Source organism: Mustela lutreola, chromosome 4 (assembly GCF_030435805.1).
Source record: "Mustela lutreola isolate mMusLut2 chromosome 4, mMusLut2.pri, whole genome shotgun sequence".
Lineage (NCBI taxonomy): Eukaryota > Metazoa > Chordata > Mammalia > Carnivora > Mustelidae > Mustela > Mustela lutreola.
The window spans coordinates 167,695,762-167,984,119 of record NC_081293.1 but is presented as its reverse complement, the minus strand read 5'-3'; the positions used below and the strand labels follow the sequence as shown (position 1 = coordinate 167,984,119).

The window sequence follows — 288,358 nt, the reverse complement described above, 5'->3', positions numbered from 1 at the left end:
CTATGTAGCTGTAAGAACTCTTGTTTCCTGGTTAAGAACTCTCCAAAAGAAAACTAATAGTTATTAAATGTTACACTGAGTCACCAAAAGTAATCAGGATACACAATGAGAGGCACTAAACAGGCACTTAAATTTAATAAAAACCTCAACTTTTTATAAGATAAATGAAATATAAATCAATTAAATCTCTTACAGTAATTTTCAGGGAAAACAGCCAGCAGACACCAAACAGCTAAAATCTCTGCTCTAGAAAGTGATTAGGCACTGCTGGAGGCTTGAGGAAATTACTGTAAAATTCTGGATATAGACCCATTGAACTCAGATTTGTAATGGAGTTGTAATTAAAGAAGTGCCACATCAAAAGAAATGTTAGCATTTCCCCCACCGACTGCATGTGGGTATGTGTGTCTGTGCATGCACATATGCCCGTATGTGTGTAGATGTATGTATGTATGTATGTGTTCTATATATACACATATACTAGGCGCTATTCATAAATACATGCTTTGTTTTCTACAATGACAAAATAATGTATGTGGACAGAAATGATCATCTTTGAATCTGAAAGTCTGTTAAGGAGCAGTTTTACAGAATGATAACAAGAAAAAGAAGAAAGAAGGGCAAGCACAAGATAGACTTGAGTTGCAGTTGGGAAATTGGAACCACAGCTATCAGGTGAGTTAATTAATCTGGGTATCGTTCAGTAAATGAAAGTGTGCCATCTATTTCACAAGGGCCCATTGTGTCTTGCATGTGAAACAAATTTACCCTGTTTGATTAAGGATTACTGATTGCCTCCAATTTATTATATGTATCCTATAATTAAGTCACAATGAGTTCGAATGAAATGGGGATGGTCTCCTCCACAAAGAAGACAACAAGCTCATTCTAGGAAGACCTTGGGGGTCATTCAAGAAGCAATTAAATGTTCTCCAGGGTGCATTAAAGGGAAAAGAGCCTGGTGGGCTGAACGGCCTCTACTTATATTCCAGCCTTCTCAATATTCTCCTGCTTTTATGGAGACGAATGAAACTATGTCATAAAATAACTCAAGGCACTATCAGCAAGGAAAACAATGCTGTCTGCTCTTACATGAAGAAAAACATTGCCAATAAAAACATACTACCTAGAAGGAAAAAAAGGCATGTAAGCAAAAGTGACACCCTATGTCAGAATCCATTTAAAGGGAAGATCTAAAAAAAATCAATGAACTCTGAAATAGTGTATGTGAGCTCTGAGAAATATATATCAATTATTTTTGTGTGTAGAGGTAGCAAATACATAGGATAAAATCTTTTTGGCAAGTAAAATGTAATGAAAGGACCAAGATCAGTATCAGTGTTGTGCCTACAGATATATTTTTCCACATTTTTATAAATGGTTCTCAATGGTGGACACTACAAAAGAGAAATTATACAGGACATTTGAGAAAAATAGGAAGGAAGACTTTATTCAAGATATTGCGTTATTATATTTCTGGGAGAAGATTTACATCTCAAAGGGCAGAGAAAGAATTTACAATTGCAAGTTTTTTTAAGCAAATGCTCTAAGAAAAAGAGGTCATGAAGAAACCTGGCCAAAGTTCAGGCAAGTTCCAGACCATCTCAGTCCATATACTATTCTGAAATTAGGATGACCTCCCACAGAACTGAAAGCATCCCAGCTTAAACCATCACCTTTAAAAATGTATCTGGGGGAGGGGGAGGGTGCCTGGGTGGCTCAGTGGATTGGGCTGCTGCCTTCGGCTCAGGTCATGATCTCAGTGTCCTGGGATCGAGCCCCGCATCGGGCTCTCTGCTCAGCAGGGAGCCTGCTTCCCCCTCTCTCTCTCTGCCTGTCTCTCTGCCTACTTGTGATCTCTCTCTCTGTCAAATAAAATAAATAAAATCTTAAAAAAAAAAAATGTATCTGGGAGACACATGCCCTAAAACATCCAGCCTACAAAAAGTTAATAGGAAAATATAGATGACTGTAAGAACTAAAGTATAATAATGAGATTAATTTTAAAAAATACAGTTAAGGGGCTCATACCCAGCTCAGTTGGTACAGCATGTGATTCTTGATCTCAGGATTATGAGTTCAAACCCCATGTCGGTAATAGAGTTTACTTTTAAAAAGTAAAAAAAAAAAAAAAAGAAAAGAAAAGAAACAGTTGATTTTGTTGACTTGCAAATCAAATTGTGAAAACTTTACCAACTAAAAGTGACCCAGAAATTACAAAAACTTTTCTGTTTTCAGCACAGTCACGGAATGAGCACATTTGTACCTAGAAACCACATGTTATAATGGAAAAATAAGTTGCAAATGAATCCGAAGAACTCAGCCCATATCTCAGGCACATAAGTCATTTGTTCCATAGGCCTGGGAAGATAATATATCCTCTCTGAGCTTTATTTTCCTCATATTCAAAGAAAGATAGAAGGGGCCTTGCTTACCACACTGTAGATGAGAGAATGTCCTGAAAACATGTAAAATGTGTAATGGAAGGGGATACCAGAGAGAAAAGCAGAGGTCAGGTCAGAGTGGACCTAACAGCTATATTTAGGAATTTTTCCCTAAAACCTAAAAGCCATAGGAAACCAATGGAAGATTTTTAAGCAAGAAAGTGTTACAGCATCATTTCACTTGCAAACAGTCACACTAATGGCCATGCGGAGCGTAGGTTGGTTGAGCACAATACCAGAGACAACACACTGTGTGGGACTGGGGGCAGGCCCAAGGGTGGTAGGTGCTAAAGCTGAGGCAACTGAAAGTTCTATTCGAGACAAAGAACACAATATTCTAAGACCAGGGTGTTTGCAAAGCCTGTGGGAGTATAGAACCTTAATACTGAAGCAGCATTAGCTTAGCAATATGTTGGCCTCTCTGGAGGCTGTAATAGAGTGGACCTCACAATGGTTCACTAATCCAGAATGCTTACGGCGGGGATGGGGATACCAGAGAGAGTCAAGAGATAGGAAATGGAGCAGAATTGGTAAGACATGACACCTGATCATATCAAGAAGGGTAAGAGAGGAGGAGTCAAGCTGTCTGGGGCTGAGTGGTTTAGACTGAGTGGTTTAGACCAGTGGGCGACAGGCTGAACCTCTGGAAGAGGTTCTGTCTTCTCTGACACCAGGAGGTGGGAAGGGAACTTGACTGTGGATGTACATACAGGTGAGGAGTTTGTCGGCAAGCCGATGCATTCCCACGTTCGTTTCGAAGCAAACTACAATGTAAGAGGGCACTTTGTCAGAAAAGTGGGAGACGGCAGAAAATTGTCAGGGCTGCAGAGAAGACAAGGAAGGGAGGAATGAACAACTTCATCTTTGTGGAAGAAGAGATTCAGCAGGTGGCAGGAGAGTGAAAGGGAGATGATGCAAGGGTGTGGATGCAGAAGTGGGCAGGGCCCAGAGCAGGGAGAGGCAACTCGCGAGAGAACTCAGCTGGCGAGGCAGGAGTGACAGAGCCACGGTCAGGGAGGCATGTGGGGTTGAGGCAGAGAGAAGAAGTGACGATAACTAGGTGAGCCGGTTGGAGACTGAAGATACAGGAGAGACTAGTAAAAGGACAGGACTCAAAGCATCATGAATAGGCTAATTCTCAAATAGAAGGGATATCTTCTCTGATTCTACAGGAGATAAATAGGAAATAATAGCTGCTCATGTGGCTAGGTTTATTGGTTTGGGAGAAAAAAGAGAGTTGCTTTTATTTATTTTTTTCTTTCTTTTTTCCTGTGAGGATAGAGACAAGCTCATTTGCTGAAAGCAAGATGATGGAGGTACAACTGGGGGCAACAGAAGTCAGAAGCTAATGAGCATATTTGAAGGAGGCGCCATGGGAAATAGAGGGGAGCTAAACGGGACACCAGGAGAAATGTTGGCAGCACGAGAGACCAAGTGAAGATAGAAAATGTGGATTTTGGTGACAGCAGTCCATGAGGTGGTGTGTGTCTGTGTGTGTGTTTCCAGTAGTTCACCAATGAATGAGCCATTAAGAAGAAAGCACATGGCTGCACTGGCCCAGGGTTGGAATTTTATCAGGTGCATGAGACAGAAAGACAATGGGGTAAACATTCTAGAGATACAGACAACAGTGTAGTTAAAAATAAATAAATAAATAACAAGCTATAGCAGCCCATCAGCGTAGAGAAGAGAGTGAAGGGACAGGTGGGCTGATACCTGGAAAACTAGAACAGTGAAAAGACTGGATATCCCTAAGCAAGTAAAGGTTGAGAAGAGCTTTAGTAATTGGATGAAGAGTTAGAAGGATGATTAGATTATAGTCATAGGGAGAATCTTTCAACGCATTGTTCTGGAAAAGGAACCATTGCAAATGATGCCAATGTCCAGAATGTGGTCATAGGATTGGGGACCTGAAACAAACTGGCTGCTGGAAGGAAGACAAGCGGAAAATCAGCTAGAATGTTGGGTTAAACATCAGCGTGAACAGCAAAATCATTGAGGATGATGGAAGGAGCTGGATTAGAAGGGAAAATAGTAAGTAGTAAATCAGGATGAAACACCTGACTGGCTAGTAGTGTTAAGGTTGGTAGAAGGAAATAAAGGGCTTCAAAGGATGAAGGGTTTTTAAATGGATTTTTGTTAAAAAAAAAAAAAAAAAGGATCCAAAGGAGGAACCGGGAAGGGAGGAAGGTGTTACCCCACCCTGAGGTATGTGGTGTATGAGGGAATGAGAAACCTCAGTGTGATCAGCAGCCTTGGAAACTGTCCCTGTAAGATGCCTGTAGGTCTCTGGTAAGACCAGGAAGGAAGGAAACATTACAGGAAGGGCTTGAGGATGCCCGGAGTAACTGAGGATTCGGGCGGCACCCTGAAAATCTCAGAAGGATACTGCGGTGGAAGAGGAGTCAGGCGAGGGGTGCGGTCTGGGATGGAGATTCCAGAGCCAGAGAAAAGGGTTTCGATTTAAGAGAATGTACCCACAGCAGGGAGACAAGACATAGTGGGTTTCTTTCTCTCCCAATTGTTCTGATAAAAACCCCATGGGCGGGCAGAAAATGGGCTAATCCCAAAGGCATTTAGATGGATCATCTCCAGGAGAAAGGACAACAAACGGAGAAATCAATCAGGTTCCTAGAAAAAGAGGATGTCAGGGAATCAAGGGCAGATTTGACATGTTCTTGCAGTTTTGCTTAAGAGGGGCCCTGGGTGTCATTTATACACAGCTTTGTTAAGTCTTTCTGTGGCTTAAATAATAAACACAATGACTCTCTTTGCTTTATGTGTGTTTTAAAAATCAGGCTTTTCATAGGTTAGATCTAAAATAGAAAACAAGAAATGTCCACTTATTTGACCTTGTTATGCAAGCTTTTGTCTTCAGCAGCATACCCGCCGTCGGGAACCTCTTATATGAACTCACCCATTCCAGTCACCCTGGCCTGGCCTGTTGCCTAGTTATTAACTTTTGTTCCTGGTCTAGAATATTCCTTGTCTTCTCTCTTTTACCCAAACCCTACCTTCCATCTGGGTCAACCTTCAGCACCTAGTCATCCAAAAACCCTTTTTCTGAGGACCAGCCCTTGGAGATCTTTCTGAACACCCAAAATGTGATGATTTCTACAGAAGTGATGATTTACACACATGGATGTAACAGTCCACACAGGTGCTCCTTTGTCTTGTTAATTTACCATCCGTGTGTGTGCCCTGCCTCTCCAGACTGTAGGCACCCAGAGGACAGGAACCTTACTTGACCCGTACCCATCTGCATCCTCAGTTCGCACCAAGATGCTTTCCCATTACAGGGCTGCAGTGAGATGACCGTGTTGTGAGACAATCTTTGCATGTGAGTTCAGTTGGGACACCTGAGCTAAAGGAGGCCTCTCTGGGAGAAATTACAAGCTTCGTAACAAGCTGGTGAAACATTTATGAACAGAGTAGCTTTTCTACACCCCTTAAATTACACAAGGTAGGTATAGGACCAGCCCTGGCAGGAGTGGGATTTTTAAAAATACATATTTAAGCATAAAAATAGTTATGGGAAATTATTTTAAGTTTTCTGAACAGTAACCTCATTGAGAAAATACTCCTTAGTAGAGGAGTATTTGCTCGAGTCATGCCATGTATATTTAGTTGACTAATGACTTCTGAAGAATTGATACTAATGACTGAATAAAAGATGCTTTTTATCCTGAAATGTCCTTTGAACAGCTGTCTCACATCTGAGCACACATCTGTGCTTACAAAAAGGGGGGGAATCAAAGAACAGACAAGTAAAGAGGCCCCAGTGTGATCATGAGGTCTCTCCGCTGAGCAGCTCTGCAGGGCCTCATTCTCTGGAAGATAAGGAGGCTATTGCACAGCTGACTTGGGAAGTCACCATATCAGCCCCCTATTCCTCTCCTGGGCTCTGTTCCCTGGTCTCTGGCTCTTTCAGGAATGGCAAGTACATGAGAGAAACTCCCTGGGAGAACGAGGTCATGTGAGCTGTGAAAGTTGTCCATACGTCCTCTGTACCTCTCCTCAGGGCATAGGCTAGTCCTCCCCATAAATGCTCTGTCCGGATCGTATGTCCAAGGTGAGATGTAGGATCAAAAATAAATAAATATATAAGAAACCAAGAAATTTAGTAGTGAATTAGCATCTAAAATTGGGAAATAGGTTGTTTCCTCTGGGGCCGTATCCTCTGAGTTTTTTGACACAAATATCAGGAATTAAAAAATAAATGGAAATGGATAGGGCTCAATTTATAAATTAGGTTAATTTAAGAACCAAAAGAGACAACAAATGCACGAAAAATCAAAATGTAGAGCAAAAAAAAAAAAAAAAAAAAGCTGGGGGTTTCTGTGAAACCTCAACTTTGACACTGTAAGAGCTTGACTTGTGAGTCGATTTACCATTTGAAAGGCACAAAATGAAAGGGGGCTATGAAGAAATGGAAAATGTTTGAAAACAATAATGCTATTCGCACAACAGGGCATGTGCTTAAACTCCTGCACCTTAATAAAACTGCTATCATCTAAACAAATGCAGACACTTACCTTAGGAACTTGGCTCGGAGGCCATCAGTCTGAAAGCATCGTCTCCGTCCTGGCTATTGTCACAGAATCAGACCAAGAATGGTGACTGTTTCTCAACAATTTTTTCCTTCCTGTTTGAAGAAAGCACAGGCTTCATTAAAAATCTTTCTCACATTTCAGGTTCTTTAATCTAAATTCAAATTAAATATATATGGGCAACCATATATCTGAACTCCTCCATGATGTGCCAAACCAAATGCAGCATTTGGGCAAAAGCATATTCTGAAGTAAACCCCCCTCCTTCAGAATATGCTTTTGCCCAAATGCTGCATTTGGTTTGCCACATCATGAAGGAGTTCAGATCTCTCACTAGAGGGAAGGCTGTAGCAGCCATGAAGTTCAGTAAAATTATGTTATGTGAAAATTAGTGGAGAAAATGTAAGACCAGTTTAAGAAGTCACAGGTCAAAATCTTTATGACTTTGGAATGAGAAAGGACTTCTTAAGATTCAAAAACATCAGCAAGATGAAGACTAAACCAAACTGGAGATTTCTGTTTTATCAGTTGCCATGGACTAATGATTGACAGAACCAGGAAAACTGAAGGCCCTTCAAAAAACAAAAATCAACTAGGGGTTAGTATGTACATTCTTAAACTTCTACCAAAATTTAAATAAATAAATACATTAATTAATTAAAAAAACAAGGGGAAAAATAAACAAGAAAATGGAAGGAAACCTCATAGAACCTGATAGTTTAAAAAAAATTTGTTTTTGAGCAAAATACAGGAAGAGAAATTCAATGGGAACATAAATAACTAACAAGTATTTATAAAGATGCTTAGTCTGACTAATTACTAGGAGAAAATTTTCAAATTAAAGTACCACTTCCCATTTAGTAGATTCGTAAAAATCTAAAAGTTGAGCAATACCAGCAGTTAGCCAAAATGTGGAAATAAAACTAGTAGTCATTCTGAAGAACAATCTGGCATTACTTAGTGAAAATTGGAGTGGTATAACCAATGACCCAGCAATCCCTCTCCAGGGCATATCCCTGGAGAATCTCTCACACAGTTGCTTAAGGGGACATTTAGAAGAACATGTCACATTAGCGGTGGTGGCAGAGTTTGAATCAAATAATCACTAACAGAATAGATTGGTAAAACATGGTGCGTGCATACTATAAAATGCTTAGAAGCAATAAACTTAGAAGCAATGAGCCAAAATGCAAATAGCAAACATGGGTAGATCTTTTAAAAAGTCTTAAGAAAAAGAAAAAAGAAACAACGCAAGATCTTAAATATCATGCTGCTTTTGCAAGTTAAAAATGCAGAAATACATAAAACATAATATATAATAGAAAATTGATGGGGACAAGCACGTGACTTTTAGAAATTCAGAACTTAAATATTATAAGTTATAATTAGAGCTGGGTCCATATTTAATCTTAAAAAAAAAAAATTCCCTACTCTTTAGCTACCTATGAAAAAGGAAACTATCATTTCATAGAGTCCATTCTCCAAAGAGGAACCGCAGCTCTGCAGACCAGGATTCCTAGAATCTCACTCTTCTCAATTAATGCTGCAAGAAAACACCTCAGATCAGAGGTGATCTGAATCAGAGACAAAACGCTAGGAGTTGGACTGAAGCTTTTACCCCAGCTTCCTCTCAAACTTTATCAACCTAAAACGTTTGGATAAAATTAGTAAAACTTGGGACGCCTGGGTGGCTTAGTGGGTTAAAGCCTCTGCCTTCGGCTCAGGTCATGATCACAGGGTATTGGGATCAAATCCCGCATCGGGCTCTCTGCTCAGTGGAGAGCCTGCTTCCTCCTTTCTTTCTCTCTCTACCTGCCTCTCTGCTACTTGTCATCTCTGTCTGTCAAATAAATAAATAAAATCATAAAAAAAAAAATTAGTAAAACTTACTACATACCCATCATAAATAAAGTCTCTAGTGTAAGAGCTTATCATGTTATAAAATAATCCCTGTAGTAGAAAAGCTTTTCAAACTTGATGGCTAATTATATAACGAAATTTAATAAAATTTATTAAACCTGTGTAAAAATAAGCCAACATTGTCTGTGTTGTAAACAGAAATACCATGAACTAGAAAGAGCTTCTGCTCTTGAGAATTTCAAAATGCAATAAGAAAAATTGCTTAAAAGGATGAGAGATCACATAGTAGAAAAAATTTAAATAAGTGTAATATAATCTGGTAGTGCATATTATGTTGACTACAATGCAATGAAACTCCTTCTATAAATCAATCAACTACATAGAAATAGAACCCTTTTTATGATTCTCTATTCCATACTTTATGTACTTTATGCATTCCAAAGAGATACTTGAGTTTAAGAAAGAAGTCTGAAACAGTATTGAAGTTCATTCATACAAAGTGAGGTAGAAGTTGTTATAAATTTGGAAAATAAGAGGTACAATAAAATTTAATAAGAAATTTCCCTTGAACATTAGTGCTTAAGGTAAATTAAATTAAAATTTTAATTATAAGAGAAAGAGAAGTAGAAGATGTCATTATAGATCCTGAAGAGGATTCAGGATATTTTAAGGTTGGTGCCATTGCTTCCTGATACTGTCTAATCTCACTACAAAAGATAAAACTTTGATTTTATTTAATGAAGATATTTCATTAGCTCTATTCTTGTACTAGCTTGACTTGACCGAGACCATGTGGGATTCCCATCTATCAAAAGGAAGATGGGGTAAAATTAAGAGAAATGGAGTTTTTCTATGGCAAGAACTGAGAAAAATCCAAAGGAAAAAAGAAAAAAATGAAGACTTTGAAAGTGTTAAGAGGCAATGGAGTATAGAGTTTTAGAGAGTAAGTCTGAGTCAAAGGGCCTGGAGTCAAAACCTGGCTTACTGGTGGGTAGCTGGGCAAGTTTACCCTCCCCTTCATGCCTAATCCCCAAAATATGAGACTGGGAGTGGAGAAAGATTTTCCTTTTTTCTTTGTCCTTTTTTTACTTCTGTACTGTTATTCTATAGGTATGGTGTGTTACTTTATGTATAGAGATACATATACATATATACATATATACAATGATGAGCCTGGACTATTTAATATCAAAAAACTTACTTTAAAATCAATAAGAAACAAAACAAGTAGGCAATTAGAAAATCATTAAAACTTAATTATAAAATATTTGATGAGTATATGGAATTGACAAGAGGAGCAGACTTTTGGAAACTAGCTTATAAATAGTATGTTTTTGTTGTTAGTGGTGGTGGTCACAGTTTTTAATGAGGAAGGAAAAGATGATTACCCAGGTTGTAGCCCACACAAAGACTCTCAGCAAAGGCAGTGGAGGAGCTGGATCCAGCCCAGATTTCCCCAGCTGATCTGAGTATGTCCCCTATTCTTTTTTTTTTTTTTTTTAAGATTTTTAAATTATTTATTTGTCACAGAAAGAGATCACAAGCAGGCAGAGAGGCAGGCAGAGAAAGGGGGGAAAGCAGGCTCCCTGCCAAGCAGAGAGAGCCTGATGCGGGGCTCGATCCCAGGATCCTGGGATCATGACCTGAGCCGAAGGCAGAGAGGATTAATCCACTGAGCCACCCAGGTGTCCCTATGTCCCCTATTCTTGATGGAGTCCATTTTCTAATTCATTCATAGGTACCCCAGAGTGCCATATTTGACACAGCAATCCTGTTTCTCACCTAAATTCCAGGAGAGATTTTTAAAATCCTCTTTTTTTTTTTTTTTTTTTTTTTTTTTTTTCCTAAAGAGCCAATATGCACTTAGCCAGAAAAATAACCTCCCTTGCAAAAGAGCAGGCATTAAAACTGGTGATATGAACACATTGTTTCTTTTGTACCATAGCTCCCGCAGGGAAAAATGATGTGAATTTTTCCGGGCTCATGAATGCCTCCGTACATCCCCTCTGGAACATCTCAGCTTCAGTTTCACTGTGGACCCCAGGTTATTGAATCGTACCCTTAGGCTCTTACTGTGTGGGCAGGGACAGCAACCTTCACCTGTTAGAAGATATGATTCTGTCAGTGAGCTACTCTTCCAAACCAAGTTTGCCCTCCTCATCCCAGATGCCAGGATTGTTCTCAAAAGTTCCTAATAACACTAGTAAGTAACAACAAGTAAGCTGTTACTACTAATCAGTAACATTTTTTGACACCTGATACCATTTATCAAATGAATTTATAACTTTGTCCTCTCGGTATTTTAAATATTTGTTGGATCTTGGTTCGAAGTATGAACTTTCACTCTGGATTCCTCTTGATCAGAACAATGATTCCAAACTCGAATAAACAATAAAGTTCTATTCTTTCCATATAGATGTAGAATTGTATATTTCTATATTATACTTATCTCCAAGGTGTAGTACACATAATTCTTTTAAACAGAATATTTAATCAGTCCAAATATGCCACTCCCTCACAGAGCATTAGTTAATATACTGGTATCTTCTTTCTTTTCCTAAAAGCTTCTGCTCACTAAGAACTTGTTTTGCCCTAGTTCTTCTTAGGTGTGGTCACAGGATGAAATGCTCTAAAAATGAGTGAATAACAATATGATAGTTAATGGTGGTTAAGAGCGAGTTAATGCCTTGGACCCAGAGAAATCTATGTACTTAACGCATATGGAAATTTAACTGACATAAATAAGCAAATTAATTAACTTTTGTAAACCTTGATTTCCTTTTCTCTGAAATGGAAGACATAGCCTCTAAGGACACTTGCATAGTTTGTTTTTTTAAAGATTTTATTTATTTATTTGACGAACAGAGATCACAAGTAGGCAGAGAGGCAGGCACAGAGAGGGGGGAAGCAGGCTCCCGGCTGAGCAGACCTTCCACCCCCTGCCCCCACCATGCTGGTCTCAATCCCAAGACTCTGGGAGTCAGGGGCTTAACCCACTGAGCCACCCAGGTGCCCCCACTTGCATAGTTTTGGTAGCTGTTTTGCCACCTAAGGCAAAGACCCAGCCAGGGGCAGAGGTAATGACAAAGAGCAGAAGCAGAAGCAGGAGCAGTGATAGAACCAAAATTTGTTTTTATCCTCAATAATTTGGAGACGAGGTCATTCCATAAATTGATTTTTAGCAAATTAGCTTTAGGCAAACTGGTCATTTGGCACATTGGCTTTCAGCAAAGGAGTTCTCAGTTCATTGGCTTTCTGTGATTTATTTTATGTAAATTGTCTGTTTCCTTTCTCCAGTAATGTATGAAATTAGCGGACATTTCTTCTCACAAAAGGATTAATCAATGGCCTCAAGAAGAATGAGATTTAATAAAAATAATACACGCCAATAGTGATAGCTCCCTGTCACAAAAGAAGCAAGAAGTGCATCTGTTTCCTTTGGTTATCAGCAACAAGTTTGAGGAAGAAAGTTCCCTCCCTTGTGCCTGGATACTTGATCTTCCTGGGAAAGTAGCCCACCTACAGATCCCTTTTCCCCAGGTTAACTGACAAAGTAGCATAAACTGTGTTGTATGGGCAAGCTGGGTCATAGCACGGTTACTCTCTGCATTTGGGCCACTTTCTTATTCGGTACTAAAGTCTACCATCAAATGAATTATTACTATCTCTAGCAGGTACTAACAGGTCAAAATAAATTATTTTGACCAGTCTATTGTCCGTTCAGTGCTCATGCTTTGCTTCTGTTATGTTGCCAAACTATCTTAAGCAATTAATTTCTGAGGTTGAAGTACTAAGGGGAGAATTGAGGGGAAGATTAATATTCAGGTTAATATTTAGTTGAGGGGCGCCTGGGTGGTTCAGTGGGTTAAGCCTCTGCCTTCAGCTCAAGTCATGGTCTCAGGGTCCTGGGATGGAGCCCCGCATGGGGGCGGGGTGGGGAGGGAGGGTCTCTGCTCAGCAGGGAGTCTGCTTCCCCCCTCTTTCTCTGCCTGCCTCTCTGCCTAATTGTGATTTCTCTCTCTCAAATAAATAAATAAAATCTTTTTAAAAATATTTAGTTGAAAAACAATATTTAGTTATCACTCTAGTGAATTTTTGTTTTACTCTCTGAAGAGACTTCATGTCATTCTCTGTGAATTTTTCTGAAAGACATATCTTGAAACCAAATTTTCTCCATTTACTCAAAAAAACCTCACACATTTCCAGTAATCCATTGGTAACTGTAACAAGGAAAACTGAAATATACATACACCACCATCATTGGGAGAGAAACTTGAGGTTCAGAAAGAAAATACTAATAAAAGATGCCTCCATTCATCGTTGCACACACAGAAGCATCTTTAGCTAAAGGGGGGCCCTTCAAAATGGATACGTCCAGCAATAAGACAAATGGACTTTGAGTAAGCGATACCAGAGATACCATTTCAAAAGGAATAGTTCCAAAGCAACAGTGCCATGGGGTTAGCAGGGATATACAATCTCCATGGGAGAATATATTCATGGTAATTGTGTTTGCACTTGGGTAGACTCAGGAGGAAATAGGCTTCAGCCCTCAATGTCACAGAGAGTTGGCATAGGATGCATGCCCACTCCTCAGAGAGAACTGCCGGAGATACTGTTTTTGTTTATTTTTAACTTGCTTCTGTTAGCCAGCAGAATTTTTCCACCTGCACCTCTTCTTCTGGTCCCAGACGCTACTCTGTGTCCTTGGGGCTGAGCTCCAAAAGGGATTGCTACAAAACAGAAGCCCATGACAGAAGCAAAACCACCAGTCCTGTCTTTGAATATGTGAATGGATGCTGACAGGAATAAACTTTTTCTTCACCAGAGCTGGAAGAGACTATGTACAGAATGCAGCAAATCAGAGAGCAGCAGAATTGAGAGACTAACAGAAATAAAGTTAGAGCAGATAGCGTTAGATCTCTGGTTCCAGCCCCTATTGAATATTCTTTGAAAGAGCTAACTACCCCAGTATTCTTCCCAGCTACACAAACCAATCAATCTCCTCTCTCTTAATCTGGTCACATTTGATGTCTATAAATTGCAATAAAAAGAGACCTAATTGATATGATAATTGATATTCCTTTATCTCAGGAAACAGAATTCACCTCTCCCCCTGCAGCAACCCCCCCCCACCAAAAGCTGGTAGAAAACTGATCACAGCAAACCCCTATCTACCATGGGGCAGAGACGGGAAGAAGCAGGCTCAACAGTTGGGAAGGCCTCAGAGGAGAAAGTTGGTAGGAAGTATCAACCACCATGATCTGGAAGGGACCAGAGTTAACTATGTTGCTTAACTATACAAATATTTCTTCAAGATTTTTAGCTGATCAGCCTTTTGTGGAGGCTCACTGCCCCCCAAAAAGGATTTTTCCTCCTAAGGCTGAATCTGTCCCTTCTCTGCCAGAAGATAGCAAGGAATTTGAGTACTTCACTGTGGGATAGAAATGAAGGCCTTTCTCTCATAGGTTAAAAACATAAAGCAAGCCCCCTTTTCTGCATAAGTGCACCTTTTGTGGGACTCCTGTGGGGAGGAGTGATGTTATTGTACTGTTAAAGTTACAGACTCTCTTGTGGAGGCTTCAAGCCAAGACCTGCTTCTGTGGGCAGATGAGGTCTCTCCTAAAGTCCGTGGACCAATCACTCACAAAAGAGTGATGTCTCATCTTTAGATAAGAAATGTGGAAGGAAAAACAAGCCAACTCTATTTCTGCCTCTTTATCTTCCCATTAACTTTAAGACTTCTAGATGTTTTCGAAGGTGCTTCCAAAGGGCAGTGGTCAGATATGGCTTCTGTTAAGAATAGGCCTCTGGGGACCCAGAAAAGAGCTATCCTGTCCTAATAGTAAATTCCAGCTGAACTTAAGTTCTGCCTCATAAGTCAAATAGTCTAGTTTATCTACTTTCCTCATTTATTTCCATTTCAAAGAGCTGGAGTCCTTTATAAGCTGCCCTGCAGATTATAAAGGTGAAGGCTATACATTCATAGTTGGGTCAAAATGGAATAACCAGAAAAACACTAAATGCACTTCTCAGAACAAAATTGGGATCGGGGTAGAGTTACAGGTACAGTAGGGGAAAATATGGTAAAATCCCCCCCCAAAAAAGACCATGCAAATCCATCTGCCTCTTATTCTACAGCTGATTCAGCCTTCTTATACCAACCTTAGAAATTCTTGATTTACTTTTACATAAAAGAAAAAAATGCCAATGAATTCCATAGACACAATACCATGCAAATTGGCAGTTATAGAAAGTCTCTTAAACAGAACCATCAGGGCACTATAATTCAATATATTTGCAGTTTATTTGGAGATATATGGTGACAATTGAAGAAACAACTCCACTACTATTTGTTAGTCTGTAAAGACCTAAGGAAAATAATGGCTAAAATTTTGTTTAAAACAAGTTAATTATTTTAACTATTGTAAAATAACAAATAAAAAGCTTTTTAATGAGTTCATCATGTTTGGGGGTATGTTAAATGTTATTTTTCAATTATATGATTAGAATAAAAAGTCAAGTTTCAATGCAGTTATTCCATTATTATAAATGAGAGCTAAAGTTACCATTGACTTTGGCCAAGTTCTCTTAAAAAATAATCTTCTAATGCATTATAAATTACTATAAATTCCTCCATAATTAATACTTGAGGATGCAAAATTGTATGCATTCATTATTTTCAAGTAAATTGGGGCATATTATATATAAGTCTCTTTTCTGTTATTGTTTTTGAAAGGGAAGAAAAAATAGCTAAAGTCTTGCTACACTGGGTTTTTAACTCTACCTGCTATGCAAACACGTACGGATTTTTTTTTTTTTTTTTTTAATGAAATGAAAACAAAACAGGCATTTTCTGGTCTAATGAGCTACTTCCATCAAAATAAATTCTCCAAATGGAAGTATTACAGGGCTCATGCTAAGCATAACAATAATACTTTATGTATTTTCAGAGCCATTGCAATATCCCAGTAATATAGCAACTTTGAAAGCAGAGCATACAGCTGCAGCAAATGTTCTAACAACTGTCTTCCTCACTTCTAATCAGAGCAGCACCCAGGAGCCCTCAAAACAAGCAACATGAATAAAGGCTGAAGGGGAAAGAGAAGTTCTACTGCTCTGGCGTCTCCCACTGCTTGAAATAACGGACTCTCTCGGCAGGTCGGGTTCTGTTATCTCTTACATAACGTCTCAAGTTTAGTTATTTCAGTTATCCAGGTCATTCATAGAATGTACGGCCCAAATTATGGAACGCCATGATGAAGGCAATGAAAGATGGTGTTGAATAAATGAAGTTGTATTCTTTTTTTTTTTTTTTTTAAGATTTTATTTATTTATTTGACAGAGAGATCACAAGTAGGCAGAGAGACAGCCAGAGAGAGAGGAGGAAGCAGGCTCCCTGCTGGATCAGACAGTCTGATGCGCGGCTCGATCCCAGGACCCTGAGATCATGACCTGAGCTGAAGGCAGAGGCTTAACCCACTGAGCCACCCAGGCGCCCCTGAAGTTGTATTCTTTGATTAAATACCCAGCCCCAACGACCCTACCTCCAATGTTGTAAGGATCATATGAGACAAAAATATATTCAAACACTTTAGCAAACATTCTAGAAGTGTGGTCAAAATCAGGACTGGTTAGATGTCAGTTAGTATTATTGGGTGATGAGTGGTCCCTGGGAGGGGCACTCATGAGTCTCTCAGAGCTCATCACATTGCTTCTTAATCTTGAGGCTGATTACATGGGTATGTTTAGTTTGTAAAAATTCAATGACATATACACAGATAAGTGTATGATTTATGTCTATGTCTTTTTCACTAACCATGTTTTCACTAAAAACATGGTTATTGGCATGAAATAATGACCTTCAATTGTGTCAAACTCAAATGCCCATGGAGGCTAGTCCAGACATGTAAGTACACATTCAGGATGAGCTGGCTTCCTCTAAATGAATAAGGAAATGTCCCACAAAAAGACAAATATCGTCCAGCTCCATCTTTTGCAGGGGTCATGGGATTCATAGGGCCCAGGGTCCCAGACTTTGAGGAAAGGATACAAATTTAGCCTTTGCATGTAGAAAATCACTATTTTGGGGGTGCCTGGGTGGCTCAGTTGGTTAAGCAACTGCCTTTGGCTCAGGTCATGATCCTGGAGTCCCGGGATCGAGTCCCACTTTGGGCTCCCTGCTCGGCAGGGAGTCTGCTTCTCCCTCTGACTTTCCCCCTCTTGTGTTCTCTCACTCTCTCATTCTCTCCCTCTCAAATAAATAAATAAAATCTTAAAAAAATTAATTAAATGTAAGTAAACATTCAGAATGTTTAAACACTGAACATTACTTCAAAACTAATGGGGTACCTGGGTGGCTCAATGGGTTAAGCCTCTGCCTTTGGTTCAGGTCATGATCTCAGGGTCCTGGGATCGAGCCCTGCACCAGGCTCTCTGCTCAGCGGGGAGCCTGCTTCCCCCTCTCTCTCTTTGCCTGCCTCTCTGCCTACTTGTGATCTCTGTCAAATAAATAAAATCTTAAAAAAAAAAAAACTAATGATGTATTAATGATGTATGTTGGTTAATTGGACTTAGTAAGAAAAAATGTTTAAAGCCCTGTGAGCTCTCAGAGGCAAGGAGGTTAGCTGTGCTTGACCTGGGTGTTTTCAGTGTACAAGCCGTCAGGTGTGGTGGCAAAAAGGGAGTCATAGGAAATACCATTTCGCTGATAAATTACACAGCCAGTGAACTCCTAGAGAATATTTCCCAATATCTTTATCAGTGGCTCTGGGAATAGTATGATAACTGGAAAACCTTTTCACCTAGGTTTATGGTTTACTTCTGGACAAGAAGACGGGACAGGTGACACTAGTTGGCATCCCATCTGACCCCCAAAGAGGTAGGTTTTTAACTGGGTTTCCTTGTGAAGCTTATATCATTTGGAAATATCATGCAAAGAGATACTGTGCAAAAGGATATAGCGGAATGTGGCATCATTGTCCCAACTATCCCTTCATTCTAGTAGGAAATGGCCCTGACCTTTGAAGGGATAAGGATATGATTTAAAGCCAGAAGAAAGAATGCAGATTTTTATTGTTATTATATACCAACCTTGCTAAATTCTCTTGTTATATTACTGCCAAAAATGATGAGAGCATTTTTTTAAAAGATTTTATTCATTTATTTGAGAGAGAATGAATGAGAGAGAGCATGAGCGAGGAGAAGGTCAGAGGGAGAAGCAGACTCCCCAAGGAGCTGGGAGCCCGATGCGGGACTCGATCCTGGAAGTCCGGGATCGTGACCTGAGCCGAAGGCAGTCGCTCAACCAACTGAGCCACCCAGGCGCCCTGAGAGCATTTTTTTTTTTTTTTTCCTTTGCAAACCTTATACTCTTTGCATGTCTTTCGCCCCTTGTTGCTCCATCTGCAATCTCCTGTATGCGCTTGTATAGTTGCAGTAAAAGTAGCATCTTTGGCTTATTTCCTAGTTTTCAAGTTAATGCTTGTACTGATTTACAATTAAGAATTATGTTTGCTATAGGGTTTTTGTAGGCTTTTTTGTTGTTGTTGTTCTCCTTAAGAGATTAAAGAAATTTCTCCCTATCCATAGTTTGATAAGTTTGATGGCAAATGAGTGTGGAAAGTATTAAATGCTTATTTGATGTCTATTGAAAAAAGAGAAAGAGAAAGAGAAGAGAAGGAAGAAAAAAAGGAGAAAAAGAAAAGAAAAGTTAATTCTATAGTGTATTTAGGGCTTAGTAATGACAAAGGGGTTTAGTGGAATTCTAGGCCCTCACATAGGCCCCAGGAGCATGTCCAAAGAAACTAGTAAAACAGATGTTTGCCACCCTTTGTGGCAATCAGAGATATTTTTCTGTAGCTGTTTGTGTCCGAGTTCCACCCTTTCCTGCCCTACCTCTCCTAGACCCTCTTGTGTGTTGTTCAAGATGATAGAAATTTCTGCATTCAGTGCCAATATTTGGTTAGATTAGTTTTCCATAAAACCATTGTGTACCAACCAGTAATTCCAATGTTTTGTTTAATGTATGAGAGTTTGAACTTTTGCAACTATTAAAACAGTCCTTTGAAGATAAGCCTAAATGGGGGGGGGGGGGGAATGCATGCTGGCCAAATAAAATAAATCTGTTTAATCTCAATTACAGTAATCTTTGAGAAGTTGCAAATATTCCGGACTCTCTTCTCCAGTTACACATTTTCCCTTTCCCCTTCCCTTAATAAAATGGAGACAGCTGGAAGAGGTCATTCAAGTTACCTTTATTCTCTACCTAACTTAACACTAGAGTGACCCTCACTGTATTTCATAAATACATTTCTACTATTGAATGAAAACGAATTGCATATTTATGACAATAACAAATAGAAGTGTTTTATTTATGACGTTTCTCACTTTGTCCGACTGTCTAGCCTCTAGGAGAAATTTTTTTTAATTGAATTTATTTGAATGTGTATATAGTTTTAAACCACAATTAATACATGATAGAGTTGAACAGAGAGGAAATTAGACATTTTGCTACAAATTTTAGATGTGTAGCCTTTTTTAATTTTAGCCAAAGTGTACTTATAAAATGAAGGAATGAGAAGTGTCCAGCATGCACAGTATTGCTGGTTCTTTTTTTTTTTTTTTTTAAAGATTTTATTTATTTATTTGTAAGAGACAGAGGGAGAGAGAGCAAGCGAGCACAGGCAGACAAAGAGGCAGGCAGAGGCAGAGGGAGAAGCAGGCTCCCTGCCGAGCAAGGAGCCTGATGTGGGACTCGATCCCAGGACCCTGGGATCATGACCTGAGCCGAAGGCAGCTGCTTAACCAACTGAGCCACCCAGGCGTCCCAGTATTGCTGGTTCTTGAGGGTACTCGACTTTCTGGTGGTTCTGCTCCACAGCAGTTCTTTCCACCTGCAGTTGGTGGATTTCCTGATGCAAGGGCGGGCAGGACAATCAATAAAAGAAGGTTATGTCCGCCATTGAAGCCTATATAAATACCAAATGTGTATTTGGCAATGAGAAAATCAAGTTAGCTAAATGTGTGAAGTATCTACTATGGGATCTTGTTTGAAATAAACAGAAAAAGTTTTAATGAAAAAAAAAAAAGACATTAGACAGCGGTGAAACATGAGTGTATAGCCTTTTTGCAATAAGGTCAATGTACCCTAGTAGTAATGGGGACAACAAGCAAATACTCAGTTACTGCTAAAGGAAGCCTGTAAACCCCTGAAACATGCAAAGCAACAGAGACTAAACTATTCCCAGGAGAAGTAGGAGCAAAGACAGATCAATAAAGACAGCATAGGGCACTTTAGAAGAAAATGTCAAAACACAGACAAAAGAATACTTTAGGTTGTGCCACGCATTGAGCAAAACCAGGAAAACATTGTGAAGCCCCCAGTAAGAAGATACTGGTAAAATAATTTATTTTTACAGTTACTATTTACAAGTCTCTAATCTGGTACCACTAAAATTTAATGCATCTTTTATATTTAACTGCAATAATTTGTTGTAGATTTTAGATTGAATTAGTTGTAGATTTTAAATTGAGCTGAAAATTGGTGAAAATACTCATACCTATTGAAATGGTGGTTGATAATTCATTTCTATTTACAATCTCAGGAAAAAATAAGTCTCAGAAATTGTTAGAAGATGATATGCCCATACTGAATAGAGTCATTGAGCATTATTCTGAGACAGTGTGGTCACATGCAGTGGGTATGGACAATGGCATGAAGAGATCTAGCTAATAATCTGGACTTGTTAATAATAAGCCATGTGACAATGGCTTATTATTATCAGGTCACCATTTTTGAGATTTTGTTTTCTGACCATCGAATAAGATAAAGGAATGCTAGCTAGACTACTTATCTCACAGTTATGTTTAAGAATTAAATAAAATAATAGATATTAAAAACACAAAATGCTATATAAGGGGCATTAATACTCATTAATGCAAATTTTACATATTTCATGCCCATTTTTCTTGGATCCCCATTATGACTCAGTCACTCGCTGTGTAGTTTATGGGGGACATATTGTTACCAGGCATTATTCTGTGCTCCTTACATGTGCTTATCTATTTCTTAATGACTATCTTCTGAGATAGATGCTATTACTATATTTATCCTAATCAGAGGAAAAAAACAAAGAGCAAAGTGAGATAATTTGATCCAGCTCCTAGTTAATAGAATCAGGAAACAGACTCAGTTTGCCCTACATTTATCTCAGTTAATCACTTGTATTTTGCTTATAACCTTATAAATGCTCATTGCGTGCTTATATAATATTCTTAAAGAAACTTTTTATTATTGAAGTGTAATTGACATACATTGTATTAGTTTCAGATGCACAACATATTGGTTTGACAATTCTGTAAGTTATTCAGTGCTCACCACAATATAGTTATCATCTGTCACTGTACAAAATTATTTTAAAATAATATTAACCATATTCCTTAAGCTGTACTTTTCATCTCAGTGACATATTTGTTTTATAACTGGAAACTTGTACCTCTTAATCCCCTTTATTTTGCCCTTCCCCTAACCTGCCTTCCTTCTGGCAACCACTGATGGTTCTCTATCTTTAAGAGTCTGTTTTTTATTTGTTTGTCTGTTTTATTTCTTAGATTCCACATGTAAGTGAAATCACATGGTATTTGTCTTCTTCTGCCTGACTTATTTCACTTAGCATAATACCCCCTGGGTCCATTAATATTGTTACAAATAGGGAGAACTCATTCTTTTTCTGGTTGAGTAATATTCTATCACGTGTATGCACCACGTCTTTGTTATTGATTCATCTATAGATGGATACTGGGGTTTCTTCCATATCTTGACTATTGTAAATAATACTGCATTAAACATAAAGATGAATGTATCTTTTTGAATTAGTGTTTTTGTTTTCTTTGGGTAAATACCCAGTAGTAGAATTACTAAATAATACAATATTCCTATTTTTTTAAGTTTTGAGGAACTGTTTTCCAGTGTGGCTGCATCAATTTACATTCCTACCAACAGTGCACAAGGGTTTCCTTTTCTCCATGTCCTTGCCAACACTCATTATTTTTTGTCTTTTTGATACTAGCCACTCATGCCTCTGGTGTGAGGTGCTATCTCACTGTGGTTTTGATTTTCATTTCCCTGATGTTTAGTGATACTGAGTGTCTGAGTGTCTTTTCATATGTCTGTTGGCCCTTTGTATGTCTTTTTTGGGACAATGTCTATTCAGGTCCTATGCCTATTTTTTAAAAAATCAGATTTTTCTTTTGGTGTCGAGTTGTATTAATTTATTTATGTAGTTTGTATATTAACCTCTTATTGGATATATTGCAAAAACCTTCTCCCATTCAGTATGCTGCCTTTGTCTTTTTGTTTTGCTGATGGTTACCTTTGTTGTACAAAAACTTTTTATTTTGTTTTAACCTCAAGAGTTTATTTTTGCCTTTTCTTCCCTTTGCCTGTGAAGACATATCCATAAATATGTTGCAAAGGCTGATGTCCAAGAGATTATTTCCTGTGTTTTCTTTTAGGAGTTTTATGGTTTCATGTCTTACATTTAAATGTTTAATCCATTTTGAGTTTATTTTCATGTATGATGTAAGAGAGTGGTCCATTTCATTCTTTTTGCATGTAGCTGTCCAGTTTTCCCAATACCATTTGTTGAAAAGATGGTCTTTCCCCATTGTGTATTCTTGTCCCCTCTGTCATAGACTATTTGACTATATAGGTGTCAGTTTATTTCTGGGCCCTCTATACTGTTTTCACTGATCTATGTGTCCATTTTTTGCGCCAGTACCATACTGTTTTGTTTATTATATCCATCAGGGCTATATTTTGAGATCTGGGATTGTGATATCTTCACTTTTGTTCATTCTAAAGACACTGTTGACTATTTGCGGTCTTTTGTGGTGCCATACAAATTTTAGGATTATTCGTTCCTGTTCTGTGAAAAATATTATAGGTATGTTGATGCGGATCGTATTGACCCCTTAGATCTTTCTGGGTAGTATGGACATTTTAATGATTTCAGTTCTTCTAACCATGAACATGGTTTATCTTTTGTTTGCATTGTCTTCAGTTTTTTTCCTTCAATGTCTTGTAGTTTTCAGAGTATAGGGCTATCACCTTCTTGATTAAATTAATTCCTAGGTATTTTATTCTTTTGGGTACAATTGTACATGGGACAGTTTTCCTAATTTCTCTTTCTGCTTCTTTATTATTAGTGTATAGAAATGCAACAGATTTCTGTATGTGAACTTTGTGTCCTGCAATTTTATTGAATCCATTTATCAGTTCTAATAGTTTTTTGACAGTGTCTTTAGGGTTTTCTGTATATAGTATCATATTATCTGAAAATAGTGATACTTTTACTTCTTCCTTACCAATCTAGATATTTTTATTTCTTTTTCTTGCATGACTGCTGAGACTAGGACTTCCAGTATTGTGTTAATACAAGTAGAGAGAATGGACATCCTTGTTCTATTCCTGATCTTAAATTTTTTTTTTCAATTTTTCACTATTTAGTATGATGTTAGCTATGGTTTTTTCATATATGACTTTATTATGTTAAGGTATGTCTCCTATAAACCCACTTTGTTGATAATTCTTATCATGAGTATACTGCTCTTTTTTTTTTAAGATTTTATTTATTGATTTGACAGAGAGAGAGAGATCACAAGTAGGCAGAGAGGCAGTAAGAGAGAGAGAGAGGAGGAAGCAGGGTCCCTGTTGAGCAGAGAGCCTGATGTGGGGCTCAATCCCAGGACCCTGGGACTACGACCCAAGCCAAAGGCAGAGGCCTCAACCCACTGAGCCACCCAGGTGCCCCTTTTGAGGACTTTTATAAATCAGAGATATTGGCCTGTAGTTTTCTTTTCTTTTTCTCCTTCTTCTTTATGTCTTTGTCTGATTTTGGTACCAGAGTAATGCTGACCTTGTAGGATGAATTTGGAAATTTTCTTTCCTCTTCTATTTTTTGAAAAAGTGTGAGAAAAATAAAAGTTAACTCTTCTTTAAAAGTTAGGTAGAATTCACCTATGAAGCCATCTGGTCTTGGACTCTTATTTGTTAAGAGTCTTTGGATTACTGTTTTAATTACATTATTATTAATCAATCTGTTCAAATTTTCTACTTCTTCCTGACTCATTCCTAGAAGATTGTATATTTCTAGTGATTTACCATTTCTTCCAGGTTGTATAATTTATTGGTATATAATTTTTTATAATATTCTCATAATTCTTTTTATTTCAATAGTGTTGGTTGTTATTTCTCCTCCTTCATTCTGATTTTATTTATTCATGTCCCCTCTTTTTCTTGATGAGTCTGGCTAAAGCTTTATCAATTTATTTATTTTTTCAAAGAACTAGTTTTTGTTTTTGTCAATCTTTTTTTTAGTTTCTATTTCATTATTTCATCTTTATTTTCTTCATTCCATTAGCTTTGGACTTTGTTGTTCTTTTTCTAGCTTCTCTGGATGTAAGATTAGGTTGTTTGTTTGAGATTTCCACTGTGCTTTGAGATAGGCCTGAACTGCTTTAAACTTTTCCCTTAAAACTGCTTTTTCCATGCCCTAAAGATGTTTGATCAGTGTGTTTTCATTTTCATTTGTCTCCATGTATTTTTTTAACTTCCTTTTTTATTTCTTTGTTGACCCATTTGTTATTTAGTAGCATGTCGTTTAGACTCCATGTGTTTGGGTTTTTCTAGTTTTCCTTATAATTGCTTTCTAGTTTCAATGAAACCATGGTGGTCAACACAGATGTTTGATATTTCAGTCATCTTAAATATATTGAGACTTGTTTTATGGACTAATAGGTGATCTATGTTGAAGATCCAACTATTATTTCTTCAAATAAGTTTTCTACCCCCTTCTTTCTCTCTCTTCTCCTTCTGGGATCCCTATAATGCAAATGTTATTAAGTTTGATGATGTCACAGAATTCTTTTAATGTATTCTCATTTTTTAAAATTATTCTTTTTTATTTTTGCTGTTCAGCTTAGTTGCTGTCCATTACCCTGTTTTCCAGATCACTGGTCTTTTCTTCTGCATCCTCTAATCTGCTGTTGATTCCATGTAGTGAACTATTTATTTCAGTTATTGAATTCTTCAGCTCTGACTCATTCTCTTTTTTATATTTTTTCTTTGTTAAAGTTCTCACTGAGTTTATTCACTCCTTTCTTAAGTCCAGTAAGTATCTTGATGACGATTACTCTGAATTTATTATCAGGTATACTGCTTTTCTCCACTTTATGTTGCTCTTTTACTGTGATTTTCTCTTGTTCTTTCATTTGGGACGTATTCCTCTTGTCTTCTCATTCTGTCTTACTCTCATGTTTGTCTATGTATTAGGTAGGTCAATTGTATCTCCTTGTCTTGAAGTGGTGGCCTTGTGTAGAAGATATTCTGTGGTGCCTGTAGTACAATCTCCCTGATCACCAGAACCAGGTGCTCCAGAGCTATCCCTTGTGTAAACTGCATGTGCCCTCCTGCTGTGACTGAATCATGATTGCCTTCAGCCTAGATAGCTGCAATGACCTGCTTTGCCTGCTGTGAATGTACTAGATAAGGTTTGTTGGCCGTGCCATTGAGAGACCTGTTACAACCCCTGCTGACTCACTGGTGGGCAGAACTGGAAGTCAGCATAGCTACCTGCAGTTAGCCTCTTTACTGTAGTTGCAGGTGCCTCAAAGGCAGGACTTGCTCCCTGCACAGTCAGCTAAGAGGCCTGGCTGCAAGAATTGTGGGTGTGCTAGTATATGAAATTATCCCCCTTCTTCTCAGGGGTAGGAGTCACTTTGGGGTGGTGTGAGTCCTAGCCTGCTCAGTATAGCAAGTATAGCAGGGCAGGAGCTGCTTTGGAGGCATACCTGCCAAAGTGGGTAAGTTTGATGGAGTGGGTCTACAGGGGAACATGGGGGCAAGGCCACTGGTATTCGCAAAGTGGATGGAGAGTGTTAGGGCTGACTTCTACAAGCTTTCAGTGTTTAGGCTGCGGGAGGGGAAGAGAAATGGTGCCTACTAGCACTTTTGTTCCTGGAGAAGTTTTCTGTAGATTGGCCTCCAGTATATGTTCTAAGATGAGTCTATAAATCTCCTTCACATATGGTCCAGGTGCTTTTCAAACTGCTACTTCTATGTCTTGAGCTGAGTTATTTAGGGGCTGGTTTAAGGGCGGAGACTCCTATCAACCTCCAGCTCACTTAGAGTTAAACCCCACTGTTTTTTAAATCTCCTGGAATTAAACCCCTGTAGTTTTCAAAGCAGAAAATAAGGGGACTCATCTTCTCATTTTGGGCCCCCAGTGACAAGGGTGCCTATCCTTAGATCCTCTTACTTCTCTTTGCTTCTGATGTCCCTCCTGCTTGTATTAGTTTCATCAGGGTTTGGTTCCTAACTACCTCTCTGTTCTCCTACTCTTTTCAATGTAGCTTTCCCCTATAATTAGCTGTGGAAAATCTGTTCTGCATCATCAGGCTATTTTCAGAGTTAGTTGCATAGATGTAGCTGTAATCTTTGTGTGTCCACGGGATGAAGTGAGCTCAGGATCCTACTACTCTTCCATCTTCCCCAAAACTCTAGTATTGTTATTTTTAATTTTTCTAAATCTTATCAATAATCAGAGTAATGGACAGCAACTGAGCCGAATAGCAAAAATAAAAAAGAATAATAAAAAAAAAGAAAACTGATTGTAGCCAAAGGAGTTTTGCAGCAAGTTTGATATTAGACAAACTGACTTGAATCCTATTACATTTAGTATCATATCAGCAATCTAATCTATGAACCATAAATTTGTTTTCCTAACATTATTATTTTATTGTACTCTGCTTTGATATGAAAATATATTTCATTCTGATAACAGGACAGAATTAAGACCTATTTTTGTTTGATATCAAAAAGTGATGACTAGATCTGGTGCTACTCCAGTAGGAGCTGACTTTGTGATACTCAGCCTACCACTCAGAAGGGTGCTTAGTACACAAACAGACACCAGACAGCAAGGATAGAAAAATGAGCAAGACACGGCCCCTGCCCTGAAAATCTTACAGGCTAGCTGTGTGTAAACAAATAATTATAGCACAGTGTGATCCTTACCATAACAGAAATGGGCCATGGGAACCCTGAAGAGATAGCAGTATGCACAGCCCAATGGATGTAGTTAGCAAAGCCTTCACAGAGAATGCTGCACCTGAGATGGGCTCTCAAAGAGACAAAACTTGCCAGATGGAGAGAGATGAGAAGGAATATCAGGAGAGGGAATCACATGAACATGAGCACAGAGCATAAGGCAGGTTGTGTTTTTGGAAAATAGTAATAGTAGATGGTAGACAAAAGTTTTTCATCATATGTCCCATAAGCTAATAGGATTTAGGCAGGTTTCACAGAAGTGAAGGGAAGCATGACATATGGGCATGGCCATTTGGGTCAACTCAATGCTTTTGTTGTTTCTATATCTGAATGTAGATTAGGAATTGAGATATTATATGCTTGTGCCTCTCCACCCAGAAGTGGCAGTGGGATTCTTCTGATTAGGAAAAGCTGCATGTAGAAAAGTGCTGTTGTCTTCGGAGCCCCACAGATCTCATGAACTCTTTGAGCTTTAAATTCTTGTGACTGTTGATTTGGCCAACGGGAGCCTCTGGCAAGGGCTGGCAACATTCCTGACATGACTAGCAGGTCCATCTTATTCAAAATCAGGTATTACTTACTGCTAGGGTCCTATTGAAACTGAACATCTGACCAAGGATGTCTTGTAACTCTCTGTTCTGATACTACCATTTTAGGGTAGGTCAGTTTAGCTTCAATGACTAACAAGATGGGAAAGATCCAACAGGCCTTCCTTGTCAAATGGAAATGGCATAGCCAAGATTAGGGTAATCTGGCCCTAGCATCTCAGCTTTATATGAAACAGTGGAAGCTTTCCCTTTGGGAGAAACTTCTTCCTCACTCTGTCACCTGAATAAAAGCTGCTGATTCAGTAGAGCTCTTGTGTGACAGAAATCACCCTAAATGTCTGGGCCTGGTTCACCGACAGTTCGGCTGAACTGACTCTTGTTGTCCATTAAACTGCTATGGCTGTTCAACTCAACAGCAGCTAGTGCAGGACCAAAATAGACATGGTAGTTCTGCTCAGTGGGAGTAATCCAGAGCTGTTCTCATTTGCTACTCCCCTTGATGAATCTTCTTATATTTTTACTAACTCTTAGGCTGTTGACAGTGTTTGGTCTGCCACTTGGAAAACTATAGATTATCAGATTAAAGACACTCCTTTTTGAGGTTGTAAACTGTGGAAATAAATTGTGACTTTTGATCACCCTGTCTGGGTCACTCATGTAGATGCCTGCAGTATCTACAATTCTTTAATGAGACCAAGTGGAATCAACCTGCTGTTAGACCCGAAACCACCTAGATTGCCGTGATTACAATGGATCCTTCATCTTAATGAAAACGGAGGTATCCACAGTCATAGACCAAGCGCAAAATTAAAGACTGTGTTCAGACACAGATGCTTCTATTGCATGCCAGACTGTAGTTTCTGCCAAATTTGATCCATTTGTCACACAGGGGAAGAAGACACCTTACAAGGGACATTGCTTCCTCTCACCCCTAGCAGTTCTGTAAGAACTTTGATCGCCGCCCTCCCCCCCTCCGAGCTATTGGCAGTGGCCTCACCATTGTGGACACTTTTTTGGTAAGGTGTTGTGCTAGTCAGATCAGTTGATTCTGGCTCTACCATTATGGTCCTTGAAATGATCTGTGTTGTATTTTGGCTTCTTGAACAATTTCCATTCTGATAATGCTTTACCTTTTATTTAAAAAACCATTCAACAGTGGGTTTATATGGCAAATAGTCAACAGATCTTCCATGGATACACAGGTCTGATATTATTGAGTAGGGCAAAGGCTTCCTTAAATGTCAAGTCAAAAATATTTCTAACTCTACCTCCCTTACTTCCTCCTGGTCCACAGTGTTAGCAAGTCAGTTTAGTCACCGAAGTTGGTTGCCTCAAAAGGGAATGATTTCTTTTCACCTACTTCATGAGCAATGAGCAGGTCAAAAAAGCTGGGGCATTATGTGGATCTATTTTGAAAATTTGGCATTCTTCCCTGACCATTTCTGAACATGATACATCTTTTCCCTAACTGTAACCCCACATATCCTGGTTGCTCTAACCTTTTGGAATCTGCCTGATTAAGAGAGGATTCAAATGTAATTGTGGCTCACTCACCTAGATTCTCTTACTAGATTATCATGATCTTAGATTATAAGAAAATGAATACTCGTGTAAGTATGCTGCTTACCAAGTCCCCAGGAGTACAGCCCCCATGGGCCAAAGCAAGTTGCATAATGTGTCCCTGTAAATTTTATAAAAATTTATTTGTCTTTCCTCTATTTGATGTTTCCAGATGAAAGATTAGGATGTAAATAGGAAATAATAGCTATAGTTATAGGTATGGGACAGACTGATTTCACTGAGGTGGAAGAGGAGAAACAACCCTGACATTTGAGTGAGACTGAGAAGAAGGAAAATGAATGAGAATCTTAGTGGAGAGACTGAGACATTAAGATCCGTGGTTTTTCAGCCATGCTGGGGGCTTCCTCATGAACAAAAACGCCCTGGTACAGTTCTCCCAAAATGTTGCGAGTCTTATGTTTAACTGACTGCTGAGTCTACCATTCCTCACAAGACTGCTACTACCATGATTTGATCACCATTCCCCTTAGCCTTACAGGGAAATGAGATAGAGATACTGTCTCTCTCTAGATCAAAAGACAGGCATACTTATTATACAGTAAAATGAAGATTAATATTTCCCTCCAGAGCATAAGCTGCCATGCCTACTGCCCATTATAAAGTACTAATTACCCTAAGCTCAGGGGGTTTCTCCTGTAATTCAGCCCACTGCATGTGCAGGTATCACCCGACCCCTGTGAGTCACTGTGTAGGAATTAGGGCTTTGGGAATCAAGGCAAAAAAATACTGGTATTTTAGCTACTGCTATTGCTGTGAGTAATAAAGTCCAGTGTCTCTGACCCAAGAATGTCTTGTGTTTTGACAAAAATTCATGAAACTATTGCAAGTCAACTTGCTTCCTTACAAATAGGGGGAAATCTCAGAATTTCAAGTCTCTTGACTGTATGTAAATCCAGATGGACTGAAGGATTACTGTTCAGAAACAAAGTAGCAAGACATGAGGCTGGTAAAATAGGTCAGGGCTTGATGGCAAAGGCCTTATTTGCCATGCTATGGGATTTGGAATAATTCTGTAAGTAAGAGAGAGTCATGGATGACTACTAATAAGTGGAGTGGCAGTTAGAAGGAGAGATTTGGTAAAAGAAGATGTGCTCAGAAATGCTGTTATCAGGCATCTGACATCTAGGTAAGAGATGGCAATGACATTTCCCAGGGTATTAGGGGAAGGAAAAGGAGAATAACATTTTAAGAGCCATTTTAGAAGCAGGCTCATGTAACTTGGCTTCCAACTAAATATGAGGGCTGAAGAAAGGAAGGATTCTAGTAGACCTGTAGACTTTTCAGTTATGGGTCTGTCTAGAGGTACAGACAAATTTGATTAACAATGCATGACAGTTGAAGAAAAATAAAAGTTTAGCCTCTCACAGAAATGATTATTGATAAGAAGATTTGCTCAAAATAGTTTCCTGAGATGCTAAAGGCATGGACACTTTGGACCATTGATTTAACTGTATTAAAGTCTAAAAAAACTCAGTTAAAAAAAACTAAATTAGGGCAATTGGATGGCTCAGTGGGTTAAAGCCTCTGCCTTTGGCTCGGGTTGTGGTCCCAGGGTCCCGCATCGGGCTCTCTGCTCGGCGGGAGCCTGTTTCCCCTTCTCTCTCTCTGCCTGTCTCTCTGCCTACTTGTGATCTCTGTCTGTCAAATGAACAAATTTTTAAAAAATCTTAAAAAAAAAAAACCCTAAATTAAAGTCTATATTAAAGTTTAAACCTGCATGGTTTCTTTAGGAGTCACATTCTAACTTGTTCATTACAGACACAACATAAAGGGAAAACTCTGTTCTTGTTATGTTCAGGGCAGTGGGAAAGGAATAGGTTGTAGAGTCTGTCAGCCATTGGCTTAAATATAACACTCCTTCCTAGTCCTAATTAGTTTGCTTCTCTGAGTCCATTCCTTCTTTTTGAAATAGGAATTCTTATTCCTAACTAACAAGGTTATTGGGTGAGTCACACAAAGCACACATATAAAGTTCCTAGCACATGGCAGGAAAGTTAATTAATCTTTGCTCACCTTCATTCCGCACCAAGTGCACTATTGCCTCTGCAGATCTAAATTGCTCACCTAAGCGCTTCTCACACAGCTTTCCCCCAGTCTTGATACTTTTCTTATTTCCCATTCAGACCTGACAGCTCTGTCTTCATGGCCCTGTTCCCATCACCTTTGACTGCCTTCCTCATGCTGGGCTTCCTTGGGCTGCCCTATTTAGTTCGCTCTGGAACTCTTCCCTCTCATCACACTTTGGGTGTTTGCTTCTGAATCCAACCTCTCCCATTTAGAACCAAATATAATCCCTGAGGGAGAAGAATCAGGAATGTTAAGACTGAGAAATTTGAAATTTTCTTTTCTGTATGATTGGGTAGCATTAGAATGGAGATGGTGAAAAAACATCTGGCAAATCTTCTCACAAAGGGAACAATGTTTATAAGAAAGAACAATTAATCTCCAATGCGACTCCCATAAAGCTCATAGTTTAGATCTCAGGTAGGAAAGATCATGACAATAAAGTGTTACTCTGTGAGAACCAGGTCCCTGTCACCATGGTTTAAAGAGATGCAGTCTAGTGTGCGATTAAAATTAGGCTTTGAGTTCAAGCAGGCCAGGGTTCCATTACTAGCTCTGTCATTTACAAGCTCTGCAACCTTGGGCCAATTACTTAATCTCCTTAAGCCTCAATTTCCTAGTTTATAAAGAAAAAAATGGTATAGGTGCCCATGCCATAGGTCATTGTGAGGATTAAATTGAATAAACCATGTAAAGCATAATGGCTGGCATTTGGACGTGCTCAGTACTTGTTAGGTATTCACAGATGTCTTTTGTATAGGTGGAAAACAAAGACAAGATGCAAATCCAGACATGTGACTCAGTGTTTACATTTAAAAAAAAATCCCATATGAAATGATCCTACTAGGAAGTGATTTGTTTGTACGACGGTTGTTGTAAGCGCAGCATGTCACAGAAGATGCGACAGCACAACATTAGAAGTGCTATACAAATACGAAAATATTATTATTAAGCACAGAAGTAAACAAATAGCAGATGTGGTTATTAATCTCAGACCAAAAAATTTATTATTCAAGGCACTTTCAGAAAACATATAAAAAGGAAAAAATTGCTAGGAAAGTGAGAAGTTAGGTATCTTTAAAGGCTTTCATTCTAATCATACTACTTAGATGACGACTCATAAGATTTCATAGCCATTACACTCATAAAAACATTCTCATTCACAATTTACTCATTCAAGATATATGTTATTTACCAGATACTTAGATTTTAATCTGATCTGAGAGTATTAATTTTTAAAATGAGTATTATAAGGACCCTAAAAAATAACTATCAAGTAGATAGAAACAACCAAAGTACCTGTAATAAAAGTCACATAAACTTCTGCAGTCCAAATTGATTTGGTATTTTATACACTCTATAGGCAGCAAATGCTTATTTTTTATCATGTAAATTCATTTCTAGCTACTCCTTATAAATCAGAGGTCTAATACAATATAACAGTCTGAATATGATTTGAGTCATGCTTTGTTGACCTTACCATCGTATTTGTTTATCAAACACATTCATAAAACCTACATCGTAAAATAAATATTTATGAGCTCTTACTGCCAGAATTTAAATGTGGTCAGAACTTTCTAGAAGTGTCAAGATATCCCCACATAATCTATGTCCATATAAAGTCGTGAAGTCAAGGAATCAAACTGTTCACAAGCAAATGTAATTTCCCTCAGCCTTCTTAACACCTGATTCCTTCCCAACTGATCTGAAAAATTCCAGAAAATATCAGCTTAACAATGTGTATGTGTTGCAGGGACAAAAGGACTGTGGAAACAGTAGGATGTAGAGCAAGTCATGATCACGAGGGTGTCCTTTACAAGTGATATCCTTGAAGTATTTTTCACCATGTATGTAGAGTCTGAGAGTTTCATAAGGGAAAGAGGACAGGGACTATCACTCTGAATTGGTAGACCGAGATGATCTCAGTACATCCTCTTAGTCCAGGTGAGTCAGTTTGGTCCCACAGATGCACACTTTATTCAGCAAAACCAAAGGCCCAAGAGAACCACACCCACTGCCCGAGAGAGTGCACTGTTTTATTTCACCCTCCAGTTCCTACTAAATACTTCTTTCCGCCTCACAGATTATTCTGCCTTAGAGAAAATATGGAAATACCAGTTAAACCATCTTGTTATGTTTCCAGAGATATTCTGGTGTCCAAATAATGGTTAAATACTTGAAGATTTAGTTCTCCAGCCAGCTTCCTAACTCAGCCTTCCTTCCTTCTGCCGTAGGTACTAAGAATTCACTGATGAAAAGGTGATGTCTACTATTCATTGAGACAGTGTTAGTGATTTCTTCATGGCAATTACGTTGTATGGAATTTAGCAGTGATTTTTTTTTTTTTTTTTACTTCAGTAGTTTTTAACTTGTACTTTGCAAGTTTTTCTTTTATTCTTTTACTAAACCTAACAGTTTTCACCTTTTTTCAATTTTTTTTCAAGCTGTATTAGCTTATTTCCTTCCAGTCCTTACCAATATTTAAAAATTAACATAATTTATTTATGTAATCCACCAAACTGGGTACATTTAGATTAGTCCAACTGTTAGCCTATGTTAGCTTGGGCTGCCATACTAAAGACTGTAATAGTCTGGGTGGCATCAACAACAGATATTACTTTCTCATAGATTTGGAGGCTAGAAGTCTGAAACCAGGGTTCCAGCGTGAATGATTCTGGCTGGTGAGAGCCCTCCTTCTGAACTGCAGCTGGCTACCTTCTTGCTGTGTCCTCAACTGATAGAGACAGAAAGAGCAAGAAAACTCTTTGTTATCTCTTATAGAGGGCACTAATTGTATCATGAGAGCGCCATCCTCATGATGTCATCCAAACCTAATTACCTTCCTTTATCATATTGGGGGTAAGGACAGCAGTATATGAAGTTAAGGGGACATAATTTAGTCCATAGCATTCTGTTATTGAACACTGAGATTTAAATGATTTTTTTTTTTTTTAAAGCGGGAGAGAGGAGGAGGGGAACGAGGGAGAAGGAGAAAGAGAATCTTTTTTTTTTTTTTTAAGATTTTATTTATTTATTTGACAGACAGAGATCACAAGTAGGCAGGAGGCAGGCAGAGAAAGAGGAGGAAGCAGGCTCCCTGCTGAGCAGAAAGCCCGATGTGGGGCTTGATCCCAGGACCCTGGGATCATGACCTGAGCTGAAGGCAGAGGCTTTAACCCACTGAGCCACTCAGGAGCCTGAGAAAGAGAATCTTAAGCAGGCTCCAAACCCAGCAAGGAGCCCGCTGTGGGACTTCATCTCACAACCCTGAGATCATGACTTGAGCTGAAATCAACAATCAGATCTCATGTGCTTAACTGATTGAGCCACATTGGTGCCCCGAGATTTAGCTGATTTTTAATGCTATGAATAACCCAAAGAAATAAATGGTGGGAAATTAATTAGAAATTAAAACAGGAAAAGAAATGGGGGGGGGGGATCATAGAAGGTTCTAGAACTGCTGTCTATCAGGGCATGAAAATCACCAACCCTTGAAGAACCAGATATTGTGGACATTCATTTTTTATAAGACTGTTCTTCATATACGGTTTAGAGCCAACCAAATTGCTTTTGATTATATTTTTCTTTAACACACTGCTTTTTTTCTTCCTTAAGATTTTATTTATTTATTTGACAGAGAGATCACAAGTAGGCAGAGAGGCTGACAGAGAGAGAGAGGAGGGAAGCAGGCTCCCTGCTGAGCAGAGAGTCTGATTCGGGGCTTGTTCCCAGGACCCTGAGATCATGACCTGAGCTGAAGGTAGAGACTTAATCCCCTGAGCCATCCAGGTGCCCCCACATTGCTTTTTATAAAATTATTTTCAGCCAGATCCTATGGTGCATTTTTTTGTTGGTGGTGGTGATAATATTATCACCTGTATAGGCTGATGCCAAGTGAAATGAGGATTTGAGATATATTTCCAGGAAATTGTGACTTTGGTAGCCTAAATCACTTCTCTGGCTCAAATCAATTAAGGCATAGAATCAATTAAAAATTTAAAACAACTTCACTGGGCCCAGGCTATATACTTACTAAACACTTGTTGATTTGTTGTTTAGCATAGTCAAGATGTGGGATTAGAGAGAAATGACACCGCTGCCAGCCATTGACAAAAGCTTTGATACATCCTGCAAGAAATACTGGCACTAGAGTTAGCAAAGGACAGCATGCAACAACCCTAACACTCACCAGCAAGATCCGAGAAGTTCTAGGTGTTCTTACCCAGGTCAAGCTTATCAATAGGAAGCTGACAATAATATTACTGCTATTTACATATTGGTACCACACTGGCATGGATTTGCATAATGTATTGAGGCTCTATGCTCTAGAGAGTTGCATTGTAACATATTGGTGCTTAATGAACTCTGAAAAAATTGATTTTCCACAGAGTAAATTAAGGAATGCATTATAGCTGTTAAAGCAATCTTAAGGGAAATCCGAAGCTTCCACTGCAGCACCATGCTTAGTAAGTAATAAATTACATGTTATACTTATTTGCCTTAATTCATGCTAATTTTGTCCAATTAATGTATCACAGTAATTCAGAAGCCTGTCACAGGAGAGCTAATTATTTATTGGATTTTTGTGTTCAGCTCCCTAGGAGTCTACTAGCAAACAAACTTGCGACTGTCTTTCTCTTAGGTCCACAGTGACATTCTTATGTCTTACTGTGCGGAAGTGAGATTTTTGCTTCTGTCTCAAGTTTCTAAAATGAATTTTGGGGTATCTGAGTTATATTCTTGCAATTTGATTGGTAACAGTGTTTGACGTGCTGCCACTCGGTTCGAACAAGACCTGCTAGCTTCCCTTTCAAAATACTTCTACTTAGGAGTCTGTACATTTCAGAGCTATCATAAAGAATAAGGACATTTTTTAAAATTTGTCCATATTAGGAGATTTTACATTACATGGGTATCTATCTCTATACCCAAAGTGTACCGGAAGGGCCGTGTAACTATCTGGACAGCTCTCACCAGAAATCTTTGCGTCTTTACCTCAATTCTCTTTGCATTCTAGAGCATTCTAGTGGATTATCTGGGTACTTGTTGTCTTCACTGTACTCCGCACACTCTTGGGTCCTAATCTTAAAAAGCCACATCCCATGTTCTAAAAGTATTGTTCGAGAAAGAAATGGACTCTAACAACAATCAATATGAGCTTTGCAGAAATAGATTTTTATTTTTCTGTGGTATATTTTAATTCATAGCCCCACAAATGAATTATTTATGAGATTAATTTGTGCAATTCATACCTATAAATAATGTGGCAGTTGCTAAATAATTTGCACCTGGTGATAAGATGCAGCCATCAGAGTCGAAAGAGCAGTGCCTCCCCAGCTGTGGAGCGTTTGCTGTCTTCTGGAATCCTGACAGACCTGTGCATCTGCAGACAGTTATCTGCAGAAGCTAAGCAGCATTTGATCTCCTATTTTGCTCCCTCCTGCGAGTATCAGGAGAGCACTTGTCTGTTGATTACCATCTTCCATCCAAATAAATAAGAGGTAATATCTCTTTAAATACATAATGCAGCATGATGTTTACCAGCAAGTTCTATCCGAGGTGGTCCAGCCTGGTGGTGGGTGAGATAGACCACCCGTTATGACACAGACATTCAACAAACAAACAAACAAACAAACAATAAAACACACAAAAAAACCAAGTTTGCCTTTAGAGCCCTCTTCAGTTTGATGGGAGGAAATGACATCTTTTTTTCAAGTCAGTTTCTACTAACCTGTTTGCCCTCAACCAGTTGAGTATCTGAAAATCAGTAAACTCTAAGCCTCATACAATTTTACCCCTTAGTATACCCTTAGCATATGACGAATTCAAAATAATCTGTCACCTACAGCATAAGGTTATTTTCCCTCCTACCATTTTTTTTTTTACCTGTTCAAAATTGGAAATAAGTCTCTCTCTCTACTCTCATTTTCATATGGCATTAAGGATTCAGTCACCTTTTCTTTTTCTTTTAACTATAATTTAGAAAGTTACAATTAATGGGTCACTTCCTTACTTCTTGGAAAGGTGAATTTGCAACTGCAGTTTCAGCCTTTGTTAACTTTGACCAAATTAATAGAACAGAGTAGAATAAAATAGAATAGGAGTAGAATAGAATAAAAATACCCTGTTTATTACTGAATGTATTCCTCCAAGAAAAAGGCAGATGTTGTGTTGCTTATTTCATATATATTCCAGTTCTTTCTGAGGTTTAAACTCTCTCAACATATACCACCCCACCCCCATCCAGTATTGAGGACTTGCTCTGTTTTAAATGTCCTTTATTTTGGGGCGCCTGGGTGGCTCAGTGGGTTAAAGCCTCTGCCTTCGGCTCAGGTCATGATCCCAGGGTCCTGGGATGGAGCCCCACGTCGGGCTCTCTGCTCAGCGGGGAGCCTGCTTTCTCCTCTCTCTCTCTGCCTGCCTCTCTACCTACTTGTGATCACTGTCTGTCAAATAAATAAAAAAAATTAAATAAATAAATGTCCTTTATTTTTTAATGAAAGGTTTAAACCATTACCCTCCTGACTCTGTCTTTTTTTTTTCTTAAATATTTTATTTATTTATGAGAGAGATTGTTTACATGTGAGAGAGAGAGAGAGAGAGAGAGCACGCAGGGGCAGAGTGAGAGGCAGAAACAGACTCAATGCCAACCGGCTCGATGCCAGGACCCTGGGATCATGACCTGAGCTGAAAGCAGACACTTAACTGACTGAGCCACCCAGGTATCCCCTGACTCTGTTCTTGTATATACTTGCTTTACATCAATTATGACAGGACCAGGATAGTAAAATCCTGAGTCCTTAGTAAATACTACTGGAGATCAATTACAATTGAACCTCATAGGCTCTGTGTTTTCGATTAACTTCTTTCTGGGTTCCTAAAAATCTTAGCACATAGTAGGCTACGCTAAACCAGGTCTTGGGTCTATGTTTTGCTCATCCTTGAGGTAGCAAAGCATGGTACACAGGAACCCCTCACTCCCAATCTCTAGAACTTGGAGGATAGTGTTTGTCCTGTGTTCACAGGCTCCTCCCTGCTCAGTGTTTTGACTTGGCCCTGCTCGGACTTGATTGAATTAGGAGACAGTTGATCTGACACATGTTTGAGGTGGGAATGCGGTTGGCGACCAGGAGGCTCAACTGGACCGGCCCTCAGCCTATATCTGATCACAGGATTTCCCTGGGCCTAAACCACTTCACCTTTAAAATGTGGTCAGTCAGAGCAATTCATCACTAAGTCTTTAGGTGTGGTATTTTTTTTTCCTCTGAGTTCAGTCTGAAAGCACAGATAATGACACACCACAGCACTCACAGCAGAGCTCCGTTTGTCCTGAGGAGTCAGGAAGCCCAAGAAACGGTGACAAAAGCCCTGAAGGGCGTTTCTCTCCCCCAGCCTTCTTAAACATGGGGGGAGGGGGAATCCCAGCAGTTTTATTTGACAGATTTAACCACACCTTGTTCTTCCTTTGATCAAACTGCCCAAGGTGTTCTGAGTTTATCAACTGTTGCGTTTTTAGCAGCTTTTTGGGTTTTGGAATTTAAAGACTTGTGCCCCTGAGTCTAAGGTTGTGGTGACATATTCCCTTTGTCTGCTTCCTCCTCAGTCAGCAGGTCGGAGAGCTCTGCACCTCTAGGAGTGCAGGCAACGTAAGCCGCCTCCACGTGTAGCATCCAGATTCATCCTAGTTGGAGTCCGAGATAGTTGCACTGCTGCTGAAAACCCCTCTTTCTCTCATATTCACACACACTCCTCAAAGGAAAACCCATTAGGAGTCACAGAGATGCCAAATTCGGCTGACTTTATTTTTGAGTGAAAAATTGAAAACACGCTATGGAAACTTTCATACATCTGCTTGAAGAACGACCATTTGTTTGTTGTTCTCTCATGTAAACCTGAGCTTTTCATACTACGCTATGTTGTCAGTATTTTTCTGTCTCATTACCTCTGCTGTGAAACCATTTTAAGGATATTTTAATCATTTTCCATCTGTCCCTGTTAAAAATGATACTTAAATTACCAACCCTAAAAAAGAGCAGTAATGACAATTTCGGGCTCTTCAGTGCCTTGGCCCCATTGAGATCTGTACACGCTCTGAGTAGGCCACCATCTGTGACATGTCACCGTGCCCCTGGGTAATTCTAGAGGAGAATCTTAGGGTTAGGGGGCAGGATCTGTGAGCTAGGTAAAACAGAAGCTATGAAAGACGGCTGATTTCGAGTTTAAGTTTATATTCTTTAAATGGTCAGGGACATATAATACTTCTCTTTTTCAAGATTTTGAACTTTTTCACTTAGAAATAAAGTTAAAACTCTTCTGTGTATAAGAATACTAACATTTCTTTTCTTCCTAACAACCATTTATATATCAGATTCGGGATGAAGAAAATGCTGTTATATGAATGAACATCTATTTAGTGTCTGCTTTCGCCTTCCTTAGAAGAATCTTAGAGGCATTGCTGGGGGTTGTCATCAGTGAGAAGCATTAGTTGTTTTTCATAGAGTCTTTTACTGCTAAGAAATAAATGACTAATACAATATATTTGCAATGGCATATAATATAAATACCTTTAAGAGATAACTGAATATATAGTGGTCATTATATAAATATTGGCCTGTTCTTCTTCTAGGATGGGGCAGCAGACTCCTTTGGTGGCTCCTTTCTATGGAATTCAAAAAAGCAAAAACCAAAAAAGAAAACCTTAAAACAAGCAAAATTAAGAAACACTAGTTAGTTCAGTAATAATCCATTCATTTAAGCTTTAGTTAAAGTATTATTAAGGAATATTTAGAATCACATAGTTTTCTTTGTGCTGAAGCTATCATGATGAATGAGTCAGCCAAGGGTTCATGCTGTCATGGACCTCCCAGTCTAATACAGGGAGGTGAATTAAGGGAAGGAAATGAAGGAGGCATGGAGGGAGGTAAGAGATGTCAGCAGTGGTGGGTCCTATGCTAAAAGTTAAAATAAAAAATTATAGAGAAGATCTTATATGGCTTCTTTATTTTTTTTTCATTTATTTTTTAATTCCACTATAATTAACAGTGCTATATTGGTTCTGGGTATACAATATAGTGACCCAACAATTCCATACATTACTCATTGCTCATCGAGACGAGTGCACACCTAATCCTCTTCACCTGTTTCACCCTCTGCTGCCCACCTCCGCTCTGGTAACATTTGTTCTCTATAGTTTAGAGTCTGTTTTTTGGTTTGTCCCTCTTTTTGCATTGTTCATTTGCTATGTTTCTTAAATTCCACCTGAGAGTAAAATCATATGATATATTTCATTCTCTGACTGACTTATGTCATTTAGTATTATATTCTCTAGATCCATCCAGGTCACTGAAATGGCATGGTTTCATTCTTTTGTATAGTTGAGTAATAATCCATTGTATATAACATTATCTTTATGCGTTCACCAGTCAATCGGCAGTTGGGCTGCTCCACAGTTTGGCTTTCACAAATAATGCTATAATAAATATAGGGGTGCATGTATCCCTTTGAATTAGTGTTTTTTTATTTTTGGGATAAATACCCAGTAGTGTGATGGCTGGATCATAAGGATGTTGTATTTCTAATCTTTTGAGGAACCTCCATAATATCTTCCATAGTGGCTGTACCAGTTTGCATTCCTACCAACAGTACAAGGAGGTTCCTTCCTCATATCCTTGTCAACAGTTGTTTCTTTGGTTTTGATTTTAGACATTCTCACAGGTATGAGGTGATATCTCATTGTGGTTTTGATTTGCATTCCCTGATGATGAATGATGTTGAGCATCTTTTCATGTGTCTGTGGGCCTAGATGGCCCACTGATTATGGATTATTAAGTCAGGGAATTTAGATTATGTAGTCAGGGTAAGTTCTTTTTAGAAGTGACATGCTAAGTGAGATTTGAATGGCAAGTAAGAATGTCAGTCATTTATGGGATAACTAGGTACTAAGAACATTCTAGATAAAGGAAAAACCTAAAGCAAAGTGTTCTAAAATGTAAACAAAACAAACAAAACCTGAAAGAAGGATAATGTATATGAAAGATCATAACTACCCAAAGTGTCTTACAAACTAGTAGCTCAGATTTACTAACCAATCCTCACGTCTAGTATAAGCACCAAGAGCAAATCACAAGTGACAGCTGATATCTACATCATTGTTGGGGCCCAACCTCAAGATTCCTAGCCTGTTGGTACTCAGTCTTCTCTTCAGGACCCAAACTCTGGACTCAGTACCCCAGTTTTGTATCTGCTCTTGTCCCATCTTTAGTTTTTCTGATTCTCTAATGGTTGGTTAGCTTGAGTCTCAATTTCCCTGCTTAGATTTTGGCTTTTCCCACTACCCAGGGCTGATTTGGCAAATCCTTTGCTCAGGTAGACTTTTGTCTTCACTCAGCCCTGAACACCATTCTCCCACTCCTTTGGCTGACATTGCAAAACAGTCTAACCCCTCTTCATTCTATCCCCACCCTCCTCCTGCAGCAAGGAAATTCAAATACATGTGTATTAAAATTTAAGGAGATTTTGGGGGCACCTGAGTGACACAGTTGGTTAAGCATCTGGCTCTTGGTTTCAGTTCAGGTCCTGATCTCAGGGTCATGGGATCGAACCTGAGGTAGAGCCCTGCTTTAGGTTCCATGCTGGTTGTGGAGTCTGCTTCAGGTTCTCTCTCCCTCTGTCCCTTCCACTCATGTGCTCTCTCACTCTCTAAAATAAACAAATAAATATTTACAAAATAAATAAAAAATAAAATTTAAGGGGATTTTGAAGGGATGATTGGACTGCCTCAAGTACAGTTATTCTTGAAACAATTTTCTCTGTAAGAATGTCTCCATCCAGTGAATGGCCAGAAAGAATGCATAAACTGTCCCATACTCATCAGCCATTTGGTTTTGTTTACCCTGGATGTTTATTAGACATAATCTGACAATTAAAACTGTCAAGGATGAACCTGATAAATTGAGAAGATTTTCTTGTTTCTGCTCTTAGGAAATTCCTGTCTTACTGGATGTCAAAATGGTAGTGGGAAAAAAAAAAAAAAAACAAAAAAAAAACTCCACTTCCAGTTCTAGGAGAGTATTAGCTGTGCAGAACCACAGTCTACTTTCTGGAGTTCCAATGGACTGCTGAACCAGATGTCCTTAGGCTTTAGGCCTGGTTTCTCTACCATAGTTGAAGGGCAGGCTCACAGCCACTACACTAATGATGAAAAATAAATGACATTTTCATGATAAGTATAATCTACCTCTGAGTCCATGAATTTAGCATGTAAGGGTAAGGCCTTTTTAAGCTTACATTATAGTTATATGATCATGTGTTTTCACTTTGTGAAGCTCATTGAAGGTACCAACATGAGGGATACTTATAAAAACCAAATCTTTCTTTTTTAAAAAATTTTTTCAAATCTTTCTTTTTTTAAATTTTTTATTATTTTTTCAAATCTTTTTTTTTTAATGCAATTGTCAAGAAGGCACAAATAGGCACTTTTCATGCAAAAGTGCTGTTTATTTAAATTGCTTCTTCCTGGTATGGAGAAATGAGTACTGGATTTGGAGTACTGTATTTGATTATGACTTCCAGTTTGTTTGTCCTGCACTGATCTTGCTCCTGATCTAGACCTTTATATGTTAATCTATTTACATTTGAGTATTCATTTGGGTACCTCACACCTAGCTTGTCTAAAAGAGAAGCCAATATTTCTCCTTATTGTACACACATACATATACATACAAACATCAGCTATTAAGACTCTTTTCTTTATTGCAGTAACTGAACACATTATACTTGCTGGTTTTACTGCCTGGAGTGCTCTCCCACTAGATATCTACATGGCTTATTCTCTCATTCTTCCTTTTTTGAGCTCTTCTAAGTGAGACCCTTCCTGGCCACCTATTTAAAAATGTAATCCACTATGAGCATCCCTCCTCCCTCCTTTTTTTTCCCCCAATATTCCTAATACTACCTGACATGGTATAATATATATTTTTCCTTATCATTTATTTTTATCAAATAACTCCTCTCTAGGGAGGAAGTATTTTTGTCTATTTTATTTATTTATTTTTTGACACAGAGAGAGATCACAAGTAGGCAGAGAGGCAGGCGGGGCAGGGTAGGGGGGGAAGCAGGCTCCCCGCCGAGCAGAGAGCCCGATGCGGGGCTCAATCCCAGGACCCTGAGATTATGACCTGAGCCGAAGGCAGACACTCTAACCCACTGAGTTACCCAGCCACCCCAGTTTTTTGTCTATTTTATTCACTGCTACACTCCCAGGACTAAGGACGATGTGTCTAGAATACAGTATTCACTCACTGTTTGTTGAATGAATGAGTGAGTCATTTCCTTCATCTTCCAAGCTAGAATTCTCAATTCAGTCCTGACTCTTCTCCTTCAAAATCCATATATGACCAGTCATCAAATCCTAATAGAAAATAGCTGAAAAATTATTCTGAGATATCACCATTATTCTTTCTTCCTGTGATCACTGCCTTAATCATTATTCTCCCTTCAACTATTGCAGTAATCTACTTCTCATGTTCCTTCCTTTAGCTCCTCTCTGTCTTATACAGAGTTGCCAGACCTAACTTCCTAAATTCAAAGCTATTCTTGTCACTAGATGTTGTTGGTTCACCATTATCTATGGGGTAAAGCCTCCTAGGTTGTCTGTCTAACTTCTATTCTTCCTTAAGACCCAGTGTCATCTCAGAAAAATTCCCCACTTCTCCAAAAGGAGTTACATCACCTGGCTCCTAGTTCTTCAATCATGTTTCTGTTATAGCACACTAATTCTTCCCTCAAAAGGTTCTTACTGTTTTATTATGTACCATTTTATATTATTATTTATCATTTATTATTTTATTATATGTCAGGTGCTTTAATCATTGCCAAAAGGTGAAAAAGAAAAGCTTACCATATAATGGAGAATTAGATGACATCAAAACCCAAAATACCAACTTAATATTCAACTTAAAATATAGCACGTCTTTCTTCTAAAGTATATTCTGTGAGATGCTAATAGATATTTTGTAGAGATGACATTGCTGGTATTGCCAATGCACCAGCATAAATAAGGCTGCTGATGCACTAAAATTTCATGGGCTGCTATGGCACGTGGGGAATTATAAACTGTTATGATGGTGCCAGATGCATGAACCAGCTTTAGGTAATGGTATAGTAGTTTAGTTGAACTACTCCTTCTGCAGATAACAACTTAAAATTTAGACAAAATATTAAAAAGGAAATTCCATTTGAAGACACTGGAAAATAACCAAAAATCAGGTAAAAGCTAGGGGTAGTCCATCCGTGAGAGACGGTAAGATTTAACTTAACTGCTGAGATTTATAAGTTCATGACTTTTTGCCTAAGGGCACTCACTAGCATGCATTACCAGGGGCAGCAAAAAGTTTCAGTAAGCCTCAGTCTTACCTGTCTGAGGTTCTAGAATACAGAGGCTGGGATTGATAGAGCAACTGGAAAGTTGAAAGAGGAAATCCTGAAGAAGAACCCCAGAGAAAGTAATCCACAAAATTGTGGATATATGCTTGACCTCTGAACTATACATTTGTAAAGAGACTCCCAGATGCATGATGGAAAGCACCAGCTTGAGCTGGAAGAACTGAACAATAGTTCAGCTATTACCTACTGGAGCCCAGAATTTGACTCCAGCCAAATTAGCTGCCAACTAAAACAAAGCAAACAGACTTCAGAGAAATACAAGAAGATCGAGTATTTTTATAAAATATTATATAAATGTCCAGCACACAACCCAAAACTAGTAAACATCTAAAAAATAGGAAGAAGTGATTTGTATTCAGGAAAAAGAGAAGAGAGTAGAAACTGACCCAAAAATGACCCATATTTGGAATTAGCAGCCAAGCAATTAGGATAACTATGTCCAGGACTTAAATAGCATTATAGCACATTATAACATATAGTAAATGCACTGATGGGAAATCCCAGCAGAAAAAAAATGCAACTATAAAGAAAAACCCAAGTTAGAACTGAAAAGGTACAGTAACTGATAAAAATATATACTTTTTTGAGTTTTTTTGACTCAACAGCAGTTTGATGATGGCAGGTGAAAGAGTCAGTTAACTTAAAGATAGAAATTATTTATTATGAAGAACATAAAGGAAAAAATTGAAGAAAAATTGATAGAATATTAATGAATTGGGGGATAAAATCAAGTAGTTTAATATATACGTTATTGGAGTCCCAGAAGGAGAAGAGAGAGCAGAAAAAACTGTTTACAGAAATAATGACAAAAATATCCTCAATTGGATCAGAAACATCAATTTTTAGATTCAAGAATCTCAACAGACTCATGAAGAATAGACACCAAGAAAATCACACTGCGTACATGTAGTCAAACTGTTGAAATCTAAAGAAGAAATTTTTGAAAACATGCAGAGAAAAGTAAACACATTGCACACATGAAACCAATGTTATAGATGATACCTGTCTTTTACCCAGAAAACAAATGACTACAAAACAGAGGCCAGAAGGCAATTGAATTACATCTTTAAAGTAATGAAAATAAAGTAAAAATATGTGAACCTAGAATTTTATTTCCAGTGAAAATATCCCTCAAAAAATAAATAGTAAATGAAGAAATTTGGAGATAATTTTAAGATCATATCTAAGACAATGGAGAGAATCTGACACCAGCAGATCTGTGCTGTGAAAAATGTAAAGTTCTTCAGGCAGAAGGGTGAAGACACTGGAGAGAAGTTCTAATCTTCAGGAAGTAAAGAACTCCAAAATTGGCATATATGTGGGAAAGTATAAAAGATTATATGTATTTTTTATTCTCTCAATTTAAACATCATACAACTATTTAAAGAGAACATAACTTGTGTTATGAAGTTTACACATATGTTGACACAAAGGGCAGAAGGTATGTGGAACTATGCTTTCCAAGTTCCTATAATTTATGAGAAGTAGTAGAATATTAATTCTAAATAGACCGTGATAAGTTAATGATGCATAATGTAATCCCTAGAGCAACCATTTAAAAATGCATAGAGATATAGCTGAAAGACAGAAGAGGAATTAAAATTGAATATGAAAAGAGTCTATCGACTCAAGAGAAGGTAAAAAAGGAGGAACAGAGGAACACATAGCTACACAAAGTAATGGGTACCAAACAGTAATGGTTTTTAGTGCTTAACAGATTTTGTAGAACTTTTACTCAAATGATATTTTCCCCTGGAACTTGCAGAATAGTCCAAAGTAAAAGGGGCCAAAGATAAGTCTGAGATAGAAAACAAGCTTTATTCCTCCCTCTAACAAATAAGTCTTTGTTAGTGAATCAAATCAGAGAGTCTGACTACTATACACTTCCTTTATGACTCTCTAACTTTCAAGCGGTGCCTGTGCTTTCCCCACAGATAGACTTCTGGTGAATTATAATCTGTGAGACAATCATGAGCTTGTCTTGAAACCAAATATAGGTACAGTTGAAGCTCAGATTGAGACCACCAGCTTTAATAGCAAACTAGAAGTCATTCTTGATTCATTCCTCGCTGCATACATTTAATAAACAGTAAATTACCAGGTCTTAAGCATATTTTCCTCCAAGGAAGATTGTTCTTAAAGACAAGTCCTCCATCCTTAAAACTACCCCATTAGTTTAGTCCTTTCTGCCTTCTACCTGAACTACTTCAATATCTTCTCATCCATTCTTGTTCCCTAGAACCAAGTTTACCAAGTTAGGTCAGAGTGTATATTGGTATAACTTATTTGAAAAAGTATTTAGCAATTAGTTAAACATTTAACATATACCTTTCATAAGACCCAGACATTTCACTCCTAAAAATCAACACAAGAGAAGTGAAAATAATTATACAAGAGAAATGAAAACATATTTTCACAAAAACTTATAAATAAATGTTTATAGCTAGCTTCTTTAACCCCAAATGCCCATCAACACATGAGTGGACAAACTGTGTTATAGTCATACAATGGACTACTACTTGGCAATTAAAAAGGGAATGGCTTTTTGATGCATGTAACAATGTGGATGAGTCTTGATAACATGCTTAATGAAAGGAGCCAGACATAGAAGAGTATATTGCATGACTGAATTTTTATAAAACGTCAAAGCAGAACAGTGACTGGTTGGAGCCAGGGTTGGAGAAAGAGATAGATTTCAAGTGGACAGGAACCATCTTTTTTTTTTTTTTTTTTTAGAATTTATTTATTTAATTGGACAGACAGAGATCACAAGGCAAGGAGGCAGGCAGAGAGAGAGGAGGAAGCGGATCCCCCACAGAGCAGAGAGCCTAATGCGGGGCTCCATCCCAGGACTCTGGGATCATGACCTGAGCCGAAGGCAGAGGCTTTAACCCACTGAGCCACCCAGGCACCCTAGGAACCATCTTTTTGAAGTGAACAAAATCTTTTGTGTTTTGATTGTGGTAGTGGTTTTATAGGTACATACAACTTTCAAAACACATTGATTTGAACAATGTGTTCAATTTAAGCAGGTGAAGTCTTTTGTACTTGAAGTATTCCTCAGTAACATTCATGACAAAAATTTAGCACCTGTGGGGTGGGAAGGGCAACTTTTGAAATAGATAAATTATTATAATTAACATTTCTATTTTATGCATAAGGAAACTAACTTCAAAAGGTCATGGTACTAGCAAATATGTAGCAGAGTAGTAATTTTATATCTAATAATTTACCTCAACATCTTGTGAGGTTCTCATCACCTTTGATCCTCCCAATGTAGGTGATGGAAGTTGGAGGAATAGGGCAGCTCAGTGTTTCAGTGTGTAGGCTCTGGAATTATGTAGTTCTGTGTTTGAATCCTGGCTTCACCATTTATTAGCTCTGTAAGACTGAGCAAATTCTCAGAGAGCCCCGGTTTCATTATTTGTAAAATGCCAATAATAATTCCTACATCATGTAATGTTTATGAACATTGAATAGATAGTATAGTATATACAAAAGACTTAGATTGTTGGACACAGTCCAACAAACATTAGCTGGTGTCCTTCATTTTCTTCATTTGTAAAATCGATGTAATAATACTATCTACCAGTAGTGTGTTGAATGGTGGCCCAGAAGATATGTCCATGTCTTAATTCCTGGAACCTGTGAATGTTACTTTAATGTGGAAAAGGGTCTTTGTAAATGTAATTAAGGTAAAGATTTTGAGATGAGGAGATTTTCCTGGAATATTCAGGCAAGCCCTAAATCAGTGACAAGAATCCTTTTTTTTTTTTTTTTTTAAGATTTTTATTTTATTTTATTTTATTTATTTGACAGATAGAGACCACAAGTAGGCAGAGAGGCAGGCAGAGAGAGAGGAGGAAGCAGGCTCCCTGCAGAGCAGAGAGCCTTATGTGGGGCTCCATCCCAGGACCCTGGGATCATGACCTGAGCCAAAGGCAGAGGCTTTAACCCACAGAGCCACCCAGGTGCCCCAGTGACAAGTATCCTTAAAAGAGACACACAGAAGACACACAGAAGGCAGGAGAGGAGGAGGCCATGTAACCATGCAGACAGAGATTGGAGTGATGCAGTTATAAGTTAAGGAATGCTGAAAGCCACCATAAGCAGAAAGAGCCAGAGAATGGATTCTTCACACAAGGCCCCAGAGGTAATGCATCTTTGCTGAATTTTGGGCTTCTAGCCTCCAGATTTGTGAGAGAATGAATTTCTGTTGTTTTAAACCTACAGTTTTTTGGCAGTTTGGTATAGCAGTGCAAGGAAACTAATATACTACCTTATAGGATTATTGTGAGGATAGAAAAAATTAATGTATCTATCTACGCACTTAGTACCTACACATAATATATTATACAGAGATCAGTTATGTTGTGTTTGCTGTTAAAACCAGCCAAATTCTAACTCAGTTTTAAATCTATAGTCACCTGGCCTCTGACTTGGAAGACATTGTGAAATGAAATAAAGAGTCCCTATGGTTAATTTCTTCAATCCAAACTTTAAGCTGATTTGTTTTGTTTCCATTTATCTACAATAATTCCTTTAGGAAATCTATTGCTTTGATGCTAATTTTAACTGTATTCATTGTTAAGTGCTCTAGGATTGCAGAACAAAGGGCACAGTAACGGTGTGAGAATGCATTGTTCTCTGTTTTATTCCAAAGGGATGTGTTAATGACAGAGTTTCAAGCTAAACTCATGTTTTAAATTTTCAATCGCCCTACTCTTAAAATAATTGATTTTCCTCCAAATTTGAATATAGTTCAACACAGTAATACTTTAGAAATATTCCATTTAAATCTTTACTCACATAGTACATCCAAGTGCTAAATTAAAAGCAGGAATGTCCAATTAACATCCTATCTGTGCAAATGACAGAGTCAGATGACTTTAGGTTTGAATTTTCCAGAATGTATACAGACCATGACACTGCTCTAAATTTTTCTGTAAATAACTTAAGGTTATCCTTGTAAGAATCACCATTTCATCCTGTCATTTCAGGACTGTAGCTTGCCACTCTGACTAACCATCCAATTAATTCATTAAAAAGAACAGACTGCTTCACCGACTAATCTGATAGTTCAGCCATGATGGTTGGACTGCAGGTATAGACCTAGAGAAAAGCATGAGATGCACATCTGTTCTAATCCCATAATGAGGCACCAGTATCATTTCTACCCAATGGGCTCAGATCTGCGGAAGAAAGAAGGAAGGGAAGAAAGAGCAAATAGCTGGCCCTCCAATTTCCCAAGAGTCTAAGATTACAATAAGAGAGAAAATCAATGAAGGTATTTCTTTATTTCCTTATTAGAAAAGGGACCACACAGAGTGAGCGTTAGTAACAAAATACAACTGTGAAAACAAGATTTTGGCAGACAAGGAAGGTGTGAGGAGGAAGGTGAGAAGGGTATATTTGGAAGTATTCCACCTCATTTTTCCTGGAAATAGTTGGTAAGCCAATAACATAAATCAAGAACATGCTTAAAAACATTATCTTTGAAGACCATTTATTACACATATATGAGGTCAGCCTGGTGTTCTATGAAAGAGCAAGTATATGTATAATAATTGCTTGAATGATCAAGAAATGAAATAACACAATTTGTTCCCTTTAAAAGAAAAAAAGCTACTGTTAAGTAATATATTTCAAAACTCATATGAGTAAATAAAATTCCAGAAGGTGTTTGTTTTTCTTTGATGATTTAAAACCAAGATTAGGAGAATATCATTTCCGAATACATTACTGAGCTGCATTTAGAAGGTGAAACTTGTTTTCTTTAAAAAAAAAAAAAATAGCATTCTTCAAATAGTATAGATTTTTCCACATATTATAATAATGCTTGGTACTTTAGATGCATGCTACAGTAGTTTGAAAATAATTTCTTTCTTATTAGTATATTCCATTGATTTGATTCATAATCATATTTGTTATAGAAATCAGTGAAAATAGTGGTGGTGAATACCTATGTAACATGGGCAAGATATTGCTTCTAAGGTGTGTAGGGGAAGAAACTTTTTTACTCTATCTTTCTAGGTTCTTTCGATTGGTCTATTAATTAAGCTGACAGAAGACAGATTTACAGGAGAAAAACAAATGTCTTATGTTTGGGAGCCCAACAAAGAGTTGAGAGGCTCATAGACAGTTAGGCAATGAAGGCTTATGAATCATCCTGAGCTAATGAGGAGTGGGTAGAGGTCTGAGGCTTCAAAGAGAAGGAAGACTATTCACAGGAAGATGGAAAGAGCATACGTTTGGTAAACAATCATCTGCCATGCTATGCAGACACAATGGGACACAGAGAAGATTTTGAGCAAACAGGCCAAGCTCCCCCCAGCTTACCATCCCTCGCCTATACTCTTTGTTGGCTCTGGTGTTAGCTCTCTTCCTGGACCAGGTCCTTTATCTAAATTCTTTTAGGCAGTCTTTAGCTCATGTAAGGGGATGATGAAAAACCTTCCTGAGTGTATTCGGCCTCAGTTGTCTTCAGTTCATTTTAAAGTGACACATTCTAGGGTAGCATGTTCTCCCCTTCAAGTGGTAAATGAAAAATTCTAAAATATGAGACTTCAGATGAAAGTCATGTCTGTTAGAAAAGGTAAACATTAGCTTTGGAAGAACAAATGGAATATTTCTTAACAGGTTTGGCAAGATGAGTGGAAAGTATTTCTCATACACATATTTTTTCCTGAACAAGGGATAATTTGTGAAAGGATAACTTAGTGTAGGAAAACAAATTGGGCTAGATTGTAAGCAACAGTTTAATGAGTAAGCCATCCACAGATTCCCAGAAACTGTTAGGCACTGAGAGGGCTTGCCACTAAATATATGGTAGTGATTACCTTGCAAATCTCATTCAACTCAGAAACATATAGTTCATTATCCCTAATATGATTTTTCTGAGTATTTTTGCATGTGTACAAAATTTGCCCAAAGCCTGGAGACTATAATTTTCCTGATTTAAATACATGGATTATCAGTGTATTTGATTTTTACAAGTACTAGCAGGCAGACATAATTCAGAAAGATACATTTTTATGGTAGAAAATTTTAATTATTGAGCTGGATGAATTGATAATAAAAACTTAAATACTTATATATGCCTGGCATTAGGCTAGAGAGAAATATTGAGAAATATCAAGGCATGTTTTCAAGAAGCTTACCCATTATGTTGAAGAATTAAAAATAACACACAAGAAACAAGTAATAAGTAAATTTGTGTCACTTATAAGTGCCATAGTGATGTAGGAAACAAAGGCAAAAGAAAAATTAAATTTCCTTACTACTTACAGCCCATTGACAAGTCCTTGAAACAGGCCAAGCGACCTCTAGGAACTCAGCTGCCTCGATGTTAATACTTCGCTAAGGGCAAAAGGCAATTTTAGTCTTTTAGAGCGCCCCCTACCCCCAGGATCCTGTAAGTCTTCTTTAATATATAAAAATTCCTTTGGAAACTTCTTTTATCTCTACACCCAAGATACGTTGGCAATCATCCCCCAAACATATGACCCACTGATATACATCAGCAGGGTCTCATGACTTAAGTTTTATTGGGCAGTAATAAATGACCTTTTCCTAAGAACAGCTAGCCCCTCAAAGTCCTGGAAGCCTCGCTTCCAAAATTCCTTAGAGACTAATGCTATCCCTAACCTGATCCCAACTTGAGAGTATATAATCAGCCACTTCTCAAAACCGCAGTGCAACTCTTTCTGCCCATGGGTCCTGTCCCAGTGCTTTAATAAAACCACCTTTTTGCACCAAAGGCATCTCAAGAATTCTTTCTCATCCATCAACTCCGAATACCAGCATGTTTCGTACATCAATAGGAGTTCAAAGAAGAAAAACAATGAAAGATGACATTTAAGGAAGGTTGAGATTATGCGGACATGAAAGGAGTATAGAACTTAACTATAGTTACTTGGGATTTCCAAAGGAAGGAGAATATAACTTCTTTGAAATGGGGAGAAAGCACGTTATTTGAAAAATACATATTCAATATGACAACAATTTTATATTTTTGATAAGATCAATGATATTTGCTTTCATAATATTAATCCAGGGAAGTACAAGTTTATAAATCCCTAGCTAATAAGATAGAAACCACGATTTTTAATGGGGTAAAGGAATGAGGGGTATATCAGAATCTCTGGAAGCAACACAGCTGAGAAATACTGTGGAAGGGAGCAAAATGGATGAGGATGTCCTCCAGGTGGTGAAGAGATAAGATGGCGAAGAAGTGGGAAACACCTTAAAATGTGTAGAATAAGAGGAAGATATGGTAATGAAGACAGGTGCTGGTGAATAGGGAAACCATGGAAAGATAAAGGGCCAAGCTAAAGTGGCTGGACTTGATCTGATGGACAACACTGAGTCCTCTTTGATTCTCAAGAGTGAGAGTGTTAAGGTAAGTGGAACTTAGGAAAGTTAGTCTATTTGATATTAATACATAGAATGGGAAAAGGAGATTGAGAGAGGAGAAAATGGAAGAAGATAGGTGAGATAGAAATATATTGGAAAATGTAGCCATGATGAGCCAGGGTTGGGGGTAAAGGATAGTAGACTTTCTTCTATCCCAAAGGAAGAGAAAAACACATGACTTCAGTCTAAAAAACTAGAAAGGTTTATTGTCACCATGCCCACACCCTCAACCTTCCTTCCCCGGAGTGCATGTAAGCACGCTCTTCTCATGCAATTGCAGAGGCAGTTAGTTGGCAAACATGGTTACTAGTTTATAGTAGGACCCCATTTCGAGGGCTCAGGACATTTTGTACCATGGTGTAATCTCTCCCTCTGCGTTGGCATTCCCCTTGTTTTACATTGATAAAAATAGTGCTCGGTTACAGAAACAAAATTCACTAGCTCCTTCCCGTGATAAATATGACGGTCAAGTAAGCTCAAAAATTGTGAAATGAAGTGTTCATGCCCACAGGTATACGGACTACAAGTAAGTGAATGTCTTTTCACTTCTCGTTTGTGTGCTTCTTCCGACATATGGCCCTCCTTGGCTGGTAGTTAAGTGAGAGTTATACTTCAAAATCGCAAGTCAAATGGTATTGAATTGTCCCTTCCCACTAGTAGGTTCCCACTTTAGCTCTCAGAGTCGTCCAAAAATCTGTGTTGCCTGGAATGTGAAGAAGTTACCAATTGTAGATCCAAAACTGCCTAATCACAGGGGGCATAAAGTGAAGCAGGAATATTTTATACCTGTCCAGCTCATAGACTGAGTAGCTGTCTCCTATGGAGTTAGCAGGAGAGAACTCGGGAGAAGTACTTAAAAATGTATGGTTTTGATCTTGTCTGTTTCTCACAGTATTCTTAATCAAAGTCAGATCTGTCATCCCAAGTTATTTTTACCATGGCATGGTGAGCTATGATTTTAAGTGCCAGTAATATGATTGTCTCCACAGAACCGTGACATTTATTTTCTTTAAAAAATTAAAAAACACATGTGGGCCACCCCAAGGACTCTGTACTGTCACTGTCACTTTCAGTGGTGTCAAAAAAGCCACTGCCAGTTTTGACAAAGGATACAAGTCTACAAATATAATCACCACTGCTGGTTTGGTGATAATATGGCAGTGTTTGGAAGGGCTAGAAGTAGATTATTTAGTACTTAGTGTGCCTTTCTGTTCAACATGCCACCACCCAGATCAAGTGGTTTAACTCTATAGAAAGAAGCAGCTAAGGAGAAAACACACATAGGCACCCACAGATACACACAAACACACAGTTCCAGCTGCCAGTGAGTTCAGTGGATTTATATACAATTTCAGAAGGAATGTAGTATTTTAAAGAAAGCAAGGAAGAACAGGAGAAAAACTACAGATTAAGAAAACAGAGGAAGACAACTGACAGAATGGGAGAAGATATTTGCAAACGACATATCAGATAAAGGACTAGTGTCCAGAATCTATAAAGAACTTAGCAAACTCAACACCCAAAGAACAAATAATTCAATCAAGAAATGGGCAGAAGACATGAACAGACATTTCTGCAAAGAAGACATCCAGATGGCGAACAGACACATGAAAAAGTGCTCCATATCACTCGGCATCAGGGAAATACAAATCAAAACCACAATGAGATATCACCTCACACCAGTCAGAATGGCTAAAATCAACAAGTCAGGAAATGACAGATGCTGGCGAGGATGCGGAGGAAGGGGAACCCTCCTACACTGTTGGTGGGAATGCAAGCTGGTGCAGCCACTCTGGAAAACAGCATGGAGGTTCCTCAAAATGTTGAAAATAGAACTGCCCTATGACCCAGCAATTGCACTATTGGGTATTTACCCTAAACATACAAATGTAGTGATCCAAAGGGACACATGCACCCGAATGTTTATAGCAGCAATGTCCACAATAGCCAAACTATGGAAAGAACCTAGATGTCCATCAACAGATGAATGGATCAAGAAGATGTGGTATATATACACAATGGAATACTATGCAGCCATCAAAAGAAATGAAATCTTGCCATTTGCAACAACGTGGATGGAACTAGAGCGTATCATGCTTAGCGAAATAAGTCAAGCAGAGAAAGACAACTATCATATGATCTCCCTGATATGAGGAAGTGGTGATGCAACATGGAGGCTTAAGTGGGTAGAAGAATAAATGAAACAAGATGGGATTGGGAGGGAGACAAACCATAAGTGACTCTTAATCTCACAAAACAAACTGAGGGTTGCCGGGGGGAGGGGGTTGGGGAGAAGGGGGTGGGATTATGGACATTGGGGAGGGTATGTGATTTGGTGAGTGCTGTGAAGTGTGTAAACCTGGTGATTCACAGACCTGGGGATAAAAATATATGTTTATAAAAAATATATGTTTATAAAAAATAAAAAATTAAAAAAAAAAAAAGTTTAAAATAGAACTATAGTACAATCAGCAATCTCCCTACTAGCTATTTACTCAAAGAATACAAAAACACTCATTCAAAGGATACATGCATCCCTTTGGTTGTAGCAGCATGACTTAAAATAATCGAGATATGGAAGCAGCCCAAATGTCCTTTGGTTGATGAATGGATAAAAAAGAAGTGGTATATTAAAAAAAAAAAAAAAAAGAAAACAGAGGAAAAGCAAAGAATAGGATGGGAGATGGGGTGACAATTTTTGCTGACATCTTTGACAATTTAGTTTCCACACCCCCCAAATTAAGATAAATGAGAAAAAGGGAAAGTCAACCCCTCTGGTACAGGACATTGTTTGAAATGACCCCAACAATAAATCGCTAGGGTTAACAACCCGTAACACCTACCAGTTCACTTGTACCTCAGAGGATTGGGAGAACAGAGATTGCTTACATTAAAAAATTTTCCCAAAGACTTGAATAAAATAACATAAAGAATAATGGTCAAGACTCATTGAGAGCAGGAGAGGGGAGCTGTGATCCTTTGGGCAAAGAAGCCAGTGCCGGGGCTTATGAGGATACTAGAGAAAAGGTAAACAAAGTCCAGTCATTGGGCTGGGAATGACATAAAGTTTCTGTAGGTCAGGTCTTGATCAGAGTGCTCAGGGCAAGCGTATTGGGTAACTCGTGCATCCATAGTCAAAGGGGAGGAAGCAGAGAAAATGTCTGAGAACAAAGCAACAGCCCCTTCCTGCACATCTCTAACCTCTTCTGGGACAAAGAGAGGATAAGGGCTTGGCAATGGATGTGAGATTTAAGGTTTGTTTGTTTGTTTTTTTAAAATATTTTATTTATGTTATTTTATTTATTTGTCAGAGAAAGAGAGAGAGTGGGAGAATACAAGCAGGCAGAGCGGCAGGCAGAGGCAGAGAGAGAAGCAGGCTCCCCACTGAGCAAGGAGCCCAATGCGAGACTCGATCCCAGGACCCTGGGATCATGACCTGAGCTGAAAGCAGCAGCTTAACCAACTGAGCCACCCAGGCATCCCGAGATTTAAGTTTTAGACTTAAAGGACAAATTCTTCCTCCTCCTCCTCTTCTTCTTCTTCTTCTTCTTCTTCCTCTTCTTCTTCTTCTTCTTCTTCTTCTTCTTCTTCTTCTTCTTCTTCTTCTTCTTCTTCTTCTTCTTCTTCTTTTTTTTCTAAGATTTTATTTATTTGAGAGAGAGAGCACAGCAGGGAGAAAGGCAGAGGGAGAGGGAGAAGTAGTCTCCCCACTGAGCTGGGAGCCCGACTGGGGCTCTGGGCTTGATCCCAGCACCCTGAGATCATGACTAGAGTAGAAGGCAGACACTTCGCTGGCTGAGTCACCCAGGAGCCCCTTAAAGGACCAACTCTTGAACACCAGAACTGGGACTGTGCTAATAGCCAAAAATTGCAGAAGAGTTATAGAATCTGGCTATGATGCTGTTAAAGAGAGAAAGGAGAGAGGGAACTCAATATAGAAAAGCTGACATTTATTTTAAAAGATAATTTTTTTTCATGTTTATTGAGCGTCTTCTTTAAAGTAGTGCTACGGACTGAATGTATTCCACTAAAATTCATGTGTTGAAATCCTTGGAGGATTATCCCTCAAAGTGATGGGATTAGGAGATGAGGGCTTCAAGAGGTGAACAGGTCATGAGGAGAGGCCCTCATGATGGAATTAGTACCTTTCCATTGTTTATTAGTCATCCAGTCTCCAGTGCTTTTGTTAGAGCAGCCTGCATAGACTAAGACAAGCAGTGTCTCTTTGCTAGTGAAGAGGTATTTTCTTCTCAATTAGCAACATGATACTCTGCCTTTGGTGTCTGCTTGATCCTGATGCTTCATACAGATATAACTGGACCCCATTCCTGAAACCTGCTCTCCGCATCTACACCCATTACAATGCCACCATGAACTAGAATTTTTTGGCAGCTTTACTGGGATATAATTCACACATCATACAATTCACCCAACGCATATTATTCAGGGATTCTTAGCATAACACAGAGCTGTACAACCATCAGCAAAATCAAGTTTATAACATTTTTTATCATCCCAAAGAGAAATGCCACACTCTTTATTCATAATTACCAATCCACATCACCACCCCCAGCTCTAAGCAACCACCAGTGTACTTTCTGTCTCTATTGATTTTCCCATTATAAACATTTTATATAAATGAAATCGTACAGTACGTGAATCTTTCTGACTTTTTCATTTACTATAATGTTTAAAGGTTCATCCATGTTGTAGCAAGAATCAGTACTTCATTCCTTTTTATTGTCGAATGATACTGTACTGTAAGGATATGCCACGGTTTTTTTATTCATTAATCAGAACATTGACATTTGTGCCTTTCTGAATAATGCTGTTAGGAACGTTTATGTGCAAGTTGTTCACTTCTCTTGGGGCTATACCTGGGAGTGGAATTGTGGGTCATGTGGTAACTCAGTCTTTCACCTTTTGAGGACCTGCCAGGCTCTTTTCCAAAGTGACTGTACCGTTTTTAACTTTCCTTCTCTCACAGTTAAGAGTTCTAGTTTCTCCACATTCTTACCAATTGCTTATTATTTGTCTTTTTTATCCTAGTCCTAGTTCATGTGAGTGGCATCTGATGATTTTGATTTCCATTTCCCTAATGGCTACTTATATGAGTCTTTTTGTCAGGTGCCTATTGTACACGTGTATCTCCTTGTTGTAGCAGTGTCCATTCAGAGCCTTTGCCCATATTTTAATTGAGCTATTTGTCTCATTATTATTGAATTGTAATCATTTTCTATATGTTCTAGATACAAGTTCCTTATCAGATATATTATTTGAAAAGTTTTTCTTTTCCCCATTCTGTGGGTTGTCTTTTCTTTTTTTTTTTTTTTCTAATATTTTATTTACTTATTTGACCGACAGAGATCACAAGTAGATCAGAGAGACAGGCAGAGAGAGAGAGGAGGAAGCAGGCTCCCCACAGAGCAGAGAGCCCGATGCGGGGCTTGATCCCAGGACCCGATCCCAGGACCCTGGGATTATGACCTGAGCCGAAGGCAGAGGCTTTAACCCACTAAGCCACCCAGGAGCCCCTGTCTTTTCATTTTTTGATGGTAGCTTTTACACCATTAATAGTCTTTAATTTTGATTTATTTGCTATTTTTGTTGTTGTTGCTTATGCTTTTACTATCATAGTTTTTTTTTAAATTGCTTAATCCAGGTTATAAGGATGTGTGTCTTTGTTTTCTTCTTAGAGTTAATAGTTTCAGCCCCTATAGTTAAGTCTTTGATCCATTTGAGTTAATGCTTATATATTGTGTGATATATGGGTCCAAATGTATTCTTTTGGATGTAGATATTCAGTTGTCCCAGAACCACTTGTTGAAAAGACTACTCTTTCCCTCAGTAAATTATCTTGGTACCAACTAATTTATTTTTTATTTATTTAGATTTTATTTATTTATTTGAGAGAAAGAGAAGGAACACCAGCAGGGAAGAGGGGTGGAGGGAGAGGAACAAGCAGACATCCTGCTGAGCAGGGAGCCTGACTTGGGACCCAGTCTTAGGACCCTGATGTCATGACCTGAACTGAGGTCATGACCTGAGCTGAAGTCAGTCACTTAACTGACTGAGCCACCCTAAAATGAAGTGTCCCTAATTCATTTTTAATTAAAGTATAGTTGACATGTAATATTATATTAGTTTCAGGTGTACAAAATAGTAACTTGACAATTATAAACAAGATGCTTACCATGATAAGTAGGTTACTATCTGTCACCATACAAAGTTATTACAATATTATTGATTATATTCCTTATGCCATATTTTTCATTCTTATAACATTTATTTTATAACTGGAAGTCTGTGCCTCACAATTCCCTTCATCTGTTTTGCCAATCTCCTCACCCACTCCTTTTTGGCAACCACTAGTTCATTCTCGGTGAGTCTGTTTCTCTCCTTGTTGTTGTTACTTGTTTCTTTTATTTCTTAGATTCTATATATAAGTGAAATTATATAACATTTATCTTTCTCTGAGTGACTTATTTCACTTAATATAATGCCCTCTAGGTCCCTCCATGTTGTCATGAATGGCCAGGTATCATTCTTTTTTATCGCCGAGTAATATTCTATTGTATATATAAAGGCATGCCTTCTTTATCCACTCATCTGTTGATGGACACTTAGATTCCTTCCATATCTTGCCTTTCATAAATAATATTCCTCTTATCAGGGGCGCTTATATACTTTTGAATTACTGTTTTCATTTTGGGGGGATAAATACCCAGAAGTAGAATTACTGGATCAGGCGGGACTTCTATTTTTAATTTTTGGAGAAATTTCCACACTGTTTTACATAGTGGCTGCACCAATTTACATTCCTACCAACAGTGCATAAAGGTTCTTTTTCTCCATATCCTTGCCAACACTTGGTATTTCTTATTTTTTTTTATACTAACCATTCTGACTCGTATGAAGTGATATCTCACTGTGGTTTTAGTTTGCATTTCCCGATGATGAGTGAAGTTGAACATATTTTGGTATATTGTTGGCTGTCTGTATATCCTCCTTAGAAAAATGTCTACTCACAGATGCCTGGGTGGCTCAGTCAGTTAAGTGTCTGCCTTTGGCTCAGGTCATGATCCCAGGGTCCTGGGATAGAGCTCACATCAGGCTCCTCATTCAGTGGGGAATCTGTTTCTCCCTTTGCCTGTCTGCTTGTGCGCTCTCTCTAACAAATAAGTAAATAAAATCCTTTAAAAAAATGTCTAATTCAAATCCTCTGCCCATTTTTCAGTCAGAGTATCTGTTTTTTTTTTGAAGGTAAGTTGTATGAGCTCTTTGTATATTTTGGATAGCAATCCTTTCAGACACATCATTTGCAAATATCTTCTTCCATTCAGTAGGTTGCCTTTTTTGTTTTGTTAATGGTTTCCTTCACTGTGAAAAAACTTTTTATTTTGAAGTAGTCCCAATTGTTTATTTTTGCTTTTGTTTCCCTTGCCAGAGGAGATAGATCCAAAAAATTTTTTTTTTGCTAAAGTAGATATTCAGAGAGATTGCTGCCTATATTTTCTTTAAGGAGAAAGTTTCAGATCTCTCATTTAGTTATGTAATCCATTTGAGTTTATTTTTGTTTACAGTATAAGAAAGTGGTCCAGTTTCATTCTTTTGCACATAGTGGTCTACTTTTCGCAATACCATTTCCCCATTATATATTCTTGCCTCCATTGTTGTAGATTAACTGACCATATATATGAGATTATTTCTGGGATTTCAACTCTTCTATATTGATCTATATGTCTGTTTTTGTGCCAGTACCACACTGTTTTGATTTCTTAGCTTTGTAGTATAGTTTGAAATCCAGGATTGTGATAATTTCAGTTTTATTCTTCTTTCTCAAGATTGGTTTGGCTATGTGGGGGTCTTGTGTGGTTCTCTACAAATTTTAGGATATTTTGTTCTAGTTCTATGAAAAATACTATTGGAATTCTGATAGGGATTACATTAAATCTATAGATTACTCTAGGTACTATGAACATTTTAACAATATTAAATTTTCCAATTCATTAGCATGGAATATGGGCACCAGATAATGTTGACTTTCCTACTGATGTTTTTTCATCATATTGTGCTTTTGGCACATTATTTGTTGCTATGAAATTTGACACTTAACGTTTTCTGGGTGAATTTCTCTCTTCCCTGACTGGCCTGAAAACTTTAGCTACTGGACAGCAGTGGCTGCTTCCTCCCAGCTCCTCAAGCATGGCCTATAGAAACCATCACAACTCTGCTATGAGGCAACCTCTAAATTATAGTTAAACTCACTCCTGGTCCAGCCCACAATTAATGATTAAAAATCCAGTTTCTTCATAAGTTACCTCTATAAAAATTATACTCATATGTACATCTCTAACTTTAGACCCTCTCTGAATCTCTAAACCTAAATTTCTCATCCCCTAATGGGCATCTTCACATGGATGTTTCATCACTGCTGCATACTCAAATATATCAAACACTGTGTTATTTCTAAAAATTGTTTTGACTCTAATGTACTATTTTCCAGTAAAGAGAATCATTGTCCTCCTAATTTTAGGCCTGAAACCTCAAAGTCATTTCTGACACTTTTGCTACCATTTTTCTGGTTTAGCTAACTTTTCGTTTGATCCATGGATGATCAGAATTACCTTCCTGGGAATTTGAATCTTAAGCAAAGATTACTTGAGTTTGCTAGGTTTGCTCTGACAAAATACCATTGACTGGGGAACTTAAACAGCAGACATCTGTTGTCTCAGAGTTATGAAAGCTAAAAGTCTAAGATCAAGGTGACAGCAGGGTTAGCTACTTCTGAAGACTATCGGGGAGAATCTCTTCCCTGGCTCACTCATAGCTTCTGATGACTTGTTTCAATCTTTGGTATTCCTTGGCGTCTGCTACATCATCCTGATCTCTGCTTTCATCTTTCCATGACATTCTGTATATATGTCAGTGGAAGGGAGAGAGAGAGAGAGAGTTTCCAAATTTCCCATTTATCTAAGAATACCCGTCATATTGGATTAGGGGTCCACCCTACTCCAGCATGACCTCATCTTAACTAATTACATCTGCAATGAGTCTAATTCAAATAAAGTTCCATTCTGAGGTCCAGGGGTTAGGGCTTCAATATATGAATTCCAGGGAAACACAATTCAACCTATAACAAAGACATTGAAAATCAAAGGAGGTTAGAGAACCTTAAATAGCCAACCTCTGCTTTTCTCCTGTTGAAAATGTCAGAGCTGATCTGATTACTACACTTCCCAAAGTTTGTAGTTTTCATACAAGACGGTTTTCCAGGAAAGAGACTCTGAGCCTAAGATCTGCATCTGGGAAGTTTATTGAGGAATTGCAAAAATTGTCCATGTATGAATATTTAAGGAATTCACAGACTCCACAGAGCATACTCATATAAGGCTTTATTTAAAGACAAAGATACTCATGAGAGAGACTATAGCCAAGTACTGGGGTTAAAAAGAAATCCAGTTGCTACCTCTCAAGTGCCCTTATACACGTAAAGACTGTTCTTTGCATCTAGATTGAACCAAGACTTACATGAGAAATCTTGTCTTTGGGAGTGCTCAAAGCACAGGCTCCCAGTAAGTTGTTTTTTTTTTTTTTTTAAGATTTTATTTATTTATTTGAAAGATTACAAGTAGACAGAGCAGGGGTGGTGAGAAGCAGGCTCCCTGTTGAGCAGAGCCCCCAACGTGGAGCTCAATCCCACGACCTGAGACCATGATTTGAGCCAAAGGCAAAGGCTTAACCCAATGAGCCACCCAGGTGCACCCCCCAACCCCCAGTAAGTTTTTTATGCCCCTCTGGTCATGCAATTAAATCAGGTTGTTTTACCAGTTAAACCATTTGGCAAAGAAACTGACACTGAGTATTGCCAGGAAAGTTTCAAACTTTTAACAGCGCATGGTAAATCCCACTGCCCTTATCTCGGCCAAGAGTCAAAGTCAGACATTTCAGTATCACTCAAGGTAAAAATAAGGTTTTTTAAATAAGGGTGTACATCAACTGTATCCTCCACAGGATTGTTCTTGTGGTCAGCACTACCTTCAAGGAAGTGAAATAAAGTGATTAAGAAGGAAGAGGGTGTGGGCTACAATGCTATTGAAGGCTATGGCAATAGTTTTCAGTCAATCGTACAGGGAACTCTGGAGTTACAATGGCTCTGGACCCAGAGGTGTCCCAAACTGAGGCAAGGAGGCAAATATATATTCTCCCATCAGGATGTCATGAAATGAGAACTGAAGCTGTCTAAGGAGAGTAGCCTTAATCTTAAGTCTTGCTCCTAGGAAGGTTAACTATCTTCTGCCAAGTTCAGTTCCCAGGAGGGAGTCAGTTGAGAACTGTCAGCTTCCAACACTCAGGAGCTAAAGAATGAGGGACAGAGCCCTGAAAAGCCAGAGGCGAGGAGATTACAAGTATACAGCTCTTCCTTCTTTTATATATACTACTCTAATATCCTTCCAATGAATTAGGTTTTCACTGAAAGTGTCAGGGTTAATTTGTATTTCTTACCATCAGTGAAATTTAACTGGTACAATGTCTCTGTAAAATCAGTTCCCAACTTTTTTCACTATCATCATTTGGGTTCTCTTGACTGGAGCAATATGATTGTTATGAATCCTGTATCCAGTCTCTTGTAATTCCTCTTATCATGAGCAAATCCAAATTTATCTCTTTACTCCAAATGACATCTACCACACTTTTGTGAATAGAAGCCATCCTCAGTAAAATTTGTCACTCTTTTGAACAGAATGATGATCTTCTCAAGCCTACCTAGGTCATATGTGGAGATGAGAGAAAATATAATATCAGACATCAAGTTACTCAAAAATAATGGGTTAGAATCAAGGAAATAACTATCTCAATAGTGTCTTACTCCACAAATATAAGCTATAAAAGTTGCAAAGATCAGAAGCATGGGAACATGTGCCAACTTTAAGAAAGCAGTCAGCATAATGGATCTTATATGAGACAGCAGATTTCTAGCTGGCTTATAGAGTACTGTAACAACAGAAACTGGGATGGGTGCCTAGTGTTGCTCAGGCACATGACTGGTGGGAGGGCAGAGGCCTCAACTTCTGGATTGGTGTTTAAATGCAAAGTTCTAGCGCAAGAGTCAAAGACTGTTGAGTTTAAGGCAAAATGTTTTAGGCTGAATTCGTGACAGTTTTCTGGCATGAACATAAAGGGTAATGATCAAATTTGAGAGTAAAGGTCAAGGCAAACACTAGGTGTTAACGGATTAAGCCAATATGGTGGAACTGGAAAAAATCAAGTCTTGGAAGCAACATTAGTATTGAGTCATTGAAATTGAGATACTCTTGTTTTTGCCCATTATCCAACTCCCATTCCAGTTATCATTTACTCTAGACAAAATATCCAAGTGGCATGATATATGGTATGATCACCCTACTAGTCGCAGGATTTGGAGACTAAGAAAGCCAATTACTAATGAGCTTATTTTTCCCTGACTCTGCCAGTACTATTAGCTTAGAAACTATGATTGAAAGCAGAAAGAGAAAGCAGCAGAGGTGCATAAATTATAGCCAAATGAGGCAAAAAGGAAGAAAGAACAAAGACTGCCTACCCAGACAGAGAAACAAATGCACTCTGATATCCAAACACAGCTTTCTTTAAAAACAACAACAACAACAACACTAATACTGATGCCTTTGTTAATTATGTAATGTTCCCCCCACTTTTTGTTTTCTCTTTGGGAAGCAACCCTGTTGTATCCCACATGAATCAGTGATTTGGTTGGATCAATTTAAATGAAATAACTTCTATCGTGATTCAAAACAAGTTGCTTGTCCAGTTAATTTAATGAAAATGATTGTGTGGCTCTGGTGTAAAGAAAACACACAATTACCTATAAATAAGCTTCTACTGAAACAAAATTATGTAAGTCCAGTAAAATCATACATTTTACTAATTTGCTTTAATTCAAGTGAATTCTATAGCTTAAATTTGACATTCCCACTCCTGGGAAGCCAAATTCTTTAGAGATTGAACGTCTTAAATCCTTAGGCCAAGATAGAGCCTTTAATTGAAAAATAATTTTATTCTTTCTTGCTTGCTTTAAAGGGTAAAAAAATTAAAATCACTGTATTTTTTCTCTTCAACTCCTAAGAGAGGTTTCCCCATTCATGACATAATTGAAAGTTTTCAAACCTAAAACAGTTTTAAAACAGGAACAAATCAAGACTAAATAAGATCCCTCTCTATGCTTTTTGGAGAACAGGTTCCAGGAAGCTCTCAGAGGGCTCAAAGTAGGACAGTGTAGCAAGAAATGAGGCTAGAAATAAGGGCAAGGTACCAATGGGGAAAAAGGCTTAGCAAATAATTGCCTAAGAAAACATTTACCAAAAGTTCAAAACCTTCTAACCAGAGTGGCCACCCAACAATGTTAGAATTTGTCTCAGTTGATATATAAATAAGTGACTAAAAAGAAATAGATTTTTTTTAATGTAACAAATTTCTATATATAATGAACTTCAAGGCAGTGCAGTACAGAGGTTAAGAGTACAAGCTTGAAAATCAGTCTACCTGGACCCAGCTTTTAGCTCCATCTCCTGCAGGGTGTGTGACCCTAAATACGTCATCATATAGCCTCTAATTCTCAGGCTCATCATCAATAAAATGGGACTGGCTATTACAGTATGTCACAGAGTTATGAGAATGTGTGCAATTAACATAGGCTCTAACAATACTTAAAATTATTTTCTCTGACCCCTATTTTTCATTCTGTCATCCAAAGTCAGAAAGAATTTTAATAATTCCTCATCTGGGAAGTGGACATTTAAGGTTTCCCACTGGCTGAGATGGTTTTGTTCATTCATGCTTCTCTATGCAGTTGCCTCTGGAACTCTTTTCATCTTTCCCTGGTCCAAATACTTGTGGACTTTTGCACATGTGGAGCTATTTATCCAGATAGTCTGGACAACAGATTGACTTTAGAAGACTGGTACTTCTGTTCTGTTTCTAATGTAGTTTTAGAATCTGAAGCATATTCTTCATCTCAAGGCAGAGTCACATACTGCAGAGCTTGTAACAAATAAAATAATCAAAGCCACCTGTCATGTGTCCTGAGGATACAGTGATAGAAGAATGGGTGTATCACTGCCTTAATGCCCAAGTCTTAGAAGCAATTTTAGCCTTTTTGTACTTACGCCAAGGGTAAAAATAGGGAAGCTTCCATCAGTATTATTTGGAAGATTGAAATCCATTGAATAACAGGGCCACCTTCAGAGTGAGTTGGAGGTCTTATTGTAAGTAACTTTCCCCTTCCCTTCTTCAGGCGCAGGTGCACGTAAAGATATCAATTCCAGTATTTGTCCAGGAGGACAAAGTTACTTGACCAAAGGAAAGAATTTTTTTTTTTAAGATTTTATGTATCTATCAGACAGAGATCACAAGTAGGCAGAGAGGCAGGCAGAAAGAGAGAGGAGGAAGCAGGCTACCCGCGGAGCAGAGAGACCGATGTGGGGCTCGATCCCGGAACCCTGAGATCATGACCTGAGCCGAAGGCAGAGGCTTTAACCCACTGAGCCACCCAGGCGCCCCAAGGAAAGAATTTTTAATAGCTTTCTTAACTGGTCTGAGCTCGAATCTTCATGGGAATAAAATGGGCATAATTTTACCTACATTTCATAGTTGTAAGGAAGATTAAATAAAATACTACACATGTAGTATACACAGCACGGTTTCTGACACATGGCAAATACTCAACAAATGATGGCGGTCAACTCAAACATCATTAGCCCTATTAGTATTTTAGAGTTTACGTAACATTATGTACAAATTCTTCATATTTATAATCCTAGAAGTCAGAGTATTAGAAAAATAAGTAGTAGAGATTAGCTACTGGTTAAACATTTGGTCTGTTTTGTTCTGGGGATTTGAAATATTCCTTACTTGTTTTCAATTTGTTTGTTTTTAATTTTTTAAGATTTTATTTATTTATTTGAGAGAGAGAAAGAATGAGAGAGATATGAGAGAGAGAACAAGTGGCAGGGAAGGGCAAAGAGAGAGAGTAGAAGCAGATTCCTGCTGAGCAGAACTTGACCCAGGATCATGACTTGAGGAGAAGACAGATGCTTAACTGACTGAGCCACCCAGGTATCCCCAAGATTTTTTCCTTTTAATCATCTTTCAAGTTTCTATTCAAGTTCAGCAAAATTCAAAGCTGAAAACATACCCTAATGAAGCTATGATGTTATCTAAGAAAATGTGTTCTTTAATTTCTGTGAAATTTAATAGGATGTTCCTTTGCTTCTTTTGATTTAGATAATGGCTTTCAAAGTAATTTAAAACATATAGTTACAAATACTATAAATGTTCAAAAATAAAATGTCAATAAGAGAAAAAAAGAGAAGAAAAATTATTCATGGTAATTATCAGCTCCAGCTAGAACAGAGGAATTGCTACTGAACTTGTTCTGTCACCAGGAAAAAACAAAAAACAAAATACCAAAAAGAAAGAAAGAAAGAAATTGGACAAAATACATGAAGCACCTCTTAAGCATTGGACAGTAGGCAGCACAATCTCTGACAGAAGAGAAATTCACAAGGCCACTTACATGTTTGTTACAGTTCTCTGCCTAGGGGTAATTTCTAAATTTCCCAACATTGGGAGTTGGAGGTCAAGCAGGGCGCAGCCGTCCTCCTGAGAGGAGGAGGCTGAGATTTGAGTTTGAGACAGCTAAAGTGACCAGAACAAATATGAAATATATTATAACACATTTATATTATGTTGCTATCATAATACTTGCATTATAACACATTTATATTATGTTGCTATTATAATACTTGTATTATGTAAATGAACATATGATATATGCCATTTTATGAATATATATTAATGTTATATATATTGATTTTCTTTGACATACAATGGTTCATGATAGTCATTTCTTAATTTTGAATTATACTCTTTTGATGATATGGTGACTCTATTCTATTTAATATTACACTTTCAATGTAGTATCAGCAAATGTTCTGTTTTTCATTACATTTGCCTTACATAATTTGACTAATATACTACTTCAGATTTTTGTGTATGTGTCTTAGAATGTCTCAAAGACAATATGTAGTTGAATTTAATTTTTAAAATTGAATCTTAGATTAGGTAAGTCAAGTCCAATTTTATTTATAATTTAGAGGGATAAACTTTGATTTAGGTTTGTTGTTTATATTTTTAATTTGTAAAGCTACTCAATTCTTATTATTTCTCTCATTTTCTGAGGGTTCTTTTTCTTTTAATTTTCCCCAAAGCTTTAGGAAATGTGTCCCAATTTTAATCCTCCCAGAAGATATCAAAGTTCTCAAAAGCATTTTAAAACTTGTTTATTTCATTGATATCATCAAAAATATGCTAAGTCTTCTTGAATTAGGAAAATTTTACTCCCTTCCCAATAACTCCCCACATATTTATACCACTGGAGCTTTGATGATATTACTGGTTTCTGATGATTATAGGTATTACATATTTTCAAATCATATGGATTTTTCACTTAAGAATAATTACCATATTACATTTAGTTTTAAACCCAGATTTCTATAATCGAATCATTTTAACACTTAATTGCTGTGAATACTTATTACCATTGTCAACCTCCAGTAGCGCCATTGCTGTGTCCCTTGGTGAAAAATATTTCTCCATTTCAAAGTAAGATCACTAATCAGCAGAACTCAAAATTGGAGTAAAGGAAGCAAAAATTTTACAAGTGTGTTATTAGTTATAATAACTTATACTTCTAACCCTGGATTCCTAGATTCACATACTATGTCAATGGCTTTGAGAGAAACAATGATATTGATCTTTTTTTCTAAGTATATCCTACATTCTGTAAGATCCATCTTCCCAAATATCAGGCTATTATCATCTCACTAATGCCATAACTTGATTTTTGGGAACTATTCCATTATACTTACCAGCCAAATACTTCTGGATTATGGGGCTCATGGTAATGCTAGTGAATTCCATATACATGAGTCTCTGCCACATTTATTTTTCTATGAAATGAGTTCCTTGGCCAGAAGTAATGTTGCCTGAGCCATGGTAATGAATAAGGCATTCATAAATCCATGGATAATAGTGCTTGTAGAAGCTTTGTGGACAAAGGGAAAAAAAGCCATATCCAAAATAAGTATGTATTCTAATGATGACAGATCTCTGCCCCAGCAGGGGCACCATGCAATCAACCCACAGTAAGTGTCTGACTTACCTCTGTGGGAGGATCAATATTAGTCTCTGAGAAGTTCAGCTCCACACCTACATCTGTGTTGGATTTTTTTTTTTTTTAAAGTAGACTCCATGTTCAGTGCAGAGCCCAACGTGGGCTTGAACTCAGACTCATAAGATCAAGACCTGAGCCAATATCAAGAGTTGGACACTTAACCAACTGAGCTGCCCAGTCTCCCCAAACTGTGTGTGATCTTTTAGGCCCAACCATAGATAATTGCAAAGGTTCTGTCCGGCCGATCACATGGGGACAAGGTGACTTATACACAGCAGACTTGGTGCATAGTCAGTAAATGACAGTTTTCTGGAAGGAGATGCTGGTCCCTCAGGCCCTCCAGGGCCAGCCATGCTTATATGTATATTTGCATTCCTAGCCTAGGGGCCACCATTTAGTCTTCAAATGGGGGAGGGAGAGCATCTTAGTGAAAGCACTTTTCTCCACCCTGATGCAGTACTTTCCTGCCCTTCGCTATTCAATTCCTTTTCCTTTTCTTCCCTTTCCCTAGCTCCCCAGGTACATAAAATGGCAGGAACTTGGGGCCTCTGGGTGGTTCAGCTCATTAAGCATCTGCCTTCAGCTCCAGTTATGATGGTCCTAGGATGGAGCCCATGTCGGGCTCCCTGCTCAGTGGAGATTCTGCTTTTCACTCTCTCTCTCTCTCTCTGCCCCTCCCTCTGCTCATGCTCTCTCTGTCTCAAATAAAAAAAATATATATATAATCTTAAAAAATAAGTAAATAAATAAAATGGCAGGAACTTTAGTTCAAAATTCCATGCCAGTGAGACAATTCCCCCTGTCTAGGCCATGTGTCATCTGACTGTCTCCTGGCGCAACTTAAAGGAAGACTGGTGACATATGCTTGTAGCACTGTTGCTGGAGATCCTGCCCACTCTCCAGTCTCAGGATTCTGGTGCTGTGAACATAATTTGCTCTGGAACCCAGGTGAAAAGCTATGACTCTTCCTGTGGTAAATTAAATCTGATTTTTAACTATCAGGTCTGGGGTTTTTTCTTCTACAGATTCAGATCAAGTAATATTTTTTATAAGTGTCCATCTATTTCATTCTCAGAGATACTGTAATCAATTAGCTGCTACCAAAGATCCATGTGAGCTAATATATTCTCATTACTACTTCATGCCTACTCCCCGTTCTTTCTAATAGTTTAGCTGCCACCTGACCTCTACTATCAGAGCCCATCATCACCCTTGAAATCACACTTTCAAGGATACTAAGTCCCATCTCCCCCCAATACCAATATCTTCCTCAATTCCTTAGTGGAGGGAGTACCTTCTATGCCCTCTTGGTGGCTGTGGCAGAGATGTGTAGTCAAGTCATACATGATAAATTTATTCCAACATCCTTTATCCCTAAGCATTTAGATTCTTCCCTTTACATTATGCCAGGGAAGTTCATCTCAATTTCATTTAATTAGACCATTTAATTAGACCAGTACTGAATCCAAGACTTGTCATCTAAACAAGTAAACTATTAAGCTATTTTCAGCAGCTTAAGCTAACCCATTAAATTCAAAATCACCAGTAAATGCACCCATATTAATAAATTCAATTCAATCCAGTATATATTACTTCCTCCATTTGGTCCAAGATCCTTAAAATCCATTCCCATATATATTCCCAATGTTTCCACTGAGACATACATACATATAAGCAAAATCTTTCAATCCTTTTGAAGTATAAGCTATTTTCTCCCAGGTTAGGCTTTGCATTTATCCCCCTGGAGTATACCAAGATCTGATTCTAGTTATATATCTAGAAACAACAAAGCAAGATAGAATGGATCTTGAGAAAATTAGGATTTCCCTTGCAAAGCAGCTGCCCCACAGGAACTTATTACTAGATCTTCAAGCAACAAAAGGCTAGTATCCTTAGGTACGGAAAGACGGATAACTTCTACTGATAAGGGAAAACCAGAGACCCCAGTGAGTTCAACAGTCTCAACTTCCTCTGAGACCATCAGATATCCCCATTCCAAATATCAGGGTTTTTATTCATTGCCAATCATTGCCCAAACTTCTGCAGAAAAAGCTTCACAAGTCAGAATTCCTCTTATATTATAATTACGCAGCATACCCAGTTAGATCTTGAGTCTGATTTTCAATAAGGTTGATCTTATAACTGTAAGAAATAAAGCTTTTCTTAGGGCCACCACAGTCTTCTGGTTGTCTAACCTTGGCTAAAATTGAAAATCCAAAGCTCTGGATTGCCATTTCCTTCTCTACATTATCCAGTATAGAAAAATGAGCTCTTGAGCGTCTTCATCCAACAGCCATCATTATTTCCATAACAATCAAGTTCAGGAGCCATTTGCTTCCCCCAAAATACTTTTTTCGGCAAGTGTTGGTAGTAGGCGATGAAATGATTAACTGGGATAACACTGTAAACGTGTATCATGTCAAATTGGCAGGGAGCTCAGCACTGAATTCAAGATCAAGGACACAACACACCAATCCCATTCTAACGTTATACCAAGTACTGTATCAGCCCGAGTCCCGTCAGGATCCTAGAAATCATGTGAGTTATTTTTACTGAGAGAACAAATATAGGGAAAGTAGTTACAACGGAAATGGAAGACTGAAAAAAAATAAAAACACTGAGACAATGCGAGTTAGTGACAGCAGGAAATAGCAACCAACCCTAAGTTGGGAGGACAAAAGAAAGATACTGGAAATATGTGAAGTTGTAAAGTGAGCGCGTGACCTCTGGGGACATGGCATTCCTGAGCGCTGCCACAGGGGAGGGATCCCGCCACAGCCAGGTTCAGGCCTCGGAGGAGAGTCTGTAGCACACTGTGACTGGTGTGGTGTGAAAAGAAGCTGGCAGCTGGAGCCCAATGCCCTTTCTGAGGTGAAGGGATATTACTCAGAGGTGCTGAAGGGAACAGTAAGCAAAACTGAAAACAGGTCCCTTCTCTCTGCTCACACCTCCCCGTCTCCCTCTAGCGCCCCTATTGGTATTATCAGCTCAGAAAACACCTGACAAAAAAGAAAAGAAGTTTGCGGAATCCCAGCACAGGATCACAAAGCGGATTATAGAAAGCTGGGTTTGGAGCTGAGAGACAAGCTTAGTAATTGGCACCCAAAGTCCTCACAGTTCTTAAGCTCTTAATTTTGATTCATCTCTTGATCAACTGGAATGAATCTTCATTTAATTTCAACATTATAAGTTTTGTGCATTTGGCATTTGAGAATATTACTGTCTTGCCTTTGTTAATAAATGACAATTTTATTGTTTACAAAAATCTTGGGTTGTGATTGTTTTTCTACTAAAATTTCTACTAAAAATTCAGGAACGGAGTTGAATGCTAAATTGTTTTGTTTCTTTGTAGGTAATCTATTTTCCTCTGGAACTGTAATTATTTTATTCTTAATGATCAAAGCACGAACTAGAACATGTGTCAGTATCTCTGGGTTGGGTTGGTCTGGAATGCAGTCACCCTCTTTTGATCTGTATTAAAATTTCTCTTGGACTTAGAGGTTTGTTCTCATATTTTATCATCAATTACTGCCTCATTCTCGTTTGTTCTAATATTTCTTCAGACAGAGCAATTATCTATATGTTGGCTTTCCAGTGTTTCTTTTACATATCTATCATTTTGTTTCTTATTATTTTTTTGTGTTTTTTCTTTCTATTTGATGACCAGAAGACCTGTAACTGTGTCTTTTATATCACAAATTGCAGTCTCTCTTCTGCCCAGGACTGTGATTGTATTTTAATTTTCTTACAATCCTTTCTTCTTAAGTCTTGTTGTCTTTCCCCCTCATCCTGCTGCCTTTTACTATTACTCTGTTTTCTCTTTGAATTTCAACTCCTGCTTCATCAATGTTGTGCTTCCTTATAGCATGTGTGCTGTAGATGCCATGCCTTTTACTGAAATTTCCATCTGGACCATTTATTAGATAATCTTCAGAGATGATGATGATGATGATGATGATGGTTTTGCTTCCAAGTCTTATAAATACCATTCTCATTGCTTTGTCCCTCAGTTCAATCCCCTGATAGTGAATTTTTTTTTCTTTTAAGATAGCTTCCAAAATAGTACGTTATGTTCAAATTCCATATCTCTGATCTGATACAGTATATGGATAGTTTTGTGTCTTCTTTTCTTGTCAGTGACAAATAACCTTCTCTAAGCTACATCTCAAAGGCAAATTTAATTGTTCAGCTTCTAGTCTATTTCTCAGTTTTCAAAAAGATTTCTACTAGTTGTCTTCTAAGGTGAAATCTTTTAGCATGCCTCCGTCCTGGTATCTGTCGTCCAGAACTTAAAGTGTATGTGAAAACTTAAGAGTTTCCAGCCAGCATGTTGTTTTCCAGATATTCATGTTTCACCTTCCATCTTCATAGCTTTACGAGTGGTGATTATTTCCCTTTTAATCCAAGGTGCTTCTGTCAGTACTTCTGACCCGCCTACCCTGCGCCTACCGTATTTTCAGGGATCTGCTCTCTCTCTCTTCCTCAGTAAGATGGGCAGTTGGAGTAGATACCAGTTCTGGTTGGCTTACATGTAAGCAAGACAATTGCCCAGCCATCTAATTAATACATTCCCTGAATATTTGAGTCTGAACACAGACATACCTTTTATTAAAAAAGAAAGCTTCATGAAGTAAAGGCTGGAGTACCAAATTAGGAATGTCTGAATGTGTTTTTATCTAGCTTCATGTGTGTTTCATTCCTGATTCTCCTGAAATCAGGGCCCAAGGATAATTTGAGGGGCATGAACCCAGGACAGCAAAAAGGAATTATAAAGAAAGTGAGGTAACAAAAGATGCAAAGCAGTGCAAAATCGTGCATCACCTCACTGACCATGGCTTCACAGCAATAATCCTTCAGTAGGTGCCCTGTTGGTCATGTTGCATGTCTCAGGACAGCTACATGGACAAACAACCTCAGAGCAGTCCCTGTGCAGGAGGAGGAAGGTGGGACTTATTTGCATGCTCTTTACAGTCTCTTACTTCCCCTTGGGCAGAGTTTAGTCATGAGGGAGGTAACTCATACATTATCTGGATACATTATCTGGATCTTCTGGCAACTGTTCAGGATGCCAGATGTGATGGTCTAAAGTGTGCATTCCCCTCAAGTCCAGGAATGGCAGGGTTAACCAAAAAGTCTGGGCATGCAAGACTGGTCAGCCTTGTTGCATCCAACAGGCCAAGAGGGACGGTATGGCACCCCCAAAGGCAGTGATTTGTTGGCTGCCTCAGATGGAGTCAATGTGGTCCAATCAGGAGGGCCAAGACAACTGGGGTGACAGGTGTGATTGATATGATTCAATGTGGCTTATAGTTAATCACAAGCTTTTGTAAATTTAGGTATTAAGGTACCCATCAGACCTTACTCTCACTATTTTTATTGTTTTTTTGGCAACATGCTCAGGTGTGTTTTTAGTGAGAGTGCAATGGGAAGTTGATATCAATAGCTGATGACCAGATATGAGAGTAAATTTGAGATGGGCATGAATGCTTCAAAGAAAAGTGAAGTTTTATATCTCTACCTACCTTAACACATACCTTATAATTATAAATATGTCAGTTTGTAAAATGAGTCTAGCTGATTTATTTTTAATAAAAGTGAACTCCAATTTATGAGTTGACATTGTGTAATTCCTTGTTCAAAGTTAAAAAGGATTCGTTCTCTGCTTGAATGTCTAGTATTTGACATGTCACATTTTCTGCTTATATTTTCTTTTGAAGGAGTTGGCTGATTTTGATAAAATATAGAAAGCTAATAAGAGGTATCATTATAAACTATAAAATTACTTTATGGTTCTGGCTGCTTTCTTGAAAAAAATGAATTAGAAATTTTTATGTTAACATGTTATCGTACAAATCATGATTTAGAATTTAAAGAACTAGAAAATCAAACTAAAACATGTCCTCTATTAAAAATATTTTAATAGATAATGATAATACGTGATTGCCATTTGAAAAAATACTGGTAAAAACCATAACTATGTATCCTCTTCTTAATGATTGTAGGTCATCTTGCACAAGAAAAGCAGTGATACTGATCCACCAAAACAGGAAAATGGTTCTGAGTAATATTGTTAGTACTGATAGAAAGTGAATTTTGCAAATTCAGTTTGACACTATGACCACACCCACAATCATTTGAGGCATGTATTTGTTATCTAAAAAAAATTCAGGTATTCTTAGTCCAGTCGAGCAAAATAAACCGAGATCATGTACTCTTCTCCAAATATTTAAGGGGCCCAGTTTACCTCTGGATTCAAGGCAACGCGGGTATTTTAGTTGCTTAGAAAAGTGTATGTGTCGTGTAGAAAAATATGATATAAGCTTTCCCCTAACCAATTTTAACCTTGCTTTTCTTTATGTAGTTGGGGTTGGGGGGAAGGGAAAGAAAAGAATGTAAAGGATGGAAAAAAGAGAAGAGAGAACTCATGGCCAAGGGGAAGAGGTAAATGAATAGCGAAAGGAAAGGTAGTGGAGAAATGTACACGAAATTTAGCTGTCAGGGTTGGAAATCAGTATAAAAAATATAAAGCACCAGAATCAGAGCATCCTTACCTGCCACAAACATAGAGGAGCACTTCACTGCATGGTTTTGAATTTAAATATGCAAACTATTCAACAGGTATTTTCCCCCCCTACTAGTCAGTAGTTCATATGTTAATGCTCATCAAACTAATTAACAGATAGATCCTCAGTTCCTGGACTGCTATATTTTTCATTATAAACAGAAGCAATTTTTTTTTTTTTTTTTTTTACCAAAGATGTTTCTCTACCTAAGTGATAAAATATCCTTTTCTACCTTGTGAAAACTGTGAATGTGTGGAGAAGTTATTCTGTACATTTCCTCTCAGGATCTGACTGTAAAATGTGACCTTTACTGAAAGCTGGCATTATGTACAGATATTTTGATATCTCAATTGCATGAAAACATTCCTTAACAAATTGAAAGCAGTGACCTGTCTCTACTCTCAAATATATAAAGAGAGAGTAAGAATCTTTCAAGCTAAGGGGAAAAGGTGGGGAAAGGGTCACCAAATACTGTTAGAGGAGCTCTACTGACGAGCAGTGCAGGAGTGAAGCCACAAGCCGTTCTCATTCTGTGATGAAGACTTTCAGTAGATAAGATAAAAACAATGAAAAATTCATTTCTTAAATATGGGTTTTTGCTTTAAAAATGTGCTTTAGGGTACCTGGGTGGCTCAGTCAGTAGAGCGTGCAACTCTTTCTCTCAGGGCTATGAGTCTGAGGCCCATGTTGGGTATAGAGATTACATTGATTTTTAAAAAAGTTTTGATTATGTTTCCTGGTCAAATATCATTAGCATATAATAAAGGTATCATGTGGCACATGGGGCGCCTGGGTGGCTCAGTCGGTTGAGTTTCTGACTTTTGATTTTGACTCAGGATCCTTTGGCTCAGGACCCTCATGATCTGAGGGTCGTGAGATCCAGCTCTGCATGGGGAATGGAGCCTGGTTATGATTCTCCATCTTCCTCTGTCACTGCCCTAGCCTCAGCCCAACTCCGCTGGTGGAAGTGCACACTCTCTAAAAGAAAAAAAAAAAGTGCTTTAGCTGCACTTCATTTCACACACCTGAGCAGTCATAAATTTCTTCATGTAGCAGTATTTGCCTTCTAGCATCAGCTTTTAGGAAATCTACCAGGACAACTCACATGAAAAATGTATTCCTACAAAGAAACTTTTTATTGGAAAAACAAAACCAAAAACAAAAAACACCACCACCACCAAAAACCAAATGTCTTGTTTCACTTGTTAAGGAAAAAAAACAAAAACAAAAACAAGAAAAACTAACAAGCTTTTCCAATTTTTAATATTTCTAGTAGTAGAAAGAGGTTTTCAGTTACGACAGATACACCTTATCTCATACGGCAATTCTCTCAGGCAAAGCATACGCATTTTGTGTCCTTTCACAGTGCAGTTCACTTGGAGACAAAAGCAAGAAGAATTTGTTTCACTTGAGCTCTTCCCTTTTAACATATGCTTTCCAGCTGACTAAAGTTATCTTTAAAATTGCAGCAGTCAAAAGGGCATCAGCCATAACCATCAAAATTGTTACAGATTTTTTTTAGCACTATCATGCTGAATAAAGGGATGAGAAACTTGTTATAATTTGTTCATTAATGTTCTAGCATTCATAATTTACCATGTACATATGCAGTCCTATAATTACCTACAAATTAGCTATATTAAAAGATACCTGATTTTAAAATATCATGTTCAAAAACTATCCTCCTCTAAAATATGACCACTGGAGAAAAAAGAATTCTTATGTTGCCATTCTAAATAAGAATATCTCATTGGCCTTGCTGTTAAAAGAACAATAGAAGACTAATTAGCTCAACTATGTATTAGTCCCAGTGAGAGAACCCCAAAGCCCACAGTAATTTTGACACAGATGTGTGCCACATGATACCTTTATTATATGCTAATGATATTTGACCAGGAAACATAATCAAAACTTTTTAAAAAATCAATTAGAACTATTTCATTATAATAAAAAAGAAAAGATCTATGTTCACTGTAAGTTCTTTCAACATTTTTTTGCTAATTTAATTATGTTCTGTGCATCTCTAATAGATCAATCTAATGTATTTTCCATCTGAAATATTTATTTTAACATCTCTAAATGACCATGTATAATACTTTGGAGGCTATATAATCATGCAACTAACAAAAGATTCAGGTTTTTATTAATCTTTCCCCCATGATTATTACTGCATCAAATAAGGCTATATCATGCTTTCCCTTCCCCAGATTTTCACCAGGAGGTACAAATTTATTTAATGTATTAGCCATTAGAGTTTTGTTGGTGGTTGTGCTGGTTGGTTTCAGCCAACATCAGAAATATAGCTAGGAGGTTTTAAACAGATGTCTTGGTTCACAGGTCTTGAAAATTAACTAGCAATATTCTTTGGTCTTCTCTCTGTTGTGTTTTGTTTTGTTTTGTTTTTTTCTGTTCTGCTAGACCAAAGTTTCTCTGTGGTCAGAAGCTATTTCTACTATGTTTATCACTGTATTGTTAGCATCTAGCATACCTTCTAGCTTTCGGTCAATATTTATTGAATATTTATTCTTGATACAGGAAGAAATGAATGCTAAAATTCTAGATTACAGGGAGCTACAAAGTTTTTCTTGGATGGCATCTATCTTGATGCCTTGCCTAATTAAATGTCAAATAAAAATACTGTGCTAATGATGATGGAAAATTATTATTATAAAGCATTTTTCTCAGGCTTTGCTTTACTTCAGATGCATATGAAAGTTTACTTTTATTTTTGAGAGAGAGAGAGCACACATGCATGAGCAGGGCATTGGGAGGGAGAGAGATAATCTTTTTTTTTAAAGATTTTATGTATTTATTAGAGAGAGAAAGCACAAGCAGGGGGACCAGCAGGTAAAAGGGAAAGCAGGCTCCCTGCTAAGCACGGAGCCCAATGTGGGACTCGATCCCAGGACCCCGGGGTCATGACCTAAGCTCAGGCAGACATTTAACCAACTGAGCCACTCAGGCATCCCAGGAGAGAGAGAACCTTAAGCAGTCTCCATGCTTAGCTCTAACCCGATGCAGGGCTCCATCTCACGACCCTGAAATCATGACCTGCGCGGAAATCAAGAGTCGGACACTCAAATGAGCCACTCAGACGCCCCAGACTCATAGGAAAGTTATAAAATATCAAGGTTCAACCTCAGTTTTATAATTGATCTGGGTCATATCCTGGGCACTGGGGTATTAAAGCCTCCCTAGGTGGTTCTAGTGCACAGCTAAGATTGAGAATCACTGTTACGTATGAGAACATGACAATGCCTATGATGAGGAAAAATTTCAGAACATCCACCTTATAATTTTAATTTGTGAAAATAAAAAGGAGCTTTAAAAAAAAGCCAAATTTAGGAAATAGAACAAATCCATTCTATTTCTGCTTGACATACTGGTGTACAAACACACACACACACACACACACACACACACACACACACAAATGCAAACTTCGGAACTTTCATTTGTTCTTTTCCTTACAATCCAAAGATGGGGGGAAAGGGGCTTGACAAGAGCTAAATCTGATCTGCTCCTAAAACAGTAACCTCAGAAATATGTACAGAGCTGAGAAGCTTGGAGAAGGGACAAAGAAAGTGATTCTAAACCTAGGAAGGCAGGTTTCCCATAGTAACACAGAGAAGATGCACACATTCAGGCTCCTGCTCGGGGGCTTTCCTACTCAAGTCACTCACGGGCCTTTCCATTCTGTTTTAAACCAAGATTACTTAACGCCAAAATTACTATTCAACCAAAGACCTTGAAACCAATCTTGTCACAAATGACCAAGTATTTAAGGTCTGAACTATAACTCAGAAGCTCAGCCCAGGGTTATTCTATTGTGATTTGGGGCTCTGGCTTCAGTAAACAGATTTCTGTCTTTTCCCCACGCCTATAAATCCTTGCTTTGAAAATTAATTCATTCATTTTATTTTTATTGAGATATAACTGACGTCATATGTTTAAGATGTCCAGTGTGTTCATTTGTTACATTTATACACTGCAGTATAATTACCACTACAATATCAGTAAGGCACGAAACCTCAAAAAGCTTTGAAACACTCTTACCTGACTTAGGCAATAGTCCTGTAAACAGAGTTCTTCCTCGGGTTCCCTCCCTTCTCAAGAACCAAAATTCTGCTCTCTCTACTCTCCAGAAGCTCTTCAATTTTTTTCAGAAAAAGTATAGCTTTGGGGCCAAGATTACCATGTAGCGGAGTTGATAGACATCTACAAAGTGTAATTTATGGATCTACAAATACCCAACATGAAACACATCCCAAAATATCTGCTAAAGTATCTCTGGTAGAGATGGGTTTACTTCTGTTCCACAAATTCTCTGAGTATGCCAGGGCCATTATTACGAAGCTGCATTTTCCAAACTAACAATTGGAGGTACCTTGAGAATGTCTAGCAGTAGGAGAGAGTATTTAATGCTAGACTCATTAAATCCAAAATTAACGAAAACATTTTTCTTAAAATACTCTTTTGGGCATAGAATAGGTCATTGTTCCTTAGGCAAAAATGTTTACTGCGTCAGAGAACAGAGAGCTGTTTCACTTCTAATGCCAGAACTGTTTAGAAAAAAAAATGAAAACAAAAAAACCATGGAAACTAGTCATGAAAAGAGCAGTAGTTAAAACACAGTATTTCATCTTTAGTCTATTTGTTGACTGCATGAAAATCAGAATTTTTTTTCTTTACAGAATTTTCTTGTCTGTAAATTGAGAGGAGTTATGAGTCCAGGATGGTGCCCAGAGAAGCAGGTACTAAAATGTAGTGCCTATATTTATAAAAATTAATATTGCTGCTAAGAATACAGATTGTCTTCCATGTTCTTCAAAGGTACATAAACAATTATTGGGCTTCTTTAGTTTACAGAAAACCTTATTTGTGAAGTCAGAAGCTGTCTACTGGTAGTTAAGTGTTGGTGGAAGTGCAGATTACCTTGCTGCTAATCTGCTCCCAAGAAATATAACAGGAAACTGCTTTCTGAGAAAGAAAGGAGAGCTAATAAGGAGATGTTGTCAGCTATTTTAAGCTAATTTTCAAAGTACTTATATTCCACAGCAGGGTTGTTTCAATTCCAATAGCTCCTCATAGGCAACTATCAACTGGTTAGGAATTTAGTGCATAGTTATTGTGACATGAGTTTTTGACAGAAGCAATCAGCTATTGTTAGCGAGTGAAAGTTGAAAAGATCGGATTGGTCAAACAAAAGCACTTTTCGGCTGCAAATGCAATTGAGAAAAGGCAACAGTCAAAACACTGCCAAAGTGATTCATGACATCGGAATGGTATCTGGATTAGGTCAGAGGAAATGTTGAAGTGGTGTCATGGTTTACAGCTCAACTTCAAATTTAGATTTTGATAATCTAAGATTTAACAGAAAGTTCATAAGCATGGTCACAGTGGAGTCATAGCCTTAAAATGTTGTTGAATATTTATCATTTAGAAAAGAGAATATGGCAGAGGTGCATAATGGTTTTGCTTAAAATCCTCTATTGTCTAAAGAAATTATATACATATATTATTACCGAATAATTTTTTTGCTTTTGGTGTCCTGAAGTTTTTTCGTGTTTTTTATTATTATTATTGTTTGTTTATATTTGTCAGTCCCAAGCTCTTAGTGAAAGTAATTGGCTTGTGATACAAGTGGGTGATTTATTTGGAGCAATAAGAAAGTTACTAATATAACTATAACATTTAAAGAAATTAGCAAACCCAACATACCTATTAAAAGAAGAAAGCAGTTTACCAGATTGCTAAGGTCCTTCGATTATAGAAGAGACGACTCACTGGGTCCATGCTAAGAGGAAAGGGGACAGAAGGCATTAGAAGATAATTCCTTCATTTAATTCTATCAGGTTAGTGTAATCGAATTGTTTGTGACTTTGAGAAAAAATAGGTCGGAAAATCAGAAAGGCTGCGTCTAAGAGTGTTTTTCATAAGCTGCTCTGAAGCATTGGAACTGGCTCACACCATTCATTTATTCATCCAATGAGTGTATGTGAACTGCTTGCTAAGTAACACACCCATGGGTAGGAAGTCAGAGGAGGTCAACTTAATGACTTCCCTGCAGTAGAAGCATTTTTAACATTTTTACTGAGTTTCAAAGATGAGTAGGGGTATACCAGAAAACATGACACAGAGGAGATGCATAGAAATTCTAAACAGGAAATTAAGGCAGTGAAGACTGGAGCCAGGATGTGAAAGGGATAGAGGCTGGGGAGGAAAGGAAGATGGCGGCTGAAAGGATGAAGAGTAAGCAGTGGCTCTCAGAGTCCTAATCCAAATCCCCAGACTCAGACTCAGTCGGGTGCCCAAGTAGCAGGACCATGGGTTTAATTGCTTTATTTTTAAAACAGTGACCATGTAATTCTGATAGAGGTGGTTGTAAATCTGAGGCTGAGATTCCCTGGGCTGGGTAATGAGGAGACTATGAAGAATTTAAAGCAAGGATTAAAGTAGGAGAGAAAAGAAGGGTAAGTATCTATGACCAAGTTTCTGGTTAGGGAGCCCCGATACCCTAGTGGGTGGGGCTGCTAACCTAGAAGGGGAATATATCCTGAGAAAACTTTTAATTCTAAAATATTGTAATCGAGTTTTAAGTTTAAGTTTAAAGTTAAGTTTTTAAATTTTTAGTTTAAAGTTGTCTACTCGATCCTGGAAGAAGTCAGGCTTCTGTTATGTTGTAATTTATAAACACTAAGAATGCATAGGGCAGCTAATTTACCTACACTCATTAATTCATTGAAGAAAAGCTGATTGAATCAGGCAGTGTGAGGGGTGTCTATACTTACCTTCATCAAAAGATGGTCAAGGTAATACCTGGCCTTTTTTGTCAAATGGAGTCATCTCTGCTATTTTTGGCCTTTGGGTCTTCACATCCATGCAGATAACCGATGGTGACAGAGTCTTGCAGTCAAGGGAGTGAGGACATGTCTAACTTGCCTGTTTCACCAAGATTCCAGGATCAGATACTGATCTAGTAGAAGAATACAAGTTTGTTTATTTAGGGCAGAGTAAAATATAGAGTAAAATATAGCAGTTCAAATATGGGAGCCATTTTTGGTCTTGCAGGCTAAAGACTAGGACCTTCTAGAAAAGACTGTCAAACTCTTTTGCTCCTTCACTCATGGCTGCTTGCCTCCATTCCCTTACTTAGTCTCCTCTTTTAACCCGACATACCCCACAATCCAGTACCCCACTCCTTACCCTTCCCTACAATTGATGACAGTATCACACCTGACCCTAATTGTAGTTTGCAAATGGAGGAACTAAAGATTTATCTGGGAGCTTTAAAAGGTTCTCTTGGGATAAAGAATTGATGGTAGCAGAGGTGAGCAAGTACCCGTTTAAGTTCCCTCCCTCTACAAGTGAAATTTCTCACTAGTTACCTAAGAAACATACAGGGTCAATACACAAAATTGTGCAGGGTGTACAGGCTGTGCTCTGTGCAAACATCCAGCTGAAAGAGCAGGAAAAGGTTCCAGGCTTCTCTTGACTCCTCCAGTGGGTGCCCTGTAACAGGGCTGGGTCCACCAACAGGGGTTCTTTTTTTATTTGTTCAAAGGCTCTACTCTCTAGCCCAGAGGTAACTCTAAAGCCAACCTCACCAAGGTGAAACTTGGTTTACTATGGCGGGTATGACTCATTCCAGACCCCAACCTACATTAAAACAATTACGACGACTGTAAATCACAGTCATTTTGTCTTCTGGGATGTTCAGCATCAGGTTCTGGTAGATCCAACAGTCTGAGGGATGTGGAAAAGCAACTTCGTATTTCCTGCTGTAGATTAATAAAATGTGGTTCTGTCCATAAAGGAGTTTGCAGTCTAGCAGATCAGAAAATTAAGACAGTGAAATGGAAGAAGCACAAAGTCTTTTGTAAGTTTAGGGAGAGGGATTTCTTCCCACAGAGGAAACAGAAGTCTTCCACAAGACTGTAAAAAGCAGGCCATTGAGAAGTAGATACAATTGTAACAACAAGTAAGAGAGCACTCTCTGGGTGGCTCAGTTGGTTAAGCATCTGCCTTCCACTCAGGTCAAGAACCCAGTATCCTGGGATAGAGCTCATCGTTGGTCTCTCTGCTCAGTGGGAGCCTGCTTCTCCCTCTGCCCCTCCCTCCCACTCATGCGTGTATTTTCTCTCTTTCTCTCTTTCTCTCGCTCACTCTCACTCTATCTCAAATAAATAAAATCTTAAATAAAAAAAAAAAAGGGAGCACTCTGTGCAAACAAATACAGCCCAAAGCCAGGTGGTAGGAAAACATGAACATATGATGAAACCGTCATGCTTTCAGGGAGAATGCAAATATTTCGAGAAGAGTAAAAAAAAGCAAAGCTAATGAATACTGTAAAAGTATACTCAGAAGGAAGGGCTGGGGGACTTAGAGCATCCAGCCTGGACTTTCAACCTTATGACCCAGAGCTGCCTGGAGGACCACCTTGGCCTTTTCTACCAGAAGAGCTCCCCATTTATCCGTTATATGGACAAGTGCCACAAACAAAACAGAAAAGCAAAACAAAAACAGTAGTCAAGTCTGGCTTCATTTTACCCCCCGGGGAACTGGGGCCAAGAGAGTTACAAGGAGCCAGGCTGGCGGTGTGTAACTCGCTCATGGCAGACCGGGACTAGAACTCAAGGCTTTTGCTCTTTCCTCTTCTCAGCTTCTCTTCCCGGAATGTCACTATCCTCAGGTACCTAAGACAGTGCATTAGAAAATCAGCTGAGCTGCAGCGAAGATGGCACATTCTGGGGGATATGGAATTAATTCTGCACATTTTAGAAAGCATTCTGGTGTCACGAGGCTGGAAAAGCAGATTGTTGCCGAATCTTGGACGTCTATCCAATCAGGGGTTGGATTCAATTCACTAGGCAGTGCATAACCACTAAACTTCTACAACTGTGGAATGCAATTATTGGACTTAGAGTGTTTTAATTGCCTTCCTTTAAAGTCCCTCTTGCTTATGTCTTCAGTAAGATAGGAGCTTTGCCTTTGCCTTTCTTGTTGCTGTTACTTGAACTAGAGCCAAATTGTGGGTCTAGTTGGCTGAATTTTGGGTATTCTTTCTCTCCACCCCCCCACCGCCGCTTTTATTTTGCCTTCTCTTTCTGTTTTCCTTAATTTATATGTCTTTTGAACTTCTTAGAGATTTTATCTGAGACTTTAGAATAGTTTAAGAGCACAGTACCTGTAATGATCTCTCCGTACTGAGTGTGAAAAAATGAAACACAACGTTAGTGCCTGAGTGCCCAGGGAGAGCCTCCTGTTGAATAGGCTAGGATTCTAGCTCTGCTACTGGGGAGGTTTACGGAGTCGAGAGTTCTTGAGAGCAGATGCTCTGGACTTGCCTTGGGAGTTTTGATCACCGTTTACTATAACTGCTCTTGCACTGTCCAGCATGGTGTGTGTGCTTTGGAATTTAAATTTAGAGATCTTTTATTCTCTGCAGCTATGTCTGGGGAATCTTCCAAATCAACAGTCTGCTTTTTGATTTCAAAGGCTAGACAAAAATATTACAAAACAGTCCAGTTTTTCTTTTCGAAGTTGAATAAGGTAAAAATCCACAATAGCTCCAAGAAGCCAAGCAAAAGTCAAAGCTGGCCCTGTTACAGTGCAGGAGTCCTTCAGCCTACTGGATGAGCGATCTCATGTTCTCCGAGGAAATGAGCCCATGATCAAGAAACTCTAGCTGGAATTGAAATGGAATTTTCTCTGTTAAAAAAAAAAAAATTGTATAATATTTTTAGTATAATGCTATAATTATATTAGCTAGGAGTTTCAACAGGAGTTAAGTAACTTTCATGGTTAGGTTGGTGTTTAGTGTTTACTCTGAAAATAGTGTTATTGTATGACTGAAATGAAATATAAGTGTCTCTTACCATATAGAAGCAGTTTCTGAAATGTTTACTGTCTCAAGGTTGAAAATTTGTGGAAGTCCAAATAAGTGCAATCCAAGGGTAGTAATTATAGTTGAAAATCCAAGAGTCCTTTTGCTCCCACGAACTGTTCTGAAAAATTAGAATTCAATGCCAGCCTCACGTGAGACATTCTGTTGCATTACTTGGGGTAACTTTCAACCAATGGATGTATTTTAACTTTATTAAAAAATCCTGAATTCTTGTTTCTCTTACTTTTCAAATGTCATACATTTTGTGGGGCTTTCTTATTAATGCTGTTGTTTTTAAATGAGGCCCAGAGACTCCTGATCTCAGCAAATATCTTGGTGAATACACTTTTGCTTTGGGGCAAGTACAACTTAATATTCATAACTCTTGGAATGCAGAAGCAAAATGTGAAGAGAATCATTGTGATTCCCAAGCTTTAGGTATTGGGGCTAAATAGCTGATGTGAACAACTTAGGGGATTGGCAACATTATTAAAGTATCATGTAAAAGCCAAAATCACTCTGAGTTTCAAAAATCCAGGGAAGGGAAAACTCTACTACTAGTTGACATTTCAATAAAATATGGCTAAGAAGAAAATGCCGTGTATCAGGAGATCTCAATGGGCTAGCTTTGAGCAAAACAATAAAGCAGAGACAGAGAAGTAAAATAAAAATATATCCCAGTGATAACACTTGAAATCTGAAAATCAATTAAGGCAGTTTTGAATAACACAGATTTAGTAATTTGAAACATTCAAATGAGAACCAAGTGAGGTGTGTGAGTATATTAGTACTTCTGCTTACAAAGATTTATTGCTTTCTACCTCACAACGTTCACCAAAATCATTGAAGATGCCAAGGGATTCCAAAGTTCATTTTTTTCTGCATGAAGTTACTATTCTGTAGTACGCATCACAGTGCATAGCACGAGCAAGAACTGGAAAGCATTCTTAGACTTCTAGTGATATGGGTAAAAGAATTTTTCTGGGAAAGCCCCAACTTAGCTCCTTATTCTGGAGCTAATTTGGTATACTACACCGCAAATTAAGAAGTATCAAATGATGTCACATATGTAGATTTCTGCTCTGTTCATCTATTTTTGTATTTCTGGTAATATTGCACCCTCTGGTCATGTACCATTTTATATAACAAATAAGATCATATGCCATCCATAAATTAATATAGTGAGAATGGGACAAATAAATATACAGTTATGCTGGAAAAGAGAACATTGAAATAAGCAAATCAATATTGAGGGGAAAAAGGTAACTTTCAGATACCTCACGTTATTCCCTCATATTATACATCCGATCCCAATCTGGAGAAATTTGAATGGAGAGTGAATAGGCAGACTTACCGCAGTTTCCCTCAATGAGTGTCCTTAAAGTAGGGATATCAAAAGGTCAGCAAAGAGAGACTTCAAAATATAATCAAACAAAATAAGGAAGAGTTGAGTTGCAGTTCCAAAGGATGCATTATAGACTAGGGAAATTTTCTACAGCAGTCTTCACTAAGAAAAATCCTGATGAAGTTTCAAACTTTGGAGGTAAGGAACTTTTTAGTTTAAAAAAAAAAAAAAGGGTGTGTGTGTGTGTATGCCTGTGTATATGTTTGTATAAATAATAAGAGGTGGAATGTCAGACTGCTCCCAGACTGCTACTGAACCCACTCCAGTGCCAGAAGCTACTAGACTATATATAAGGGAACAAAGGTTAGCAACATTCATGGGGAAAGAGTGTAACTAATGATGATTGCATACAAACATGATTGGGCAATAGGAGGACATTTTATAAATTAAAAAATACCAACAACCAAAAAGCACTCAGGGAAGATACTACTCATGAGCCACTCATAAAAAAAGGAAAGAAATTAGTTGATGTTAAAAATCTAAAAAACTATTTGGTGAGGATGTGATTGGAGAAAGGGGAACTTTCTTACCCTGTTGGTGGGAATGCAAACTGATGCAGCCCCTCTGGAAAACAGTATGGAGTTTTCTCAAGAAGTTAAAAATAGTACTGCACTACTAGGATAAAAAAATACTAATTCAAAGGGAAACAAGCACCCCTATGTTTATAGCAGCATTATCTATAATAGCCAAACTATAAAAACAGCCCAAGTGTCCATCAGCTGATGAATAAAGAAGAGGTGAGATATATATATATATATATATATATATATATATATATATATATATACCCCCCCATATATGGAATATTATTCGGCCATCAAAAAGGATGAAATCTGGCCCTTTACATGGATGGTGCTAGAGAGTATAATGCTAAGTGAAATAAGTCAGTTAAAGACAAATGCTGTATGATTTTACTCATGTGGAACTTAAGAAACAAAACAAAAAAGCAAGGGTAAAAAAATAAGAGACAGAAATGCAAACCAAGAAACAGACTCTTGATTATGGAGAACAAACTGATACTACCCATAAGGGAAGTGCGGGAGATGTGTTAAATAAATAGGTGATGGGGATTAAGGAGTGCATTTATTGTGATGAGCACCACATGTTATATGGAAGCGTTGATCACTACATTATACACCTGAACCTAATATTACCTTGTATGTTAACTAACTGGAATTAAAATAAAAACTTTAAAAATACAAATTTTCAGGTGCAAAAAATGTCATTATATTAATTCTTTAAGATAACAGATGGTAACTAGATTTAGCGTATTGACCATTTTGTAATGCATACAAATGTCAAATCACTATGTTGTATATCTGAAATAAATATAATAATGAATGTCAGCTATACCTCAATAACTGAATAAAAGATTTTCAACACAGAAAAAAAAAAAAACAAAACCTAACCAACTGAAGATGCTTAATTGGAGGTGCTCAGATAAAAGAAGAAAAGCATCTGTCAGTGGCCAAAGATAGTAAAGCAATAATAACAAAGGGGAGAGATAAAACATGAGTCAAAAATGTATACTCAACCCAGTTATCATCTATATCATCTATATCATCTATATCATCTATCAACTATAAAGGAAACAGAGAATCAAATTTGTGAGGAAAGGCAGCAGGTTATGAGCCTTATGGAGAAAAACAAAAACAAGGTCAAGCAAAAGAAATAAACAAAAAAAGCTACTTAATGAAATCCTGGCCCAAAAGATGTATTTTTTAACAAGTTTGGAACTGAGAAACAATGAAATTGACATAAAAGAACTAATGGTGAGTTTTGAATCCACCAAAATATAAAACAAAGAGGTATAAATGTAGAAATCAGCAAAAATTGACATGATTAACTTGGATGATGTATATATAACAGTGTGGGTTGTACAGTGTGGGAGGAACTGATGCTCTGGAAAATAGCTCTTTAGCTAACCTGAAAATTACTTTATGTTATAGGACTTTTCACTTACCACTCCTCTAAAAGGCTTTGCTATCTGGAGGTCATCGAGGCTGCATTATTGAGATAGGTAGCTCCTAGTTCTTTAGCAATTTGGATTAGGAGAGGAAACCATGGGAGCATGTTTGAGTGTTTGGGTTTTTTTTTTTTTTTCTTCCCATCATTCAGCAGAAAACACTCACAGAGAAAGAAATTGAAACATAGTTTAAAATTTTATTTCATACTCAACGGTTTTTGCTTTTTTTTTTTGGTCAGTCTCAGATCATGCGGAAAATTATATCCCTGGTGATGGTAAATTTTTATCTAGAGTTTAGGAATTCCATCAATTCTGTTTCAGTTTTTAAATTCTGTTAAATGTCTTCAAAGTTGAAATTGATATTTTTATTTTTAAAATAACATAGTGTTGTTATAAGATCGTCTATCTACTCCTCCCTCTACATACAAATATGCACCACATTGAATAATATTTAGGGTTTTTTTTGTTTTTTAAGATTTTATTTATTTATCAGAGAGAGAGAGGGAGAGAGAGCGAGCACAGGCAGACAGAGTGGCAGGCAGAGGCAGAGGGAGAAGCAGGCTCCCTGCTGAGCAAGGAGCCGGATATGGGACTCAATCCCAGGACGCTGGGATCATGACCTGAGCCGAAGGCAGCTGCTTAGCCAACTGAGCCACCCAGGCGTCCCTGTATTAATGAGTACTTCAGATGGTTAGATTTGGGTTGAGTGGGGATTTTTAATTTCTATTTTTAATAAGTAGTTTACCATTAAAATGTGTCATTTTAATAGGATCTTTTAGAGCAGTTTCATGTTCACAGCAAAATTGAGGGGAGGGTTCGATATTTTCCGTCTATCCTCCGTCCACACACATGCACATCTTCCATTATCATCCCTGAGCAGGTGGTGCATCTGTTACAACTGATGAGCCTTGGACACATCATCATCACCAAATGGCCACCGTTTACATTACAATTCAGTCTTGGTGGTGTTCATTGTATGTGTTGGGACAAATGTATAATGACACGTATCGCATCAGCAGGATATTACACAGAGTATTTTCACTGTCTGAAAAAGCCTCCATGTTCTGCCTATTGATTCCTTCCCCTACCCAACCCCTGGCCACCACCAATCTTTTTTTACTGTCTGGATAATTTTGCCTTTTCCAGAATGTCATATAATTAGAATCAGACCGTATGTAGCCTTTTCAGATTGGTTTCTTTCACTTAGTAAATACATTTAACTTTCGTCAATGTCTCTTCCGAGCTTGAGAGACCTTCGACTTTCACTTCTGAAGGATCATTTTGCAGGGTGCAGAGTTCTGTGTAGGTGGTCTCTTTCTCTCAGCACTTTCAATATTTCACTCCACTGTTTCCTTCCTTGCGCGGTTTCGGAGAAGCTGGAGGTACTTCTTGTCTTTGCTCCTCTGTAGATAAAGTGTTTCTTCCCCCTGGCTGCTTTCAGGAATTGTTCTGTATCTTTAGTTTTCTGTAGTTTGAAAATCGTATGCTTAGGTGTTTTTTGTTTGATTGTTTGGGGTGGTTTTGGTTTTTTTGTTGTTGGGTTTTTTGTTTGTTTTGTTTTGTTTACATTTCTCCTAGATGTTCTCTGAAATTCCTGGATATGTGATTTGGCGTCTGACATTAATTGGGGAAATTCACCATCATTTTGTTTCAAATATTTCTTCCATTCTTTTCTCTTTCTTTACCTTCTATTATTCCTGTTGTAAGGGCCTACTTAGCCAGAGTGAGCCATTTTGTTGTTTATGCAGTAAACTTAGATTGAACCTGCCCCTTCCCCCCAAGAGAAAAGCGCTTAGAAACAGAACTGGTGAAATGACTGACCAGCCCCTGATCGCGGAGCCCACATACAAGGCCGTGTCTGGCCAGGTGGAAACGTCCAATCAAGGGAAAGCGCACATATTAACCACCAAGGAGTGTGAGCCCTGCTTTTTGGGCTCCAGACAAATTCTAGCCAAGGTCATAGGCTGAATTAGATGACTATCATGGGGTAAAATGTAATTCAATTGGCCAGGCTCAACCACATAGCCTTTACTCTATGAAAGTTAATCTGTGAGACTGGGAGGGGTCGCCTCTTTGCAAGAGACGGCCCTGGCCAGTCAGTTTGATTCTCGATGCTTGGCGTGAAATAAAGCTTTGCTTGACCTTCACTTTGTATCAGTCTCGTTTTTTTGTCTACCGACCCTTTCACCTATTAAGCATATTTTACACCTTTTGTAATTGCTCCACAGTTCTTGGATATTCTGGTGTGGTTTTGTTTGTTTGTTAAGATTTTATTCTCTTTGCTTTTGATTTTCCAGGACTCTACTGATAGGTCCTCAAGCCCAGAGACTCTTTGCTCGGCATCACTATCCAATCTACTAATGGACCCATTATAGTTATTCTTCGTTTCTGTTGCAGTATTTTTTATCTCAAACGTTTCTTTTTGATTTCTTCTTAGGATTCCATATTTCTGCTTACATTCCCCATTGGTTCTTACATGCACTCTAATTTATCCATTCGCGCCCTTGGCATATTAAATAGAGTTGTTTTAAATTCCCAGTATGGTAATTCCAACATCTCTGACATGCTTGGTTCTGATGCTTGCTCTTTCTTTGCAGATCATTTTTTGCCTTTTGGCATGACTTGTAGTTTTTTTCTTGATAGCCAAACATGATGTGCCCCATAAAAGGAACAATTGTAAATAGGCTTTTAGTAATATGTTGGTGAGGTGTCAGGGCAGGGGGGAAAAAGTGTTCCTCAGTCCTGGGATTAGGTCTCAGACTTTCGGTGAGCCTAGGCCTCTGGACGGAACTTCTAAGTGTTCCTCAGTTTTTGTTTTTTTCTTTTCCTCCCTTTGGATGGGATCAGAGGGCTCCTGTTGGCTAGAGTTAGGTACTTCCCCCCCTCCCTGGTGGAAGGCTAAATAAAGCTGGCTTGAATTAGGTATTTCCCTTCCCCCAGGTCAGATAGGCTCTGATAATACAGGGGCAAGTTAGGCCCATGTTAGTTAGTTTCCCCTGAGGGCAAGCTCCATAAAGAAGAAAAGCCCTGCTCTGGTGTGTTTCAAAATGGTGGCTTTCCTCCTCCCCCTTGCTGGAAGCAGGAGACCATTTTTCTCCATATTTACTATGGGAACCTAGTCAAGCTTCTGGAGGTAAATCTCATAATGTTGTGGGGGTTTCCCCTCTATGACTGGGTCTCCCTGGAGTTTTTAAGTCCTCGACCTGTCCACACTGAGTCGTCAGTAATTTCTCCATTATGTGTCAGGTTTCCCACCGTACTCATTCCTACGGAGGTATCTGCTCTGCTCTTGAGTCTCTGCTCCGGTTAAGTTGTGACTCACTGAATTTGCCCGTTGCTTTCCCGTCTTGGGGGCAGCCATTTGCCTTGAGTCCTCCCTTGCCTTAACCTGAGAAGAGTTGTTGGCTTTTCAGTTTTTTCAGCTTTTTACTTGTTAAAATAAGTGGCAATTTCTAAGCTCTTAAGCGTGCAGAAATGAAAATCAATGTTATTTTTAAAGTAATTTCAAAACAAAAAAAAGTAAAAACTATTGAGGATTAAAATACAAGTGGACAGCATTATAATTGTTACCACAGTGTAAAATAATTTTTTGATCCATAAAAGAATTCTCCTTACAAATGGTTAAACTTGCATTTCTTCATAAAATATCTACATTGAGACATTTTTGGTTTCCTACATGTTGCAACTTCCATCTAGGATTTTAAAATTGTAATGAGGTATAATATTTTATATTTGAGTCAGAGGTATCATATTTAAAAGTGTTTGAGACATTAATTTCATTTGCCTGAAAGCAAATTCTTATTCCATTAATTTATTCAAGACTATTCTAATCTCACATTACTTTTTATTGGCCTGAAATTTCCTATTTTCAGCTTACTAGTTGAAAGATTAACAAATGATAGGTTTCTAACAGAAAAACAGGTTATCTTTTTTCTTTCTTCCTTTTTTAACCAAGACTTACCCAGAATGAGGATGGATGTTCTTGGCAGTTTAACCATACTTTGCAGTATGTCTGAAATTCCCTGTGAATTGCTTTGCCTGTGTCAAGTTCTTAAGCCTTCCTCAAACCATTGCACAGTCTATCCCATACCAGTTACTATGTGAAGAACAACTAGATACTGAATGTATGTTGCCAGTCTGTGCATGATACACAAACCACAGCAGACATGATCCTGGACTGTGGAGGCATACTGGTTGCACCTGAAACCTAGCTCCAATATTCATCAGCTGTGTGACCTTAAGCTAATTATTTAACTTTTCTGTGCCTTGGTCTTCTCATCTCTAATGAGAATAGTAACAGTGCATACCTTTATAAGGTTGTTGTGAGGATTAGTAAGTCAAACATTTGGGTATGTCCTGGTACATAGTAAGCACCATGTGTTAGCTTTTATCTTTATCATGACAACAAATATCCAAGTATAACTTTTTCTTCCTTTTAAAATCTAAGAGCCTACATGACAAATTGGATTATTAGAAATACCATGTGTTAGTTGGAGAACTGTTTTAGAAGGCTGAAACAGATTTTGTTACTGTAGAATAATTTAGTAGTCTGACCATACAGTTTGGATTACCTAGGGCAATCTCAGTTAATGCTTCTTGTCCTGGCCTGCCTTTTTTTTTTTTTTTTTAAAGATATAACTGATACATAGCATTGTGTAAGTTTAAGGTGTAACCCGTGTTGATCTGATATTTTATATATTGCAATTTAATCATCATCCTAGTGTTAATGAACACCTCTGTCATGTCATGTCTTTTTTGTGGTAAGAGTAATTAAGATCTAGTTTCTCAGTACTTTGAAGTTAATACAGTATTGTTGACTATAATCACTATGCTGTGTGTTAAATCTTCTGAACTTACTAATCTACTAGCTACAAGTTTATCCCCCTAAACATCTCTCCAATTGCCTCATTTGCCACCTGTTGGTCACCTCCATTCTACTCACTTTTTCTATGAGTTCCACTTTTTTAGATTCCACCCGAAAGTGATGGACAGTATTTGTCTTTCTCTGACTTATCTCACTTAGCGTAATGCCCTCAGGGTCCATCCATATTGTCACAAATGGCAGGATTTTCATCTTTCTTATGGCTAAAGAATATTCCTTGTACATCTACTGACCACCTCTTCTGCATCCATTCACCCCTTGACAGACACTTCATGTTTCAGTACGTTGGCAATTGTGAATAATGCTGCAATGAACAGGGAGTGCGGATGTATTTCAGTACGGTTTTCCTTTTCTTTAGATGTATACTCAGGAGGGTGATGATGGGATAACACGGAAGTTCTATTTTCAGTTTCTTGAGGAACTCCATACTGTTCTCCAGAGCGGCTGCACCAGTTAGCATTCCCGCCAACGGTGTAGGAGGGTGCCCTTTTCTTCTCATCCCTTCAGTACTTGTTAGCTCTGGTTTTCTTGATGATAGCCGTTCTAACAAGTATGAGATAATGATCTCATTGCCATTTTGATTTGCCTTTCCCTTGTTGATTAGCGATGTTGAGCATCTTTTCATGTACCTGTTGGCCATTTGGATGTCTTATTTGGAAAAAATGTCTGTTCAGTTCTTCAGAGCTTGGCATACTGTTAATAGCCTCTCACTCTCACAAGTAAGCCATTGTAGATGATAAAAGTTAAGAATATACTAAAACTAAGAGGGCAAAACTGTCATTGGAAGAATGTGGTTAAGGTTAGAGCTCAAACCTTTTTAAAATGAATGTTAGCTGGGGTGCCTGGGTGGTTCAGTGGGTTAAACCTCTGCCTTCGGCTCAGGTCATGATCCCAGAGTCCTGAGATCGAGCCCCGCATCGGGCTCTCTGCTCAGCAAGGAGCCTACTTCCTCCTCTCTCTCTCTGCCTGCCTCTCTGCCTACTTGTGATCTCTGTAAAATAATTAATAAATTCTTAAAAAAAAAATGAGTGTTAGTTCATAAGTTGAAATGAAATGTTTTTGGCTTAAGCACCAGTTAGCAACTCGCAGTTCGTTCATTAGCTCATTTAACCAATGTTTGTGTAGTGCCTGTTTGAGGATAACGTATTCAATGAGACAGAAAAGCTCCCTGCCCATGGAGTTGACCTTTTGTGAAAAATACTGATAATAGTAAGTAAGTACTAGAATAATAACACATAGTAGGCATAAGCAATTGCACTTTTTAATTGTTTTTGAAAGAAACAAAATACAATTGATTTTGATAAATGTTCTAAAGAAAATGAAATTATAAGAGAAGGAGAATATCTGGATACTACACAAAGAGCAGGATCCTCTGGAAGTGGCCTGAATGTTCAATCTGAATTGCCTAGATTTGGACAAGATAGCTGGGACCAGGCCTACCCCCACCCCTCTCCCAATAAAGGGTCTGCCTCGGAGCTCAGCTTGAGAAACCTGTCTTTCCCCAGGGTCCCAAAATCTCCATATGCTGTCAGAGGAAGTCCATGGACAATTTCAATTCCTGTAAGAACTGACCCCTCATATCTAGAGTCTTTGGCACGCAGGCAGGATGATATGCTCCATGAGTAACTTTGCTCTAATGCCTGACTTACTGAAAGAGAGAGAACTGAGGGAAGAGGATGTCTCCATTGTAAAACAAACCAAAACTACCTGCTCAGCATTGCTTCTCGGCTTGGCCTATCTCCCTGGGTACTGGGAAGAATCGGCTGTATCCTTGCCTTCTCTCTTAATGATGTTAATCTCGAAGCTATTGTATTTTATTTTAAAAGTAATTTGAAATCATTGAAAGCTTAAAGCCAAGGAATGACATGATCTCATTTAAGAAAATGATTCTGTTGGCTGTGTGAATAATGGTTTGGAGAGGAACCAGCATAAATGCAGGAAGGTCAGTGCAGAAGTTAGGGAGATGATGTGGCTTGAACAAGGAGTCTGATGGTATGAACAGAGGAAATAGAGCAATTTGAGATAGGTTTTGTAAGACTTGTTGATGGATTACATGTTTGACTGGGAAAATGGAAGAGTCGAAAATAACTTAGTATGTGGTAGTGGTAGTGTTGTTTTGAGTCACTGGATGGTGATTTGAGCGCGAAGATTGTTTCCAGGGAGCTCTCAACGGCATACTGGTCTGTGATGGGAATACCCAGAGAGGTTACAGTACTCTCTTCTAGTTGACCATTCAGCAGTGGTCATTATTCCATAAAAACATACGTGACAAGTTCTCTTTGTAGTACAGGCATTGAGGAAACAGATTATATTAATGAGAATTTGCATACAGATGGTGGCAGTATACAAATCCAATCCCATGGGTCAGGATTCCATGATGCCAACCTGGTCACTAGGATTCACCTTTTCAAGTCGAACTGAAAGAGGACTTCCCAAAAAAGGGATTGGGTGTGGATCATAGTATCTATTTTAATATTCCTTTGGTCCTTATTTAATTAGAGCTTTTCTAGTTCAGTTTCCACATTCACATCTTTCCTAAGTAGAATTTACCATGACAGTTACTTGAACTTAAGATCATAATGTTAAAAATATAGGGGTAAGCAAAATAATCTTGCAACTTCAAATATGATGCAATACTGGCAAAACATGTTGAAGTACCTACAGAGGGGGAATAGGGATTAACATGATGAATGAGACTCTGTTTTTGCCCCAACTATCTCTCTACATTGTACCAAATTTGGTATTAGTAAATGTACCATTTCACCTATCATGCTTGAAGTTTCTTCAGGGAAAAGAAAAATCAGTTTTTTCTCTTAAGGAGTAAAGGACAAATATTACGTTGTTATGGCAACCAAAGTTGCAAAACATGAAAGAGAAGGTTGGTTCTTCAAAAGTTGCTGTAGCTTGGTAATCATGCATGAACAATGCCGTCTGTTTGAAATGCACTCATTGTTACTTGATTACAATTGTCCCCAGAATGTTCTAAAGAATTTTTAGAAGAATTACTTCCTCAGAGCCTTTTAAAAAATTAACAAGCCAACTGATTACTTTAAGACAAATCTTCCTAGGGTTTCACTGTATCTAGTATTTTTAAATCTATTTTCCAGTAATTTATGCATATCTAGAAACTTTTATATTGACAAAATGTATGAGTCACTTAGTTAGGCAGGAGTCTATAAATGATTTATCAGCCACACTTAGACCTATTAATCGGGTTTTGAGTGGAGGGTGATATCCATATTTTAGATGATTTTTATTCTTTATGGACTGCTTGATAACAAATACATGATTTTCATGTATAATATATGTCAAATTGTGGGTCAGTATTTGTCAATAAATTCATTCTGTTTTTGCAAGTAGTATTCTAGTCTTAAAATCCTTAGTTTCGGTGTGTCTTCTGAAAATGTGAAGGTTTTATTAACTACAAAATGGAGATAATGTCACTATATTACTTTAGAAACTTAACAGAAATATTTACATTTATCTCTAATTTTAGTAGCAAAAGTCAGTGAAAATGTCCCCAAATCTTACAGTAATTTTTAGCTGGTGCGCATGGATGTTTTCTAAGCACAAATTTTAAGTCCACATCACTGGAAGTTCTCATTCTATAGGCTCAGGGTGGTTCTCTTAGACCCGTATTGTTTCATAGGTGATTTTTGTGGCATTGTCACTGTTGAAGATCCTTTGGACTAAGGTTGTAGATAGGAAGCTTTTTTTTTTTTTTTTTTTTTTTAGGATTTTATTTATTTATTTGTCAGAGATCACAAGCAGGGGGAACAGTGGGCAGAGCAGGCAGAAGGAGAAGCAGGCTCCCCGCTGAGCGGGAGCCTGACGTGGGGCTTGATCCCAGGACCCTGGGATCATGACCTTAGCCAAAGGCAGATGCTTACCTGACTAAGCCAACCAGGCATCCCAGGAAGCATCTTTTAAAGTACTGTGAACACTGCTGAGAATTCTGTCATGGGAACATGCGAGATCCTTCTAAATACCGTACTGAAACTTTATTTCTCAAATCCAACAGTTCTTCAAAATCAGCTTGAAAATGATCCTCCTGGACAGTATTCTCTATTCAGCAGTGTTTGTCAATAATTCATAGCTGGAAGAATGCTCTGGGTCAGAGGGACAAACAGATGGTCCTGGTACCATCTGGGGCCTGTGGTCTTGCCGTTGTGGTTTGTGTGGTTTTGTTTTTAATCGAACCAAAGATTTTAAGATGCATTTCAGAAAGCGTGAGAGAGGAGGAAGAGCAGAGCAGAGGGGAAGAGAAGCAGATTCCCTGCTGTGTGGCATCCCAAGTAGCTCATGACCTGAGCCAAAATCAAGAGTCTGATGTTCAACCACCTGAGCCACCCAGGTGCCACTGAATGAAACATTTTAAAACTATACTTCAAGTTCAGTCATTAAGTTTTTGTTTCTCTTGGAGAAGCAGAAGTTCCAGCAGCATAGGTCCTGCTTTCCCACTGAGGCTGGACTGTGCTGTCCCTTCACATGCAGCTGACTTCTCCAGGTTGTCACAACTCCCATCTCCCAAGCTCTGTGTGTGTGCATGCACACATGTTTGCAGACATGTGTGAATCTGGTTGAATCCCTACTTTGCCAGGACCGGCTTCATGGGCATGGGAATGCAGCATATACACTTCCCCTGGGCCTTGCAAATTAGGTAGCTGGATGTAGTCCTCATTCAGATCCGTGACCTGCCAGTCTCTTGTGGTGATGGGGTTTGCACTCTGGTATCAGTCATTGTCTTCTTCTACTCCTGAACTCTTCTACCATTTGCAGGGTACAGCTCAAGTATTTTCCCCCAGGAGCTTTATCAGAATTACCAGACTAATTTAAGTGCCCCTTTTCTGAGCTCCTAGGGTACCCTATTTATTTCTGGAAACTAATACAATAATGCATTGAAAATATTTGTGTTTCTTCCATGAAGACTAAGATTGGGAGGTGGGTGTTGTACACATGGATTAGGTGTAGGCATAGAACAGGTTAGTAACAGTAGTATGTAAGCCCAGTAAGGACATGCAGGGCCCAGGACATCCAGTCAGGCATATGTGCATAACGAATGGAGCTTCCACTCATGTTGGTAGGATTTTGGTGAATGTCACAGTGGTGATAAAGGTGAAGTCTTTGCCCCTAAGAGAATTTGCATGTTAGTACTCAGAGCATAATAAGTATTTATAATTACTAAGCTAACCTATCAAAATCAAAAGAATAATACAATTTCTGGGGCATTGTAATGCCTCATTGTTCTGTGTAGATTTTTCTTCTGCGAAGAGGATAAAGTGATCCATCTGCTTCAGGCTCAGGGTAGGAAATCGTATCAGCTAATAATATCCTAATTGAAGATTAAAGGTCAAAGCAAAAGATTTGTCAGCAGATGGCTTATGAAAATGTCCAACCCAAAGAGCAGTGCCTTAAGAATGAGGCAATGAAAGAGTGGATAAGGGAAAAGGTGAATGAGTCCATATTTGGGTAGCGGGGTAGAGGGGAGGTGGGGTGTGATAATAGGCCCAAGAAGATCCATGTAGAGAAATAAAGTACAAAAACACACCTTGGCTAAATGAATGACCTTAATATCCCTCAATAAGAACAACAACAACAATAACAAAATGAGCATCAGCGGAAAGCTTAGCAGTTATAGGCAGGGTAGAAGGTGAGTCACAGAATGAGGAAAGTCTTCTAAACTCTAAGAAATACATGTTGAGTTCTTGGTTAAGACCACTAATGAAAAGCCAGTATCTTTATTCACTCAAAAAGAGAAATCTGGGGGCACCTGGGTGGCTCAGTGGGTTAAAGCCTCTGTCTTTAGCTCAGGACATGATCCCAGGGTCCCAGGATTGAGCCCCACATCGGGCTCTCTGCTCAGCAGGGAGCCTGCTTCCTCCTCTGTCTCTCTCTCTCTCTCTCTCTGCCTCTCTGCCTACTTGTGATCTCTGTCTGTCAAATAAATAAAATCTTAAAAAAAAAAAGGAATCTTATAACATGGAGCTGATTTTTTTTTTTTGTTGTTGTTGTTGTTCTCATTTTTGGGTCTTGCAAAGAAATAAGAAAAAGAAATGAAGCAAAAAATGGAATAAATACCAGTTTACCTGAAGCAGTAAATGTCTAAATAGAGCCTGTATTTACTTTTAGAGCTCTCCATCCCTGTGCTAGACATTGAAACGCCTTTAGGGATAGATTCGTGCTGTGGAGCTAATAGTCAACCATGGCAGTCAGAGCTCTCCCTCTGAGGCCTGAGAGAGCCTTGGTGCCCACAGTTTGAAATACTTGTCTATTAGATGTCTATTTTTTTCTGTAAGTTCATTTTACAAAGAGATGCTCCAGTTATAGCTGTTATCTTTAAATGCTAGAAAATAAGAAAGCAAGCCAAAAGTCCAAAATTTACATTTGAACATGTATTTTTTTTTTAAAGCCTACTCCATAGAAAAAGTAGTAGAAAAAAGAGGAAAACACAGAAAATTAAATGTTAATTCTGTGGTCCTTTCATTTATGTTTTGGTGCATGTTTCTCTATATTTTAATGACCTAAATTTTAAAAAACATTTCACCTTGCTATACATCCTTCTCTCTGGAAGACTTCTGTGCAACTCTGAATATTTCGGGAGGGGAAATTTCAAAAAATGTTTTTTCTGGGCTTAATCCAGTGTTCTTAATTGTCCTTCAGAAAAGTTGTATGGATGGATATATGCTCCACACTTGAAATGAGAGGGCTTCTATCTACACACTCAACCCAGCATTAGAGAGTGTCCTTTTTACATGGCAGCAAACATACACCATCTTTGTATAAGAAGACTTCCAAATTTGTGATTTTATTCCCCACCTCCATCTTACCAGTACATGGCTATATATGTGACTAATTTAATGTACATCTCATTTAGAATGTTTTTGTTTTGAGGGACAGAAAACTGAACTCGAGTTTGTCTTAAGCACAAGTGGCAATTCATTGATTTGCTTTGCTAAATATTCAGTTAGATCTCATGTCAGAGGCTTAAATATTTTTATATTTAATGAATATAAATATACAGAGGCTTAATACAGAGGCTTAAAATATTTTACCAAAAAAAAAAAAAAATTCCCCCTTTCTTAGCCACTGCCTCTGTTTTGATCAGTCTCAGATTGACTCTTCCTTGTGTCACAAAATGGTCACCAGTATCTCCCAAGAACAGATATTTCCAGTTTCAAGTAAGGCTAAAAGAACAAGCACTTGCACCAGCAAACATCCAGAGTCATTCTGCTGGGCCCAGCATCGGCCATGCAGTCCTACGGTATCCAGTTACCATAAACAGTGCTAACTGGGTCCAACTTAACTGATGTCTCTAGGATCCAGTAGTTAGTAGCTCATGAACTGATATGGGGGAAGGGGCTCATTAAGTGAAAATGAGGGCTAATGCCAAAAGGAAGTGTTGAGACAAATTATACATAATTGTTACAACATTGTCCCTGTGTGTGTGTCTTATTTTTTGATAAAACTGGATTGATGGTTTCTCTGCATTACTGTTTTTTAAAGAGCAAGTGCTTGGATTAACTTGAAAAAACTATTTTCTAAACCATGAATCTCTATCCGTACCCTAAAAATCCTTCCCATCTATGTTCTTTTGTTTTCATTGGTTGGTGTCTTTCTATCTTCTTGACATGTATGCTATGAATTTCTTATTTACTTAAGGTAAAACCAGTTGGGCAAAAGCATGAAGATCGAGTAGCTTGACATAATAGATTTGTTAGTGCAGAGGTGTGAGCATCTTATTTACTTCAACTCAGCTTCTCCTTGCCGAACAATTTCCAGTTGTCATGGGACACAACGATACCAATGGAGAACGATTTCATCATAATCAAGTAAAAGGATGTGTTTCCCGTGAAAGATGAGTTTTAAAAAAAAAAAAAAAAGTCACTGGACCTAAGAGTCCATTTGGAACCACTCTAAAGGTGATACGATGTAGTCATGAATTGAAAACGCTTTGGCCACAAAAAGAGATAGGTTACAAAGTGAGGCTAATGGGTATAATGAACATATATAAAATTTCTTCATGCCAATAAGGACAGACCACAATGAGTCTAATGGGAATTACTTGCAGAAGTGTACATGAAGCTGTTTCACATCCATTTTATAAACTAGGATTCCATACCACTACATCTGCCCTCGTGTTTACATTGGCACTTCTTTAATGTACATGGGCTAACGACTTCCTTGATCCTCCTTAGAAAATAATAAATGGTTTAATATTAAAAGTAACCACCCTTGGCTTGGATGAGACATAATGAAGTGAAGCAGCTCCTGATTCTTGTATTCGGGCATTTAACCAACAGTAACAATCCCTTTGTGTCCAAGACGACGTGTATTTTCATGGAAATAACCGCACAAAGGCCTTACAGATGCTTGCTAGATATCCCTGACTCATGTCTCACTGAATATTTTTCGAGCATTTTCTTTAAATTGATGCTGTCAAACATCACCAGATCCTGTTGTATTTTTGTATCCCACAGTCTATACCATCACATTTCAATCTTCTGAATAAAATGTCTTAGAGCAGTGTTTGTTAGATTATAGTCAAGAAGCCAGCCACCGTGGGGCCCAGATGGCATTGCCTGTAAGTAAATGAGGAAGATCCAAGATGAAAAGCCTTTCACTTCTCAGTGCAGTCTGACTCCAGCACAACCAAGGTTAATTTACAAAACAGCGTGGTAGTTGACCCTGATGATGCCTCAACACATTAATCTTGTGTCTAAGTGGCAGGCTGTGTGAAAGACCTCGCCTCCTCCACCTCGAGAAATACTCTGCATAAACACAAAGTGAAATTCATAACTTATATTTAAATAGGACTTTCTGTAGAGTGTTAGGAATACTTAGGAACAGAGCTGGAAGAGCCAAATTTCCTAGGTTCAAGTCCTGCTTCTGCCCCAAGTGGCTCTGTGACCTTAGGTAGTTGCTTCATCTTCTTGAGGCCTCAGTTTCCACATTCATAAAATTAGATTTATAATAGAAACCTACTTCATAAATTTACTAAAAAGGTGGAATGAGTTGTTATATTGAAAACTCTCAAAACCGTGACTACTCTAGAGGAGAGCGCTAGTATTTTGCGTTCATTTTTTACTGGGGCTGCCCCCATGTCCTCTACCTTTCGTCTCGTGTTTTGGGCTCCTATACAGTTACAACAAAGACTGTCCAGATAGTTCAAGCAACGACACCTGTGAACTTAAAAGACTAGTCGCATGGTGACTCCAACAAGTAAACAGGTGTTAGGGTTTCTGTGACTTGGCTGTTTCTCAGTCTGTGGAGGAAAGTGGCAACATGAGGGGATCAGAGACTTGGTGCCTGATGCCCCCGTGAATGAGGTCTTCTAAGACTTTTCCTGCTGGAGGAGTGACCCCTAAGAAACAACAGGAAGGAGGAATGAGTGTGCAATAACCCATGAGGGACCCATCACATAGAGTAGGTAGACCTCGGTTCCTGGGAAGGCCACACATGGTCTGTAGGGCTCTCAGCACAAGTACTGTGAAGTGCTGTGCTCTCCTGACTTCTCAGATGCCAGCCCAGAACTCAGCTGCCACATCCCTGCAGTGCCAGGCCCTGACCCTGCTATCTGGCTTCAGGGTAGCAGAACTAATCAGCCTAAGCTTGCTGTTTTCCTGCCCATAATGTTTGACAACGCTGAGACTGTGTAACCCCCATAAGACATGCTGCATAATCAGAGACATGAAATTCTTCAGGCTAAACCCTGAGAGCAGGAAGGTGTTAGTCTTCCAAATATCGAATGCATTGAAGAATGCACCTGCTCTCTCTGGAAACTATTTCTCTGCCAGAGCAATTGGTTATATAAAGAGCCCTTTTAAAGTCCTCATTCAGCTGAGCCTTGAGGTTACAGAGAGCCGGAGCAGTGACCACAGGGTTAAGGTCTTAGGCTAGTGCCAGGCAGGTGACAAGTCTTCTCTAAATGCTGGTTGCCTTATTGTCCTGCTATTACTGTAACTGAAGAGATAGGGTAGCCATTTACAAGGGCAGAGAAATTAACCAGAGGAAAAAAAAATTGAGCGTTGGAGAAATCAAATCTTAACAATGGCATCAAAAAAAGTTAGTACTTAAAATGAAATTGGACCACTTTGGATAAAAAGTAAAAATGTTCACTGCCTAGGCATTTCCTTAGACTCTGAGAAGCATCTCCACTTTCAGCCTCAATCTGCTTGCTCCTTGACTTGTGGGATTCTTCCAGATGGCAAGCAAATCATGGTTCCAGACTCACTTGGCTCAGAATCTTGGCTCACGTTTCTTATTCCATTTGGACTTGTTAACAAGGATCCAGATTGTCTAATTCATGAATAGCTTATAAAGCACAAGACACCCTAACACTAGGAATTGTCCCCAATGTTGCCTTTCTTGGCCCTAAGTGGAGTCCTTAGAATTCCCACTGTAAGAGAGCAGATAAAATGGCCCCAGGAAAAGAAAGTGGCATCTCAGCAATGTCAGTGTGGACAAACAGCCAAGGATTAGTGATATCTGGACAACTTAGAAGGTTGAGAAATCTGTGTTTGCTCAGAAATTGTGCTCTAGGAGCAATGGAGTCCTCAAACCCCAGTGAAGGAGTGTTTGTATTACAGCTCCATTGTACGGTAAAGCTATTGTTTGAGTCCAGTCATCCTTAATCAATTTTTATTACCTTCAAAGGATCTGAAAGAGTATATTTTAGCTATTTCATCAAAACATGGGTGTTTAAAGTGGGGAAACAATGAAGCAGGATCCTACTTAATGCTGTTGAACAAAAATTTCAGTCTGTACAATGTTTACAAGTTAAATATGAAGCCTTCAGGAGTCTGTGGTTTCCTTTCATTGGTGTGGCCTACCTTGTTGATTCTTTACAAAACTGAGATCAGGATTATCTAAAATCTGGCAGTTAATGACTTCTGACTGTTCTTTTTACTATAGTGCCCATCCCCACCCCAAGATTTTGTCTCATAATATCAATTATTTCTCTCCTATTTTTTATGTCAATCTATAATTACTTTGTTAATTTTTTAACTGTCTCTTGGGCTTCATAAAGTGGTTTAGAACAGAGACTTTGTTTTTCTTGTTCAATGCTAAATTCTCAGCTTCTGATCCAGAGTCAAGTACATGACAAATGCCATGTTAATGCTAGTTAAATGTATTAACCTGGCCCTGTTCCTTCATGTTACATTTACAGATGAGGAAACGAGATTTAGTAGAATTGCATTTGATGTGTTGGAGATCTTTTGTTCAAGGCAAAATCCAGAAGTGAGCACTGGTCTGCTGACTCTCGGGAGAGATTTTTCCCTTTTACAGTAAGTTGCCTCTTTTTATATGTTTAAAAAAAAAAGAAGAAGAAGAAGTCCTTAGCCTCCAAATGCATATTTGAATCATCTGGGGAGCTTTGGAAAATCCCAATGCCCACCCACCACTCTTCACCAAGCACTTAGAATCGGCATGTTTGAAGTTAGGTGGAAGATTCTGGTGGGCCTCAAAGTTGAGAAACTTAGTGTGTACGTACATGTGTACATGACCATTTTGTGTGTGTGCGCACACAGGTGTGCAAGGGCAGGCCCAGGGTCTGAATTTCATTTAGGAGCCAGTGAAGGTTTACATAAGCATTGACCAATGTATTTAATTCAGCCTGTGCTTTTATAAAGTATAAGCTCTAGCTATCTCTTGATGACTTTTGAATCCCAATTGTTGGTTGGCTGTATTGTTAATTTCTTCCCTGGGGTGATTTTTCAAGTCTCCATGTTTTAGGAAGTCTGACCTGGCCACTACATAGGACAGTTTGGGATAGAGGTGGAATGACAGCAGAATAACCACTTAATAGACTAATGCCATTCTCTAAACAAGAGTAGGGAACCTGAACTCAGGTTGTAACAGTGGTGATGCAATGGTGGGAATAGAAAATATATGTGAGACATTGTGGGAAATAGCTCTACAAGATTTGGCAAATGACTGAATGTGAATGCTACGGGTGGGCCGGGGGGAGAGGTGTCACTTCAGAGACTCTTCACAATTGTGCCTAGCCTGATTCCAGAAGTAATTTGTTACCCACATGTGGTAAATTAATACTTTGAGTGACAGTGTACCAATTTGCAAATTACTTCTTTCAGGGCATTAATGACTGAAGAGCATAATCACCATGGCATTATTTTTATTAGCATTAGCATTAATAAATATTTCATGAGCAACCAAAAATTACAGTGCCTATACTTTGAAGAATAGGTATTCCTCCAAAATATGAAATACAAACCTCAGACTATCACCAGTGCCAAAAATTCTGTAAATATTTATAAATAACAATTCATTTGAGTAGAAGATTAATTGAGATGAGTTGCAATTATGCTTAATGTTAAGTAGTTTTGTTTATGTCATTATAAATTGGAGAGCTTGAGGAATTGAGCAGCATGAATTCCAGTAACAATTTAACTGCAACATTGGAAGAGTTTTATAAACTCTCTACATCTCAGTTGCCTTATCTGGAAACTGAAGGAAATAATTTTTTATTCACCTGACAGCAACAGTCTGAACCATACTTTTTTCTCCCTTACTGTAGGTCTTCAAGTTTAATTAAAAAATGAAAGAAAAAAAAAAAAAAAAGAAAGCTCTGGGAGTAAATAGAGTATGGAAAAAACCCTGGATAAGGAATCTAATGTTTCATGATCCAGTCTCTCTATTCCGAATGGTGCAAGAATTAGACAAATAATCTCTTCTTTTGAGCTCTAATGTTCAAAATTCAGTATCATGGAGTATGCTATTTTCAGGAGGATGAGTATAGCAAGATAATGAGGGAAAACTAGCATACAGAATTTCTAGAAAGACGAGGAAGCACAGTGGTCTGGATCTAAGGAGAAAAGAAGAGTCCTAGAATTGTCCTTGAGGCTTTCTTTGTCCAACAAGTCTATGAAAGTGCTAGAGGCAGAAGATGGCAACTATAATGTTTTAAATTTTTTTTTTCTGATAGAAGTGATTTTGTTGGCATTTTCAAATTTAGGGAGACAAGTTTTTTTTGTTTTTTTTTTTTTTAATGGGAAAATTGAAGAGAATTTGCAAGAGAAGTCTTCTGCTTTGTACTGCTTTGTATAAATGCCAGAGATGCAATCAAGAAGGCACTTGATTTTGTGGCCTTTTTGCAGATTCCTTTTCACCATGCTTGTGTAGGCAGGTAAGTAACATAAATTAATGAGTTAGTATGATTGAGTTGATAAAGTGCAGCAATAAAGACTGCCAGGTAGAGGAATAATTCAGTCTTTTATTTTAAGCCACTTGAAAGCTATAACACCAGAGGGAAATAGTCACACCGTCAGCAAGCCCATAGAAAATGCTTTCACACCATTGGGGAAAGGCTCTGCCAAATTTCTCAAGAAATTATGAAGTGAACTAGACAAAATTAGCCAAGCCATCAAACATCAACAAGACAGGTGCGAGTGGCTGGTAAGCACCATTTCCCTGACACATGTCATTGAGACAAGCAGGCCAGAAGATTATATAAAATGCAAATACACAATGATAATATCTAGCATCGAGACCACTGCATCAATCAGATGACTTTGAGGGGGGGGGTGGAAACCAGTTAAAAATAGAATTCTTAAGAATGTGGTACCAAGATCTGATAAAAATGACAAAGTTACTTAACAGGAAATATAGAGAGTACTGAAGTTCATCAGTTTGGAGGAAAGAAATAGTTCAAATATTTATTGAAGACCTATGTACCCGACTTTGAGCTCAGTGCTTCAGATGCCTTGGTGGAGCTTGCACTCTGGAGAAAGAAAAACAGATAATAACCATAGTAAAGTAGATAGCATGTGAGAGGGAGATATGCACTGGATTAAAAGAAGAAATAGCATAACTGACTGAAGTTTGGGGTTTACTCAAGGATGATAGAGACAGAAGAGTCCGGTAGGATTCATTAAAATGTAAGCAAAGACTTGAAAACTCTCTGAGAGCATAGGCCCTGGGGAGAGATGTGTTTCTTCCTCTAGGCATAAGGAAGAGATAGAGCCAAAGTCCTGAGATGTGAGCATGCACGGTATGTTAAGAGACAGCAAGGAGTCCAGTTAGTGTGGCTTACAAGGCAAAAATGAGTAGGGGAGCTGTAAGTAGCCAGAGGAGGTCAGAAAGCAAGTAAGGGGAGCGGACCATGCCATCAGGTTGGACCTAGAGGCCATCTTGGGAAGAATGTTAATTTTATGCAGGTTTTAGATAGAGGGGTAACATTATTGGCACAGATGAGGTAGAACTTCTGTGTTGAGACTAGACTGGGCGTGGGGCAAGGGGACCTACTAGGAGGCTACGGCAATATAGAAAAAAGAACAGCATAACCCTCATGAAATGTGCCCCTACTTGATAACCCAGAAAGGGAACGAGTTTTGTGGTATATTATCATTATCTGCTGCTCCCCCAACTTGACTCACGGCCAAGTGCACATAAAACAGGGTAGGTTTCAGAAGGCAGGAAGTCAATTGCTCAAACCTGGAGATTTGGTTCCTTTTCTCTTTAAATACCTTCTTCAGAGAATTCCTCCATTTTATTTATTTTTTTAATTTTTTTCAGTTCAGGTACTTACTTTCTCTTCTGAAATTAAAATCATATTATTGGTTCCTTCCTCTTGCCTGGGTCTTAATTCTTTGCCCCTAAATAACTGCTAGTTGACACTTGGTCATGTGTCTATTTCCCCAAATCAGTGTTTCTAAAACTTCATTTGTCACCACCTGTTTAATTTCCTTAATCATGAATCTAGGAGTCGGTCAGTCATTCTGGGTTAAAACCAGTCTTTCTGGGATGCCTGGGTGGCTCAGTTGGTTAAGCAGCTGCCTTCGGCTCAGGTCATGATCCCAGGGTCCTGGGATGGAGTCCCACTTTGGGCTCCTTGCTCAGAAGGGAGCCTGCTTCTCCCTCTGCCTCTGTCTGCCTCTCTGTCTGCCTGTGCTTGCTCACTCTCTCTCCCTCTGCTCTGACAAATAAATAAAAATCTTTATAAAAAAAAACAGTCTTTCTGATTCATAGGTCCTCCTCTCATATGTAGGCAATATCTGAAAGGCATTAATGAGTCTTTCAAAATATCTCTTGTATAAATCGTTGCTTTTTCTCCTCTACATCTCCTAAGACAAAGTACATCTCATCCTTGTATTACTGTAAGTTTCCCAAAAGTTCCCTCCTAGATCCTAAGACTCTCATAAACACAATTTTCATTGACCTGAAGAACCCTTCAGAGGTCTACAGTGTATAATCTAGCATCTAAAGAAGGATCATCACATGTATAGATATTTTAGGAGAAACAAAAGAAAAAGTTTTGACTATAATAATTAATAACATGGTATGTCAAAAATGTAATGATTCAAAAGATAAACCAGGAAAAGTAAGCTTTTAGAAATGAAACTCTGTGTTACCATAATCCAATGAGAAAAGTTGTTTTCAGTGCTAATGTTGGTTGTCGATAGGGTATTGTTGGGGGGATAAATGGATACAGTGTTTTTCTAAAGCAATCTGACGATACTTAATGAGAGGTTTTCAAAACCATTGGCCATGTAATCAAAATTGTATTCCTTTTCTTAAGGATGGAGAATTTCAGGAAAAAGATATTTATAAATACATTTTCAAAGAATTAGTTACAAAACCAAAGTCTTTCCTATCCATCCTGTCTTCTCTAACTTTACTATTCCTGTTTTCAAAGGTCTTTGTCAGCACTCCAGACATGTTCTTCTCACTGGACTATAGCATTCCCTTCTAATAGATCCTCCATGCTTGCCCCTAGAATAAGCTTTCTGAAACATTGTTCTCAGTGATACTATCTGCAATGATGGAAAGTTCTGTGTCTGGATGGTCTAGAATAGTAGCAGCTTAGATGCATATGACTATCGGGCAGGTAATGTGGGGCGAGTGCAACCGAATTTTTAAATTATATTTCATTTTGATTAAGTTAAATTCAAGCAGCTGAATGTGGCTGGTGGCTACAGTATTGGACATTACAGTTCTAAAATATATGGACCTTTTGATGGTTCTTCAATGCCAAAAAGTCCTCAAATTTTAACATGTTTGAATAGTCATGGCCCTCTGAATAGCTTGTTAGGAAAGTTGATGCCCAGGTTTTATTTTGTTTTGTTTATAGAAGAAAAGGGCCAATGGTCTACTGGACTGTAGTCCTTTTTTCCCCAGAGACTGAAGGTGAGGGGCAAGAGGGGCTGGTCATTTTCCTTTAGAGATAGACAGAACCAGCAGAGGACAGTAACAGGCTTCACTTAGGTCAGACAAGTAGCTGATACAGGGCCAACCCAACTTCTATCACCCCCGAATTCAAAGGTTTATTCACCTTCTATTTTAAACAAAGGGTTTTAAGAACATTCCTTCTAAGTTTCAAGATTTTAAAATTCAGTTCTAGGAATGATGTCCTTTTCCTACCACAAATTTCAAGGGCAGAAGTCAATGTGGCATAGTAAAAGCATGTTATCCATCTATTGCGTTAGAAAAATTTGCTTAAGCCACATGGACGGGACTCATCTCTGTCAGTGGGTCCTGTGAATCTGAATTCTCAATCTCTGGTGATGCTAAGGGAATTCTGGACGAAAATTTAAAGCATGAAAGTACAAATTTCTTTCCATATTGTAGAAAAAATGTTCATGATCAGGTCCTTTCAACTCTCCAGTTTTGTCTTATGTATTACCCCATGTTTCCCCACCATTCTATACCCATTTTGCCAAGCCATGTGGGTTTCTTGATATATACTGAGTTTCTAATTCATGGGAGAATTTATGTGCTACGTAGCTATCACACATTTTTCATTTAATTTTTTACACCATTTCATGAGGTAGACGTATCATCCCCATTTCACAGATGAAGAAATTAAAGCTTATCTTAAGTAATTTATCCATTACTGTATCACCAATATTTAGTATGATAGCAGGAACTATATGCCAGAGCAATGGGTGAGATATGCATAACCAGCATGGATAGATCCCAAAAACTTGATCTAAAAAGAGAGAAAAATAATCCAATGTGCAATATCATTTACTAAAATTAAAAACTGTATGCAAAAAACTTGACACATTTAACAGAATATATGCACACACATCACATACATATGTGTGTGTGTATATATATATATATATATATATATGCATATATTAAGATGAATGAGGGGGGCAGATGGGACTGGGGGACATGGATGAAAGACAATGAATGAGTGGATAGATGGATAAATGAAAGAATGAATGAATGAAACTAAAGAAGGGTCTTGTTTGAGCCAATTATAATATGCCAGCAGGACCTAGAGATACAGAGGGAGAGACAGGGACAGAATAAAGCAGTGTGTTATATCAAAAGATTTCTTTTATACAGGGAGTTCTAGCATTGGAATATGTTAATAAGAGCAGTTGTGAATTGCCCTCTGAAGTTTTAAAAACAAATCTATCACACTGTGTGCATTAGTGAATGAAAAAAAAAATGTTGATATTTTAGCAACATACAGGTTATTATATGTAAAGGCATGGATGTTTCACTACAGAGCTGGGAGAGCAGTTAATGTCATTTTAAGGTTTGTTTACTGTTTATTTTCCAGGTATCTTAATTCTCTACTTCATGGTTATTTTTATACATTGTTTCTCTTAGGATAAAAATTTCTCAGAGTTGTTAGCTACTTAATTTGCCTGGCATATTTCTTCATGTATTATATTTAGCAGAATTATATTGATATCTATATCTGTCTCCTACTATGTGCCAGTATCTACGCTAAGTTCTTTAGTGAATATAAAATACTTGTGATTATGAAATATGAAGTAGATAGCCTCCCAAAGCTTGAGTAGTATTTTTTTCTTACCATCACAGCTTATCATGTTTAGTATTAGATTTAGTCCTAATGTCTAGAACAATCAAATTTATGCTAGCACATGCAGATTGTTTTAATTATATAACCCCAGCCAATCATTCCAGGAAATAATATCAAAGAAAGATTAAACTGCAACCCTGAATAGCAGAATGTGATATTAGAAAGATCTTATGTGCAAGAAGTTTGATCCATATTAAATTATTCTTCAATATGTTTGTCAACATTTTGCTCCCCTTTGTGTTCATCTGTGTATGTATTTCTCACCAAAATGACTGGTATAAGGAAAATATTTAAAAAGTGACATGTAGTCCAAAAAAACCCCCACATTCTTTCTCTTTGTTGTTGTTGACTGACTAAATCTGGTTCTAATACTGAATGGAATTTCCAAACATGACCCCGGGGCAAGAGAGAAAGCAAAAGTCAACATATTTCCCAAGGTATTAAACCTATCAGAAGGAAGTTCTAGTGTTTCCTTAAATACACACAATGCAAAATGAATCAAGATATGATGTCATGCTTTATTGAAGTATTTATTTTCATTACAATTCACACAGTTCTTCAAGGTCAGAATGACAGTGGTCCTACAAGAAAATATGGGATTTGTGTTGCATAAATCATTCTCTACTGTTTAGAAAACAAGCCATGAATTGCTCTAGGACCTAGATGATATCAAAATTCAAAGATAAGGGACAGTATGTCTTTTTTAAAGGCTTCATTGGAAAAAAAAAGTTTAACTTTTGTGGTTATGCTGGAAAAAAAAAATGCAAAGACCAGTACAGCCTATCCTTTTTTCTTTTAGAAGTTGTCGAGGTCTTTTTTTTCAGCAGTGTGATTCCCTGACATCCCCCGACTCTGCCATTCTACTCAATTTCCTCTCACATCTTCTGTACAGCCCCCTCCCACATACACAGGACAGAAGTGGGACAAGTGGAGAAGAAAATGATGAGAGTAATGCCGAGGGAAGACAGCAGTGTGTTTAACATCACAAGATCAGAGGGAGCCCAGAAGCAGAACCTAGAAAAATCCTTTCACAGCATGCAATATAGAACAAAAATCCCCAGAAAACTCAAATACTACTATTATCATGTTTCAAAACAAGAAAGCTAAGAAAGGTGACAAAAGGACCCAAGAAAGGCTAGCACATACTTTTAGCCACCTGTGTGTCAGGTGGGAAGTTTTCATCAGAACGCTTTAATTCTTGCCTTTGATGTATGAGCCCAATCAAGACAATAATGTGTCCTTGAACCAAAATGAATCCCCTATGATAGGCTATATCACTCTGAGTGATAAACAAAGCTTTTAAAGACATAAACTAGCTCGGTAGGTGGCCTTCACTCACTCCAAGAAAGCTTTTGATTAAAATAAAAATGTATGGAGGAGCAAAGTTGAATGAAGGCATACGGAAAGTTTTATTCCATTTGGAAGAAATAAACATGAAAATGAGGCCTCTTCAGTAACTCTACAAGGATAGACAAATGGATGAAACCTGACCACCGTTAGATAAAAGGAGAAAGAACAACTTTGCCTCTATGGCCTCAAGATTTTTACTTTGAGGAGAATAACCATACAGTGTTGAACTACTACCTACGTGATTCTTTTCCACAGTGTTGCCTCACTAGCTCCACCACAAAATATGAACATCTGCTCAATGGGCTTAGCTAAGAAAGCTGAAGAGCAACCTACAGGAAGCTTGGGACTTCTGACCTACTGGTGAGCCATTTGGCGGCAGCCTTCACAGATGAAGAGATGATTCCTGTGCAAAGGGTGAAAGAAACCAAAAAGTAAGATTGAAATGGATGAACAATGGGAAATAAAAGTGAGAGATTGAAGTGAGATTTTTTAAGCATTGAGAGAAGTTCTAATGGAAAGGAATTTCTCTTGGTTTACATCTAGAGAGCTACAATAAAAATGGAATCTCTGCTGCCCAGTAAGAATGGAAATATGGAAGGACTAGTTAGTGGGGAAGGTCAGAAAAAAAGCCAGTATAGGAAATTTAATCACCTGACAGCATTCTGTTGGCTATTGAGTGTGACCTAAAACTTGCTAGAGACAGCTCTCACAAGGTAATTAATTCTGTGGACATAATCACTAGAAGTACAAATACCTTTCAGGCTTTGGAGCCGATGGGGAAAATGGAGAATTGAAGGTACTGTGAGTAAACTCACCCTTGAATTTCTCAGAATGTCATAGTACTTGGACATGTCAGTGAACATTGCCAATTCATTTACTAACTCTCTGAAAGCACAATTTTTAGAAGACCTACACACCACTGGGGGAAGAGAGAGGGTAAACTTGGGTGAGTTTGGTTGGATTCAGTTAGCTGCTGTTTTTGTAGGAGAAATAGAAGAAATGAAAACTGTACACAAAACAACATTTCTAAAGCTACTGCACAAAGTTCTGGCAGATTTGATGGTTTGAGAGCAAGGATGTTATAATCAGACTTCATTGCAGAAAAGACATAAAATAGGATATTTTACTTTTTCCATTTTTAACTTTTCAAATTTAAATTATTAAGAATTATGGAAATATTGTAATGCTGACATGTCAATAAGAAGTTAAATTTAAAAATGAGTTCAAAATGTTCTTTGTTAATCATCTTGTAGTGAAATAAAACTGAATATAATGAAAACACAGTGAACTAAACTTAATTTATTCTACAATTCAAAGTTTTGGGCCAGTCCTTCAAATCATGGGCAGATAGTAAAAATTCATGAGTTGTCTTCATAATAAGGGACTGGTGAGATAAGAAAACTTTAAATCAATATTTATTACCCAAACATGTTTAAGGTAATATCTTTCCTTTTTCTTTTATCAAATCTATTTTTTTTTTCAAATTAGAACTGCTCATAATCAAAGACATTTATAAATTCACCTACAACTAGAATTCTGTTCTTGACAGTTCTATATTTAATTGTTGAAAAAGTGCTCTGATCTTGAAGGAAGTATCGAAATATCTATAATTATTAATGCCCATAAAGAAACCATATACTAATACATTTAAGCAATCATAACTTTTATTCAAATAATTTTAAAGATTCAGGATGAATGATTTTTGGTTTTGCATAATACAGAATTTCAGTGTAAGTGCATCATTGGTTTTAAAATATCTGGTCTTTAAACATTGTTAGGGTTTTTTTTCCCCCCGGCATAAAAAGTAGAGATTTTAGAAATTCAGATCAGTAAAGAAAAGTTATTAAAAGTATTCTAATCTCACTAATTAGGGACAACCACTCACTGTTAAGTATTAGTATGTTTTCTGGAGGGAGTGATGAGAGAAGGGAGTGGCAGAATATTATCATATTGAGGATTGGCTTAAAAAAAAAGCAATATATTCTTGAATTAAAGTTAGTGATACTTGGCTGGTAAATATTTGTTGTAACAATTTGCCCAATTAGCCATTTGCCTAATATGTTTTTGTATTTCTGAATAGTAGTTATTTAATTTTTTGCAAATTCACATTAGTTGCTCTTCCTCTCAATGATTTCTTCCTTTGCTTTTAAACTGAAAGTCATTAAAGATTTGTAGAAAAGATATGACCTGAACTGAACTTTTTTTTTTTTTTTTTTTTTTTTGAGAAACTGTTCTCAAATGTTTACTTTCAGGATCCTTTTACTCTTTTAAAAGCTAGTGATAATTCCAAAAATTTTTTATTTGTACTGGTTATGTCAATAGTTTCTATATTAGCAATGAAAACCACGACATTAAAAAAATCTTTATATTCATTCAAAAATAACATTAATAAACTCTTCATATATTAACACAAGAAGCATATTTTTGTGAAAAATAACAATATTTTCCAGGAAAAAATAATTAGGAAAAATTTTTCATTAGTTTACATTTTTGCTAATCTCCTCCATGTCTGGCATAATAGAAGAGAGCCAGAGTCTAATGTTAACTTTTGTATTCAGTTTGTTGCAATGTGGTGTTTGGGTGAATTATAGGAAGAAATTTCAGGCTAGAGATCTGTTGATGAAAAAAGAGTATTATAATAACCTTTTCAAATAATGATATTCTTTTTGATCACACCTCAGTAAACTTTTAGTATTGTTGCATTAACATTCAGTGGCCTACCTAACACTTTGCATGGCTTTTATTGTTTGTTTCTTTTTTACCCATATGTGATATTTTAACATCATTCCTTGGTCTTTGGAAAACTTGGTTCTTTGACTTATACAGATCTTTCAAATGTTGACATTTTCCTTCTAAAATATTTTAAAAATCACATTGTTTAGTATCTTGGATGATTTAATAATAAAAAAAGGTTTTGAGTGTTGAGTACAAGTTTTCAAAAACTCTAATTTTCACCTGAAGGCTTAAATGTTGTTGGCAATAAATGCTGGCAGCAGTGTTCCTTGAAGTGAGAGATCTACTTGTCCTTTTTCAAGATAATGCTTGCCAGGTACCCAAGTCTGAATAACCAGACTGTCTATTAGTAATCCCTTCATGTAGGAAAAAAAAAAAGGTGTACTAGGAAGCGAAGTGGCTTGTTCAGTTTACGACACAATCAGGCACGTTTTTCCTCGAGACTATTACTGCTGCTTACAGAAGTGTTTATCCAATTTTGTTAGTTGATTTTGAAAGCCTTGTGCCTAAGAGTTGAGATTCAGTATTAATAATTATTGCTACTTCATGAAAGATAGTCTTGAGAAAAAATGGCACCTTGTTTTAATTTACATGGGGGTTCATTCCAGAAATGCCCTGTAAGCAACATCACATGCTCTCCTTGTTTACAGCGTCAGCCTCCCAGCTGCCTCCTTGTATCTACTCAATTCCCAAAATAGTAATCAAATGACCCTTTTAAAACATTAAATCATTCTTCCAAAGCAGAGGTTATGAAGGAAAAAAAGAGTAACTTTAAGTGGGGAAATGTGATGAATACTACCATAACCAACTGATGAATGTTAATATCCTGAGATATTAGGATATTAGGATATCCATGTGGATATCCTAAGAACTGATACAACATGACTGGATGGGCTCTTCACCTCTATGGTGTTCTTGTTAAGACCCCCAAACTTCAGTCCAATCGTGAGTTCAACATCTGACAAACCCAGAGTGGGAGACATTGTGCAGGATATCTTGGCCACTACTCCTCAACACTGTCAAGGTCATGAGAGATAAGGGAAGACCAAGAGACCATCATAGACTAGAGGAGATTGTGAAGCCATGACAACCTAAAGTAACTCAAAGCACGGACTGGCTCATGGAACAGATAAAGGACATTGATGGAGAAACTGATGAAATCCCTATAAGTCTTGAATGAGCTTAACAGTAACGCACCAATGTTGGTTATTTACTTTTGAAAAAGATGTCATGTAAGGTGTTACCAATGGGGGAAACTGAGTGACACACATATGGGAATTCTTACTGCTGCCTCTGCAAGTTCTCAGTAAATCTGAAACTATCCCCCCCACCAAAAAAAAAAAAAAAAAAAAAAAAGATGAAAAACTTGAGGCAGATAATTTTACTATTTTGCTCAAAATTCTCCATTTGCTACTCATCTCATTCAAAGTTAAAGCTTAATCCCTATATAATCTGGCCACCCATGAACTTTCTAATATCTTTCCCTAAGTAATCTTTCTGCACCTCACTTTGCTTCAGTCATGCAGGGCTGTGTGCTGTTTCTCTAACACATTAAGCATTCATCTGCCCCAGGGCCTTTGCACTTGCTTCTTCCTCTGCCAGATAGCAGCATGATTTATTCACAGAATTGCTTCAGATCTCTGAACAAATTTAACCCTTTTAAAGAGGTTTTCTTTGACTGTTTTATATAAAATAATCTGTCTACCCTGGCACTCCTTATTTCATTTACTCTGCTTTATTTTTCTCTATCTGATGTAACATCATCAGCTGATATGTTTACTTGTACTTTTTTTTTTTAATTTTGTCCCCCAGGAATGCAATCTTTTTGAAAGTAGGGACTTCGTTTTGTTCATTGCTATCCTTTAGCATTTAGAACAGAACCCAGTATATGGTCAGCTCTCAATAAAGACTTTTTGAGTAATAATTCAACAATAAAATATTCTTGGGTCTAATTCAAAACAAGTAATGTAAGTGATAACTATTTGTTTTGTTATAAAGCTGCCAACCATTATTTCTTGGGAAAACAATAACTTATTCTGACACTATGCCTTTGATTAATTTTGTGTGTTAAAATCTTTTGATGATATTAACTAGCAGTTTTTTAAAATGTCTTTTCTTAACAAAATAAAATAGTCAAAAATCTTAGATTCAACAAAACTGTTTCTGTAAATTTTACTGTTCAAAGAAATCCCAAACCTTGGTTTTAAACTTCTATATACTACAAGGTTCTAGAGAGATTCAGAAAAAAAACATGCTAGATATCAGTATGGAAGTACATTTCAAAAGACATAGTCATTCATGTAACTATTACTGATGTGAAATAGCTACACAAGTTATCTATCTTTTAATTCTGGTAGTTCTTTCTAGAATCAGGTGGGAGAAAACGTTTCAATAAATTTTCTCAAAGGTCATTACATGTATCTGTAGAACAAAAACTAAAAACAAAAAAACAGGCTAGGATTGGATTCTAATTCTTTTTCTGAGAAAGTCTTAAAGGATGCATTTTTTCAGTATTTATCTAATTTTTCCCCATATGAATATATAGGTCTGCTGTTTTTAAGTGTATATATATATATATATATATATATATATATATATTCCATATTTTGATTCACATTGGCACTAGGTAAGTGACAATATAACTAAAAAGTACACAAGATTAGAGAAAAAGTCCTTCAGGGCCTGATTGCATTGTCCTTCACTAATTGTGCTTAACAATTTATTCAAAGTTTGAAACCTTTTTTTAAAATAAAATGGGTTTTACGCCGTTGATAAATAACAATAGAAAATTAAAGGCTGTGTTACTGTATTTTGAGTTACTGTATTTCTTAAAAGACAAATTATTTTCTTTAGGCATTTTTCAGACTTCTGAATGATGCAAAGTTTTTCCTGGATTCTAGGTTTATTCAAATGTTATTTTTGTTACTGTTTATATTTGGGATCTATGGATGGTTCCAATTGAGCTGAAGAAAAAGATCGTAGTTCAATGTTTAACGTTTATAGAACTGATACACTTCAAAAACTAAGCGTACTGGTTCCCCATGCCTCCTGCCTCCATGGTCCCACCTCCTAAAGAGTTGGGTCTAGATTCTGGGTAACTGTGACTTGGTAGACCTGAGAGTAGCAGTTTTTACACATGGTAAGTAAATATGACTTATAAGGTCATCAATTTATTGGAACATGGAAGAAAGTTCTGAGGTTGGAAGCTATATCAATAACTTGCTCTCCTAATAGAAGAGCTCCATTGATTTAAACTCAGCTAAAACTAATTGTAAACATTACATACCGATTTACAAACTTGTGAAAGACTTAAAACATACTCATTTCCATAATTCTGTATAAATCAGCTTTTTTCTTTTAAACTACAAGTTTGTATCTTTTGACCACCTTCACCTGTCTTGCCTACCCCCCCCAGTCCCTTCTATGGGCCACCACCGGTCTATTCTCTGTTATCTGTAAGTTTTGCTTTTGGGGGTGGGGGTTGAGATTTGGTGTTTTCTAATTCCACCTACAATTGAGATCATATGGTATTTGTCTTTCTCTCTCTGGCTTGTTTCACCCACAAAACATAAGGACCTCAAGGTCCATCTGTGTTGTTAAAATGGTAGAATTTCCTTTTTTTTTTTTTTTGTTTTATGGTTAATTAATACTCCTGTGTGTGTGTGTGTGTCCCACATTTTCTTTATCTGTTCTCCTATCAATAAACACTTAGGTTGTTTCCATGTCTTGGCTATTGTAAATAATGCTGCCATGAACATGGAGGCGTAGATATCTTTTTGAGTCAGTGTTTTCATTTCTTTTGGATAAATACTCAGAAGTGGAATTGCATTCCACCAACAGCACACAGGGGCTCCCTTTTCTCCACATTCTTGCCAACACTTGTTATTTTTTGTCTTTTTCATACTAGCCATTATGACTGGTGTGCGGTGATATCTCATTTGTGGTTTTAACTTGCATTCTCTGATGAATAGTGACATTGAGCATCTTTTTGGGGACCTGTTGGCCATCTGTAGGTCTTCTTTAGAAAAATGTCTATTCAGATTCTCTGCCCATTCTTTAATCAGATTTTTTTTTTTTTTTTTTTTTTTTTTTTTTTTTTTTTTGCTATTTGAGTTGTATGAATCAGTTTATGTGATAATTTATGTTCAGTCAAGGTGGCATTGGCATTGTAAGTTCATCCTTTGAAGTCCTCCTTGGCTTGAAAGGCAAGGAGGCATAACTTGTTAGAGAATGTCCCATAATTTCTAGAACTCTTGAAGGTATAAAATGTAGATGTTTCATAACTTCAGTGTTCCTGACTTCTCAGGGAACCCTGTGAAAGCTTATTTGGAGACTCCGTGTATTATTCTGGGCTGGGGATAGCATGTCTAATGTGGGCGGAGGGACCTGGAAAGCTGTGTGGAAACTCCAGGCCTATTTCATCTGTGCTTGTTGATTGAAGGTAGCCTTTTTTTTTTTTTTTAAGAATTTTATTTATTTATTTGACAGACAGAGATCACAAGTAGGCAGAGAGGTAAGCAGAGAGAGAGGAAGGGAAGCAGGCTCCCTGCTGAGCAGAGACCCTGATGTGGGGCTCGATCCCAGGACCCTGAGATCATGACCTGAGCCAAAGGCAAAGGCTTTAACCCACTGAGCCACCCAGGTGCCCCAATTGAGGGTAGCCTTAAAATTATTTGTGAAGGTCACTCCTGGGTGGAATCCCTGATGGGGAGGAGGAGGAGTCTGTTCTGGCCACATGCTGCTTCACTCAGCGCGCTTCTCTCCTGACCTTCTCTACCCAGCCGTTGTATTGCGATTGTTGTTGACAATCATCAAAAACTCAATGAACTCTTTTCCACCTTCTTGTCTGTATTTGCCTAATGAAAACTATTGTTTGCCTCTTTTTTGGAATATTTTTTTCCCTTGGGTTCTGTTATACAGCTTCTTTCTCACATTTTCCCACTTTTCCAATGACTCCTCATTAAGTGAGCATTTACTTAATTCTAGGTGCTGCACACTTCCTGTTTCATCCTCATAATACTCCTGTGATCTAGGTGCTACCATTTCTATCTGTTTTACAGAGGAGCATCATGAGGCTCAAAGGATGCAATAATCTCAAATTCAAATAGAGCCAAGATCAAACTCAAGTTCTTCTGATTCTGAAGCTTGGGCACTAACACTTCTCCCATCTTCTACTCTCTGACTCTGAAATGTTTTTCTGAAGCTTCTTTTCTTGAGCTTCCGTTCTTGCTCCAAATTGGCATCTCTTAAACTTTTCTGGATCAAAAACCACTTTGAGAATGTGATGAAAGCTCTGGACTTACTTCTCAGGAAAATATGTATAGAAATAAATATCAACATATTTTATGCCCGTTGTGGGTTTGCTCTATAATCGGACCATGGCAAGAGATGCCAGTCTCCGTGTTTATTCAGGAGAACCCATCAGGCTGAGTAGCTTCAGCTAGCACCTCTCTGTGGTTATCTTTCCTACAAACTCATCTGGTACCCTGACTCACGTCCTCAAAGTGTCACCTTTGTTGTCTCATGTGAATTGGACAGGTAATTCCTTGTGGACTTCTGCCTATTTCATGCTGACCAAATTTGGCCCGAGGGGACCCCTGACTAGCTTTGTGCACCAGGGTTTCTAGTTCAGACCTTGTAGGAGCTAGACTAGCCAGAACCAGTACAGTTTGGAGGGTTGGGTGTTCACACTGCCAGGAGCAGTGTAGGTCAATGGAATAGGAGTTTATAGCTTAATGCCTCTTGTCCTTTAGATATACATTTCTGGAAAACATTCCATGTCCATCTCAGCATTGGCAGAATTGAGCCTCTGTGCCCATAGTGATAACCTCAGTAATACCTTTAAATGGGCTTTTCTTCTTCACTTGCTTCCCTGTCCCTGATCCCTTGGGATCACCTCCCAGAAAAACTGTATAGAAGTTCTTGCCTCAGACTTGGCTTTCAGGGCAACCCTATCCAAACTGAAATAACTCTCAAATTTACTTTTCTAGTCCTGACCTCCTCTTGGCATTCCCCTCCTATGTGTCAAGCTGCCTGGTACTTGAACTTCTGTGTGAATGGGGCCCTCATGCTTAGCACATTCCATTCATCAGAGGTTTCTTACAGTGGCTAGTGACATTCCGTAAGACAGTTCTTCAAGATAAAAACTCCAGTGTCATCCTTGACTCTTTCTTCTTCCTCATTCTCCTATCCTATTACAGATTATGTCCCAGGGGTTGGACCGTTAGCACATCTCCTGAAGGTCTCAGCCCCCATACTTTAACCCCACAGCCGTAGACCTGGTAGCCTAGGGAGGGACAATCATGGGTATCTCCACCAGAACAGCTTTGGAGCTGGTTTCACTTTCCCCTTCCTGTCTCCTTTCCAGTGTCTTCCATTCTCTTTGTCCAAATGACCTCTCTCATACACAAATCTGAAATGATCTTCTTGCTTTAAGTTACAGCACATGGAATAAAATTTAAATTACGTGGCCTGGCATAAAAACTCCTCTTGACCACAGCTATTTTCGGTCTCATCTGATGCCCTGTCTCTCCTGTTGAAGTTATTGTGTAGCCACGTTGAACGGGCTCGGGTGTTGGGACACTCAAGGCTCTTCACAGTGTCAGCGATCTGTGGTGCTGCTCCTTCTGCTTGACTGCCCCTCCCCCGCTCTTTGTCAGCCTGAGAAACTTGAAATCACCTTTCAAGAACTGGCTTAAAATAATACCTCAACAGAATTCTTATTTTTTTTCTTTATTTTAAAAAAAAAAAATTTTTATAAACATATATTTTTATTACCTCAACAGAATTCTTATTCCTGCCAAGCCTCAGTCTTTGCAGTTCCATACCCAGTTCACATTTCTCGGTGTCCTGACCATGCATTTTTACAATATGTACCCATCTTTATTTCCCTCAGTCTGCCCTGTGCTCCAGAAATGTGGGAGCCAACTCTGATTTATCTTGTCTTCCCAGTGCCCAGAAAGAGTGGCCACTTAGGTACACCAAACTTAACTGAATAGTACCGAGAACATCAAGAGAGAATTAGACATTGAGGAGAAGCACAAGGAAGGGGTGCCTGGGTGGCTCAGTCATTAAATGTCTGCCTTTGGCTCAGATCATGATCCCAGGGTCCTGGAATCGATGCCCACATCAGGCTCCTTGCTAAGTGGGGAGCCTGCTTCTCTCTCTCCCACTCTCCCTGCTCGTGTTTGCTCGCTCTCTGTCAAATAAATAAATAAAATTTTAAAAACTAAAAAAAAAAAAAAAAAAAAGCACAGGGAAGAGAGGATGATGGACTTAGGAAAGGATGTCTATCCACAGGCACTTGGGGAGAAGGTGGTGAAGAGTGATGAATGAAAACAGAGCTGGAATGTAAAGGGAAGATCAGCGTTGTGAGAAGAAAAAGCTGTGCAGATAGAGTGCAGGGAGAGGAGAACTGCCAGTGACAGAGACAGACACTCAGGCTCTGGGATGTTACTGTGGTTTACAAAAAATCCCACAGGTTATTAGTGCTCAGTTTCCTAAGTACTGTTATTCATACCAACTGCTCTACTCTCTGGATTAATTTAATATTGCAAATTATGCTTTAAGTTATTGTGTACATAAAGGCACCATAATGTACAAAGTAATGTGAAGCGATTTATTTATTTTTATTTATTTTTTAAAGATTTTATTTATTTATTTGACAGACAGAGATCACAAATAGGCAGAGAGGCAGGCAGAGAGAGAGAGGAGGAAGCAGGCTCCCCACGGAGCAGAGAGCCCAACGTGGGGCTCGATCCCAGAATCCCGGGATCATGACCCGAGCTGAAGGCAGAGGCTTTAACCCACTGAGCCACCCAGGCGCCCATGTGAAGCGATTTAAATTTAAATTTCTATTTTGAAGATATTTTGCAAATTGAAATTTGCCTTTTGAGAATCTTGAGGTCCTAGGCCTCTATCTCAGAAAGACTGTGGGGCATTGTTTTCTGAGTATTTGCTATTTTCCCCGATCTCAAAGCCAGAAAGGGAGCCCCAGAAGCAGTGGTATCTGCCTGCCAAAAAGTTGGAAACTCTCAAAAATTAAAAAAAACAAAAAACTGGACATGCTTCATCATCTAAATAACTTCAGAGGAAATAGATTTGATTTATAGTGTTAATTTCCCTTGCTAAACTATGGCAGACAAGTAGAAAAGATGAGAAGACTTTTTTTGATTTTAATATAGAAGATACACTGGAGAGATACCAGACCTATTATGCTGTCTGAAGTTTCTGAATTCCTACGAAAAAGGATTTCCCATAGTTCCAATAAAAGCAATTTTCCCCTATGAGTACAGTGTTCTTTTTCACTGTCCTGTAGACATAGAGATATAATATTCTGTTGTGCCACAATCTGGTAGTCTTATGAATCCTCTTCTTTTTTTTTTTTTTTTCCCATACTTTGCCAATAGTCTCGTCATGTTTTCTTCATAGAGTATAATTGCATGTATTTGTTCTCTATCATGTCTTCTGTTTATCTGGGTTGTTTTGCCAGGGGTTTCTCCTCTTAGACATTTCTTTTCTTTTTTTTCTTTTAAAGATTTTATTTATTTATCTGGCAGATAGGCATCACAAGTAGGCAGAGAAGCAGGCAGAGAGAGAGGGTGAAGCAGGCTCCCCACTGAGCAGAGAGCCCAGTGCGGGACTCCATCTGAGGACCCTGAGATCATGACCTGAGCTGAAGGCAGAGGCTTCACTGAGCCACCCAGGTGCCCTGCCTCTTAGACATTTCTCCTCTCTTTTCATGTCTGTATTATTGTCAGATTTTACTAGAGAAGTATCGGTAAATATTCTTCAAGTCAGTTGTTCTGGACATTCTTCCAGGATCTATAAGTCGTACATCAAACAAGGATACACAGACACACAACATACACACTAGAAATTCATTCTTTTCAGAGATCTTTTTAACTTAGATCTTATTTTTTTAATATGTGGCTTACCTGAATGTGATAGAAATTTGTATTTCTAGAGGAACTGAAAGCAATCAGAAGATAGAAAAGGAAAAGTGGAAAAATGATCTAAACACACTTTCTGGACTAAGTAAATAGTATTGATACATTGCAACTATAAGCCTAGGGATTATATGTTTTTTATTCTCTCTTGATGAAGTTCGATATAAGTTATTTCTCTGTGAGGCTATATGTGTCTGTGTGTGTGTGTGTCTGTGTTTCTGTGTTTCGTGTGTATACACATGCATGTGTATGTGTGCACACACACACCCACACATACCCACACACAAACTAGTTTCTCCCATTAGCTGGTAAGAGCTTCTAGACCATAAACTATCGCTGCAAATTGATTCTACATTCCCTCAAATATGACTTCTCATAAGCCAAGTCCTTTAAGAATACAACATTTCATATATTTCTCAGACTACATGTCAAATCAGTATCATGCAAACATAATACTTTAACTACTTTCTTAGAGCATGGTGTTGAGAGGAAAAAATTTAATATATCTGTGCTACATCTACATTAATGCAGTGGTGCAATATTGAAACTGCTTTTATCTGCCACATTTCTCAAATGAAAGCGGCAGCTAAATTTTATGGTAGTTCCACTGTGAACCTTGCACACAATCTTGCCTATGTGGATCCAGCCCTTTGGTGTTATTAAGGCCGTAGTCTTTATTCTGGATCTTAGACTTTAAAAGTTGCTACGGACATAAGCTGCCCATCATGTGGTCATGTCTACACCGTAAAATCTTTCCAGGGTGCACAGCAAATTCTTGGTAGAATTCATAAGCCTTTCAAGAAATCAGAGTAAAATTCTGCCTGGTATTTGCGAAGCAGGCAGCAGTGGAAACTGTGGTATACCTTGGCTCCCAAAGATACTGGACGTGAACTGAACGATAGTTCTTGAACGGTTCTGGAATAACCCACCACTGGTTGGCATCCCCTGTTATCTGCCTGTTTGTACTTCACACACAAGGAAAGCACAGATTCCACCATTTAAATGTATGATGGCTAGTAGTAAGCATTTTGAGGCAAATATGGTTTCTATTAGAGTTCAGTTCAATCTTGTGGAGTTTACCAGAGAAGAGGCCGCAGATAAACAACTTCCCGTATGAGTATGTTTAAATGGCTTAGAAAGGAATTATGTTTTAAATATCCTCATACTTCTTAATAAATGGAGCGTGCTGGAATCCTTGCTGTGATGCAGATAAACTCCTTGTATCACTCACAGTCAACAGTACCTTTTCTTGAGCTGTTCCAACGAAGGGAGTGACGTTCACTCTTGGCAAATCCCCCACGGAGTAACCTGAGCTCACAGGGGCCTCGCCACAGTACCAGTAATGACAGGATTCTGAGAGGATTTGAAACCCTATCTCAATAATTTTTTTTCTGTTTTTCAACATACATTCAAAGCAATACTTTGGCATTGTAATGCGATTCTTGACAGGGCTAAGGTAAATTCATCATGCTAAACTGAAATGTTTCTGGCAGATGTCTACTCTGTAACAATCAAATTGTGTGTACTGTGATATATGACAACCACAGTGCTACTTCTGGTTGTAAAACTTACAAGTGGAGTATTTTATTCATGCAAACTTGGAATGTAATTATGCAATGTATTATCCCACGGTGTTTTTTCATTCAAAAAAACTTTTGAAGACAATCTGCCAACTTCCAAATAATGGGGATATTTTAGTGCCTGTAGAAAGAATGGAACTTTTTCATCACAAAGATGTGCGGCATTTTGATGCTTTGATGGGATGTAAAATCATATACTTGTTGAAATTTTAAAAAGCATACAAGCAAAGTGTTTACTCTTCTTAAATATTAACTTTGTTCCCCATGGAAATAGTCGGTTGTTCAAGGCAGATGCTCTTCTTTAAAGAAGAAAGGATTGCCATGCCAATGTTATGTATCAAAATAGTTTAAAAATACATGTTTGGGGATAGCCGCTACTTAATTATATGTATAACACATCCCCTGCTGTATCATGTATCATATTTTAAGTCAAAGAACCTAAAGTTTTGTTTAAAGGAAAATGTAATCCAAATGAATGTCAGCTCTGACTTTGATGATGCATGGAAATCCTAGCACCTGACTCCTCTTTTTTTTGACACGATCTCTGAAAACAAACCCCCACCCCAGGAACTGGAATAGACAAGATTTTAAGAATCTGGCAAATCTAAGTTTTTATATTATGGTTTGGATTCCCTTTGCCTTGTCCTTCACACTTTCAACAATTAACAAATATTCTGATGAATGGATAAAAGCCCTTGGTTCGTTTTTTAGGATATAGTTGCCGGATACAAATCACCGTAGCGTCTGGGCAACTTCACTGTCCTTCCCTTAAAGTATCAGCTTGAACCCGAGTGGCTTCCTTTTGCCCTGGTGGCTCCCTCCTCCCTGACTATTATTAGTAAGCACCTATATTTTAAAGAGCTCCTTAAAATTTAATTAGTATTTTCAATGTGAATTTAAATATTTACATTTTGATGTGATTACTTTTTAAGAAAACAGTCAAATTCTATGATCCTTTTTCTATTTTTTGTGGGGTTTTTTGTGAAGCAAAAAATAGTTAAAGGAGGTTTGGGGGTATTTTTGGTTTTTTGTCCTTTTTTTTTTTTTTTAAGAGGGAAACATAATGTGTGATGCACAGAACTTAAGACAAATTAGCCAACCTCTGGGGGCCAGTAAACACCCTCCCAGACTAACACAAAACTTGGAAGCTGCCCAATTGAACATTTGAATCAGGTTGTGCCAAAAGACAAAGGCCAGCAAGAATATAACTTTGGAAGATTTACTCGCTAATTTTAGAGCTGCTGGAGGCCCACCAAAGAGATTTGGGTCATGCATTACCTAAGACTTATGATGGGACGCAGACTTACTCATTAGGGCAATTAAAGAATGACTCATTTAACTAACCATTAGTAAGCAGTAACTGGGTAGTGATCAGTTTAGCTAAAAATGATCAAACTGTTGTGTGTATAGTCAAGTGGAAATTGTCCTCTCTTTCAGTGGTTATGCTTATAATCATCATCCAGTGTGTTGTGGAAATACACATGTGATTCTGCTCATTGTTATTCATGCTACACACACACACACACACACACACGTGTTATTTATTCATTCATGTATTAATTTAACAAGTATATGAATGAACACCTCTTACCTGCCGGGAACACTGGAGATCTTTGTCCGTGTCTCCTTACTCCTGTTTTCCTCGTACTTCTTCCCTGCACCTAACCCCGCCGGCTACATGCGTTAACATCCATATGGTATTTTTCTCACTGGTTCACCACCAGAACACCAGGTATGCTACCATTCCTACCATGTAAACCCTAAATGGATTTCTAATATGGGTGACACTGTTGATAAGCACTTTCAGACCCATTATCTCACTGACTGAAAACATGACATTTGTGACCTTAAACATTAATGGACTTGAAAACTTCTGTGAACTTGACTTTTGTACAACATTCATGCAGTTGGTTTTGTATGCAAGCACTGGGCACATGTAACATGTCTATTCTCCAAGGATAATCTTTCAGTTCTCTTCCAGAAATGTCCCTCCTCAGTCCCTCCTCTATCCCCATCTGTTCCTACAGCTAGTGCCTTAGTTCAGGCTCTCACCATCTTTTGTGTAAGTGAATACAGTCTTTTAACTGTCTACCTAAATTCATCTTCAGTCCCCTCTCATCTGTCACTCACTGCCACCCCAATAAAATTATATTAAAATACAAATTTGATCCTGTTTCTTGGATTACAATCCTCAGAAAGCTTCATGTTGCCTACAGGTTTGCGTTCAGAAACCTTCACCAAAGCCTTTATGGTGCTACCTCTTGGGCTCAGTTGTTGTTCTTGGCTCACCTGTACTCTGTCCTTTTAATATTATCGCAACTTGAGAATGAACAGATAACTGTTTACTCTTTCTCCAATCCTGGTTTCAATAATCCCTCCTTTGGGAAACCTTCCTGGCTCTTCCAGAGACCCTTAGTCACTCCTACTCTCTACTCCTGAAGCAATTCTACCTGTCTCTTAACTCTTGAATTCTATCAATTTAATGTGCGTTCTCTAGGAACTCATTAATAGACACCTTGCTGTCCCTACTCACAGTCCTGGGTCTGGCACACACAGGTGACCAGTAAATGCTCCTTGACTAATTGGGTAAATATCTGAAGTACCAATTAAAATGTTGCCATTTACCAATCTAGTGTTGAACTAGACAACTAAGGCTGATGTTGGACCTACTTTAACTTAGAAGTTAAAGTATCCAACTCTGAAGGCATACAGATTGCAAATTAAGTTGTTTTATTATCTTTGTTGACATTCTTATGGCGTCTCTAAGACCTTTCTGGAGGGACTGATTTCCAGGCTAAGATTTCTATTGTGGGTCTGCTTACATTGATAATGATGTTGAGTCATTCCAGGATGTATGGAACAAAGTTAAACCTCATCATCTGTTGGGATCCTAGAGCTCTAAAAACTCTATCGTAGATTTTGGATCACTCACGGTAATGATTCCCTCTTTCTTTCCCTGTTCCCCTGCCAGCTTGTTATAGTATCGGATGTTAGCATAAAGGTGTGTAATCATCAAACCTGAAATTGCTAAGTTAATTTGTGGAGTGTCTAGTGTGGTTCTTGTGATACTAGATTTGACTGTCAATGCTAAAGAGACAAACATCTAAGAAACCATCAGAGTTTACATTATTTTGATAAATCTGAGAAATACATGATAACAAGATTGGATTCAGACAACATGTGCATTTGCACACACACAGTCTTGCTACTTCATTAGAGGACTGGTAGAAAACAGATGGCTCACTCAAAGGCCTTAATTAAAGAGCACTTAATAAAAGGGACTGTTCACAGAGGAAGAATCAGTTGTAAGGTAACTAACAGAGGAATCTGAAGTGACAGAAACTAGCCACAGTGGGAGACGTTACTTCCCCATGCCTGAAGGGGCAGAATCAGGAAGAAGGATGACTACATAGCAGCACTTTATGTCTGGGAATGGAGTTGTAAAGGTCATTACCTGGAATACCTTGACCTCTCTCTCCTCCCACCTTCTGATTGCCCATCAGTGCTTGCCATCCACCAAAGCCAACTAGAAACCAGAAAGCAAGGGAGCCTGGCACAAAGGCAGAGACAGAGAACAGACCTAGAGAGAATGGAGATGGAGAATGACCAGCAAACAGTTCATGAAGAACATCTAACTCCTGATTCCTTATCCATCAAGGAAAAAAAAAAAAATTAATGAGTAGGCACAAGGTAGCAGAATACTGTGGATTGACAGACTTTGGGTCAATGCATGTAATGCGAGTTAAGTAGTACAGTGGCTGTGATTTTCAGTCTCTGGGAGAACCCACGCTAGGACACCACGCCAGGTGACAAAGATGGGAGACAGGAGTAAGGCTGGTGAGACTTCAGATCCCCATATCCTCAAGCCAGCTTCAAGCAGAGCAGTTGTGATTGAGTCTATTATATTAAATTACATGTAAAATTTCTTAAGCAAAATACTGTTGTAATAGCAAGATCTGGGAGATCAGGTTTCCTGGGTCTAACGGAACTACTTTAGAAAATGAGCTTAAGCAATCCGTTGTTTTATCTGCAAAATGGAAGGAAAAAATGCATATCCTACATGAATCACAGGGTTGCAAAGATCAAATGGGAAAGTAGAAATGGCTTCCTTGTGAAAAGCTAAACAAGTGCTACAAATGTCAGGCCCTACCACTTTTGGATAGTATCTTACAAAGCTGGACCCCGCGTATATGCTTGCAATCATCACATCCGTGCTCTTGACTATCTTGCCTCTACACATGGAGCACTTCACTCGACTCCAACTTAAACAGCACATACAAAGAAAAGATAAGCAGTAAGAAAATCCAAATGTGTTGGCAATATCACTGCATGTTAACAAGAAAGAACCAGGTTCACATTGAACTCCGTTTTCGTGGTGCATAACTCTCCTATCCATAGGTCCTATTAACTTCAAAGGGAGCTCCGTGCATGTAAATGATTATATTTATTGGATGCGCCAACTCCTTCTTATCCTCTGGGCACAATTAGAAATATCATAGAAAAATGAATGTTAGAGACTTGGATCCATATTTGATATTCTATGGGAAATTTCCCATAGTTACAGATGTTAAAAATCCTGCCCAATGGTCCAGTTATGAATGTGTACTATTTCTGCTTCTATCATCTTTGGAATTATTTTTACTCTCGTTTTAGAATATTTTTTTACATTAAAGGAAAAAATGTTCTCTTTAGGTCCAGATCAGCCCGTGATAAAATCTTGGCTTATACAACTTGGTACAGTGATAAAAATTTGGACTGCATGGCCCTGCTCTTTCGGGAACCATTAGTGCTTCCCAGAGAGTCTATCATTAATACTTAACAACAGTCCTCTTCCTACTTCAAGTTCACTCTGGGAACTGTTGGTTGGGTCAGTGTCTGGGAACTAAATTCCTGGATGCCTAGTTTAATATTAGATCCCCTAAACTATGCTGTAATTTCAGGATTTGTTGTAAATTCAGGCCATTATTAATATCCTTAGTAGGTAGCTGTAAACTCAGATTTTCTCCAGTTGAAATTGCCACAGTCAATTAGAACAGATGGTCTAGGTGTATGAAGAGCTGCACTTTTCACACCTACTTGCTATTTGTTCTTTAAATTCAGAACAAATGAAGGTGCACCTGGCTGGCTCAGTTGGTGGAGTGTGCAACCACTGACCTCTGGGTTGTGAGTTCGAGCCTCATGTTAGGTGTAGAGATTACTTACAAATAAAAATCTTAGATAAAAATAAGTAAATTCTGGGGTGCCTGGGTGGCCTCCGCCTTTGGCTTACGTCATGACCCCGGGGTCCTGGGATCGAGCCCGTATCAGGCTCTCTGCTCAAGCAGGGAGCCTGCTTCCTCCTCTCTCTCTGCCTGCCTCTCTGTCTACTTGTGATTTCTGTCTGTCAAATAAATAAATAAAATCTGAAAAAAAAAAAAAAAGTAAATTCAGTCGTCTAATGGTTCTTGGTGGAGGTGTGTCTGGAACTCATTCTGAGAATGACTTCTGTCCTCGCCCAGATTCTTTAGTGAACGTGAGAGCCTTGGAAGTGGTACAGATATGACTCCTTGGCCATATAGATTATTATACATTCTGTACTGTACAACAGTATGTGTGTTAGACAGCCAAGAGGGCAGGTTAAGTCTTTACCTGTACAGTTCTTTAAAGTGACAAAGGAGGGACAAAAGTGGAAGAATCCCCTCAAATCAAATATTGAGAACGCTGATGAAAGAGAAGATGTGTTCTATGAAAAGATGAAAACCTTTACTGGAAATGTACCCGCATGAAGGGTGGGGTGACAGATACAGAGACTTATATGATATTGTGAGAAGCAATCTGATTTATGAGAAGAGTCATTCTAAGTAGTTTTACGGACAAATAAGACCATATCCACAAAGTAATTTGGATCCACTGTGAATTATTCGTATGAAGTAAGCAAGCAAAGGGAGTCTAATTTTAGTAAATATTGATAGAGCAAAACAATCCAAAGTATATATAACAATCATATTTCTAGTGAAAATGTGTGTAAGTGGGTTTATTTTGAAAGGAAAAGTCCTACTCCCAGTGTCATAACCAATTAAATTCTCCAGGTAATGACCCCATTTGCATAGTGAGCGGAACCCACAAGTGGGAATTTTAATGGGCACACCACCTGAGTACAGTAATTGAGAGTGACACAACTTGAACTAGTTTTGTGCTTACCCCACTGAAAATTCTACTCATATTATTTTTAATGTCAAGCTACAAGTCAAATTTCAAGATGATGGATTTGTTCTTTTTTAAGCACCGAGTTTGAGTAAAAGAAATGCTTTAATTCTGTTATGCATTGCATATCTTTGCTTTAACTAATCTGTAGTTCTGATTCTCACCATTGCTTCATTTTCTTCAGTGATTGGAATTTAATTTTATTCATTAATTTGTGAATAATTAGATAAAAAAAAATAATGTCCTCAGCAGCCAAATTGCTTTTGGATTGCTATTTAATGTACTTTTACCAGGATATGTATTCTCGTTAAACCGGGATAATAGTTTACTAAAATGTAATTGTGTAAATATGCCCAATTATTCTTTCTGATGATCTAAGAAAATCTAATAGAATATGCATTCGTGAGTATTTCCCTCCGCCTCTGCCTCAACACCAAGAAAACGCCTCTCCTGCAGAGCTGATCACAGATGCCTTGTCATCTGAAGGTGTTACTTCTAAAAGATACTCTCCTTATCTCTCAGGCACTATTCATGTCCTTGAAAGAACTGAGCATTCTGATGGAGGGATCATATGACGTCCACATCAAATTATATAATAAAGGTGATCTCCAGACTCTAAGAGTCAGACACACATGACGAACTGCGCTTTCTAGGTTTTGAGATGACATTTAAAAACTTCTTTTGTTTCACTCTAAGATTGCTTGAGATCCTAACTATTTGTAGGTGTTTGACACCACTCGGCCACATCTGTAATTGGCATTGCATCCAGCAGACAGGCTCTGTACATCTTTACACTGCAACCTACCAAGTTAAGAAATGTATTGGTTCAATATAAAACAGCAGGCTGTTTTTAGACATAGTTACTAGTGCACAAGCTTTAATATGGCTTGGCTTCATCCTATAATGAGATCTTTTGGTTCCCTGCTCAACAGGCTTTTATTCCTTTGCAAAAGGCTATGAACTATGTCAAGTGGATCAGCTGCTTTTGTACACCCTCTTTCTTGGCTTTGGAACGTAATTCTTTTGCTTCTACCCCTTTATGCATCAGACAGAACTTAAGAACCTTTTCAGTTTTTCAAGCTAAACTTAGAATTTGTTTGAATTTGCTTTTTACTATTTTCCTAATAATTATATTCTCAACCGAACCTCACACAAAGACCTGCCTGGAAGCGAGCACTTAATTGCAAAGCTACACTTTGTCTTTAACACACGTTATCTATACCCCATGTCGGTAACGTGTCAAAGGATGGTTATGTACCCGTGATTTCTTCCCGGTCCCCTCACAACTGAAAGCAGCACTCCGTTTCAGCAAGCGCCCAGGTGAGGGCCCGAGGGCATCAATAACAGACACACAGTGGAACCTGAACTAGTGGCCCGAGTTCAGTAGGAAGGCAGGAAACCACTCCCGTTGACATTTGGCAGCTTGGGAGTATCGGGGTAGCCCCCGTGGCCGTTGTCCCACCATTGTCCCCCCTTTGATGAAGAAGAGGCTGCTGCAGGTTTCTGCTTGCCTCGAGATCCTGCTTCCTACCTAGGTGAGGCGCGGCTGTGCTCATAATCCTTTTCATTACTCACTCTGTCACTGCCTAGTGACACCATTAAAATGTGAATATTTACATGATGTTTTGATTTGCAGCCCTTTCCCGGTTGAGGAAGCAATCATTGTTGGGCATTTTGAGAGGCAAAAATTTGTGCTGGGTTTAGTCACTACTGATCATTTTTGCCAAAACCACCCTCCACTGGAGGGCTGCGTCCTTGGAGTGTTTTCCGCGCTCCACACCCACTTCTGCAAATCTCTAATACTAAATAAGCAAGTAAATACAGGCCGTTTTCTCATGAGAGGTGGCAAACTCCTTGCTTGGGTTGAAACTACGTGAGGGTCCTGACTCCTTACTGAGGTACCCTGAGAAAACAGACACTGGAAATTTACTAGTGACAGGGGGGCATGGAGAAGGGTTAAAGAGACTCCTTTGTTTAAAAAAAAAAAAAGCTTGATCCAAAAGTGTAAACAGTAAGTGTGTAGTAAGCCCTATCAATATGTTAACCAGTCTTTAAAACAAAAATGGTAAGCTTTAGGGGTGCCTGGGTCGCTCAGTTGGTTAAGTGTCTGTCTTTGGCTCAGGTCATGATCAGGGTCCTGGGATCAAGTGCCCCATTGCATCAGGCTCCCTGCTCAGTGGGGAGCCTCCTTCTCCCTCTCCCTTTGCCCCTGCCCCTGCTGGTGTGTGTGCTACTCTCTGTCACATAAATAAATAAAATCTTTTAAAAAAATGGTATGCTTTACTATGTTAGTGTGAAAGGAAAAGAAAAATGGATAGTGTATTATTTGATGAAATTTTATCTTGCCTGTCAGATTAGATGTAATAAACCTACGGGCTTACAAATCACAAGTAATTGGAAAGGGCATAAAGGTCTTGAATAATTTGAAAAATAACCTCATTAATAAATAAACTTATTCATTAGGTGGTTGGGTAAATCGAAGCATTTAATCCAGAATTCCAGAAGGCAAGCCACAGACTCAGGATTCCAGTCTTATTTATGGTAGGCAGTGACTTTGACATTTATAACATTAGAATCTAGGGCACTGATAGAGGTTGTATGGATAAAGAATGAAAAGTTATTACATAAGGTTGCCTTGGTTACTCCTTGAACTGTTCAGAGAAACCCTACTTTAGGTTAGGAAAAAGGATACAGTTTATAGACTATAAGAATGCAAAAATCCGATTCTATTCCTAAGTAAAAAGCCTTCTAGCTCAAGTGCTGGGGGGGTGGTTAAATAGTAACTATAAAATGCTACCTCCTACTTAAAAATCGCACTACTAAATACCCTAGATGAAAATACTGATGATTTAACTTTTGGATGAAATTAATTAACTCTAATACCTGATTTCATAGGTTTTTTTTGTGTTTAATCTCACTATACATATTAAAATGAACTTTGTTTCCATTTACTTCTTTTGGAATTATCTCCTAACTTCTAAAAACCGTTTATTTAAGACCATGTTTTAAAATCATATGTTAACTATGATCTGCAGTATAAACGGATCTGAATCTTTCATAGTTTATTTAGGAGCATGAGTCATGTAATTTACATAAGGAAATTAGGAAATCTTCAGAAAGGGAAGTAACAAGATAAAAGCCTCAAGTTTTAAATGACAGTCAAATTCATTCAAATATCAATGTATCAATTAGGTAGAAAATATGCTAAAGCACAAGAGATAACTTTTTTTTTTATTTCAAAATAATGTATTCAGGATAATACAGGTCCAGTTTAAAAATATTAAAGGTTTAGTTTCCACATTTAAAAAGAGACCAAATCTGTAACTGTAAACTCTAGCACTTAGTCATGACGGCCATATATTCAACAAAACATTTTACATACAGAAATTCTAACATATACTGAAACTATTTTCACATTTTCCTACTTTGGTTTTTTATTTTTCCTCATTTTTTAAAACCATACAAATACTTTATGGAATGACTAGAGTAGACAATAGAGGAAAAGTACTGTGAATATAAATATGAAAAAAAATTCTGCTATCAATTAATGTTCTCTGTTACGGAGAAACATTCCTTCAAAAGTGCTAATATTTTCCTTGCAAATAGTGGCAGAATATATTTAAATATTAGATAAACCACTTGGTTGAAAAATCTTGCAAGATAAAAAGTGACACATCTTAACAATTCCAGGTCATTAAAAGGCTAATTTATATGTCAATACACAGATGATATTCCTCTATCCTAGTAGATACGCATAACTGAGTATACGTAAATATTCAGATTCTGGCTACTATGAAATAGTACAAAGATGTTCTTATATTTACTGTAACAAAAACTCTTTAGACAACAGAAAGATAGCGGTTTTCTATAATTCTATTTAAACCTGACAACTTAAAGGGTATGTGTGTGTATACACACACATAGCAGTGAAAAGGGGATTCAGAAGTTTGATTTTTTTTTTTTTTTTTTTTTTTTTTTTGCTTTAAGTCCTTTAAGTAATGATAGAAGTAGAAGCTAGGTTTTTGTCTCAAAGGAAAAACCAGAGGTGACATTCCTGCGCTTTAGGTTTAAAACCTTTCTTAAAAGGCTAGCCTTGCTATGTACTTGTTTTCACTATCAAGTTGAATTTCAGCTGGAAGAATTAAAAAAGAACTATTAATCCAAAACTTAGTATCCTTCCAGAATTTCTACAAGGAATTACATTAAATCAAACCAAACTACAGTTCTGGGAAGATCAGACTTAGTAGGAGAGCACACAGTATGGAAATTTACCCCCACCTTCATCTGGGCTACACAAAGTGTGTCTTACAAACTATATACTTCAGTCAATTATGAGACTATTTCTTTACACTGCCGCATCTTGATAACCTGCAGTGTTGGTTTCGTTTGACACAAAATTGCAGTACTAAATAAAATTTGGTCACAGTAGCAGATGTCCAGTTTCCCACTGTATTGGAAGGAAGGGTTTACATTTAAGGTGAGCCCTGTTTATAAACATTGTGTACAAAGCAAAACAACCTCCCCCTCCTGCAAAAGACTGAAAGCTCTCAAACCCTCCTCGCAAAACAAAAACAAAAACAAAAACAAAAACAAACCCAAACAACCACTTTTGATCAAAATCAAAATCAGAATACTGAGATTTTAATATTTTTTAAAAATCACCTAATTTAAATGCATTTTGTCAAAAAGTATTCCACATTCTTAATAAAATAGAGCTATTTTAATAAAGCATTATATTCTTATCAAAACTTTATCATAACATTTAAATGATGTGTAAAAAATTGCATACTTTTCATTAATTTAAATTTTATAGGCTTTAATAAAAAGCTGTATTCCTGCAACTAAAGAAAATACATACTTAAGGCATTTTTCTTTTAACGGCTTAAGGGCACACACAGTTCAGGCTCCCCACCTAAAACTTGGTCTTCCTATATCTGATTTCATCCAAGCCATGGATGGATCACTCATCCTAAAAGTCCTCCTCAAATGCCCCCTTGTCGTTGAAGCTGTGTGCCTATGCCGGTAGACAAGAGCTAGTCTCTTCTATGTACTCCTAGAGCCTTTTTAGCCTCTCTCTCGCATCATCCGCACTTCAGTATGCCTTAAGGACTGGTGTGTACTTGACAGGTGTCTTTCCTCTACTAAACTGTATAGTGCTCTGGCTGGGAGTTGAGTGGCATCCGTCTTTGCATCTGAGAGGCCGTTACACACAGCCAGGGCTTAGTGTCTGACGAACGAGGGGAGAAAGTGAGAACCCAGCACAGAGCTGAACACTGGGTGCCCAAATATGGTGTGGGTTTTTCTCCCAAAGTTCACTTTAAAAGAAGGAATGCTTACTTGGAACCATGAACAGATAAACATCAAAAATATAAACTGTCTGGTTTAAATACAGAGAAATAATACACTTGGAGCAAGAAGCTCTTAAGAATGGTTAAAAGCAACAGAAACATGCATAAAAAGGAGACATTTAGCTTTTTTTTTTGGTCAAAATGTCCCTCAGTCATTGTAACTTATTTAGTTTAGAAGTAGTTAAAATTTCACATATTAAAACATGTAGACTCGGTTAGAGAGAAAAGGCTTTCAGAGATTACTTAAAATAATGAGTTAACAGTGCAAATACTGGGTTGCTTCATGAGACTCTCACCATGTGATTTTCTGCCCCCTTCAAAGAAAAATTGTAAAACCTCCAGTTTTAACACAAACAGAAGATAAATACCTATGAAGGAAAACAAATGCCACAGCATTCCATACAGATTTCCAAGCAGTCCGATGATTCACAACAGGCATCCATGATGCCACAGTCCATGTCACAAGGGCAGTTACAGTCGTCCCCCATCTCGTCTCCACAGCAACAGCAGCAGGCTTCGGAGGTGCAGATGCCACAGGAAGCCTGGCCCAGGACAATATTGCAGAGGGTGAGGAATTCACAGAACAAGCAGGCCAGGATACAGTGGACACAGCAATCTTCATTTTCAGTTGGGAAGAGACCATGTAGTGAGGGGGGAAAAAAATGAACACAAATAGAGAAATCATCAATGGACTGAATGATAAGAATTGATCAAAATAATCCAAAACCCCATGACATGCAGTCTCAGAAGCCTTCCCGTGGGCTGGAAGCTCACAAAGAAGCTTAAATTTTAGAAGAGCCGTCTTTAGAAGTCGATATTGCATTCAGAAAACAACCAACCAACCGAAAAGCTGGTGGTGGGGTGTGGGACCAGATGTATGCATGTGGGGGAAATTTTGTTATTCTCACACAGCGTACAGTGGTCTTAGTCCTCGGTTCTACTGCTCTGTGCCTCTCCCCCATCTTCCCTACATCCTGTTGCTCTCCATCACACGGGCTAAACACTTCTGTGACCTCGCAGTCCTTTAGAAATAGACATTTTACTGCACCACCCACCTGCTCCCAAACTGGAAGAAAAAATATTCAGTACGATGCATTCAGTAGATTACTGAGCTTTTCCAGGATTATACTGTCATCATGGTTTGTAAGACAACTGTTATCAAGAGCTAGATGTATTATCCTATGAAGAAAATAGTTACCTTTCAGAAAGCCAGTTCTGTTCAATATGCCTTCACAGAGATATGAGTACTAACTAGTTCTAACACTTGTGACCTTAACTTTCTACTTCACTGGGAACGCTGCTATTTCAAGGCTGAAAGGGGAATCTACAAAAACTCACTTGACGTTGAAGAACCTTTAACCGAGTATTCTTAAAGCCCTAAGAATCTTCGTGAACATAAGATTCTTTATATATTAATCACAGAATACCTCATACACAGAACTATCCGTGTTGGATCTATCAGCTTCAAGGGAGGAAAGAATGGCCATTCCACCCAGCCTGAGAAGGACAGGCTTACATCTTTGAAGTCTCCTTTGGTCACTTCCTCTTCCACAATATAATCAATGTCTTGAATTTTGACTACATCTTTCCTTTACTTTGCACTATACTTTTCCCGACAGTGAATGTGGACACGTCCCTCAGTAAGCTCTCAGAAAGGATAAAGGTACCTTCCGGATTCCTGTGAGTAGCATTTTTTTGCTCAGTACTGTGTATTTCCCCTCCAGGATCATGTTGCTAAGTTCACTTATTTTCCAGGTGTAGAGTACCCCAATTGATTAAATATACCATCATTAATTTATCCATACTATTTATGAATATATTCGTCATATCCAATGTTTTTGCTATTCCAGACATTACTGTTTGGAATAGTTTTGTGCAAGTGTCTTAGAGCTCCCATGCTAGGTCACTGGCAGAGCTCTGGGCTCATAGGATATGCAAACTTGTTTCCAAAAACACTGCTTGCTCCAAAATTTACTCCCCCAAACCAAGCTTAAGAATGCTCCATATCTCCATCTTCATCAGTCTTGGAGACTGTCCTGCCTTCATTAATGCCAGTTAGCTGAGTTCGAAAGGGCATCTCATGGTGGTTTCACTTCGCATTTATATCTTCACTAGTAAGTCTAGACATCTTTTTGTGTTTCCTCTTCTTTAAAACGGGTGTTCAGGCATTCAAGTTCCCCCTCATTTTTCTAATCAAGTTACTTGTTTTTTTCTTACTGATTTGTAGATATTTAAGATACCAGTCCTTTCTCAAAAATGACTATCTGCTCTCAGTATGTGGCTTTTTTAAGGTAAAGATAAAACAAGAGACAGATGAGTTAATTTTTAGACCTTGAGAGTTTAAAGTACTAAAGAGAAATCTGAATCAAATCTTACAGTTAGCTAAAGGTATGGGATTGATTCCATGGCTGAGGAGGCCTTAATAAGATTTGGTAGCAGAATGAAATAAAAAGTTTTTAATGCCTGATTCAAAAGAAGGGAGCCCAGCCATGCCTACATAGAGAAAAGAGGAAGAAACCAATAATCAGGAGGGGAGAGACTGAATGTAATTGTTAAGAAATCAAGAGCCTGCAGGATAAAAAGGGACAGGAGTGACATTCCAAACTAAACAGTTAATTACCACTCGGAGGACCTATCTATTCCCTGGAAATCAAAAGCTCTTCCAGATTTTAGACAAGACAGTTGTCATACAGAAATGAGAAGCCCTACACCCAGAGTACGATTTGTCCAAGCTCCTACTTTAAGCCAACCAGATTCACAAATTAAAGTCTATTAAACTATTTTTAGTAAACAAAATGGAAAAGTTCTTAGCTGCCAAGAGATCAAACACTCCTTTTTAGACTATCTTCTATAACAAAATGTGATTTTCCCCCCCAAATGTAGTTTCTATAGCTAATAGTTATGACTGATTGTTTTTCATAGAATGGAAAGCCTAGTGTTAATGAAGGAAAATTATTTATTTGCTGTTTTCAGAATTAAGAAATATGTTTTTTAGGAGAGAGATGTTTTCATCACTATTTCATTTTTTTAAACGATATATTTTTAAGAGAGAGCACGCACAAGCAGGGGCGAGGGGTAGAGGGAGAAGCAGACTCCCCACTGAGCAGGGAGCCTGATGGGGGACCTGATTCCAGGACCATGACCTGAGCTGAAGGTAGATGCTTAACCATCTGAGCCAGCCAGGCACCCACACCATTTCATTTTTTAAAAAACTATTTTAGATACTTACTTTGTACTAAACTCTGTGTAAGGCTCTTTCCAAATATGAATTCCCTTAATTCTAATAATATTTTCAAGAAGCAATACTGGTATGATCCCCATTTTACCAATATAGACTTAGAGGAATTTTAGAAAATTTGCCCCGAGTCCTAGAGGCCGGCAGCAGAGTCAGAGTGAGAAGCCACGCGCCTCGCCGGAATGGGCCAGCCTCGAGTCCAGCATGCTGGGCTGACCACAGGGGTGGAGCACTCAGTTCATCTTCCTTGGGGGAAGATCAGTTATAAATCCAAAACTTTCTGATTTGTCTTGATCTGTTTTTAGCCTTGATTCATGTTCCTTTCCTTTCTAAAGATGAGTCTGAGTCTCACTTTTAATGAAGTAGTAAAGGCTATAACCCTCAACGAGAGCAAAGTTGATGAGTAGGAGACCTGATAAGCAGCTGGTCACGCTGTGGAGATAGACAGGAGACAGTAGGCAGCCGAGAGAGAGCATGTCTCAGAAGAAACAAATCTGTCAATTTAAAGGATAAAAGTTCAGGTCCGTCCTTACCTGCACAAAAGCAGTGAACGGATGACACAGGAATTCTGGTCAAACACAGTCATGACACAGGTCTCAAAAGAAGAAGTTCTTTATGTAAATACTAAAACTTACACAGACACAAAAAAGACATTATCTTAAAACACAGGTTCCACATCATTTACTTGGAAACCACTCTGGGCTACTCTGAAAAACCTATCAATTCAAGGACACCTAAAAAAAGCCACAAACCAAAATACAGTTCAGAGAGAACAGTGATACTAACCAAGGTGCATCTGTACAGACGGGGACCACAGACACAGTCATTATCTGTCCTTTAGAAGTAAAGAACTACCTAGGTATGACGACAACAAGGAGATCCCTAAATGCTCTCCGATCAATTTATTTTTCTTTTTAGTTGTGCTCTAGAAAGGGCAGTTGAATCACATGGTGACCTGAGGTAAGGAAGAGTTTGTAAGGCCAAAGAGCTGACAGCTTCTGCCACGGGTCACCCCACCCCCTTCAGGGGAATCAACAATCACAAACAGCATTACCATGCTGGTTTTATTTGAAGCAGAGAGGATTAGAAGTATTAGCCAACTAAGAAGACGAAAGAAGATGAGTCCTCTGCACTGATGTAGTTCACAGTCAGGAATAATTATTTTTTCCCCCTGTTCTTGAGGCTTTTCATTTTTCTGGTTTTATTCAGTCATATTTGCAGTTTTTGCCAAAAGTATTTAACCTCTGAGAAGCCAACTAGGTTCTGGGAAGGATGCCTGTCTCAGATTGGGCCAAGCAAGAATTGCACAATTCAGTGTATTCCTGAGAGGGGAGCTCGGCGCAAGACTGACAGCTACTGTAAACTGAGGAAAACAAAGGAACACACCAGCAGCCGCAAGAAGCCCTAAAAAGAAAGCTTTAGCACAACGTTTGAATGAAAGAAACCAAAACCGTTATGAATGACTGCAGACAACAAACCCAAACAAAATCTTGTGAGTCCTGTGAAAGGTCATCGATCTGGAAAGCATCGAGCTATCCCATGCCATGAAGGTAGCACCAGAAACCCAGATAACCAGCATCCTTAGAGGACTGGTGGAAGCCTCTGTGACTGGTCCAACGGCCTTGGTTCTGTTTAAGAAGAGACTAGAGGCTCATTTTTAGAAGAACACATTAGTTTAATAAAGAAATGATCCCAAATTGATTGACTCAATCCTCTGTGACCCAAAGTGCTTATGTCAGATTGATTGACCCAATCCTATGTGACCTAAAGTGCTAAGAAAATATGAGGGAAGCAGACTTAAGAGCCATCAGAAAACCATGTGCACCCTCAACTCTGCTCTGTTCTAAGGGAGCCTCTTAAATTTCTTTCGTTTTCTTTTTTTTAAGATATGCTATGACAGGTGCTCTGAATTTCTTGGAACAGAGACCCCAAGCAGCAGAGTACTGGGAAGCACAGAGCAACGAATTCTGAGAATAACCCACAAACCATTTCTGAGTGCACGCAGATTTGTATATGTTTTATCTCGACTCATCTCTAATATCATTTCCTATGACTTACACACTTGAAACGACTTTCTTCATCAGGTCCCCAACAAGCAAACTGTATACGGAGAAAAAGAGGTTACCATTTGTAACAGACTGACAGTGTGCCAAAAAACAACTGCAGATAAAAATATGAGCAGTCAATTATGCATAATTAGTAATTTAGGAAATTGCACAGAGATCAAACCTGACTTTATGACCAAAGCTACAGAGAACCCACAGGTGTCGCCATGTCTTTAGCTGCTAAGGCTCACATCTGCCCGGCGGGGATACAAAGGGGCTCATTGTACAGGGGATGCCTAATTGGGTGGAGGCATTCTTGTGCCCAGACGCAGCCTCACTGCGACCGTTGTTTCTCAACGCAAAATCAAAAAGCAGGCTAGAACTGGGGTTTGGTAATCTTGAATCGCAGCCAGGAGAGCTAAGTATGTGGCCTCTGTGAAAAGCCAGCGGTGAGAGATGAGACGCAGACATCTCCAGGGAGTTCTGCTCCTCAAGCGTATGCAGGGGCAGGAAATATTTACTAATACAGCACGGTAGCTCAGCTCCAAGGAGCCCTGTGTCTCCAAGCCAGAGGACACACAGCATCTGGCCTACAGCCCTAGGATGACCTGCCGCCTGCATAAATTGGCCCAAAGTGTCCCTCCTACCCAGAACGCTCTGGCACACTGCTGTCCCCATGAGGCCATGCTTCTCAGCCAGAACACAGTCAACATTTTCCTAGTAGGGAAGAAAGTGAGTTAGGTCAGGAGGTAAGAGAAGAGAAGAGCTGTATTTTCCACTGCAGTACAGAGAAGACCACGCTTAGGAAAACTGAACAATTATCTTTACTATTATCTTTCCTCTCAGCAAACTCAAAAGAACCTTGGGAAAAAAATCTAAAACCGTTCTCCCACCTCCCACAAAGGGACTCCTTGATTTTCCTCCCACATGTCCAAATTCTGGATTCCATCCTGCACCTATGGGAAGTGCATTTGCATTTTAAATTACAGTTAAGTGAATAGCACAGATTTTTTTTTTTTTCTTCTCTTACTCATTTATCTTGCTGCCTGTTCTGTGGTCGATTCATTAAATATTCCAAACTCTGAGAGATTTGATCCAGTAATTGTCAGTCGAGACTTAACTGTAGCACTGAGTCAAGGAGTCCTTTCTGAAGAGTTGCATCACTAAGTCTAGGAACACAGCCTTATAGGAACCCTTTTAGGGGGTGTTCTAAGAACAGCCCCTGCCCCCCTGCTCCCCTCAGGAGCTGTACAAAGAAACATGAAGAGGAGTAAAGGCTCAGTTAGTAGAGGTGTTTATTTAAAACATTTTACATGTACAGTTAGTACCTGAGCAGAGAAGAGGGTAAAGAAAAGCTAAAAAAAAAAAAAAATACAGGTGGTGCAAATAATATTTACATTACTTGAACCAGACAACAAGCTGGCTAGCTGGTAATAACAGCACTGTCCTCAAAGGGTTACGATGAGGATGACCGTGCCTATAAGTGCTCAAGAAGGGATTTCTCATGAAGTACTTACTAAATATTGTTACTGTCATAGTGACAGAAGTATAATACAAGATTTCTTCTAGGGAGCCCACCCCTCTTTACGTACCAATATTTCATTACTCTGATCACCACACTAAAATCAGGCCATTCCATTTCAACCAAGGGAGGGTTATAAAAGGCTCTTTGAAACATTTTGAAAAGAGAGACCCAAAAAGGCAAGAATGAGAATCTGCAGAAGAGTAAAGCAGGCAGAAATCTGCCCAGGAAAAATTAGGAAATTTTATGTTTGGCTGCAGCGGAAGACTTAAAATAATCATCTTTTTCCATATTTAAATTACGTCCATTTACTTTTCTCTGGAAGCTAGAAGGCTTAAACAGAGGAACACCATACTTTACTTGAACCTAGTCAGTGTTGACTTTATTCAGTTGGCCAGTTGGAAAACCCCTAATCCAAAAGGTTTAATTAATAAAGTTGAATGTAACTTTTGGATAACAAAATCCACTTTAGATCTTAGAAGCAGTTTCCTAGAAAGAGTATGTCTAACGGTCTGCTGAAGTTGGTCACAATGCCATCTATGGCCAGGAAAATATAAATTTTTTCATTAAAACTAAGATTTACTTTTTTTTTTTTTAACTTGTTTTTTCTTTTATTAATGTATTGTATCACATTGGTTGATTTGCAGACGTTGAACCAACCTTGCAGCCCAGGAATAAATCCCACTTGGTCGTGGTGAATTCTCTATTTAATGTACTGTTGGATCCTACTGGCTAGTATTTTAGTGAGAATTTTTGTGTCCATGTTCATCAAGGATATTGGTCAGAAATTCTCCTTTGTGACAGGGTCTTTGCCTGGTTTGGGGATCAAGGTAAATGCTGGCCTCACAGAATGAGTTTGGAAGTTCTCCTTCTGTTTCTATTTTCTGAAAGAGTTTCAGTAGAAAAAGTATTATTTCTTCTTTGAATGTTTGGTAGAATTCCCCAGGGAATCCATCAGGTCCTGGACTCTTATTTTTGGGGAGATTTCTGATCACTGATTCAATCTCATTACTGGTTATTGATCTATTCAGGCTATCAATTTCTTTGTGTTTCAGTCCTGGTAGTTTATAGGTTCCAAGAATGCATCCATTTCTATCAGGTTGCTAAATTTATTGACATATAGTTGTTGATAATAATTTATAGTGATTGTTTCTATTTCCTTGGTGTTAGTCATGATCTCTCCCCTTTCATTCATAGTTTTATTAATTTGGGTCCATTCTCTTTTCTTTTGGAGAAGTTTGGCCAGTGGTTTATCAATCTTATTAATTCTTTTAATTTTAGCTTCTGATTTTGTTGATGAGTTCTACTATATTTCTGGTTTCTAATTCATTGATTTCTGTTCTAATTGTAATTATTTCCCTTCCCATCCATGGGTTTGGCTGAATTTGTTGATTCTCTAGTTCTTTGAGGAGTAAAGATAGTTTGTGTATTTGGGTATTCTCTATTTTTTTAAAGTTATTTTTATTAACATATAGTGTATTATTTGCCTGAGGGGTACAGGTCTGTGAATCGTCAGGCTCACACATTTCATAGCACTCACCATAGCACATACCCTCCCCAATGTCCATAACCCAACCACCCTGTCCCCACCCCCAACACCTCCCAGCAACCCCGTTTGTTTTGTGAGATTAAGAGTCTCTGATGGTTTCCAATCCCATCTTCTTTAATTTTTTCCTTCCCTACCCCCCAAGCTCCTCACTTGGCCTCTCAAATTCCTCATATCAGAGTGATCATACAATAATTGTTTTTCTCTGGTTGACTTATTTTGCTCAGCATAATACCCTCTAGTTCCATCCATGTCATTGCAAATGGCAAGATTTCATTTCTTTTGATGGCTGCATAGTAGTCCATTACACACACACACACACACACACACACACACACACACCCCTTCTTTATCCATTCATTTGTTGATGGGCATCTAGGTTCTTTCCATAGTCTGGCTATTGTGGACATTGCTGCTATAAACATTCAGGTGCACTTGCCCCTTCGGATCACTATGTTTTTATCTTTAGGGTAAATACCCAGTACTACAATTGCTGGGTCATAGGGTAGCTGTATTTTCAACGTTTTGAGGACCCACTTTTCTGTTTGCCAGAGTGGCTGCACCAGCTTGCATTCCCACCAACAGTGTAGGATGTTTCCTCTTTCTCTGCATCCTCACCAACATCTGTTGTTTCCTGACTTGTTAATTTTATCCATTCTGTCTGGTGCGAGGTAGGATTTATGTTCTTAAGACTGTTCAGAAATGATCTTAGAAATCTCTCCTCAAACCTTAACGTTCTTCCCATTTTTCCCAACTGTGTCTCTTTCAAATTCACATTTCAGTTTCTCTTCTTACCTGTGCTTGTCTAAATATTGTGCAAAGTAAATTAAGACAAAAAAATTGTTTTTGGCAAAATAGTGCCCAGGGGGTGGGAAGATGCAGTTTTTATTTAATAAAACAAATTTATTTAATATTAATGTATTTATTGAGGTATAATTAACATGTAACATATTAGATTCAGGTTTACAACATGATTTATTGTAATTGCTCTGTGAAATCATCACCACAATATGTCTAGTTACTATCTGTCACCATAGTTTTCTCAGGACAACTTCTAAGATCTACTCTCTTGGCAACTTTCATATAGGTAATATGTTGACTATAGTCACCATGACTTCTTTATTTTGTAAGTGGAAGTTTGTCGCTTTTGGACTCCTTCATCCATTTTACCCACCCCGACCTGCTGCCTCAGGCCACCACCAATCTAATCTGTTCTTTATATCTGTGAATTCATTTTTTTCTGTTTTTAGATGCCACATATAAGTGAGATCCTACAATCCTACGGTATTTGTCTTTATCTAACTCAGATACTTAGCATAATGCCCTCAAGGTCCATCCATGTTGTTGCAAAGGCCAGATTTCCCTCTTTTTATGGTTGGATAATGTTCATTTGTGTGTATACACACACACACACACACACAATTATATGTGTTGATCATATCCTCTTTATTCAATCATCCATTAAGAAACATTATTTCCATATCTTGGCTATTATAAATCTCCAGTGAACATGAGGGTGGATTTGCCTTTTTGAACTAGCCTTTTCATTTCTTCTGGATAAATACCTAGCATTAGAATTACTGAGTCATATGGTACTTCTTATTTTTTTATTTAAAAAAAATATTTTTTACATTTATTTATGAGGGTGGGAGAGGGAAAAGCAGACTCCCCACTGAGCAGGGAGTCCAATCTGATGCCGGGGCTTGATCCCAGGACACCAGGATCATGACCTAAGCTGAAGGCAAATAATATGACTGAACCACCCAGGCACCCTGACAGTTCCATTTTTAATTTTCGAACAACTTCCATACTGTTTTCAATAGTAGCTAAACCAATATACATTCTCACCAACAGTGCACAAGGAGTCTCTCTTCTCCACAACCTTAGCACTTGGTATATCTATCTTGTTGATACTGGCCAATCTGACAAGTGTGAGGTGGTATTTCATTGTGTTGTTGATTTGAATTTCCCTGATGATTAGTGATGTTAAGCACCTTTTCATGGGACATGTTGGCTACCTGTATATCATCTTTGGAAAAGTATCTATTGAAATCTTTTGCCCATTTTAAATCGGATTCTTTGGGTTTTTTTGCTGTTGAGTTGTATGACTTCTCTTTATATTTTGGATACTAACCCCTCATTCAATATTTACAAATATTTTCTCCCATTCGATAGCTTGTGGTTTTGTTTTGTTGGTGGATTCCTTTGCTGTGCAGAAGCCTTTTAATTTGATGTAGTCCTACTTGTTTATTCTAGGTTCCAAATCTAAAATAATTGCCATCAGAGTAGAAATCAAGGAGTAGCTTACTGCCTGTATTTTCTTCTGAATTTTATGGTTTCAGGTCTTAGTCTTTATTCTGAGTTAACTTTTGTGTATGGTATACAATAGTGGTCCAATTGCATTCTTCTGCATGTGGCTGTCAAGATTTCCTGGTATCATTTACTGAAGAGACTTTTACTCGTTGCATATTCTTGGCTCATTATGCATGCATGGGTTTATTTCTAGGCTATCTATTCTGTTCCATTGATCCATGTATCTGTTTTTATGCCAATACCATCATGCTTTGACTATTACAGCTTTGTAATATAGATGAAATCAGACAGTGTGATGCTTCTAGCTTTTTTGTTCTTTCTCAGCATTGCTTGGCTATTCAGGGTCTTCTGTAATTCCAAACTGTAGGATCGTTCTATTATTTCTATTAATACCCTTGCCGTTTTGCTAGGGATTTCATTGAACCTGTTGACTGCTTTAGGTAGTATGGACATTTTAACAATATTCTTCCAGTCCATGAGCACAGAGTATTTTCATATTTATGTTGTCTTCAGTTTCTTGCACTAATGTCTGGTGGTACTCAGGGTACAATTCTTTTACTTCCTTGGTTAAATATATTCCTGGGTATTTTATTCCTTGATGCAAATGTAAATAGAATTATTTTCTTAATTTCTCTTTCTGATTATATACATATATATAAATGCTACAGATTTTTCATACTGATTTTTGGATCCTGCACCTTCACAGAATTGGGTCTAACAGTTTTTGTAAGAATCTTTAGGGTTTTCTATATATATTATGTCATCTGCAAATACTGATAGTTTTATTTCTTCCTTTCCAATTTGTATGTCTTCCGTTTCTTTCTCCTAATTGCTCGGGTCAGAATTTCTAATACTATATTGAATAACAATGGTAAGAGTGGGCATCCTTGTCTTACTCCTGATCTTAGAGGAAAAGCTTTCAATCTTTTCACCATTGAGTATGGTGTTAAGCTGTGGGCTGGTCATGTTCAGCTTTTGTTACATTGAGATATATTCCCTCCATACACAAGGGTTCAGATTTTTAATGATATATTTGTGTTGAATTTTGTCATAGTTTTTCTGCACCTACTGATGATCATATAATTTTTATATTTTATTAAAATGGTATATACATCGATTTGCAGAAATTAAACCATCCTTGCATCCCTGGAATAAATCTTAGTTGATCACAATGTATGGTCTTTTAAATGAATTGTTGAATTTGGTTTGCTAATATTTTGTTTAGGCTATTTGCATGTACGTTCATGAGGGATACTGCCTTGTAGTTTTCTTTCTTGTAGCATCCTTGTGTTGTTTTTATATCAGGGTAATGCTGGTCTTATAAAATGAGTTTGAAAGTGTTTCCTCTATTATTTTTGGAAGAGTTTGAGAAGGATGGGTTTTACAATTCACCAGTGAAGCCATCTGGTCCTGACTTTGGTTTTTTGGGAGATTTTTTTCTCACTGATTCAAACTCCTTATTAGTAACCAGTCTCTTTAAATTTCTCTTTATATTTATAATAAATAATTATACTTTATGATTTACTCTTGGTAGTGTTTCTTGGTTATGTTTGTGAGAATTTATTTATTTCTTCTTGGTTATAAAATTGTTTGGAATGTAATTGTTCATAGTAGTGTCTTAAATCTTTTGTATTTCTGTGATATCAGTTGTAATGTCTCCTCTTTATGACCTTTGAGTCTGCTTTTTTTGTGAATTTAAAGGTTCACCAATTTTGCTTATCTTTTCACAGAAACAGCTCTTGGTTTCATTAATCATTTCTGTTGTCTTTTAAGCCTCTACTTCATTTACTTCCACTCTACCAACTTTGGTCTTCATTTGTTTTTCTAATGCCTTGAGGTATAGAGTAAGGTTGTTTTAGATTTTTTCTTGTTTCTTGAGATAGGTATTTATCATTATGGACTTCCCTGCTAGAACTGCTTTTGCTGTATCCATTATTTTTGTTATGTTGTACTTCTGTTTTCATATTCTCAGGGCATTTTTTGATTTCTCCTTTGACCCAGTGGTTGTTCAATAGACTGTTTAATTTCCACATTATGTGTAAATTTTCCATTTTTCTAGTAATTAATTTTTTTAAAAAATATTTTATTTATTTGACAGAGATCACAAGTAGGCAGAGAGGCAGAGAGAGAGACAGGAGGAAGCAGGAACCCTGCGGAGCAGAAAGCCCGATGTGGGGCTCGATCCCAGGACCCTGGGATCATGACCTGAGCTGATGGCAGAGGCTTTAACCAACTGAGCCACCCAGGCACCCCTTGTAATTAATTTCTAATTAAAGACAACTATGGTTAGAAAAGATGCTGAATATTGACTTCAATCTTTTAAATTGATTTAGGCTTATTTTGTGGCCTAACGTGCTCTATCCTGGAGAATATTCCATGTTACTTTTGGGTGTAATGTTCTGTGTATATTAAGTCCATCTGGTCTAATGATCTGCTTAAGGACAATGTGTCTTTATTGATTTTCTATCTGGGTGATCTATCTGTTGATGAAAGGGGGGTATTAAAGTCCTGTACTATTAGTGTATTGCTATTTCTTCTTTTGGGTCTGTAAATATTTGCTTTACATATTCAGGTGTTCCTATGTGGGTAAATTATTTAAAATGTTATATCCTTTTGTTGTATTGCCCCCTTTATCAGTATGTGCTTCTCTTGTCTCTTTTTACAGTCCTTATTTTAAAGACTATTTTGCTTGATCTAAATACACTTACTCCAGCTTTCTTTTCGTTTCAATTTGCATGGAAGATTGTTTACCATCCCTTCTCTTTCAGTCTGTGTGATTTTACATCTGAAGTGGGTCTATTGTAGGGAGCACATAGATGAATCTTATATTTTCATTCAACCTTTTTTTTTTTTTTTTAAAGATTTTATTTATTTATTTGAGAGAGAGAGAGAGATCACAAGTAGGCAGAGAGCAGGCAGAGAGAGGGGGGGGGAAGCAGCTCATGCTGAGCAGACAGCCCGATGCGGGGCTTGATCCCAGGACCCTGAGATCATGACCTGAGCCGAAGGCAGAGGCTTAACCCACTGAGCCACCCAGGCGCCCCTCATTCAACCTTTTTAATAGAAGAATTTAGTCCATTTAAAGTTGATTATTGATAGGCATATACTGGCTGCCATTTGTAAAAAAAATTTTTTTTTTTTTGGCTGTTTTGTAGCTCTTTTGTTTCTTCCTTTCACTTGCTCTTTTCCTTTATAACTAAAGATTTTCTACAGTGGTATGCTAAGATTAATCTCTTTTCCACATTTTGTGTGTGTAATCTGCCCTAGGTTTTTGCTTTGTGGTTAGGAAGAGGCTTATATATAATAACATTTCTAACAGTCTATTTTAAGTTTATAACTTGTTTTAATGCATTCTAAAGCTCTATATTTTTACTTTCCTCTCTTCTTTGATGTCACATTTTATATGTTTAACTACTTATTGTAGTTTTACTATTTTTATAAACTTCATACTACCTTTATAAGTGATTGATCTGCCATGTTTTCATTATTCTGAATTTTACTGTGTATTTACCTTTACCACTGAGATTTGTACTTTCATATGTGTTTCTGCTGCTCATTTATGCCCTTTTACCTCAGCTTAACGAAGTCCCTTTAACGTTTACTGTAAGGCAGGCTTAGCTTTTGCCTGTCTGGAAAATGCTCTCTCCTAAGATCGAGAATGACAGCTTTGCTGGAGAGTGTTCTTGGTTGTGAGTTTTTCTTCTTTCAGCACTTGAAATATATCATGCCACTCCCTTCTGTCCTGCACAGGTTCTGCTGAAAAATCCAAGTATAGTCTGTAGGGGGTTCCCTTGTATGTATGTTGTTTTTCTCTTCCTGCTTTTAAGATTCTCTCCTCTTTAACTTTTGACATATTAATTATAATGTGTCTTGGTGTGAGGCTCCTTGGGTTTGTTATATTTGGAAATTTCTCAGCATCCTATATCTGGATGTCTGTTTTCTTCACGGGGTTAGGAAAATTCTCAGCCATCACTTCTTCAAATAACTTTTTTGCCCCTTTCTCTCTTCTTCTGTGATCCCTTCAATGTGAATATTGGCCCACTTGATGTCACCTAACTCCCTTAAGCTATCTTACCCATTTTTTTTTCTTTCTATTGCTCTGATGAGGTGAGTTTCACTGCCCTGTTTTTGAGTTCACTGATTTTTTTCTTCTGCTTCAGATATAGTCTGCTGCTGAATCCTTCTAAGCATATTTTTCAGTTTGGTTTTGTATTCTTCAGCTCTGTGACTTCCATTTGGTAATTTTGTATATTTCTTTCTTCTCCCAAGTTTGGTGAACATCTTTAAAACTACTACTATTATTTTGAACTCTGTCAGGTAAACTGCTTAAGAACTTTTTCTTAGGTTTTGTCTTGTTCTTTCTTTTAAACCATACTCTTTATTCATTTTTCTTGACTCTCTATGTTGGCTTCTATGCATTAGATCCAACAGCCATCTTGCCCAGGATGAAGAAGTAGAGTGGCTTTGTGTAGCAGATAAATCTTATTGTTCAATCCTATCCTAGCTCTTGGTTGTCTCTCAAACCTTTGTATTGCCCAATAGCCTACTTTATTTTCAGTGGCTCCCAGTGGTTGAGAGTATGCTAAAAGTTATCCATGTTCCAAAAGAAAGGATCTCAGTCAGCACCTAGACTCAAACTGTTTCAAAGACAGATTCGCCCTCCCCCCACCAACACACACAACAGCAGTTTTAAAGTATGCAAACATACATAATCCTGTAGGACTACAAGTAGGACTCCCACTGCCTTCCACAGCTAGGTAATCTAGAGGTGTCCACTGGGTGGAAGTTACAAAAATCAGGATAGCAGGTGGGTATGCAAGTTCCTTTTGGAAGGATACTGGTAATCTGGAACAAGGCAGAAGGGGCGCTCGAAGAAAGCATGGACAGGCCTGTGGAGTCCATTATCAGCAGGCCCCTAGATATATGCCCCACCTGAAGCCTGCCCAAAGTCTAAGCTCATGTTAAGCAAATAGCCCCTCTTGCAGAAACACTAGAGCTGTATTTCAGTCTGCTATCTGTACAGTGCCCTAAGAGTGGCAGCTGGCCAAGAACAGTCTCTCCTGTGTCAGTCTGTGGGACCCAGGAACACAGTCCCTGCTGTCCACCAGAGCTAGACAATCCAGTGGTGTCCTTGGGCATCAGACACATGTGTAAGTCCATTGGCAGTCTAGATGACAAAGACAGTGACCCCACCGTGAGGTTTCTGGAGAAGATTACAGCCATTCAGTTGGTGGGAGGCAGAGGGAAAGCAACCTCCCTAAGGTAGTACCTGCCAGCTTCAGTTCTCACAGTACCCTAGACGACCCCTACAGGTGTGTTAAATTAGATGCCTGCCCCCTTACTGATCCTTGGTTATGTTAAAGAGTATTTGCCTATCTTAAGGTTTACATCTAACCTGTCAATCAGCTGCCTCTATACTGGGCCATGGGGCCTGTGGGTCCAAGAGCACAAGCCCATTAATAGCTTTTCCTCAGTTCAGCATAGTCTTCTTTTAGGTTTTAGGGATGCAAACACCGTTGATTTAAAAGCTAGATGTTCGGGGGCTCATCCATCAGATGCAGTCTTAAAGGTTAGGGTGCTGCATGTGGGAGAAGCTCCAGGTTTTGAGTTCCCTCCTAAGCGTGCATCACTGCGCCGGAGTGAGCTTTACTGCAGGATAGCCTCAGCCTCTCCTGCTTGCTTTGGATGTGGGTTTTTTTTCCTTGCCAGATGGGAAGGATACACAGCTAGTTTGCAGGTCCTTTTCAGAAGAAATGGTTCCAGATGTAGCTGTAGATTTGGGGTGTTCATGGGAGGAGGTGAGTTCAGAATCTGACACTGCCATCTGGAGATGCTTAGTCATCCATTATTAGCCTATTACTGAACCCCCAGAATGGGCCAGCTTACTCATGACATAAGATCTTGTGGGAACACACACACACACACACACACACACACACACACAAAGAGAAGCTGACAGTGTTCACAAGGCTGGGATCAGGCCCCTGCCCCTCTGTGATCCAAAGGGCTGAGAGGCCCTGGCAGTTCCTGTTCCTGCAATCTCCTATGGAGGCAGGACTGCCGCCCTGGCAGGGGGAGGGGCCTCCTACAGGCAAGAATAGCCTTGCCCTGAGAAGGCTCAGGATGTGCTCCCCCCTCCTGATAGAAGAGCCAGGCCCCAACCAAAGAGACACAGCAGTCTGACAGACACTCCAGGCAGGATGAAGAGCAAAAGCCTAGTGAAATGAGACACCAAAGCACATTTCAAAGCAGTGCACAGGAGGTAAATCCTGTTATTTATGGAATTAATTTGTGAATCAATGATGGCATTGTTACTCTTTCCACATCCCTCCCTCTCCACCCATGTTATCTATTAATACCATTTGGGTTTTTTTTTTTTTTTTTTTTTTTTTTTTTTAAGCCTCAGATGAACAGGACAGCATGACGTTGAAATTATAAGGTATAAATACCTCCACCTTAATTTAGTGTACAAACAATTTCAGAGCCAAGAAAATCCATGAACATGTTGTTTGCAAGGCCCCTAATACTGACAAACCTGGTTTTCTCATCCCAAAAAAATTCTGTAGCCTTGTTATTTTAAATCATAGAAAAGATGATTAAAAAAAAAACAAAAAAACTCTTATTGTGCTGCCTCTCGCTGCTCTGCACTTCACCCACCCCCCAACCCTCCAACCCCACTGAGGTTTCCCTGAGTCATAGTTCATTACCTAGGCTGCCCATTCAGGCCAGCAATGCCAGAACGACTGGAAGGAATACCACAAGTGTCTGTCTGTCTGTTTGGGTTTGGTGAGGCTTCTAGCAACTAGGAAAATGATATTCTATTTTCTAAGTCTTGACTTGTCTTGACTCTGTCACTAATTGGCTAAAATGACCTTGAACAAATCATTTCACTCAGTGTCTATATGCATATAACGCAGAAGAAAATGATCTCCAGATTCTTTTCGGTTACAAGATGTCTGTGAAAGTCTAGCTCAGGGTCTTTCCTTGGCCTTGAACAGAGCCATTACTTGGCTTCACACAGCAGTCTAAGTACAGTGGAAAGGAAATGAATGCTGAATATGTGCGGGCCCCAAGCTGGCTAAGCCCCAGAAGCAGGGGAGCCGAGGGCATGTGCGGGGTGAAGAGAAGGTAAAGGTGGCTCCAGGTAGTCCAGAGGTTATTCAGAGGCACACAAAGAACAAGATAGTTTTAGACATGCAAGTGGCTCAACATTGTTGGGGCAGAGAAAACCCTCAATTTTCCATTTTGGAAAGGAGGAGGCAGGAGCAACATCAACGATAATAATATGGTGTCAGGAGGGTCAGGTAAGGTGACTTCAAGGAATATAATGGGGGTCCTTGGATTCGTAGGAGTTGATAAGACAACAGATGAGGCAGTGATGGTTAGAAAATAGTGAAGTATGACTTCCTGGTTTCTGGAGCCATTTACCAAGAAAGAAACATGGAAAGAAAAATAGTGTGGTTTAAAATACTTTGGGGAGGTGTCCGGGTAGCTCAGTCAGTTAAGCGTCTGACTCTTGATCTCAGCTCTGATCTTTATCTCCGTTTTGTGAGTTCAAGTCCCACACTGGGCTCCACACTGGCCATGGGCTCCACACTGGTCATGGAAGCTACTTAAAGGAACCTACTTAAAAATAATAGACATGGTAGTCTGAAGATACTCAAATGGGAATGTCCAAGAGGTGGACATTTGGACAAGAATGGAGACACTGGCCTAGAGTGTAAGAGACAGACAGATCCAGGGTAGGAAGCCACTTGTGGCTGAAATTCTTACAACGAATGAAATTATGAAGTTGTCCAGGGAGAATGACATCATTTGATAAAAACTGAGGACTTAATAAGGATGTAGAAACTCCAGGGATTGGAGGGGACATGGAAGCAAGAAAAGATTTCAAGGAGGTTGTGTCAAATACGGTGCTTAGCCAGAGACATTTCAGTGATGTGACAGGGAAACTGAAGAGCAGTGGGAAGAGGAGTAATTGAAAAATGAGGAAGTAGAGACAGCAAATGCAGATATCCTTTCAAGAAATCTATGCAGAGAAAGCGTCTTCTGCCCCTGGAGAGTGAGGGAAAGCTTCCGAGAATTTCATTTCAAGAGAGTGGCAACAGAATAGAGCAGCCATTGTGGAAAAGAGAGAGAGCAGGTCTGCTTGTCTGCACAGTCCACTGTGGTGTCCCAGTCCCCAACAGTGTGCCTGCCCCTGAACAAGCTCGGTGATGTTGAATGAATGAAGGGCACACCAAAGGTCTGCTGAGGGATTCTGAAAATCCAGTTGAGACCCAAGATCATACATGGGTCATGATGGTGATTTTTATGGAGGTTTCAACTTCTCTCCATACCAGCTCCCTGGTATGAAGTTGAAAAAGTCTGGATTTTGGTTCTGAAGGGCAGGTATGCCGGAAGGCCAGGATCTTAAGCAAGTTAGGAGGTTTAGCAAGGGATATAAGTATCAGTTAGGAAGATGATATTTGGGAGGCCTGATTTTATTACATACATATACATACACACATATACATATTTACATACATATACATACACACACACACACACACACACACATAATGGAGTCCACTGGGGTTCAAGAGCTAGTATGTTCATACGTTGTAAAAAATTATACTTTTGGTATAATATAAGTGACCGAATAACCCAAAGCACTAGGTTAAGAAATAAAATGGGGCTGCTCTACACACTCTTGTACCCAAGCCTGGGCACAGGGCAAATCCTTAAATACCTGTTGACTTTATGAAATTCATTTGTATGGCCTGAGGCGGAGATGACTTTTGGTTTTACTTCATCTTCTCCTGTCACTCCACAGAACACGTTTTCCGGGAGAGAGCTACCACAGACATTGAAAAGTTCTTTCTAAAGAACTGCTCTTCTGTCATTCCAAAATGCAATTTCTGCATCCCTCACTGAGCATAATTATTAGGGAAAAAAAAAAAAAAACAAAAAAACAAACTTCAGCGTCTAGTGTCAACTTTAAATTATGTTATGTTATGAGGATATTATTCCCCAAGAGGTCCAGTTCTTCCACTTTGATTTCCCAAGAGAATTCAGAGTAGAAATTTAGGCAGGTTTAATATATCTTTGGGAAACTAGTGTATTAATCCATTTTGCTCTTTTCTTTCAATTATTTTCACATTTCCCCCCAATTCCTGGATTTTTCAATCTTTGAGGAGACAACTATTTATTTGTATGAATATTTTCCCTGTCAAAGGAAGGAATATCATTAACTTACCTGAGCAAACTGTTTTCTAATTATTCCATATTTTCTTCTAATTGCCTCCTCTACCTCCTGAGCCAACATCCACCACCTGACATTTTCGCTTCGGTCAAGTGTACAAGAAGTAGGGAAGCCAGTACAAACTACCGGGGTCCTGTGCTGGGAAGAGGGCCTGAAGCCACACTGTTGTTACACATCAATTACAATCTCTTAGGAAGATTTCTCTGAGACCCCGGAAACAAAATTCTCACCAGGTTGTTGACTTTTGATATGTTTCTTCTGTTTTCTCCTGTATTTTTAATGGAGAGTTAACATTACCCAAATTGTGGCATGCAAAACCACAGAAATCATTTTCTCCACGCCTCTGTATCCCAATACCGTTGACTATGCTCTGTTAGAAAACAAATAATTTTACAAAAGTATGCATGAAAAGGTAAACGTGAGAACAACGGCTACTTACTATTTAACAGTTTTTCAAGGCGGAAATTTGGATATGTCTTTTTTTATTTTTTTTTAAAGATTTTATTTATTTATTTGACAGACAGAGATCACAAGTAGGCAGAGAGGCAGGCAGAGAGAGAGGGGGAAGCAGGCTCCCCGCTGAGCAGAGAGCCTGATGTGGGACTTGATCCCAGGACCCTGAGATCATGACCTGAGCTGAAGGCAGAGGCTTTAACCCACTGAGCCACCCAGGTGCCCCTTGGATATGTCTTTTACACTTATTCCAATTTCATGTGAGCCAAAAAAAAGCTATTAAAAAAATCTGCATTCTCTGCATTATGAAAACTACACACAGAAATGAAGGATTACAAAGGAAATTATGCTACAAAGAATGCTTAGGATGTAGCAAAGGAGGGTAGAGCACTTTTTGGTTTTTTGCATGCCATGGACAAAAGATTTTTAAATGTATAAAACAGAAATGATTTCATAGGAAACCAATTATGTTGAAATAGTTATTAAAAGTAGAATAAAAAGGAGCACCTGGGTGGCTCAGTGGGTTAAGCCTCTGCCTTCGGCTCAGGTCATGATCTCAGGGTTTTGGGATCAAGTCCCGCATCGGGCTCTCTGCTAGGCAGGGAGCCTGCTTCCTCCTCTCTCTCTCTCTCTCTCTCTCTCTGCCTGCGTCTCTGCCTACTTGTGATCTCTCTCTGTCAAATAAATAAATAAAATCTAAAAAAATAAAAAAAGTAGAATAAAAGTATTGTTAAGTGTTTTTTCTCGCACATCAATAACAAGATTCTGCGGTCATCTGATAACTACTATAATTTTACAGTAGTGATTAGCATAAACAATATTTCAGGATTTCTGCCACAATGGTAATAGGATATGAAAATATAAGTGACAGAGTCAGAGGTACTATTAATGCTACTGAAGTTTATTACTTCCATTTATAAATGAAGGAAATGCTAGATTTCAAGTATAGAAGTTAAGTGAAAGTCACAGACTCTCCCAAAACTAGGAACCCCTCAACTGGAGGATCCTAAGTGAATCTTTCAAAAAGCTTCCTACTGTATTCAACTTAAACCTCCTATATAAGAAAAAATTAATGCCTTGCAAGATTTTTTTAGAAATAAGGCAAATTTGTACTATCACAGCTCCTCCTCTACCCTATTTTATACTATATTAATTGAGAATTATACAAATTAATTACAAAAGGTCCTCAAAAACTCTACTAGTTTAACACTATATATTGGTATTAGTGAAGACATTTCTAAGAGAAACTGTATATATTTCTGTGTTACTTCAATTGATCTTTTAAAATTATATTCTCAAATGTCCCTGTGTAACTCCAGTGAAGCAACTATGTATCCTGAAAGACAACTCAAATATCACCAGAGTTTAATTCAATCTAGAAAAATAAATCATTATTAAAAAAAAAAAAATGTGGGTCTCAGCTTAAAAGAAATAGCTCTGAAAATCTCCATGTACCCAAACTCACAAATATACAAGGTAAGAATAAACTTATTAGAAAATACTATTAAAACATCACTTTGAAGTCACAGCAATTGGGTTCTTCTAACTAGCAATAAATTCTTCAATGAAATCATGCAAAACTTCTGAGCCGGGGAGAAAGACAGAAAAATGAGGGGAAAGACAGATCGGGGGGGTGGGCGATGAGAAAGAGAGGCAGATGGAGAAAGCTATGGAAGGTGTACTTTTGAGTAACAACTCAACTGAGACAAAACTTGGCTTGCAGGCCAGATCTGCAAAGATAGAAGCTTCTCTAGGGACAAAACAGACCTATTCCTAGAGATGAAGGACACCCTTTTGTTCCTGTTCCTTCGGCACCACCTTTTTTTAATTTCCCCCCAAAACTGCAGCTCTCTATTCTTAAACATTTTAGTGTGTATTTTGACAGTGAAACAATAGATTTCTTTTTTTTTTTTTAACTAGACCGAGATGACAGTGCAGGCAAACAAAGAATTCAAAGAACATAATACAACATAGGGCAAAAAGACCCCAGGAAATCTATGAAGACACCAAGACAAAAAATACACAATATAGTATTCATCAAAAATGGTTTTAGTTGAAGTCAGAGGAAAAAGAATATAACCCAGTTAAACTTAACATTTTGAATTTTCTCTTTCTTCCAGATTGTCAGTGGAGAGACCACAGGACATTTGGACATAAATTAAAGTATGGATTACACATCAGTATTATCTTCAGTTCATTAGCTTATTTAAATATTTTTATTCTTCAAACCTTCAGAAACAATTTTTTTTTTTTTTTTTTACAACGCTAATACTATAGCTAAAGTAAACTTTAGGCTGAAGTGAAATAAAAATGTCTTGATTTATCGTGAGCATCTGAGATAAAGTTTTGCTGTGAGTTGTCACCTCTGATATTTGAAGACAAAAATTATATCCAGTGAGCAATACTTTGATTCTATTTTCCCTCTGTATACTTAACAAATTGCAAGAGACTCATGAGTCATCAGCCAGTTTTTGTCAGAAGATTCAAAACATCCTGCACATTCTGTATCTTTTCCCAAAAACTTCCCCCTTTGAGAATTGTAGTATTACGCAGTGTCTAGGGCTATTATTGTAACTATGAAATAATTCTTTGAAATCCCTCTAAAACGAACGGAAACTTTTATCATAATTAGCATCATTCCAAATGATAAAATATTTTCTTAAAGTGGAAGGTTTCCAAAACAGCAAATCCATGCCACATCCTACTGGTCACCTGAGAGATACCAGGCTCAGTGTATAGGGCCCGCAGTAGTACAGTGCTTATTCCTAGCAGACACTTGGTAAGATCACCTTATAGCACCTGCCTGCTTTCTTTTAACACTGTAAAACCTGTGAAGGGGCCTCCTGGGTGGCTCAGTGGGTTAAGCCTCTGCCTTCGGCCCAGGTCATGATCTCAGGGTCCTGGGATTGAGCCCTGCATGGGGGGGGGGGTGTCTCTGCTCAGCAGGGAACCTGCTTCCCCCTCTCTCTCTGCCTGCCTCTCTGCCTACTTGTGAACTCTCTCTCTCTGTCAAATAAATAAAATATTTTAAAAAACAAATAAATAAATAGAACCAGTGAAGAATGTAATATACATACATACATCATTAACTACAACCTAAGGCACTTGGTAACAGAGCTCCTCCCTCTCTCCTACTCCAGGACATCCTTCTCTCACCTTAAGTAGCTCATTATCAGGAACCGGCAACCAATATCTCCCATTTCTAAAAACATTCCCCTTCAGTAAAATTCCTTGTACGAGAATAGGCTAGACTTGCCATCCTTAATTCCTCTCTTTTCATTCTCTTTAGAACCATCTTCAATCAGACTTTTGTCCCCATCACAACACCAAAAGCATGAAGGTCGCCAATGACCCTCACAGGACAATGTCAAGGGTCATTTGGTTTCCAAGCTGTCCCTCTTTCATGGTGCCTTCTCCATCACCAGTTACTCATCCTTTTTTTTTCTTTTTTAAATGGTTCCTCTTCCTTTTCTGACCTCTCTATATAAAACCAGTCCAGGGCTCCTGCATCCTGTGCAGTAGCTCTTAACTCTGCATGCATATTGAAATCCTGTGGGGGAGCTTCTAAAGGATACTGATAACTTAGCCACCCCTACCGCATTCCAGATGAATTAGAATTTCTTGGGGCAAACCCAGAGAGTGATAATTTACTTCCTATATTTTTTGCCCAGAATCTCTTACTCCAGATACCCAGGTGCCAGGGCTGAGAACCCCAGCCCTAGGGGATGCAGTCCACTGAACATTCTATACCTTATATGAGTCTATGATGGCTCATAAAATACATCTCTCGGGCTGCAGACCATTCCTCTGAATTCAACTCCTCCTTTCACATCACTACTTAAATAAAGGGTATCTCAGATCTATGGCCATGACTAAAATCCTTATCTTCCTCCACCAAGGAAACCCTGTTCGTCTGGTAGACCTCTCATCTCCGTTAATGAGAACTCATTATTTGAGACTGCTTAGGCCACAAAAACATGGGAGTCATCCTTAACTTTGTCTCTCACACTGGCTGAAATCTTAGCATTCAGTAACTTAGACTGGCCTTCAAAATAGTTTCCTGTGCAATATCTCACCACCTCCACCACTGCCGCCCTGGTCCAACCCAGACATCTTCCATCTGAATTACTGTGGGAGACACAAGGCAGGCCTCCACCTTCAGCCCTCATGGGCCTATAGTGGACTCTCAGCACCAGAGGCAGGTAATGCTTAAAAATGGTAAGTTAGATCATGTCCTTCATCTGTTCAAAACCCTAACAATGGCTCATCAGCATTCCCATTATCTGCTCTCCCTTCGCTATTCAAATGTTTTAGAGACATTTGATTTTAGAGTAAGATGTCTGAAGGTGTCCAATGTCTTTACTTCTGGGAACAACAAAAGAGATAACAGGATTCCATTACCATCTTTCTTAAAAACTGGAGGAAAAGAATCACAACTTTTGTCAGATTCTCAAAGAAGCCCATGAACGAAAAATGAATCACTGTGTAAGAGACTATCATAATCAATATTCCAATTTATTACAGGTTAGGTCCTAACCTTTTCAACCTTTTGCCTGCAATAGTAATTCAGTTAAGAGTAGGCCACATTAAAAGATAAATTTACTTTACATACATTTTAAAATTAACCTGTCTTCTATTTTTCTGGATTATGCGGTAGTTTCCTTACTAATCTTTCCTATACTTTTCTTGTAACTGTTTAACTGCTTTTTTTACTTGTTGATGTTGTATTTCCTTACTTATGCTATATATATATATAGTTTATACTACTTATATACTTATATACAAGCTATGATTCAAATTGAATTCTAAATTTCCATCAACTTATCCAAAATATAACAGTGAGAAATTTGGGTGCCTGGGTGGCTCAGTGGGTTAAAGCCTCTGCCTTTGGCTCAGGCCATTATCTCAGGGTCCTGGGATCAAGCCCCACATCAGGCTCTCTGCTCAACAGGGAGCCTGCCTACCCCTTGCTCTCTCTGCCTGCCTACTTGTGATCTCCCTCTGTCAAATAAATAAATAAAATATATCTAAAAATAAATAAATAAATAAATAAATAAATAAATTAGAAATTTGGAACACAGAATCCTAACTGCCCACCCTGTCCATGCCTTCCATTCAAATGTCAGTCAGTGTTTCTGGAATGAGGTAGGAGTGAGGGCTTGAGAAAGGCTTTTAATCACTTGAAGTCGCATTTCCTCATACCCAGCCATTCCACAGAAGTTACTCAAAAGGCTTCTAAGACTAGCCAACTACACAACGGAGTAGAGTCATCTAGGTTAACAATTCAGTAAATGCTTCTTGGGTCGCTCAGTTGTCTGGCTTGGTAACTGAACTCAAGAGCTGAATTCTTCAAGAAGTTAATGTTACTACCTTTTTATATAGTCAAACTTTGCCTCTCTCCTAGATTCTTTCTACTGAAATGTGAACACATTCAAAGCTTTCCCCTCTTAAAACAAAACAACCTCCCTGGACCCACACTCCCATTCTGGACTATAGCCTTTCTAGAACTATTGTTATCAGTGTGTTTCCTCAGCATTCCACTGCCCACATCATTCTGGCTGCTCCGTGAAATGGCTCTCAATTAGGTCACCCAATGACGTCCACAATGAAATCCATCAGAATTATTTCAGTATTCATCCTGCTGAACCTGTCAATTATCCATGCAGCCTTTTCCTAAAACATTCTTTCCATGACACTACCCTTTCCCTTTTTTTTCCCCTCAGCAAGATAATCATCCTCCTATCTTTGCCTCTGACCTCTCCTGTAGGTTATCTTCTCGGTGTCTTGGCCTCACTCTGACTTTCTCTATTTGACATCACCTATGGAGAGAAGTCTGAACTTTCCATGGGATTCCTCCCAAGCACACAAGCTGAACTCCCATTCCCAGCCCACCAAACTGGCTGGCCTCCAGTGATCCCTGAATCACTTAGCTTTCAGCCATCTGATCTTTTCTCTTCAGTCTCTTAAGAAAACTCATCCAAATTCACAATGTCCAGTATTCTGTGAGAATATAAGTTAGCATACTTGGTTTTAACTCCTCCCAAGCTCCAAGCATATATTTCCAAATGCTCTTGGACTGTATATTATCATTTGAAATTCAACATGTCTAAAACTCAACTTCTGGCCATCCTCAAACTACACTGAGCTGCACATGATTTCCTAATTTCTGTTCATTTTCCCAACTAATTGAAATAGAAAACTAAGGTCAGTCCTCATTAGGATGGATGTCTGACTGCTGTTCAGCTCTACTCACTTTTAACCCTGGGACCCAGCACTTAATCCTGACACCCTGAAGAAAACCTCAGGTTCTCGGTGCTCACCTTCCGCACAAGTCACAGGGTTGCAAATATTTATCCCAGAACAGCCTCGCTGCTGTACCTGCCCAGTGCTGTCTGACCTATTAAAAACACCACTGAAACTTTTCACTACGAATGCAAAAATTAAAATGATGGTGTATTAATAGGGTCGTAAGATTTATTCAATTTTTCCATTGAGCCTATTCTTCTGAAGCTGGGTTTCTGAACAGTCTCTTCACTCTGCCACCCCACACCCCAGAGCTTCCTGGCCAATCTATCTGTATCTCCATTGTTTAATTTCCTCTCCACCCACCCACCTCCTGAGTGAATGCTAAGTTCATTTAAATTGTTAGAGCAGTGGTCTAAGCAACTTGTCTACAAAACCCAAAAGCCAAAGGTAAAGGAGGTGAAATGCATACCTAGCTGATGGCCTCTCTCTCTTCTTTCACTGGGCCTGCAAAGGGCTCAGCTCTTATATTTTTTATTCTTTTAAAATTATTTTTTATTTGATAGACAGAGATCGCAAGTATGCAGGGAGGCAGGCAGGCAGGCAGAGAGGAGGAAGCAGGCCGATGCAGGGCTTGATCCCAGGACCCTGGGATCATGACCTGAGCCAAAGGCAGAGGCTTTAACCTGCTCAGCCACCCTGGTGCCTGCTCCATGTTCAGCTCTTTTTAAAGAAGCAATCTAAAGTGTTTCAAATGTTAAGTTATATGTATTTCAGGACTTTATAAAATCTTTCCTGTGCTCCTCATCAAACTGAGGGGTATGGGAATAATTTACTCTAGAACATAAATTACATTGTTAACCTATTTTTCTCAACTCTAAAGGATGTGTGTTCAAATATTTGCATTTAGCCCTAAAGACACACTTACCATTTATAAATACTTTGGATAGATAATTTGTTCAATTAAAAAAAAAAAAAACACAGCTGATTAAATATCTCAAGTGAGCAAAATGATTTATATATGCAGAATGATTTATACTTTGACACTGTCAACTTTGATCAGGCCTTCCTGGCTCACACACCCCTCTCATTGTATTACTGTTATTCCATTTAGTTTGTTAGTTGAGCAGTAAAATTTACTAAAAGCCTGTTTTCCACTGGACTGGCAAATACTGCCTCGGAAAGCAGAATTCTAAACCTTTCTCCCACACAATCATTTTGACATGGAATGGAAGGCCCTGTGCCTGAGAAAACAACACAAAACAAAACATCATCCAAGCAAATTAAGTATTTTGAGGAATGCAGGGACATATTTTGCCAAAGCCACAGAGAGTTTGTTTCTGGAAGCTCAGATTATAACACTATAGTCATATCATAAAATCCCATTATTTGTCCACTAAAATACTTGTACTTCTATAATTACAGCCCAAACTGACATGTTTATGGGGGGAAAATGAATATAAGATTTATAATATTATGTAACTGAAAATGAACAATTCAATTTGAACTTTACCTCTCTTTCTGGCTTTAGGAGCTGGAAACATGTTGTGGACTGAAAACCTCAAGGAATGATGAGGAAACGATGAGGGTAAGAGGCAGAAGTTCTGAGTTCCAGTCCTGCCTCAGTGGAGTTTCTTCTCGCCTCACTCTGACCTCAGATATTTGCACTTCTATGGCTCCACATTTTCACCCTTGATGATTTCAGCCACTCTGAGGTTTCAACTATAATGTCTATAAAATGTTAAGGAACAGGTACTTGTGTTCTCAGATTTATACTCCCTATTTGCTTCAACATCGGCTGAACACTGACTACAAGCCAGATTCTAGGCTCTGCTGGAAATGAGAAGAAGGCAGAAGCTTTGCCTTCAGTGAGATTAGGTTTTAGTGCGGGAAGACAGATAAACTTGAGTATCCTTGCGGATACATTCACCTATGGGGAAGGTGCTGCAGGGAACACAGAGAGAGGCAATTAGCTCGCAACGGCCTCAGGAGATGATGCCCAAGTTGAGTTCTGAAGAAAATGTGCACAGGTCAAACAGGCGGAAGAAAATTATGAGAACATTCCAGGCTGGGTGGGGGGGAGAAGCAACAAGGGCATTTAGCTGTGCCACTAACCACACACGCAGACCTCTAAGGATTGCAGTAGAGGCATTCTTTCAAACACACGGAGTCTTCTGCTGGATGGAAAGTGGAGGCTAGGGGAAGTCGGTGGGGGGAGGGGGCAGCAGGACCTATCTGAGCGCCTTGTGCCCTTTTCAAACTGTCCCCTTTGAAGGCTGTGTGCCCCACCCAGCCTGTCTCCAAGGCAGGCCTATTGTCCTCCTCCTGATTACCATGCCCTGTCCCTCTCCTACAGACCATGAAAAACTACTGCTCCCCATGAAAACAAGGGGAAATACACAGAAAAGGGGGAGGAGGCGGAGTCTAAAAAGGTAGGAAGCCAACAGAAGAGTTAGAAGAGAGGGAAGCAGAGAGAACCAGTAAAATCAAAGACTGAGTTTAGGTCTATCCAAAGGCTTCACAGGGCTTGGTAGCATCCCAGCTCAACAAGTCCAAAGTTGCAGTTATTTCTAACACATGAAAGGATGGTAAACGCCGTCTCTGTGTGGTGCTTACTAGGTAGCCATGTTGAACAAATATTAAGGCATCTGGTTTTTTTTAAAAAAACAACCATTGGAGTTTTTGCATTATGGAGAGAAGACTTTTTTTCAAAGAGATGCACACTGGATATAAAATGATGTCCTTCTGAGAAGCTGCGTGAAAGCTTCAGAGGAACAGGACATCCTAGGGGTGGTGTGGACTTGCCAACTGTCACATTTCCAGTCTCCCTGCTCCTACTCCCACTTGAACAGTGAGATGCTGATGGTTTTCTGGAAAAAACACAGTAAATCATAACACCCCTTCAGCCTGGAACGTCTTTCCTTCTACCGGATGTACTGAGTCTCCACTGCCTTCTCAAGGAAGTTAACATTCTTAACCCCCATGAGTTCCTTAAGTGTCACTACTGTCCTTGTCATTACCAAACACTTCCTTCTGGGCCAGACTGCTATTCTAACTCCAAGGAATTCGACAGCGACTCCGCTTCACAACAATTCTATTAAGTAGGGACCAATAACCTCCCCATTTTACAGTTAAGATACTGAGGCATAAAGCCTACCCAAAGACATATCAGACAACGGTAAAGCCAATATTTGAACCCAAGCAGACTGGTCCCAGCATCTGTGTTCTAATCTGTAGACCACAAAAAAGAAAAGTAGGCCACAGAGCGTCCGTGTGAGAAAAAATGAGATGGATCTGGGCTGCCTGGGTGGCTCGCTCAGTTAAGCGTCTGACTTCGGGTGAGGTCAGGGCCCTGGGATCCAGGGACCTGGGATCCAGCCCCATGCTAGCCTCCCTGCTCCTGTCTCTGTAAACTTCCCCTTGCTTATGCTCGCTCTCAAAGAAATAAAATCTTAAAAAGCAAAACAAAACAAAACAAAAAGATCCTAGGTATTACCACATCTACAAGGTTCTAGATGGTCTTAGTCAACATTTCTGTTCAATGAGCTCCTGGAGCTGGAGGTACATATACAATGGAACCTTAATCCAAAAGGCATGCAGTCTGTTCTAAAAACCTCTTTGTTGAAACTTCTTAATTTTTACAAAAATACATGGCTCTAATTGGCACACCTGAAATGTTAGGATTCACCATTCCTAGGACATGAAAAGTGTCTGAGAGCCTAATGAAAACCCTTGGCAATTTGAATATTATAGGATACTAAATCATATTATAATTATTGCAAAGGTCAAGAATCTTAAACATTTAGTCTTAAAACTCTCCACCTGGGTGATGCAATCAGAAAATTAAAGTATGTATGAAAATATTTAATTATACAAAACAAGTAGGAATCTACCTATTTAATAACCTTTAAATAAAAAGTACAATGTTCTCCAACATGGGTATTTTTTTTCCTCTACTGCATAAAAGGCACTTTTTAAAATGACATTTTTTCATGAATATGAGTACACATTTATTTTCCAGGGCCAGTCTGAAGGAAGAGTAGGATAAAGGTATGTGAGATAAAACACTGCCTCACTCACTAACTGGCAGCAACTTCAGGAAGCCACTGTGCTGGGCACCACAATAAATCAGAAAACAAAACAGATTCATCTGAGTCTAGCCTCTGAGAAAGGAAAACAAGCATAGGGCAAAAGTGTGCAAATTCCTTTTAGTTGGAAAGGCACATGTATATATAGATCCCTACCTAACCCACAAGTAACCGGGTCAACACGGTGCAGTGTTGGAATGACCAGAAATTACCTTTATCTCAGGGAACTCTAGGAAGGCAAAATACCAGTGCTTAGGAGCACAGCTGTGGAGTCAGAATGTCTGAGGTTGAATCTTATTTCTACCACATACCAACTGCTGTCAGTGGGTTCACCTGACCCTTCTGTGCCTCAGTTTCCTCATTTACAATGAGAAAATCACATAGAGTTGATGGACTTACAGTGCTATGGGGAGGATGCAAGGAGATCACATGAGTGCAGCAGGAACACAGAAGGAAGTAACTGACCAATCAACACAACTCAGCAAGAGAGTCGATGGTGTGCATTTCTACTTGCAGTCCTGCTGTAGCTAACCCGCGGTTAGAGCTCATGAGATCTTGCCAACGCACGGGCTCTATTCCAAGGCTGGGTGAGTCTTTAGCTCTGTGGCAGTGAGGAGTCCCCATCTCAAGAGTTTTCCCAAACTTGTCAGCAAAGAGGTCCCTACTTCTCTTATTGAAGAAAAATGAAATAGTTAAATATCTAATTCCATCATCTGAGTCAGAAAAATGCCCCTGTGCTTGTCGCTATTATTCATGTGCAACCCAAAAATAACCACAAGGGACATTTGTCCAGAAAAACACACATTGTCAAACTGTGGTTAGCTGATTTGAGGTTTATGGTGAATAAGACTCTGCTATTCATTTGCTCATTTTACTGTGAGAGCAACAGGCACAGACAATAAAGATCGAAGAAAATGTAAAACAGAAAGAAAAATAAAACTGAGAAAACTATATTAAGCCCCTCATTTTTTGAATAATTTTTATCCATTTTTATTCGTGTCCTAAATCGAGTGTTTAAGACCTACTATTCTGACGTACGGAGCTCCTGAAATCCAGATGCCATCCCTGTGCGCCAAATCCATCCCTGCCCTTGCCCCATCCCATTCAGCAAGTATTATATTTCTGCTCAGCCTGGAATCCCATATTCTGTTGAGCAAGAAACTTGCCCTGCAATGGAACAGTCCTGCTGGGAGAACAGCATCACAGAATCTTGGAACCCAAACTAACTTGGAAGATTTCTCCTCCAAACCAATTTCTAGAGAAAGCAGCCCCAGAGAAACCCGAGTTGCCCAGCGAGCTGGTGGTCACACTCACAATGTTGGTCCTTTCACTTGCTATCTGCCTGCTCTGTCCTTTTTTGTTTCGCTACAGCACATTTACCAGAGGAGAAACATAGCTTCAAAACTGAACATCAGTGCTCAACTTTAAATAGCATCAAAAAACATGAGGACACCTAATTTGGAGAATATACATGAACTGGGACAAGGAAATTTTCATCTGGATTTGAGCAATCCCCACACCAGGAACACAGAACCGGCTAAGTTCTATGGCCTCCCGGCCAAGTTCTGGATAGGACACTCTACAATATACTTAGACCCCTTCATTTGTGTTTCATAGGACTCGTACCCCCACTCCAGTCTGGAAAACATTTTGTGATCAAGAGCAGGGGGAAGAGTAGAATTCTCTTCAACACTATTGATTCTCCTGTTCCTTTGTAGGTTACTTAGAAAGCTGTATTCCTGGGGCATCTGGGTGGCTCTGTTGGTTAAACGTCTGACTCCTGATTTCAGCTCAGGCCATGATCTTGGGGTCGTGGGATTGAGTCCCTGTGTCAGGCTCTGTGCTGGGTGTGGAGTCTGCTTAAGACGCTCCCTTCTCCCTCTACTCCTCCCCCAACTCACACTCTCTCAAATAAATAATAATCTTAAAAAAAAAAAAGAAGAAGAAGCTGCCTTCTTCCATCAGAAATAACTTCAGATGTGGTATTAAAAATAAGAAAATAATGAAAAATTTTCTAAAAATTCCACAAGCTATTTCAAGTTGGATTGATACGCACTGTTCCAGTTGGACTGAGAGAGCATTCTTTAAAATAAGTAAATATTAAATGGCAAATAAGAGGTTAAGGCTGTAATAAGTAAATTCAAATGTATAAAACAAGTAGATTTCAATTATTTCACCCAATCACCTAGAAGCAAAGATACTCTAAAGAAAATTGCATTGCCTTCCCAACTCCTTGGAGAGCCAGTTTAGTTAACAGCCTCTCTCTGCTTCAGAGATGACCATACAGCTTACATGTCAAACTCATTTTAAAGTGTCAATCATGTCCCTTTCTATCTAATTAGTTTGGAAAGTAGTGTCACTGACCTAGAACTATGCAGACCATTTATTATCATATCATTTGATCAACCCAACACTTTACCTCAGTTGAGTTTGCGACACCTGTAGCCAAAATGTAATATCCTTTCTTCCACTCACTACTGGTAACTCTCGATACAATTTCCTATTTACAACTCAATTTATCTCTATGAATAAGCATGGCCAACTTCACAGAAGCATCGACAGAATTTGCCTTACTTAAGATTTCATGGCAATTAAAATTGAAAGGTAAGGGGAATAAGAAAAAAATCAGATATACCCCAACCAGCAGGAGGAAAGATACATCTACATCTATATTTAGAAAACAGATTTGAGTTTTTGGATCCCAAGAACTGCTAAAGGAGAGGAAAGAGGAAAAAGAGAGGAACACGGATAGGCTGGCAGAAATCTGGGACCTTATACATGGTAGGGAGACTATTCTTTTTACAAAATATCCATATATAATATAGCGAACTAGTTTTATAAAAGAAGTCTGTGGGTTATAAACCCACTGTCATCAGATAGGTTTGGGTCATAATAGAGAAAACCTTCCTCAGGTTCATAGTATTTAGCCTTTGACCTGGCTAAGGGCAGGATGGAACAGAACTGAAGACATAATAATAAGCTCCTGAGAGGTCAGAGAATACCCCTGTACCTCCATGGGAGGCGCTAAAGGCCAGAGCAGAGTGAGTGGGGAATGGTGGGGGGTTGGTTGTGGAAGCCCTGATAGCTGGAAGATACTAGCGTGGCCCCACTCTCTGGCAAGAACATGACAATCACCAAATCTTTTTCTCATTTTAGTGCTGCATATTTAAGAACTCATTTGCACATACTGTATGGAGCACTGGGTGTGGTGCATAAACAATGCATTTTGGAACACTGAAAGAAAAGAAAAGAAAAGAACTCATTTGCAAGATGAACATACAAGCAGGTAATCTCTCTGAACCACAGAATAATAAAATGAACCAGAGACCGAAAAAACACATGCATCCACCACCAGTATGTTGCCTTCATATTTTTAAACATGGTATGAAAAACAGTTAAGTATATCAGTTCTATTTAAAGTAATGACTCCTCACTCTAGAAGACAATAATCTTTAAAGCAGGATGTCAGCTGCTGGCACTTCCTTTCCTAGCCTGTGTTTTCCTTTGGAGTGGTTGCATTTTACCAAAATTCCAGTTTGTCTGAAATATGAGCAGGAGTCTTGGTTCATGTTTGCTTGATCAAGTAGTTATTGGTGAATATGATTTTCATCCAGTCAAATAAAATAAGCATATATCTCCAACTTACCTTCAGGTGAAGAGCCTGTCTTTTGGGAGAAGACAGCATTTACTTTACTCTTCTTACTGATATCGCTGTTTACAGACAAGCTGGACTGAATTTTTCTATGCATTTTGTGAGAAACAGGTGCTGAAAGTCTTCGATTCTCTGCAGATACATGTTTGGCCCCATGGTGAATTCCATTTCCATTGCTCAGACTTGTGTGGCCGTTCTTTATCTTGCTGGTTTCTTCCTCAGTTGGTTCCTGTGAGCACGTTGGAAGCTGAGGCAAGCGCTGGGGTTGGGCTAAACAACAGGAAATGTTGGTCCGGTTAAAAAAGAAATATTTGAAAATCATCAAAATATATTCAGGAACCGACCCCCTGCCCCCCAGCTCCGGGCTTTACCCACGGTTCTACAAAATGGAGAGGAAAAAAAAAAAAGGAAAAATATTAATAAACATGGACATTGAGGAAACATAATTAGTAAAAAAGGTTAGTGGGGCAGGGTCATCAAAAGTGACTTTATACAAGGCATATGAAAATAGTGGGAAAGACTGCTTTGTTTTTTAAGAAAATTTAAGTTGGGATTCACAGACCTGTGCCCCTGGGGCAAATAATACATTATATCTTAATATAAATAATTAAAATAAAGAAAATTTAAGTTGGAAATTTGAAAAAGTTATTATACACTCATTAGACAGCAAGTGTTTGTTTTTCTATGTACCAGGTCCCTCTTTTGGTGCTAGAAACATGTCAATATTATCTCAATAACCCTGATACTGGGATAAAATATTTAATTATCTTTTGAGAAAAAAGGAAAAAAGCAATGAATCCAAGTATCATAGCTAGACAATATAGAAAGAAATAGTTTTCTTTTTAATTTCATTTTACTTTAATTTTTTTTAAAGTTTTTTTTATTGGAGTAATCTCTACACCCAGTGTGGGGCTCCAACTCATGACCCCAAGATCAGGAGTTACATGTTTTTCTAAGTGAGCCAGCCAGGCACTGTTTCTATCTCATTTTGAATCCTGGAAAAAACATTCCCTATATTTGTTTTTTAATTTGGTATAAAAAATAAACCATTTATGAAAAGTTAGAAGTAGAATCTGACAAAACACATCTGCCAAAATTAAATGTCAGCACTTAAGAAATGCTCCCATTTAGGTCAGGACCAAGAAAAAGTGGCTCAGCTTCATCCATCTTATTCAACATTACACTGGAGGCACTGGTGAAAGCAATATAACATGAAAAAAAAATAACCGGTCTGGAAAAAATATTTTTGAGATGCATCCCTAATTTGAATGTTCTAGGGGAAATTTTAGGAGACTACAAACCCTGAAACACTAAGAATTTAAGAAGATATACACAAGATCAACCACATTAAAATCAATAAATTTCCTCTACGCTAACAGTAACCAAGCAGCTAATATACAAGAAAAAAATGAACCCTTTACAATATCAAAAAAGTAAAAATAAAGTAAAGGGAAAAGCCTCTCCCAAAGCTCCCATTAGGTTTCTAAGAATTAAGCTAGGGAAAAAAATGGGGGAAATTCTTGGCAAAATATCACAGAACAATACTGAAGGACATAAAAGAAAATCCTACTAAGTGTAGAGTAAATATTCATACCCCCCCCAATTTATTTGTTCAGTATAATTCCCAAAAAATTTCCAACAGACTTTTACATGGAACTTGAGAATCTGATCCAAAAATTTATAAGGAAAAAGAAGCAAGAATTGCTAAAGCAATTTTAAGAAAGTAAAAGCGGGTTATAGCACCTGACTTACTACACAGTCTTCTTAAGAAACCCCAGCAACTAAAGCCATGTGTTATGGGTCCAGCACAAATAACCAGCAGAAAAAGAAGAGAGCACTCCAAACATGTATGTGTTTGCACATCTAAGTGCATATATACCTTATAGAGATAAATTAAAGATGCATTAAATGCCTATATATGAAAAGCAAAACACTTCAGATTGAAGAAAAAATATGAGAGGTGCCTGGGTGGCACCGTTGGTTAAGCATGGGACTCTTGGCTTCAAGCTCACGCCATGATCCTGAAAGACCCTTCCCCCCCCCCCAGTTGTTAACTAATTAACTGCTCTTTTGCCTTTCTGTAACCGCTTGGCTTTTAGGGTGTGACACTTGTCTCCTGTTTGAACAAGATACCTTCTGCTAATAGCCCAGGCATAGTAAGCAGGGGGCCGCATAGTCACGTAGGCAGGATGCTTCTCTGCTGAGTAATAAGGTCCAACTCCCCCTCCTCACTCCCCCTTCCCGCCTTTTTCTTCGAGCACGCAGGTCCTCCAAAGCCAATCCGCTAACACCAAGTATGCCTTTTTCAAATGTTCAAATTGTCAGCCAATCAGCTCCGCCCCACCCAAAACTTGTTTGTACCTGTCTATAAAAATCCTGCACCACCCCAGCCTGGTTTGCTCAGCTAGCAGGAGCTGCTGACCACCCGCAGGCGCGCGCTGACACCCGCAGGCGCCTGCGAAACAATAAAGAACCTCTTGCTGTTTGCATCCTGTGGCAGTGTTGAATTCTTGGGTAAGGGGATCCGCAGGTCTTTCAATCCCAGCTCTCTAGCATGCATGCTCGCTCTCATAAATAAAATCTTTAAAAAGAATATAAGAGACTTACCACCATGATACTATGGAAGGACAAATTTGACTCTTTGGACAGTGACTCATAAAGAAGCAGGATGACTGATAGGGAAAAACTGTACTCTAAGATGGCGGACCAAACCAGTAAGGGAATTCCAGTCCCATCTCAAAGCCCTTCCAGGTTCTTCTTTCCTACTCCGATTCCGGCACGCACCAAAAGTACCAAATATGGAGAAGGAGAAGGGTATAAATCCCCCTCCCTGCTTGTGCTCAGGGCTCAGACCTTTGGAGAACAACCTCCTCTGAGCCTGCTGGTGTTAAATAAACCTCCCATCCTCCAGAGTCTCCGAGTGCTGCTTGGTTCTTCCACCAGGATGCAGTCCGGGTTCTGCAACATGACTATTCATCATTTGTGCTGCCTGGAACTTCTGAACACCTTCACAGATTTTCTGGTCAATACCTCTATCCCATTCCTCTGCTCTTCTGCAGTTAAGGGGCAGATATGTGACCTAAGCCCCACCAAGCACAAGGATGACTTACAGACCAGCAGTGGTCATTGCAAGACCCCAGCCACACCAGGAAGGTGGAACTCTCAGCACAAATGATACAGAAGGCGTTTGTTGGTCTTGGCAGTGGGGTGCAGTGTCTGATATTCACTCCCTAGCGGACCATGGGCTGATGGTGCAGCAGTGGGGCTGTCAACAGAGAAGCCCCACTGAATGGATGGGAATGATCTTGGCTCTGGAACTCCTGGGAGGGTCCGTGTGCTAATGAGGAGGCAGCAGAAGGCAAGCTGAGGACAAAGCCCAAGCTGACACCCTGCAACATTTCCACCCACTGCCCCACTCCTGGGTGTCCCCAACCCTCTAGGAAGCTCTCAACTGTCTTAATATTAATGCCTTACTGGAGGGGAAAATCACCTTAACTTGACAATGCAAGGCCTCCAGTATTTTGTAGGCCCTCTTTAGCATATGAAGGTTCTTTTGAAGACCTCCCTTTTTCCCTACCCCCTACTCCCCAATTTGTAACCAGATAATCCTCACAACAAACCCCCAGCCCCACCCCGTGTGGCAGCTCTTTCTGCCCTCAGGTCCTGTCCCTGTGCTTTAATAAAATCACCTTTTTGCACCACAGAGGTCTCAAGAATTCTTTCTGGGCCATTGGCTCTGTACCCCACCCCACCAAACCTCACCAATGTTCCAAAACTACATCACTAGTAAGTTTTTTTTCTATTTAAATTAGCCACAGTGAATTGGAGTTTTTGCGGCTGAAGAGCCCTGACTCCTCTCTCTCCCAAATGTTATTTGTTTATACTGGTTAAGTAATGAGGTTATTAAAATCAACATTTACATTGATTGAGTAGCCCCTAAGCAAAGCTATCAATCATAGTGCTGCAGCAAAAACAACAGAAAGAACAAAAACTATTCCATTCGTTGCCAAAATTTTACTATTTTACAATTTCCTGTAATTTCAAAACCAAAACCTGCTATTTTAATTAGTCTTTTTTTTCCATTTATGCTTATGAGCAGTTAGGAAATGTAAATTAAATCTGAATACTAAGAACTCAATTTAGAAAAAGTACTGCATGCAAAGCTTAAGAATTATACATGGCATTGACAATGTCTAAAAGGACCTAATTATCTGTGATCTGGGGATTAGCCAAAACGGTATATATTTTTGACAAAGAAGATAGTTTGCATTTGAGTCGGTCTTTAGCACATTGTTTACTTCCATTTTTGTTCACATATCCTATGTCTCTTGAAGAAAAACATCTTTAACATATCAAAACATTCTACTCAGGATTGTGCCTATTTCAATTTTGAAGACATTCATTTCTTTATTTAACAAACAAAAGCATCTTTCCTACCAAATCTTGTTACCATTAATACCTGATTTATGAAACTTAGGAGCTCCTCATACAGTACAGTTTTTTGGTTCTTTTCAGCGATACTGGAGAATGATTATCCAAAAATTAAATATTTGGGAAAACCACAAAGTAATGGTGTGAAAATATATCAAAATATTTTGGTTTTCTCCTTACTCTTGATGAAAAAAAGAAAAGGTTACTTCTCTGTTCAGCAGCTCTATGTGACCTTCTTATAACAAAATTGGACAAGGCATCTGCAAGAGGAGATCTATTTCTTATGGGTGTGCAATCATTTGATCTAGAGATTAATCTGCTGCTCCCCTAGCTTCTTGTATCAACTAGAATGACATCCTAATGACTGCTATTGAACATGGATAGTTATGCATATGTATTTAAAGGGATGCCAAAGAAGACAGTTAAACCTCATTTGGTGCTCTTTGCGGAGCATTTACCAGTAACCTCGCCAAATAAATGGAATGTTTTGGCCCACTTTTTCTCTGAAAAGAATATTTCAAGCAATCTGAGAGCTTGCTTAAATTGAAATGTCCAACTGACCCATGCTAAGTAGCCTTCTTATCAATCAAAAATGTCCTGTCATAGTCCATAATCCAAGAAAAATTTAAAATTACCATGTCATAGTTAAACATTCTCAATAAATAAAAATAAAGGTGGTAAAAGACAACTATGTCTTGCCACCAAATTCTCAAACTGACAGATCTGACCTTTTTCTACTATCAAAATTGACTATTTGCAAATTACCGGGTATGGCTGGCGTGGTATTCAAACATATCCTTAATGATTTATCTACATTTCAGTCTTCAAAATGATATCTATTTCTGTTGGCAGATAAATGATAGTACATTCGTTTTTGTTTCACTGTCACCTAATTATTTTTCCTATAGTTTGTATTACGGTCAGGTAACAACCGAGTATTATCTCTTTATGCCAGATTTTTAACATTAACACAATTTCGTAGTTTTATGATTTGTTCAGATACATGCAGTATGTAAGTCAAATTAAAACTGGATAAACCCTAGATAGATTAGCTATCTTAACATTTATTTTAACTTCACTGCTAATTTTTCATGGGTGTGACTTGAATCTTATGGTAAAATTATAAGTGAAACCAAGTCGGAAACAGGGTTTTATTCTCATATAAAGAACAAAAACATCTCACTGATTAAACCCCAACTCCTTGGCTTTAAACAGATTTCTTCTCCTCATTGTGTAAAAGTTGTGTATGGCTTTAAAAAAAAAAAAAAAAAGCAGCACACTAATATGGGAACGACACAATGCTTCTTAAAACACAAGTGATGCCTAGGGACCCTCACTCTCCCTTTAATGATCCACTGCTCTCATTCAGCTGTCTTTCTTTTTTCAAATCTTTACATATGTGACAGCTCTCAAAAGTAGACCATAGACCATCTGGCATTTTCAGAGGTGTAACTTGTGCAAATTCAGCTCTATTGGGAGCGCACTGCTATCTTCTGCCTGCGTTATAAAGGGACAATAGAATGTAGAACTTATGAGTTGTTTTGAATTATTCATTTTTTTGCCTGTATATTCAAGAAATTTTACAAACTCTGCATTTTGTACTACATAATCACATGCGTTAAAGGTACAAAGAAACTTTTTGACACCTCTTTTCTACAGAAAGCTGGCATTTTGTTTGATATGTGAACATTCAGCATCTGTTATATCATTCTAAACAGGATAGGTGCTTCTACAAAAGACCCCATTTTAAACTTACTCTATATGAGCAAAAAAATGGATTCTTGATATTCAGTAACGAATGCAATACACATCAAAATTTCAAATACCCGTTATATGAACATTCAGCATCTTCAAACCTGGATAGCATTGGTCACCCGCTTACCATATGTGTAAAGAATTTTTTTTTTAAATCATTGCTCACACAATGGCGCATGATTGTAATTTTCATATCTGTGATGAATTGTTACAAACGTCTTAAGAAATACTGTGCTTTTCGGGTTCAAATGTTTTCAATCAGGAGGGAAACCAATAGAATTAAATCTAGTGATTTTCAATAAGAATAATAAATATGGGAGTAATGAGTCAATAGCATGAACTTCTTTTGATTAAAAAAAAAAAAACACCTGGGTGATATTGTAGCTGATAATAACTACACTGGAAACTGCAGCTGCAGGAGTGGCTATATAAAGCAACATTTTGTTACAGCCTATAATCTATTAGCATGGGCAAGTCATCTTCAGTCCCTGGTCTTTTTCACAAATCATATTTAATAAAATTACAAAAGAATTCTCATACCAAGCACCCAGTTTAAATGCTAGTTGTACACATACAAAGAAAATGTAAATGCTTAGAATTCACAATTGTAACGAAATTATCAAAATAGAATACTGCCCAGGGATGACTTGGTATGAACAGAACTTACTCTTCCCAGAGATAGTTAATGAAGCTTTTCCCGGGTAAGTGGTCCTATGCTCCCCCATGGTCATTCTGAGACAAACATGCACGTGTGTACACACACACACACTCAAATGGTAGAGATTATATATATGAGTAACACAGGGTTTTATTATAAATATGTATAACATGCATCTAGACAGAGTAATAGCTTTAAAAATCACTTCAAGATGCACTCCTGATAAAACTGTATTTACCTGTCATAATGTAAATTTAGGCTAAAATCAAGTAAAACAAGTGCACTAATGGCCAACTCTGTTCCTCAGCTTGATGCAAGCCTTCCTTGGTGTACCCTAGAGAAAGCCTGTACCCTAATACTCCCACAGTCTGGGAGGAGCACGTGGTGTTTTCTACCTGTTTCCTCAATTCCCCTCCAATGGCATATCTGAAAATTACTGTTTTTCTCTTGAGCCTCTGAACTTTTTCAACACCTAGTACATTTTCATTTTATTTAAATTTATATATTAACATGGTGAAATGTTATTTGGGAACACTGATCACTTTGAGAATCCCAATCAAATTCCATCTACCCACATGACTTGGAATGCACAGAGGGGAGGAGACTGTCTTATTAGGAAAGCATTTCTAACAGTAATTCATCAGTAATCAGTGACAGGGGCTGCAAAGACTTCTTCCCAAACAAAAGGATAAAAGTTTCGAAGTTGTCTGGAGAGTCCATCCTTTTCTTCATTCGGTGAACAACATGAAGAGAGTACTTAACCAACTGAGCCACCCAGGTGTCCCGAAGAGAGTACTTCAACATCTTTCCGCAGAACCTGAAAGAGGAAAGACTCCTAGCTTTTCCCCAGATTCACGCTCCCCATCGTCCTGGGCTCCTGGCTAACCCATTCCCCAGTCTTCCTGGTGGTTCAGTTCAGCCATGTACCCATGTTCACTCTGAAAGAATGAGAGCAGAAATGATTTCTGCCACTTCCAGGCCTAGGTCTCAGCCTGGGGTGTGTCCTCTATACTTTGTTTCTTGCATTTGCCAACAACCCAGCTTTGACCACAGCAGAGGAAGATCTTGGGTTGGAGAAACCAAACAGAAGGAATGTACAGGACAGCAGGGAGGAGAGCCTCTCACTGACCTGGAATGTTCATCCTATACTGTTCCCTAAGACATAAACTTTTATTTAGCCATGGGACTAATGCCAGGAATCACTGTTATAAAACACTAATACAGCTTCTATCAAGTCCTATGAACAACGAGGCACATTATATATACTTACACGTGAACTGCCCCTGGCCCAAAGGACCCAAAAGATGCCACATTTCACTAGAAAGCAACAGTACATTATTAGCAGCAGAAAGACCACTGCCAAATCCACAGCCTGTGGTGAATCTCAGAAGATAGCAGACGAGCCTTACAATGCCTTACAATGCAGAAGCTGATTATTACTGAAGGATAAGCATGTATCACGCCGTTCTGTAGGGAAAGAAACCCAGGATTTCTCTGCCGTTCGAAGACAATTTGTATCTTCCCCATGGCTGGTGGGAAATCTTGTCAAGTGAGCAACCATCTGGTTTGGTCAGGACTAAGGGAAGTGCTGGGATGCAGAACTTTTAGTTTTAAAACCAGGACATTTCTAGGTAAATCAGGATTTGGTCTCCTCTCTATCGGGGGCAATTTGTGCACAACTGCTACTGTTTTCCTTCAAAAGACACTAGCATCAGGAGATGGAGGGATGGGCACAGGCTTTGAGGGAGACCCACTAGGGTTTGAATTCTGGAGTCAGTATTTCCCAGTTCTGTGAACTTGAGAAAGTCGCTCCATTCCCCTGGGCATTAGGACCTTCACTGGCAAAATGAGAAAAAGTGACGGGTTCCTCTGGACAGGTTTAACACTTCCCAGTTTCATACCATTGTTTTTCTCTTCCCTATAAAATTTTCCTGTCATTTCTGATTTACTATTAGGCTTTTATTTTTTCTTCTATTACTAGGGGGGTTTTGCTCCCCCCTATAAATCAAAATAAAACCTTTTTAGAAATAAACAGGTCTGAAAAGAATACACAAAGTTATCTTTCATTTTCCAGAAAAATAATGATTTCATTGAAAAATATACTAAAATATAAGGATTATGAAGGAAAATAATCAGCATTTTAAGATTTGCACGTTTTACTGAGAAGTCCCCAGCAGTAAACCAAAGAACAACAAAACATCTTCTATATTCCCTCCAAGTGTAGCCTTTCTTGAATGCTTGTTTCTAACCACAAATGAATGACAAACTTGGCCTGACTATATGCCCACTCTTGCACATCAGTTTCTAGTTAACTTACATAGATAATATGAGCCCACCACTCCTGCATTTGAGAACAGAGTATGTTTCAGTTTAAGTTAGCAGGCTTCCTTATGGATTGTTATCTATAAGCTTTATTTATATATTACAAGATCATATTGTCTTCCAATATAATCCCATAGTGAAGATGGGATCTCGGCTATGGTATCCCTTTGTTCTCAGGCTCAATAGGTATTTCCATCATTTGATTCAACTGATAAAGTGATATCTGCTTATAATTATTTATAACTGTATCAAAATTATCTAAATAAATGCATATGTACTTATATTTATAGAAAATAAATAGCCTAAGCAATGTTTTTTGGATGACAGGAAAACATATGAATAAAAAGATAGCACAAAGTCACAATCTTCCAAAAGTCTATTTTACATACTGAAATTTTACAGTTTTTTGTTTTGTTTTGTTTTTAGTTATAAAAGACATTTCTTAGGTTTGTTTTTTTTTTTTTTTTAAAGCAATTAGTGGACAGGCAAGCAGAAGCCTGAAAAGTCCTACTATTATTACTATGTTGAGTTTTAACAAAAAGCTTTCCTCAGGATTCTTAGAACAATATGCAAGAGAAGCATCACACAGCAATGACTCATATTTCAATCTTTAGACCATAAGTTAAACATTTCTTTGACCTTGCTGGCGTTTCACCCTGGGTTTATAGGAAAAGATTTTAAAAATTATTAATACCTGGTTTTGTAAGTATTCACTTTAAAAGCACCTATCACAATGGGATAGGACACATTCACATGTCTTTAACAGGTCAGAAATTTTTTTTTTTAAAGGTTTCATTTATTTATTTGACGGACAGAGATCACAAGTAGGCAGAGAGGGAGAGAGGGAGAGAGAGAGAGAGAGAAGCAGGCTCCCCACTGAGCAGAGGGATGTGAGGCTCCATCCCAGGACCCCGAGATCATGACCTGAGCGGAAGGCAGAGGCTTAACCCACTGAGCCACCAGGTGCCCCAGGTCAGAAATATTTTATTTAACAACATCAAACAACATATACTGCAGTAAAATTAGTGCTGGTAACAATTAAGGAAAGTACACACCAAAACCCCCAAGTATCTGAAACTTCGGAATTCATCCTGGAACTTTACATGCTGATTACAGCTTTCAAGGACCACAAAGCATGTGGAAGACCCCCCATGAAGAAGCACGCAACACTCTAGGGTTTCAACTTAAGATACACACTGACACACTTGGGGGGACGGAGAACTGCTTTCTGACATAGGTCCTAGACCCGTCCCTGCCAAAGGGGTCCCTTTAGCCTTCCCCCATGGGATAAGGGCTCTCTAGTCAAGCAAGGATACAAATAAAACAAACAAACAAACAAACAAAAAACAACCTTGAAACCAAGAGCTCTGATCAAATAGGAAAAACCTACATAGAAAGTAGACAAGGGGCGCCTGGGTGGCTCAGTGGGTTAAAGTCTCTGCCTTCGGCTCAGATCATGATCCCAGGGTCCTGGGATCGAGCCCCGCATCGGGCTCTCTGCCAACAGGGAGCCTGCTTCCTCCTCTCTCTCTCTCTGCCTGCCTCTCTGCCTGCTTGTGATCTCTGTCTGTCAAATAAAGAAATAAAAATCTTAAAAAAAAAAAAAAAAAACAAAAGAAAGTAGACTGCTAAAATGTACAATCACCTAAGTAAAGCCAAGAAAGCAGAGAACTACTTATATACTGGTATGTTGGATATCTGAGGGATTTCAGCAGCTGCTACAAGAAAACAACAAACTCCATTCTAACTGGTGATGGTAAAAGCCAACTGGGGGAAAAAAACAGAGCGCTATCCTTACCTGCAAGCAACACAAAGCTAGCAACACACAAATAAACTTGGCTAGTGTGTAAATCCAAAGAGGTACTCCCCTCTGCAAAAACCAATTTCACAAGCATTCCTTGCCTGAGCATAAGTCCTGGTGATCAAAGCAAGGACTGGATTTTGGCTTCCATTCGTCTCTGTGCAATTCACAGGCATACAACCCCAAGCAGCAGCCCTAGTGGCCAGGAAGGTGAGACCACCAACGTTCAGATGGTCAGATGTGGTAACTGAACTTCAGCAGCCCAAATATGGGTTCAGTCAAAATTCAGCATGCCGATCAGGTAAACTCGAAGTGCTGAACAACGGAACAGGGAGAAGAGCGAGAACCGGGAAGCCTGAAACTGCAGACTCTGTGGGTGCCTGCCGCACTTACCGCCCATCAGTTGTTCACACAACTCCGTCACAGGGGATGCTGGCTGCAGAAGGAGCAGCCGCTGGGCCAAGCCTCACCACCCAAGGAAGTAATGCTCGGGACAGCAAGCTACTACATGGAGACAGGGAGACCAGAGCTCAAAAACAGAATTGGCAAGTCAAGAGACCAGAGTCAGAGATCATTATTCAGCACTTCTGATGCCAGTTACTAGAACACCAAGTCTTCCCCCCACCCATCTCCCAAGAAAGGGTATTGATAAGCAATGAACGAAGATGTTAAAGAAATTATATTTTAGAATAAATCTTTAGCTTAGCGAATAAAGGCTTGTGACAGTTCCACCTTAAGGCAATCCCTGAATCTAAGTCCTTGTTAACAACAAGAAGAGAACTGCTCAGGCCCCTATAAGGGAGTCCTCCCCTGAAGCCCTTCTCCGTTCCGGCCACAGACGACACCCAACAGGGGAAATCTCAGCCGAGAATCCTGGAGTAAGTACATCCATTGACAGGAGAACCCAGACCAAGGAACCATCATCTCTCAATGGAGAGATGGTTCTGTGCTATCCCTAACCTGAGGCATATGAATAGTCCCCAGACCAGCACTGTACTTGAAAGTTGACAATGCAGCTATCCCATACTCCCTTCACCATCATAGAGCCAGGAGTATGATAAAACATAACTTGCAAGATCACAAGGAGCTAACTCCAAATTTGACTGAGGTCACATTTCTGAACCATCTCAATGGAGGCATAAACATCACCCAGAGGTCTTCGAACAATGACCTGACACCAGCTCTAGATGCATCATCTGAACGTGACTTTGATTTGTCTCCCATTAGGGAGAGGCAGAATACACGTTTGTTCAAAGGATAACTGGGTCTCATTAAGAATATTGTGAAATCATATGCACGGAAACAAAAAGCACCTGTGTGTCCACACACAAGTAAATGCGTGGGGGTCAAGCAAAGACTGGACCATAGCAGACACCTAACCTTGATCCATCCTGTATCACCCACTTTCTTCTGGTGTCAGCATAGCTGTTGAGAGCAGGACCTCAATTTACTACTAAGAACCCTTCAAAAAAATAAAGCACTTTTAGTTTCCCAGGTTTTGTACACAGAGTTTAACACCGGGCATTCACTGACTTGCCTTTGATTATACAGCGAATGCTTTAAAGACAAGATTCCGTCTTCTTAGAGTTCCATCAACCTTATCAGGCACTACCTGCTGACAAAGAACCTTGTACAATGTTCAGCACCCAGTGGACACCCAGTGAAAATTAACTGATGATGATGAATTATACTAGCTTTTAAGCTGTCACTTGATCCCAGTATATAACAACCTTTCTGAATAAATCAAGCAACAGTTTGGTATTCAATACCATTATAAACTTCATCCTTCACCTTCACGAGTCTAGGGAATTGCTGTAAAAGCATAATATGAGGATGGTGGAGCCACAGCAAGGATTTGAGAAATTCTCTCTGCTCTAACAAGGGAATTAAAGATTCAGTTACAGATATCATACAATGTGGAGGGAAATGCATCAAAAATACTAGTTAAGTGACCTTCTTGAAAACAGCATTAAAAACTCAGTAAAAATTATCTGACTAAAAGTTTCCCCCCCACCCTTTAATAAAAGTAAATCCAACCTAACGTAGAAGTAAAACTGGTATCTCTTTGAGGTTAGGGCAGTAGAAATGCAAATGAAGTTCCAGGCCGAAGACAGGGAATCTGGTGGAGGAAACGATGCACTGCTAACTGAACGTTTAAAAAGAAATTTATTTCTGGTAGCTTATACAAGGTAAATCAGAAAAAAAGTAAATTCCACTGTTATTCCCCCGAGCTTTAATATAGGTCATAACCCTCAAAGTTCACTGGTGAGTATTTGTTATTGGGATAGCTTTTCACTCTTCAATAAATTCCTTTAAGATATGGTCCGAGAAGAGGAAACCTTTGTGTTTTAGTTCTAAGAACATCCCATTATAGATGATGCTCTGACATAATTTAAAGATTTAGGACTCCAAGCAAAGTTCTCAGAATTGACTCTAAGGCTGGGATTGTCATGGTGATCATGTCCAACCCCTACAGGAGATCCTGGAGAGCTTCCTCCCTAAGGAAGTAGTGAACAAGCTGCTTACCCCACATAACTGAAAATAACCTTCACAAAAAAGGGGGGGGGCAATGAAGTATATATGAATTTTAAATTCTTTCTTACTTGTGCACCACAGATCACATAACACAATGGAAAAGTTTAACGCAATGGAAAGGATAACATAAACACAATGGAAAGGTTTCCATATGTAAAAGCATAAGCAAAAATAACATGATTTTCTCATTCTCATTTTGTCTTCTCCGAGGATGAAATCTCAGCCCTGCTCCTCACCCTCTTACAGGGCTACTTTACATTTTTGAAGACTGATTTGGAGAATGTGAATTTTAGTTTCTTGTCTTTATCAATGCATCAAGGGGATTTTTAACCTCTATGGGAATAAAACTGTTACCCAAACATAAGCCCCAAGAAATGGCTTCCATACAGAGGAAGAAATGTATTAACCACATTTAAAGATGGACACAATGGAGACCGTTTATAAAAAGTTTTCTTCCTCTGATTTTGCCATTTAAACCCACTAAATCCATCAAGGTGCCTCTGGTGACAAAACTAACTTAAATGTATTATAAAATATTTGTTAAGTATACTATAGTGCCAGGCACTGTTCCAGGCATAGGAGAGATTACAAAATTTACAAATACCTTGCCCACACAAAGCTTACAAATACTTATTATCTTGCATGACAAGAAATCCCAAGATAGGGCAGCTCTACTAATATTAATTTCCCAGGTTCTGTATTTTCACCTCCATCCTCGGCATGTCAATTTTCCCATCGGACTCTTGCCTCATAGTCACAAGACTCTGAAACACCACCAGCCATCACATCCAGAGATGATGACAGCCCTTGAAAAAAAGACATGCTCTTTCTTACTGTCCATTTAAGAATATAGAGAAGAAAATTCTCTCCTCCAGGAGATGTCCCTCCAGTTTCGTTGGTGCACACTGAGTCCTCCAAACTAAAATGAAAGCTTCCTTCTTCTCTCCCCACAGATCAACACTTGCTGAAAGGTTTGCCCCCTCTACCCAACTGTATGAATGCTTCTCTATAGAAAGAAACCTGTCATTCATTCATTCATTCATATAGTCATTTAATGAGCATTTACTAAGCGCTGCATTCAAGTGCCAAGTCTTTCTGACAACGTGCTCCAGCACCTGGAACAGGGGTCACTTAGAAAAACAAATGAAGGAGTGACAGAAACAACAACGTTCATTCTACAGGCCCTAATTTCAATTATTCAAGTAAAACCTTAATAAGTACATATTTCTTACCTTGAAAAGCAAATAAGGAAAATGTAAGCACAACAGCTGCCTTTTCCCATACCTCCTTGATATAATTTGACCTCTACTTATTCCAGAAACCAATCCTCCGGCCCTGTAACAACTAGCCCACATGCACGGTGTTATTTATAATATGCCGGACATTAATAGTTCAGATGAAATGGGAAAAATGAGAACGTCTAATGTACTCGTCACCATAGACCTCATATTAATCTCAGTAACATTTAGAAGAATGTTGCTCTGTCTTCCAACAGTAGATAAAAACCCATAAATAATCACTGGAGTTGGTAAAAACCACCACCAACAGATGTTAACACTTGAAGACAAAGAGTGGGAAGTGCCCATCACATATAAAATTATGTTTTCTTTATGTGTTATGCTTTCTTTTTTTTTTTTTTAAAGATTTTACATATTTATTTGACAGAGAGAGATCACAAGTAGACAGAGAGGCAGGCAGAGAGAGAGGAGGAAGCAGGCTCCCTGCCGAGCAAAGAGCCCGATGTGGGATTCGATCCCAGGACCCTGAGATCATGACCCGAGCCGAAGGCAGGGGCTTAACCCACTGAGCCACCCAGGCGCCCTGTGTTATGCTTTCTTTTACCAAATACTTAAATGGCATTTCCACAAAGACTTGAAGGGGAAGAAGCCTCACCAAGAGGAGTAATAGGGTTTCAGGACAGCCTAACAACACGAGCAAAGTTCTGAAGCAGAACAGGGCTCACAGCATTTCCTGACCCAACGTTGAGCCAGTGTGTCTAGATAATACTCCCACGGTCCTTTGGACCATATACTTACGGCCTAATTCAAATTATAAACATTAACAAATACATTAGAAAAATCACAGAATGTGCTTCCATCAACAATTCCTGGTAATATTCTCCCAGATACTATGTTTCTTCACCCTATAAGCCATTACTATAATAAATTATTCACTTATAAGACCACTCTTAGTAAAACCGACCAGAAGTTGACTTACATGCTTTACTGTGAATCAAGATATTCCCAGTAAAAGACTTCTTAGGAAATTACAAAAAGGGGCCATCAACCGTGTATGTAAAATACAACCACAATTTGGAATATTAGGGAACATTTATAGAAATCTTAGCCTTTAATTACTTCCCAAGAAAGAAACACATAGATCTATTTCTCGGAAATGTACAAAACTATTTATATTGAAATTTTTCTGGGGCTAGAGAGAGTAGCAGGACTTATTTGATGATCTCTAATAGAAAAGTGAATAGTTGTGCAAGAATCTTGCTACTATTCTTATGAATCTGCTCAGATTTTAGATAAGAGACTATCACTGTGATTTATACTTACCTTCCTATTCTATTCCAATTTCCCAAATCTGATTCCTTTACTAAAAATACAATTCTTTAGCAGTAGCTCTCAATCTTTTTCCAACTCCATAGGGCTTATTTGAGCAACACACATCCTTTAGTAGTATCTTGTGTGGGTTCAAAAAACAAACTTCTCCAATGACTCTCCTATCTCCTGGCTTGCGTGCAGCACTAGAGAATCCTAATTCTAATACAGGAGCCACAGACAGGTAGAATGCAGACCAAGAGCAAATTTTTATTATGAAGGCAAAAAAAATGAGCCACCTGGGTGGCTCAGTGGGTTAAAGTCTCTGCTTTCGGCTCAGGTCATAATCCCGGGGTCCTGGGATCAAGCCCCTCATCGGGCTTTCTGCTCAGTGGGGAACCGGATTCCCTTCCTCTCTCTCTGCCTGTCTCTCTGCCTACTTGTGATCTTGGTCTGTCAAATAAATAAATAAAATCTTTAAAACAACAACAACAACAAAAAAAAAAAAAAAACGAGAAACTGAACAGTCAGTAGATTAAGTTTATCTACCAGAGGTCTTAAAAATTACCCTCATGTTCTAGCACTTATTTTCTATTAGTCTTTCAAAGACAAATGTCATATGATTTCACTCATACATGGAATTTAAGAAACACAACAAATGAGTAAAGAGAAAAAAAGAGAGAGAGACCTGAAGGCAGACCAAGAAATAGACTCTTCACTAGAGAGAACAAAGTGATGACTACCACAGAGGAGATGGGGGGATGGGTTAAAAAGATGATGGGGATGAAGGAGGGTGCTTGTGATGAACGTTGGGTGTTGGATGGAAGCAGTGATTCGCTATATTGCACACCTGAAACTAGTCCTACACTGTATGTTAATTAACTAGAATTTAAATAAAAACTTCTCTCTCTATAGATAAACACTTTCCAATCCCACATTGTAGTTTACAAACTCCACGTGGCAACTATATATTCTCATGGATAATCAAAGACCATTTTCAGTAATTTTAGCCCTGTTTCTGCCACTAACTTCTTGGGCCACTTTAGATGACTTGTTTACCTCTTCATGCTCAATTTGCCAGCAGAAACAAAGCAAAACAAAAAACCCACAAAGGCTGAACACACTGATCTCTAGGGATGTTTCCTAACTTTAACAGTATAAGAACAAATGGGCCCATAATTCATTTTCAATATGTAGAAGAACAATGTAAGTGTAGCATAGTACCACAAACCAGAAAATATGAATGTAAGCACCCGCACTGTTAGGGCCTTAACATTCAGAATCTAAGTCATCTAGAGAATATCTATTAATTTAATTATTCAAATGTCTTTTTTTTAGGGAGAGACGTATGAGAGAGTGGAAGGTATGACATGTAAATAGAACCATTCAGTGGGAGCAAGGTTAACCAGAGGGAGTGACTGTTGGGACTAAGTGCTCTGCTCTCCACCTTCAACCAACAATTACTAATTTAACAAAGTTCACTTAGCCAGGTGTCAGGAGCTCAGGCCTGCTCCTAGTGACAACAGTAAGCAAGAGGGGGTAAAATTAAATCTCTTCCATTTTTTTTTGGTCTAACATGGAAAATCAGAGACCAAAAGAGAATATGAAACTCAGTCTCTCTCTATGTTGTGTGATATCTGGTTTATGACCATCAATCTTAAGAGGAAAGGAGGGTGAGATGACAACTGGGACTCGTCCTTTGGGCAGCTGATTTGCACTGAGGGACCCCTGGCCAGGAGACCCCTCACTCTTGTGCCAGGCGCTCAGGTCTGGAGCATCCCTGGTTTCAATTCTTTAGAGCATCCCTCTCTTGTGTCTTGCGAAGGTCAGAGTAGGAATGATTCGGTTACTCAGACTCAAGGGGTGGAAGAGACCAGATGGTCTAAGTCATCTGTAAGCAAACTTCTGAGCGGCACACTGGTGCATTCCCAACTTCCTCCCCGATTCCAAGAGCCTTTGTGCCTCCAACCTTGAACCTTTTCAGGGTAGTGCCACACCGTGTCATGCGAACACTCAGGTTTTGGCTAGTCCACGCTACAAAGCCAGTTCTGATTTCTCCACCTACTTTCTGTCTTTCAGAAAATGTTTTAACATCTCTGATCTGTCATTTCCTTGTCTGTTTTTGCTTTCCTTCAATTTATGTCTTTGTTAAAATTATCATTAATTTACTATCATTTCATGGGATTTCCAAAGAGAACAGAATATATATGTTCAATCTGCCATGTTGAAGCAAATAGTTTTAAAAACCATCACACACACAAAAAAATCTCAAGAAAATGTGGCAAAATGTTAACACCTGTTAAGTCTGAGCTTGGCTGGCACATGGGTGTTTTTGATATTCTTTTTTAACTCTCATTTTTAAAGGAGCTAATTAAATGCTAAGAAAACTCAGAATTCTATTTATTAAGCACCTAAGGCCACAAACCAGTGAATTGCTACTGATTGATAACTTAGGTAGAAGCATTATTTTATCCTGATAACACTAATACAGTGGGATATTACCAGGAATCAAGGGCAAAACAGTATCACCTTTTTCTTAAAAAATAATCTTTTGTTTTGACTGAGATAGTTCACTACATTTAAAACTGAAAATGCATTTCAAGTTAAAGAGGGGCATCTTCAGTGCAGTGGCTCATGTCCTTACATTTTTGTAGGCAACTCTGATGATGTGATTTAGGTTGTATTTATTTTAGGATCATAAAAAGAGGTCATGCTGCGTGCACCTGACTCTCCCCGGCTAACTCCTGGATAACCAAGGCAAGAACCCAGAGAATCACACTCTACTTTCTTTCCTGGTTCTTTGCTTAGTGTCTCTGGATCCACCCGAAAATGGGACTAAGGAAGAGGCTCCATTCTTTCCAAAGAATAACTCAGAATGGTTCAGCACTTCTTCCTCTAACCCAGGTACTAGTTATTCTTATCATAATGTCTAACAAATTACACAAAGAAACTTAAGATTTAATGAAGTATTTCCACTTGGGTTTTCCCACTTGCCCCCTCACTGACCTCATGAGGTACTGAGGGAAGACAGTACTTCCCCAGCCATCTGTCTTCTGAAGATGCAGAACATGAAGTGACCTGGCATAATGCCACAAGGCCAATGGGTTTCAGGCAGGATCAGAATCCGAATCCAAGGACCCAAGAGCTTACCTTCTTGACCTACACCTGGTCTCTCTCTAAGCACGAGGGTTGCGTGCTGGCCCCTTCACAATGTCTGACCAGGGGCCTCCCTCCTGCCAAACACTGAGCTAGCTGACAAGTCAAGCTTTGGGCCATTAATTCATTTTCACTTTTGCTCCAAATACGTTGTCTATTTGGAATATGGAAGTCAATAATTGGCTTGCCACATGTGTACCTTTCCCTACCTGAAAAACGCACCATGCTATGTTTGTATCTGTCGTCGGTGACGCCTCCAGTTCTTCCCAAGTCTTCATACTTATCATTAACAGCATGAGAGATCCCAGCACTGAGTCTGCAAGGTGGGCTAGAGTGGGTTCCATCAGGCCCGACTGACTGGCAACTCTCTAGCTGAAGCAGCCTGCTTGCAGACTTGCGAAAAAGAATTAAGTTATCTGAATAATGAAACTTCTTTATGACATTTTTCCAATGGGCTGAGTACTGATACTGTGTGCCAAAAACAAACAACAGAAAAGCAGGGATCGGTTAAATGTGGAGATAGACATAATAATGAGTCTCTCTCCCAAACAGACCATCCGCAAACATTTTCCCATTTGTATTAACCTGCAGAGAAGTGAAAACAACACTGTTCCTGCAATTACTACAGAAGTGACTGAAACCATCCCCGAAATGATTTCACGTCATCCTTACCTCCCAGAAATGCTATTCTAGGACCATAAACAGCCATCTTTTCAATTCATTGTAATTTAGTGTTTCATACACTAAAATGGACACTAAAATCTGTCATTATTACTGACCAAACTATAATCGCACGTACTCGGGCTGCCAGAGTCCTAGATTCTGACTCTGTGGGCTTAGTTATCCCATTTTAGTTTTTTTGTCAAAGAAGTAGTGGTTGGGTTTTTGTTTGTTTGTTTTTAGTTAAAAAAAAAAAGAGAGAGAGAGAGAGAGAAAGAAAGAAAGAAGAAAATTAAATGCAGAAAATGAACACTCCCTCACATTCAGGCTTTTTGCACATTAAGTACGCACCCGGTGAACTTCCACTTAAATATTTTTACTTTAACACCATAGATGTCATCAGAAAAACAAACTAAAGACTTCTCTCCAGTGAGCATTCTAACAAACCCCTCATTTTCTTTAGCCTCAATGGAGACGAGGAATCGATCATGAACGCGATTGTTTCTCAAAAGAAGCAAACCCGAGAAAGGTGATGAGCAAGGGCATGGATCCTTGCCTAAGTAATAGGCCCCGTTTCTCAGGAAGAAAACTTTTGGACATATTTAAGATAAGGACAGTATCTGTACTGAAATCAGAGTGCTAACTTGAAGAGTTGTGCAAAAGATACAGTATTTTGTTTGTGTCTCTCAAGATGGTGAACCGTGCTTGTGGAGGGCCTTATACTACCTACACTGTACATGCTGGAGCCTCACTAATTAGTTTCCATGGTAAAACTGAAACCTTTGAAGGGACTCCCTCAAGGTGAGAATGAGGAGACAGGACTGCCCAGGAACAGTTCTGGTTGGAGTATTTACTCCTTGTAGCAAAACAGCTCCTTCCATAGGTCAGTTTCTGCACTTTTACTTAATAAAAACCATTTATTCCAAACTCCCTCCCTCCTTTCTTCCCTCAGAATGTATTTATTCCACAATTCCAAGTCTTCTTATTCTGTGTGTAGGTGCTGAGTTTTCTGGGGTAGCTCCATTATTCGGAATTTGGCAAAAGGGTACCTCCTAATAACGAAATGACCAAGCTCCTGTAAATGCTGAAATTTTGTGATACTGATTATTCTTACACAAGCAAATGATTATGACTGGTTTACCGGTGACAAACAATGGTGCCAAAGTTGCACGGAACTAATGTGTTCCCAGCAGGTCTATAAATATTTGCTATTATTCTTCTTTTAGTAACTAGTTCCAAATGAGCAAACTATGAACTTCTAGACAGTAAGAATGGTGTAAAACTGCCCCTAATAAATCTTCTCCGTCTTATGCTATATTTCCATACCATTGAAAGAAATAGCTGATATTGCACAAAGTTTTGAAATACACTGTTCTCCAAAGTATGTGCTTCATCAGCAATTTATTTTAACATCCACATCTCCCTCTCTAAAGGAACTGAAACTAATTATGTATTGTCCCAAATGCCCAGATACCACTGATATCATATGAATTCATATATTATTCAAAATGCTGATCTTTTTTTACTTATTAATATGATGCTTAGGTAAACTGTATCTCTATTATAAGGGACTTTGCTCTACTCCGAGAACAAACTCTAGCTATAATGGTTAAAGAGGTATTCTTTCTACTCTATCTACAAGCACTTGATTGGGAGACTGCTTATTGCAGAGATTTTTAACTGAAAGCGAGAGCTTATTCCCACTAGGGACAGAGTGTCAAGAGAAGATGAAAACAGGCATTTGTAATTCCTCAGAAAAACAGGCAAAAGTGTTTTCAACCTTAAGAAATCCAACTCTTAAATAACATAAACCTTGATCTTGGATTAATACATAAAGATTCCGAAGATAATCAAATAATCCCTATGGCGGCATCAAGTTTTCGATCCTCAAGTCCTTTCAATGCGCTCCCCGCCCCATCACGCCACTTCACAAGGCCACAGTGCAAATTATGATAGCTCTTTTCCAGTATCATAAAGCTTAAAGTGCTTCAGAGTGAAACTAAAAGCACAAAACGCTTTCTCGACCATGTAAACATCTCTCCAGAAAACAACTTCCCAGAAGAACTAAGGGCAAAAACAAGAAGCCAGGATCTGGATTCTCCCAAACAGGCAGCCACGGCATTCAGTCCCTATGGGTCATCAATCATCAATCACAATTATAAGAAATCACCACCCCCCAAAAAAAGGAAAGAAAGTTTTTAAATATTCAAAAAACTGCTCAATGTGCAAGCTTTTTTTTTTTTTTTTTTTTTTTTTTTGTTCTAGGGCAATATATTCAATTGAAAATCTTACCAGTCCTAAGTCTGAGCCATAACTCAAAATTAACAGCAAAGAGGACGCCTGGGTGGCTCAGTGGGTTAAGCCTCTACCTTCTGCTCAGGTCATGATCTCAGTGTCTTGGGATCAAGCCCTGCATCGGGCTCTCTGCTCAGGAGGGAGCCTGCTTCCCCTTCTCTCTCTCTGCCTGCTGCCCTGCCTACTTGAGAGATCACAAGTCAAATAAATAAATAAAATAAATAAATAATTTGTCAAATAAATAAATAAAATCTTAAAGAAAAAAAAATAAATAACGGCAAAGCTCTCAGAAATTAAGGTTGTCCAGGACCTACTCACATCTGATTCCAGGTTCATTAGTATAGAGTATGGCCTGGGCATCAGTATGTTTTTAAGCTCATGTGAAGAGCTGAGAACCATTGCTTTGAACAAAGGGATAGGAATATAGCATCATATTCCTGCCTCTGTAACTTTGACTTCAGTTATTCTGATTTCTTCTTGGTGCAGAAGGAAATGAGTGAACAGCAGGTGTCAAGATTCTCTGCCCTTCTCTTGGAATCAGAACAGGCAAGTTCTCATGGAGGCAATGAGGAAATAGTTCTCAAAATTAAACAAGCCTTTTTAGTAAGATGTCAAGTATACCGTTAGCCTGGAACTGTCTTGAATTCATCACAACAAAGATAAAATTCCAAAGGACTATAGTACATTAAAATTTTCCTAACTTTTTTATGTTCCAACACAAAGGCAGGATATAGTCACATCATGATAGTGACAGAATGGCAATAACTGCCAAGTAGGAAAAAGGATTAGAATTTTCAGCTTGGGATAAACTTATAATTTGGGAAAACTATCACCTCGCCTGTAACTTGAATGCAATCTCTACGAGACCATGAATATCATAATGTCTCAACCCTTTCCCTACTCCATCCCGCATCTGAGACTCGAGGCTAGAAGATCAGGAGATGAGCTGTGTGGCCTTAGGTACACCGCTTGACTTTTCTGAGCCCAGCCTCATCTAGAGACAATAATACTTATTATTCCACCTGTCTGATAAAGTTGCTGATAGGCCAAGTGAGATCATCAATATGAAAAATTTCATTAACTGTAAAAAGCTCTAAGTAATAACATTGTTAATATAACTAATAAAAAGCATCCTTTGATATGCATGAACTGTAGACTGAGAAAATTAGCTCCTTAAGAGAGGCAAAGATAGTCAATCCACATTTTAAGACAAATTACTACAGCTTAACCAATTCAAAGCTGTCAGTCTCCTACAGAGAAGCTAAATGTAGTCAAAAGGTACAGATTTTCATTTATGCAACAATTAACATGACAGTATTGGGAGCAAACTCTGTGCATGGCCCTAGGCTAGATGCTGGGAGGGCTACAAAGCTGAAAGAGCCGCCAATTCTGCCTTTAAGGAGCTTCAGTTCAGTGACAAGGAAGAGGGCCATCCACACGGCAGGACAATTTCAAAATTAACAAGTCCTTTAGGAGAGATGAAGATGAACCCAGTCTGCGAGTCCAGAAGAGGGAGAAATCACAGCAGGCCTTGCTCGTGCAGCTGGAGATGCATGGAGACAGGTAACCTGACTGAAGCAGAGGAGGAAAAGATTGCACATGCAGAGGGAAGAACAAGGAATCTATTTTGGCTACAGTAAAACTACATGAAAAGAAGTCATGAAGGAAAAAGCCAAATTTCTTTTCTTCCCATAGTCATCCAAAACAGCTTTGGGAAAGTCCACAGTGGCCCCGCACCGGGGCTCATTGCTGGGGTTGCAACGGAAATCCAGCAGATCGTAGCCACGGCGTAGCAGAACTGGGTTACAAATTGTGACAACTGAAAGGAAAGGGTGCTTGGAGAAAGAGGGAGGAGACAAATTTCTCTCTTCGGAACTGAGAATTAAGTCTGGAGCTCAGGGAGTTTGGGGGGGTGGGCGGTGGTGGGGACACGATGACCCAGAGTGGGAAAGCTCAGAGACAGAAAGGAACTCAAGGCATCTGGAGGACAGAAAGAAAGCCAGGATAGTTCGGGAGGCAGAGGGAGGAATTTCCAGCAGGAAATCTGTCCTGACAAACACTACAAGAGGACTGAGAGGAGGCCACTGGGCAAACTGCCTTATCAGTATTAAGAGATCGTTTTAGATCTAAGACATCTATCAAGGTAGACAAAGTACCAGCCGTGAAGACCAGAAGTGGGTTTGAATACCAGGAGCTCGTCCTAAAATATAGCCTAAAATGTCTCAGAGATAGAGACAGATACATTAGAATATAAGAGGAGTCTTTAGAAAATAGTGTCACAAAATCAAAAGGCAAGAATGGACCAAAAGCAAACATCAACTAGAAATTAAAGTACAGGTGAGAAGCAGAGAGGTCTCAACTGAGATCAGAGAACGTGTAGTCATCCTAAACCTAATCGCACTGCCTTGAACATCTTTTATCTAGGAGTCCCCAGGCCTTCGAATCTGAATGGAGAAGACGGACCGTGTTGGCTGTTCCCTTGTTATCATGGCCAACTGTACACAAGGTCACAGAATTGAGGGAGATAATGGAAGATCATTTGCTGGTGTCAGCAAGCCATGAAAACAAAACAAAAAGACATGTGAAGTTAAGGAGATGAGATTCAAGTCCGGGAAAAGAACACAGTTAACACATTAGGCATAATTAAAGAACGGGCAGAAATGAGAATTCGAGTTTCTGATTTCAAGATCTTAGAAAAGAGACCTTGGCGGCATCAAAGTCCAAAGTGTGTCCATGTTTGTAAGGTGGCTCCAGTGAAACAGATTTGAGGTTCTTTGAGTGAAAGTAGTCAAGCATCAGTGTGATTTCAAAGAAAGGAAAAGCAGCTCTACAGTTCAAGGAAATTAAAAGCAGCCTTGACAAAAAAAAAAAAAAAAAAAAAAAAAAAAAAAAGCAGCCTTGACTTAGAGGACAAATTGGATACTAGCAGGGATTGAAGAGGTCATGCTGGGAGGTGGAGCCGGATGCAAGGGCAGGCACAGCACCATCACACCCAACACCGCTCCACACGGGGACTCACCGAAGACTCTGCCATTCGACTGTGAGTGTGGGCGACCAGCAACACACCTTCACACCGACCTTCCAGGCCTCGGAGGGGCAGTGAGGCTCAAATCTAATGTCTACATCAACTGAAATTTTTTGAGCCTGATGTGAATCAGTTCAAACAAACTTGGACTTTATAGAAGAAGTCAGTATTATTCAATCTCCTATAAAAAAGACCTGATATATATTTAAAGTATGTTCTAAATATTATGCACATATATTTCACTGGGGTATAATCTATAAGAAGTTAAAGAGGCAAATGAGATATATCTACCTGGAAAACACTGAAGGGCATTGGCTCTGTTGCTTTTAACAGTGTAAAGCCAGATCAAAAATCAACCACCTGAAACTGGCTAAAATGAAAAATATTAAAAACCTAAATATGTAAGAACATGGGTTTACTTTTATATTTCCAGTGTTACATATTCATATTCAGAGTTATCTGACAAGACTTTTAAAAATCTACTGGAGGGGCATCTGGGTGGCTCAGGGGTTGAGTGGCCAACTCTTGATTTTTGGCTCAGGTCATGATCTCAGGGTGGTGAGACAGAGCCCCCATCCCCAACTTCTGGTAGGGCTCCGTGCTCAGCGGGGGTCTGCTTGAGATTGTCTCAGTCCCTCTCCCTCTGCCTCCACTTCTGCTCACATGCTCTTTGGTAAATAAATAAATCTCTTTCAAAAATTTACTGGATATGAGAGAAATGCAATAAGAATCTAACTCACGAGAAAGAGCAGGCTAACTGTACACGATCACACCGTTCTTTGGATGTATTGTTTTCACTGCTGCTCATCTTTGTGGTTATGACAGCACCTTTGCAATGCTCAACGAACATGGAGGTGCCCTGCAAAGATGGGCCTCTATGTTGATGATACAGTATGGGTTGTTTTTTTTTTTTTTTCCCCATTAAGACAAGGAACGATAGGCAACATTCAAAGATGACATGTATGGGGGCGCCTGGGTGGCTCAGTGGGTTAAAGCCTCTGCCTTTGGCTCCGGTTATGATCCCAGGGTCCTGGGATCGAGCCCCACATCAGGCTCTCTGCTCAGCAGGGAGCCTGCTTCCTCCTCTCTCTCTCTCTGCCTGCTTCTCTGCCTACTTGTGATCTCTGTCTGTCAAATAAATAAATAAATAAAATCTTAAAAAAAAAATAAAAAGATGACATGTATGGTCTCATTAGACCACACTGGCATGAAAGCACCTAGCTGGTTCAGTCGGTTAAGCCTACGGCTCCTGGTTTCAGCTCAGGCAATGACCCCAGGGTTGTGAGATCGAGCACCAAGTCAGCTCTGCCCTCAGTGCAGAGTCTGCTTGAGATTCTTTCCCCTTCCTCTCCTTCCCCCTCTGCTCTTCCCCGTGGCTTGTGTTTGCTCTCTAAAACTAAATAAATAAAATCTTAAAGATCACGCTGGCATGAATCAATTATTTATGACAATTTGAGATGGTAGGAATCTTTTTTTTTTTCTTAAATTTCCCAGTCCAAATTCTCAAAACCATGAAAAATGTATTTAATGAGATTATGTTCCAATGCAGAACAAATCACTCCACCCACTCTCTTCTCTAGCTCACTTAATGCAATTTTACCCTCCAATACCAGCATCGGAGGGTTTCAAAAAAAATTTCCCTGACTTCTGGGTGTCTTACTGTGGAACCCAAGGACTTAGGAAGACTCCAGCTTCTGATGGAAAACCGTGGAGCAGGATTTACCGTCAGTCCTGAAAGACTCAGTGAAGGAAACGGACAAATCACCGTATTGACTCTGAAGTGTGCTAAGATGGAGGGGAATGGAGCTCCTGGAAGGAGTGGAGAGGGATTTTCAATGTTCCTTCTCGTTCTCATACACCTCATCCTCTACCAAGCCATGGATAAAACTATAGCCGGAAGCAGGTCTCAGTCGTTCTGTGCCTGGATAAAACCTGGCAACCACTGCCTTCAAGAATCTGTTACATAGCAACTGTCCCACATACCTGTACAAGCTACTCATACTTGTTACAAAGACAGGATCTGCCCAGCCCAGAAAAACTTCCTCATTCTAGAATTTCAGAGCCTTACTGAAAAAAAAAAAAAAATTCTAAAATGGGTATACAGTATTCTTTTTTGCTTACCAGAACTGAATTCCCACTCCCTTGATGCCTCCAGCTAGGCCTGGCTTTGCAGCCATGGGACTTGTGTGAGCAATGGCACAGAACCCCATGCTCAGAAGGACCCTGAGTGGGTTCAATGCTCTATCGCTGCCATCTTGAAATTCACACTTTTTGAATAAGGGGACCACAATTCTCATTTTGCACTACACTCTACACATACCCCACCCACCAATTTATTTAGCTGGTCCTGTCTCCTGCAGAACCTGAAGGAATCTGAATCTTCTGGCTTATCTATTACTTGAAACAGTTCCTACAGGGGACTGGGCTCTAATGTAACTTTGGGAAGCTGGACCCTTACCCTGGCATTGTTAGCTATGTAGGAGATTTTCTTTTTAAAATAATCCCATTCTCGTATGTTACTGGACTAGATGGAGAAGACCTTTCTAAATCTTACAATGAGGCAAACCAGCAGCTCCAAACAACGTGCACTGTTTTTCATTCATTTCAGAGTCCTCAGCTTAGAGAATATCAAACGACTCTTCCATTCCTCCACAACAGGTAACTAATCTTAGGGCAAAGCAGAAGGAACCAGAGATAACCAACTTGTTGGCTTCTCCTCAACTATTAAGTTTTGATGAGGAATTCAGAAGATTGAGAGTCAAACATAGATAAGCCCCAACTTTGCCTTTTAATGGCCACAAAGATGGGAACCAACCTCTGGATTTGTTTCCCCACCTATTGAACAGGGCAATTTTTATGAAGCCTCTAAAATTTCTTCCAAATCTAACAATCTAGGTTTGGGAGAAACTATTTCATTTAGCATCCGTGCAACCGCACCTTGTAGCCTGTCCTCACCAAGGACCATTCCACTTCAAAATTGAGAATTCTTACTTTCCGTTTTCATAATTCATCTTCTCTTTCCACTTTCCCTGTTCACTTACTCCATTGATACCTGTTTTGTTTCTCTAGGAATAGAAACCGTGATGGATTGTCAGCCTCTCTGGCTATTTTTCTTATTTGTTAGACCTTTCTTGTTTTTACTCCTTTCTCAGCCCATCAGACAGCCACAGCCCAGCATTTCAAACCCCCTTTGAAAAAGTCCTTAAAACCTCTGCCATCCGACCTTTGGAAACAACTATTATTTGTCCAAACTAAAACCCTTGGCCTCATTCCCAGCACCTGCTTTTCTCTCACCCCTCATACACCATAGAAAGCTGGATCCCACCTGCCATGACCCTAACCAAGATGTAGCTTTCTCAGCTGGATTAATACAACAGTCTCCCTGTTGGTCTCCTGATACTTTCAGTTTCCCATTCTTATTTATATTCCAACTACCACAACAGTAATCATCCTAAAATATAGGCAAATATAAAAACATAAACCTACCCTACTCCCTTCAATACCTTCCATCTTCCCTTAAACCTCTGTTAACAGATTCTTTGCCTCTTACTTCTCTCCACCTCTAGTCGAACATTTTATATCTCAGCTTATACAAAACTTCTGTAACTCTCCTCAAGCTGACCTATTACCTCTAGACCTGTAAGTATGCTGTTTTTTGGTTTGGGGTTTGGTTTTTTTTTTTTTTTTTGCTTACTATGGCGCCATCCACTCCGATGCTCTGCCTGAGTTGGCTAACTCCTTTAGGCTTTCCTATAGACATCAGTCCCTCTGGAACACCCTCTTTGACCTCTCCCCAATGTGAGAATTTGTGCTTCTCAAATGTGAAAATATAGCAGCCTGCCCTTTCCCATCACAGCACTCATAATACACATTTCAAGACCATAAACTCTGAATACACAGACCACACCTGCACTGTTCCTCACTGTATCATCAACATAACACAGAGTCAGCCCAGTGTAACACTCCATTTTAATGTAGCCGATTTCTTATTCAGCTTTAAAAGTTATATTTTGACTGCTAATCCTGAAAGTTCTGTATGAATAACATACTCCACAAAAAATAATTTATGTGTAAATTCACATAGTGTTCAGCTCCAGGAAGTTGGGAGGTTTGAGAACTAAAATTATCTAGACCACAGCATTTATGGCCTTGATCTTTACATGTTAGTTATTCCTTCAGTGGTTAGCATCTTCAGGTTGATCTCTGAGGTAGTTCCCAGGCCTCAGCACCTCCCCGAGGCTCAAAGAAAGTCCCAAATGGGAAAGGAATAAATCTGATTCCGTCATTGGACCCTACCCACCACTTACACTTCAATACTATCTCATCTTCCCCCAGTAAAGACCAGAAGATTTTAAGGACATCAGAAAGAGACTGAAAATCTTTGACGAAAGGGCAGCAGGAGATAGACTGGAAATGAAACCAGTCATGGTAGAGGGTAGGGGTGAAGGGAGAAGTAATAAATGAAACTATTCATAGGATCGGTAAGAACAACAACAGCAACAACATACACTGCACTTTACAGAACACAAAGCATTTAATAAGTAATTTGGAAAGGCAGAGGAAGAGAGGAAAAGGAAGAAGAAAGGCCGAGGCTGGGCATAAACAAGGGAAGGAGGGATGAAGGAAGGAAGGAAAGAAACTAAATCGGTCTCAGACTCTTTTCTTATTGGCTAGACAAGAAGAGTAAGAAACGGGGAACCAAAAAAGGTCCTACATAAAGTGCCATCTCCACCCACCCCCATGGACAATGAATGTTATTGAGATCATGGCCATGGATCACTGAGAACTCTTCAGAAGAACTTATCAGCAAAAAGCAGTCACACCTATGACTTGACTGCTTTAATACCCTTAGAGTCATCTATAAATATTTGGAACTTGACATGAATGAATCATGTATAGCTTGGGAGTAAGAAGGGAGTTAGAAGGAATAAAAGGAAGAATGTATTGATTTAGCATGTTCGTGAGAGGACCTTAAAGTCGGAAATAGTACAAGCAAGATGGGTAAAGAATCTCATTAATTCTATGTGCTTCCTACGCATTTATTAAGCATAAACCACATAGCATCCAATGTGTTGGCTAACATTGTGACATAAATATCCACAATCTTGGGAAGACATGGTCTATGTACCCAGCATGTCTGCACACGTAACCGACTGGAATCATGGATCAAAAAAAAAAAAAAAGCAAAAGCAAAAGCAAAACTAAAAAACAAAGCTTCGTAACTGATACCTCTACCCCAGGATAATAATAATGAAAATCAATAAATTCATTCAATGTTTACACATACAACTCTGTGCTAACTAAGCATACAAAATACGTTTTCTCATATAATCCTTTAAATAGGGATGCTTGCATGGGTCAGTCAGTTAAGCAGCTGCCTTTGGCCCAGGTCATAATCCTGAGATCCTGGGATCGAACCCTACATCTGGCTCCCTGTTGATGACGGAGCCAGCTGCTTCTCCCTCTCCCTGTGCTACTCCTCCTGCTTGTGCTCTCTGTCAAATAAATAAATAAAATCTTTAAAATAAATAAATAATCCTTAAAATAACACAATAAGGTATACAGAACTAGCCTTCATTTTAAAAATGAGAAATTTGATCACAGAGTTTAAGTAACATGTCCAACACCAGGAATAACGATGTCAGTATCCGAACCTGGCAGTCAGCTTCCAAGACTCTGAGCGTAGGATGCCCAACGCAGAAACAATGGGCAATGGTTCTCCCTAGCATCTTGACCCAAACCCAGATAAGCTTGGAATGATGGACCCTAAGGAAGAAATACGTCAATAAACTTGAGTTCTATTCTAGAATGCAGCCTAATCATGGTCATTGGCCAATGAGATAAATATAGGTAACCACCCAAAAGAGCTTCTGATTGTCCACTCAACCCTGAAACCAAATCATGAGTTGGATTTTGGAATAACTGGTGGTTAACGATTCTTCTCTACAGCAATAACCAAAGCATCTCAACTATAGCCACATTACCATTTGGTCAGCGTATTTTTTTTAAAAAAGAGAATTTTTCTGAGAGACAAATGGAGGAAAAGATACTGAGCCAGGTGAAGTCACAAAGGCTTACTCCCAATATGGGATCCCAGAATGAATGAGCAGGCACTATTAAGAGAGAATTCCACATCACCTAAGAAACATAACACAGAACTACATTCGTCCCCTTCCCCCACAGTCTTACTGGATGATACTTATTTCAGGGGCTTGTTTATGTCCTCTTTTATATAAAGTGAATTCTAAAGGAATAACAGTAATAATATTAACTATCATGTGCATTCAAACATGAGAACTGCTGAAGAAATTTAAATATAAATCTCTCATGCTCTTCCCTTATCATCAAGTGAGAAATGTTCTCAGTATGTAAACAGCACGCCTGAGTCTCGGCCTTTTTCAGCATTTGACATAAAGAAGGCATTCCGTCAAGCGATCAAGTAGTATTCACTAAAGAGTGATCAGAGGTAAGTTGGCAAAGTCTTGGAAGAGGAAGGAATAGAGCTCCTCAGAACCCAGCCTGGCGATGTTGAGAGGAAACTCCAAGGATGCCAAGGGGAAGATTTCCAGCAGCAGGAAGAGTGAAACAGCAGGAAGCATTAGCTCCATGAAGAGGAGACAAGTGTGCATTCGAGAAGAGGCTTGCATTCTTCTACCAATTACGTGCTTACTATTAGGAGAGCTAAAAACTCTTCAGAATGAATAAATGGGTTAAATAGAATGAGGATTACCATTTAAGTGGAGCATTCTAACTTTGCTTCAGATCATGGGAATTCTACAAAATCACAAAGGAGAGAATTAGCTGTACAAAATAGTTTAATTTAATGGGAAACTTATTTCAGAAGAGGGGCTAAGGAAAATTTCTGGAGTTAAGTAATGACATTTAGAATTAGGAGACGTTTATGTAAAAGCAATGTCCAAGGATCAAGTTAAGTAATAAAAATTTTCAGAAAGACCTAGAAAAATCTGCGATAGAGACCTGAGGCACTTTGGAAAGAAGAACAAAGAAAAATGTAAGCTCTCTCTCTATAGGAAATAATTAGAATAGAACTTGACCTAAATTAAAGGAAAATACTACAAATATCTGAGTATAAACACAGGATACACACACACACACACACACACACACACACTCTCTCTCTCTCTCTCTCTCTCCTACCTTAGAAATCCCCCCAAAGACTAAGATCAAAATGTTACTTCTGTTCTTTTTCTAGTCTAATTAAAACATGAAATGTTGCCTATTGCCTGTTATCAGTTTATGCATATTATGGGTTAAACAGAAAAATTAATATTAATTGAGGGTGTCACTTCTCTGCCACATTTATTTTACCAATTCAGAGGAATAGTGATTATAAAAACAAGGCAGAGCTCCAAATTATATACTGAATCATATACGCTAATCCGAGGGGAAAAGCCAAAGTCTTAACTAGTGTTCCCATAAAAAGATACTTTTATAAACTAAAATTTAAGCCTCATTCCAGAAATTATATGCCAAAATGTTTACTTGGAATATGAAGCCCCTTTTAAACTGTAAAAAGAAAATTCATAAGATGAAAAAATAAAACCTCCCAATCATAAAATTTCCTCAAAAACCTCCATTATGCTTTTAATTCTTTACTGATTTAGGTCTTTTCTTTTTTTTTTTTTTTTATTTTTAAACCAACTTGAGTAGTTGGAATTGTCTTTTTAATTTAAATTTCATAAGAAAGAGAATCACAATGCACATTCCCTGACCAGATTGTGTGTGGCCTATTTATTCGAAATGTTCGATTCCATATGGATTTCTTCTCTTTTATTTATAACTTCCAGAAAGGATTCTCTGTAATAAGTTAGCAACTCAAGGGCAACTGATTTGAAATCCAGGCCCTGAGAGCACTGTACCTGAGGTCTGCCACCTGCAAGGTTTTCTAGAAGGACCAGGGAAGGCCCACAAAGCTCGAACTTCTGTGTGGAGCATGAACCAAGTGTGAGCCACAAGTGGGTGGTCCACTGAGGTCAGGGTTAAAGTTCAGAGAATAATTTGGAAATTATTCTCCACTTGGATCTCATTTATAAGCCTGAGAATACACCCTTTAATTAGAATACAATTTCCAAAGCAACCACTCCCTTGACTTTCCAGAGCTCAGTTATTCTCAGGAAAGTAAAAACAGCCTCATCACACTGACAGCTAACAGTCCCCTATAAATTACGCCTTCAATGTCCAACAAAGAAAGCAGCAGGCATCCGGGACAATGTAGATGTTAGCTGCCAGCCTTCTAACCACTCTCAGGAGCAGAGAGAGAAAGAGAAGTCCTATTAAACCGACTCACTCTCGTCCACTTCTTGCTTATGCAGCTGAGCCGTCCCATGGAAGCTTGGAAAAAGAGTGGGCTGTGCATTTGACAACGTTCCCACACCCCGGCCGGCCTCATTTTTCTGATGATTCCTGCGTCCAACCAACCTCACACTACAGTGGGAACACTAAAATCAATTCCATGAGAGCCAGCTGCCCGCCTCTTCCACAGTGCTCAGGGAGCCACAGTGCTCAGGGACTCCTGGCATGGGAGCCAGCCCTGGCCTGACTCACCACAGATGTTCCCCCCTCCTCCCCCTTGCAACTCAGAGCCAGGGCCTTCTTTCCAGGGCCTATTGTGATTACAAAATATTTTACTGGGCCCCCTCAAATGTGCTAGAGGCCGAAGAGGAAAACACACACCTCACTCACCTTGGAGTTAAGAGAGGCAGGCAATGAATTATGCAGACGACCACCTACTCTACCGGGAAGGCCAAAGAAGAAAATCCAGACAGCTCTGTGGAGGCCAGTGTCAGGGAGTTGGAACAGCAGAAGCTATCACAGTGTCAAACTTTGAAGTGCTAGCCAACCTTGAGTCGAGTCTAAAGATGACATAAATCGTTCTGTTTTGGCAAATCCAGATATCAGATTTTTCTGGAGACGCAACAAAGTTGCGTTTGCCTAGAAAATGTGTAACCAGGAAGAGGACAAAAATATAGTTTCTGAAATCTGTAATCAGAATTCAGAGTCCAAGGTCACCCATAAATATTCAGAGAGTCTTGCCAGCTTTATTTCAGGCCGGGGGTGGCTTTGCTGCCTTTGGCCTTTTTTCTTCCAGATATCCATTTGACTGTTTCCCCAGCAGCCTACTCAGAGGGGGCCATAAAACTAGACAGTGGCTCCCAGATACTCCACTGTCCCTTGGTACAAGCTAAACCATCATTATCTCCAACGAAACCATTTAATGCAATTTACATTTTTTTTTTTTAAATCCCTGCCCACCTACCTAGTGTAGACGATAGGACGAAGAATTTATTTCCAATCCTCTCCCTTTAATGGTATGAATTCTGTACCTAAGATGGAGCTTCACCAAACACTATAGCAAAAATCTTTTTACTTATTTGTTTACTAGAAAGAATAATTCACTCTTTGAACCTACAGAGGGGAAGTTCCAGGTCTAGAGAACATGACACAGAACCTGCATTCTGAACAGCACCCCTGTGATACTGCTGTTGCCAGACATTCCCACATTCAGATGAAAATACACCAAAGCTTTTGTACATATTCTACAAACTACGTTCAGGAAGAGGAAAAGAGTAAAAAGAAACCAAGTAGTGCTAAACATGTTAATTGCAAAAAAAAAAAAAAAAAAGATGACAACAGAAAACCAGTTTGGAATCATTTGTCACAAGAACAGGGACCAGAATGGTACCAATCACCAAAGTGCTGTTTACTATCCTTTTGCTCTGTCTTTATCTTTTTAGTTTCACAGTCCACTCAGAATTGTCCAACTTCTACTTCATCACTGCTCAAGAAGGAAGTAAGTTTAACTATATCTCTAGGAGAATAAAGTCCAAAATTTATAGGCCAATTCTTCCTTTAGATAAAAGGATGGAAATGGACAGACAGTATTACTTATATCCTAGTTTTAGCTCTACATCTTAAAATACTTATGAATATACTTTCAGATAAACTCTGCTGATTTAGAGATTTCCGGGAGAACTACAAGGAACAATGAACTGAAAGCATGCTTTCATAGTGATATACCCAAATCACTCTGATTTTCTCTACAAATACTTACTTCGGATGAGTTCGTCATCTGAACAGTTTTCCCAAATGGACTGGTCTTGCATCTCTCCATGTGTGAAGCAGCTATTGGTAGTTTGAGTTACAGTTCTCTCAGTATTTTCTTTATCACATTTTTCTAGATAAAACACAAGATATATTATTATTAAATGTTATATATTTTTCTCTATTTTTTCTTATTTTAAGGTATTTTTCCCCCCCAAATGCTTCCAAGTCTGCCATAATTTAAGCAAATGGGAGCCATATCTCTATCGACTGTTGCAGTAACAGATTTATTAAGCACCTACTATGTGACCAGCATCAAAGACACAGACATGCATACAGCAAAAATAACCTATTAAGATTGTAAGTAGAGCCCCGTGGGTGGCTCAGATGGTTGAATGTCTGCCTTCGGCTTGGGTCATGATCCCAGGATCCTGGGACTGAGCCCCACATTGGGCTCCCAGGTCAAGGGGGAGTCTGCTTCTCCCTCTCCCTCTGCCTCTCCCCGTGCTCATGCTCTGTCTCTCTCAAATAAATACTATTTTAAAAATCTTTTTTAAAAATGATTATAAGTAAGTCATCATAACACACGTGGTCTGCCATGACAGAGTCATGTGCAAAGGTCATGTACAAGATGAAAGTGGGTCTGTACAAGTAGGGGGCAGGCATGGTAGGGAAAGCACAAAAGGAGAAGAGATCCCACTGAACGGCTGGGCTAAAAGACTGCAGCTGAACGAGGAGGGACTGAGAAGTGAGAAGGTGTAGAAACCAAGTGTAAAGTTCTCTCTGTGGAAGCTTGGGAAAGAGGCAACGACTGTGTTCCGCATTCTCAGAAAGGGAGGCTCTTGAGGATGGGAGATTTATACATGGGTTTATGGGTCCCCAGGGGGAAAAACAGTAAGGAAAAAGTACCACCTTTTCAGGACATAAGAACTCAAACAAAAAGCTAACTGGAACACAAGGTGAAATCCATGTTATAAGAGGTCCAGAGCACTGAAGAAGTTTGAAGGAAGAAAAAGAAACTCACCCCGATTCAGAGCTCAAGAAAAGCACTAGAGAAAAAGGTGCATGTTGGACGGTCTTCAGAATATTCATAGGAATTCTAAAAGCAGGGATGGGAGAAAGGCGATGCCGCGTAGAAGAACGGCTAGGGCCAACTCTACAAGTAAAAAGGTTCCAGCACTCTGGAGTGTGAAATACTTTAAGAGGGACATTAGGAGATAAGACTGTAAAGGTCTGATTAGGGACACAGCATGGATATTTGCACACAAAGGTGAGAAATCTGGACAGAATTTAAGGCAAGATAAGTAAGTCAAAGTAGCCACTGAAGCTTTATGAAATGCCTTATCAGAGCCATGCATTAGGAAGATTAATACATTTGTGCACAGCAGTGCCTCAGTCCTGACTGCGCTTTAACTCACTTGGGAGCACTCTTTAAAAAAAAAAAAAAAAAAAACAGATTCCTGGGCCCCACCACCAAAGACTCTATTTCAACTTGAGTGTGGGGCACTTAGGTAATTTTATTGCACTTAATATCCCTGAATCACTAGAGTATGGATGTACCTAAGAGGGAGAAGAGAGGAAGGGAAACTAAAAGAGAGACTTAGAAGAGTCCAGTTTGATCAGAGTTGAATATCCTGAACGACAAGATGGGAAAGGGGGATGTGAGAATATAATTAGATCTATTTCTCTATCTATCTCCCTATCTATCTAATACGAGAGCTCTGCATGGATGGGACTGGAGATGAGGGAGCGCTCTCGGTCAAGGATTTCACTGGGAAAACATGGAGGCCAGAAGAATAATTTATTAATTTAAAAATATGTATTTGTACACAGTGGATGTTTAGGCTTTGTGCTAGGCAATGAGGATGCAATGAATTGTGAGATGCGACTCAGGCCTTCACGGACTTTACGGTTTAGTGGATGAGTTTAGTGTTGCACATTTGAATTTGCAAATCCTAAATAAATCAAGTTATAGCTTGGAACAGTGACCCTCCTCAACTTGACTGCTAAAGCCAGTTAAGTGAATGGGCCCATCAGAAGAATTAATACATTAAAAAAAAGAGTACCAAGACGGGCCCGTACAATTAGAAAGGAGTCAGAGAAGGACGAGAAGCTGGATGATGTCAAGCCATGGAAGCAAGGAAAGGAAAGAGATTCAAACAGAAGTTGTTAGTCAACTGTGTTAACATTTCCAGTGGAAGGAAAAAATTTCTGCACATGCAAAAGTTTCTCATGTACCATGGGGATTTCACAACAATTGAAAAGTTCTGCCATGAAACACATTTCAACACATGAAAATAAATGGACACCCTCTTAGGACTAAATCCAGAGGCTAAAGTCTCTGAAAAAAAGCAGGGTCTTCAATGCTAAGTATTTTCAGAAAGCAAAACCACATTCAGATAGCAGTAAAATATAAATCAGAAGCATGCTAAACCAATATGTTCTAGAAGATTTATGTAACATTTACTCAGCATTATCCGAGAGAAAATGTAATCTTCCTGAGAGGTGTTCGTTTCAATTAAAATCTTGACTTTTTTAAACAACTCCAGAAGTCTTTCCACTGTTACAGTCAACTCAAGGCCTTTCTGAGATTATCAACAGAAGAGCTTTTTTATAAAAACTCACTAGTTTACATACACTAGCTCATCAGCCCAGTCCCACATACTTGCAGCTACTGTTATGTAGCTAACTGCCGCCAGGTGTCATGCTAGTAGGCTTGATTCAATTAGTAACTTTAATTGAAGCTGAATGAAATTAATTATATAATTTTGAGCTGTTCAAGTTTAATTCCATTAAAATTAATTCATGAAACCAGGGCATTATGAAGCATTGCTGACTAAAAGAAAATAGGTATGAATAAAGCCTCTAGACACACTTGACTCACATTTGAATCATGTCCAATATTCAAGTGCTCAACACAGGCCCTCTAAACTCTCTACTGAATAAATGAAAATGTCATGTGGTCCATACGCACACGGATCTAGTAGTGACCCACTCGTAAGAGGAACATAAAGTTCCTTCTGCTTTAAATATTTATTAAGGGACAGTTTCACTTTTTTTTTTTTTTTTTTTTATGTTTTCTGATCTGTGAAATACTGGAGTTAGAGTTCCCCTCAGGTTAAAAAAGAAAAACTATCATCCTTTGTCCCATTATGTTCAAGAAATAATCACTAAAGTGTAATGACTCTCAAATCACAATCATCAGTCTATCCAACTTCACCTTCTTTGAAAAGTAAACGTCCTGGCCCAAAAGTTGACCTCAGCTTTTTGCTGTGACCCACAGCACCCAGCCCAAAGCAAGGCTCAGAAAAGGTCTTAAGTATAAAAATTCAGTCGACTTTTGCCAATTCTCCACGTCTATAAACTAAACTTCTGTGACCACTTGAGTGATGTACAGCTTTCTCACATACGTATATTGTTTTATTAACATATCTGTAATACTTAATGGAATACCTATTCGGCAGCCTCATAAATGGTGCACAGTTCCATCTAACACTGAAGAAATGCACTGAGGCAGAGGAAGAATTAATTGATAGACAATTTTAAGATGAGCACCATGATGTCCAGCCACAGAACCCACTTTACTACAACTTTCAATATCTTGGGTCAGCCATTACTCATTAAGATGACCAACAGGCAGTTTCAAAGAGCGGATTTCTAGGATCAATATAGGTTTATGGTGTTACTTCTGAACTGCAGAAGCAGGGCCACAGTCCTGGTTTAATCATTTTGGGTTCACAAAGGTTTGTAGTGGCTATTCATCTAGGATGTGGTCCTCAAAGACATGTCCCGCATATCCCATAGGTAATCAAGTAACTTCACGATGCATGAGATCAGTCTGTATCTTTCTGCAAGAATTCTGTATACATATCCAAGCAGCACTCCTCCCTAACTTAACAATCTTTTCTTGAAAAGAGACCTTCATCAGCTCAATAATGCCATTCTTTGCAGAGCTCCTTAACCATCAAGATGCACAGGTCCCAACCTCAGAGGTCCCAATTCAGGTGGTACAGGAGAAGTCCTGTCATCATCATAGATAGCCAGGTGTGAGGGAAACTGCTCTAAGTTCTTCTGTTCTACACAACTTAGAGAAAACTCGGGAGTGCCTATTTAACACTGAGATACACACCTTGCTTTCTGCATCACCTCATCAAAGGATTCCAAGTAAGCAGAAAATGCAAGTTGACCTCATCACCAATACAGAGGTATTCAGTTGTGTCCCCACGCTGGAACAACTATGAGAATATAAAACCTGAATCACAGTGAACAGTCATCAGTTCTACTAACAGATGACTACAGAAGCGTGTTTTAGAGACTAAAATAAAAACTGAAGATACCTTAAAGATAACACTAGACCAGAAAATAGCTGCCTACTTCTGGCAGCCACTTCCAAAAGGCTGGCTTCCCAAAGAATTCTAGTTACCCTGAATACCGAAGTACAGACGAATCTTTGGCTGGGGTGGTGGGGGAGAACCCCAACAACTACCAAAAACCTCAGCCCTGGGACGCCTGGGTGGCTCAGTTAAGCAGCTGCCTTCTGCTCAGGTCATGATCCCAGCGTCCTGGGATTGAGTCCCACATCGGGCTCCTTGCCCCGCAGGGAGCCTGCTTCTCCCTCTGACTCTGCCTTCCACTGTGTCTGCCTGTGCTCGCTCTCTCTCTGACAAATAAATAAATAAAATCTTTAAAAAACAACAACAACAACAAAAAAAAAAAAACAAGAAATGACAAAACTGAGGGTAATGAAAAATGAACTGGGCTATAATTCTGACTCAGAAATTGACCAGCTATGTGGCTGGGGCACATTTTCTTCAACCGGAAATGAGGGCACTGAGCTGGATGGTTGCAGAGGTCTTTTTTTTTAACTCCAAATTCTGTAAATCTAACTCCGCAAAAGGGCTGAACAGCCAAAACTTCATATACACAATGAAGGGCACTCAGAATGGAGTGGAGGCAATTGGAAGAAAGCCTTCATAAGGCATTGGATTTAAATTAATTCTCCAAGAAAATAATAAGCATGAATTAAGCAAAAGAATCAGAGGAAAATAAGAATTCTAAGCAATCAATTTAAAATACAATATGCCCTATGCAGAAATGACTTTCTTACAGGATTAATACTCTTAGCTTTCTGTTATTTTTCTAAAGAAAGGTACGGAATGTGAGAAGCAATCTCTCTCTAATCTCAATCATTCCCACTGATGAAGAAGGAGAAAGAACCAGGTAAACAGAATTTCCATTTAATTAAAAATTCTCTAATATTTTACTTAGTTGACATTATACAAATTTAAATTTTTGAGAGTAAGAATTTTACCTATCTGAGAGCTAGGGGATAACCTAGTTGAATGGTGATTCACAAAAGAAAACTCGAAGAGCATTAAAAATAAGCAAATTCGATAATAATGTATGTACAACATTATGTTCTATGCACACAACAGCCACTCAGCTGGTATATGGTTGTTAAACAACTTTTTGAAAATGAAACAACACTTTCTTTTGTGGGAAGAGTAAATTAATGAATTTTTGCAATTACAGCATTAGCAATTTTTAAAGGAATTTGATATATAATATTCATTTGATCTTCAGAACCATCAACGATATTTTAAAGAACACATTAGCTCCATTTTACTGATGAGAATACAGAATGAGTCTCAGAGATAGATATGCAGTTGAAAATAGGATTAAAGTCAGAGCTAGAGAGTCTCGTGCAGCTTGGCTCATTTCATACCACACCTAGTGGCAGAAAGACCCACTCCAAAACTCAGCCCTTCAAAATTCCAAGGAATGACCCCTCACAAAAAAACACATCCTATTCTCGGTCAGTTAGGTTCATTAGCAAGTTATACTTTATTTTCAACATAAATTTGCTCCCGGGTAATTTATAACTAATCACAGTTCTGCCCATTGTCGGTAGAAACGGTAAAGGTAACTCTTCCTAAACGACAACACTTCCAACTACTGAAGAGGGATATTCTTTCCAGCAGTCTGTCATCAAGCAAATGTACAACCTCAATAGCTAAATGCTGTGAGCACGTAATAGTGAAAGAATCTAGTCATGCTGCATAAGGATGATTAGTTTGTCAAAGCTACTAATGAGCTTTTAAACATAAAGTTCTGTATGTGCCAGGGGTTTCCAAGAAATGGAGACAATATTGTCATGTAAAAGTCCAGATGTATCTGATTCCTTCCTGACAAAGGAAAAGACTCTCATTAGTTTCTCTGGGACAGAAATACCATCTCTAAACTATAGTTTCCACTAGAAGTGGTTAAGAACAGAGGATCTCAAATCAGGGCCCTGAGGTCCACCACTAACTTATAGATCCTGGGAAAACTACTTTTGCCAAAACAGGACCAACAACAGTATCTATCCCATAAGGTGGATGTGGAAAGAAACGGAATCATGTCTGGGAAGCAGAATTTCTGGTACAGAATAAGGGCTCATCCATATTTGCTATTAGTATTTCATTAACTGTTAGGACAATAAGAATCTTTTTTTTTAAAGTTTTTATTTATTTATTTGATAAAGAAAGATCACGAGTAGACAGAGAGGCAGGCAGAGAGAGGGGAGAAGCAGGCTCCCTGCCAAGCAGAGAACTCGGCATGGGCCTCGATCCCAGGACTCTGGGATCATGACCTGAGCCAAAGGCTGAGGCTTTAACCCACTTCGCCACCCAGGCACCCCAATAAAAATCTTTTAAAAAAGCTAGCATATGGGAGCTGTTGAGGGCAGTTATCTATTCAATAATCCCTATGTGAAAAACCATGCAAGAAATCTGTTTCTAGACTGAGTATAAGGAAAACCATTGTGGTCTCTGAGAAGCTGTATTTTTTTTCCTTGATGCACAGTAAACATCAAATTTTTTAAAAAATGACTTCTTTTTGGGGCGCCTGGGTGGATCAGTGGGTTAAAGCCTCTGCCTTCAGCTCAGGTCATGATCTCAGGGTCCTGGGATCGAGCCCCGCATTGGGCTCACTGCTCAGCAGGGAGCCTGCTTCCTCCTCTCTCTCTCTCTGCCTGCCTCTCTGCCTATTTATGATCTCTTTCTGTCAAATAAATAAAATTCTTAAAAAAAAATAAAATAAAAATAAAATACCTTCTTTTTGACCCAAATTTATAGACAAAATTGAGTGACTCTGAGTCTCTCTGTACATTTTGATTTCCCCCATGTTTTGATCTCCTCGATACCCGTATTTTCTATTATTATGTTTTAATCTTCTTTTAAAATGTACTATTATAAGCTGCCTTAAATATTCTGCTGAACTAGGCAGAGATATATCTAAATGCACAAACCAACCATCAAATACATTTTCTACTTGTTATCCAGACTTTATTTGCTTACTTCATAAAAGACTAATACAAACAATGGTGCTTGGCAGAAATCTTAATAAAACCTCATAAAACTTAGTGTAAAATACACATATATTCATACAGAAAAGGAATATAAGTAGTTTTCTTTATACTTAAATTTGGGGGTTTCTGCATGATAGGTCTCATCCAATTCAACTTAATATTTGGTAATAATCTAAGACAGATCATTTATAATCTACGTAAGATATATATTCTTACTGCTACGCAATCTATATTCACGCTTCCTTTTTCTGAAAACAAAATTGCTTTAAACAATTTTTACTCTCCCATTAAAATACCAGTATTATTTCAGGTGATCTATGTGTGCTCCGGTTTATGAAGCCTCAAGTAATCCAAGACTAAAATAACTGGGAAAAGTAAAAATATCTGGGTCTGTTTGTCCCAGAGGCTCAGAACAATGTGGAAATCTACAAATGCTTCCCAAATGTAACCTTTAAAAACCACAGATAAGGCAGATTTCAGGAAGACCTGAGGCTCTGGAATTTTTCTTCTTCACTCATCAAACAAACACTAACAAACAAACCCCTCAAGCCCAATGACATTCAAGAAGCACAGCAAAACAAACGTGCTTTTCCTAATGCTCTCGAATGGATCAAAATCTCACTGTGCAAAAACAACAAAAAACAACAACAACAAAAAAAAAAACACAGCATTTTTTTTTATGATTTTATTTATTTGACAGAGAGAGATCACAAGGAGGCAGAGAGGCAGGCAGAGAGAGAGGGGGAAGAAGGCTCCCCGCTGAGCAGAGACCAATGTGGGGCTAGATCCCAGGACCCTGAGATCATGACCTGAGCCAAAAGCAGAGGCTTTAACCCACTGAGCCACCCAGGCGCCCCCAAAACACAGCATTTTTAACAGATGAATGTGCATATGCATAAAATTTTATAATTCTGTAAAGACAATAAATTTATTATATAAGCACAGATCATTATGAAATTTACAGACAGAAACGCCTAAATCAATTGAATTGATTCACTGTTACCAATATTTTGAAAAGTTAAGACTTCTGAGCAAAATCTAAAATGCACTCCTTCAAAGGGTTTCTTATGCATTCAGAGGCTTAGGGTGCATTTACATGCGAGAGTGATACAAATGACACTGACTGGACTAGTTCACAGGGTGGGGGTAGGGAGAGCAGGTTATACACACAGCACAGAGGAAAACAATTCCACAATCAGATCAACATACAACTGAATATGACTATGCAAAAGACTAAGTACAAAATGCCACTGTAGTTCCGGTAATATCTCAATCGGGGCTCTAAATAAACGGCAGAAAGAGCAGGGAGAGGTGAGGTGACAGCGAGCTCCTACTGGCAACCAGGACACATTACTTCAGTCACGTTTTATCTCCTCCCTTTGACATCTAAACTACAGTTCCTTGTCCTAAAGATATATTTTCAGGATGACCTACCCTGAGGCCTAGTGAACTCCTGCCTCTTCAAATAGATGTTCAATTGTATTCTTTCAACCAAGTATACTCATGCTAACACCAAACACTCACTGGCTCATGGAATTTGGAGTTAGATGGGCTTTTAGAGGTCTCAACCCAACCCGATAACCTGAAGTCAGATGAATACTTAACACCATCAAATATTCCCAAGAACAACCCGAGGAGCCAGGCAGGAATCGGGACACAGCCTCAGCACATCGCTCACCCCAGTCTGGGACTGTTGTGACAATTCAGACTTTCCTCATAACTGGCTAAAATCCACTTCCCTGTCTTTTTCACTGATTCATCGTATTTTGCTCTTCGCAATCTAAGTCTAATCTTCCTTCTATGTGACAGTTTCATCTTAGAAAATATCTCATGCTCTTGTGTCTTGATCTTGTCTGTGCTAAACATCCTTAATTTCTTCAGGGGCTTTTCAGGGCCTTTTTTTTAACTTCTGCCCACCTTTATGGACAGGACGGTCTTCTTCATCTTGTCTAGAAAGCTATTATGAAAGAGTTTTGTCTTACTGACTGCGAGAACACAGAGAAGCTATACCTACAGCAGTTCTCTTGCTTAGTAAATGACTAAGCCTATGACAAAAAGGAACTGAGGACTCTGACATCTTCCCCTTTTCTTAAAATGAGGTCACACACCCAACTTTAGTCTTTTCATGATCACTGTTTTAACTGCCACAATTCTAAAACTTTTCTGTTACCTCTCAGTTCTATCAGGTGGAGATGAACCCTTAACTGGGTACTGTTATGAGAATGAAGGCCAAGGGAAATCAAAAGTGAACCAAAGGGGGTTGTTTCTTCTGCAAAGGCTTTTTCACAGCTATGATTTGAGTCCAATCCTGATATAGGTTAAGTGAGAGAGGATGGAGAAGAGCATTTCACAGAGCAGTGAAACCATAAATAAGATAATGATAAGAGAATCAGAGCTGTACTGGAATTTATTTTTTGGACTTCAGAATGATAGACAGAGATTATAGGTCATGGAACTGATCCTCTCTGGTACTTCTCCTAAAGGCCCAAACTAGAAGCCTCTCATAGAATTCACTAATCTGGCTTCTTTTCTTTGAGACACTGCCTTCTTTGGATTCTCCTGTAAGACAACCAACCCATGTCGGCTCCATAATCTTTGTAATCTCATTAACTTCTACAAGGGTCCATAATGACCAACTCTAGGAGACAAACTTGTAGATCCATTATTCTAGGCCTGTTCCCATGTCCTGACCTACAAATCTGAAGTTAACGCACATCAGTACATCTTTAGCAACTCCAGCTCAACATTTCTTAAAAGTCATCACTTCTCTTCTGTCCTGTTTCTCCAACTGTAGTCCGTATCTTGGTTAATGTTATTCACAGACTCATCTTTCAATTCTCTCTTTTCCCGGCCCCAACAAAATCAATTATGAGACTGAGCTACTTACAACTTCCCAATTTCTCTCAGATGTAGACTTTTTTTTCCCGTGTCCACTACCAGTGCCACCAATCCTTATCTCCTCCAACCAGAAATACTTTCAACACAAAGACTGACTATGCTATGACTCAGCTCAAGAAAAATTAACTTCATTTTGCATACTGATGAAAAATCGGTATAGTTATTTTCATGTTGTATACATCTTAATATAAGCTCCTACACCTTCCCCACGCTCCATAATTTCATCTCGCATTTTGGTGAGAAATAGAGTAATACCCCTTAGAAAATGCATGTTGCTTAAATGATGGAAAAATTAAGAACAGAGTAGGTCTACATTTCTAGAGCCCAAAAGATCAAGGGCTGATCCGTCATGGAAAAGAGTAGGAGGACTGTATCTTGAAGGGGAAGCCAGTTCCTTTGTACTCTGCCAGCTGCCTTCAGAGCGCCTGTCACCTACTCAACCACAAATTGCTTTATTTTTAGTGCTCAACTCTGCATAATCCAAACCATAAAGACCTACAAACTGCGCCTTCTTCAGAGGGGATCACTAGCAATCCAACCCAGCAAAACTGACTCGTTGCCATTCTGAGTTTCTCATTCAACCTCTGAATTTGTATGCTCCAGAACTACACCCGTCAGTTGGCAACTGGCCATCAACTCATCTGTCACACGGTTCTTGTTGGAATGTGCAACTGATATTTAGACAAGGAATTAAAATTTAATTTGGCACATTTATATCTCATCCTCTCTCTCTCGCCTACTTTATAAATTCCTTGTGGGCAAACGCTGCATGACACATTTTTAATCTTCACAGGACTTTGTACATAGTAGGCACACAAAAAAATGTTTGTTAACAGGGTTTCTCTTCAAACGTGTCAATAATGAAATCTATGTGCTGGCATGAAAATTAACTTCAGACTTGACTCCTGAAACTACTAAAAATTTCAGGCATAAAAGCACATGCATATGAATCATCTTACTTCAGGTCACATGGGTGTGAATCCGAAAACAGAAGTGGACTGCAAGTAGAAACCACAAACGAAATTAATGTTAAAATAACTCTGTTCACAGCTCCTACTTGGTGAACCCTAACTGATTAAATTAGAATCTTTTAAAATACAACTTGATTTCAAAAACAAAGTTAAAAGCTTTCCTTCAGAATACGTGTGCTGACGTGGAAAGAAGATACGAAAAGTTTAACTTCGGGAAAGGAGGAGAGAAGGGAAAAAGAGACAGAGCCACGAAGATAAAGAAAAGCGAAGCATCCAAAAAAACTGGTGCACAAACACATGTCAGATTAGGTCAGCAGGAAGCACTGAAGCGCCCTTCACCTGCTCCACTGACTCACCAACATCCAACTAGCCAAACATCCAGAATCTAGCCAGTGCAGAATCTGTCTTCCCTTAACAAAAACTGATAATAAAGACCTTTAGAAATAGAAACATAAAAATCACATCCCTTGCCTTTACATAAGGTAGAATAATTACATTATCTCGGAAAGACAATTTGGTTGAATTGTTATACTCTGTTGTTGCTTATTGTATCGTTCTAATTTTCCATTTGCAAATGACTTAACTTTAGATTGTGTCAATTTACGCTTCCTTATTTTCCCCAAATCTTTTATTATTATAAAAATATAATGCTGGTAAAATAACTGCACACAGCTATTAGAACTTTCCATGAAATCACCTCAACAAGATCCAGGAAATAAGGTTCAAAGAAACAGGAAAGACTCTTACACACCCAAAAATTCCAATTTCCCCACTAGCTCTATAAAGGTCATTCAATTTATTTATATATATATATATATATATATTTTATTTATTTATAAATAAAATATTTATATTTTATATATATATAAATTTATAAATATTTATAAATATATATAAATATATACATATATATGTGTATATACACATATATATGTATATTTTTATATGTATTATATTTACTATTAGTATATTATCTATATTTTATAATTATATATTTTATTTATACACACACACACACACACACATATATATTTTTTTTTTATTAAAAAATCCTTGTATGTTAACTGACCAAACAAGGCCAACAGGCACAGTTCTTGCTGCCCTGAAACCTTTGCCTGCCAGTTGCACTTCTGGTCTCCCTGGCTCCCCATATACCCTAGAACAAAGATTAGTTAGAACAAACACACTCTTCCCACACATGTATAATCCTCCTCCCTTGTCCCCCACTGCTTCCACCCTGCCAACCTCCAACCCTTTGCTAATTCCAAAAATTCATTCTATCAGCTTCTATTCTCAAGCTCCTTCCTGCTCCTTGCTGAGCAAGGCAATCAACCATGCTGACCTTGTCCACTAAAAATTCATGCCATTCATTCTTGGTTAAGCCCTCAGTGTTACTGAGCAGACTTTTGTTTGCCCCAGATTGAATCCCTCTTGAATACTTCATTCTTTGAAATCTTTTCCACTCATCTCAAATTTCTCAGCTCATCCTAAAACCACCCCCCAGTCTTGCTCCCAGGAAATGTTACCATCTACTTTGCTGAGAAGATCGAGGCCTCCCAGGATCTCTTTCCTATCAAACTTTCTCTAGATTATCATTCATCATTTTCTCCCATACCCATCTGAAAAGGGAATATTCTCTACTTTCCTAAGACTGGTCTCCATGCCATTCGGTCCCAGAATTTTACTCTTTCAATTACACACACCCACACCATCACTATGCTCCATACACTTTCATCTTCAATCTCTCTATCCTCTAAATTTCTTTCCATTAGCATGTGGTGAGCATGCTCAAAATCTACCCATCCAACAGAAACCTTCTATACACCATACTTCTCCCTCACCAGACTGCAATTTTCGTTCATCTTCTACGACCACTAAACCTCTAATGCTTCTGTGACCACTCCTTATAGTCTCTCTTTCTGCATTCTTTTCCTTCTCCTCCGTAAGAGTGCCCATACCTCAGTCTGCCCCTCAGTCCTCTCTCTCATTCTTGTGCCCATCCATCAGCTACCTGATGGTGAACTTTTAGCCTAGGGGCCTGACCCTCACCATTCTCCTAGGTACAAGTTCTACTTTTCCATTGTTTATTGGGTCTCATGTCAAGGGATAAGTTTCAGGAGCCAACGGGATTAAAAGATGACTCAACAGCTCTTCCTATGTTGTTGCTCAGGCCAAAAAGGCAAACCTGTGGACTACCTTAAATTTTTACCTTTCCAGCATCTCCCATATTAAATATGTTGCCCAATTATATCAATTGAATTCAGCAGAATTTGGACACTGTGCTTTAGGAGTCACAGATGATAAGTAAAAATCAAAAGCCCTCCAGGGGCTCTCATATCTATATAGGTAGAACTCTATCCTACTTTTGCTATGTTCTTAAACTAATTTTCTCAATTGTACTCCTACTCATTCTGCCCTACGTCCTCTTTTGTCAGGTGACAATAATAGCTTCCTGGATAATCACTACCTTCACTCTTGCCCCTCCCACCAACACCATCATTTGTACTGCCACCCGATTTATTTTCCTAAAAATAACCACCGTGGTCCTGTCCTTCCCTTTCTCAAGAACTTTTAATGGCTCACCACTGTTCACAGTTAAGGATACTCAAACACTTCCATGGAGAATTAGGGCCATCCTCAAAATCACCTCAGTTTGCTTCTCAACCTTATTCCACTCTTGCTTTCTTCCTACAATCCATACAATGGGTTTAGCAAAGTACTTAGCATTCTGTAGTAATTCCCTCCAAGCTCTACTTCCCACCATCCATCTCACAGAGCTGAGTCCTGTGATCATGGTTCTTCATCCAGCTCAAATCAAGTTTCCCTTGAGGTTTTTCCAAATGCCCCAGCTAGAGATACTTTCTCACATCCACGTTCTGCCTTCCCACTTCCTTCATACATCTGTTATAGCACCTATCAGTCTACCTTGCATGATAGTTATGGGTGAATGTATATATTTCCCCATCGTTCTGTGAGATCCTGATTTCATTCAGTCTATTTCTCTCTGTACCTGTCACATAACAAAATTCCATTGATCACTGTTTCTACAAGACAGGATCAAGATTCCAAAACTCCAGCTCACAAAGGAACACAACTAACATGCAAATTATGCAATCTTTGCCTCATTATTCCATAATCATGGGATCTCCAAAGAGCAGTGTAGGGCGGCAGGACAAGAATTATCTGCTGAAGTGGTGGAAGAAAGTATAAAAATATCTGTTTCACTTATTTTTATCTCATCTGCCTACAACCCTTATTTATGTATTTTTTTCTAACGTTCACACACGATACATTTGTATGGTGGTAAACAAAATTTAAGAAAATTCTTTGAAGATGAATACTCAGCACTATTTTTATTAACTGGGTAGGTAATAAAAATGCTGAAGACCAGTAATGCAGAGTGATAGCACTGAAAATTTGGAACTTGAAAAAGAGACTTTCTAAAAGCTTTCTGAATTCTTTCTACTAAAAAAAAGAGAGAGACTTACTAGAAATCTATGATAACTTGTCCTTCTACAGATAAAATACTCTAAAACAATGATTTCCAACCAGAAATAAAGAGCACCTGGGGCCTGTTAAAAGTGAAGATTCTTGAGCCTTCCACCTAGAAATGGACACTTTTTAAGTCTAGAGGGGGACCAAAAATGTCAGTTGCCTCAAGAGATCAGGATAGTATCTCAACACTACTGACATTATAAGGCCAGATAATTCTTTGTTGTAAGGGGCTGTTCTGTCCTGTGCATTCTAAGATATTTTGCATTAACCCTCGCTTCTACCCACTGGATCCCAGGAGGACCCACTCCACTCCCTGCATGTCTACTAAACAGGCCTCCAGATGTTACCAAATATCTCTTGGAAACACGGTCATCGGCGACTGGAACCAGAGACAGAAGCTATCCAAAGATGACACACTTTGAGAAATGCCATCCTTAACCAGAAGGATAAAACAATACGATACAAATAGAAGAATATGGGTATTACAAGCATATACTGCATAAAATGAAATAAACAGGCTTCCCATAAAGGAAATCTGATTAGCCACTATAAACTCCTGACAACTCAGCTAATCTTCTAAGTCGAAGCTCTTCTTATGTAATTTCAACTCAAAGATTTTCTCCCTAGCTTCTATTTTAAATTATTTTTAATTAACTTCACTGGCATTTTGCATCCTGCTATGAAAAGTCTGCCTAATAGTCTCAGAGGACTCTCCCAAGAGAAAAGAGTGCATTAAATCACACATTATCACATTAAAGTATATTCCAGCACTCACAGTCCAACAGTCTAAGTCTTGGCAAATGCAATAGGGCGTGTGGGGGGTGGGGGCGTGATGCAGGGACTGGAACAGGCTCAAGTGATTCACAGTATCCAAAGCCTATTATCTTTAATTCATCCAGCTGTAGGAAACAGTTGTATTGATTCTCTCCTTCAACCACATTTATCACAATGACACATATTCCACAATTTGTGGTCCTACCCTGATTTCTACTGACTGCATGAGACCTTGGCCGAGTCACTTAAATTATTTGGGCAACCTTTCTAAAAAGTGAGCAAGTTGGACAAAATTATTTCTAAAAACCCTTCTGGTTACAAGTCCCAAATGTATGAGTGAAGTACTTAATTAAAAAGCTCTTTCTGCTGTATGGATTCTAGTAACTACTGCACCAAAAGGTAAGTACTTATATTTTCTATTTTGATAACACAATGAATCTTAAGATGTCTAATCCTAAAAAGAAAAAAAAAATGACAATTTGATGAACCACATACACAACATCCACATCTTTTAAATTTAAATTCAATTAATTAACATACAACATATTAGGATCCACTCTCTCTTAAAATGATATTACATTTTACTCATCCTTCACCTACTAAGGTGAAGGATGATATATGATGAATACGATTTACGTATTACTCATCCTTCACCTATTAAGACATTTATACAGGTTCTCTGCATAGTTATAAATAGATGTTTACGTGCTATTTTCTGTAACAGAGATAACAGATCAGTTGCCTAGAGGCCATTTCTAGCTTGAAAGTGTAGTTGTTTGTTGGCCTGGACAAAGATTGTATTTAATCAATAGCCAACTTTTAAACAGGGAGAGATGATACATAAAAACCTGTATTTCCAGTGTCTCTTGAAATACTGGAAGATATTAGCCCAAATGGCAACAATGAGCTAGAGCCTCCTGGCCCATGAGCCATCCTACGGCCCACAGTCCCTGCTGCTCCCTCTCTTCTGACATCCATCCTGGGTCCTGGGTCCCTCTCACAGCCTGGAGCATATGAGCTTATGTCCTTGCTCTGTAACAATTTTCAAAATACACAGAAAATACTTTTAATGCTTTCAAAGCAATAGAATTTTCCTTCCAGAATCACAGGAAAAGAGTAGAAATTTTGAAAAAAGAGAACTATGCTTTTAATAAGAAAAACCTTCCTAACTCTGAATGCTGATGAGTAAAATGAGCGACACTTTGGGGTCGAACTAACCACCTGAAAGAATGGAGAAAGGAACGCTAGAGTTGATGGTGAGTTCACTACAGACCCCCTAAAATGTCTTGTAACTTGAACATTATAGGTCCTCAGTTAGCAGTATGGATAGCGCTTCATAATCCAGTAATAAATGTGTAGGTTTTATGTTGTCATCTAGGTATCTTTGTTTACAAGTTAAGACTTGCCCTTCTATGTCCCGCTCATGAAAAGGTATTCTCAGCTAATTTTCCTACAACACTCCATTCTTCTCACTGATTTCAATATATAAAAATTTTAAATTCAGTTTCCATTAACTAAGCACCTACAATTTACCAGAGAACGATTAAACTGTTCTTCTGAAAGGATGATAAAAGAATCCAAGGACAGAAGGAAGAGAATAAAACAACTCAAGCAAGAGCTTGAGAGTTAAGTGCTCTGTGAGCAAAGCTGCTCTCTTCACTAATGTCTTTACCAGTAAAACCAACCTAACCATGGAAGGCAGCATCTTGAAGCTCTTATTCTATCTACTGGCTCAATTTTTTTTTTTTTCTTTCAATACACTTTATGAAATCTGCTTGTTTGAGATACAGTATTATAACAAGAATCTTTTTTTAAAAGATCAACATTGTATTATGGTTACAATTAAATTGATGCCTGTTTAAAGGATGTTGTGAGTCAAAGATAAACTAGTAAAAAAGCACCATATAACTATGTTGTGAAGGATAAGCCAATTTTCAGGTACAATATAGTCCAAGAGTTTTCACACTGATAATGTAGGTGTTGGGTGTTGTATGCAGTCAGTTGCACCTCAGGCCATTCTAGATGACCACTTCTTAATGCCAGATCCTGGGGTATTCTACAGCATTGCATTTGCACAGGTATATTTAGTACCACTGCAAGTTCTGACTCTGAAGATGCATTATTAAAGTTGGACACTGTAGATATCACTATGTCAAATCAATTGTTTTTGTAGTATATCTGATGTGGATTTTGACATAAGCATCATTTAACAAGAGTGATTAACAGCTCAAGTGTGAACATAAACATCAATGAGTCGATAAGACTATGAAGGGCATGCCTAACAGGAAAATGACTACGTTGGCAATACAGAGTGAAGAACGTGGGCTGCTTCTGGGAAAATATGTTGATCATTCTAGCTCTCTGATTCGTTCTATTTGCTCTTCAGAAAAAAATGACTCACTGTTTAGAAGCAAAAGGCAATGATAAACATAATTCAATTTAACAGCCCTGAATACCAGAACATTCTAATTTAGTCATGGATGTTTTCTGCAAAACCTTTTCTGAGTTCAACATTAACTTCTTCTTTTCCATTTCTGCTGCCTTTACAAACACAAATGCAAACATAAAAACAAAATCCCAAGAAGCTCACTACATTATGGTCAAAGGAAAAGAAAAGCTATCAGATATGCTTAAAATCAAGAGTATAAAGTAGGTTTCTGAGATCTGGAACATTTAGCTTCTATCAATATCAGAACTTTTTAAATCAGAGCCACGCTTAGAGGAAAATGCATCTGAAGAGTAAGGTCCTTGTTCACTGTCGCCATGGAAGATCTGAAGTAGGTTACCTTCAAGAGAAAAAAGATACTGCCTGACTTGTTTATAAGCTTCTTAGGGAAGTTTCCCAGAAACAAGATTAGTTTTTCTATAGGTTGCCTGTGTTTACACTTTGGAAGAACACAGAGGAGCTAATTCATTCTTGGAAAGTGTTTCTTTTAAAGCATGTTTATTTCAAAACAAAACAGTTACTGAAACATCTGTGAGAGTCATTCCCAAGCAGTGGGTCACAGACACCTGGATCATCAACGGAGTCCAGTCACAGGGTGGCCCACAAGAAACAGAAAGATGAGCAGAGAGCGCATACTTGGTCAGAGAGCAGCAGCACACTGGGATCTGATGAAGACACTAGAACCGAAGCGAAGCAGGGGAGGGAGGGATCCCACATATTTGAGTTTTAGGCCCCAAAATGCATATGCTTAAGAAAGACCAGTCAGGTCATCCCCTTCCCTCCACCCCCCCACCCCCCCACCCCCCCACCCCCCCACCCCCCCTGCAACCAAAGGAAGGGGGAGTGGAAGGACCAGCGGATCCCGCCCTCTTATCCGGTTGTTGATCTGGGGCAGGAGTCCTGGAGAACTTGTTTGAGTCACAGTAACTGTGCAAAAGTTCACAACTACGAAGCGAGAATCCGTCCTCCACCCCTCCGCCCCCGATCAGTAAACGTGTGAACAGATTTTTTAAAATGCGACAATGACAAAGTGTCTTGCAACTTGCAAGCAGGCACTCACCCTGGGCTGGGGCGCCCAGCCGGCCGCAGCCCGCCTCGGCGCCGCGCTGGGGCCCGGGAGCGAGGGCTTCACCCGCGCCGGACATGGGCCGCTCCAAGGAGCCCGCGCCGCGCTGCCGCCGAGCTCTCCGCCCCGGGGGCGGACCGAAGGGCTCTTAAGGTGTTGGGTGCAGAGGACTGACTGCTTCTGGCGGAAAAAAAAAAAAAAAAAAAAAAAAAAAAAAGTGTTTTTAGAGACCAGCACACCACCCCGACGGGACATTCCCTCCCCCTCCGCTTCCCTCCCCCAAACCCCACCCCGGAGAAGTTTTGATTTGAAACCCGGGAGGAAAACTGCTGCCCCGCACGTTGACAGTGGGGGTGGGAGGGGGGAGGGAGGCGCTGAAGGCGGGCGGGGAAGGGAGACTGGGTTTGGAAGCCTGGGGAAGGGGACCAAACCCCTCCTCCTCCTCCTCCTGGCCCGGCCGACCACCACCTACCTCAGCATCCCCCCAACTCTCTCAAAGCCCCTTCTTCCTCCTCCTCTTCCGCCCAGAAAGTTAGCAAAGCTCTGGCCGCGGCGGCATCTTGCCCCAGCGGCCTGGCAGCACTGGCGGCCGCCCCGGCGCGTCCCTCCCCGCCTCCCTCCGGCTCAGCCCAGACACTGCAGTGGCGGCAACTGCGCCAGCGGCCGTTCCTCTGACTCCGAGCTCTCCGCCCCCTCTTTCCAGCCAGCTCAGTCCGGCCCGTTCCCCGCCGAGGGGGACTGTTCCCCTTCTGCCTCTCTTTTCCCCGGTCCTCCACCCCTCCACTCCTGAAACACTTTTCCCTCTGTTGCTCTTTTTCATCATATCCGGATCAGGCGGCCTCGAACTCTTGGCGGGTGGCCCGAGCCCGGGGGCGGTACAATGTGGGTTCCCTTCTCGCCCTAGCCCTCTTGGGTCAGGAGGCCAAAGCCTGAATGGGCTGGCTCAGAGCTAGGGGTTCTTCTAAGGGCTGGGAGAAAGGAGAGAGTTGGCTGGTCCCTGGCTGCCCTGGCATCTTCCTGGCCATACTCACCCCAATCTCTCTCTCCCAGCCTTTCTTCCCAGTCCTGTCCCAGACCTACTGAAGCTCTGGGAACTATATCAGTGAAGGAGAAACCTTTAGGGTGGACAATGCAAAACCAAAAAGAGTACAAATATTTATCGAATTTTACAGGTGGGATAGCAGAAGTGTGGTTTTGAAACTGTGCCCCTTAGCAGTGTTTAAATTCTTACTCTGTGCCTCTTAAGTTACCTTTATTCTCTTTTTCAAGGCTTGATCTTGGTCAAAAAGGATCCTAGCTCCATAAAACCAGTTGCACGTGCTTGAAGCCAGGAGAGGCATCCAGGCTGACAAGACAGATGCCACAGAGGACACTGCAACCCAGGGCCCCAAGCCAGGACTACGACACCCTGAATGGCTTCTGTGGCGAGATAAACTTGTGGTCGGAAGTCAAAAGCCAAGGAACTCTCAGACGTTCTGATTGTAGCTTAATCTGACAAGCCTAGAATACAAGTACAAAGTAATTTGCAGATATAAAGTATTTTAATAATACATTCACATAAACTGTGCTCTTTTTTTTCATTCATTGTAAGTGAAATGCAGAATTCATTTGTAAAACGGTAGAACAAACTCATTCTTCAGATCTCTAGGACAAGAGAGGAATCACAGCCATGTTACCAAAAAAAGGAAGAAAATGTGCACTGGATAGATCTTTCTAGGTCTATCATTCATAATATCTCAGGAATTTCATTTCTTAAAAAAAAAAAACTGGAATTGAGTCCAACTAATTGAGAAGATCTACTTCTTTAGAGTCAGTGCAACCAAACGTTCAATTAAATCTAAAAAACACAATCTTTCAAGTTTCTGATGACAGTTATTCAGACTATACTTACCAAAAAACAAATGACATTTTCCCTAATGACTTAGGACTAATACATTTTTTTTTCTTCTATCTTTAGTGTAGAGGTTTCAGGTATGGTGTGCATAGAAGTGCCTTCACTTTCCTGAAAACGTGTACAGGGGCCTGGACTCTGGAATCTACTTGACGGAAGCAGATCAGTTCTGAGGATCACTGTATTATCACGCAAGAACGAACATTTACAAAGCATCACTGTATAGTGCACAGTTATCTGCAATCAAAGAAACAGGAAGAAAGTAACCACTCTGAAAGATTCTGTTTTAGCCCTTTCTTACTATTTCCTTTGCCCCCCCCTTTTTTTTTCTGATTGCCTCACAAAGATGGTAATGTCCATGAATATAAAGAAGTTATACCACTCTTCTGGAAAGTCACAATCAGTGATAAGTATTTGGTAATTTTGCAGAGTACTTAGTGTTGCACATATGTGAGTCAATCCTTGAATTTAAACATCTTCTTAACGGGAAAGAAATAAAATTAAATAAAAATATAAAGAATAAATGAGAGGCTATGTTGTACAATCACCTTGATGGTCAAATGCTGTATCTTGTTCAGCTGTATGACTTTGGGCATCTTAGTCAAACTCTTTCTCGGCTTTGGTGGCCTCATAAAATAAGGATGGCAAGAGAAACTCTTTACAGAGTCCCAGAAGGGCTAGTGGGATAATTATTAAAATAATTATAAAATAATTAAAATAGAAATTAAAACTATAAAAAGATAATTCTCTTATAGCATTTGGAAGAACGTCAGATAGGAAGACAGGTGCTCCAAAGTGTTAACTGTTATTAGACAGCAGAAGCATTTTGATGGGTTACACGGAGCATGGTATGACGGCAAGATCACACAACGGCCACATCAACATACCAGGTAACCATGCATGTACTTTACACAAACTTTCTCAATGAATTTTTACATTGGCTCTACCACTAACTTGCCAGGATTTCATTGCTAAAATTTAGAACTCAGACCTATCTGACTATAAAGCAGATTATCTCAGTTGTTTAGGCAGATACAAGTCTTCCCTCTGCAAGGTATAAAGGTGGCATCCGATAGACCAGAAATTAAGTGTGGGCTCCTAAGTGTTCCCCAAGCTTCCCAATTACCCCGTCCCTTGCTGATGAGCAGCACTCCACGCCCTCATTCTCTCATTCTTCTATTCAACAAATATGTTTGGAGGCAGAAGGCGCTGTGGTGGGTGCCGGGGACATAGCAATGAAGATGATAAGTGGGACCACTGCCCATGGATTTCACAGCCTAGAAAAAGTATGGTTACGCAACCCCTTGACAACAGATTCGCTAAGAAGCATGGCAAGGGAAGTTTTGGGGTGCTAGGATAGTAACCTAGCAGGGAGATACAGTCTGGTCTAGGAACCAAGAGAAAGTTCCTCGAAAAAATTGCGTCTCTGCTGAGACCAGAAGGAGAAAGTGAAAAGAAGAGAAACAGACTGCCCCAGGTAGAAGGAGCCATGAGGGTGGCAGGCCAGAGAGTGGAGGACAGCCAAGCATCTGTGGAGAACTGACAACGGTCAATGTAAGTCCAATGGCACTGAGACTAGAGTTCGGGAGTCCAAAAGGGGGCAAGGGATGATGCTGGCAGTGAAACCAAATAGAGATATAAGGTAGGAAGTTAGAGGAATCAAAGGTGACTTCCAGCTTTCTGAGTCTAGTTGGAGAGTGGCAATACCACCCACAGAGATCGAAACATCTAGGAAAAACAGGTTTGGGAAAATCTGATGAATTAATCATGCAGATCACGTGGTGTCTGAGAGCTAGAGAGCTAGCAAGAGAGTTAGCAAGAGAGCTAACTGGAAGCATCCGGAAGGTTGTTGGATAGGAGCTGGGAATATAAGCAGATAGATGGTACTTCACTGGCTAGAAATTATGAGCACCCAAGATGAACATGTCATGTAAGGGCAGAAGGCCTAAGACACAGCTATGCCCTGATACTCAATACAAGCGTGTCCTCACTGGCCTCTCTCCTTTTCTCTATAGGCTTCCCAAGGTCATCATACTGTTCTCTCTCTAGCTTGAGAATCACCATTATTTAGTTACTACTGATTAGTGTACACCCACCCTCCCAGATGTCCATGGGTATCATCACATCATCGTGTTCGTTCAATCAGGTTTTGCCACGCCTCGTACTATAATGATCTCGATGGGTGGAAACTATCCCGGGTCGGGCCTCCCATTACAATTAAGTGCTCTAGTCCTGGCTCAAAGCCCTCTACCTTCTTTAAAATCCCAATGTGTATTGCAACCATTTCTGCTTGGTGATACACACACTAGTGATAGAATATGTGAACACGTTGTCAGAGAAGTCGGTCATGACCTAAGCAGATAAAATGAACTAATCAAATGAGTTTATAAAGCATCCTTATGGACTACTTAACCTTCACCATTTGTTCAACATTCAAACGTTTATTGTGCACCTACTATATGCTACATTGCCACATGTTAGGCTTGGTTGCTAAAAATTTTTATTTGAGGTCTTGAAAAGCAGCTAAATTAGTTTTCAGTTGGGCAGAGACTGAATGGCATAGCTCAAGTCAGAGTAACTACCCTCACATAGTAAGCTTAACCAGAGTTCTGCAAGCAGGATAGGTCATTGTGCATGGATCCCAGGGGGTGCACAAGACAAGTCTCTGGAATGTGAGAGAATAATGAGAAAGTATTTTAATTTGAGCATTTATATTTTTCTTTTGTTATTTGTAATTTCTATTTCTGAGTATGTTTTATAGTGCATATAAAACATTAGTAAAAAAGCACTTGTATGTCATTTATAAATATACATTAGAGGTTCATACTAAAAAAAGTTTATTATTTGTTTTGTGGGGGGGAAAAAGGCTTATATACTTTAATCATTTAAAGTCAGTCATTCCCAGATTGTACCAAGGTCTTTGGTAGTTTTTCTAGAAAAGATATAGACCTAACTCATTCATGTGGAAGTGTGACTTTAGCAAACCCAAAACCCAGGGACATAGCAACCAGGAAATCACCCTAAGACTCTTAAATACCAAAAATAACCTTCATGACCTTCCCATCGTGCCAACACAATGGCCATCAATTTTCTCAAATCCTACTCATTTTTTTGTGTGTGAACACAGACCTCTAAACAAACTTTATTTTCTATTGTCTTAGCTCACAAAAAATTTAGGACATAGGGGCTTTGAGAAAAAGACATTAGCTAAGGGAGCTATTAGGTCAGAAAAAAATGACAGCAGAAGAAATGGTAGATGACAGACAGGGAAGATACAGGAAAATAAACACGTCATACTGGTGCCTTTGTGAATTCAGCCCAGTGAAAGTGAATGTTTCTAACGAGGTCTAGGTCATTAAGGAAGATTCCGTTAAATTAGTACTGCATTCTGTTTCTTATGGAAGCAGGTTAGTATTTTTATATTTCAGGAAAAATTTCACCCAAAAATGTTCACATAAAAAATTTGTTGCAACTTGAAAGAGTATCTTTCACAGAATTACATTTTTATAGCTGCAAGGGAAATGAGTAACTGTGATTCTAGGCCAATTTGTTTTAACTGTATTTCTCCACCTCCTAGTGCTTTCTCGAAGAGAAGAGGTCAAGTGGACAGGTTTCTGGAATCCCATTCTTATTTCAAATAGAGTGCCTTCCTCTCTTTCTCCATAACACATCAGTCCTTCCCTTAAAAATTTTTAAACGAGAAAACCCGTCCACCCACTTTTTAAACATTTGAAAACCACCATCTTGCCCAACTCGCTCATATAACATGCAAAAGGACGTGAAGACAAAGTTCATTATGCTCTACAAACATGCACTGAGTATCAAGCCATATGCTACATACTTCCTCTATGCAAAAACAGAGGAAGTAGTAGGAGCTCATGGTATAGAATACTAGGAGTAGGGCAGGGAGCAGAGTGGGGCAGGGACAGTCACATAACCATAGGACAGGGCACAAAGAAACCAGCACCTTACTGCTCAGGCGTAGGCGGGGACAGTCACAGGATATTTCAGAGAGAAGATGATACCAAGCTGAGTATCGCTGATGAGTAAAAGTTTGCCTGTCAAGGAGCTCAGGGAATTCCAGAAAGCAGGGGTAACATATGAAAGACCCAGGAGTGGGAAAGCCCCACAGAATTAAATGACTTGGCAAAGGTCGTTGAGTGGGTTCACTACAAAGATGGCCCTAGAGCCTAAGTCTCTGGATATCTAGGCTTCCCATTGCAGTTGTCTAGCTGAGTCACGTCAGTGAATTCATCTGTTCTAAGTGATGGCGAAGAAAGGCCATACCTAATCCTGTATTTAGGAATTCCCGAGATTTTCTGTTGTGCATACGTGGCCCAAGAACTGGGCACAGGATCTCCTGCTGCTGGATGAGTTCGACTTCTACTTCCCAGCCAAGCCCTCCGTGAGTGTCCTTTCAGTTGGCTGACTGCTCTGGCCTGCGGCTCTGGCCTGCAGGGTATTTTCTTGCTGTCACTCTCCTTTTCTGCTGGTGTTTTGAAGGAAAGGAGGGAGACATTAAGCCACACAGTGGCACATGTCAGATAAGAACAGCATGAGTGAAGACAGAAATGAAAATGGGGATATTGTATACAATGGACAATAAGGAGACGTTTTCTTGGTAGACAGAAAGCAAACCCGCATGTACCAGGCATTGTGGAAAAGTAATGAATACAGGAGGGCCCTGAACACCATCACTGACCTGCTAACCCTACAACTGCAGGGTGGCCATGACGAAGACATTTAAAAGATACTCAATCCAGAGACCTCCAATCAACTATAGGAAAAATGCGGGGGTTTCTTGACTACCCCCCCCCACCTTCCGTTGCTTTCCTCTCTCCTTTTTGAGCATCCCCTGCCCCCCAGGCACTTGGAGTCCCATTCTATTCTCCTGCTATCCCAGAATCCCAACATTAGTCCCTGGGCAAATAATGCGCTGAAGTTTAAAGGAATGAATTCAATTTCATGTATTAAACACAAAGATATAAATAACTCCTAGCCCTCCTCATTCTAGGAGCAAAAGTCCTGTTCCTATGTTCATAGTACCCCCAAAATATACCCAGGCCCATAAAGGGTAAGAAATAGTATAATTTCAGCATAGCACCGATTAATGATTAAAAATACATTCACAAAAAAACCAACACAACTTACAATACACACAAGCAAAAGGACTTACACAAATACCTTTCAATGGTAATCTGTGGAGGGAAGGATGAGTGAACAGGAATTGAAGGGAACATACACATGCAAAGAAGCATGTGTACAAGAAAGGGGACTTGCATAGGCCCGTGATAAGGGGCCCGTGATAAGGGGCCCTTGTTAAGGGGCCCTGTACCAAGGTACTGATTAACTCTCCTTTCAGAGATTCAAAACAGTGACAAGTACTACTACCAATAATACTAGTAATATAAGAGGAATAGTAATAATAATAATAGACTTGCCCGAATTTGTATTTGGTAGATTATCAGGCCGTGCCATAAAACAACCCAAGGAGGGGCTCCTGGGTGGCTCATTCAGTTAAGCATCTGCCTTTGGCTCAGGTCATGATCCCAGGGTCCTGGGATTGAGACCCATGTCAGGCTCCCTACTCAGGGGAGAGCCTGCTTCTCCCTCTTCTACCCACTTGAACTCTCTCTCAAATAAATAAATAGTCTAAACACACACACACACACAGGACCAGAAGAATTGAAGATTCTGTGTCATATATATTGGGGGAGGGCTAACTAAAATGACTGTGGATGTGATTACCTAATTTATCTGTTAAAGGTCAGCAACACCAGAATATTTTGGTTACAACAGCCAACCTATACAAAGACATTTTCTTTTCTCACTCTCATAGAGACTTTCATTGTCCGCAGAGTGGTGGCTTCTAAAAAGAGAGGTCTACATCTGAATCCCCAAAACCTGTGAAAGTTACATCATTTGGTTAAAGGGTCTTTGCAGACACAAATAAGTACTTGAAATGAAGAGATCATCCTGGATTATGTGATTCATACTAAGTAGGAAGTAGGAACAGGGTCCTGTGATAGGGCACAAGAGGTAGAACCAAACCCTGTGTGGAGAGAAGAATTTCCAGCATGATACGGGTCTCAAGAGGAGCCTAGATGAGAAGGATTCAACCAGAGGAAAAGGGGAGGAAGAGAAAGGGAGAGCATACAGAGAACTCCAAACCCTCTACCTGTTCTTTTGTATTTCATAAGACATGTATGCCTAATCCAAAACAAGACCATATTTATACATTCCAAAAACTTTTGTCTCAATTCTATTGGAGGGATTTCTCGGCTAAGTGTTTTAAAATTTTATTAAGTTTTTAAATTTTAATTCCAGTATAGTTAACAGTTTTAGGTTAGCTTTAGACTTAAGTTTTTTTTTTTTTTAACTCTCTATTAATGAGAATATTCAGTTTTCCAAGGTGACCAGACATCAGTCCATCTGAGGTTTAGCCAAAATGCTGTTTGCTAAATGGTGCTGGCAAAAATCTACATGATAGCAGCAGGCAGGGGAAAACAAAACAAAACAAAAGCTTGAAAAGCTCATTTGTATTTGCACCATAAATTGTACCACCAGTGCCACCCAGAGAATTGTGTTGCCCGATGGTGTTACAGGAGTAGGACATCAGTTAGAGTTCCTTGGGTCATTTCTCTCTTTATCCTATAGTCTTTGCTTTTTAAACTCCAAAGAACAGAGAATCTCTCCTGGGTCTCTCTGTTATGAAGAAGTGGGTATTTGAAAAAGTCCACTAACAAATAAAGGTAATATTTTTTTTTGTTTTTTTTTTTTTAAGATTTTATTTATTTTATTTGACAGAGAGAGAGATCACAAGTAGGCAGAGAGGCAGGCAGAAACAGAGGGGGAAGCAGGCTCCCCGCTGAGCAGAGGGCCCGATGCAGGGCTCGATCCCAGGACACTGAGTTCATGACCTGAGCCGAAGGCAGCGGCTTTAATCCACTGAGCCACCCAGGCGCCCCATAAAGGTAATGTTTTAAACAAGGAATGATACTTATAAAGGAAGGATTACAAAGTTATTTCAAAATAGAAAGAAATCTCTAAATCACATAAAACAATCATTAATGCCAAAGACGATAAGAAAGACAATGTTGAAACAAACCATTACAAAATGAAACCATGACATTTAAAATTACTGGAATACTTTTGGAATTCTGTTTGGTCTATACTGAGACCCAGGGCACTCTCTTTTCAGACTAGCATACAGACATTGTCTGTGATCATTCAGCATTACAGACACTATACCTTTTTCATATAGGATGTGAATACCTTCAAAACCAGAAGGAAGTAACTTCTTTGGACCATCTAGATTTTTTTTCCTAATCAATTTTTGGAGAGGGTTGAGGATTTTCTTAGCATCTTCTGAAAAGTCATTTCTAAAATGAATGAACTCAAGAAGTAAGCCTAACTACTCTAAAAGCAAGATTAAGATTAAGATTCTTAATTCAAATTATGATTCTATTTTTTAGTTTAGCATAACAAACACAAACCACTCCTTTCTTTGGCTCTGCCAAAGTCATGCTTTCCAACACTCAGTGGCCCTTAAGGGACCACATCTCTCCCCTAGCCCATCAAGCCCATTAGACTAGACAATGGACCAAGGGGCAAAGAGGACTTCTGAGAATTTGTAACCTTAATCCAAGAGAAAGATGAAAACCATCATAAAACAGTTATCAGTTTGAACTATTTCCCTAGTAGCCTTTGACCCAGGGCAAACAGATACATAAAAAATTTTAAGTGAGATGAAATGAAAGAAAACCATTTTTTTAATTCTCTAATAAGTTTAACATCATAATGATTTTAAATCATTAACATCATTTAACAACACAAAGCATCATTTTGTTTGTTAAAATTCCCCCCAAAAGTAGTAACTGTACTTGTAAGAATCTGGCTTCTAGGATTTGGGGTGATGCTCCTAACTATAATTAAGACAAATTTTTACCTACCTGCATGCAGTTTAGTGTATTCAGTAGAAGCCCAATGGTAATTTCAAAATATTGAATAAAAGATACAGTATTGGGTGCCTGGGTGACTCAGTTGGTTAAGCCACTGCCTTCAGCTTGGGTCAAGATCCCGGAGTCCTGGGATCGAGTCCCATATCAGGCTCCCAGCTCTGCGGGGAGTCTTCTTCTCCCTCTGACATTCTCCCCTCTCATGCTCTCTCTCCCTCTCTCAAATAAATAAAATCTTTAAAAAAAAAAAGATACAGTTTCTTTTTACATTAGTACTATTTTCCCTAGCTATTTTAAATGTATAACAATAGCATTGTACTTGATACATTTTAAAATATCAAACTTTAGAAAGCCAACTTTTTTCATTCATAGTAAATTATGTTTTTAATATATTGGTTTATTGCCCCTATTATTATTATATTTTTAATTTAAATTTTAGATAGTTAACATACAGTGCAACATTGGTTTCTGGAGTAGAGTTCAGTGATTCATCACTCAAACACAACACTCAGGGCTCATCATAACAAGTGCCCTACTTAATACCCATCACCCATCTAGCCCAAACCCCACTCATCTCCCTCCATCATCCCTCAGTTTGTTCTTTATTGTTAAGAGTTACTTCCCTCTCTCCTTTTTCTTTTCTCCCTTCCTATATGTTCATATGGTATTTGTCATTCTATGACTGAATTATTTCACTTAGCATAATACACTCTAGCTCCATCTAAGTCATTGCAAATGATGGATGAAAAAAAAATATATATATATATATATATAAAATGGTTGTTTTTCAACCACATCTTCATCAGTCAGTGGACATTTGGGCTCTCTCCCAAAGTCTGGCTATTATTGATAATGCTGCTATAAACATCAGGGTGGATATACCCATCTGAATTTGTATTTTTGTGTCCTTTTGGTAAATATGTAGTAGCACAATTGCAGGATTGTAGGGTAGTTCTATTTTTAACATTTTGAGGAAACTTCATATTGTTCTCCAGAGTGACTGCCCCAGTTTGGATTCTCACTAAGGGTACAAAAGGGTTCCCCCTTCTCTAAATCCTCACCAACACCTGCTGTTTCTTTTGTTAATTTTAGCCATCCTGTCAAATGTGAGATGGGATCGCATCATGGTTTTGGTTTGTATTTCCCTGATGAGTAATGTTGAGCGTCTTCTCACATGTCTGTTAGCCATCATCTGGATATCTTTTTTGAAAAAGTATCTACTCTTGTCTTCTGCCCATTTCTTAACTGGGTTATTTGTTTTCTGGGTGTTGAGTTTGATAAGTTCTTTATAGATTTTAGATACTAACTCTTCATCAGATAGGTCATTTGCAAATATCTTCTCCAGTAGGCTGCTTTTAGTTTTGTTGATTGTTCCCTTCACTGTGCAGAAACTCTTCATCTTAATGAAGTCCTAATACCTCAGTTTTGCTTTTGTAGGATGTTAGAAGGTTTTCCTTCTATTTTTATTTTTTGGAACAGTTTGAGACAATAGGAATTAACTCTTCTTTAAATGTCTAGTAGAATTCCCAGAGGAAGCCATCCAGCCCAGGAGTTGTTTGTTGAAAGATTTTTGATTACTGGTTCAATTTCTTTGCTGGTTATAGGTATATTCAAATTGTCTATTTCTTCCTGTTTTAGTTTTGGTAGTTTGTAAGTTTCTAGGAATTTGTCCATTTCTTCCCAGTTGTCCAGTTTGTTGGCACATATGTTTTCGTAGTATTCTTTTATAATTGTTTGCATTTCTGTGGTGTTGGTTGTGATCTCTCCTCTATTATTCATGATTTTATCTATTTGGGTCCTTTCTCTTAGGAAGCCAACTTTAAAAGTAAATAATTATTTTCATTGGTTTAAGATGAGTTCTGTTACTGAACTATCAAGCCAGTAAGTAATCAATTGTCCATACAATCAAGTTATAGCCACTATACTATAAAAACTATTATAACGTACCACGCAAATTTATATTTCTGACAATGATCCAGTTGACTAAGGAAATTGACTTAAAATATTACTTAAGTCATGTTTCCTTTAGTATTTAACTTTATGAATTGTAAAGCAAATTTAATCATCTATAACATGAAAAAATTACTTCATTCCCTGTCAATGTTTATATTATGCACTTACAACTATACATGATGAAGATATATTTAAGAACTGTTATATTTTTCTCTTTAGCATCATGTAAATTCTTCAATATTATTAAATAAAATAACTCATGCATACTGAAGGCCAAAAAATATACACTCAGTATTTCCTATTTTAGCCACATTAGTAAGGATCTGGGCAGGCAGTGCTCTGAATTGACCTTCAGTGATCCTCACTTCCTGCACGGTCCCTTTCCTTGTGTGTGGCCTGATCTAGTGACTTGTTTGCAATGAGCCAAATAAGACAAAAGTGATGGCATATATATCTTCCACAATTAAGTTGTGGAAGAGCCTAAGAATTCCATCTTCCAGCACTTTCTCTGTCTCTTGTTGGTAATCATGCTTTCTGATTGTCCTATAATAAGGAATTGAGGGTGGCCTTCAGTCAACAGCCCTCAGAAAATCGAACCTTACCAAAAAACATGAGGACCTTGGAAGCAGTTCGTCCCCAGTGGTGCCCTGGGGAGAAACCATATCCCTTGCGGACACGTTGATCTCAGCCTGTGAGATCCCTGAAGCAGAGAAGCCAGGTAAGCCTTCCTAGTGCATTACCCACAGAACCCATGAGTTAATAAATGGGTGTTGTTTTAAGTCATCAAGTTTGGGGGTCATTTGTAAGGCATCTATAGATAACTGATAGGGAAAAACAAAACTAGCTAAATTATTATTCTCCATCTACAAAGTGCAAAAGAACACCATTCAACTCTCTATGGAGAGCTTAAGCTTTAGCAGTTGCCTTAATGCCCAGCACTTAGGCTGATGTTCCAGGAACAAAGGTTCCTTGTACCTTTGCTTCTCAATCCAAATAAACACCAGAGTTATCCTTCAGCCAAGTAAATATGTGCTTACTCTCAGTGTCTGAATTTTTCCCATCATATTTAAGATAGTTACACGCATTCCTTTATCTCCCTAAAGCATCAGACATTCTGATTTTTTAAAAAAATTTTTAAACTTGAGATGTAGGATGTTAATAGGTCATAAAATACAGTTTTGACAATTATATATATATCTATATAACCATCACCTAAAATATTGAAGCAACATATGTCCACTGATGGATGAATAAAGAAAAAGTGATATAGGTATACACACATATACATATATACCACATACAATGGAATATTATTGGGTCATAACAAAGGAGGTCATTCTGCCATTTGTGACAACTTGGATGGACCTTGAGGAAATTATGTTAAGTGAAATAAGCCAGCTAAAGACAAATACTGCATGGCATCACTTATAAATGGAATATTAAAAAAAAAAAAGGTTGAACTCATAGAAACAGTAGAAAAGTGGTTGCAAGGGGCTGGGGAGTGGGGGCAATAGGGAAAGGTTGGTAAAAGAACATAAACTTCCAGGTATAAAAACAAAGTCTGAGGATCCAATGCAAAATATGAGAACTACTGATAATATTGTACTGTATAACTGAAATTTGCTCGGAGTATAAATGTTCCTACCAAATACACACACACCACACACACACTCAAGGTAAAAGGTATTAATTAACAGATGGGGGAGTGGTGAAGACATACACATATCAAATCACTAAGATGTACACTTCAAATATCTTAAAATTTTATATGTCAATTATACTCAATCAAGCTGAAGTTTACAAAAAAAAAAGAACACCCTAATTACCTCCCCCACCAACTGGGAATTAAAAGACACCAGGATATACAATTTCATGTATGCAATTCCTTTAAGTTTGTAAATCTAGAGGAAATGATGATTCTGTAGAAAAATATGAACTACCAAAATAAACACAAGTGGAAAAATAGAAAAAACCTGTTACCACCGAAGAAACTTGAAAAGTGGTTAGAGATACAATGAAAAAAAAAGCACCAGAATCTCATAGGTTCATCACTGACTTTCATTTAACCTTCAAAGAATAGACAAATTAAATGCCAAATACACAATTATAAACTGAAGAAGGTATAAAAGTTTTCTATCCCTTGTGTAAAGTTAAAATAACATTGACTCCCACATTTTGTAAATAACAAATAATAGTACAGATAAATCTTACTTATAATGCATTAAAATTTAAAATGAAGGCATACCAAATAGAATCTACCATATTGTAAAAGAAGCATAATGCATGATAAAATAATATTTATTCCAGTAATGCAAGGAGGATTCTGTATTGAGATATCTATCAACTTAATAAAATATGTCAACTAATTTAAAGAGAAAAATGCCCCCAAAATTGATAAAATTTAAGTCATTACCTGTAAAAACATTAAGTAGAAAAAACTGAGAAAACTACTTAAATACAATAGCCTCTTTAATAAAATCAAGAGCAAATATTACTCTAAATAGCTAACACTAAGCCCAGTTTAATAAAAGGTATTAAATACTGTTATTATTTAATATTGTCCTCAGAGTCTAGCAAATTTAACACAGAAGAAAATTAAACAATCAGTATAAACATGATGGGGAATGGTGGTAAATTTTCTTTTTCCCAAAGTTGAATTGTATACCTAGAATTAGGAGATCAGTAAAAATAGGAACTACCAAAATGGATGGATGCATATAAAAAGAAAGATTTTATTTACTTCAGAGAGCACATGCACACAGGGAGGGAGAGGGAGAGGATCTCAAGCAGACTCTGCACTGAGCCCCATACAGGCCTGAATCTCAAGATGCTCAGATCATGACCTGAGTCAAAATCAAGAGTGTATGCATAGTAAAGTTACATAACTTGTCCAAAGACCTAATATCATGGTTTAATTTGGAATTCACTAACATAACATAAATCGTAGTAGGAAACTAAACAATTACATATAGAATATACAGTTGAAACTGTATCTGTAGAGGAAACTTCATACCAAGACAGAATAACTAGAATAATGTATATAGGATAAGGTGATGGAAAACAACAATATCCACTGTTTTAGACAAGACTACAAATTACAGTACTGGTGTGAATAGGAGAAAAGATTGCTTTAAAAAGTAATCTACAACTTTAATTAAAATGAAAAATTACATATACCACTCTACCCATGACAACTTCTAGGAACCTATCATAGAAATATAATTTCTAGTAGGTAAAGATACATGTACAATGTTGTTTATAGCAATGCTCAGGGAAAAGAACTAGAAATAATGTGAATATTATCATTAAAAGTGTCATTGAATATATTATGCCACGATCCATATTGCAGACTAGTAGATTATTACAGAGAAAGGATCAAAGCTGATTCAGTTCCCAAAATGTTTAGCTACAAAAACAAAATGCAAACAAATATGTTTAATATACTATTATGTAAAACACAAACCAAAAAAGAAAAAAAAAATCCCTCAGGTAAAGACATGGATATACACTTAGGTGTAAATGTAGCATAGAACCTAACTGCTGTTGTTAAACAACTCCAGGGGTACCATTCATGTATGTGAAGCTGTGTAATATGTTCACTGTGTATTTGGTTATTGACATAGACACACTATGGATATAATATACATGTGGCTATGAGGCAGATACAAACATAGTAGATGTAGATATAATATAAATTTAAATAGGATAGTATATACATAAATAGAGAAGCATGAACTTTGGTATCATGGGTTATTCTGGGCATGGGGAGGATACCAAAGTCCTTTACTGAGAGAAGGAGATGAAAGGAAGAAAAACATGTACGCACATACACTGCCAAGATGTATAATTTTATAACACTTATACATGAATTCTATCTGTGTGTTGTATAGATGTTAATAAAAATTCAAAGATAGAAACTAGTTATTTCTAAAATAATAATTTCTAACATTTAAGGAACTTTTACTTAGAGCACGTACTATGCATAGCACTTTATCAGCATCAGCTCGTGAAATAAATCCTGACTAGCTATGTAAATTTAATTCATGAGTGCATTTCTCAATTGTCCACCCACACTTCTTTAAAATAACTTTTGTTTATTTTTTATTCATCAACCTGCAATGGAGGACACAGATCATTGCTTAGTACAACAGATGAACAGCATCTGTTTGCTATTATCTTTACTCAGTGTTCATCTTCATTCTTTTCCTCATAGGCATTCAACATAGCTAGGGTCAGTTAGGAGACTTCACTAGTGAGAAAAGGCTAAGAAATACATGTATGTAGAAGGAGCCATGAGAAAATCACTAGGTAATAAAATCACTTTGGTAGTGAATTCCAAATTAAACCATGATATTAGGTCTTTGGACAAGTTATGTAACTTTACTATGCACAAGAATAAAAACCAAAGTGGTTCAGTAAGTGATTTTTAAGACCACTATCTCTCAGATTTCCTAAGTCTATCCCTTCTGCTCATGAATATTCAAAATTGAAAATCCATGTTCCTTTTTACTTTTATTCTTACTTTTATCCTGTCTTTCTAGCAAACAGTAGCTATATATTTAGATATATTACTTCTTCATTACTGCAAATTACCTCTAAATTTAGTGGATTAAAAACAGTAACATTTACTATTTAATACTTTCTTTAAGTTTGAAAATTGGGCACTGTTTAATTTGATCCTCCAGCTCGAGGTTTCTCAAAAGGATGCAGGCACCTCATGGCTCCACTAGGAAGAATCTGCTTCCTAGCTCACTCATGAGATTATTGATAGAATTCAAATCCCAGATCTAATATTCTTCCTCTTTTTAATTTGACCAATTCTTAATTAAAAAGCTATTAAGGAAAATCCCACAACTCAAGCAACTGCAGATTGCCTCTAGAAGTATAAGGAGTCTCTATTATCCAAAGATGGCCTCCTATCAACCATCAGCAAAAAAACTGCGATTTTTAGCCATACAAAGAGATGAATTCTGCCAACAGCCTGAATGAGCTGGGACACAGATTCTTCCATAACTTCTAGATGAGAGCTCAGCCTAGCAGATACCTTGTAACTCAGCACAGGATTCAGCTAAGCTGAGCTTGGACTCCTGACCCATGGGAACTGTGAAATAATAAGTGTATGTATTTTTACGCTGTTAAATTTGCGATAACTTGTTATGCAACAATGAAAATGATTACAGCCTCTATGGATTCTTTTTCTTGAAAATGTGTCACATTTTCCTGGTTCTTTGTCTGTCAAGTAATTGCAGATTATACCCTAAATATTGACTGTTATATTGCAGGGCCTCTGGATTCCTTTACATTCCTTTGAAGAGTGTTGGTTTGTTGTTGTTGCTGCTGTTGTTTTGTTTTGGGTTTTTGGTTTTCTTTTTTTTTTTTTTTTGGTCTTGGAAGGTAATTATCTTGGTTTGATTTTCAAATTGAAAACTCTACCTCAACTATGGTATCTCAAATCTCAGTTCAATTTTTCAGTTCTTAAGCATAATTCAGACGTTTAGGCAGAGTTTATACACAGAACCTGGGCTTCCTCTTTCCTAACTCTTTAATGATCAGGATTACTTGCCATTTTTGTATGACAGTGGCCATCTTGAGCTGTCTTCTGATTCCTTCCTTAGGCCATCAGAAAGGTCATAGTTTTTCTACTAGAACTTCAACTTGTTGCCTTTAGTCCAAAGCTTGCATAAACCAGGAAATCAAACCGTCCCATTTCCTTCATTCATTTAAGTACTAACTTTCTTCCAAAATATCTCAGCTTTTGTCCATTATCTTTATCCATGGTCTTCAGGTAGAGGTTTTTGTTTTGTTTTTGTGTTATTTTCTCCAAAATGGATTATTGTAATATGTGAGAGGACCAATCTAGTAGAAGCTTATTCCCTCTTATGGGAAGCAGACCCACCAAACCTATACTTTGATCAATAGATCACAGGTACAAATTTCTAAGTGTTCATTTTATTCAGAGGTAAGCTATATTATCCAATCTAAATCATTCTCTGTTTATAGATCAGCTAAAGTTCTATAACAAAATACCATTCATCACATTACTGTATACTATCAAAGAACTGATAATGGTTGGCTAAATTTGTGGTATATATTTACTATATATTCAGACTTATACCACAATATGTCTCTTTTTGTTTCATCAGCATTTCAGTGAATAAATATTAATGAAACCATGTATTCTGCTTTTTGGACCCTTACTATACATTGAACCCACAACATGTGTCTATTATTCTTCATATATATTCAGAGTGTATCTTGTAACAGTTCCTTTGGAACCATTATGCAGGTATGCTGTGAATGCATATTAATAGTAGAATATATTTGCATAATAGGAGTTCATCATATTGCACGCATAGCAAAATCTTTATAAAAATGTAGTTATAATATTCAAAAGCTATTTACTTAAACACATTACTTACTATTCTACATTCATGAAATGGTACTTCTGAATTTTGTAGTAGAAATTAATAGAAAACCCAGGTTTTCAGGAGGTTACATGATCAAATAAAAAAATACTTTTTTATTCCTGCTGATACCCTCAACAGAATACAGTCAATATAGGTAAAAGAATTAGCAACTTTAGTTGCAGTGAACATATTTTCATTGTGCTCATTGCATAGCTGTTATTTTTTTAATATTTATTTGAGAGAGAAAGACAGAGATAAAGTAGGAGGAAGGGTAGAGGGAAAGGAGAGGGAATCTTAAGCAGACTCCTTGCTGAGCGCAGAGCCTAACATGGGGCTCTAGCTCACCCCTCATGAGATTATGACCTGAGCCAAAACCATGATCGGATATTTAACCAACTGTTATTGGTTATTGGTACTGTTATTGGCACCCCAGCTGTTATTTTTAAAGTTCTATAATAGATGTAGAAGTTTGGATAAACTTCTAAAGTCCCCAAATCTGCAAAATGTAAATTAAATTTCATCTATGACCATTTAACAAATCCTACAGTATCAGGGCTGGCTGGTTTTTCATCAACTACAAGAATCCAGAACGGACCTAAACTCATAATATGAATGCCACATGTCCTTTCCTCCTGATGAATCTTTGAAGGTCAGCTGGTCACCAGGTAGATAAAGGCAGTAAGATCGGTGAGTTCTGTGATTTTAAATACCTCAGATGGTGTTACAAGGCCATAAACTGAATGACTTTATGTAGCTGAGAAATGCCAAGAGCTCTCTAGAAAAATAGGGGGTTTTATGTCCCATTAGCACAATGAAATCAAATTTCACAATACTACAAAACAAAAGAGACAGTGCTCTGCATTCAGGAAGTGTGTTAACATGAGCATGAAATCGAAGACATCTAGCCAGGTGACTCCAGTAGTGTACAGTGTACTAAAATTACTTCATAATCTAGATGATATTGCTTCATCCAGTAGTCATTGTGTTCAGTAATAGGTACTCACGTGCTTAATACAAAATGCCTAATAGCTTATGTTTCATTCTTTAAGTAAATTTAATATCATATTAACTGTAAAATAAAACGGTCACATTTTTTGCAAAAAAACACTCTCTTAAATGCAAAAATTTTCATTCTGAGGGAAGTAGCATTTTCTTAAACATGATCAGATTACTATTAAAATCATTAAAAGTATCAAAAGTACCTGTGGAATTGAGTATTGAAAAGAGGGAAAGGAGGGGTGCCTGGGTGACTCAGTCATTAAGCATCTGCCTTTGGCTCAGGTATGATCCCGGGTCCTGGGATCAAGCCCTGTACTTGGCTCTGCTCAGTGGGAAGCCTGCTTCTCCCTCCCCCACTCTGCTTGTGGTCCATCTCTCGGTCTCTCTGGCAAATAAATAAATTTTTTAAAAATCTTCAGAAAAAAAAGAAAAGAGGGACAGGAACAAACAAGGATGCATACTCTCTCCACTTTTACTCAACATAGTATTAGAAGTCCTAGCCACAGCAATTAGATGAGAAAAAGAAATAAAGGGTGTCTAAATCGGAAAGGCAGAAGTAAAACTGTTACTATTTGCAGATAACAATTTTACATATACAAAACTCTAAAGATTCCAGCAAAAACAAAAACACATTAGAACTTATCAATGAATTCAGTAAAGTTGCAGTATACAAAACCTATATATAAAAAAATCCATTGGGTTTCTATACACTGATAGTGAAGTAGTGGAAAGAAAAATTAAGATAACAATTCCATTTACAATTGCATCCAAAAAAAAAAAAAAAAAAAAAAAAACCAAAACCAACCAACCAAACAAAGAACAGATTTCACCAAGGAAGTGAAAGACCTACATTCTGGTAACTATAAGACATTGATGAAAGAAAATGAAGAGGGTCCAAATAAATAGATATGCCATGCTCTTAAATTGGAAGAAAAAATATTGTTAAAATGTCCCTATTGCCTAAAGCAGTCTACACATTCAATAAAATCCCTATCAAAATGCCAAGAGCCTATTTAATAGAAAAAGAACAACCAATCCTAAAATGTGTATGGAACCACCAAAGACTTAAATAGCCAGAGCAAACTTGAAGAACAAAGCTGGAGGTGTCATGCTCTGTGATTTCAAATTATATTACAAAGTTATAGTAATCAAAACAGGATGGTTTTGGCATAAAAACAGATATATCTATCAATAGAAAAAAAATAGAGAACCCAGAAATAAACTCAGGCACATTTGATCAATTAACTTATGGCAAAGGAGCCAAGAGGGAAAAGACAGACTCTAATAAATGGTGTTGGAAAAACCAGACAACCACATGCAAAAGAATAAAACTGGACTATTATTTTATATGCAAAATTAACACAAAATTATGCAATATGCATATGCAAAATTAACACAAAATGGATTGAATACTTCAAGGTTAGGTCTGAAACCATAAAACTTATAGAAAAAAACATACAGGGTAAGCTCCTTGGTATCAGTCTTGGTGATGATTTTTGGGGTTTGACACCAAAAAGAAAGGCAACAAGAGGAAAGGTAAGTGAGATTACATCAACCTGAAAAGGTTCTGCACAGCAAAGGAAATCACCAACACAATTAAAGGTCAACATACCAAATGGGAAAAAATATTTGCAAATCATGTATCTGGTAAGGGATTACTATCCAAAACACAAGAACTAACAACTCAATAGAAAAACCACAAAGTGGGGCGCCTGGGTGGCTCAGTGGGTTAAAGCCTCTGCCTTCGGCTCAGGTCATGATTCCAGGGTCCTGGAATTGAGCCCCACATTGGGCTCTCTGCTCTGCAGGGAGCCTGCTTCCTCCTCTCTCTCTCTCTCTCTCTGCCTGCCTCTGCCTACTTGTGATCTCTGTTTGTCAAATAAATAAATAAAATCTTAAAAAAAAGACAAATAAGTGTTGGTGAGTTTATTGGGTAAAGGAAACCCTTGTGCACTAGTGATAGGAATGTAAACTGGTTCAGCCACTATACTAAAGTTTTGAAATTCCTCAAAAAATTTAAAATAGAACTACCATAGGATCCAGCAGTTCCACTTTGGGGTATTTATCCAAAGGCGGGGTGGGGTGGGGTGGGGTGGGGGAGGGGGGAAGACCACTAACTTCAAAACAAATCTCTACTCTCCTATTCATTGCAGCATTTAAATAATAATAATAATATTTATGTAAATAATAATAGCTAAGTTGTAGACACAAGGCAAGTGTCTCTTAATGGATGAATGTATCCATTTTATTATCCATAAAAGAAAATAGGATATGAATGTACAATGAAATATTTTTCAAATATTATAAAAAATAAAGGGAGGAAATCCTGCTATTTGTGACAATATGGATGGAACTTCAGAGCATTATGCTAAATGAAAGAAGTTAGACAGGAAAAGATAAATGCCATATGATTTCACACATGGAATCTGTAAATCAAAACCAAACAAATCAAACTCATAGATAAAGAAAGCAGATTGGTGGTTCCCAGAGGTGGTAGGTGCCGAGTGGGCAAAATGGGCCAAGGGGGTCAAAAGGTACAAACTTCCGATTATAAAGTATAAAGGGGAATGAAATATATATATAGCATCTTGACTGGACTTAATAATGAATTGCATCCTAAGACCCTGGAATCATAACCTGAGCTGAAGGCAGATGCATAACCGACAGAGCCACCCAGGCATCCCTTTGCTGGAGGGTTTAAAGCAGCAGTCTGATAACTGACTTTCTCTGCTTAAGCATAAGGAATAACATGGAGGACATTAGGAGAAGGAAAGGAAAAGTGAATCGGGGCAAAAAGGAAGGGAAGACAAAGCATAAGAGACTGTGGACTCTAAGAAACAAACTGAGCATTTTGAGGGGGAGGTGGTGGGAGGTTGGGTGAGCCTGGTGGTGGGTATTAAGGAGGGCAGGTATTGCATGGAGCACTGGGTGTGGTGCATAAACAATGAATCTTGGAACACCGAGGGGGCGGGGGAAGCAGCAGTCTGAGAAAGAGTACAAATGCTCTTAAGAGGGTAGAAACACAGCTGTGTCTATCCTATAGCTCAGGTTATTTCCTTGTCCTGCAAAATGCCTGGCTAGTGTCCACATGCTGAATATTCATGAATGAATGAAATGCATACCTTAAAGTGTCCTTCCCTTTGATAACCTCCTCTAGTATCATGTAGACAAAGCCTTACATATCCAATTGTTACAATTGTTGGGCTCATAAAGATATATGTGGCACATGAAATCGAAGAGTAAATTAGTATGTTATTTTTCAGAAACCACGTAAAGCAAAGATCTCCAGATTTTAAAAAAGTCATGAAGTGGAGGGTTCATTCAAGGTTTCACTTTTACCTAGCCAGTTTCTCATCAGGACCTGTATCAGTGGAGCCTCATCTGTAAAACTACCTGGCCAGAATCAGTTAGCTCTTATTTTCTTCTCAGCAGTAAAATTCATAGACTAGTATAACCTCAAATGTTATGGAGTATTTCTTAATTGATGACAAAGTCGATACCCTACATTATTCTTTCAAGCCATTATACAATTTTGAGGTACTGAGGCAATGTAGACCCATAAAACAAATATTCTTAGACATTCCCACCTTAGCTAGGTACTATGGACTGTTACATACTCCATTGCTTCTTCTGAATTTCCATCATTTTACTTGTCATCTTAATATTTAAGGTAGCATTCAATTTCATCTTTCTTTTAAATAGAAAAGAAAAGTAAAGGATAAAAGTACAAATGAAGGATGGGACAAATATCTCAGTTCTTACAAAAGAAGGTTGCCACTCTTTATAGAAAATGATAAAATTCTGAAAAACTCAATATAGACAAATGATCCTTGAAAGTAGAAACCCATTAGGCAAATAAAAATTAAGAGTTGACATTATATAACAGGAGTTAGTTCCGAGAGCTGGAACCATGTTTTCCTTCTTTCATTTATTTAAAAAAAAAAATTTTCTAGAACTTATCTCAGTATTGGACAAGTGTGCTCCATTCGTCCGTGTTGATCAAATACAGTAAAAATTTTAAAAAGACAAAATTTTGGATAGGGCATAAACTGAATGTGTGTTTATCATGTAACATTTCATTCACAAAACATGGAGGCATGGGAGGTGGCCCTAGTCAAAGCAGACCCCATGTTCTCCCACATGAGAGAAGGAATCTTGAACACAGTGTATGCCTTACTAACTCAACAACTGAAAACAAATGCAATTACTTATTTATGTAACCCCATAATTCTCTTGCCCTTAGCGCCCCATTACCACCTTCACTGAATAACCAGGGAGGAATAGTGAAAGCTAGAAAAATTCAGAATAAACTAATTCCCTGGTCCTCTAATAGAAAGGCAGCTGGCAACAAGTATGCTGGACAAGGATGGTGACATTTCAAGAAATGACAAAGTCACAATTCTTATTAGACTAAACCTACATCAGAGTAAGAAGCAAAGTCAAAAGGGACATAATAACAGTCCATTAGTGATGGATTCCCCACTTTAAAAAAAAAATGTAATAACTCAAAGTAGCACATAGATTGGGCCAGCCTGAGTGGATGTGATTTAGTCTATTTTCCAATCTTCTTGAATTTTAAATTGTGACTCCTTAAGCACCTTAGTGTCTTCCTCCAAGAGTGTGAGTCAACACACCTTTCTTCTCATCCACCCCACTCCCAACCCTTGCAAGCATTCAAACTCTGTACTCAGCTTGCTGCAACAGCTCTCTGCTACTTCTCCTGGCCCTATTGATCTCTGTGCAAGTCCACCGTGAACACCAAACATGGATTCAACCTTCCTGAAACCTTGAATTATTAGTCTCTTTTCTAAAAAATCTGTTTAATCACTTCATTTAAGATAAAGTTCAACATCCTCAATCTATCGCTCAAGTCTCTGACCTCACTCTCCTTTTTTACCCGTATCTTGCTTTTCTCCACCCCAGAAGGGTCCTCACCATTCCTCAGGCATTCCATTCTCTCTCCTGAGTGGTACCCAGGCTTGTGCTGTACCTCTTGCATAATAGATGCGTTTCCTTCCCTCTACTTCCCAAACTCTGACTACCCTACTGTTATCACCCATTACGGTGTCTCACTTAGACCTTTCCATTTTCTGAATCAGAGTCCTGAGAAAGATACTGTGTGTGAACAATGAGAAAACCATCAATGGCCGTTGTGTTCAGGAAATACTTTCCTAAAAACTTGAGACTGGAAGTAAAAAGAAGATGGGCAGAATTTGACTAAGAAAACTCATTCTCTTACAGAGGCGGCCTGGGGAGGTGGCAAAACCAGAGGGTCCTAATTCAGAATGTCTTCTTTCAAATTCTGTCTCTGTCTCTTAACCCTGTGCATCATGGGCAAGTCACTTGATAGGAATCTGGCTCAATTTTCTACTCACAGAGTGGTGACAAGGATTCTTTAGTCAACACTTAGTAAATGTAAGCTATATACAATACTATTAGTAATACAACAAAACTATCACCTGTGATAGGATACTTCCATAGCATCTTGAGTAAAATGATTCAGGATATAAAGTAAAAAAAAAAAAAAAAAAAAAAAATCACAAAGAAGAAACATCCTGAGAGGTGAAAAGAAGGTCAAGACAGAGTAAGGCAGTCATCAGGAGACTCTAATATCATGGTTCTTTCCATTCGATTCTTTCCTGACAGTTTCATTAAGCCCATCAGCATGCCACAGAGCCAAGCGCACTGTGATGGCAGTTAACACACTGGTAACAATGACTTACTAGTTAATAAAAACTGACCTATTTAAGTTCATAACTAACACACACACACACACACGTGGTTATATTTATTTTCCTTAGTTTGAAGGTAGGAAAACCATAATGCTTAGAAATTAGGTTATTTGCTCACACAATAAAGCCTAAACACTTGTAGAATTTCGTTAACTGGATGGCTCCCATATTCCAACCTGTAGCAGAAATCTTTGGTCCTTAACCAAAGATTCTAACTTTAATTTTCCGGATGGATGTTTTTCAAACTTAAAATTGAACTTAACTTTCTCCCTTATGTGTCTACTCTCCCCTCCCATAAGAGCAGGTTTATCTCAGGATGCCTGAGTGGCTCAGTTGGTTGGACGACTGCCTTTGGCTCAGGTCATGATCCTGGAGTCCCGGGATCGAGTCCCGCATCCGGCTCCCAGCTCCATGGGGAGTCTGCTTCTCTCTCTGACCTTCTCCTCGCTCATGCTCTCTCTCACTGTCTCTCTCTCAAATAAATAAATAAATAAAATCTTAAAAAAATTATTAAAAAAAAAAGAGCAGGTTTATTTGTCTACTTCCTCTCTATTCCCATAACTTTTCTTTCCTTGTTTTTGGCACTGCCGCAGTATGCCTCTAGCTGTCCTGTAGTGGGTGACACAGATCTTGAGTAAAGTGAACACAGTCTTCTTCCCCTCATGGCAGGCCATCGTTGAGCAGACTTTGGGGTGAGTGATACTTGTAGAATGCAGTTAGGCTGGCTTCTCAGGATTATGTTTTGCTCTGGTAAGTTACATCAGATTTTCTGTCTACTTCTATTGTATGAAGGAACTGAAGAAGGCACCAATGTGGACAGTGCAAAGCAATCAAGTCACTGGCTTCAGTACAGTCCTGGAATGATACTGTTCATATAATTTCCTCATAACACATATGTTACAAAACTTTTATTTCAAAAGACTTGAAGGTTTTCCCAGCTGTTTCTGGGTTAAGTATATAAATTCGATGTTTTGGATAGAAAGAATTTTTTTTACCTATTAATTATAGTTCTTAGCTAACTTTATTATTAAGAATGCCAATTCCGGGGCACCTGCGTGGCTCAGTGTGTTAAGCTGCTGCCTTCGGCTCAGGTCATGATCTCAGCGTCCTGGGATTGAGTCCCGCATCAGGCTCTCTGCTCAGCGGGGAGCCTGCTTCCCTCTCTCTCTCTCTGCCTGCCTATCCGTCTACTTGTGATTTCTCTCTGTCAAATAAATAAATAAAATCTTAAAAAAAAAAAAAAAAGAGTCCCAAGAATGCCAATTCCATATTTAAGTCTTGGGTGTGGGAAAGAGTGAAATGTGATTCATAACAATTTTCTGTTAAGATTTAAGAAATCAGTAAAAATTAACTGTATCATGCATGTTCCATGTTCATATTTCTTCTATAGCAGTTAAACTTTTTGATGATGGGTACGCCTGTAACTCATACCTATGCTCTTATATGACAAATTGGAAGTGATGGTACTGGTGCATAAAGACATAATAAACTCATGGGACACCTGGTGGCTCAGTTGGTTAATGTTAAGCACCTGCTGTCAGCTCAGGTCATGATCCCGGTGTCCTGGGATGGAGCCCCATGTAGGGCTCCCTATTCAGCAGGGAGTCTGCTTCTCCTTCTCTGCCTTTTCCCCCAACTTCTGCTCACTCACTCTCTAAAATAAATAGTCTTTTTAAAGAGAAGAAATGGCATAAAAATAAAAAAAAAAAGATATAAACTCACAGTGCTTCTGCATAGACACACTAGTTGAAAATGTGTGTTAAGAGGAGTTATTTGTGGGACAGAATATATAGTTCTAGAAGAATAGAATGTTAGACAATGTCTAAATGAGAGCTAGGGGGTATGAAGAGGGTGAAAAGCCAACAGAGTAGTTGGCAAAACTAGTAGGGGGCAAAAAATCAGCAATATCAAAGGGCCACTAGGAACAATGAGATGTTTAATTAGACCCTCCCCTTTTTCTCTTCCCTAAATCCTTTGGGGGCCTAACAGCCCCCTCCCCAACTCCACATGGTTCTCCTCGGACTTCCATCACTATACACTGGGCAGTCATGCTCTGCAGAAGCTGATCCCAAAGAGAATCCTTCCCAGGATTTTCAGTTATTGGAAAGGAGAAATTCTCATTCCCTCTGATTCACTAATTCAAGTGTATGACTCAAGCTGTGAATACCTATATCCCCTGCCAAATGGAGGGCATCCCTTTCTACTAAGAGAGAAAAAGCTTGATACCCAGAAAGAAGCTGATAGGAGAGATGGGGAGATGACAAGATTTCTATTAGTTTATGGATCCAGCTTAAACTACGAACAGACACATCCCTATTCTTCCTAGTTCTAGGAGCCAATATATTCTTTTTGCTAAATCAAGTTTGAGTTGGGTTTTTTTTTTTTTTTGTCACCTATGACAAACATCATGGTTAATATAATAAACAATCACCAGAGGTGTTACATATCTTATTGTAAAGTGAGGGTAATCAAAAAAGAAGTCAAGAGATTGAAAACAGAAAGACAGTCTTTTGACTTTCATCTTTACCAATGATCTCTGCAAGTGTAATTTCATGTTACTACAGAAGATAAAATCTGGTTTTCTGGTGATTTACTAAACCTATAGAACTAGATTAATTTTTAGAAACTTTATTTTTATCAGTACCCTCCCCCTCAACATACACTCAACAGAATTTCTAATCTTTTGTTCACAAAAAAACCTAAATGCCCAGTATTATAACCCATCTAATTTGAAGTTAATGAAAGTATGAGCTACGTAAGAAATTTAGTCTAAGTATTCAGTAACTAGAAAAGCAGTTCTGACTTACAAAGTAACTTCTATTTTTCCTTAGGAAGTAAGGTACTTAATATAAAGCTTATATATGATACACATACATTCTTGGAACCCACAACATCCCTAAAAATTACTTTAGTAGCTCTTCCTCTCAGCGACCTGGGGTGACCTCTGAAAATGGTTCACTATTCACTTGACCCAGGAAGCCCTACAAAATCATGCAAATCAAGAGGTTCAAATCTTCTTGTTCACTTTAAGAACACATGTGAAACTGCAGGCCATCAAGGATATGCGTATCCGAAGAGCCACCAAGTATCTGAAAGATGTCACTTGGCAGAAGCAGTGTGTGCCATTCCATCACTATGATGGTAGTGTTGGTAGGTGTGCCCAGGCCAAATAGTGGGGCTGGACACAGGCTCGGTGGCCCAAGAAGAGTGCTGAATTTTTACTGCACATACTTAAAAATGCAGAGAGTAATGCTAAACTTAATGGTTTAGATGTTAATTCTCTGGTCATTGAACAAAGCTCCCAAGATACGGCGTAGAACTTACAGGGCTCATGGTCAGATTAACCCATACATGAGCTCTCCCTGCCACATTGAGAAGATCCTCACCAAAAAAGAGCAGATTATTGTTTAGAAGAAAAAGATATCCCAGAAGAAATTGAAGAAACAAAAATTTATGGCCCGGGAGTGAGTTCTGCACAGAATAAATGCAAATAAAAAAATTTTTAAAATTACTTTAGTAGACCAAATAATAGTGAATTACATAGAGAATCAAAGAGCTTCAGTGGATATTTGTTAGGATTAAAAGTATCCTAAATATAACAGATAACTCTTCTAGCATGTAAGCTTTAACAACATGGAGATTAGAAATCTTCTATGAGAAACAAAAATATATGAAAGAACACTTAGAGAAACTATTTTTCTCAGTTGGGATTGTAACTGTGAAGGCAGATCTGCTCTGAGCTCTTTTGCTCCAGGTGGTGGAATTAATCGCTGCATTGCTCTCTGGGGCAAAGCAGGAATCCCTTTCTCACTCTTAGGACATTTTTTTGCTAAAGAAACATAATGACTCAAAAGTAGGCTAATGTGCAAATTTAATAAATTCTTCACATACAATACTTTCTAGCCTGGATCTAAATCTAGATCAGTGGGCATGTTATGCTTGCATTTTGTAAATGAGATTTAGTTGTGCCTTTCCCTTTTATTTCTATAACTGGTGACCTTCTTGAGCCATCTCCTTGGAACATTACAGTTTGGTATATTTTTATTTGTTGGCCATTAGCACTCAGATTATGTACTTTTGGCATTAAAAATTCCATCTAAGAGTTCGAGTGTGCTTCTTATTCCTTGTGACCTTTGTTACATTAAGAAATTACAAATTTTGATGGATCTTTCTGGACACATTATAGCAGTGTACTTGCTAAAGGAAAAAATTCCTGTGTACTAAGTGCATATATATAAAGCCATACACCGAATTTTAAATGCTTAATTTCAATTAAAACAATACCTAGTTAGATTGGATGCAGCTCATCCAAATAAAGTGAGAAGGAAGAATGGGAGTCAACAACCAGAAATGTTCCTTTTCTAACAATTATTCTTGGCAATCTTTCTTGTTTTCATTAAGAGGGCAGTGATCATCTAAGGACTACTTTCTTTTTTAACCTTGCCCAGAAAAATTCAATTTTCAAATAGCATAAGACACAGATTGGTGGAGTTGTACCAGAAGACATGAACCATGTCACGAAAGTCTGACTCTGCCATAGAATTAGAAAAACAGGACCCATTATTCATTTTGAAACTTAAACAATTGACAATTTAAAAATGTCACTTGCTGTTTTATTAGAGACATATACTACAGATAAAGCAAACTTCATAGCAACCAGTATCTCAAGAGTTAAGTATTCTCAAAATGAGGTCATTCTGGTACCTTGCCAATAAGGTAAAATATAGTAAAATAACAAAAAATAACTTAGCTTAGAAAATAAAACATGGCACATACAGTCCTACCTACAAAATGTGAAACTAGGTTAAGTCAAACAAATGGTTAGGGCCAAATAATTTAACCTTCTTAGGATGGGATAAATCTTTTTGCTAACTTTGAAAGATCTCCAAGGCAAATTGCTGAAGGAGAGCAAGATGTAGAAACCACACATATGTGGAAATGTAAATGCAAAGAAAATATAATGGATGAAATACTCCCATGTTTCTGTGGTTATCTCAGGGAAAATGATTAGAAATAGAAGTTGCAAATAGAAAGCTTACCCTGAAGTTTTTGTTTTTGCATTGTATTATAGCATTCACATCGAAATTTTATTCTCTTAGAATTTAGGTAATTATGGCAATTTTTAATCACTATCAAACTTTAACCACAAAATTATCTCCTTACATATTTATCTGTAAGTACATAGTTGTATGGAAATTTTTATAAAAGATTCTAACATTTTATAAATTTTAGTTTCTCCACGGAATATGGAGATGAGTAAATTATAGGCTATGTCTTCTACATATTTTGTTTTTCCCCTAGTAATGTTCTATATAACAGAGAAGACTGTTGATTGACTAGCAAAAATTAAAAGTAAAAAGTAACAAAACTACGGTACATGTCTTGGTACAATTTAATTTTCTGAAAATAAATAGGCTGCTGTGTTCTGAAAACAAAAATGTGAGGAGGCTTTTTAAAAGGAACAATTTAAAAAAATTATGAATTTTATAAGTTAATTTTTAAAATTAAGAATCTCTTGATGAGGGTTAATAAGGTGTGCATTTATAGTGATGAGCGCTGGGTGTTATATGTTAGTGTTGAATCACTAAATTGTACACCTGAAATTAATATACTCTGTCAACTAACTAGAATTTAAATAAAAACTTAAAAAATAAAAACACAGTCACAGTAAGATATTCAACTACCAAAAAGAGAGAGAGAAAAGCTCCTGAATTTATCCATTCATTTAACAGATAATGATTGAACACTTATCTGGGCTGAGCATGGTTGAAGGCACTAGAGATTCAATGATGAACAAAACGAAGTTTTTGCTTTCATGGAGTATGCACACTGAGATTAAACACAAAAACAGTACTGAAGATCCCAGAAGCCAAGAACAAGGGCGACATAATGACATGATGGGTTACCTCCTTGGGGTGGGTTTGCGCAGACCCATTCTAGGCCTGGCTATGAAGTAAGGCAGAGTTCCAAAGTCCTGGACTGTGGCGTCAGGAGAACTCCAGGGAGACCCCGAATGCCAACGGCCTCCTCACTGAGGCCAGTATTATAAAAGGCGGACATGCCTGGCCCTGTGATCCTGACCCCTCCCTCTGCACAAGTGACCGCTGCCATGCAGGTCTTTGTGAGAGCCAGGTAGGCAGCAAGGAGATGTAGATCCAGTCCCATGGCTCCCTGAGCTCCTAGAATACCTGCCCTGCTGGTTTGCTGGATCAGTGACAGAAATTAAGGAGAAAGAAACCTTACCCAAGTCCCGTTGTTATTCTTGACAATCTCCCAATAACCATCAGAGTTTTTGTTCTCTCTCAGCCTCACAGTTCTTCAAGATGGGCAGATTTTTCATTATCTCTGATTTTCATTTGAAACGCTTTTCAGGAGACTTTTTGAATGAAAGGTATTAGGTAGGATCATTCAAATTTAAGAAACGTCCACAGTCACAACAGGTTTTTTTGGTGTTTTTTTTAAGTCCCTAATAGATTTTTAAAATGGAAGGGAAAAGCTGGATTACAAAAATTGTGACATTATAAATATTTATATCTAACTAAGCCTTTTAGCACATACATAAATCACATGTATGTGTTGAAATAAAAGTATCAAAAGTCTAAGTTTGATGACCTTCCTTCATGTTGACCTTTACCTTTCAAGTTAGGCCCCCCAAAATGTGTGGAGCACATAATCTCACTCCACTTATCAAACCTATGCACATCCATCCATCGTCTCCTCAGTTTTGTGAAATACTCAGAAATGCTCCCAATGTTGCCTTCTTACAGCCATTCTCAATAAAAGTAAAGAAAATGTTATGTTTTGGCTCTACTAAAGAAAGTCTGCAAATCAGAGTATTTTAGAGAAATGAATAGATACTGCCTAGGGAGTTTAGTTGGTTAAATGTCTACCTACAGCTCAGGTCCTGATTTCAGGGTCCTGGGATCAAGCTCCGTATCAGACTCCCTGCTCAGCAGTGAACCTGCTTCACCTTCTCCTTTTGCCTCTGCCTCTCCTCCAGCTCATGCACTCTCTCAAAACAAAAACAAAAAAAACCCCTGTATTCTTTAGATTAATAGATCACAAACACAAAACCATGAATAAGAAGACCCTTGAAAACTTTCTTAAAAAAAAAAAAACCCAAAAAACAAAAAATGATAAATTACCAGGCACTACCAAGAAGAATTTTAATTCAATAGATAAGAGATGAAGATCAGGCAACTGTTTTTAAAAACTCTTCAGGGGGGCCTAGGTGGCGCAGTTAAGTGTCCAACTCTTGATTTTGCATCAGGTCATGATCTTGAGGTTGTGGGATCAACCCCTGCATTGGGCTCTGCCCTCACCATGGAATCTGCTTGAGATTTTCTCCCTGTTCCTGCCCCTGCTTGAGCACATGCTTTCTTTCTCTCTCTCTCAAATAAGCAAAATCTTTTAAAAAGATAAAAAGTCAAAACCCTTCAGTAATCCTAATTAAAGAACAGGTTTGGTAACCATTATGTTTGACTAAAAGTTCTTCCGTATATGTTATTTCAGCTGGGCTTTTTTGTTCTAGTAACATTATAGTCTATCCTTCTGGTCTTGTTTTCTTAAATGTAGGTCTTTTTTTATGTAGTCACAATAACACTCTGATTAATTTTTTTAAGTTGAAATGTACCAATTTTCAAAACTCAGACATCTGATTCCTCAAAATGGTAAGGTATACAAATAATTTACTGAAATATTATATTTATAATTCAAAACCAGAACAGTGGTACCAACTTCTAATTAACAATATAACTAAGACATATAGGTTGGAATTTTTATTTTTTAGTTTGGAATTTTTTTAATTAGAACTTTGAAAATTAGACTTTTGAGAATTCTATTATGATGTTAGCTAAATCTAAAAATTCCAAGAAGCTTAACAAACAAAATAGAAGGGATAGAATTCCAACTGCTTTTCTGTATTATAGGTGAAAGTAGTTCTAGACAGACTGTAAGAACTTTTAGAATATAACTCATGTACTTGAGAAACTGGTTGTCTTTTACAGAAGTTCTTAAGTGGGATTTTTTTTTAAAGATTTTATTTATTTATTTGACAGAGAGATCACCAGTAGGCAAAGACGCAGGCAGAGAGAGAGAGGGAAGCAGGCTCCCTGTTGAGCAGAGAGCCCAATGCAGGACTCGATCCCAGGACCATGAGATCATGACCTGAGCTGAAGGCAGAGGCTTACCCCACTGAGCCATCCAGGTGCCCCTGAAGTGGGATGTTTACGGAATTCTGTGTTGAGAATCATTTGAAATACTGAGAAGGCCATGAAGGAAGTGACTGAGCCTGATTTTCTTTCTCTATATAATTATCTACTCCATGTTTCTACATGGAAATAACTATTTTTCCATTTTATTAGTATCTGTTTAAATAGAATTTGTTAAATTGAATTTCATTCCTCAATAACTGGAAAAAAAATGTTGTTTTTTCCATTGCATATATTATAGTTAGTTACCAGCACAAGGATAAGTAATATCTAAAAATGATTCGGTCAACAAATGAAAAGGCAACTCATCAAATAGGAGAAAATACCTGCAAATCATGTATCTGTTAAGGGGTTCACATCCAAAATATATAAAGAATTCATACAACTCTAGAGCAAACAATTGGATTAAAAAATGGGCAGATGGTCTAAACAGGTATTTCTCCAAAGAAGATATACAGAAGGCTAACACATTCATGAAAAGGTATTCATCATCAATGATTAGGGAAATGTAAACCAAAACCACAATTAGGTAACACTTCATTCCTGTTATAAGGGTTATTATCAAAAAGACAAAGGAGAAGGAGAAAAGGGAACCCTCATCAATGGTTGGTAGAAATCTAAATTAGTACAGCCATTATGGAAAATAGTATGGAGGTTCCTTAAAGAATTAAAAATAGAACTACTATATGATCCAGCAATTCTACTTCTAGGTATTTATTCTAAGAAAACACACACATTAGCTTGAAAAGATATATGCACCCCCATGTTCACTGAAGCATTATTTACCATAACCAAGATATGGAAGCAACCTAAGGGTCCACTGATGGATGAATGGGTTAAAAAAAAAAAATGACATATATATTAGCGGAATGTCATACAACCATTTAAAAAAAAAAATGGGATCTTGCCCACTGTGACAATTTGGATGGACGTTGAGGGCATTATGCTAAAAAAAGAAGCCAAACAGAAAAAGGGCAAATACCATATAATCTGACATATAAGTGGAATCTATACAACCAACCAACAAAACTTACAGAGACAGAGCAGACTGGTGGTTGTCAGAGGTGCGGGTGGGAACCAGGTAGTGGGATCAAAAGGTTCAAACTTAAATTACAAAAGAAGTCATGGGGATATAACGTACAGCATGGTGACTACAGTTAACAATAAGTTCTGTTTATTTGAAAGTTACTAAGACAGTATATCTGAAAAGTTCTTATCACAAAGAAACTATGTGTGGTAATGGAGGTTAACTAGACTTATTGTGATGATCATTTCACAATATATATATTGAATCATTCTGTTGTATACCTGACACTAAAAGGTTAATTACAGCTCAAAAAAATACTAATAGGCAAATCCCACTCTCAAAGATGCTGTCTGAAGTGGAAATTCTAATTTTAAAAGTTTCCCAGGTGGTTCTAAGTGCACTCATGTTTGAGAACCACTGATCTAGGGGAAGCCAGATACACAAAGAAGGCTCAAGTAAGTTCAGAGGTCAGTGGCTCAGGTTCCGTATGGGACTTCAGGATCTCAGGGACCGTAGCTCCTTTTACCTTGTTGCTCACCGATGACCTACACTATTCAGATCAACTCAAGGTCCAAAGTGACTGTGCCAGCTCTGGTCGGCATGGACATACTCCAGCCAGAGGATAGAAGAGGAAGAAAAGCAGCCCCCTCTCTCTAAGAAAAATTGTACCTACCACTTTCCCTTTCATTCCCCTTGTCAGAACTTAAATGGACTAGATTACGCCTAGATTACACAAGCAGGGGAAATGTAGTTTTTAATCTCTGGATAGCATCTGCCCAGTTAAAACACACACACACACACACACACACACACACACACACTTTACACTATAGAAAAAGGGGAGAAGATTATCAAGAAATAACAGAATTTCCTCCCCAGGAGGTTAACATTCTACTGCAGTAGGTTAGGCTGTAATTGGTGGGAGAAACAGACTGATAAGACTCCAAGTCAACGGGCGCCTCAGTGGCTCAGTGGGCTAAGGTCTCTGCCTTCGCCTCAGGTCATGGTCTCAGGGTCCTGGGATTGAGCCCTGCATAGAGCTCTCTGCTCAGTGGGGAGCCTGCTTCCCACCCCCCTGCCCCGCTTCTCTACCTGCTTGTGATCTCTGTCAAATAAATAAAATCTTAAAAAAAAAAAAAAAAGACTCCAAGTCAAGTCCCTGGATATGCATGGAGAAAGTTAATCTTTCTTGCTGATTTTCTCACCACTATTATTTCAGGATGATAATTCTAAATATTCCTGCGTGAACTATAAATGGAACCTATTAGCCCCCAAAATACCAACTTTGCTTTCAAGGAATAGGAAATGGAAATGGAAAGCGAAGTATCAGAGTCCGGGTGACTATAATTCCTTACCAAATTCAAACTTACTCGCTTTGTCTTCTTGTTTCTTACCAACCTGCCAAAATGACAAATATGTGAAGTACTTTTCCGGCCCGGTCGCTTCAGTGCCAAGTTAGTTCCCATAGACTCTGTAAAAAGCATTGCCTCGACTCTCTGGAGGTGTGTGTGGGAGATCCTGGCCTGGAGAACTACTTTCAGCAAGTCTTCAATGTGGTTAACACAAGCCAGAGACCAAGCTGAGGGCATTTAAGCTGATTCATCTTTTAAGACAATGGCAGCCAAGAATGGGAGCAATTGGCTGCCACCAGAATCCAATTTTTAGCAAGTAAACCATCACAGGTAAGAAAGAGGTACGTGTAGAACATACAGGTACAAGTACACGGATCCTATTACCAAGGCATTGTAAGCTTGTACGTATGTACGGTTCCGAACCCCAAAAGAATTCTATTTCTCATAGGACAAGTGGAATCTTTTTTTCCCAACATCATTATATGCCTCTGAACATCCTTCTTACCTCATTGTTAAATATACATATATATATTTTTAAGTACAAAAAGGAGTAGTGGAAGAATGTGCTAGAGCGCATGAGCCAAGCAAATAAAGTTAGCATCAGCTGCAATGGTACCAACCGCGGTCAGGCGCCTCCTGTTTCACAAAGGACACACAGTCGCTGCTGCATTATTGGTCAGAAAAGCAAGTAAATCACGACCTAAATCTAATCATGAAAAACATCAGTTTTATTCAAATGTCAGCCCACGTGGAGCACCCATATTCTCTAAGTTCTACTGCATTTAAGCAGTCCTGGTTCAGCATCCTAGAGAGCCTGTCTCTTCTAATTACTCTTCTTTTTCAGACATTTCTGAGGCATTCTGAGCCATGAATGGCATCCTATTTAGATACACATTTTCTTAAGCCTGGCTTACAGGGAGCTGATGGAGCACCCAGATGTGACTGAAGACCACATATTTGCCTTTTTAACTGATATTCCAGGCCCCACCTCATCTCATACAAGAATCTGGGACAGCATCACCTTCCCAAGTTGCTCTCTCTCAAAGGAACAACTTCGAATAGTTTCAAGTCCATAATTAAAAGTGGGGATTGCTCAGGGCATATTGGAAGCCTGAAGGAGAAATGGGGAGAAGGTCTGGGGATATAGGAGAGAATGTCCTAGAGAGCTAACCTTGGCTGTTACAGAAGGGGAAAAAACGTAGTTGAAATCAAACTGGTTAAGAACACCAGAGATAAAGAGCGAAAGGTTTATCTGTTTTAAAACCACAGCCTTTCAGAAGAAAAAAAAGACACAGCCCCTGAAGACATTTACCTGAGAACCTACCAGATCTTCCTCTATCTTCACCGGGTTTCTTCCTCAGGGGAGACCATGGGAGAAGTCATACATGCATCTTTAAAAACACCCTTAAAGGCTTCGGCACGGACCCTTCACCTACAACCATCATTCCTGAGGACAGAGAGACATGAATTATAGAAACGTCCACCCATTCCTGTCCTTTGTCTCAGGAGAGATTCAGAAGCAAAGAGCTCCTACATGGAAGACCAAACTTGAAACTTCTCCTTCCTAGTCTTCAAGAGCGCTCTTCTCCCACAGATGCCACAAAATTCTGCCATAGAACAGATACCGTGTGCTACACCGACCCACCGTACCAAACTCACGAAGAACGCACCCTGTTACCTAAGCCCGAATACAAAACCTCTACTCAACTCTCACAAATATACTCGGGATCCCTCACCTTAGAATCACCTGGAGGACCTAATTAAAACAACATTGCTAGCCTCACCCAAAACCAACTGACAGAACCGATCGGGGAGGGGTGATGATAGTTCTTAAAACTCTGCACATGATCCTAGTTGGAAGTTTGGGTCTCTCTAGCTTCTAAAGCTCTAACATGCATAAAAATCAATCGGATAAATGTTAACTAAACTAACTGTGGTGATCTTTTTGCAATATATACAAATATTGAATCATTATGTTGCATAATTAAAACTAACGAACTGATTTGTGTCGATTATATCTCAATTAACAAAAACCCACCTCGAGGTGAAAAATAAAAATAAAATATAAATACAAAGAGGGGCATTAGTCAGGATCAAGTTCTTCCTGGAGCTCTTAACCCTAGATTATTTGAAAAAAAAAAAAAATACAACTCTTCTAGGAAGGAAAAACAATAAAAATAACACTTAGAGGAGATTCTAGGGCATACAATTATTTTTTCCCTCTCTTCAAGATCTAGGTTACACTTCAAGAAGAAGAGCTAGTCCTCTAAAAATTTTTAAAAAATGAATGTGGTTAATATCAGGAGAAAAGACCTCTTAAACTACTGTAGAATGTTCTAGGCAGTAGTAGCTGCCCTCTTTACAGAATTTTCCGGAACACAAACAGGGGGACAGAAACAAGGGGATGGGGCATTCAGCTATGCTCTGTGGAGTTTTGCAGCAGATAAGAAAGCTATTTAAGATCACCAATGATTCCATTAACTACAAGGCTTGAATGAAGATCCAATTTAAGACGTACAAACTGTTTTCCAGTGATGGCACAAATAGAATGTTTTTCCACAGAATCCAATCATTTAAATATGACTAAATGCTTGAATACCTACTACACCCAAAATTTCAGTTGAAAGACTTCAAAGTTTTGTCCCCTCCCAACCAGATTCTTCCAAGTGCCTCGATTTGCAGCTCACCAGTGAAACACACCACCTAGACTTCAAAACATGCATTTTTCATCCAGATGTTTTAATTGCATGCAGGCCCCATCGCTGACTATTAACACTGATGACTGAGAAAAGGCATTACTTTTCAGGGTGAAGGTCAAATTTAGGTTTTTTTTTTTTTTTTGTCTCCTTTCATTTTGGTCTTATTTCATTTTATTCTGTACTATCTTTTGACAGGAAAATGAAACAAAAGGAAAAGGAAGTTTATACACATTTTATTTTAAGTTACAGTTTATATGAGCATCAAACACGAGTGTTTTATTTAATTCTTCAGGTTGATACCTTTCTGGTTTCCTGAAATATAATATCCATTAATCCCTGTTTGCAGACACCTTGAAATATTTATTGAATAATACAATACAGATTCTAAAACATAATCTTCTTTTATGAATACTGGCACAATTTCACCCAGCTCTGTGGAAGATTTAAGAAAAATGGCAGGGCAAGATCAGACATTGTTTACATCTCACCTCCAGCAAGATATAACTTTACTCTTGGCTGACCTTTAAGCAAAAGCAATGGTTATGTAACCAAGTAAGCTAAAAGCTAAACAGGAAAAGTCACAGAGCCGGGAATGAACTACAAACTTACACTATTTGTTAAACTGAGATTTTTATCATGTTGCTCAAAGAAACACTAAAGTTTCCCAAATGGAAAAATGTGACCAAGATTTTATCTTTGCTATCTGAATGTATACATAAATATTTCAGTATTTAAAAGAAGTTATTTAGGAGTCTACTCTAAAATGCATTGCAGTATTTTGTAATGGGAAGCAGTATTACCAGCTGACAAAAAAGAAAATTTTGAATGAACGGCCTTCTGTCTTCGTGTAAGTCCTAGTTATAAGTAATGCTCATGCTATACTGTTCCTAAAACTTACATGCTGAGGCGGTTCTCAAACCGGGTTATCTTTATAAAGTTTTAAGTATGCCCTTATCAGGGGGCAGAAGAATAACTTCTAAAAAAATGTTTTTTGGCCTTATTATTTGCAGCATATAATGAAGTGAATAGTGGCTTTGTTTTATGTTCAAAAGAGGAAAAACCTAACATTCTTGCGAGGAGCAAAAAAAGTAAATAATAAATAAATAACACAACCTAGAAATATTCTAAGGTTTTGAAAGATCTTATTTTCAGGAATACATAAATACCTTTAGCAAAATATAGCACCTTTTTGATATCCCCATACTCAGAGTATCTTTAAATTTTTTATAGAATCAAATAGTCACCTAACAATGTTTATATGCAGTAGAATCTTTAATATATCCATTAGTACTCTTTAAATTATTTAAACAATGAAACTATAGCATGAATTGCTTCTGAAGGAATATGAAAAGAAAGCTGAGAGTGAGAAAACAGCACTGAAAATGAATGAATGTAATAACACATTAGGTGCTATGTATTTGCGGATCAAAAGGACACAGATTGCTTACAGTCTAATGGATGAGATGCAGATAAGAGATAAACAAAATAGAGTGAGATAAGCCATTTAACAAGGGAGATCATATCCAGTACCTTGTAAGAGCACCTCAGTAAGTCTTGCAGAGGAATGGCCGCTGGAGAAGAATTCTTATCTAAGGAGCAATAATGAGCGACAGGGAATCTAATTCATTATCAAAATTAAGGTAACCTGATGTGACTAGAGTATCACTCATCAGAAGGTGAAGGGTGAAGTTGACAAGGAGAGCAGATCTGGAAGAGCCTTGAAGCTATGTAAGGAGCTTAAATCATCTTCTAAAAGAATAAGAAGAAATAAGCCAATAACCATACCAAAGAATTTTTGTGCAGGGTTCTGACATGATTATGTTGCCTCTTGGAGATGATATTTCTGGTTGCATTTGAAGAATGAATGGAAGGAGTTCAAGATCAAAATTGAGGAGAAGAGTCAGGATTGGGAGCTGTATTAGTTCTGGTTCTCCAGAGAAATAGGACTAAAAGAATATATAGATATACGTAAGAGGAGATTTATTAAAATAATTCATTCACAGTCTTATGGAGGCCAAGAAGTCCCACGATCTGCTGCTTGCAAGTTGGAGGACCAGGAAAGTTGGTGGTATAATTCAGTCCTCATCCACAGACCTGAGAACTGGGGCAGGGAGGTAGAGGTCTGAGAAGAGCTGAGATTTTAGGCAGGTCACTGGTGGGAGTCCCAGAGTCTGAAGGCCTGAGAACCATGAACTTTGAGGTCAGAGGGCAGAAGATGGATGTCCCAGCTCAAGAACGGAGAGAGACAGAGAAAGAGAGAGAAAAGAGGCAATTCACCCCTCTGTCACTTTTCATGTTCCATTCCGGCCCTCAGTGGATTGATGATGTTTATTCACACTGGTGAAGTGAATCTCTTCACTCAGTCTCCTGAGTCTAATGCTAATCTCTTCCAGAAACATACTTCCAGACACACCCAGAAATAATGGTTTACCAGTTATCTGGGGTCTCTAAACCTTGTCCAGTTCAGATATAAAATTAACAATCACAAGAGCCTATGGCATTAATCCGGTAGGCGGTATAACAGCACTGGGTAAGGAGAGAAAAAGATGGATTTCTGAGCTACTTAGGAGACATTGGATTGATTGTGCTCAGTAGGCAAAAGCAAAATGGCCATAGCATTCACTGAAATAGGAACATGGAAAGAAAAGCAAGTATGGGAAGGGAAGATGCTAAGTGTAATTTTAGACATGTTGCCCTTCCTTTGAAAAGCCTGGCTGTGGATGTCAAGTAAGCAATTGCATACATGGGAAAGTCTGGATAAATATTATGGAGCTCAGATATATAAACGAGATTAAAAAACTTGTCATCTTTTCCAAATACACATATGTAATTGAAAGCATACCAACATCTAAATGCATTACGTATAATATTTTTATTAAAGCAACAATATTTTAATCAGAAGGGTGAATAATAATGTGACCAGAAGAGGAACTGGAAGGGTGGCAATGATATTAAAAAAAAAAAGGAATACAATAGGATTAGACTGAGGATAAAAGTGTAATGGGTCTAGGTCCAGAATTTGTCCTCTTAAAGACAAAAAACTTAGCAACATTTTTTACGTTGCTCTTGCATTTTAGTTTTGTTTGTTTGTTTGTTTGTTTGTGGAATCAGTGGGTCTTGGTAAGATCAGTCTGCTTTTACGGATTGTAGGGCAATTTGTATTAAAAACCAGCCGTAACTATCTGTTTCCCGTTGAGGAAAGATCCATAAATTACAGCTCAGGTTGTCAGTTATGTAGTTTAAAAATTCCTTGGCAGATAGGATTAAAGTGTGAGAATTGATCCTGAACTCCAGCTGAGGGACTTGTGAAATTATAAAGATAATATGTTCGCTACAACATTTCCTGCTGCCCGATTTAAAGGTGCTGGGTAGGAGGTCAGTGGAAAGGGAAGGCAGTTGGATGGCACTATTTGAAATGCTTTAAATAAATGTTTTGTAAGAGACTAACATATTATGTAAAGGAATGAACTTTTTTATTTTTTTTCTAAGCAGAATATCTTCATCCAACAGTTTGATTTATGAATGAGAGATTTCTGGGGTCTGTCTTCCAGTCAATCCAGTTTTCAGCAAAGCATTCTTCTTCTTCATGGTATAATTTTTAATGTTTTGTGTAATCTTTTTCTCTTCTTTCAAATGACTAATAAGAAAGGCTTTATATTTTCTTCCTTCTTTTTCCTCAACAAAATATTCTGGGGTCTAATAATTCACACATAGAGAAAATTGCTTATAATCTTCAGCAGGAATCATCATTTTATGAACAAATTTGCTGCTCAGAAGCAATGCAGGACCTCTTATAGATCCCAAGGTAGCTACACTGTAAGTTGGCTGGATGAACCAAAACAAAATTAAAAAATGCAACATATCTGAGTTTTCCTTTGGAACAACCAAGCCCTGGAATCAGACTGTAAGATACACAAAAAGCTGAAGTTGCTTGACTGATATGTTCCAGAAGGGTTTGGGGTTCTAACAAAGACTCATAGAGTGTAGCAAAATAAAAATAATTTCCAACTTGCAGGAAGAAAAAAGAACCTAAAGGAGGAAAAGAAGAAGGAACCAGGAATGAGGGCAGGACACAAGATACATTCACTTGCAAAAGATGAACTCAAAATGAGCTCTACGCTTGTAACATCAAGAGGAAAACTGTATTTAATTACGAGGCTGACAGTATCTATGAGGAAAAAATGAAGCATTAGTGCAGAGGTCTGCCAAGTTTTGATTTGCAATCTGAGAAGAAGAGAGGAGATCCTTTATAAAGGAATGAACAGTAAGTTCCCATCATTACAGGAAACACTGCAAGGAGTTTCCCTCGCTGTGTCTAATGATATTCCTCACAGAGGCAGAATTCAGTGCCTACGTTGTTGTAAGAGGCACCTCAGGAATGGGACAGAATTGTCAAATTACCAACATGACCCCTGGTCAGGAAATGCTGAGAGCCCCAAGTATCTCACTATCGTTTATTATCTATTGAAAAAGAGATGGTAATAAAATAAACAGTATGGTATGCAAGATTTTTATGTTGTGATTTGTTTTATGGCTTAACAAGAAGAAATGGCCAAAGTTAGAAACTCTTTGAAATTCAAGGATGGTGGAGTGGAAATGGGAGGGAAAGCCTGAGTGGGAGCTCCAGCACCACCCCCTCTAACAGTATGATTTGGCTGCATCAGGTCATGGTGACCCCACTGAGACCCAGATTTCATATCTGCAGGAAAGGGTTAATAATACCAATTCAGAAGGTTTTTCTCAAGACCAAACAAAATATGACACATAGAAAGCTTTTCATTACATTATCTGAAATATTCTTTTCTTTGTATTATCTGAAAGATATTCTACCTATATTTTGAAGGTATATTTCAGTTATATTACGAATTATTTTATAACTTAAATAGCTATATGATAATTTATGAGTTACATGACTAGGAACGTACTGAAAGTTATTTTAATTGTTAACATTAATAATAATACCCACAGGGCACACCTGGGTGGCTGAGGCCATTGAGGTCAGACTCTTTGTTTCCTTGGTGAGATGGAGTCCCTCCCCCATCAAGCTCTGTGCTCAGGGGGCACGCTGCTTGAAGATTCTCTCCCTCTGCCCCTTCCCCAACTCACAAACGTGGGCTCTCTCTCTCTAAAATAAATAAATCTTTAAAAAAATAATAATACTCACAATTATATGAGTTCCTGGAATGTGAAAATCAACTAGTTAAATGCTCGATGGGTTTCATCTTATGTAACCCCCAAACAACATTTATGAAGCAAGTGCTATGACTCGAACCATTTTACAACTTGTGAAGTCAAAAAAATACAGTTACTGAGCTGGGGTTGGAAGTGTGAAGTGGGTCAAAAGAGAAGAGGGCAAAACTGAAAGAAGCGCTATGACCGAGGGGAAAAAAAAGAAATACTTAAATAAGGAAAATGTCTGTTAGACAATAAAACTAGACCCTTTTAAGTCATTGGTACTTAATTGCTATTAGCTATGGAATTCCTTTACAAGAGCATTTTGGAAGGTCAATTTTAAAAACCTATGTTTGATATCTGGTAATAGTTTTCAGGTGATTTGTAGAGCATTCTATTTCTAATGTTCAAAAACCCAGGGAACCCATGGCATGCTTCTGTCTAACGTCCATCACTGAGGGGGACAGACCCCACCCGAGCTTTGCACCGAGACCCCTCAATGGCTAATCTGAGCTTCAAGGTGACAGTGAAAATCAACAAGCTCAGTTCCAGTCATATTGTTGGTGTTGGATATATTTTAAGAAGAATCCTTTTTTTTTCTTCCAAATGAGAAAGTTAACCTTTTAATTTTAAATGCTCCCAAATAAAAATTCATCTTTCTATAAATTCAAACTGCTTATTAGAATGAACACCATTTACTTTGTTCATTTTTTATCGTATTGCATTCCAGGAAAGAAGAGAAGCAGAAATAAAGATCTGCCTTGCTTTCTGTCAAGGATTTGTGAAAATCCAAAGCAACAACCAAAGAGAATGTTCAATAATAAAAAGCACTAAAGACATTATGTTGTTACCTAGAACGGCAAGTATACCCATAAGTTTATAACAGGCCGAATGAACTGTATTAGTTTGCTAGGAGTGCCAGAGCAGCGTACCCCAGACTGAAAGAACAGAAGTTACACTTCCCACAACACCGGAAGCCAGAAGTCCAAGATCAAGATATTACCAGGGTTGGGTTTCTGCTCAGGCCTCTGTTTTGGTTTGCGGATTGGCTATCTCCTCCCTGTGTCCTTGCATGGTCCTCACTCTGTGCCTGTCAGTGTCCTATCTCCTTTTCATAGAAGGACACAAGTATACTGAATTAGGGCCTGCCCTAACAACCTCATTTTGATTTGACTGCCTTTTAAAAGATTTTTCAAATACCATTACATTCTGAGCTACTAGGGGGTTAGGACTTCAAAAATGAATTCGGGGAGGAGGAACACAATACAGACAGTAACATTCATGAAGCGTAAATATAAAGAAAGAAGCATACTCTATGTTGTAGCCCAAATATTTAAAAATAAACATTAAAAAATAGCATAATAATTATAACATAGTAAACATATGCCAATAATAATTAAGTAATTTTATTGATTCATGATCTTTAAATGCTGAAACATATCAATTTGCTTTTATGTTATAGTTGAAAAAGCTGGCTGCATGGGAGATTGGTTCTGTGTCTCTCCCTCTCTCCCCAATGCCCCCCTCACCCCCCGCAGCTCAGCACCCAACCATCTTATGTATTTATTGCTAGGAGCCAAGAAGCAAAAGGGAAAGAATGTACAGACCCTAGGGATTTAATATCTAATTGCAGCAACAGTGAGGATGTTTAAAAGAGAAAGAAGAATAAATAACAATACAAGTTTGCATGTCTTAAATTCCAAATAGAAGATTATCTCTCTTCCTAATTCTGAGGCCATACTTGCCAGCTCTGTGTTGATTTCTAAAGGATTCCAAGAGAAAACTAACATTATTTAAATATGCAGATAATTAGTAGAATAGAATTTCAGAAGAAGGAACAATAGTGATGTACCTTTTAAAGGCCCCTGATTTTTAAATTGCTTCCACTTCCTTTGCTTCTGAAGGAAGGAACAACAGTAAGCTAAAAAAATTTCCCCAATTACTTAAAAATTCCATTATTTGGGACCATTCAATTGAGGTTTTGTTATATTAAGGAAATTATAATTAGATTAACTGATTTTTTTAATCCTTCATTGATGTGAATTTAGTAAATACATTTCACAAACAGAAAAAGGAGGGTTGAATTATTTTGACTAACAGCTTGAAAGTCTTTTTACTGGCATGAAGATTTGGCCTAAATCAATTCCCTATTTCACTATCAAAAGTGGGAGGGGTTGGCGGACCTTGGTTATGTTCTATGTGTACAACTATTAACAGAAGGTCTTTGATGGAGCAGATTAAAAAATACAACGATACAATGGTCAAAATATCGAAGTATTTGATTTTGTGGGTAGAGGAACTTAGCATTGAGTTAGATTTCCTATTAGCGTTTTAGTCCAGTAAATGTAGAGAACATATTAGTTTAGTTTTTTTTGTTTTTTTAAGATTTTATTTAATTATTTGACAGAGAGAGACAGTGAGAGCAGGAACACCAGCAGAGGGAGTGGGAGAGAGAGAAGCAGGACTCCTCCGAGCAGGCAGCCTGATGCAGTGCTCAATGCGCAACTCGATGTGGGGCTCAATGCAGGGCTCTTTCCCAGGGCCCTGGGATCATGACCTGAGCCGAAGGCAGATACTTAAGGACCGAGTCACCCAGGCACCCCGATAATGTATTAGTTTTAAGCATATAGAGTCTGCTGAAAGAAGAGTTTAGGGAAGCAGGGCAGCATAAGGGCTCAATGCCCAAGCTCTAGAATCAAAATGCCTAGACACGAACACCCTAATCTATTACTTGCATGTCTTGGGCAAATAATTTTTACTCCCTGATGCCTCAGTTTTATCATCTGTAAATAGGGGATAATAATGGTACCTGCCTCATAAAATAGCCACAAGGATTTAGTTAGAGAATACATAAGGAAAAAACTTGGCATACAATTAATAATGAATCTTAGTTATTATTGGTAACCAATAATTCAGATCTTGCTTACAGTTTTTAAGCAATGATTTTCAACTTCATCAGCACATTACAATTATCTGAGGATTATTTCTTAAATTCTACTATCTGGCTTTACTCTCTAGAAATTTTAATTAGATTGGTCTCTGGTGAGACCCAGATATCCATAAGTTTTAGATGTTCCCCCAAATAATTCTAACATGCAACCAGCTTTGAAGAGATTTGGTCCAAATGAGTCATGGAGAATGTAGCATCAAAAAGCTCCAGAGAAGCCTTCTCCAGGTGGTATTCTGCCTAATAATTGTCCATCAAAATGTCCCTTAAAACAAAAACATTTAAAAGTAAGTTTAAAGTGATAGATGCACGGTCCCCTAAGCTTGATGATAGATACATCTCTTGAAGATTCAATTTTCACATGAGCATATTAAAAGATCTGAGAAGTCCTTCTTTAAGTAAATTTGTTTATTGCTGATGAAACCCGATTTTCTTGTCATATTTTGTAATAAGGAAACATGTTCTTGAGGAATAGTTAACTTACAGCTCTGTCACATTGTATCACCAACTACCACTACTGTTTGCTACAATATCAATTAAGAAGTATGTGATTAATAGAATATTTATTAACATCTGCTAGTTCTAGTCTCTATTCAGTATTTGGAAGAAACTAAAAGTCATGGGGGTTTTTTGGTTATTAGAATCTCCTGTGGTGTCTTTTTTAAAAATTTCAGGTACCTCACCTTCACACCAGACCTCTAGTCTAGGAGAGTAGATCGGACAAGGTGCATTCTTTAATCTGTCACTAGGATTTCGATAATGAGCTGGGTTTGAAAGTCATTGATCTATAACCAAGCCTTCATATTAAACCAATCTAGTTCCAATCTATTTTGCAAGTATCAAGGAAGAAAACATAGTTAGAAACTATGGACCAACTCTGGAAAAAGGCAGAGGACAAGAAAGAAGAAGTAGGACAGCAGCCTGGAAATACAATGGAGCCTCGCCTTGCACACCGCTGAGGCATATGTGTGCGCCCGTGTGTGCCTGAGTGCACCTATGAGATGGCTGGAAGTGGCTGGAGAGGGAGTAAGACAAGAGGTATACTTTGGATCCGTCATGGGCTGAGAAGGAACAGAATTCTATTCCTTCATCAGAGAGGGTCTTCCTGTCCCTTAGCTAAGGACACGGAGAGGAAGGAAACAGAATGGAAGCAGCGCAGGAGGAATACAGTGATTAGAAACTGGCGAAGTGGAATGATTTAGGACAATGGACTTCAGAATTGTCCTAGTGGCAGAGAAGTTAGGGATCATCTTGCTTTTTGAAGAACAGTATGAAATAGTGACACAATAGGAGATATACATGTATTTCCATTTCTACACATATATACCATTTCCTATGAGAAGGAGATGATGGGGTGTAAGATAAATACAAAGAAAGACTTTTCCAGAATGTTATTGTGTTTCTTTGAATACAGCTCTATGAAAGTTGGGATCTTGAATAAGTATGATCTCACTTACATGTAGAATCTTCAAAAAAAAAAAAAGGAGAAAAAGAAAGCCCATTTTATAGAAAGAGAGAGTCTAGAATGGTGTTGTCAGGGACTAGGGAGCGGGGCAACTGGGAAGATGATAGTCAATGACTACAAACTTCTAGTCATAAATGACTACGTTCTGGGGATTTAATGTACAGCATGTTGATTATCGTTAACAATACTGTATTATATACTTGGAAGTTGCTAGAGAGTAGATCTTAAATGTTCTCACTACTAAAAAAAATTATAATTAAGTGAGGTATGCACATATTAACTAACCTTATTGTGGTCATCATTCTGCAATTTTATATATATGTTATATATATACATTTATATTTATGTATTTATATATACCTTAAATTTAAACTATTTGTCAGTAATATCTCAATAAAGCTGGCAGGCAAAAGGTGGGATCTGGCTGGATTCCGGCTTTTATATTTTAGGGGTTCCTTAGAGGTTTTGACTTTTAGGTGACATGTTTAATTTCATATTTCAGTTTAAAATATTATTTTATAGACAAGTCAGAGAAATCCTCCACCCCACTGTTGGGATTTTGTGGGGGAAAAGGTGCCCAATGTCTGAACATTAGGTGTATGCTTCTGAGAACCTCAACATTAGATAGACATGGTAGATACAATACAGATGTTGGAACTTCTATTCTGGGGGAAGAATGCTTATTTAAGACTGGATCTTTTAGGAAGAAAACCAGATTTGTGTGATGTCATTTATAACTTCCAAAATTCATTTATTCTGAAATTAATAAATGAACAAATTGTGGAATGAAAATTAATTTTAACCTTAATCTCTATGAACATATAGTTTGGATAGAGAGAAGACATCACTATCAGAGCTACTCAAATTGGTTTAGGGATGCTGCCCCACAGGCTGTAGAAATGGAACGCCCGGGACATGGCTGCCATCTTGTGGTTTATAATCAAGCAGGCTCTGGGACTGCTCATAGTTGGCTACTCGCTATCAGAGAACAGTTTCAGGCCACACTATGCCTGGGTTCAGAGCAGAGACTTAAAGTCATGAATAGCTATAGAATCCAAATGCTGCAGAAATATTAGGTCCTGGATGATGAGAAATGGCAGAGATTAGGAGAGGGTTTACTGAGAGGATTCTCTGACCTAAAGAGATGTGACTTGACAGATGTTGGCAAGGATGCAGAGAAAGGGGAACCCTCCCACACTGTTGGTGGGAACACAAGCTGGTGCAGCCACTCTGGAAAACAGTATGGAGGGTCCTCAAAAAGTTGAAAATAGAGCTAATCTATGACCCAGCAATCGCAGTACTGGGTATTTATCCTAAAGATACAAATGTAGTGATCTGAAGGGGCATGTGCACCCAAATGTTTATAGCAGCAATGTCCACAACAACCAAACTATGGAAAGAATCTAGATGTTCATCAACAGATGAATGGATAAATAAGATGTGGTATATAAATACAATGGAATACTATGCAGCCATCAAAAGAAATGAAATCTTGCCATTTGCAAAGACTTGGATGGAACTAGATGGTATTATGCTGAGCAAAATAGGTCAATTTGAGAAAGACAATTATAATATGATCTCTCTGATATGAGGAATCTGAGTAGCAGGGTGGGGGGTTGTGGGGGGTAGGGAGGGAAAAAAATGAAATAAGATGGGATTAGGAGGGAAAGAAACCATAAGAGACTCTTCTTAATCTCATGAAACAAGCTGAGGGTTGCTGGGGGGTGGAGAGTGGGACATAGGAATAGGGTGGCTGGGTTATGGACTTTGGGGAGGGTATGTGATATGGTGAGTGCTGTGAAATGTGTAAGCCTGACGATTCACAGACCTGCACCCCTGGGGCAAAAAATACATTTTATGTTAATAATAAAATTAATTAATTAAGAAAAAAATAAAGAGATGTGACTTGATTTCTTTCTAAGACTCTACGTAGAATGAGTGTATGGCAAAGTAGATTGGGGCTGGGATTTATAGCTGCAAATCAGTAAGGGTATGAAAGTGTTTTACCTCTGTGTTCACTCTAAGCTCTTCATCAGCAAGCAGAACACAACTTGAAGGACAAGTCTTATTCTACCTCATAGCTGAAGAAGAAAAAAATTATAGCCAAGATTCATTAAGCAACCTTGGATTTCTCGATAATCCAAAGAGATTTCCCCAGTTTTCTCTGGGACTACCTTGGCTACACACCAAAACCAAGTTTGAATGAAGAATCTCAGGTCAAGATGCTGGAAAGAATCCGACAGGCCGGAAGGGTGTTCCAGTCTCTAATGGCTCAGGATATGTTCATTTACCAATCTTCAACAGAATTCCCTACAACGCTAGAGCAAGTCCAGTTTTGGACTGAAGTCTGAATGTCTTGATTTACTTTTATTATGCAAGAGTGTATCATAATATAAGCAACTGGCTACTTGCCCTAGCATTTAGAAGACACAAATCACAAATGAAATAAATCCAGTAATGACATGAACTGAGTGTGGAAAAACATTTTCAAATATTTTTTTAAAGATTTTATTTATTTATTTGAGAGACAGCAAGAGTAAGAGAACATAAGCAGGAGGAGAGGGAGAAGGAGAAGCAGGCTCCCCACCGAGCAGGGAGCTGTAAGGGGCTCCATCCCAGGATCCCAAGATCACGACCTGAGCCAAAGGCAGATGTTTAACAGACTGAGCCAGAAAGGCACCCCCATTTTTAAGTTGATATTTGAGGGATGAAGAGAGCCAAGTGAGAGGCAACAGAAGTTGCCAGGACATGAGAAGTATGGTGGGAAAGACAGGAGGTTTAGGAGACATTGCAGTAAGCTCTGAAGCAGGGTGCCTTTCATGTTCTTGAAGAGATACAAATGAATATTGAATCTCTGTTAGTGCTTTGGCTTGGGCCAAATGTAAGACACAATTCTGGAGCTTGTATCTAGGCTACAGAAGACTCACTGAGTCCCAAAGACTTTGGACAAACACTGGGTTAGGTAGATACTTCATATGTATTATTCGTTTTCCTTTGCAGGACAACTTTATGAAACACAGCGACGACTTCCTCTGCATCTCTCCTCCAGGCAGTGCATAATTAACATTTGAAACGAGGCTGGACTGACGCTATAGCATATGTTATTTCCACTATGCCAGGAAGTCATGAGTCATTCTCTGCTGATATATGTCTTTACCATGTCTAACTAGGAGCAACTTTCAGAAGCAGCTGACTTTAGTTATTAATTATTGTCAGAAGTGGCAGTTTAGTAAAAATTACTACCATACATATTTGGTAAACATTATTATTCAGGTAAACAATCCTAAAAATCTCACCCAACAGGTCAATTCATTCAGCTACTTTGGCTGCATTTTGCAGTCCACTAATCTTGATTGGCTGCCATGATAAAGTACTTTTCCAAAGAACAGAGCATTTCACAGAGCATATACAAACTTATTTCTGGTCAACTCATTTCCATTATTAATATGTGTCATTAAACCTTTTCAGGGCTAAATGCCTTTTCCATGCTATATAATGAAGCAAAGAAACACTTTATATCAAGCACTTTTTTTTTTTTTTTTTTTTTTTTTTTTTTTTTGCAAGAGCTGGAGCAGTTACAAGGTTTATAGGAAAAATACAACCCTTCCAAAAGGTATCTCTTTGGCCCACTTCCATGTGTGTGCAGGCTGGCCCTGTGATAGGAAATACATTTTAAGTTCTTCAGCTTTTACAAAAGACTATTAATTCTGTGTCACCCATATCTGTTTGGCCTATGGGTCTCCCCACAGTTAATAATACACAGAAATAACTCATGAATTGACTTCCACTCTCTCATTGCATAAAGCTCATTTGGGATCACCTGTCCTTTTCTCTAGACTCTCTACACCTAACCTTGTAATAAAGTCACAACACAGAAATCAACATGCATGGACTCCATTCTTGCTGTTCTTCGAATCAGTGCTGAGTGGTATGTGTGATACGCAAGGTATGCATACACCCGGATTCATGTTCTAGAATGTTCTACCTGTTACATTTATGACCTTGAAAAAATTACTCTCCTCGAGCACAGAGAATTTTCAAAATTCACTTTAGTCTGGCAAACACTTTTAGAGTATCTATTAGGTACAGGGTTTGTGTTGGGGTTAGGTATAAAAGACTTCATTCATTTACTGACCTAATATTTATTTCTGAGCACTTACTGTATGTTAGGTATTGTCTTGAGGGATAGAGATAAATTTTTGAACAAGGCTGACAACTTCCTTGTCCTTGTAGCTTGTATTTTAGTAAAATATTCAGAAAGTAAACGAGAAAACCAAGAACTGAGTCAATATAAATTCAAGCAAGTGATAGGAGCTATGAAGAAAATAAAGCAGAATGAGCAGTTGACTGTGTGGGAATATGGCTGTTTTAGAAACAGTAGTCAGGAAAGATCCCACCCAGGAGGTGGACATTTGACAGACATATGAATGACAAGAAAAGATGATCAAGAAATGTCTGCATTCGAATTTATAGTCTAACATGAGACAGAGGGACAAAAGTGCAATTGCCTAAGTGCAAAGGGTAGAGGTATGCACTGAGAGATTCTTGGGTAGGATGTGTTTAAGCAATATAGAAGTGCCTCACATGAAGTTATGCACAGACAGGTATTCACTGAAGGTCATTCATCCTTTCTCTCTCAAGAGTTAGCATGATACACTTCTCCTTTAATCAATATAAGAAAAAGCCACTTGAACCTTCATGATGACTTCTAAACCAGAAAAACCTGATTGGTCTAATTAGACACCCAAGGAGCATATGCTTTCTTTTTTGAGACAAAAGTTATCTAATGCCACAAATTTCCCTTTTCTCTTGGCTTCTAGTACTAGCTATGGTGCTTGACTTCTGCCATGAACTTCTGTTTCTTGTTGTGTCTTTATTTCTAATTTTCTTCATTGTTACTGAAATGTCATAAGCTGGATCTATTCTTTTTCTATAAACGCAATAAATGCTTTTTAAAATTAAAAAACAAAAACAAAAACATGTTCACCACTCCAATTATTTTTGTTTCTAGTATTTGAAAGAAGTGCTTGGTGTTTCAAGTGGAAAGATAGTCCTAGTGTCCTTTTCCACCTGGGCCTCATCTTCAGTATTTTGGATTGACAGCAGCAGGATATTTTATTAGATAAAATCACTTTCACCCATCTTGTTACTTTACCATTAGACATCTTTTTTTTTTTTAAGCATATAACCTACAGTAAAACTCTATTAATGCAATATTACTGAAGTAGGAAGCAATATAAACCATCAGTAAATCTGAAATACAGACTATCTTTAAACACATGTATAACTTGTGGGTGGTTAAGAACATGCACTTCGGACTGACACACTGGGGGTCAAATATTGTTTCATGCACTCACTGGTCGAAGTTTGGTGTGTGTTTCAATATCTCTGGGTCTCATCTGCACGATGTGAGAAATAACACCTACCTCATAGGATTCTGAGGCTGAAGGCATTATACATATATACTTTAAACAATGTTTATAAGATACCTGGTATGTAGCAAGTATCCAAAATAGAAATTATTATTCAGATGTCATATGAATTTTATCATATAGTCTATGGAACAATTTGTGTGCTGATATACGCTATCAGAGAGCGATAAAGTCTTCTAAGATTAATAATTTTTGTCAAGGATTATAGGATTCCAACAACCAGATTTCTTAGAACCTTTCTACCCCATCATAATTCAACCACAAGGAGCAATCGCAGGTGTCACAACAGTCTAACCACAGGAATCCAATCATATCTATATGACCATATAGAAGCCAGGGGACCAATCATGGGAGAAAGGCCAAGGGTTGGGGTTTTTACTGTGAGGAAATGGGAAAGTTAGAGTAAAGACTAGCCTAGAACTGCAAGAGACAGTTGAGACTTGAGTACTGTCAGCTAAGGAGATAAATCTAAGTCTAGGAACCAGACCATCGAAAATCTGCAGAGGCCCAGAAACCCTCAGGGCGGGTGGTAGCATTTGCTAGGCAGTCGGGGTAGTGGGTAGACTGCTTGTCTTTTCCCTCCATAGAAAAAAAGATGCATTTCAGATTCTGGCATGAGGTTAAATGGTCTCAGCAGTAACATTTCTCAATGAAGGATTAGAAGCCCAGTCGCTTAACAAGTCACACGAGATACAGAGACAAATTTAAAAACACTTGGAATGGTTGTTGTATAAGTAAAATGGGATACAATGGTTTTGTTCAGGCAGGATTTCACACAGACGGTATATACAGCAAGGTGAGGCTGGTGAATTTTATGATGCCTGTTACTTTTTCTCTTGGTAATTTATTACTCATAGATTCAACTTTTAATTCTCTAACTTTTTAAAATCTGACATATAAAATTTTGCAGAGCCAGATTAGTATCAGAAAGCTAAAGGTACGGGGTGCACAGGTGGCTCAGTCTGTTAAGCATCTGCTTTCGGCTCAGGTCATGATCCCGGGGTCCTGGGATGGAGTCCTGTATTGGGAGCCTGCTTTTCCCTCTCCCTCTGCCTACTGCTCCCCCTACTACTGCTCTCTCTCTCCCTCACTGTGTCAAATAAATAAGACAAAAAACAAACAAACAAAAATCTAAAGTTAGCTCCTTGGATGGCTGGAATGGCAAGAAGTCTCAATCCTTTATTTATACACAAGCAGATAAAGAAAACTCTAAACCACCTGAAAGACTATCTTCTGCCTGAGGAATTTCATGTTTATAATTTGACATTGATAAAATCTCCACAAGAAGTATGTTTATTATATCTAGTGACTGGAATAGAAAGGAACAGAAACCGTGGTGCTTGGGCGAAGATACAGCTAGCGGGATGATGGATGTGTGGAGCCGAGAAGCGTCTATGAGACTCGTCATCGTTGACACCCCGTTCCAGCACACCATGCTTGACACTTACTCGCAGGTTCCCAGAATGATTACGTGCTCAAGAGTGAACCCATGCCGACAAACCAACCTTTCACTGATGAAAAGGGCACCTGTTATTTTAAAGAGTGATTCAAACTTAGATTTAGCTTTAAAGTCCATCTATTTTATACTAATGAAAACAAGAGAGCAGAGAGTCAATAAATAAACTGATAGCCAACTTGTTGTTGTTGTTGTTCTTCCTATGCTGATGGCAATGAAGTCAAATCAGTTTTAATGAAAGCTTACAGGACAATGGGATGCAGGCTATAATTGAACTGTGATTCACTCATTCAAGAAAATATAGTTATCTTATTACAGTTAAGGTAAAAAGGAATGCCAGCAAGCCTTGCCATGTCCATCAAGGCATAAGAAATATAAGGATCTTCATATCCCACCCCCCCCAAAAAAAAAGTAATTTATTCTTCTTTTCTTCTGTAGGCATATAAATGGATCGCGGCTTGGATTGTAAGGGAGAATTTTTTTCTTTTTTTTTTTAAGATTTTATTTATTTGACAGACAGAGATCACAAGTCAGAGAGGCAGGCAGAGAGAGGAGGAAGCAGGCTCCCCGCCAAGCAGAGAGCCCCGATGTGGGGCTCAATCCCAGGACCCTGGGATCACAACCCGAGCTGAAGGCAGAGGCTCCAACCCACTGAGCCACCCAGGTGCCCTTGTAAGGGGGAATTTTTTAACCATTAGCAGAAACCACTGAAAACAGAGGCTGCAACCCCGCCCTTCCACCAGGACAGAGGGTGGTCAGGTTTTCATGGGCAGAGGTAGGAATGGCAGCATTAGAGCCTCCTGGGTTTTTCTGGACAAGGATGGATTCTGAGTTTTGAGCCAGGAGCCCAACAGGATGGCAAGGTGTTCCGACAACAGTCCAAGCACAGGAGGAGGACGGGAAGGACCTGTCTGCCACTTGCACCATTGCGTATGGCCACCTGCCACACCAGCCTCCTGGCTCTTGTAACATGTGCTGGATTCCAAGAGCAGAATCAAAAGTGTATAACAAGTCTCACTTTAAAAGCTTTAACAAGGGGCACCTGGGTGGCTCAGTGGGTCAAAGCCTCTGCGTTCAGGTCAGGTCATGATCCCAGGGTCCTGGCATTGAGCCCAGCATCGAGCCCCGCATCGGGCTCTCTGCTCAGCGGGGAGCCTGCTTCCTCCTCTCTCTCTGCCTGTCTCTCGGTCTACTTGTGATCTCTGTCCGTCAAATAAGTAAATAAAATCTTTTAAAACATAAAATAAAAAATAAAAAGCTTTAACAAATTAAACATAAACTCTTACTCAGCTAAAGAGTTGCACATTCAACCATTTGAAGACTCTTTCCTACTACTGCCGTTATTTAGGGTGCAGTTCTCAAAAGTACGAGCAGATGAAGGAGAGCAGAGGACAGACCAGCATCCTGTAAGAATGTCCTGAACTCCTGTTTCTTTAGCTCACACTTTACTTTTTAAAGATTTTATATATTTATTTGACAGAAAGAGACGCAGTGAGAGAGGGAACACAAGCAGGGAGTGGGAGAGGGAGAAGCAGGCTTCCTGCCCAGCAGGGAGCCCACCTGGGGTCGATCCCAGGACCCTGGGATCATGACCTGAGCCGAAGGCAGCCGATTAAAGACTGAGCCACCAAGGCGCCCCGAGCTCGCACTTTCTCAATGGACTCCAATCAACACACATGTACTGTATTTCCAATAAATATTAGGGTGTAAAATGTGGTGTATGCTGTGGAAGAAGTTTTAGCCAGGAGAAGAGGGAGAAATAGAAATGTGGAACAACACAGTGGCACAACACGCTACGCATTTTGTTGGTGGTCTCTGTGTAGGACCATGACGCGGTCGCTGGGTGAGCTATATGGCTTTCTATATGACTTTGCCACCAGTGAGAAAACTTCAGTGACAGGAAAGTGGTAAATTGTTCGCACACCTCCTTCAGCACCTCCCTACCCTTTCTATTGCTTCTCAACCTTGAAAACCCTCATTGCCACCAACCGCACTCCCCTTTAAAAGTCTCCCATAGTGCCCGTCACATTTAGAACAAAGCCTAAACTCCTTTTTTTCTGGTTGATAAAGCCTGTAAGAGTTGGCCTTGACTTTTTAAACTCCAAACTTATTCACTGATTCATTAGATTTCAGCCACATTGGTTCCCTACCTCGGTGCCTCTAAAACGTCCATGCACATACAAATCACTTGGGGGTCTTGCTAAAAATGGAGATTTCTTTCGGTAGGTACGGGAAGGGAGACAAAATTCTTGCATTTACAGTAGTCTCCAAGGTGATATTGACGGTGCTGGCCCTGGGAGCCCACTCTGAGTAGCCAAGTGCCAGAGGCCTGGGTGCTTATTCCAGACCCTTGGTTAGGCCATACTCAGCACCAGAAGCAGCAATGCAACTCACCAAGTTTGCTCTCCCTTTAGAAACCTGGTGATTGTTCCTTCCACTAGGAAGGCCTCCCTGCGCCCCACCTCGATCTCTTTAGTCTAGCACCTTTTGTCATGTAGATCTCAGCTCAAATGTCAGCTCCCCAGAAAAGTCTTTCTTAATGACCTTATCTAAAATGCCCATGAGAGCAGTGATCTGCAACAATCGACATTTTCGTATTTTACCTTCTTAATTATACTTGTCACTCTCTGAATTATCTTTATTTATCTGCCCATTTCCTTGTAAGCTCAGTGAAGCAACAGCATGGCCTATAGTGTTCAGCACAGTATCTCAGCATGTAAAACATGCCTGATCAACAGGGCTGACTTTGTGGATGCACAACCTGTGTAACTGTACTTGGCCTTCCGCCTGGTTTAACACTCCACTGTCACCATCTAGAGACTGATAATTTCATCTTGGAGCTTGTGTCTTATAAGTGGACATGGAGTATACACATGAGCTGAGGAAATGCACTCAGTATACATGTCCTCTTTTCTTTGCTGCCCCCTTCTCATGCTGTGTTTGTGATGCCCCATGAGTACAGAAATCTGACGGACCTACATGTATAGGCATTCAGTAAGACTTAAAGTTATTACAAGGCAAGTGCGTTACATTCATGACTAAGTGGGGAGTGGAGAGCCCTAAGAGGCCATGCTTCCTATTCAAGCCAGAACTTGATTCAAAACTGCAAAGAACAGTGGCATTCTGTGAGGTATGAAGGACCCAGGAAGTTCTTTCTTACTCCTGTTACTTTCCTAGCCCATCAGTTATACAGAAAATGCCATGTATGAGGAAAGAGGAAAAAAGGGTTATCCACAGTTCTTTTTCCGTTCAGTCCTTCCTTACTCAGGACAAAGGTGGAGAATGTTGGTGGAATGTACACATACTAAGAAATGAAATAAAAACATCATGTTACTTTTGTGCAAGGTCTTCTGTTCCATAGGAACAGAATGCATATATGCATGTGTGAGCTGTAAATTATGAATGGTGTAATTTTAGTGAATCCAGATGCTAGTTAAATGAGCTTATATTTTCATTTAAAACTGGAATGATCCGGGGCACCTGGGTGGCTCAGTCATTGCGCATTTGCCTTCGGCTTGGGTCCTGATCTCAGGATTCTGGGATTGAGCCCCACATTGGACTCTGCTCAGTGGGAAGCCTGCTTTGCCTCTCCTAGTTCCCCTGCTTGTGTTCCCTCTTTCATTGTGTCTCTCTCTGTCAAATAAATAAATAAAATCTTACAAAAAAAAAATCTGGCATGGTACAATATAAAAATGAATGCTAATCATTTAAAGTTTGTATTTTTTCTTACTTAGAACAATAAATTACAAAAGCAAAAGGAAAAACCCACGATACCTCAAAAAAGAGATCACTAAAAGAAAAAGGCTTTATATTTAATGGCACTTTTCCCACTTCTTGAACAAGGTAGCCCACAGTTTTATGTTCCCCTGGGGCCTACAGATTATGTAGCCTACCCTACTGATCCAGAGCTCAACACTCACTGAAGGAGTAAAAGTGTCGTGCATTCACTCTGTGCCTGACGCTGTATGGAAGCCCTTGACAGAGGTGATCTCATTTTTTCCTCACAACAACCTTGCAAATTGAATGCTACCTTTCTTTAATAGACTAGAAAACCAAGTTGTAAGGCGCCTGGGTGGCTCAGTGGGTTAGGCCTCTGCCTTCAGCTCAGGTCATGATCTCAAGGTCCTGGGATGGAGCCCCTGGTCAGGTTCTCTGCTCAGCAGGGAGTCTGCTTCCTCCTCTCTCTCTGCCTCCCTCTTGGCCTACTTGTGATCTCTGTCAAATAAATAAATAAAATCTTAAAAAAGAAAAGAAAAAGAAAACCAAATTGTAGTGAGATTAAATAATTTAGCCAATTATCTTAAAGCCTATTAGTAAAGGAACTAGGGTTCAAACTAGGCTTCAGATCTGTAGAATCCCAAAGCCCTGTCTCTTGGTGACTCTGCTATAATTCCTCCCAAAAGCCAGGTTTGTTCCAGCCCTCCCTTGGGCCGCTGGGATTATTTCAGAATGAGCTCAACGTTCTATTCCAAACTACAGGAACCAGGAATACGGAGCCGTTTCTACCTTAATCGAAAGCCCTCTCAAAGGGCTCTGGTGCCGTATCTTTACCTAGATTATTACAAGGATCCATGTAAATAATTCATGACTGAGTAGGTGCCAGACACCAATTAAATCCAGAATTTCCCAGAGTATTTCAGTATTTGTATCATGGAGAATGGGGAAATTTTCAACCTTATCTTGATATCTTATTTAGCCCTCTAAGACGAGGACCATTTGATTAGGGCCTTTTAAGCATTTCTAGCTATATTCTGGAGCACCAAGAAACAATGTCTTTCAGCAGTTTTAATCTTCTTTGCCCAAATCTCACTGGCAAATACGAATGTATCTTTTATTCATGGTGTTGAATAAAAGCCTTTGCCTGGATATGCATGGTGTTTAAAATATTTTAAATAATGTTCACTATGGTAACAATATATTTGAAGTTTCTGTCATTTGGACATTAAAATGTTCAATTAGAGGGTGAAATATAGTACAATACTCTTGAGCATTTAGTATTAATGAAAGGGGAAAAATCAGCATATGATCATATATCAAACATCTCTTGCTTTTATTTTAGTATTTGTCAGAGGACAGAATCTATTTAACATATTTGTGATTAAATATATTTTAACATTATAGTCTTTAAATCAAATATTTACTTTTAGTATGCATTTTTTGATAAAAGTATTTATTACTATAAACCCATTTTGTGATCAGATGTGTCGTAATAGGTTTCATATGTATAATGGGGCCTAATCACAGGCACTTACCTTCACTCTGTTTCAAGGTACAGAGCTCCAGATAATTACACAGTAACACATTCATACATCACGGGTAGTAAAATTTTCAAATACTTCTAATTTTGTTGATATTAACGTCCTCAAATATCTATATTCACTTTCTCCTTATTCAGTATAAAATCTATCACAGGTACACAATTAAGTGACAAAGCCATTTGGATATCCTTTAATTTGGACTCAGAATAGAATAACTTACTTAACTCTAAACTTCTCCAGCTTTCAGGTTCTACTTTTGTCTGTTAGAGAAGCTATTGCCTTTGCTCTTAATAGAACTAAAGAGATAGCAAGGGAAAGACTGTTAATTCTCATAGGCTCGATATCCCTGTCTGGAAAGTACAGGCACGTGGACCTGATGACTTCCACGGGATTTTCCTTCTCTCTGATTCTAGAAAGTTAATTTTTCTCCTTCAATATGAACTAGACATTATCTTTCACCCTTCACTTTGCTTTGGCTATCAGTATTACTTCTGGTCATTTAATTTGCTTAAAAATATACTAAATAACCGAATAAAAGTACCCATGTCCATTATAACTCTCAGTATTATTTTTAGGTAAATAAATATTGAGTTGTTTTGTTTTGATATCTACTTCAATTCCTTACTTTGCACTAGATAGGAATATCAGTATTGTGTATGGCACTGGTTTGTAAAAAATTTTGATCTCCATCTACATTTGTCATGTGGTAGGATATTTTTGCCCATATCCTGATTAATTACATGATGCTCTACAAATTTTTGGTTATCCCAGCAGAAGCTTAAGGCAATATCAGAGATAATATATTCCTAAGGGAGGGAAAAAGGGTACAGTTACAACACCATAAATGTTTGTGTATGCCGGGGTGTGTGTGTGTGTGTGTATATTGGAGAGATGAGGAAAAAGAAAACAAAACACTAAGAAAGGGAGAGAATAAAGAAAACAAATGTGCAAAAAAATCACTCTCTCTAAACTTTCCAAACTAGGACTGGAGATGTTGCACTAGATTGTATTGGTGAGTGCCCTTCCTCAGTTTCATAAGCTAAAACATGGCATGTACTTAGAAAAATAATCATGATAATTTCCATACTTATCTAAGTATTTAGAGCTGTTGTTCTCAACCCCGCTGCACATTAGAATCATCCAGAAAGCTTTTAAAAATTTTCTGAGCCTCACCTCAGATCAATTAAAATCAGATACTGGGCGTGACTGGACATTCCCAACTGTTTTAAAAGCTCCCTTAGGGATTTAAATGTGCAGCCAGGGTTGAGAGCATTGATTTAGAGTAAATCCTATTATACAGTGCACTAAGAAATATGTATTTAAATTTTAAGTGAGAGGGCCATTTTTTTTTTTAAAGAGTTTGAAGTCACCTTACAAAACTGATGATATATTCTGTCCATTCTTCAATTATGACCCAAACCAGAAATCAAAAGTACCTGAGACCATGCTGAGCTTGTGGGATTACGAGTCAGTGATCATACAGCAGCCTTGAAAAGAGTGTACGCCTTGATGTGCACTGGCCCTCTTTCCACTGTGACCATCTCTCCACGGAAGCTCCGGAGAACCAAACCACCCTGCCTGGCACCGGCTCTTCTTTGAGCTCTCTCTCTCTCTCTCTTTTTTTTCCTGTTTGAAATGACTAAAATTGAGGTAAAAATGTAATATTCATGTGACACATTGAAGTTCCCCAGACTGGAAATTTTTATTTCTTTGCCAAAGGAAGCTAGAACAGTTTGCAGGCAAAAATATTAGAATAAAAATTGCCTCCATTTCTAAATCTCTCTTTTATTTGGTTTCTTTCCAGACCAAAGTGAAATGTGACCTGCAGCTTGGAGGTTGCTCCCAGAATTAATCATCTCCAGGTGTATTCAAAATCATTAATTGCCTCTGAAGGGAGCGAAAAGAGGCTTCCCCAGAATCCTGCTA

The 288,358-nt window shown here is 38.6% G+C and overlaps 1 protein-coding gene, 1 long non-coding RNA gene and 1 pseudogene across 3 annotated transcripts; 2 read left to right on the top strand and 1 right to left on the bottom strand.

Annotated features, from left to right (window-relative positions):
* Positions 1-135,746: 135,746 nt before the first annotated feature.
* On the bottom strand, positions 135,747-227,164 carry MDFIC (MyoD family inhibitor domain containing). Of its 2 annotated transcripts, none has more exons than XM_059171636.1 (5): positions 226,947-227,164; positions 226,469-226,654; positions 207,487-207,609; positions 172,225-172,500; positions 135,747-138,505 (listed from the first exon to the last, which is right to left on the bottom strand). In XM_059171636.1, the coding sequence occupies exons 2-5, from the start codon at positions 226,551-226,553 to the stop codon at positions 138,258-138,260; spliced, it is 732 nt and encodes a 243-aa protein (XP_059027619.1). In that variant the 5' UTR covers positions 226,554-226,654; positions 226,947-227,164; the 3' UTR covers positions 135,747-138,257. The 2 variants fall into 2 exon arrangements, with proteins under 2 accessions (XP_059027619.1, XP_059027620.1); XM_059171637.1 differs by having other exon boundaries at positions 226,469-226,651.
* On the top strand, positions 138,504-166,236 carry LOC131829651 (uncharacterized). Its single transcript, XR_009352942.1, has 3 exons — positions 138,504-139,569; positions 160,368-160,410; positions 166,022-166,236. It is a non-coding gene; the product is annotated as an uncharacterized LOC131829651 (long non-coding RNA).
* A 27,233-nt stretch (positions 227,165-254,397) lies between the features above and the next one.
* LOC131830427 (large ribosomal subunit protein uL22-like) lies at positions 254,398-254,882 on the top strand (annotated as a pseudogene).
* The last annotated feature ends 33,476 nt before the right edge of the window (positions 254,883-288,358 follow it).

Excerpts from the sequence above, each read along its gene's own strand:
- MDFIC (XM_059171636.1), bottom strand. The coding sequence starts at position 226,553 with ATGTCCGGCGCGGGTGAAGCCCTCGCTCCCGGGCCCCAGCGCGGCGCC. Across the intron at positions 207,610-226,468 it reads GCTGGGCGCCCCAGCCCAGG|AAAAATGTGATAAAGAAAAT; the intron begins GTGAGTGCCTGC and ends TGTTTTATCTAG. Across the intron at positions 138,506-172,224 it reads GACAGGCTCTTCACCTGAAG|ATTGCTGTGTCCACTGTATC; the intron begins GTAAGTTGGAGA and ends CTGAAAATGAAG.